This window comes from Sitophilus oryzae, unplaced genomic scaffold (assembly GCF_002938485.1).
Source record: "Sitophilus oryzae breed Bouriz unplaced genomic scaffold, Soryzae_2.0 scaffold_1515_pilon_pilon, whole genome shotgun sequence".
NCBI lineage: Eukaryota > Metazoa > Arthropoda > Insecta > Coleoptera > Curculionidae > Sitophilus > Sitophilus oryzae.
In genome coordinates, this window is record NW_022146187.1 from 1,342,071 (window position 1) to 1,599,918 (window position 257,848).

The following is a 257,848-nucleotide window of genomic DNA, read 5'->3' on the forward strand; positions in this document are numbered from 1 at the left end:
TGATTTTATTCTAGGTGAATGTATCGAGTCATATATTATGCAGAATATATGGTAAACTAACTAAAAGTGCTAACAAAATTTCTTAGGAAGTTATCGATATACCTAATTATTAGAAGCTGTAACAAATGTTCAAAGAGTCAGAGTATACTTTATTAGAAGTGTGTTAGATAGAATTATACACTTTAAAGAAAATATCTTTTATTATTGCAGGTAATGCATATTGTGTAATGCATATAATATGTGAAATCTATTATTACATACAAAGATTGAAAATTATTTAAACAGCTACCTGTATGTTGTCTCACAATCTCATTTAGTGAATGGGTTATTAAAAATTGAACATATTTACACACAGAATATTGTGGATATGGATATCTGGAAAGCATGTTATAACCATTTTTATTTTTAGGATTTATGAAATGATTACATAAATATACTAACAACAAATTGCAATGCATCTGTATATTAGAGACAAAGATGAAAGAGAGTAACAAGAATATATGTATTCAAAAGAAAAATATCAAGACCATTTGTAGTAATTAAAATTAAAGAATAAAATACATAAAATGTACCATATGATCGAAAAAAAAACGGCGTCCAGTTGGCTGGGAAATGACGATCAATGACATTTCCTATATAAATTTACATATAAAATGACAGCGACCTTCATTTCATAGCCATCGTTGACGCCGTTTTTTCTCGATCATACGGTAGTTTATGTGTGAACAAATTCTCATTTCATATAAAAATTGGAGCTCTATCTAGAGTATATTTGAATATAAATGTTTTTATGTATTGGAAGGGGGACTGTAGTTTTCAAATATAATAAAGAAAATAGACTAAAAAAACATGTGTGTAAGTTCTTTTTTAAACTATTCTGTAGTTACGTAAATGTGTTTCAAATAGGTTGCTTTTCACAATAAAGTCAATACACAGTAATTATGCTTTACTTTTTCAAAACACACTCTTGTTTTTTATTATCAGAGAGTTATTAATATTAGAAAATTTAGTTACATGAATATAATAGGAGTAAATATTATGTTTCAAGTTTCAAATAATTAGAATATATTATGAGTCATAATAGCTTAAATATGATTGCTAATAAAATACCTAGTTTATACACATTTAGATATATCTCTTTAAATATAAATTAGTATTGCCACCATGCGATTAATGGGAAATACAATATGGTCGTGAAAAAAAAACGGCGTCAGCGATGGCTATGATATAAAGATCGCTGTCAATTTATGTGTAAAATTTTATGGAGAATGTCACCGACCGTTATTTTCAAGCCATTCTGGACGCCGTTTTTTTCGACCATACGGTATTTCTAGGTATGGAATTATGTCTCTAATATGTAGTTAGGTAATTTTTTCCATTTGCCTATTGTTAATTATAACGTCGTCAAACTATAAAATTTGCTATATTTTTTACTTAAATTTTTTTAGTAATATCAGAACATGTTTTGAATAGTTTAATTAGTAATAAAGCTACTAACATGTTCAGTTATTTTTTTTCTATAAAGCTTTTTGATAAAAAATAAGTATACCTGCTAAGACGTTAAATTGCCTGAGAAATTACGATCGATGCCATTTACCATCCACTTTTACACAATAAAATGCCATCGATCGTAATTTCAAAAGCAGAAAACTTGCCGCCGTTTTTTCCAATGAAATGGGCGGTGGGGAGAAAATTACAGATTCCTGTATTATATTAACGACTAACGACATTATTAATCGCATGTACACAAAGCATGTACACTATTAGAAATCGATCTAATTTCTAATATTATCGAGCTTTTAAAATTCGAGAAAGTGATCGGAGATTGTGTTTAAAGTGTTGTGAAATGTTCGTTAGTGCATATTTTTGTGTCGGTAATCGGTATCGGTATAGGCAAATCACGATGGAGTATAGAAATCCGGAGAAGGTGGATATGCTAAGAGCATAGGTACTTTCTGGCAGGGGAAAGCGCTGTAGAAGCTCGGAGACTTTATTCCGAAGAGTATCCGAATAGATAAATCCCTAATGCTCGAACCTTTGTAAGTATGGTTCAGCATTTGAGGGATTCGGGAAAAGCAACGAAGAATTGCTGCAAAACGTTAAAAATTCCATGCTCAGAAGAAGGAGAGCATGTATTGGAAATGGAGGTCGTCATTTTGAACAATTATTATAATAGCATGCAGTCAAGAAGCGAAGGGTATACCGGGTGGTGCATCATCGTTGGAAATATAGGATATCCCATGCAAATTTTGAACTGTCGAGATATTGGATCCCCTTGTGCAAATTTGTAATGTATCTTTAAAAACCATTTACGATTTAGCTCTAAAATTAATAGGGGAGCCAATATTTCCACAGTTGAAAATTTGCATAGTGTTGTTAAGAATTGTAGTGAAGTGATGTTATTAAGTGTAGTGTTATGTGCAGTTTTAAGAGTGGTAAAATGGAAAAAAAGAAAGCTCTGCAGTTGTATCTCTCTGCTATAGGGATATCTTTTTTTATTGTTTGGTAAGTTTTTTTTCTTTTAGTTTATTTTGTGTAATGTGAAAAGTAGGGCTACTGGCGATCACCCACTTAAAAAAAGTAACGCACCTCTGCAGAACCTCTTGGATGGTGTGGGATTTTGCAAGTACTTTTTAAGTCTTTCTAGTCGATGTGGCAACAGCGGGCGCGAATAAGCCGAGATCCGCGAGATCTTCCCCGCGCCGGGGGTTCCGCGAGATTCCCCGGCGGCTCTCAAAATGTCGCAATTTTTTTTTTAAACTTTCAAAGTTAAATAACTCGGTTATTTTCAATCTATTTTAAAAATGGTAAAGAGAAAATATGTTTCTTTTGGCCAGATCTACCACCCCTTAAAATATCTGCACTCATTTCTGGGACACCCTGTATAATATACATACGTATAGTGAACCGATCATTTATGAAATTCGCTTAAATTAACTAATTATATATTTTTTCTTGCATCTTTGCTTTTATTAGGTTTATTCTCACAGCTGTAAGAAACATATTTCCAACAGATAATCATGCGCAATAGGGTAAAACGCGTTCGCACAGAAAATTCTGATTGTTAGCTGACAGTCAGACCTGTTCGCGGATCTTTTGCAAGTGCGCGGCGCATGCGTATTGCGACCCGACGTCATTAATTGGTAAACTTAACATACAAAACGTGTGCTGTTTTTGTTTAATGTTTTTTTCTTCAAAAAATAAAGAAAAGAAATGAGCCATTTTGAATCTTCTGAAGAATCTGAGGCGTCGGAATTTTCGGATATAGACACAAACCTAGAAGAGCTGATGGAGGAACGGATCAGACCCAAGAATCAACATTACAAAGCATTAAAACATTAAAAAGAACAAAACCAAAAACCTTAAAAGATATCTTTGGTTAATTCCCTGTTCGTTTTCTTCTTTATTCATTATTACGTAGGAGTTAAAATTAGTGGTATTATTAGATCAAAAAAGAAGAGTAGGGGATTCTCTGTTCGCACAGACAGTTTGAAATCGACAAGAAACTGCATTATTTGAGACCTGCGCATTAACACCGGTTTGGAAGAAGTCACAAACATGTTTAGTTTAGTTTAGTTTAGTTTATTAATTCCTTTTAATATAAATACATGGTACTTAGATTATAGGATCGTCGAAAAATATATACAGAAAACAACAATTTTTGACATAAAATCATACAAATACAAATATAAAACAAATATATACCGTTTTTATACACAAACAAAAACAATTATAAAGAAGAATATTATTATATATCAGCTGACAAGCCTGGAATTTCCGGCTCCCGGAAGAATTCGTCTAGGGTTGACTTGATATAAAAAAATTCTTTAAATTAAACTTATTTTTTTTTGTTTAGGTTTAGAGAGTTAAACTCTACGGACATCCTTCTCATTTTATTTAAACACGTAGTCGCAACATGTCGCCAACATGTTGGGAACACGCTGTGAGAACAAACCTATTTACTACTTGTCAAAGATTAGATGTCAAAGAATTTAGATACGTCGATTTAACTTACCTGCTTCAGTAGCGCATCGGATGTTTGTGTTAATAAATAATTAACACAAATAAAAATATAACAATTTTAATAACTACCAACATTTATTCACAACGTAAAATATAACAACAAATTATTGAGTCTACCCCACGTCTACCCAACTTACTACCCTACGTCTACACAACCTACCGTTTAACACTTTTTAAATAAAATTAGAACGGCACTGATAAACGGGAAATTAAGTCGGCCATATTTGAGTCCCTTCGTGGTGAATCAAGATTTTTGATATGCTCCTTCCTTAATCTTATTATTCAAAGTGCACGAGCGTGATCGTTCGGTAACGGTTCTGCGGCGGGTTGGAACAAACCTTATGACTTTTCAGTGACAGTCTTATTCAAAAGCGAATATCTCCAATAAAAATAAGGCTATTGAGATGAATCAAAAAACAAACTATCGAGAAAAGACGTACCTCGATGATAAAATTAAGTTCCGTGCTTTTTGAACCTATTCTACAGGGTGTTTCAGACTTTCACCAAAGTATCAACATTTTGTTTTCCCTCGTATAATTGACAGATGGAAACTTTCATTTTTAATTTAAAAAAAGATTCTAAAAAGTCAAACAATATTAACAAATTGTTTAAAAAATCATCAAAATTGGTTCACTAGAACAAAATATATTAAACTTTAAGATTCATCAAAATTGTAATGTAACTCGCATATTCTTCCTAACCAACTCGCATATTCTTACATTAAGGTTATTATCGAAATGTAGACAATCAACACATAGTATAATAAAAGGCTTTTTAATTAACACAAAAATATTTTTTGGGGCTCCTTTACTGGGGATTATCCGTTGAGAAGTCTGCTCAAGGAGGAATATATGACAGTAACAGTTGTCTGCCATTTTAATTCAAATCAGTCAATTTTTTATATTGTCTGTTAAAATCGTTCCTTCTGGCTGGACATACAGAGGTAATGGTTAGATTAGGTTAGGCTGCTGGGGTTTGGGATACTGTTTGATCCCTCACTCGGAGACCTTGGCCCCATTGCGATATCCCTGTATTATTGTACCAAACCTACTTCTCGTTCTTTTTTGCGTTAAATCACTTCTAACTCTTTGCTCTTAAGTTCCTGATGTCGCTGATGTTGGCTTCTGCTGCTTCCTCTAGCCCCTCTAAAAATTCGTGCCCTAAAGTTTTAAAGCGTCGGTTATTCAGTGCCGAATAGTGGTACATCAGGTGCTCTGTGGCTTCTTCCTCTCCGCATTCTCTGCAGTAGTCGTCGTTGGAAATCTCCCATCTCACGAAGTTTATGTGTTTATGCCCGCGGATCAGCTTCCAGTGACGATACCTACAATTATGCGTACTAGGTTCTTTTTGTGCTGTAGTAGTTGTTATGTCTTTTTGCTATCTACCACCTCAATCTAGCGCAATCCTCACGGTGTTACCACGTCTCTTGCTGCTTGGCCTTGATGGTAGTTCCTTACAGAGGTAATAGAAACTGCTGTTTCTATTAAGAAATCGCAGCGGAAACACTAGGCATCTTCTGACTCTCTTAAGTTTTAACCAGATAACTTTATCTTGTGGAAACACATTTTCTGTTTTAATATACAAGGTGGTTCAAAATGTATTCTGGAAACTTCGGCAACATATTCTGCAGTTAAAAATAAGTAAAGAAGTTTGTATAAATGTATGTTCTAAAATGCTTAGTTTCGAAGATACAGGGTGTAGAAGTTTCATTTTTATTTCGATTTTTTCCAAATAATTTGTGAAGTAAAGTCAATATTTGGATGAAATTCTTGTCTGGGATTTTGTTGACATGAGCAATTTGATTTAGATGTCAATATGACTTCTATTTGTTGAAGGCGCCACCTACATATTTTTAACTGGTTTGAAGAGTAATAACTTTTCGTTCGTACCGATATAAAAAATCACGCAAATGTTAATTTTTTCACTCATTAGTTTTATACAGGTACGGACAAAAAGTTATTACTTTTCAAAACAGTTAAACACACATATAGGTGGCGCCCCCTACAAATAGGAGTCATATTGACATCAAAATCCAATTTCTCGTATCAAAAAACTCCCAGACGCTAATTTTCATCCAAATATTGACGTTACTTCAGAAATTATTCGGAAAAAATCGAAATAAAATGTAACTTCTACACCCTGTATCTCCGAAACAAAGCATTTTAGGACATACATTTATACCAACTACTTTACTTATTTTTATCTGCAGAATATGCTGCTGAAGTTTCCGGAATACAGTTCGGGCCACCCTGTATATGGTGTTCTTAACACAGTCAAATTTTGTATCAGGTTTAACAAGTCCTAGTCAGAAACCAGTAGCGGCACCGAGGCAGTCGTTAATGGCCGACAACAAGAGCACCAACGTCGTCGCCCGAAATCCTTCCCAAAGAAATAGCAGCGGCGACCAGACGAACAAGGCTCCGATCAGTTCTGTAGAACTGGCCGACGTCCAACTGCGCAGACCGGAAGTGGACCGACCGGCAAAACCAGAAATACCAGCAAGGCCTGCTAGTTTAATACCGGCCAAAAGGTATGATAATGACAGGGTAATTCACTAATAATTAATATTTCTAAAATTCTTATTAAAAATAGCAGAAAGGGTTAAAAAGAGTGTTGGGATGATATGTGACTTTGAATTTTTAATTTTTTATAAGTAAAAATCCTTATTTAACAATATGTGATACAAAAGCCAAAGCAATAAGACTGTAAAAAGACTCTGGCTTTTGTGTTACAAGTTACAAGCCAGGTCTCTTTGGGTTCAATGGACGCCTTTTTTAAATTTAACAATATGTAGTTGAATAAACAACTAAAGCTTGATTTTTATGCATCCGTTGATGCGATGGTCCGACGGCACTCTGATTGGTCATAGCGTTGTGGCGTCACTTTTCATCCGTAAATTTTTTACTCCAGCCCGTCGGAGAAAGATCGTACGATAACGGTTATTTTGGCACATTTTTGACAAGTTAAATCTAACAATGTAATAAAAATGTAATAGTACAAGAGCTAGCAACGTCGGAAAAACCAGAATTTTAAGAAAGTTGGTTGTTTAATATTGCTATGCTCTCCTGACCAAAGTGTGGGCCGCCTGGCTGCCGGTATAATACTACGGTTCACTACTGCGCATCACATCTGTACAGTGTATCCCGTTTTCGTGTGTTTATGGGATTTCTAGTTTATGAGTAGAGATACAATGATGCGATTTTCACATTACTATGCTACTTTTTTATGAAACTAAATATGCTACACATAGGTTTTGCCTAGCCTCCTTAATTCTTGAAATGCAGGGCGCATTTTTATGTAGCAAGTCTATGTGTAGCATATTTAGTTTCTTTTTTTAGTTTTTTTTAGCATTTTTAGTTGAAAATATAAAATGACACCAATCACAAGCAAATCGTATATCCGATGAACGGAGGCATGAAAATGCAATAAATTTAAAAACTGCGTAAGTTTCTAACCAATCGAAGTCAATAATAGATAACAATAATAATTCAACCAATAAAATTAATATCGTGTCATCGGATAACGGATGCATGGAAATCAAGCTTAAGAATACTAATAATTTTTTGTCCTTTTATATAGCAATATATTATTATATTGCAATTATCAAAGTTAGATACATATAAAATTAGTGGGAAAATACATTCAAGGTCTCATGTTGTAATACTTAACCAGGCTTTATTTGTAATCGTCTTAAAGATATCTTTTATTCTGATAAATTATCTATTTGCTTAATTGTGTTGTACTGTTCTTCATATGTATATCTTATAACACATCTATATCTATTAATACATTATACAAATTTAAATATTAAATATATTGACTAAATTTCTAAACACTATAATCACTTCATATTTTTTTTATTTACCATATTTTTTTACTATAATATCAAAGAGCTTGAAAATATTTCAAAGAACTAATTCAGGTTGTACCTGGAAGGTCTGTACTAGATTCTAACGTAGTATAAATCGTCTAAAAGAGCCTTCATATAAACTATTCAGTGAGGGAATGTATGATTTCAATAAACTGTGTCAAAAAAATGACAAATTAAAAATTAATTTTTGAGTTAAAATTTCGTTCATCTACAGTTAAAATGTTAGTTTAAGTGGTTCGATGTTTATTAAGTATGAATGTCGATGGTTCAAATCCCGCTTCGGGTATGGTTGATTGTTGTACCTCTATCTGCATTGTCTTATAGCATAAACGCTTAAATATTATACAGGGTTAGTCTTCTTAAGTTATAATATAAGTGGAAATATGTTTAGGTATATTTCGACCCCAGAAACACGACTATGAATTTCTTTTCGCGAAAAAAAAAATTGAAAATTTCGAATTTTTTGAAAAAAAATTTGGAATTTTTTTAAATTTTTAATTAAAAAACATAATATCTTCATAATATGGCACCGTAGGTAGTAGATTAAATTTACAAGAAAGAAAACCCAGAAAAGATCCAATGGTTCTCAAAATTTAAAAGAAAAATCATTTTTTTTAATTTTTAAAGTAAAATATTTCAGTTATTTTGGACTTATTTGAAAAACGGTAAAGAGTTTCGCTTTTGTCGAGATTTACCAGCCCTGCAAATAATTGCACTTATTTAAGACTCACCCTGTATAAGATAAAATTTATTAATTGTATAAGTAAATGTCGAAAGATAAGTGGTCAATAACTAACGTAGCCTAACTAATAATAATTGAAATTCAAACTACTCTACCTATACCGGTCATTCTATACCCGTGGTCTCTACTCTAAGAGAAAGATAAAACAAAGTTGTCTTATGTGATTATAACCAGTTGATAGACAGAGATGTTAAGATATGCAAAATTTTCGATCCGGTAGGCATGATTTAAGGTTAGGAAGATAAAAATCAGAATTGAATTGGCAAACCAATAGAATGTAAAATATTTCATGAAGCGTTAGAACTGTAGCACAATTACTTTAATTATTGATAAACCGCTTAATTCTTGCTGCTGAAACGCTTTTTTAATCGTTATTAAATATTTTAATGGAAAACCGGCAATACCGCATAGAAAAACTGTATCTTATCACTCTTGAACACTTTTGATTTTTTATTAGGGCCATACAAACCACAGATTTAGGATGACTAGGTCTGTATAATAAATCTTTATACGCATTGAAAGGGTCATATTCTTTTAATGCTGCAGATGTATGAATTGAATTATAGGCTTGATGCATTCTCCGCCGGTGCTGCCACCATCGGAGAAAATCGTAATCAACCGGCATATACAAATATACGGGATTAAATAGCGAGTGTACAAAAAATTTATTATATGATTATTCTAAAAGTGTTAGGAAGTATAATTTGTGAAAATTCTAAAAATAAAAATAAAAAAGTAAATATTTAGGTATCTTCAGAAGATATCATACAGATATACAGATGGGGGTTGGTGTTACACAGCAAAATAAAACACTAAATCACCACAATACACCAAAACACTTTTACTTTTACACTGGACGCGCGTTTCGCTAACCATGTTAGCATAATCAGCAGATGAGCAAGACTAAAGCTTGATTTTCATGTATCCGTTATACGTTGATACGATGGTCCGACTGTGCTTTGATTGGTCATAGCGTTTTCGCGCCACTTTTCTTCCGTAAATATTTTACTTCAACCCGTCAACGGACCCGTTCATACGATAACGGCCGTTTTGACACTTTATTAGCAAATTTAATATAACCCTTTGAATAAATATAACCTTAATAAAAATATAAGTAAAATAGCCAAATCGTTATGGAAACGAAAATATAAAATAACACCAACGTATATCCGATGAACGGAGACATGAAAATGCAATAAATTTAAAAACTGCGTTATTTTCTAACCAATTAAAGTCTTTAAATTCTACCAATAAAATTAATATCGTATCAACGTATCGTCGGACAACGGATGCATGAAAATCAAGCTTAAGTCTGAACTTTAAGGTGTTTGAGGTGTATTGTGGTGATTTTTATTTATGATCTTCAGAAGGTCTAACTTGTATTATAATTTATTATTCAAACTAATAAAACTTTTTAGATGAGTTCAAATACCGTAGCCTAGGTTAGTTTTAGTAGCCTATATAGTTTTACCACTAGCATAGTAGCACCGATTTTGCTAGCAGAGACATAACTGGGGCTATTTCGGTTATAATGAATTTGAAGGTACATATATATAATTATAATTTTAGAAGATGTTCATATAAATTTAAGCACTAGTTGATTAAAAGAAGTATACTTACCATTAATATCGCAAATTGTAATTTATTCTGTCGTAGCATATGCTTATTTAATTTTTTGATTATGTAATGGGCACTTTGTTTACTCACTTGTTTCGTCGAGCTGCTTGAATCAATTTTTGCTTTTGATCCAATTGGTGTGAGAAGTTGTGAAGCTATAAAATGTTGTTTCGGGGGAGTTGAATATCCGGAAAGTTGAGTAATTGAATGTTATTGCACCCAGCAACCACGTAATTTCTCCCTCCTTTACGTGTTAACATTTTTTCGACAATTTTCTTAGCATTTGAAATTGTCACTTCACAAAGCGACGCCCAGTTCAGGTTGTTTTTCACTTTATTTTTACTACCCGAAACCTGAGTGCTTTAGAGTTTCAATAACTGCACTATTTTACAAACTAAAATACTTAAATATGAGAAACCCACAATTGTAATATTATTTCATTGCGATCAGCATCGGAACTGTGTGAAGTACAGATCGAAAACTTCTGATTTTTGCCATATTGAGCGCTGCGGTCGGAAATTTTAAAATCCGCTGAGATGCATCAAGCCACTTGTGTCTAGCTCTAGCAGGCAACTATTAAGCCCGACCAATCACGTTAGAGTTTTTGACAAACACAAATGAATTAACACCCTCCAAATAACCACGCTAACCAACCTGATTTGTCAAGCTTAATAGTTGACTGCTAGGGCTAGACACTTCTCACCAAGCCTATGGAGTGTAAAAGAATAAACACGACTAAAAAATGTCGTTTATTAGATTTCTCCAACATAAAATATTCCAAAACGAAATTATACGTCTTAACATCAATAATAAAGTACTTTTTAAAGAATAACAATATACATTATAGATCAATGGTAGTTGAGTTAGATCGTCATATTTTAACGCCAGGAATATTTCCAGAATTTTGTACAGATCTTTGAGGGACACCCTGATTTTTTTTCTGACGAGCATCATCTTTACAAAGTTATTTCGATACTATACACAACCGTTGTTACAATGTTCAAACCTGGTACTTGCTAAATATATTTTTTAGAATGATATTTTGAAGTAGTATTGAAATATTTAAGTCTTATCTAACATCATAAGTCTTAAAATTAATAGGTCTTCGGGAGACGTCGACCCCGCCGTGCACAAAACTCAATGTTCGGTCTACAGCGTTGCCAATAAGCAACAGCCGAGTATCGTCAACATACAGAACCGAAATGAGAAAATTCAACTCGGCCATGATGTCATGATGGCCGAAAAAGAAAAGTTTTTGGGTAATTTTAACAAATGGAAAGATATGGCAACGTCTAACATCGTAGCAATTCATTTATTTACGTTGTCTTCGAGAAATCTTCGAATTTTAATTAGTAATTAATCCCCAGCATTTTCTTCAGTAAATTTGGAGATATTACATTTTTCCAGTTCGTGTGTTTTATCTTAAAGCGCGACATGATACGTAAATCATTTTTATATGTAGCACAATTTGCTTTAACTAATTAATTTAGTTTTTATCGCTAAGTTTTAACATCGGACACTAATACTTTCCAGTTGGGTTTATTTTTATTAATTTTCAATGTTCTTAAATTTTCTGGTTGTTTTTAGTTTACTTAATTAAAATTTTTAGTTTTTTTTTTAATACCCAAAGGAAATACTAATTTATAAATATAAACTTATTCTAACAAACCGTCCAAATTGGCTAATGCAGCTGCCACTTTCTTAAAAAAACTAGCAAATTAGTCAATTTACAATATGAACCCAACTTTGGTGTTCCTATCTTCTATAGGTAGTTCTAATAAAAACTTTGTAGTGAGAAAATTCCATTTGAGTACCTAATAATAATAGCAGATATAAAAATGTTCTAGACAAACGCTAATAACGTGCATATACTTATTATTATACTACGATATCACTAGTACATCTTTTGCAATGCCATTTGTCGTTATCATATCTTTCTATTTATTGTCATAGAGAACTATGTAATGTATCACTTTTATAGATTGCATGCATTTGGATGTGGAATTGATATTCTGAATACATTTTATTTGATTAATATATTGTTACTTGAATCAAAGAGTACTTTAAAGTTTACAGTCAATTCGTTATTATGTCATTAACATCAGCGTATATTTTACAGCTTTCTTCAACGCAAAATTTAAAATATTTCTACTAACTTTCAAACATTATTTATTAATAATCGTAGCCCATAACTCGCTAATAAGCTTATTTAATATCCGCTGTTTATCTGGTGGTATTTATAACTATGACAATAACACTATAACCGTATTAAATTTAAAAATAATATAGGTATTTAATTACTTCAACTACGATAGAGTAATGGTTGTAAGGACTCCTTATTACATTTGAAGGGTCCAGGGGAAAACCTTGAGAAGCGCCAATTTCTTAATTTTAGGATTTTAACATATAGGTCTGACTGGTCCCTACAAAATATATAAACTCTGCCAGCTCGATAAGTTGTTAAATCCGATGATATATGTCTAGTAAAAATATAGAATACACGCAAAGAACTTGATAAACACCAGCCGTCCAGTGCTTTCCTGTAAAATTAGTAAAATGGCCCTTATCATGGTTTTCCTCTGGACCCTGGACCCTTCATTCATACATGAGTTACGTTTCCTCACTTTTCGTAAAACTAATAAAAGTTTTTTTATAAAATTTGTTCATTGTTGGAAGGTTTTTGAAATAAATTTGACATAATATTATTGTTTCGACTTGAAACCACTGAATTATCATTAAATTATATGCTACCTGCTTGTATTAGCATAGATATCAGTAAAAGTAGTAGAGGATACTTAATTAATGGCTTTTGTGACTGGAGCAGTGGAACTGAAACAAAATATACCTAGGCAGTGTGTTCTGTGATTGTGATGTGTGACGCCGCATTATGGTATAATATATTTATTTTTCTGCCCAACTATGCATTTTCAGTTTGAACGATGTTTTGAATGTTATTTAACTTTTCTGCAATACCACTAATTATACTGTAGAGTGTTATGCCTACATATAAGTTGAATTATTGAAATACTTTTTTATTTTCTGTGTTCCTTAATTATGACGTGTCGATCACTTTTTTTCTCTGCGAACACGGTTTGGTCTCTTTCTTTCATCTGTAGTCACTCTATTGACGATTTTGTATTCGTCCGACTAGGAAATTAAAAAGTTATTTTGACGGACAAACGTTACACATGCGTTTTTGACCGCTGATTCTATATTCTCCGTCCGCTAACTACAGGAGAAAGTAAAGGAGCAGCAGAACTTAAAGGCGAAGCATGTAGAATCAGTGGGAGGAAGCAGCGCACAATAGAACGCAGTGAAGATTTTTTTTTAAAGAAAGGAGGCAACAAAGTAATGAGATTTCTGAATGTCCGGACTGCGGAAGAAAGATAACATTCCATATCGGGCTTTTCAATCGCAGAAAAGCTCATGAAAGAAAACGCCTTGCGTAACAATCGCCTGATGATGTCAAATACTCTTCAGCGAGTAATGGCAGTTAGTAAGTAACTAAGCTTTTTGATATACTTTCATCAACAATACTGAAAAAATCAGTTACAAAAGTATTACAATAATTCCACTCATGTAAGTTAACCCACAGTTTTTAAAAATACAATTAATTAAGGGTTAAAATTTAGGGTGGCTTCCAAAATAATGAAACATTTTTTCTATTATTATTCGCAACTACGTCAGATTTTTGTTTATAGTATCCTATTAGATTAAGTTTATATTTATATTTAAGAAATTACCAGTTTTTGTCACGATGTCACATGAGAATAATTATTCACGTAGAACAGTTCAAAGCAAAATACCAGAAAACAACTAGCTGGTATAGAATAAGCTGCTATATAGGCTCTCTAATTAGCTGAACTCTTGTCATTAATAGACTAGGGTTTACATATTTTTACCTGTATATTAGATAAGATAAACATACAGTTTATATTAAACTTAATATTCTCTTATAGGTCACCAGCCTTTGCCCAGAAACTCGGTCGAGAACAAATTCAACGACGTCAACTCGAACAAAGAGCGCCGTTCCTCGACGGAATCGAGACCCTCGATCCCGCCGAAGAGCCTTATCCTGGTCAAATCGAATGAGAAACTTGACACGGCGGACTCCGACGAGAAACTAGACGCCTTCCGGCAACCGTTGCGCCAGGAGGACAACTACCGAGCGACGTCCAACGAGGAGAACCGTAACGAAAGAGAAACGCCTCGCGCGCACATGCGGGTTCGCTCAGAAGGCAACTTGCGGGACTTGGCGTCGGCACTGCATTCGCCCTCGTCGCCGAGGAGTCTAAGCAAGCCGACGGAGCCCCCTCCGCCGCCCCCCGTGGCCGCGAAGAGGCCCGAGCCCCAAAGTACTGACTTCTGAGGCGTTAACCCGCCCCGCCCCCTCAACTATACACACAACCCTTTGTGATCCTCTCGTGCAAAAAAGCTAAATCCATAGTGAGATATGATTGCAGGATGGTTTCGACTTGACTAGCGGGTGATGATAAAGTATATTTTTTGACAGCTAAATTGTTTATATGAATACTGAATGTCTTAAATGGTTTCGTTTTCAAGTTACAGGAAAAGTGTTTCAAAATCAATGAAGATATTTTGACTATAATTTGAAAACATATTCTTGTTGTTGTTGTCTTTACAGAACGTAGGCGACCTCTCACATGTATACTCTTGTAATGTCTGTGATCAATGTTTCACAAGTACGCGCCATGGACAGGCTATACATTCATCATTTAGACGTTCGCTAAGATGGTAGCCCATTATACAGGGTTGCTATTATGTATGGGAATGGTCGATTATTGGGTAAAATATACAAGGTACCGCGAAAGTTAAATACAAAGGTTATAGAGTTTTTAAATGTCTTATTAGCTAGTAGTAAATTTAAGTGTACAGGGTTGGTCATAAAGTGGTGGCACATCAAAATTGATTTTTTTAATCAAAATCTCCTGTATATTATGGCATATTTCAATTCTTCCTTCAATTTTATGCAATAATAATTGTAGTACACATAATGTTCCTAAATTTAACCATTTCCGAATTATGATGTTTTGATTTTGAAATATTAAACGAGAATTTTCGGATTATTTTCGTGATATTTTCAAAAATCAATAACTCGGAAACGGTTGGTTTGGGGTACATCGTGTGTATCTCGATTTTAGCTTAGAATTGAAGGAAGAATTAAAATATGCAGTGTACAGAGGGGGTTGCATTTAAAAAAAGTAAATTTTGATGTGCCACGACTTTATAACCGACCCTGTCTACTTAACTTTATTACTCGCTAATAGACATTTAAAAACCCTATAACTTTTATATTAAACTTTTTGCGGTGCCTCCTGTATTTTATCTAATAATCGACCATTCCTATACATATCAGCGAACCTTGTATTATGACGACCAGTAATTTTCCTAACCTTATAATATGACCTACAGTAGTCAACATTTGAGTACTGCAGGTTCATGCAAGGTTATTGTTATTGATTATTATTAAATAATGTATTTTTTACAACTATACCGGTTAGGGTGGGTCAAAAAAATCAACTATTTTTTTCCGCTGGTTGCTTGAAACTTAGATTAGTATTTGCTTCAATCATCATGAACAACATTTAATGAAAAATCAGATTTTATTTTAAACATTTTTAGTGGTTTTAAAAGATAAAAAATAAGCAACATGTACACCCTGTAACATAAAAACGCAGATGTTTAAGACAAATTCATATGAACTCATGAATTATAATTTATAAAGCTCATAATTATTAATTTATTGAAATTGATCGAGTTTTGCAGTTTGTCTAGTTGGAGTCGAACCACCCTGTATTTTAATTATAAGTATTAGAACGTAGTGCAACGTGTTTATTTCGACTGAATCTAACCGGAGAAATGATCGGACGGAACGACAATCAGTTTTGTTATGGGGAATCCCCGCGCACAAAATTAGTTAATTTGGTGGTTTACGTATATCAGATATTTCTGTATCAGAAACTGTCACATTCTTGGCGACTGACTCTAAAAAATGTCCCAAATAATGTTAAACTAGTTTAATTCTTTAGCCTACATTTATTTTCAATGGCAATTTTTAACCTTCTTGACAGAAACTTACATAATAATATACAGGGTGGTCCGAACTGTATTCCGGAAACTTTGGCAGCATATTCTGCAGATAAAAATAAGTAAAAAAGTTTGTATAAATTTATGTCCTAAAATGCTTAGTTTCAGAGATACAGGGTGTAGAAGTTTCATTTTTATTTCGATTGTTTCCAAATAATTTCGGAAGCAACGTCAATATTTGGATGAAAATTGGTATCTAGGCGTTTTTGACGTGATAAATTTGATTTTGGTGTCAATATGACTCCTACTGGTAGAGGGCGCCACCTACATGTATTTTAACTGCTTTGAAGCGTAATAACTTTTTGTCCGTACCTGTATAAAACTACTGAGGGAAAAAATTTACATCTCTGTGACTTTTTAGGTAAAAAATATCTCTTTGTAAAAATCGCGACGAGCAACCGTTTTCAAGGTATTTAGAATGGAAATAGTCAATACATGTCATTATTGACGAAAAATAAACAAGTTGAGTAGATAGTTATCTCTATGAAATAATAAATTTGGGAAAATTTTATTTTTTTAAATTAATCATAAATTTTTCTGCAAAAAAATGATGATAAAACAGTTTCTGTTGAACTTTTTGAACAAAAACTTTCAAATTTATGATCTCAGTCTAATAACTATTTAGTCAACATATATATGTTTAATTTATGTCAATGATAGACAGGTATTGATAATTTCGATTCCAACTATCTCGAAAACCAATACTCGTAGCGATTTTTACCATCAAAATCAAATTTGTCATGTCAAAACACTCCCAGACACTAATTTTCATCCAAATATTGACGTTACTGTAGAAATTATTTCGAAAAAATCGAAACTAAGCATTTTAGGACATACATTTATACAAACTTTTTTACTTATTTTTATCTGCAGTATATGCTGCCGAAGTTTCCGAAATACAGTTCGGACCACCCTGTATACAGGTTGTCCCAATACTCCGTGGATATAGAACTACTACGTATTTTTGGAATCATAATAAGTACATTGGACACAGTTTACCTCTATTCAAAAGTGCTTGGTTTTTCCGTTAGAGGGCATCAAACTTTAAAACAATAAACACATTTTTTTAAATATTTTAAAAACAGATATTTAACATTTGTCTGTCATAAAAAAAACAAGAAATAGTACGGGAAGGGAGAAAATTACCCCCCCCCCTCTTCCTACATAAATTGTAGTAGAAGTATTTTGGAACGCCGACGACTGATTTTTTTTCTTAAAATGGTCCTTCTAGTATTTACTTCATTTTTTGTCTTTTGTAAAAAACGCCAAATCACATGGTTTTTAAGAAAAAAACATTTTAAAGAATTTTTGGTTTCCAAAAATATGTAGTAGTTCTATGTCCGCGGAATATTGGGGCACCTTGTATAATAGAATTTTCAGCTACAAATTTTTAGCTAAAGAATTACTGGGAAGCTAATGTTTTCAACTTTTTTAATGAATTATTAAATTCTACTTCATTTTTAATAGGCTTATATAAACATTTTATTAGTATGATTACAAAAATAAAGGATCAATTTTTCATTTTCTCGACGACAGATAGATAGGTAATTTTTCTTTACCAAAGAATTACTAAGACCTTATTATAGTTCACATTTTTTGTTATAGAGACACTTGCTAGACACATCCTAATCGTCAAAGATCATTTTGTTTTATTGGCCTTTAAAAATGCAAGTGGACACTTTTTTATCAATAAAATTAACAAATGGCATTTTTTTTAAATTAGAACAAACACTTAACATACTGAAATATGTTGTATTTTTGGTATTTAGGTAATTCAAAGCTATCATTATTTTCAAAAATAGCGACGCCACAGTTGACCATAGATGAAATGATGTCATTTAATATGTAAAATAATAATAAACGTCTTTATTGTAGTATTTATTAATAATTTTAACATAAATTATTTCAAAAGACGGGGTTGAAATTTAACTTCCCGTCTCAACCAAAAAGAAAAAAGCTACAATAAAACAGAAGATAGTTTACAAAAAATTAGAGAAAACAATATATGTGAATGACGTCCATCGTCATTTACAAGATAACTTGACGCCGTTTTTTTTATCATACTGTATATTTCATACAAGGTGGTACTCTAGGTTGGTTAGAATAATTAATATATTATTCTTTTTGTGCCAGACTTTCATTAGGCAATGTTTACAATCTCATTCATTTAAACTGCGGTCTAGTATAACTAAAGTTATTCTAAGGTAATAGTTAAGGTAAAATTATATATTGTATAAATAATTATTTTTTAAATATCATATAATGCCAAAAAACTGTATTATTATCACTATTTTGGAGTCCGTTCGACTTTACGAACAGTAGAATTTTAAGAAAACAAAAATTTTCCTCAAAATACGGGTTTTTAAAGATAATTTTAGCCAAAAAAAATTGCGGATTATCCAAAACCTAACCAACCTAATAGCAGTCTTTTGCAAAATCACAGCGTGTTTTGATTGCTAGAGCTGTATTATGATAACTTCAATTATTATGAATAAATATTAATTTTTATTGGGTATATTTTATAAAATTAACAAAACTAATTGATAAAGAAAATCATATAAAACCATTAAGCTGGATTTATAAACTCGGAAGTTGGCGTTCAGTTGAGGTTCAGTTGCAGTTGGATGTTCGCGGCAGTTGAGGTTCAATATTTTTGCATTTATAAACTGTCAGTTTCGGTTGTAGGTTAGGTTTGGAATTGTGAAAATTTCGAACGTTTTTCTTTCGATTTAAAAATACTTCTGGTATTTGTCAAAGTTCAAACACAGTAATCCACGATTACGCAAAATATAAACATCACATTAACAGAAATAATGAAACAACAATAAGGGTCATTTTCCAATGCATCGGCGTACTGTGCTTCACGTGATCGACAGGCGCTTTTTCATTGGCTGTCGCCGAACGTCGCCAGCGGTCGCCAACTGCCCGCAACTGCCGACATAAACATTGACCATCTTTGAACTCCGCTGAACGTAAAACGAACTGCCAACTTTTCGACCAACTGACTTTATAAATGCGCGCGTTCATTTCATAGCGTTGAACGTTTTGAACGGCAACTGAACCTCAACTCCCGAGTTTATAAATCCAGCTTTATATTGACAACCTCGCAAATTGTATGCGAAGGCCGTCGATCAACTGTCAATCAAAAAGTCAATGGCTGCTAGCTCGGAATATTCTAAATACATATATTTTAATTTTACACTTACAAAGAGGTTTTATTAAATTTGTATGCTTCACTTAGATCAATCCACATCTATATAGGGTGCTAATAAAGTGCTAATATCCGATATTTTTACTAAATCTGTACAGAAAATTTTACGTTTTTACTGTCCGTAATATCGACTGGAACTCTATTTTGTGTTGCCACTCCTTGCCAACAACTTAAAAAAAAGAATAAAATAATGTTACTGATATACGTAAATTCCGTTTTGTTGTTAAAATGTAAATTGACGTTTAGTCGAATTCGTAGAGGTTATGTTTAGAAATTTTTTGCCGAGAATTAATTTCATAGCATCCTGTGTCCCTTTAGGTGCTTTTAAAAGAAATGTCTAGTCAGTTCACTATGCTAGGCTGTATAATTTAATTATTCAAGGATGCATATAGCACCAAAGCCTGGCTACATGAATTTTTCTTTGAAACGGTGATAAAACGGTCGAAGGGTGCTAGGAAATTGAACTTACTATTGTTAAACTCTTTAAAAGATGTTATTGTTAAAAAAACGATTGTTCTATATAAAAACCGATGCATTTTTTCTTTTTTGACGAGGCATTTACTTGAACTAGAGCTCTATTTTATCTTTCGACTATTGTTTCATGTTTATGTGTTATGTAACAAAATATTTAAACGTAAGTTAAACGCTGTATTCCTATCTCTTTATCGCTTTTGTACAAAAGTTTTTATTTTCATAGCCAGTAAAACCGCAATATTTTCGACTTTGTGCTGTAATCGATTAAAAATCGTATTTATAATGAATCCTGTAGTTTGATTTCAATTCCACTCAAACAAAAAAAAATGACAGTAAATATACTTGGTGCATTTCAATTCATTTTAAAAATTCCGACCGCAGCGCTCTAACGGAAGAAATTAGAAATATATATAAATTCGGGTCAGAACGTCCTACGACGTTGTCCGACGCCTAACTTCCACCCTGTGTGATTTTCCCATTGATCTTCGGTCAGATTTTTTTCGCTCATGGACCTTGTTATTCCTTCCATCCATGTCTTTCTGGGACGTCCTCTCTTTCGTTCACCAGGTGGTATCCAATGAATGACTTGTTTTGGAATTCTTTCATTGTGCATTCTCTGAACGTGGCCGTACCATATTAATTGTTTTTGTTCTACATCATTTTTACTATTGTTTCCTCTATTCCTATCTGTTGTCTAATGTCTTCATTTCTGATCTTATCCCTCCGTGAAATTCTCATTGCTCTTCTAATCGCGGCCATTTCTGTTGTCTCTAATTTCCTTTTATTCCTTTCAGTGAGTCGCCATGTTTCACATCCATAGAGTAATATGCTTTTAACTAGTGTCTCGTATATATTATATTTCCTGTTTTTTGTAATTTCAGTGCTCCATAGAATGCCATTTATGCATCTGATAACTCTTCGTGCCTGTATTACTCTGTTGTTTATTTCTCTATCGTCCGCTCCATCTCCTGTAAATATCGAACCCAGGTACCTGTAATCTTCACATGCCCTAATTTCCATATTATTGTCCAAAATAAGATTTTCTGTATTGGCTCCAATTGGAAACTTTTTGTTTTTTCTGTATTTACTGTGAGACCCCCATTTAGCATATTCTTCAATTATTTTCCGCACCATATATTCCATGTCATCTTTTTCATCATCGTTTGCAATTATGGCCTTGTTGTCTGCAAATTGCAAGGTGTATGTAAGCATATGTCATTTAGTTCTGTACCCATTCCGTTACATTTTCTTTTCCATATATATAAGGCCTTGGCAATATAAATTTTAAATAGTGTTGGGGATCTACAGCATCTCTGTCGGAGCCCTTTAGTGATAGCAATTTCCTCTGAGAGACCGTTGACCGTTTTTATTTGTGATTTTCCTCCATGGTAAAGATTTTGTACAGCTTTTATCAGAGCTGCGTTAATTCTTGATTCGTGCAATACTTCCCATAATTTTATTATTGGCACTGTATCATATGCTTTTTGTAGATCGATGAATGTTATATGAACTTCCTGGTTCATTGCAGATTTCTTCTCGATGATCTGTTTCAATGCAAAGATATTATCTGTACATGATCTTCCGCCTCGGAAACCATTCAGCTCTTCTTCGTAGCTGGAGTATTCCTCTTCAATTAAGTTCCTCAGTATCCTTCCATAGAGCCGACTCATAGTGCTGGTGACCGAAATTTCCCGGTAGTTATTGGGATCCTTCCTTGAGCCCTTTTTATATATAGAGGAGATATATGCTTTTAGAAATTAGAAATACCGGGTATTTCACGCAGTCTGTTACCGCTTATATAGATCGCATTGAAATAATATTAAAATCGTGGCTTTGTCATAATATTTAAGTATTTGATTTTTTACTACTGTAGTTATTGAAACTATAAAACACTCAGGTACGAGGTTTGTGTGATGTAACGCTGTTTCGGGTAATAAATTAGAAAAACGGAACCCGAACTAGGCGTCGCGTCGTGTTGTGTTGGTTTAACAATTACAAATGTTAATAAAATTGCCGAAAACGCGTAAAGGAGAGCGTAATTAAGGGCGTTGTTCGGTGCAATAACATTCAGTAACTCAACTTTCCCGGATATTCAACACTCCCGATATAACATTTTATAGCTTCACAGTTTCTCACGCCGATTTGATCAAAAACAAAAATCGAATCAAACAGTTTGCCAAAAGAAGTGAGTAAACAAAGTGTTCATTACATAATCAAAAAATTAAACGGACTATACTATGAAAGAATAAAATATAATTTGGCTAACTATAGTGGTTAAATGTTTTATGAACATCTAAAATTATAATTATGTGCCTTTAAAAACATTCGATATAACCGAAATAGCTTCGGTTATGTCTCCGCTAGCAAAATCGGTGCGTAAAACTATGCTAGCTACCGTAATTGAACTCATCTAAAAGGTTTTTTTGATAGAATAATAAATTACAATAAAACTTAGACCTTCTGAAGATATAAAAATAATTACGTTTTTTTTTAGAATTTTCACAAATTATACTTCCTAACACTTTTAGAATAATTATATAATAAATTTTTCGTTATACTCGCTATTTAAATCAGTATATTTGTATATGCCGGTTTTTTACAATATTCTCCGATGGTGGCAGCACCGGCGGAGAATGCACTAAGCCTATAGAAAATGTGATTGTCACCAGGGGGGTGACAGTGAAATAGGAAAATTGGAAACAGTCATTAGTGTCATTCCTGTCATTCTCCTCACGACAAGTATGGCCGCCTAGACAAGGACAGCATTGTTTTTGTCTAACTATTGTCTAACTTCACAGTTTAGAATTAACAGATTTCAGTTTCAGAGACAATTTCAGATTTGTTCTAGAACAAATTAGAAAATATTCGACGCCATTTTAATTCATTCCGTTTAGTTTCGTTTTGGAAGTTCAATTTAATATTTCGGCTGAAATTTATAAATATAAAGGTAATAAAGTATATAAAATATATATTACATGAAGAATCCTGGAGAAAATTACGTTTCTGCAGTAGTAGGTATGTCCTATATATATGAAAAATAGGTAGTAAATAAACACTGTTTTTACATTTTTTAGATGCAAGAAAATGGTGTTTTAATCTCTTTGATCGGCGATTTTTTTGAAAATAGAAACAATTTACAGCAAGGTAAGATCATTTTTAACTATAGCCAACATTACTCCAGTATGTTCGATTTATTGTCAATAATGCAATAAATCGGACTGATAATCTGATTATGTTATCCGACTAAAAGTTTCTTTTTGCTTCTTTTTAACAGTATATTTATATTTTATAAGATATTTTTACATTGTTAACTTTAGTATAAAAAAATTTGTTTTTTTGTTTTCAGGTTTTTGTATAAGGCTTCCGTTTTCATGTTCCTGCTCCCGTTTTCTGTCCCTGATGGCTGTGAATACGTGTATTTGTTTACAAATTACTGTAAGTCATGCTTATACCTTACTAATTTAGGTTAAAATTGCATATCATTAAGTAATTGCTGTAGAAATCATTCAATTCTTTATGTTTTACATTTATTTAGTCACGTTGCCTCATATTTCAAATAAATATGTTTGAATAAAATTTTGTTTTGTTTTATTTATGATAAGAAAGACTACAAAATACATTTAAACTAAAAGAGGGCCCGCCATTGAATAACCGGAAACGGAAATAAAAATGAAGCCATCATGTCAACCTGTCAATTGGAAAATTAGTTCTCCAGACGACAACGAAGGCTTTCGGTGGCGTATCGTGTTTCCACGATTCATAGATAAATGCAACAAGTTTAGATTGGAAAGCCCGTAAAAATTTTAGGTCGCGAAATTATTTTGGGTCGCGACCGTTATACGCGATCTGGCGCTGCTATAGCGGTCGCTAAGAACAACGGCAAACAAAAACAGAAATAATTTTCTCTTGTCAAAGTCAGAATCTTCAAAATCATAATAATCTTTCAAAATCTAAACCGCTTTCATTAAAGAAATTCCGAAAAGTGTTTATAGCGTCCATTTTCAAAGTAATTACTGCTATGTTGTGAGTTTAATTCAAGTTTTATTTATCGTGGCATAACATCGATTTCCAGTGTTTCATAGGTATTTCATATATGCGTCCTTATGGAAAATAAAGTTTCTTGAATGCAACACACTGTATTTTATTTATAAAATTAAACAAAAATAATAATAAATTTGAATAAACAATATTTGGCGATATAATTCCGGAAAAAGCCGAACCGCTCCGAAATTTTCAAAAGTTTTGGGTCGCGACCGTTGCAAGAATAGCGCCAAATAGTGTTTACATTGTCCTTATGGGCACTTTCCAATCTAAACTTGTTTCATTTATCTATGCCACGATTTAACACAGAGTTGACACTTCTTTCTAGTTAATTATTTGATGATTCGAAGCCATTTTGACGGTGTTTTTTTCTCGATCATGTCGATCATCAAAGTATAATAAAAATGCGTATTTTAATTCAAAGGGCATTAAAAGAAAGAATACTTTTTTCTACTGCGTTTTATTAGAAATGTCCATTTATTCAAAACATAACATTTATAATGTTGAAATAAGTAACTTAACCATCATTTTTTTATATATAAGCGTAAAACAATTTTATAAAAGTATATAGGTAGATATAAAAGTGTAAAGGGAAGCAAGTAAAAAAGTTACATTGGCGTCATTTTTATGGTGTGTCTATCGGGTCATTTGAACTACTTAGTATAGTCTATAAAATGAATAACTTTGAATTTTGACAGTTATTTTTTACCAATATGGCAAATATAAAATCTCTCTGTCAAAAAAGTTACTGATATTCTTTAAATTGAGTGCCTGAACGAATCAGATAGGTAACTCTTTTTACTTTCGTCAAATAGAAAAAGAAAATAATAAAACAAATGACAGTTCTTCCTCTTCTTGCAAAAATCAACACGAAATGTCATAATTGACAAAAGTAAAATGTCATCAGCTTTTGACATTTCTAAATATTAGACCAATGCCGCCTTTAATAGAACAGCCACGAAGCCAGATTTATGACGTCCTGCTAGTTAGATACTAGGGATTAATAAATATGTTGTAGAATACATGGAAAACATAATTATTCTTCGTATTTTTGGTTTGTATTTTAAAAATGATATAGTTTACATGAAATATACATAATATACAGTTAATAAATAAAATATAATATATACCTATTTATAGTAATAAATTCTTTGGCAAATAAACGATGAACCATACAAATGCAGCAAATGTTTTACAATATACAAATAATGAATAGGTGGTACATAAGATAATGGGTAAAATGTAAAATATATTTTAAATTTTGGGGTTTGAAAATCGATCTAATTTAACAAAAAACATTCAATATCTACTAATAGTGATGTATTATTTTTTGCATTCACAAAATTTATTTATATATTATAATGTTTACTGCAATTAATAAACTAATATAAACTTGTCAAAAGATGACCACATATTTTTTAAAATTATTATTCTTAACACAAAAACTATCTACATTGACTATGGAGTACGATTTCAACCATATTGTAAAACATTTGCTGCATTTGTATGGTTCATAGTTTATCTGCCAAAGTATTTATTACTATAAATAGGTATGTATATATACTGTATTTGTTAACTGTATATTATGTATATTTCATGTAAACTATATCATTTTTAAAATACGAGGAATAATTATGTTTTCCATGTATTCTATAACATATTTATTAATCCGTAGTATCTAACTAGCGTGACGTCATAAATCTCGCGTCAGCATGGCCGCAAGTTGCTAACCTAATAAAATTAACACTAGAAAAACCCGCGGGAACTGTCAAATTCAAAGTTATTCGTTTTACAGACTATAGTGTGTTTTTATTGACATTTGCCAGCAACAGGAAGTGTCTACTTACATATACAAACATATATATCCAATGAATTGTTATATGTATTAATATTGTTAATATTATTAATAAATAAATATTGTTTATATCGAATTTGATATTTAATGTGGCCATTTGTTAATCACAAAAAATTAATTCTAATTATGCCAATTATTATTTAGCTGCAATTCCATTTTTATACACATATTCTGGACACACCATTAAAAACGTTAGCATTAGCACAAAATAATCTGGTTCAAACTAGACTTAAAAAGATGTTAAGACTTTAAAATAAATATTTTAGAGTCCATTAAAACCAGAATTATTGAGAAATGCGTAAAAAGTCTTACAAACAAGCTCTACATTACTGTCAAAGTCAAGATAGATTTGCGTATCGGTTAAAAACTGTATTTTTTTGCATGGCTAATTTGATTATCAGTTGCCGGGCATTCAGACCTACAAAATATACAGGGAGTTTTAATGTTCCGTGGACATAGAACAACTACTCAAACTACTAAGTATTTTTTGGATCAAAATAAGGTAATTGCACATAATTTGCCTTTATACAAAAGTGCTTCGTATGTCCGTTAGAGGGAATCAATCAAAAATTAACTCGTACGTTAATTAATTTAAAAATTATTATTTTTAAACTTTTTATGAAGCTTATTGTCAAATATAATTTATGGGTACTCATATAAAATTCCATATTTTCGCCAACTAGATTATTAGAGCATAATCACAAACTAACCTAATTTAGTTTGTGGCATAATTATGCGCCTCCATAGGTTGATGTGACAAAAAACATTTTTTGGAAGTCAGCTTTAGAAAAATATTTTTTTTCCTCAAAAAGTATGCACGGTGGGTTTTTTTACAAGAAACAAAAAATGTGGTAAATACTAGAAGGATCATTTTACGAAAAGAAAATCGGCCGTCGGTGGAGTTGCATCCCTACATAAATATTTATACTAAAATTTATGTAGGGGTGGAGGTAGTTTTCACCCTTCCCGTACTTTTTCTTGATTTTTGTTAAAGTGAAATGTTGGAGCTCTTAGAAAAAACATTGACACCCAAAATCTGATTCAAATCGGAATAGCAGTTCATAAAATATCTGAAAAAATGTGTTTATTTTTAAAGTTTAATGTCTTCTAGCGGACAAAAGAAGCGCTTTTGTATAGAGGTAAATTATGCCCAATAAACTTATTTTGATTCCAGAAATACGTAGTAGTGCTATGTCCACGGAATATTGGGACACCCTGTATTCATCGTTGAATTCAAAAATGGCTGTACTTAAACTGCCGTTAAACGGTAGCTTACTAAAATGCCGTTAATAGGTGTGACGTCGTTGATGAGACGCACTTGACGGTTTTATAAAATATAGGAATTTTATAAGGACTAACCAACGCTATCCGCCCCACCAAATAACCAACTTAACCAACGCAACTAATCTTGACACTTGTAAAAAAATATAAAAGACAAATATAAATTAGTACAAACCAACCAACCCCACCAAATAACCAACTAACCAATGAATTAACACACTCCAAATAACCACGCTAACCAACCCGCCAAATAACTAAACCAATCCAATTAAAAAGAGTGAAACCAATGCAATAAGATCACGCTATAAGCAAAAAATAATATAAAAAAGTCTTGGTCCGGCGTGAGATTTGAACCACGGACCTTTCGCTCACGAAGCAATAGCCTCAGTCACGGAGCCATAGGTGCTCTTGCAAAATGCCTATCGCTAGGCATTACTTTCCGCCGACATCAACGACGTCATAATATCTATTAACGGCATTTTAGTAGGCTACCGTTTAACGGCTGTTTAAGTACATCGTTCAAAAATCTCAAGAAAGCTATTTAACTCAGATGTAGCAAATAATTGAAGACATGAGTGGATAAAGGTATGAAGTAAATCGACAAAACACGTCTAAAAATTATTGATGGTTAGGATATCTAGGTTTATCACCTAGGATATTTTTTATGGTATTTATATTTAGAGTCTATTGGAGGATAGATTTGTCAAAGGAATGTTGAAAGACTTGAATAAAACTGATTTTTAAAAACATGCGACATGACACGTTTATCAACTCATGTCTTCAATTAATAAGTCTATAAAGTAGTACAACTCCCACTACTAGCCAACTTCTTAAGTGGTGGTTTAAATAAATCATAATTTAAAAAATTAAAAATGCTTGAAAAAGTCACAGTAAGTTCATCGATATGCAATTCTATCTGTGTGAAGTAGGCAATAGCTGCAGTGCGTATATACAAGCGTCTATGCAGTATTTTTGCGGGTTAAGCTCAGTATTGAGCCAGTATAATAGAGTTCCAGGGTTTATACAGTATGATGTAAAAATATAGCTGGATCCCCAGTTTTCTTTGTTATTGCGCGAGTTTTAAAACAGGCTAGTACTGTATCATTTTCAACACTTCCTAGTTGAACTATTTAAGTATTGAAAGTTATATTTATAGCAACATGTTTTTAAAACCATTTATTACTAAATACTACACAAAATATAACTAATATATTTCAGATTTTAAATTCTTAGAATTTTGATAAATATAGATATTTTGATATTCCTTAAATACAGTACTGATCTGTTTTAAAACTATTTGGAATGGCTAAATATGTATGAAAGTGTAGCGAAGTTGATTGTTTAAGATAACGATATCTCCTTTATGGGATAGTCATTGCTGACCAACCAGCTGGTACCGCTTTTTGCATTTTGAAGGACTTCTAGTAACGCTCTGCCAAGTTTGTCATATCTGAAACATAGAGGGACGATTTGTAGCACTAACAAATAATTAATTAAAACTTTTTGAAAAAATATACCGCGTTGTTCACCACAAACGACAAGGAGTATTGTAGCTAAACGATTAGATTTTCACAAATTGTAAGTTTTGGGTTCGTTGAAGGATTATTAGAGCTACAATTTAAAAATATTTTTACAGGATACAGAGTGTCCCAAATAAATAAAAGATATCCCAAATAAATAAGATTTAAGTAGTATTTTTTTAAACGGAATATATTATTACAATATTATTACATTTTTAGTTTCTACAAATAAAAAAAAGGTAGGTTTGATTAAGGTTTATCACCTTACCGTCTTTTTGTGAAAGCAGTAAAAATTTTAAGACGCCATTTCTCCAAGGGTATTAAAGTTTTTAATACTAAATATTTACTGAAGATTATTTATTGATCAGTTATTGTGTTACAATAATAAAAATAACAGTCTCATACAGAGTGTATAAAATTTATTTTAAATAATTTCTAGCTTTAATATAATAATAACTTGTTTAATTTAAACGGAAACCTCTGTATATTTTAGGAGAATCAGATACACAATTTAATTGTCTATCAAACTGTATTATACTATTTTTTACCTATCCCTCCAAGTTTTCCTAGAAAATGCATTTTCTTATAATTTAGACCTCATTTATCAATACACCCTTGGAGTAATGACATTTTAGATTGTTTTTAAAGCAACACATTTACGAAATGTACCGGTACTAAAAACGATAATATTACTATCCCTTAATTAAATATACCACCATTATTTCCGCACAAATATTAATTAATTACATACTTAATTGTGTCAATTAATAAATTATTCTAAATAACAGTCAATTAATGTAGTTTGAACATAGCAACCATATTAATTGGTCCTCTTTAACAAATATTTAAACGGTTTTTTTTTTATTATTTAATTAAATAAACGAACGGTATCGACAATATTAGTATCTGTACTCTTTAACAATTTGAAAATGGTATAATACAATTTGATAGACAATTAAATTATGCATCTGATTGTTATAAAATATACAGGGTGTTCCATTTAAATTAAACAAGTTATTGACGTTTAAAGCTAGTAATTATTTAAAATAAATTTTTAGGCACTCTGTATAAGGTAGTGTAATTTTTATTATATCAACACAAAATTTAATTTAGTAAATAGAAATACTTTACAATTAAAATTATTACTGTATTCTGACAAAAAACTAAATATTCCAAAAACAGTAAGATTAAAATGCGGTAAACCTTAATCAAATTTACCTTTATTTTAATCGTAGAAACTGAAAATGTAATAATATACAGGGTGTTCCATTTAAAAAAATACAACTTTGATATTTTTTACTTATTTGGAACAGTGTGTATCTTGTAAAATTATTTTTAAATTGTAACTCTAATAGTCCTTCAACGAACCCAAAACTTACAATTTGCAAAAATCTAATCGTTTAGCTACAATATTCCGTGTCGTATGTGGTGAACAACCCTGTATATATAAAAGTATAAAAAGCTTATGTAAAGGCTTACGTTACGGGTGCGCTACTGGCTGTATCCCGTAGCCAAGCCTGCTCATACTCGCCGCTCAATATTCGTTTCCTGGGATCCCCCGACATCTCGGCCTCTGTCGGAGTAGGACAAAGCGAAACGACTTTAATCCCAGTCAATTTCACGTGATATGGATCACCATAGCAGCGTGTCAAAGCAGCCACTGCCTGTTTTGTAGCTGTATATACCTAATTTGACCAAATAAAATTTGTACTATAAAGTGGTTGTACCTTTTGTTATCGAATGAAAACAACATCACTGTAGGCTTAGAAATATAATTCCATTTTTGACTTTACTACGTATCGCCGAAGTTTATAACAATGACAGCTAATCGTGAGTTATTTCAAGTTCTTGTCAACCTCTAAAACTCCAATTTAAAAAATTAAAAAGAATAAAAAGAAATAAAATAAGTAATTTATCTTGTAGTTTTGGTGCATGTCATATAAGAACTTCAAACAGTGATAAAGTTTATTTTGATCTCCTTATTAACGTTAAAAGTAAGTTAGTTAGTTAAGAATTATAGCATATTAGAGAAATATTTTCAAACCAGAAGCAGTAGGTACCTTAGGTAGTAAAATATTTACATTTTTTATATTGAATTTTTAATTCTTAATTTAATTTTTAATGATTTGCGATGGCTAGTTCTTCCTGATATTGAATACTCCAACAAATTCTAACTCTTAATAATGTTTAAGTGCTTTCAGAAGTGGGTACAATTTTTAAACAAATTTAATATAGCACTCATAATTTGTTAATTTATGATACACGTTTTCTTATTAGTAAAATTTAAAATGTTAGTGTTTTGTACTTTTTATACTTGTATATTTACAGCATTTATAATATAAAAGCTATAAATGCTGATATATTGTTCATAATTTCTTAATTTACGATTGACGTTTACTTTAATTTAAAATACTAACTGATTTGGAATTCATTTCTATAATTTGTGTGTACAACTGTTCCAAATAGGAAGATAGAACATCTTTTATTTTATGTTCAATTGCTGCTTTTATAAAAACCTGGTTTGCCGTTCATAATTTCTTAATTTATGACATACATTTTCTTATCATCAAAATATGAAGCTAGTGGTAATTTATTTTTGTTATTTGGTATAGAACAATATAATAGCTTTTAATTCATGTTTCATCATGTCAGTTTCATTTCCATAACCAACAATTCAATAAACATCTGTTTTATTCTTAAAAAAGTTTTACTCTTTCAAACATGGGTTTTACCCTAGCTTATATTCTTATTAAGGTTAGGTTGTAGTTGTAGTAATTTGTCCAAAAAGTATCAAAACGTCCGTTATCGTACGAAAAGTTAAATTTATTTTAACTTTCTCTGTTCGTTGACGGGCTATAGTAAAAAATTTACGGATGAGAAAGTGGCGTTAAAACGCTATAACCAATCAGAGGGGTTAGATTTTCGGACCATTGCATCGTATCAACGGGTAAAGCCGAAGTCTCATGCACCTGAAATCCGATGACACGACGATCCGACGGTGCTCCTATTGGTCGAAATATTTTGACACCAATTTTTATCCGATATTTTTAACTAATCGTCCGACGTCGTATAAAGTTAAATTTTGTTAAACTTTTGTACGATATCGTGTATTTTTTAACCTTACGTTTCTTGAAAACATTGGTTTTTAAAAACAAGTTTAGTGGGCAATTTCGGGATATTTGACGAGGAAGTTATTTTTAAGTGTTTCTCCAATAATACATGTAATAATGTTGATACTGTTGATAGGAATGACAGGTCTAAATGTCAAAACTGTCAAATTTCGGAACGAACTTTCGGATGTATGTGACAGGCTGTTTTTATTTCACCTACTTTCACAGATTTCAGATGTCGTATCATCGGATTTCGGATGCATGAGGCTCCGGCTTAACGGATGCATGATAATCAAGCTTTATACGGTAATATATTTTGGATCTACAAAGAGCATTGAACAATGATCAAAATCCAAGTCCGTATTTAAATTAAAAATTGGTCTCGCGCACGAAGGGTTCCTACCATTCATTATCTATACAACATTAGATACTATATTATTATAAACTTTTTTTCCGATTTGGTTGAAATTTTGAATGCGCGTATAAGTAATTAAAAAAAATGAAGAAAATAGTAAAAAATAAAAAAAAAATAAATAATAATACATTACTAAAATTGTATTAATCAATAATAAATATGTAAAAAGTAAAAATAAATATGTAAAAATATGTAAAAATTAAAAAAAAACGATTAAAAAAAAGTCGTCTTGACTAGGATTCGAACCTGCCTTACTACGGCTCCAACGTCATAGCAGCATAAAGTCCCTAACGCTTTAACCACGCGGCCACCGAGGACTTGAAAGACTCTATGTAAAATTCTTACTTAAAAGATAATGTTTAGTGAAAGTACTGTATTTATAAACATTTATTTAATTCTGTTTTATTTGTTCTTATAGTGGCAACATAGATACATTATCTGTAAAAATTTCAACTGTCTAGCTATAACGGTTCATAAGATAGACCTTTGTGACAGACGGACGGACGGACGGACAGCGAAGTCTTAGTAATAGGGTTTCCGTTTTCACCCTTTGGATACGGAACCCTAAAAATGATAATGATGGTGTCTCGAATTCGGAACGTCGAGATGGAAAAATAAACTTGCCGTTTTGTACTGGAGAAAAAAGTGACAAAGGCAAAGTGGAAATTATTTTCATCTATTATTTCAATTAATCCTAAAATTTTAGGGAAAACAAAAACTGGAAAATAACGAGATTTATATATAAGTTCTTCTAAAATTTTAGGATTAATTGTAAAGATAGTTGACAATAATTTTAATTTTGCAAAGCGAACATTGTAACTTTTTTAACTTTTAACTTTTGACAACTGATTTTTCTAAAGGGATTATTATATATTATTATTATATGTTAAATATAATATATTTAAGATTGAAAACTTTCTTTACATATCAAAACACTTTTTGTTAACAAAAATCTCCAGCAATCTTAACTAATACGTGTAGTACTTCCGAAGTCAATTTAAAGTACTGAGACTCTTAATTCCTTTGTTTCGACGCCATGATGCCGACAAAGACGCCGATAAAGACAGTGCCGAAATTAACAGTCCCAATTAGGGTTTCAAATTTTCGAGATCGGGATTCCGTTTTGAAATACCGGGATTTGAACCTATAATCCCGGGATTGACTATCAGAATGAGAAATTTAATCTAAAGAAATACTTACATCAAAAAAGGAGCTACATATATCAAAAAGAAAATGAGAAAAGAGCTTCATTAAAATAGATAAAACAAAGTAACATTCATATGTTATTTAGTGATTAAAAAATCAATTCTTTTTGAAAAAATAAATATGTATAGCAAACACGGATATATAACTTTTAGATATTGACGTTCCGCTTAGTATAAATAAAATATAGGATCTTTGAAAGACTGAAGTGTATAAAATCGAATCATTTTAGATTGCGCAAGTTATATTGTGTGTGTGTGTGTGTATAAGTGCTGAATAGACAACAATAGACTAGCATTTTTCCAAGTACAGATTCTATTTTTTACAATCTGTCGCACGAGCTCTTCAAGCTAGTTAGTTTTTAAAACAGATGTCAATTTTTTAGATTTTATATAATTAAATAAAACTTAAATGTAATTCATTCAAAAATAAAAGTAGTTTTTAAAGAAAAGGTGACTTTGACATTCAATAAGTTAATTGGCGCAGTCGGTAGGATTCCCAAATCGTATCGCATCGTGTCGTTCGAGTTCGTATCAACGATTTATTGGGAATCAGTGGTGAATCGAACTTTTCGGACAGTCGCTGGAGTGGCCCATTCAAAATCGAACAGCCCATTCAATCGTGAACTGGTGACGTGCCCCAAAGAACAATTCATCAGGTGTGAAGCAAGCATCCCTCACCCTCGCAAGGCAGATTACAGTTGGCGAAGACAAAATTGCAGACCTGACAAATCTACCTTATAGAAGAATGCTCAAAGTCATTTTCACCCTAATGTAAGTGCAATTTGTTTTACGATTGAAATTTTAACATACACTTTTTTTTGAAACGCTATCTATAAAACCTTTAAGAGACTCTAAAATATTTATATCTTTATCTATAGTAGACTAAAAAAAATAAACATGCAAAGTACTAGCAGTAGTAATTCACAAAACGATTTTAAACCAGAGTATTTAAATTGCGTGCCCACCTTCGATGGGACACCAAATGATTTAAATAGATATCTTGCAACATGTCAAAGCCTTATTGATCATTTTTACATTCCAACTAACTTTCGAAATATTTATTTACTAAACTGTTTAATTGGAAAATTAACTGGTAATGCCAAAATTGTTATTAATATTCATAACGTTACTACCTGGGACGATTTAAAAGAAACACTTTATAGACATTTTGCAGATCAAAGAGACGAAACATGTTTGAACCGAGATCTGGTAATGCTTAGACAAATGCCAAACGAAACTCCAAATCAATTTTACGATAAAATCTTACATTTGCTTAATTTACTGTGCTCTTACGTCGACATTCATGAAACTATGTGTACATCAAAATCTCTTAAACGCAAACTATATAACGATTTAGCTCTTAAAACTTTTTTATCCGGACTGAGAGAACCTTTAGGCAACACAATCCGTTGCATGGCGCCTAAAGACCTTCCAACAGCGTTACAATTCGTTACGCAAGAACATAATACAAGATATTTCCAAAATTTCTCTAAACCAGTACCTAAAATTGAACCATCTCAACAAAATAAATTTAAACCTCAATATTTTAATCATAACAATCACAATTTGTCTCAATTTAGACCTTTTAATAATTTTAACAATCATGCTCCTAATAATTCACTTATGCCAAGACCCACTTTTCCATCTCAACCTATTAATATTCGCCCTAATTTTAATAATGTTCCAAATCGTTTTCCTACTAACTCACAAGTTTTTCGAAGACCTAATTCAAATATAAATGTTTTTAAACCTAACCCTAATAGTCAACAACCCCTACCAAAACCTACCCCAATGAGTATCTCCACAAAACAGACCAGTAATATTAAACCAGCTTTTCCTAATACGACATCTTATCATCCACCTCCAAAATTCGTTTTCGAAGAGCTATACAATGCGGAAACTGATCCAAATCAGTATACAGAAGAAACGTATCCAGAAAATTTAAATTTTGAATCTCAGTATTACAATAACTATGAAAATCAATACGAGGTGTGCGATGAAAATTATTCTGAATATCAACAGCAATCTGCACAATATACGCAACCTGACGAAAATTTTCAGAGCGCCCCGGTAATGAACACGGATACGTAACGCCACCAATAATATCAGTCAATACAAATAATGCTAGCGAATTATCTTACATTATTTTCCCTGAACATAATTTAAAATTTTTAATAGACTCTGGGTCTACAAAATCATTTTTAGATCCATATTTAGCTTCAAAATTTTATTCAAAATTTATTATTAATGATCCATTTATTGTAACAACAGTATTTCAACAGTCAGCCCATAAATTCAGTGTATCGATTCCTGCATCCAAAATTTTTAATTTGCCTAACAATAAAAATTTAAAATTTTATTTATTTAAGTTTCACAATGTTTTCGATGGACTTATAGGATTAGATAATTTAAAGTTATTACAAGCCAACCTTGATTTCGACACAGGATACCTAGTAACGCCATACTCAAAGATCAGATTACTTTTTCACAGAATTAAACATGAGTTAAATTCCATCACTGTAGCTCCACGAACAGAACAAGTTATTAGAATAAAAACAAGTGTAAAACACGGTGATATTTTCATTCCATATCAAAAACTGCAGAATTGTGAAATACCATCCTGTTTATCAGTTGCTAAGAACGGATACGCTGTAACTACAATTTTAAATAAAACCACTAGTCCAGTAGTTTTAGATTTTTCCGAGCCGATTCAAGTCGAAAATTTTAATAAAAAAGATTTAAATAATATTGAATTACATAATTTTGAAAATTTAGACAATTTTGAATTTGATCCTTCGGTAATTCGAACAGATCACTTAAATTTAGAGGAAAAATCTGAAATTATTAATTTGTGTGCTGAATTTTCTGACGTATTTTATTATCAGAACACCCCACTTACATTTACAAATAAAATTAAACATCATATCAAAACATCTGATGAAATACCAGTGTATACCAAGTCATATAGATACCCGTTTGTTCACAAACAAGAAGTGGAGAGTCAAATTAATAAAATGCTTAAGCAGAATATCATCCGCCATAGCAATTCGCCGTGGTCATCTCCAATTTGGGTGGTGCCCAAAAAGTTGGACGCTTCGGGAAATCAAAAATGGCGAGTCGTTATTGATTACCGTAAGCTTAACGAAAAGACCATTGATGACAAATATCCGCTTCCCAATATCACAGATTTGCTTGACAAATTGGGGAAATGTCAATACTTTACAACCTTAGATCTCGCGAGCGGATTTCATCAAATTGAGATGAGCGAAAATGATATTTCGAAAACAGCCTTCAATACAGAAAACGGACACTACGAGTTTCTGAGAATGCCGTTTGGGTTAAAGAATGCGCCTGCGACATTCCAGAGAATAATGGACAGCATATTACGTGGAATCCAAAATGAAAAATGTCTCGTATATCTCGATGACATTATTGTGTATTCAACATCATTGCAAGAACATATAGAACGTTTAAGATCTGTTTTTACTAGACTAAGAGAATCAAATTTTAAAATCCAACTTGACAAGAGTGAATTTTTGCGTCGTGAAGTTGCGTACTTAGGCCATATAGTGACACCTGATGGAGTCAAGCCTAACCCGGAAAAGATTAAAGCTATCAAGAACTACCCCATACCGAAAACAACCAAACAGATTAAGGGATTTTTAGGACTTCTAGGGTACTACAGAAAATTCATAAATAATTTTGCCAAAATTACGAAACCATTGACGAAATGTCTTAAAAAAGGAGCCAAAATTGAACATAACCCTGAATTTGTAGATTGCTTTGAATACTGTAAAAATCTTTTGACCAATGAACCTATTTTACAATACCCTGACTTCTCTCGCCCTTCAATCTTACCACCGATGCCAGTAATGTAGCCTTAGGCGCGGTATTGTCACAGGGTCCGATTGGACAAGACCTTCCAGTCGCATACGCATCGCGAACCTTGAATGATTCTGAAATGAATTACTCTACGATAGAAAAAGAATGTCTTTGTTTAGTATGGGCAACGAAATATTTTCGCCCTATTTATTTGGTCGAAAATTCAACATCATTACTGACCATAAGCCTCTGCAATGGCTGTTTTCTCTCAAAGACCCGAGCAGTAAACTCTTGCGTTGGCGTATAAAGATGGAAGAATTTGACTACAAGATCATTTACAAGAAGGCAAACTGAACACCAACGCAGATGCCTTATCCAGAATTGAGATACACACAAAAGATACCAACGACATATCTGTATTAAAAGATTATATACGTGAGCAAAATGACAGAACAGACGAAGATAACTTAGATGCCTCCATTATAGTCCAACCAGATAAGGAACCACAACAAAATCTATACGAGGAAAATGACGATGGAACCATTCATTCGAATGACGAGCAGGATCAATAGTAGGAGTCCCTACACTGGAAACAGCGGTAAATTTTGGTGCAAATCAAGTTATTTTTACAAAAGTCTTACACAGTCCAGCAAAAGTAAAAAACTAATATTATTCGAAAAGAAACGTAGATTTTTGGTGCAACTTTCTGAAAACAATTTTGATGTTGATGTTCTAAATTTTATTAAAGAAAATATAATTCCAGACAAAACTTATTTTCTTTATTTTGAATCACCAGAAATGTACGAGCCTTTCTGCGAAATTGTAAGAAAAACCTTTAAGTGGCCATCTATTAAATTTAAAAGATGTTTAACCAAACTAATAGATATAACCGATAAAAACGAAATTCCCACAATTATCAAAAACTACCACGAGAGCAAAACAAATCACAGAGGTATAGATGAAACCGAATCAAAAATTAAAGAAAAATATTATTGGCCAAATATTAAGGCTTCTATACAAACATATATTAACCAGTGTGAAATTTGCCAAAAAAGTAAGTACGAGCGTCATCCAATCAATATTAAAATGAATATTACTCCCACTGCAGTTAGACCTTTCGAAATAATCCATTTAGACACCTATACACTAGAACAGACTAAATTTCTAACTATAATAGATAGTTTTCTAAATATGCGCAAGCGTACATGTTAAAATCTATGGTCGGCACGGAAATTGTTGACAACTTAATAACATTTTTCTCTCATCACGGTATTCCGTCTAAGATAATTGTTGACAATGGTACCGAATTCAAGAACACAGTAGTAACAGAACTTTTACAACTTCATAAAATTAATATACACTTTTGCTCGCCGAACCATCCACAATCTAATGGTCTTATAGGCGATTACACTCAACCTTATCAGAACACATTCGATTATTAAACAACCAAAATTTTAATAAAACACCGATACATCAAAGAATGAAATACGCTATTTTGGCTTACAATAATTCAATTCATTCTGTTACTAAGTTAAAACCTGTTGACGTTATTAGTGGTCATATCTCTTCAAATGATCCATTTAACTTGGACATTGATCAGCTGTTATTAACTAATTACGTTTCGGAACATAAAGAAAAAGCCAAACTTCTTTATTCAAAAATTAACGAAGATCTAATAGCAAATAAAACAAAATTAATCGGTAAAATTAATGAATCGCGTGATGACCCTGATATATTAGAACCAAATCAAAGGTTTATATTAAAAGCACGTACGTCAAAAAATTAGCCAATAAGTTCTCTAACCCTACCAAAATTGTAAGTACCAACCCTGCAAGAAAAATAGTATCTACTGAAAGTCAAGAAAAGGTACACATGGGTAATGTTAAACGCCCACTTAAATACAGATATAGCTTTGATTAGTAAAATTCTTAACCTAGGCTAATGTGACCATTATAAAATAGTTGTATTATGTTTCAGAGTAATCACCTCTGCATACGAGGTTCAGCAGAAAATAAATGTGAGGAAAGTCAACGATAATGTCGGACTTCTACCAATCAAATTAGGGAATGCAAAAGTTAAACAGTATACTTTTACTTTCATACATTTTAATGACTTACACCCAATAATACAAGAAACAAATAAACTTTATATAAATACAATTTCTATTGTCGAGTTAGTAAACAAACATAGAGAGTATAAGAAAGATTCTGTACATTATGTAAAAAGCATTACAATTTTGCAAAGAGAGTCGAAAACAAAATATCAGAAATTATTCCACATTCAAACAGAACAAAAAAAGAGGGCTAGTGAATGTTGTAGGCTCAGTTTTTAAAGCAGTAACTGGAAATTTAGACGCTTCAGATGGCGACGTTATGAAAACTAATTCAAAATTTACAGAAAAACCAAAACAGTTTAGAGGAAAATATTCGAAAGCAAAATTATCTATCTATAGGTGTAATTGATAAATTTAATTTAACGATACAACAAATAACTCAAAATGAAAAGATTTTGCAAGGCAAAATAGATCAAATTCCTTTGATAATAAACTCAACAACTTATTCTCAGAATTCTCACTTTATAAAAGATACATTAAATCAATTAATCATTATGTATGAAACCATCGATTCTATTTTACAAGATATCGAAAATTCATTAACTTTTTCCAAATTAAAAATAATGCATCCAAGTATAATAAAAACAGATGATCTCTTTATTGAGTTAAAAACATACAGGCTCAAGTAGGTGAAAATCTTATGCCTTTGCCTGTTAAGATCGATAATATATTGTATTATGAAAATATTATTGAATTAGAATGTTTTATTTTAAATAATAAAATAACATATTTACTTCATTTTTCCTATAACATTTCAGATGAGTTTCACTTATTTTCATTTATTTTCTATACCTATATATTATAAGAGTCTCTTCAAGGCAATTTTACCTGTTAATAAATACTTGATAAAGGTCAATTGCACTATGCATTCGAAAATGAACTTTGCAAAGAAGCAATGGATAGTTATTACATCTGCGACACCCCTCTTAAAGAAGTCAGCTACAACAGTCCATGTTCAGTTCAATTATTGCAATCATAAACAAACAATAAAAACTGTAAGCAAGTCGAACTAAAAATAACACAGCCTATTGTCAATCAACTAGACAATACAAACCAATGGCTCGTTGTACTCCCTTATGAAGTTCAAGCACACTTGAAATGTTTCAAACAAGAAGAGAGCTAAATTTCAAGGTACATATATCTTTGAAATACCACCTGGTTGTGAGACCTTAGTGAACGATTTATTAATAATCAATGAAAGGAAAATAATTAATACTACCAATCATTTGATTTTATTCGACGACTATGTTACTGAAGATGATAAGATCCTACCGACTCTACATTTAACAAGCCAAATATCTGAAATAAGACTCGACAATCTCCACACATTGAAAAATCAACTAATTGAAAATCAACCACACCTGGTATTTGACGAAGTCAGGAAATATCCCAAGCCTGTGGACACTGCTTTTGTACCTGGTAATTTTCATCCTTTGCATCTACCTGATATATAAGAAGTTCCCCAGATGTCGACGTGACGTTCAACCACCACCTTCAAGAAATATCCAGCTACCCCCTCAATCGGTATAGCTGTCTCTGAGAAGGGAGGAGTTATATTGTGTGTGTGTGTGTATAAGTGCTGAATAGACAACAATAGACTAGCATTTTTCCAAGTACAGATTCTATTTTTTACAGTCTGTCGCACGAGCTCTTCAAGCTAGTTAGTTTTTAAAACAGATGTCAATTTTTTAGATTTTATATAATTAAATAAAACTTAAATGTAATTCATTCAAAAATAAAAGTAGTTTTTAAAGAAAAGGTGACTTTGACATTCAATAAGTTAATTCGCATTTAAATTTTTCGAGATTTTCACGATCCCGAGATTTAATATCGGGATTTCGGGATTAAACATACACCGGGATCTCGGTTTGGAAACCCTAGTCCCAATCTATTCCAACTGGTTTCTGATAAACTATACAACGATGTTATTTTCGGTCGATATCACAGGGTTTAAAGTAAGAGTAAAACTGTAAAAAAAACATTTAACTTTACCGGAAGTGACACTAACGGGGTGCGGGAACAACTGGAACCTGCGTTAACTACTATTCCACCTGGTCCACCTCTGTCTTTGCCCAGAAATCTAAACGCCAATAGAAGACCTCTTATGACTCCATTCTAAAACAGCAATAAATTTATTTGACTAAAAAACAATGTATAAACATTTGCAGGTATATTACTAGATTGACATCAACTTCTAACTCCCACAGTCTGTCATTCATGACCGATGCATTATTAATAACAATATCTACTCCTCCTAGTTGAGAGATTGTTGCCTGGAACGCCTCTGAAAAGAAGAAAAAAATATTGTTAGTAAGTTTAAAATTTTAAAGTGATAAAACTTGCCTTCAAACTGAAGGTAATCGGTAACATCACATGGAACGAATATCACTCTATCTTTTCCATTTTTGGATAACTGATGCAGTAATTCTTCACCGGCATCAGTATTAATATCACAAATAGCTACCTAAAAGAGACAAAATGTTGAGTAGTAACATCGTTAATATCTAAATATGAATCTTTTAATCTTTATTATGTATACATTTATTTTTGTACAGGACACACTACTAATTTGTATCAATAAAGCCTTATCATTTTACAGTATTTGCGATCATTGAAACTTTATTATTAATACCAATTTCTTTTTTAAAATTTAAATTATTCTTGTTATACAGGGTGGCGCCTCTCATACGCCGCGGAGGCTCCAAGGAGAACGACAGTTTGTATTGAAATTAAATTTTGTGAGCATTTATAGGTTAATTCAGAGAACTGTTTAAAAATATAGAGAGCTCTACAGGGTGTCCCCAAAAAAAGTTACATATCAAAGTTGTGTTTTTTTTGTAATGAAGCATCCTATATATTAATTGATTTTCGGATTCTGGGAGAAAAATAAAGGTGAGTTTTATAAGAGAAATATATGACTAAAATGTAAGGTTTTTGACATATTTAACATTTTCTAAAAATAAAGAACATTTTTTAAATTACAATAAAAGCTACCTAAATTGGAATTTACCCGGTATAGCCTAATATGTAGTTAAATTAACTACTGTACTTTAAACCAAATTAAAACTTGATTCAAAAAGTTATACAAGGTAAGACAAAATTAATTTTCAAAATTAGTCACCTTTAAAAGCATGTTACTCTTTTATTTCGAATAGAACACCCAGTATATTATTCCGATATTCAATGGAGAATTCATGTCTCTTCAGAATACTATTAAGTTTGCCTACCCCTCAAACAAAGATTTCCTAGATATTTTCATTTATATGATTTGATCTGAGTAGATCTTTATTATTTGATAAAATCTAGGGTGGCTGTGATATGTCTGACGTTACTTCAACATAACTGTCTAATTAGTCCAACTTTAATAACTAGTTATCATTTTGTATCAGTTAAAACAAATAAAATTCTCAAAAATTTGCCGAAAATTCAAACTTATCCTACATCAGAGAGAATTGATATGATTCTATTAGTTGGTGAATACAGTGTGCATTCACCAATTAATAGAATATTTAAATGCTCCTGATTTTATCTAGTCTGGATTTTTTATGGGGATATGTTAATGGCATCCGTGTTTACAACATGAGAGGAATTATTGTAGCTGCTTTTCGAGGTAGAACTCCACATAAATGCCTTTTAAAATGAAAAGACTCTTTTGAAAAGACAATCATTTTATGCAATTAACACAACAGGAAAGGAAGCCTTTTGAGCATTTGATTTCTTCTAGCTAACTTTTGTCACATAATTATAGGTTTATATCTAGTTTTAATTCTGTAATAATTAAAATATGTTTTAAACGTGTATCTTTTTATTACAGTTGAGTATTTTACTCTACAATCTTTAATTTTTGTTAAATTAACAAAAGGTATATCACACAGCCACCCCCTAGATTTTTTCAAATATTAAAGATCTACTGACGCAAAAACATAAAAATTAAAATATCAAAAAAAATCTTTGTCTGAGGGGTAGACAAACTTAATAGTATTCTGAAGATATATAAATTCTTCATTGAACACCGGAAAAATATACGGGGTATTCCATTTAAAATAAAGGAGTAACTTGCTTTTAAAAGTGACTAATGTTCCATATTAATTTTGTCTCACCCTGTACAACTTTTCGGGCCAAATTTCAATTTGTTTTAACATACAATGGTTACTGTAATTAAATATCAGGTTATAAAAGGTTAACTAAAATTTAGGTAGCTGTTATCGAAATTTAAAATTTACTCTTCTTTTTCACAAAATGTGAAATATGTCAAAATCCTTAGATTTTAGGTATATGCTTCTTTGATAAAACTCACCTTTATTTTTTTCCTAGAATCCGAAAATTAATTAATATATAGGGTGTTCCATTAGAAAAAACAAAACTTTTATGTGTAACTTTTTTTTGGGGGACACCCTGTATAATGCTATATATTTTTATAAAATGCTTTCAGTTAACCTACATATGCTGCCAAAATTTAATTTCTATATAAACTACCGTTCTCCTTGGAGCTTCCGCGGCGTATGAGAGGCGCCACCCTGTAAATAAGTGCAAATATTTTTAAGGTTAGTATATTTCGACCACAGAAACACGATTATGAGTTTTTTTCGCGAAAATTTTTTTTGAAATTTTGGAATTTTTTGGAATATTTTTTAATTTTTATTTAAAAAACGCAATTTCTTGATAATATGGCAACATAGGTAGTAAATTAAATTTACAACAAAAAAGAAACAAAAAAGATCCAGTGGTTTTAAAAATTTAAGCAAAAAACATTTTTTTGCAAATTTTTAAAGTAAAACAACTATGTTTCTTTAATCGAGATCTACCAGCTCTGAAAATATTTGCACTTATTTAAGACTCACCCTGTATAGAGGATAATGTAAGAATGTAATGCCATGCCATAATTACTAAGATGTAAATTAAATTGTTTACACGCGCCTACTGGTAGCGCTTGTTACAAATCGACGTGTTTAATATTATTAATGTATAACATCCACACACTAAATTTTCGATTATGATTTTGTTTCATCATTAACCCCCCCTCCCTCAAATAATTTTGTAGGTACCTAAACTATAAATCAAAAAATTTATATGAAAAACTCTATAATTTTAAAAATGCAATCAGTTATTGTCTCCCTCGTTCGTGAATATTTAAAATACTATTTTGCAATTTTTTAAATGCAAAAGCCTCTCCATTAGATGCAGAAATAAAAAATAAACATTTTTTGTATTTAAATGTTTCTAATTTTTTAACGGTTTGGCAGATATTTGCTATATTATTATATTATATATGTATAGCTCTTTCAACGGTAAATTTTTGAAACTAAAAGAACTTCGGACCTCCATTGTCTTTATTTAATTCGATTAACACAACGTTTCGGTCAGAACTACCACTGACCGTTATCAAGTAAATTTTTATCAAAGCCACATAAAGATTTTCGTTTGGTATTTTATCGTTGAAAGAGCTGTATGTACAAGTAGTATATAGTATAATGCCTCGATAAAATATTTTTTAATTCTGCATCTAATAGAAAAAATACTAACAGCATGTTGCATTTAAAATAACTGTAAAAAATAATTTTAAATATTCCTATGTTGGCGGTTTTCTCGCCTTAATGGGACACCCTGTATGTGCTACGCTTTTGTATACTTATTTAATACAAACATGACCTTTAAAAAAACAATATTTGGTTATTATTTACCTTACACCCATGTTTAAACAATTCTTTACAATATTCACGACCGTGCCCTGACGCTCCTCCCGTAACTAGTGCCACTTTTCCTTTTAAATCCATGAGAATTCTTCCAGGTTTCCACAATTTCCAACAAATTCCTAACTAACTAAGAAAATTGCACTACTCTCTCTATTAATTCAGTCAGGTAACCGCTATTTGCAAAGTTGTATTTTGTTTAAAATTTCTCTTTTTTAAACAGCGGGTGCGTATGGATAAAAATTGTAGGGTTGTGGGTGAAGTGAATCAAACCGCACCCTATAGCGAACCGATTTTAGGGTGGAATTGGGTGGAAAGGCGGAGACGTCTGGCGAATATACGGGGGATCGTTGAAAACATTGTTTTCACATATTTAATCACTTTAAGTGTTAAAATATAAAAAACGAAATATGAAAACAAGATTATACAGGGTGATTTGTAAAATGTGCCATCTCTTGTGGGGAGATTCCTCATGTAAAAATAATATTTATTTTTTACATAGGTCCGATTTTGCTTTGTTTCGTAGCTACAGGGTGTTAAAGTCTTAATATTTTTTTGATTTATTATAAGTACTTTTAGCATTTCGAATGAAATTTTGATGGTAAAAGTTACTATAAATGCGACATATTTTAAAGCTAAAGAGTGTCGACATAATCACCAGGGTCGTTTTATAAAAAAAGCATGTACGCAACTGACTCTTTTTTTCTCTTGTTAGCGAAGTAATGTAACCAATTTAATGCCGATTAAAAGTTGTCTCTTGATATTTCGTCGATTTCGGTCTCCTTGGTGAGAATGCAATTTTATTAATTTGCCTTGATCCAAGTCTAATAACAACCCTTAAAAAATTAATATTATTAACCTGCGATAGCTTTAAATAAGTACTCATTGATTTCTCATCAGAAAATATGAAAAAAAAGTTCCTATAAATATAGGTATGGAAATGCATAGTTTTTGAGTTACAGGAACTTTTCAAAATTAGTTTTTTTGTACTTAAATACCATTATTTTCTTATTTGAAATTGCTGTATGTTGGACTAATAGTAACAATAACTAATAGTAATAATATTTAATAATAAATTAGGTAAAATATATAATTTATTAATTTTATTTTAATTTTAATTTTATTAATTTGTGATCTCATCAAGGAGGCCGAATTTGACAAAATATCAAGAGATAACTTTTAATTGGAATTAAACGGCCTACATAATTTTGAAATCAAAAGAAAAAAATCAGTGGCGCATATGTTTTTTTTTGAAAAATATTCTAGTGATAACCCATATGCACGTCCCTGATGAATTTATTGACACTTTTTTAGCATTAAAATATGTAACACTTACCCTCAAAGTAGTAACGACTTTAAGACCCTGTTGCTACAAAACAAAGCTGAATCGGACCTATGTTGATATGAAAAATAAGTCTTATTTTTACGTGAGTACTTTCACCCTGTATATTAAATGAAACGAAAAAATATTATAGAGGGTGGCACACCTCATTTACCTCGGTTGATTTTACGAAAACGGAAAGATGTAGAAACAAAATATTTTATGGGTATATATGGGAAGGCAATGTGCATAATTTAAAATTATTTTGAAATATACAGGTTATGACAGATCGACACCAAAATTATATTTTTTCTTATGGAACACCCGGTATTTTATTTCATTTTTGGATCCTTGGACACAAAATAAGGCATTTATTATCAAGGTCAAACATGTTTAGAAGCTTTGGTTTTTGAGATATTTAAAGATATTTAAATATATGCATGCTATAATAAAAAAGATTGTCAACACCCTGTACTTTACTTTTCAGAATTAATTCTTGTGGTGACTTTTAAGCCAGAGTAATAAACTTTACTGAAAAATTTGTTTGTTATTTCAAATGCAATATGTATTTTTTAAAATAAGTCGAAGCAGATTTAAATGCTCTTTCAAACTATATTAGGGTTTCCTATATCTATCTTGCTCAGATTTTTCAATAAGTTTTTCAATCAATTTTTCAATAAATTTTTCAATAAAATGGCAACCAAGAGGTCATGGCAAGTTTCTAGTGATAGTAGTTATTTTCAAAATCGATATTAGTTTACGAACTTCATTTAAATTCATAATAGTTTATTTTATTTAATTTACTCCTACACTAGTTTTATAATCATAATATAATATAATATAATATAATCATATATAATAGTTATAATATTTATTAAATATGTATTTATATTATTTTATCAAGAAAAAATATCATAAATTTTCAAACGAACGCTTATCAGGAAGATTCCTGTTTGGATATCTTTGCGCATAAGCCTTTGAGGCCAAGAAGCAATTTTCCTCACAAAATAAAATTACTAGTAACATATACATTCGTTCCGCCCACAGATAGTACCTACTGCTTTATTTTTCTTAATAAAATAATGAATACTTACTACTTATTAACAGAGTTATTAAACTATTGTGGGTAACTTTAAGTAAACTGCTACCGTATGATCGAAAAAAATGGCGTCCAGTTGGCTTGGAAATGACGATCGATAACATTTGCCATATAATTTTACATATAAAATAACAGCGATCTTCATTTCATAGCCATCGCTGACGTCGTTTTTATTCGATCATACTGTATAATCTAAATAATAAAATCCATAAACTAAAGTCGATTTTGAATAATTAGCGACTTTAAGAGATAATAAAGAAAATGTCGCCATAAAGAAACTACAAAAAATAATATAAGAACTGTAGAATTAAATTAAGAATTAGATTGATCAATCTTTTATTAGGTAATCATCTTCGCCTCCTATGAAATTAATATGATAAATTTCATACTGTACTTCTAATAATTTTAATATATCTTCAGTGTATTTTTTTTAATGCTCGGTCATGCGTTAATAAAATGACACATTGTTTTTAAACACGTTGTTATATTATGTTAGAAAATATCAAAAAATCAAGACAATGATTATATTTTGCAACTTTTAAGATAGCCCCTATATACAAAATTGCCCCTGAGAGTATGCAACGCATTAAACAAAAATGAATTCTGGTTTTTCACAAGACTGAAAGGTGTCGCCACTATACCAATATTAGAATCATAGACCCTGTTGCCACATATCACTTTTTGTTTGGAATACGTCATTTATATCTAATTGTTTGATACTTTTAATATATATTTGTAATAAAAACACATTTTGTAGCTGTATAATAGAGATAATTTTACTGTAATTTAATAATTATTTTATTTTTTTAGTTTTAAAAAATCTAAAATCTATAAATATAAAATCGTGGCAACATTGCAGGCGGTGTTTCTAGTTGATGACAAGTCCTGTAATCTATGACAGTTTTTGGTTTTCGTTTCGTGTGGAGTGTTAAAATATATTAGTTTTTCTCACTGAATAATAAGATAATTATCCAAGTACGGAACAAGAACTATTCGAATAATCAGTTTCGCGTATCACCGAACAATTTAAAGTGTGTTATACAGTGTTTTAAAGCCAGGCGAAGGAATTTAAATCCATTTTCACTGAAGGTAAATAAATCCTGACTAGAAAATCTGCAACTGGAGCTAAATCGTAAGTATATTTTGTTGAATGTTTCGTAATAGATTCATGCAATATTAGGATCGTTTCTAAATGCTTTCTGCTATAGATTTCCGTATTATTTTAAGATTTATAACATCTGTACAAGTCTAGGGTGTGTTATGATGTCACACATCCTAGACCCCAGATGACGGTCCGGTTTGACCAACATTTTCTTATTAAAAATTATTTAATGAGAAACGTTTTATTAATCCGAAATAAACCTAAATTTATGCATATAATATTATGTCGTTATTATATTTTCTTGTCTTCAGTATAAGTACTCGCATTTATGTATTCAACTAAGTCAATTTGTAAAACAATTTCTATTTAACAGCTGAAATTGTAAATAAATATTTCATTTTTTTTCTGTTAACGTAACGTAGTAATGATAATATATAATCATCAATAATATTCTAAAACTACATTATACCTATTTGTTTAGGAAACATTTAAAGTAGAAAGGTAGTTTAAACAAGGATATTTAGGAAATATTTATATAATAATTTTTTCTCTGAAAGCATAATAAGTTGAAAAAAATATCGTACAAAAATTTGTGGCTATTCGGAATATGAAGACAATTTCTGAAAAATATCTACCTACCTATATTCTGTTAAGGTGTCATCCCGGGTGTCATCCTATTACTCAGTTTGGCCTTTTAACCTTTACTCAATCATTTTAATCGGTAATTAAATATAGATCTCGCACGGCTCACTCATAGGAGGTTGCTCCTGTCTGCTAAATGATATTTATTGAATTATGTTTTGATTGCCAAGTTGTCCTAAATACCGCGGCTGTCTGGAAAACACCGGGCAAGAGTCTACAAATTGGTATAATTTTGAGAGATTCTAATTATTTCCTTTAGGAATATTTATTTATGTAATTATCGAATATGGTTGTGATCGGTTTAAGTTTAAACGATTTGGCCATGACCTTCAGACCTTCTATATTTACTGTTTGGATAATGGTTGACAAGTTTTTTTATAGACAACCAAATCGTCCTCATATTTTTAATAATTATTAGTTTATAGTTTGTGCCAAATTCCAAAAGTACCAAACTAAAGACTATGTATACAGTTTATATAATATTTTATAGATTATACCGGCAAAAAAACGGCGTCAGCGATGGCTATGAAATGAAGCTGTCAATTTATATGGGAAATATCATTGACTGCCATTTCCAAGCCAACTGAGCACCGTTTTTTTTCGGTCATACGGTAGGTATTTATATTGTTTAGTATATGACATTACAGTTGGGGGTTGTATATGACATTACCTTTGGTGTTACAACAGCAAAATAAAACACTAAATCATCACAATACACCAAAACACTTACTTGTACACTGGACGCGCGGTTCTTCACTTACCATGTTAGCATCATCAGCAGATGATTAAAACACAATCAAAAAAAAGTTTTAACGCGCGTCCAGTGTAAAAGAAAAGTGTTTTGGTGTTTTGTGGTGATTTAGAGTTTTATTTTGCTAGTATGTGATATTTTAATTTATGTGACACATACGGGGTTGTCTTAATATATTGCATAGTAGTAGAAACAACAGTAGATAATTTAGGAACATTATTGTTTTTCGAAGTATTCTCCACAAAGGAAAATGCATTTTTGCATGAGTTGGATCCGAGGTTGGAATGTTGGAACCAATAACTCTGAAAGCAGTTATTCCACTCGCTTGTTTGTACCTTCAAAATTGCGTTCATGAAGGACTGCATCTTCTGAGGAGTGGAGCCTTTGACCACGCAGTTCATTCTTAATTTTTGGAAATGTAAAAAAGTCATTAGGACTTAGGTCGGGACTATACGGAGGACGGTCTAACAAGGGTCTAACAATTCGATGTTTTCTTGCTTTAAAAACTCAATTCTTTTTCGAGGTGTGTGAAAACTTGGTATTGTCTTCTGGCAAACAAATAGATATGTATCAATCAGCAGTAACAGTTCTTTGATTTTGCAGACGAATTGCTACATGACGCACTCGTGAGACAAATGTCGCCACCATCTTTTTTTGGAAACACTTCGAGAATGGATAACTTTCGTCGGTTTTGATTCATTTCGGAACACTCAAACAGCCGAATGACGTTTATTTTCGGGTTCATAAGAGTAAATCCAAGATTCATTACCACTGACAATGCTGTATATATTTTTTGAGTTTCCTGCGTTAAACCTGCGTAGAGTTTTTTGATACTAATTGACACTTGCTAATTGCTCTCTGTTCTTCCGTCAACAGATGAAGTATCCAACAAAAAAACTATTTTTACAGATAATTCTTCATGCAAAATTTTTTGAATTGACGCCTTTGAAATGCCCAGTAATGCTTCAGTTTCACAATATGTAACATGTCGATCCTCTTGGATCAGCTTACGTACAGCATCCACGTTTTCCTGGGTAACTGCCGTTGTTGATGAACCTGTTCTTGGACCGTCGCTAAGACTAATCCGTCCACGTTTAAATTCTCCATACCAACTGGAAATTGGCAACTGATGTGGTGCCTCATTGCCGTAAACAGAAACCAACTTGGGAAGAGAACTGTCTACGACAATTGTAAACGATTATTGCGCGAAAGTTTTCTCGGCTTAATTCCATCTCAAAATCAACTTCAAAAGTTCAGTTTAGGTACAGCCGAGGGTACAGCCTGTGGCACAGCCTTAACCAAAGCTAGTCTAAAACTTTGGCGTTAAGCTAACTAAAGATGACAGTTAATATATAATAATTCAGAAGCAATAAATTAATTGGAAGTATGGAAAAAAAAATAAAATAAATAACATGAACTTAAATCATATTATTTTCAAGAGATAAAATATTTTTTTACAATAGTTCGTCATCCGAAAAAAAAACAATTAATTTTGGAATTTCATACAATTCATTGTCTTATTTAAGTGCCTGTAAAAAAACTACCACGAAATCAAAATAGTTATGAAGCGATTTTAAAAAATGTGTTAAATTTTTGTTTAAATTTGTTTATACTTTATTTTCGCCTTTAAAGTTTTCCGCTTTTATTACATTTACTTAACGGAAATTGTTTAAGGAAAAAGTAAACATTTTACAAACTGTTTATCTTATTTTTGTTTGTGATGAACAAATTGGAATGTTTCTAACTAAAAGCTAGAGTGTGGGACTTGATTTATGTCTTGTATAGATCTCTATGACGTTGAAAACCTTTTTTCCTTGGAGAACTAAAAATTGAGAGTTCTGGATAGATTTGCAATAGTTCTGTCGTTCTTGGATAATTTAGTAAAATCATTTTTGTAAAATTTAGATTTTCTATTCTTTTTCGAACTCCTTCAGTACTTTTGATTATATTAGATTTTTGGGGTAATTTTTTACTTATTCATATTATACGTTTTTTATAATTTTAGTGTTGTAGTTTCATCATAAGAAAAAAATATAACTTTGGTATGGATCTAAATTCCGAAAAACCCTGTACATTTCCTCCGGTGTATTTGCCTATTATTGTTTCTACATCTTTCCGTTTTCGTATAATCAACCGAGGCGAATGAGGTGTGCCACCCTGTATAAGACTTTTATGGTCGTTTGCATTGATCTGCGGTATATGTATGTACTATAATGCCGTATGATAAAAAAATGGCATTAGCGATGGCTATGAAATGAAGATCGTTGTCATTTTATGTGTAAAATTATATGGGGAATGTCATCGATGCTCATTTCCAAGCCAACTGGACGCCGTTTTTTTTTTTCGATCATACGGTATAAGGTTCTTTACTCGGTTATTTATAAGTATCTACTGTGTTGTCAGTTTCAAAAGTCTTGTTTGCTTTATGACACATATTTACTTGAGCAACAAAAATGTTAAAATAATTTCTTAATTAAATTTTAATATAATTTGATTAATAATGATTTACATCATTTTTTGTGAAGTATATTTTTAGTCGACCATACCAATAGGGTATGGTAGGCTATTAAGATCGGCAAAAAAATTTTTTTTTTTAATTTCATTCAAAATGAGTTATTTGGGTCATAAATGACCTAAATACAAAATATTTTCATGGTGTCTGTCTGTCTGTCCGTCTGTCTGTAACACGATAACTCAAAAACCGCTAAACTGATTTTTACCAAATTTGGCACAAAAATACTGTGGCACCCGAGAATCTGGCCATTAGTTTTTGGTGGGGGTGGGGGGTTGGTAAGGGGGTATGGGAGGGGGTTAAAAATTTTAATAAATCTTAACTCCAAAATTACCGTAGCTAGCGAAACGCGGTTTTCAATTTAAGATTAGGAATAATATTTGCAACAAAATTTGTAATAACATCAAAATCAGTCAAAGTCGCAGTTTTTGAGATGAAAAAAAATTCCTTTACTTTGAAACTAAAAGAACTGCCTACCAACGTGCTATACGTGCCTCCCGGCGTCGATTTTTGGTTATAGGGTAATGTCTCGGGTAGTGTATAGTTTTTTTAGTTAGTAGTTGATCTTGGGTTAATGTTGGGCAGAATAAATACAGCTATAGCCTCGGCTATAACATTACAGGCACAGAGGTGCATATAATTTGACACTGTTTTATAATCATGACATAAACATACAAATTCTTAAATTAAATAAAACATTATTTAACATACTGAATATTTGTTTAATATTTTATGGTTTAATAAAATTTGGTGTTATTTTTAAATACAGAAATTAGTGCATAGAAACGTGCCGAATATTTATGTTATGTTTTATTATTTCAAGAATTTAGTGAATTTAGTGATTTTTAGTGAAAACCAAACTAAACCAAAACAAATATGGAAAGGATACTGGGTTTATTTAACATGATAGAAAGATAAATGCTAGAAATGCTTAAAGATGCTAGAAATATTAACACGGTTTATTAATAAGGTCTAATCATATTGCCACAGAACAAAATATGCTGGGAATAACCAAGAGAAAAAGTAATATTCTTTTACGTGTGGATACGACAAAAGACCCAGGTAATAGATGTCATCCACAGAATCAAATCCCTCAAGCGGCAATGGGCAGGACACCTGGCAAGGAGGACGGACAACAGATGGACCACAAAAGTTACAGCATGGTACCCACGAGGAATGAAGAGACCTAGAAGAAAACCAAACCTGAGATGGGACCATGATGTTAGGAAATTAACAGGGATAAATTGTGCCCGTATGCCAACAATAGACAGCAATGGGCCCAACTACAAAGAGAATATATCTAAGTATTTGAGGGAGACTACACCATAATTGGAAATGGTTGAATAAGCTGAAAATGATGATGATGACAAGAGGTAACCGCATCCTCTATCAAAATAATAATTCCCATCTTCAAAAGTATTCAAGAATCAAAGTCTAGAATAACATGCGTTACTAATTCATCATTGTCAGCTGTCAGATCATTTCTATTTGTACTTTTTTGTTACTTAGACGTCAGAAAATCAATAAAATACAATTAAAAGTACGTACGTACTCTATTATGCGGTAATGTGTGTCAACTACCGATACAGCTGTCGTAAAACATGATCCCATGATGACAATTGATTTATGTTAATCGTTGTCCCGGTCAATCGTTTCTCGTTTCGATTTATTTTTCGAATAAAACGGACGGACTTACGTGATATAGATGACGCCAGAAGTAATAAAATAATCTTTTAGTATTGTCTCACCTTGACGCATATGGGTGACGCGTCAAACAAAACGATTCAAAAAATACGATATTTTTTTTATTTTTCACATGGGATTAAATCTGGTTTGTGTTGAGCTGTAATCGTTTGCTTGTGATTATTCTTCTTTATTGCATTTTGCTGTTGTGTCAATAGCGCACGACTCTTTACAGTTATGTTTGTAACTGAAATGACACAAATAGAAATAATTGTATAGTTATTGCATGGTAATTGAAATAATGTATGTTGTGAGTTGTGAAATAGTTAAGATAAACTTAACTATTTCTGTTTTTTTTGTGTATTACGTGGATTAATTGACGCGATTGGGAATAAGGACGACAATGGGATTTAAAAAAAAACGAATGATCTCTATAATGAAATACAAAAAGTAAGATTTTTAAAAAAAAACACTTTATTTGCTAAATGTGCTAAATATCAGATACAATATATATATCATACACATAGTCACAAATTACCTATACATAGTATCATATACAGGGTGGTACGAACTGTATTCCGGAAACTTCGGCAGCATATACTTCAGATAAAAATAAGTAAAAAAGATCGTATAAATGTATGTATACTAAAATGCTTAGTTTCGGAGATACAGGGTGTAGAAGTTTCATTTTTATTTTGATTTTTTCCAAATAATTTCTGAAGTAACGTCAATATTTGGATGGAAATTGGTGTCTTGGAGTTTTTTGACATGAGAAATTTGGATTTTGATGTCGATATGACTCCTATTTGAACGGGGCGCCACCTACCTATAATTTAGCGGCTTTGAAGAGTAATAACTTTTCGTCCATACCTGTATAAAACTACTGTGTGAGAAAATATACATTTCCGTAATTTTTTACGTAAAAATGTTTCTTGGTAAAAATCGCTACGAGCAACCGTTCTCAAGATATTTAGAATGGGGTAAAAAACGTCGTAAATGTATATTTTTTACTCAGTAGTTTTATACAGGTACGGTCAAAAAATTATTACACTTCAAACCAGTTAAAAAATATGTAAGTGGTGCCCTCTACAAGTAGGAGTCATATCGACATCAAAATTAAATTTCTCATGTCAAAAAACTCGTTGTTGCTCTCAGCAAGATCACGCAAAACTCATGCGTCGTGCAACAAATATGTTTTTTTGTACTAATGACAAAAATAATAATGTTCATTTGTTGCTTAGCAATATGTTGTAAAATATGCAAATCATAATTCTCAGAATACCGACCATGTTGCAATGTAATTAATAATAATTAAATAGTTGCTCGTAAAACGTATGTTATTTAAAAATGAATTGAGGTGAATTAGATGAAATTAATGTTATCTATATAAGAAAAACAGTATCTACATAGTTTTTCACAGAATCTTTTTTCACGATTCATATGCGTATTGAAAATAGCATTGCTAAAATACTATTTTCTATAGACGTATTTTTAATTAATTAACAGGTCATTACCAGCTATGATAGAGGTGTGAAACTAAAAAACAGTTTAATGTTGCATTTTCTATTTCAATTAATTTATTAAGACGGATATTTTCTCGCATCCTTATAAGGAGGGAAAGGAGACAGTAGCTAAGTGGAAATCAAAGAAAGGTAGAAAAATGAAGAATGCCGGGTTGAATATATATTTTTTAATTATTTTATTGGATGATGTAATTAATTTTATAAAATATCTAAAACATATAATATCGACTCGTATCCTGCAATATCTTCTAACTGACATTTTTAAGTCGAGATTAATCCATAAACATATCAATAATAATAAATAGCCATAAAAATGCCAAAATGTAATATGGAAAATTAGAAAAACAAGCACTTATTTTCTTCCCCTGAGAAATTAGCCTAATGATGAGGCACTTAGGAGAAATTGGAGGCGCCAAGTTGATATGTATTATGTACAGGGTGGATCAAATTCGACGCTTTTAAATGGAAACACCCTTTTCTATAGGAGATAGATAAAAACTAATATCGGTGTCTGGAGCTCAATTTTTGTCAAAACCATGATGGTGAAAACCGCATATCGATATCTGTTACCGTTTTGGAGTTACGGGGTGTTTTTCAAAAATATGCATTTTTAACAAATCGCTGTAACTTTTTTGCTATGGAAAATTTTGTATTTTTATGAAAACATTTCCAAAGCACCTTTTTACGTAGAATTTAATGGTTTAAGTATAATTTTTTTAAAATTAATAATTTAAGAATTATCAACAGAAAATTTGATTTTTTATATGGGACACACTGTATATTTTTAATTTATTGAAAAGAATTTAAAATTACCTTTCCAAAAATATAACACACTTGATATTTTGTTCGATTTCTCTTCGAGATATAGAGTATATAAAAATTCGCCCGCTTTAAATAAGTAGGCTTTGAACGGCACCGGCTGCGGCTGTAAAGAAAAAAAATTCTAGCTGTGAGCATCAATTAAAACGAAAATAATATTTGCTAAGAGAGATGCAGAATTTGATAACAATTTAAAATATATTTAACCAATATCAACACATTTAAACTATATGTAATAACAATAAAAATAAATAAATAAATAGCAAACCAAGACATGAGATTTTGCTACAGGCATTCGACATATTGACTGTCTTCTGTTATGGACAGACGGGGTGGTTTTTGAACATTTCTCGCAGAATTCATTAACTCAATGGGGGTGAAAGATACCCTCTCATAACTGCTAAGTATTTCTAATTCTTGTCTAGATTATACGGAAGAATAAGGAACATTTATTCTTCCGCAAATATATCCATAGGATTAGATCCTTGGGCACTAAGTCAAGCGGCCTCGACGGCCAACGGCTGGGATCTTGTTAGCTATTCAATTATCCTTGAAATTGGCTGCAAAAATTTGCTGATAATTTCAGCGTTCAGAGGCGGTGTGTCGTCTTGCTGGAAAAATATGTTTTCCAGTTCCATTAAGGGCATATCATCAATAAGAGCTCCAAAGCCTACTAGTTAAAAGTGGCAAACTTTTAAAAATTCTGTATTTCGAAGGGGATTATAACAAAATATTAAGTGTGCTATATTTTTGGAAAGGTAATTTTAAATTCTTTTCAGTTAATTAAAAATATAGGGGGTGTCCCAAATAAAAAATCAATTTTCCTGTTGATAACTCTTAAATTAATAATTTTAAAAAAATTATACTTAAACCATTAAATTCTACGTAAAAAGGTGCTTTGGAAATGTTTTCATAGAAATACAAAATTCTCCATAGCAAAAAAGTTACAGCGATTTGTTAAAAATGCACATTTTTGAAAAACACCCCGTAACTCTGAAACGGTAACAGATATTGATGTGCGGTTTTCACCATCATGTTTTTGAAGAAAATTGAGCTCAGACACCGATATTAGTTTTCGTCTATCTCCTATAGAAAAGGGTGTTTCCATTTAAAAGCGTCGAATTTGACCCACCCTGTACTTATCTACCGAATTAAAACTATTTTTGTGTAATAATCTCTAAAAGTATTATTTAATTATTAGTTATCTAATCTTTACAATAGTTGCAATAGAATACAGGGTTAAGTCCGCCCTATTTTTCCACACATGACTTGACCAACTTTTTCCACTAATTATACTTCAAAATTTGCGACAAATGTCATTTTGGCCTTTGATTCTCTTCTGTCAAGAGAAATTGTGGTTAGAAATCAAAAGTGTTTTTTTAAACATTGTGAATGATCGTAAACTAAAAAGTATAAAGTGTAATTGAAACCACTAATTTATTCAACTAATTACGAGGTTTTGAATGAAGCGATATTAATTTTATTGGTTGAATTTAAAGACTTCAATTGGTTAGAAGCGGTTAACCAATCGAAGCCTTTAAATTCAACTAATAAAATTAATCGTATCATCGTATTGTCGGACAACGGATGCATGAAAATCAAGCTTTACTCTTATGAACCCGAAAATAAACGTCAATCGGTTGTTTGAGTGTTTCGAAATGAACCAAAAACGACGAAAGTTATCCGTTACCGAAGTGTTTCCAAAAAGATGGTGGCGACATTTGTCTCACAAGCCGGCCATGTAGCAACAATTCCTCTGCAAGATCAAAGAACTGTTACTGCTGATTGACATATCTATTTGTTTACCGGAAGTAATTATTGAATTTCTAAAAAACAACCCTTAACGACAAAATGATCCTCTACCAAGACAATGCAAGTTCCCACACAGCTCGAAGCTCGAAAGCTATTAAGTTTTTAAAGCAAGAAAACATCAAATTGTTGGGCCATCATCTATCTACAGTCCTTTATACACGCCTAACGACTTTTTTACTTTTCCCAAAATTAAGAATAAACTGCGTGATAAAAGGTTCCAGTCCCCAGAAGATGCAGTCAGCGCCTTCAAAAACGCAATTTTGAGGGTACCAACAAGCTAGTGGAATAACTGTTTTCAGAAATGGTTCCAGCGAATGCAAAAAGGCGAAAAAAGAAGCATTTAAAAGTTATCTACCTTTTTGTTCTACCTCTAGGTATATACAAAACAGGAAAGACAACCCTCGTATTGATAATTTAGCTGGAAAATGTTTGTCCTTCCCACGTGAATAATTTAAAGGCGCTCTCTGGTCGATTTAATTCGATTTATCTCTTATTTTAGAATCGAAAGCGTGCATGTGTGTGCTTACGCACTGTTGAGCAGGCGACAATCGGACGCGTCGCGAGTTCACAAAAAGGCACACAGGAAACGATATATCTCTCCGATGTGTGACGAGAGTGGCCGGTGTGACGTAAGGTTTCGGCGTCGTCGACGGAATATTTAGTCTCGCTTTGTGGGTTTCGGTAATTTCGAATTCGTTTTTCGAAACCACTACGGAACCATAGAATCTATGTACAGGGTGTATTTATTCCGCATAACTTTAAGATTTTAGATAACAGGACGGCCAAAATCTTTGAACACAAAAATTAAGGAAGGACTATAATGTTATGACGAGGAGCCATGAGCCACGAGTAACTTCATAAGAATATGAAAAGATCGTCACATTACAAGAAACACGATCATGTTAGTAAAATCGCTCATATTCTCAATCTTCCTGTTTGGAGCGGAATCCTGGACGATCAGACATACGAAGAATCGATGCATTTGAAATGTGGTGCTGGCGACGTAAGTTACGGATGTACTATGAAATTAGAAAGAATTATACTAAGGGAGTTGAAGGTCAAAGACAATCTGTCGACGACTCCTAAAATACTTTGGACATACTACAAGATGCGAGGGAGAGAACCTAGAAAAACGAATAATACAGGGAAAAGTAGAAGGAAAACCACCGAGAGGCAGGTCACCTGTTAGATGGATAGAGCAAGTCAAGCCACCACAAACTCTACTAACTGAAGCAATGGACCGACAAACATGGAAAACTAAAGTAAATAGATGTACCTGATTCCATGAGATCGCGATTTCTCAGAAGTGAGAATACGACTAGGAAGATAATGATAATGATGCTAACCAAAGATATTTAAACTCGGGAGATACAACGATCCATTCATAAAACGGTGTAAACCTTCATCACATATTGGTTTGCGAAAATCAACGAGTGCGAGAGAGAATGGACAAAGAAGGGAATAGGGTATCGGCGCAACGGCAACAATGTAGTTGTTTACAAAGATTAGACGGTTGAGGTCAATTTCCAGTGGCGTGCCGATCGACCGACAGTATTTTAAGGAAATTAAAATAATTTTATAATAAATTTAAAAAAATAATAATAATAACACTTACATATTTGTCGCATTGTAAAAAGTTGAGGTAGGATATTAATAGGGAAAAAATAAGTTGAGGGAGGATAGCGAAATAAATAAAAACCGGCATAATTTTTTATTATAAGATGGCTTTTCACATAAGAATAATGATTAAAAAAATCAATAAGCGTTTTTTACTTTATTTTATTAAATAAAATATCAAATTTTGGGTGTAATAGTAAAGGCAGTTTCAATATCTTGTTCCAAACCTTGTTCATCTCCGGTGAATGAGACTCCCTCTTTTAGCAATAACAAAATAAAATAGTTATTTTAACCTATAGTAACACAATATTTTACCAAAAACTAATATTTGTAGACTTCACATATTTTTGATTAAAAAAATTATTTTTATATGTATATTTATTATATACCTATATGAATTTTAGAACTACTAAAATGTGTGTCTAAAGGGATCGCACCGCGATTAAAAAATCGATACAATGATACAAAGTACCAGAGTGGTGCGACCCCAAAAACAAAATAGAAATAAATTAAATTAAAAAAATAAACAGAATTAAAAAAATAAAATTAGATAAAAAAGGGAAAATATAATTTTATTAGGGATGAGCGGAGATAAGCAGAGAGGCATAACGAAACAGTGTAACCGGAACAGCAACCAATGACAGAAGAACAAGAACCTCACAAATCAGTCCAAGAAATTATAATTTTTTAAATGATTTATTGTTATGAATTTAGTAAATGATTTTTAATTTGTTTTTTATAATCTGTAAAGGATTGAAATTTAAAGTTATTAGAAATATTATTCCACAAATGTGGCGCTATGAAACTGAAAGATTTTTGGAAGTTAGCTGTTCGGTGTTGAGGAATTAAATAATGCACTTGCCTAGTCGAATGATCATGGTCAACGTAGTGAAACAATGAGAACAAATAGGGAGTCTGCTCTGTAGTTAAAATTCGATAAATGAATGTCATTAAATGAAATTATTACAAATCTAAACAAAATTATTTGATAATATAATACAGTCATCAGAAAAGTCTAGCGATAATTTTAGAAAATCATAAATAAAATAAAATGGCGATTGTTTAGTAAACGGTTCTTCCCTTAGCCTTAAAAAATATTTAGTTTTTTTTCTCTGGTTTGCAAAGGAAAATTCATATTGTTTATAAATAATAAAAAGTGCATGTGCAAAGAATTTCAATACAATAAAATGTAAAAATACAACAAAATGTAGTAGTCATAAAATTCATGTAAAAGATGTCCATTTACATTATAGCAACCAAAATTTAAAACAAAAGCCGTATTAAATTGTAACGGCAACAAAAAACTAAGGCCGCAAAATTCCATTTTTGGTACACCCCAATAAAATTTTCACAAAAGGTAGGTAATGATTTGTCAAACCCAAGTGGGTACCTAGATTATACTTATTCAACAGCCTTTCTTAAAGGGGAAACCGAAATTGTTATTAAGTTATTAGTAATTAGTACGTACCACATGTACCTTTTTTCTACAAATAATTTAATTAATAAATATATAATTTAAAAAACATAATAAATTAATAAATATACAATTTAAAAAATAAACCTAAAAATAAATATAATTTAGAAATCTGCAATTTTTTATGTCTAGGTCCGCCTCTGATTTATTTACCGGTGAAAAGTTAAATTTGGATTTAAATGATACACTCTCTTGTACACAATACATGAATGCACCATATTTTCAAATCAATGTCCACAGAAGTCCACAAAATAACGCAAAAATACTATAATACTGCAAATAAAGAATACGGAGCTTGATCGGCGGCAGAGCAACATCACAACAAGAGAATCTAGGAATTTTCATTCATCCTCGAAATCCGCTGTACTACGCCGGCATTTCTAAAACTGACGTTGCCAAACTGCTTTTTATTATTAAAAGAAACACGAACATGATATTTTTATTCCATTATAAAATTTAAAATAGTTAAGCAGTTAAGCATTAAATGAAAAAATTGACGTTAGCAAATTAATGTACTTGATATATTATAGAAATATAACGAAATTATTTATTACTTAATAATTGGTTGTGGTATTTAATCGAATACTAATACCAATATACAGGTAAATCTGGCAAATGTTTTCGGTGTAAGAGAGATACGAAAATAAGGATAGAATAATGGTCGATGAAGGAAAAAGGTAAAAAATTGTATCTCTGGAGTTTAAATATCTTTGATGCTAACATAAAATCTCCAGGTATTGACAAAATAACAGCAGAATATATAACCAGTATGGGTCCCACTGGTGTAAGATTACTACACGAACTTTGTCAAACTATTTGGCACACAGGACATTGGCCCAGTGACTGGTATACTTCCGCAATCATCCCGCTACACAAAAAAGGCTCCACAAAAGATTGCAATAATTACATACAGATTGCACTACTCTCACATGGCAGCAAAATTATGCTATACTTACTCAAAGGCTATCGAACTACGTAACTTGGCAACTTGCACCTGAACAAGCCGGCTTTGTGAAGGAGAGAGGAACTCGTGAGCAAATACTAAACCTTCGCCAGCTAATAGAAAAATCTCGAGAATACTACACGCCCATGTATTTACGCTTTGTGGATTACGAAAAGGCCTTCGATAACGTATGTTGGGGACAGTTATGGAGCATAATGTCTAAAATGGGAGTACCATAACATCTTTTAGAGATAATAAAAGGTCTATACGATAGCAACCAAGCAGTCGTGAAGTTGGATGGAAGTATTTCCGATATTTGTCAAATAAGGAAAGGAGTACATCAGGGTTGCGTGTTGTCCCCGATGCTGTTTAACATTTACAGCGAATACATTATGAGGATTATGCTAGAGGAATGGACAGGGGGTGTATCATTGAATGGATACAATATATCAAATCTACGTTTTGCTGATGACACGGTATTGGTAACCGCAAACCAGCTGGAACTGAGGACAATTCTAGCAAGATTGGAAAATACCAGTAGAGAGTTCGGCCTTCGCATTAATTACAGAAAGACTAAGGTGATGATAGTAGATCACGAAAACAATAACTGCCCAGACATCACAAACATAGATCGCTGCGAAGTTGTGCAACAATTTATTTATTTAGGTGCACTTATATCTAATACCTGTAGTTGCGAAATGGAAATACGCCGCAGAATTCAACTGGGCCGTAACGCTATGACGCAGCTCACGGAAGTTTGGCCGAACAGTCACATAACACAATCGACAAAAATCGATCTTGTAAATAATCTTGTCTTTCCGGTGATGCTTTATGCTTCTGAGACATGGACATTGTTGGCAGCCGACAGACGACGCATTGACGCCTTCGAGATGTGGTGCTGGAGGAGGATATTGCGAATACGATGGACAGCACATCGCACCAATGTGTCGGTCCTTAATGCAATCCAATTACCACAAAGACTTTCCAGCACTGTCTATAAACGCATCCTTTCCTTCTTCGGTCACGTCAACAGGAGCGGGAGATGGAGAGACTTGTAGTGCAGGGTCGCCAACCAGGTGGGTGGACATGGTTGAAAAACTTATGAATACCAACCTGGAGGGTGCCGTTCGAAAAACAGAAAACAGAGAAAATTGGAGACGGGCGGTGCGTGCGGCCGTCAGGTCCTTAGAGCTAGAACAAGAGCCACTACACGTCGTACGCGACGTACGGATTTAGACGATAAATTATGCACTACAAACGATATCCACATTCTGAACATTCTGAGCTTAGTTTATGTTCTTTATTGAAGTGAACCTTCTTTAGGTGCGATGGGAGTAAAAATTCAAGGCCGCGACACACGAGCTAGCGTTACACGAAGTATCACGCCAAAGTCGCCCAGCGTCACAAAAATGGTAACGATCTTGGGGCGTCGTAACTCAGGCCCTATATGAGCTAGGGGACTGAAAGTCGGAATGTACATCTTTTCATGATATTTTGACGACGTTTCGTGCACTATGAAACTCCATCATCAATGGCGAAAAAATCGTCCGAATTAATGCGTCTTTGGAGCGTCGTAACTCGGGCCCTATGTGAGCTCGAGGGCTGAAACTCGGAATGTAGATGGTTGTAGCATCTATTGTGTCCCCCTTTCTGATATTATTATAACATATCATACGGTCCGGGTCATATAATCTGTAACATTTATTTTGTCCCCCTTTGTTGAGTTATAACTCATCATACGGTCCCAGGGCCCTGATATCAGTCGTACCAAAGTTTATGGCACGAATGGTTGTCGTCTCGGCGTACTCAGTGATGAGGTGTTCTGATGTTTACCCATTTTCCTCACAGACTTTGCATTCGCCGTTTTTTCCTAACTGTAAACTACTGAGGTGTTCATTCAGTGTTCTGTTAAAAACCCCGTCACAATCCGAAGATTGTTCTTACTTAGATCAAGGAAAATCCTTGATTTTTCTCTGTCATAAGTCCTGAAAAACTTCTTCGAGTGTCTTAGACCGTTGCAGGATTCCCATTCTAGGTTACGGAGGAGTTATCCAAGTTTCGCTTTAAGTTGGTTTCCACTTGGGAAGCAGAACGGTTCTGGTCCATTTAGTGGAGAGTTTCCTTATTTTCTAGCTAGATCATTTGCTTTCTCATTACCTTCTCTCATCTCTTCTTACCTTCTCTTGGTGAGATGGCACTCAGAGTAGCAGGCACTAAAAATGATGCAAATAGAGAAAAAATCCGGTTCAATACATTTCAATACCAAATTTGAATAACTCGGTTATTTTGAACTTATTTAAAAAATGGTAAAGAACATTTGCACATATTTAAGACTCAGCCTGTATATACTTATAGCATGATGACAACTAATGAAATTTAACCTAATTTTATTTCACCTGATAAATATTTTTGAGTTGCTTACGTTTTTAGCAATTGTATGGATATGTAAGTATTCTAATTGTGTTAAAGACATGTGGTTTTATTAGTATAAGTACTTGAGTTTTTTGGAATCTTATCAGTCTACTTAATGACTCATTTTTTAATTTTTTTGTTTTCTGTTTTTTTTGTTCCTGAACACTTAAACTCTGAACCTAGATTTATAAGTTGTATACATCTCTAAGTTGTTTAAAAAACAGATCTCACGTTATTGTTCGCTGTATTTTTCTAGTACCTAATATTTACTTATATTGGCGAAATGTAGAGGAAAAATTATGTTATAAATTAATTAAAACTAATTAGAACATCGATAAAGAGTGGACTTCTCAAAACATTTTGATTTCCATTGACATTTGTTATGATGTGTTATAAGAAATTTTAAGGTTGTGGGATGTAAATAAATTATACATATATTATAACGATAACCTCGAATATAATGTACGAAATCCGAAAAATTTTGCGAAAATTATGTTTGTTTTTATAATGTCACGACACACATAATAACCAAGGACGGCAGATGACACTCAGAGTAGTAAGTACCATTGAAGGCGGATTGTTGATGGCATTTCAACGATACAGTACTGAGATTAAGTGTTAAACGTATAGTGTAAATAAAAAGTAAACCAGGATAGTGGGGAGCACACAATGTGGCTTTTTAGATTTTTTTTAATCAAATTTGGTCTGTTTTAACAGAAAAAAAAACAATTTCCTGACTAGATACAGCAAAACCGATTTTCGGTTTCATATCACACTATATTTTTTTGACAAAAAGAGCAAGTATAGAAAAAACTGGGTTGTGGTTAAAAAAGTGCCTTGAATATCTTTACAGAATTTCATTATTCTGTGAAATAAGTTGTAGATAATTTACGAAATAACCATTAAATCAGATTAAAAAAGACCTTTATCTCAGTTTCCAATGAAAATATCCACAGGCGGTTTTACACGATCTAGTCAAGAAAAAGTTTTTTTGTTAAAATCTTTGAATAAGAGGACTAAGGAAGGAGCATATCAAAAATCTTAGGTACACCGCAATAGGCCTCAAATATGGCCGACTTAAATTCCGATTTATCAGTGTCGTTCTAATTTTATTTAAAAAATGTAAAACTATGATGTAGGGTAGACGTGGGGTAGACTCAATAATTTGTTGTTTTATTTTACGTTGTGAATAAATGTTGGTAGTTATTAAAATTGTTATAAAAATATATAATTCTAATAAAAATAGATAAGTTATAATAAGTATTTATTAACACAAACATCCGATACGCTACTGAAGCAGGTAAGTCAAATTAACGTATCTAAATTCTTTGACATCTAATCTTTGCAAGTAGTAAATAAAAGCAAAAATGCAAGAGAAAATATATAATTAGTTAATTTAAGTGAATTTCATAAATGATCGGTTTACTACACGTATGTATATCATATAGTCACTTACTAGCGAAAAGTTGTTCCATTATTTCACTCGATTTTTGCCGAGATCTACCGCACGCTACACAACCAACTATTTTAGAGTCTTTTTCGATAAATCGCGATAGTGTCACTGTTAATTTAAGTTCTGCCACAATTTCCATCTAGATTTACTACCTTTCTACAACTATCAGTAGTAGAATAAATAATAAATAACATAAAATAAGCTCCGTAAAGACTGACAAATCCACAAAATTTAAAATCAAATTCAAATGTGTCAAATGAATCGTCAAACAGAACTGTCAAGGATCCCCACCCTAGAGTGCTTTTTCCGCCCACCATGCATGAATACATGGATAGCATTATGCTCCTTCCTTAGTCTTCTTATTCAAAGGTTAAAATAGACCAATTTCGACCACCCTGTGACAATTCTAGTGTAATCTTTCCACTACCATCAAGTTTAAACAATTAAGTTAAAGCTGTAGCCCTCGCTGAGGCTTTAAAGTGTCTCTGTTGTAACTTGTTTAATGCGCTCATGTGTCAGCGGTACGGTACCCAGGTTTCGCTTCCATATAACATGATGTGACACTCTTGACTTGTTATGGAGGTTTTATGTAGTCTAACACTGTAAAAAAATTGTTGTGTATTCCGAACTTATTCAGAATTGTCGAGAGTGCATCTCTATTTACAGAGTCGAAGGCTTTTGTTAGGTCGATGAATACAACATAAAGTTTACACTGCTGCTCTTTTACTTTTCCCTGTAGTTGGCGAACGGAGAAAATGGAGTCGACGGTGCCGCGGTTGGTGCGAAAACCCGTTTCCAATTCCAGGAGGAGTTTTTTCTATATGTGGGTGCAATAATTTTTACCGGTACTTTTCGCAGCCCAGTAATAAACTTTTTATTTTCACCAAAATATAAATTCGTGTTGATACGAACTGATACAAATTAGTTTTTTTCTTGGAATACTTACATCTTTATTCTTTCTAATTATTCAAATTTACAAAGTTACTTAAAATGTTGCATAAATAATATTAAGAAAAGGCCCAGAAAATGTAGTTTTCGTTACTCTGAACAGTGGCATTCTCATTTCGCGGATTCAGCGGCCTTGTGTGGAATTTCATCGAAGCACACATTAGTAATAAATATTCGTGCGTATGCATAAATGTAGCGTTGCATTTGTGGGAGAAATCTGTTCGAAAACGAGATCTCGCTGGGAAATGTGGAAATTCGGACCAAGTTTAAACAAAAACAAACAACAAGGTAATGTACGTACTACGCAAATTGTTATCGATAAACCGGTTGACGTTTGGCTGTACCGTTAAAGATTGATTGAATTAAACGAAATCGATGTATGTGTACCGGGTGGCCAATTAAGAATGGACGCCGGCTGTATCTCAGAAACTACTTATCGTATAACTTTGGGAAAAAAAATTCTAATAAGCAAATCGACCAAGAGAAATCGCTGGAAATTATTTTCAAGTTCGAAAAATGTCCGCTAGGGGGCGTTTCTCTGATAGTCATTCAGAAAACAGGGTATTTCTCAAAAATATGCAGGTGAACAGATATTTTAAATATTACTATTGTAATCATCGAGAAATTTGTATTTTTTATTATATAGAAGGTTTTGCTCTATCTCATAAAATAAAGTGGTGGGGAAAGGTTAAACTTGCTTTTATTAAAATAAGGATAACTCTGGTTTAGGTCAACCGATTTAAACAAACTAGGGCTCGTTTAAAAGAGCTTTTCTTCCTTAATGATCTCCAGTGTAAATTTTGTTTCATTAATTTTTTTCGTGGTAGCTAAGGGGCGCTGTTTGGCATCATAACAGATATTGCGCTTTTGCATAAAAAAATTAAACAGGAGGCTATATTTCTCTTTACACAGTTAAATAGAGCACAAAATTTCCAAAATATCAGCGCAAACTGCAATTTTCTATCTTGTCTCTAACCGGAGATATTAAAAGAACAAATTATGTTAGGCTGCCGCTTAGGATTATATAGTTTCAAAATTTTAGTAGTAGGCTAGGAAACAAAAAGAGGTAAATTGGTTACGTTAAAATATCAAAACATATATTATAATTTCATTTTAATACCATTTAATTGTTATTTATCCATGTTCGTTCGGGTTTAGTTTGGATTCGACCCCATAAATTAAAACCCAGGCATATTGAATCCGATGACCTAGCTAGCCATGGAAATATGCCGCTCCAGCGTCTCTATCTACTAAAGTAAGTGGTATCCAAGAAGCCCCACACATTCATAGCAAAATATGTGATACAACTGCACCAAACTGCATTATCTACACCAACTTCATTCATGCTGATGAAATTGCAACAAATGCATTTTCATCATGGTGGATCCCCTAACAAAATTGGTTAGGTTATTATCTGTTAGAAATTATGGATAGTTCATTTCATTCAGATAATCATTCGCCATCCTAGAATTCCTGCCTAAACATGTACCGACCAAACCAAACCAAACCAAGGGTCTTGGTGCTGAACTACTTGCATCCAGGGTAGATTTGGACCAGTAGTGCATATTGTTAACATTTGCACCTTCGGGGCTATATAAAAAGTGACCCAAACGACATAAACTTTATAATACAATAATATATAACACAAACAACCGGTAAAACACGTAAAATCAAGGACGAACTTGGATTAATAGCTAAATGACGTTACATGAAATAAACCCATAGTTTTTTGCCATACGAAATTTGGCCGTTTTCTGTTAAAAGCAATATGGCGGCACAAAATTCCTAGAAATTTTAATAAAATTGATTGTCCGACTTTAGGACATTTTACTCTGAGAAGTACCTATAGTCTGTCCAACGAGAAGATCCTTGACAGTGATAGATATGTCTGTCATTTTAATTTCAAAGTAGTTTATTTTATTTTACAAAGAAATAAGTTGGTACAACTGGAACGCATAGCAGGAAATATTTAAAATTTGATTGACAAGATGACAAGTGATTACTTCAAAATATTGTGAAAAAAACTGTATAAAACTGAAAAAATGTAATCGAGTTATTTTATTTAATAAAAACGGTATGTGTTAATACAAAACAAACAAGAGCAAAACACTACATACCAAAAAAATATAAAAAAGAAATATTATTTACTTTCAAGCTTTATGAAACTACCCGCATTTATGATTATATTTATCAATATAACTTATGTACAAATACAAATTTCTAATATTCCACAGAAATAAATAAAACAACATAGGTAAATAAAACAAACTATTTTATTAATAATAACTCCTACCAAATTTTATATCTTAAAGGTTGATTAATTAACTTTAATCTTAATTTTTTTAAACCAGTACCTTTTGACATTATTTTTCTGCAGTACTAAAATCCATTATTTGCCTATCGTGTGATGTCGATATTTTACAGCTACTCCAGTTTTTAGTATGTGTTTAGTTTGATCCTTCTACCTTATACGAGATGCACTTATCTACGACGAAATGGTATACAAACTTTATCGATGGCAACTTCATTGGTGTATAAGACTTTCTGCCTGGGCAGCGAGTATTAACCATAAACTGTGCTCTGGGTCTACAGTTAATTTTCACTCGATTTTTCCTCCACTTGACTTCAAAAGACACAAAACACACGTAATAATACGAATAAAAATGCATCATCTTCCAAAACGCAGGGTATTTAACAAAAGTTGACACAAAATTATAACCTATAATTTGACAAGACTTTGACAAGCGTCAAAAATGACAAAAATCTAAAGGCTATTTCATACGCATCGGCGTCCGTTTGTCGTTCCGTCAAACCAATAAAATTGAAATACGATCTGTCATTTTTTAAATAAACCAATAAAACTGGTTAAAAACAACAAGACACGACGTATGACGGATTTATATTTAAACCCATCCATAGATAACTTAAAAATAATTAGAAACTTTTTTTACTAAAATAAATAGATTGGTATGGGACTTTATCTGCTTTTCTTCTGTCATCGTCTGTCGAAATCTTACCTGAGAAAAAAAAACAGAGTATACGTATAATTAACCAAGAAATTCGTAAAAATTATGTGGATGGACGATAATGTTACATAAACACGTTTAAAAATTTATGACGTCATCTTTTTTAAGAAAACGCCCGAAATTCGGATGCATGAAAACTGAACTTAAACGTTTTGATATTTTGACGTAACTAATTTACCTCTTTTTGTTTCCTAGCCTACTACTATAATTTTTAGACCATATAATCCTAAGCGGCAGTCAACATGATTTGTTCTCTTAATATCTTCGGTTAGACAAGATAGAAAATTGCGGTTTGCGCTGATATTTTGGAAATTTTGTTCTCTATTTAACTGTGTAAAGAGAAATATAACCTCCTATTTAATTTTTTTATGCAAAAGCGCAATATCTGTTATGATGTCAAACAGCGCCCTCTAGCTACCACAAAAAAAATGATGGAAACAAAATCTACACTGGAGATTATTAAGGAAGAAAAGCTCTTTTAAACGAGCCCTAGTTTATTTAAATCGGTTAACCTAAACCAGAGTTATCCTTATTTTCATAAAAACAAGTTTAACCTTCCCCCACCACTTTATTTTATGAGATAGAGCAAAACACTCCATATCAAAAAAATTACAAATTTCTCGATGATTACAATAGTAATATTTAAGATACCCGTTTACCTGCATATTTTTGAGAAAAACCCTGTTTTCTGATTGGCTATCAGCGAAACGCCCCCTAGCGGACATTTTTCGAACTTGAAAATAATTTCCAGCGATTTCTCTTGGTCGATTTACTTATTAGAGTTTTTTTCCCAAAGTTATACGATAAGTAGTTTCTGAGATAAAGCCGGCGTCCATTCTTAATTGGCCACCCGGTACAAATGAGGTTTGATTTCAGTATGCTAAATGTAATGGAAATGAATCTTCGTCGTTCGTTCAATAATATAGGGGATGTCATAGACTGAGATTATATTAGGTATATTATATTTTTGAGCTGGCTATCGGCCTGTTTTACTGTCACTGTTTTCAGATCTATTCTGGTCCTCTTCTGATCCTTAGGTTACATTCTCCAGTCCTATCCTTTTCAAAGTCTAGCATCTTGCAGACTGAACTCTCCATATAGCTCTTTGTCAATGGTCTATCGTTGCCTATTACAAAGAACCACACATTTGCCAGGCTATCGCACCAACATAAGATGTGTTTTCTTCAAATAGACCAAATCTGCATTGTTTATTAAGCTTACAACAATGTAGTCAGTACCCTGTCAGTAGACCCACGACAGTTTTTACTGTCTTTCTATTTTTGCTTATCAGGTTTGTCGTGAATTTTGATGAGTGTTCTATGAACAAGCGAACTATGAACTTTTTCGCTTTTCTCTGTCCTGGTGAATTCACCCCCCCCTCTGTCTGTCATCCTGTCATTTATATTTATCTCTGTCGCATGCATTAATACAGACCACGCAGATAAAGTGACCTAGTATATGATTTTATTCTTGATTCTTTTACTTTTTCATAAAAATGCAATTATTAGTAAAAAAAGTTTAGATTTTTTAGTAACAATATGCCATTTACATTTTTTCCAGTATTTTAGTTGTATGAAAATGTATGTGCTGGTGTGTTTTTTTCAGAATAATATAAATCTTATTAAATATTTACAGTTCAAATAGATTGAACTGTAAACGTTATTAATACTTTATGTACGTTAACATAATGTTACTCTTTCCTATTATTAACACTTGTTTGCGAATTTTATTTTCACTTTTAATTTAATTTTATTATTTATACTTAACGTGTAGTACATGCCAATTGGTCAAATTAGTTGTACATACATATATTAACGAATTAGGCAAATAAATAACATTTCTAGGAATTCACTAAGACATCATGCAGTTTTTTATATTTATCTTAAATATTTTTACTATAAAAAATAAAATATTCCAATCAGATTCATAGCATGCATATGCATCCCTTTAAAATGCAGAGCAGTATGTTAGGGCCTAGTTCAGAAAATGTTAATTCCCAAATTACATGCATCTTTGTAAAGAAGGGAGAAATGAAAATCAAATTTAGATTTATTTTGTTTCTTCAAATACGATAAAATATTTTTTAAATAAGTACTAGCTGACTATAAGTACCGGCTTCATACCGCCTCACAGTGAAGTGAGTTTTTTTGTCGGATCTTGTGGTACGGATGACAGATTAACTGAATGATCTGGAATGATTGAGACCAATCAATTTGTCATTATCGTCGGTTGATCATTGTTGTCGAATCAAAGTCCCTGTCTCAACGTTTCTCATCGTTGAGACCGGGACTTTGATTCTTTTTTCTTTTTTTTTAATTTAAACCGGGTCTCTTGATAGAATAATGGACGCCTTTAACTTTGATAATATTATAACTGAACTATATTTATAATTTTTGAAAGTTACTGTATTGATCAGGTACCATTTTTTGGCTGCTATATAGAATTAATTAGGGCTCTTAATGCATCCTATAAACACAATGTATAATATAATAGAGTTAGATAAAATCTAATCAGAGCTATAGTCTGTCCAACGAGAAGATCCTTGACAGTGATAGATGTGTCTGTCATTTTAATTTCAAAGTAGTTTATTTTATTTTACAAAGAAATAAGTTGGTACAACTGGAACGCATAGCAGGAAATTAATATATGTATTTAAAATTTGACTGACAAGTAACTTCAAAATATTGTGAAAAAAACTGTATAAAACTGAAAAAATGTAATCGAGTTATTTTATTTAATAAAAAAACGGTATGTGTTAATACAAAACAAACAAAAACAAGACACCACATACCAAAAAATATAAAAAAGAACTATTTCTTACTTTCAAGCTTTATGAAACTTCCCGCATTTGATTATATTTATCAATATAACTTATGTACAAATCATAGGTACAAATACAAATTTGTAATATTCCGCAGGAATAAATAAAACAAACTATTTTATTAATAATAACACTTACCAAATTTTATATAGGTACCTCACAGGTTGATTAATTAACTATAATCTTAATTTTTTTAAACCAGTACCTTTTGACATTATTTTTCTGCAGTACTTAAATCCATTATTTACCTATCGTGTGATGTCGATATTTTACAGCTACTCCAGTTTTTAGTATGTGTTTAGAGTATGGTCCTTCTACCATATTCGAGATGCACTTATCTACGACGAGATGGTACACAAACTTTATTGATAGTAACTTTATTGGTGTATCTGTATAAGACTTTCTGCCTGGGCAGCGAGTATTAACCAATGTATTAACCATAAACTGTGCTCTGGGTTCTACAGTTAATTTTCACTCGATTTTGACTTCAAAAGACACAAAACACTCGTAATAACACGAATCAAAATGCACGATCTTTCAAAACGCAGGGTATTTGACAAAAGTTGTCACAATATTATAACCTATAATTTGGCAAGACTTTGACAAACGTCAAAAATCTAAAGGCGAGTTCATACGCATCGGCGTCCGTTTAGTTCATCGTTCCGTCAAACCAATAAAATTGAAATACGATCTGTCATTTTTGAAATAAACCAATAAAACTGGTTAAAAACAACAAGTGACGACGCATGACGAATTTATATTTAAACCCATCCATAGTTAACTTAAAAATTATTAGAAACTTTTTTTAGTAAAATAAACAGATTGGTATGGGACGTCATCTGCTTTTCTTCTGTCATCGTCTGTCGAAATCTTACCCGAGAAAAAAAAACAGAGTATAGAGCAATTTAGTTTGAAAGCAAGTATGTAAAATTTATACGCCTAAACAGGTAATACGTTTAAAATGTTCAATAAACCGTTGAAGTTCTGATAGGCTGACATTACATAAGAGAGCATTACATAAAGTCAAACTTCAAATTCAATGATATCATAATAACATAGCAGAGCTATGTATTCATGCATTGAACACTGAATCGACATCATGAACTCTGACAGTTCTGTTTGACATTTCAATTGAAATATTTTTTGTGCTTTTCTGAATTGAGATTTGGCATCATTGCGCAGGACAGCGGTCGACGTCTAAGAAATTAAATCACGCGTTACTTCTTTATTCTATCTCTTTCTAAGACATTGGCTGTTCTAACGTCTAAATACTTTCAATAAGTCGAACCAAACCAAACCAAAATAAATGAGGCTACCAGCGCAAAACGGCCTATAATCCACAAACTAGTAAATTTGAGCTGAATTATATTTATTTTATTAAATTCATTTTGTATCTAAATAAAAATAAAAGTTTTAAGCTACAAAATTTGCTTTATTAATAGTTAAATATTAATATTGGTCTACTAACTTTGCAAATAAATTCATAAAGAAAAACGGCTTAATCCACATTTTTTTTAGTAATCAACATTTATTATACATGTACTCATGTCTTTTATTACATTAGTTCATTAGGTCTTTAGGCAAATATTTGCAGCAAAATATAAAAATATTGTTCGAAAATTAAACTAGTAGCGTTATTGTCACTAAACTTTATTCCAAGTTATCTCAAAACATATAAATACGGCTTATAAATACAGTTAAAAGATAAATTAGAGAAATAAATGCGGTTAAAACATAAATTAGAGAAGGAAGAAGTTAGCTTGACCAACATACAGTTGTTTCAAAAAAGATATAAAACAGCCTTGACATCAGCAAGTTCTTAAACAAATTAAGTGCTGCACAAAATACAAATATTTGGGTATGGAAATCACAAATGATGGACTGTTAGATACAGCAATTAAAGAACGAAACCAACTTGGAAGGAATGCTATCACGGTATTAAATAGTATACTGTGCGACAGAAGCATAAACAACAGGAACAAAACACTAATATATAATACCATCATCAAGAGTATAACCACGTACAGCTGTGACGTACAACAACAAAACGAATGCTGGAAGCGACAGAGATGGATTTTTGGAGGAGAGCAGCAGGCAAATCAAGACTCGTAGGGATCGGCAAGACAAGAAATCTTGTCTTGATAAGCAATTTCTTGTCTTGTCTTGAAATATTTTCAAGAATTAAAAAAACATCTTGTCTTGACCATTTCTTGAGAGTTGATTTCTTGTCTTGATTCAAGAAATCTTGAAATTTCTTGATATCTTGACAAAAGGGGAACCCCCGTTTAAAATTCGCTTATTAAAGGGAAACCCCCTGTTTAAAAGTCGCGGTGAGATTGGTTAATGTGATGTTTATGCTTTATGCGTAAAATCGAGGATCAGGCATCTAATTTTCAAAAAATTCAAAAACTTTGGGCTCATTATACTACTGTAGCCAAAATCATCAGATTTACATAATTTTGTTAATTATTATTATTATTATCTAACATTAAAATGAGTGATTGTGATGGTTCGTTGAGCAGCAAATCTGTGCCATTCGTAATTGAATCTGGTTCAGAATACCTAACACCTCAGACACCTGGACGTAGAAGTTTAATTTGTGAGTGACTTTGACAGTAGTGACGGTGATAATATTACTACAGATAAAAACAGTCAAAACAACAATGATAGAAGCTACTCTACTTCAGTGGCGCACATTAAAATGTATTCTTTTTTTTATTTTAAAAGTTTTACGTTAATTCAAAAAGTCTGTATGCCACTGAAGTAGACCCTCTTTGCAAAGTTTTTTTTTATTCTAATATCGTAGGCCATAACATATCCAAAAAATTATATAAAAAACATTTGAAATTTAAAAAATTATTAGACATTAAAAAAGGTTCCAATTTAATTTGGCCCACAGTATGCCAACTTTGGACATCTGACTTTGGACGTACTTACTTTGGACATTGGACATCCGACATATTTTTTGCTTAATAATTTTTTTATTCATCAATTAATGGACATTCATATAATATACAAATACCTAAGTAAATTGGTATTTCTTTTTTATTTTATATCTTCAAGAAATTTCAAGATTTTCTTGATTTCTTGTCAAGAAATCTTGATCTTGAGAAGTAATTTCTTGTCTTGTCTTGAAAACCAAAAATCATTTCTTGTCTTGATCTTGTCTTGAAATCAAGACAATATCAAGACAAGATCAAGAAGTTGTCAAGAAAATGACGACCTCTAAAGACTCGTACGAATATCTAATGAACGCATAAGAGAGATTATGGAAGTTAAACATACAATAGTGGACGAGATAAAGAACAGACAACTCATATTGTACGGTCTTTGGCATGTCCAAAGAATAGCTGAAATAAGGATCCCAAACTGGAAACTTGCAGGAAGAAGAAAACCGGGTAGACCGAGAAGAAGTTGGCAGAAAAGGATTGACACTTGTATGGAGGAAAGAGCTCTCGGAGACGGTGCATGGAGAGACAGACAGGGCATGGAGAGATGGCATCGGAAGACATAGAACGTTTTAAACCGATTAATACATCTTAAACAAGTTGATTTTTTTAATTTAAATCCATGATTAAAATTTAAAAAAATCTGTTGATTTAAATCTTTGCACCCTGTTTCCATGTATTCTACAACACATTTATTAATCCGTAATATCTACCTAGCGTGACGTCATAAATATTGTTCTGAGACTGTTCTATAGAAGGCAATGTTCGGATAATCCAGCGATCGGAAAATAGAGAGTCGGATAATCGAGAGTTTACTGTAGTCGTATAATAATTTGTGGTAACATCTAATGGTTCCTAACGTATTTGTGTAAACACGCTGTATGTTATTGATAAACATATTTTCACGTTAATGACGTGTGAGGTTTAATACAGTTAGTTATGAATGAAGAATTGAAAAAACAACTGTAGTAGCCTTTACGTGTCTGTTAATTTTATGGGCACCAATCCAAAAATAGATAAACGCATTAAGTGTGCTCACAATTTCATATATCATACATATAGATTCCAGCTTATTTCCCGGACATAGCTTACGCTAAGGTTAAATATAACGATTCAGAATAAATTAAATCTAATGCTTTCACTGTGAAATAATTGCAGATGTAAGGTTTCTTTGTGAACTTGGAAGGTTTCGAGGAAATAGTTAACTAGTTTCTCTATTTAGTTTGTATGCAATTAATTACATAAACATTCCATTTTGATTACACATGTACAGTGTGTTACGTGGCGTCGATATACTTAGAATAACATGTTGATATCGATGCTGTTCCATACGATTCAAGATTGCAGATTGTAGACTTTTATATAGGCAATTTGATACTTCTAATTTTTGGAATCTATGGGAACCACACTGTTCGACACGAAACATGGACACCTTAAAATATGCATGTATTTTAAAGTTCAATATATTTTGTTCTAGTGCCATAGTAGGCCGATTTTGATTATTTAAAAAAAATTGTACAACTAAATTATTTGAGTTATCGTTATTATCAAACTATCTCTTTTCAAATTAAAAAAGTCCCCATCTGTCTAAAATACGGGGCAAAACAAAATTATGTTTTCGCCAAAATTTGAAACACCCCGTGAAATAGTTTAACAAAGTAAGGGATTTAAAAACCACTTTATCATTAAGGTGCTTTAACGCAATCTTTTTCGATAATTTTTGTTTGATTCACCTCAATAACCCCCCATACACCAGAAGATCCGCCCTGCGGACTTGGCCTGTCACGTAGCAAAACTTCATCGTTTTTTCGTTTTTTAGACCAATCTAATCTCACAGATCAAGTCTGCGGATTTGGCCTGCCACAGACTTGGTCCGCCCCACAAACGCAAAGTTTTTATCCGCAGGCCAAAACTTCTGGTGTATGGGGGGTTAAGAGCTTTTTTTTGTTGGAGATATTCGCTTTTGAAGAAGACTGAACAAGTGATAGTAATTTAGTATTAAAAGCGTGCCTTTGTTTTGGTTTTCAACAACACACTTATGAAGTAGTGTTTATTGTTTGTTTGCAGTTACTCTGGCAGAGATGATTTTAAGCCCAGAAGTTGTATTGGCTATTAATGCTTTAATTGAAGATGGTAGAGATCAACGTCTGGACTGCCAAGAAACAATAAGAATACCACGATTTTTCCATAACAGTGACATTAGAACAACAATAAGCTATATTTCATCAGGTGTGTTGATGAAGACCAATTTCACTTGATAGTATTTTCCTCAAAAACGAATGGACCAAAAAAGAAACTATCAAGATAAAATGCACCTTGACGCTATCGTCAAGCAGTTTCTAAATGTCTTACTTTGCTATATATACTATTCCACAGGGTATCTCAATATTTTGCTGCTAATCTGAAATTATTAGGTGGGATGCTTTTTAGATTGATAGAAATACCTATTATTAGAAAGAGCTGGATATGTTATGATAACTGATAATATACCTATGTGAGTAGAATGTAGAATCTTTAGGAGAGGAGTTAATCATTGCGACCTTACAGATCATCTATTGCGTGTTCCCTTTTCTTGAGTTACAACGAGTTATAAATCCACAGAGGCCAGCTCTCCATCCTCTACATCAGCCTTACCAAAGTTCATAGCACGATCTGTCGTCGTCTCGGCGCACCCAGTGAAAATCTGCATTCGTCGTTGTTTGTCAACTTTCTCGAGTGTCTTAGACCGTTGGAAGACTCCTATTTCTGGTTATGGATGGAGTCTTCCAAGTTCTTCAGTTCCGCTTTTAGTTGGTTTCCGCTTAGAAAACAGAACGGTTCTGGTTCAGTTAGTGGAGTGTTCGCTCCTTTTCTAACTAGATCATTTGTTTTTTCATTGCCTTCTATCCCTTGGTGATTTTTTTTTGAGAATTTTCTTCTCTAGGTTTTCTTTGATCAACTTCGAATTGATGGTTACTGAGTTGATCGAGTTTAGTGCTGCTTGATTATTGGATAATTGATAAGATAAATTGTACGCATCTTTTGATAGCGTAGATTTTTGCCTGAAGGATGCTGGAGTAGGTGCCCATTGATTCGGAGTATTTAGTTTTTGGCCCAAATACTTCTAACCCTGTCCCTGCTTTGGTTTTTAGAAGCATCAGTGTACCACGTTATGGTATGGTCTCTTACATGCCGAGCAAACTTTTCTCTCTTCCAATCCTTTTTATTACTCGGTGTTTCGGTGTTTCTCAAAGTTGTAAATTCTTGGTGCATGCCATTTACTGGGAGAAGTGGAATTTTCTTTTTGAGGGTGTTCCAAGTCACTGACCTGAAAATTCTCCCAGTAAGTCTCCTCGTCAATGACCATTTAACCTTTGACGCATTGGCATAATTACCGACGACAATGTGCAGTGGTGTTAGGTCTAGGATGACCTCCATTACTGTTGGGCAAGTTTACTGTCGAGTGTTATTCCCAGATATTTGACTTCCTGTGATGGCAGTGTTTCCTTTACACCTAGCTGGATTCTTTTTAAGTTTTTCAGACTTCGCTTTCTGGTGAATGGTACTACTTTGTTTGAGTTGATGCTCAGCCCGACAGTCCTACACCATCTTTCAGCGATGCGCAGTGCTCGTTGGATAATATCACACAGGGTCTTTCATGTCTCCCCCGTGCAATCATGACTATGTCATCTGCATACCCTATGCAGTGTATTCCCGCTAGTGTTAATTCGTCTAGCAGTTCATCCACTAACAAGTTCCACAGTAGGGAAGAGGTCACTCCACCTTGTGGAGTTCCTTGCGTTGTTTTAAAAACTACAGTTTGGGTACCTATCCCAGCCTCTGCTTTCCGTGTTGAGAGCATTTCCCAAAACCAGCGAATTATCGTACTGTTCACCCCTCTTGTTTCCAGAGATCGCTTGATCGCATATTAAAATTCATTAGTTTGACTACCTTGTGAGGACCTTGACCACCTATGTGAGTAACTAAACGATCTTTCAAAAATGGTCGTTTTGTGCATATAGGCGATATTATGGAATTTATGCCGGAGATCTGGATTTTGTACTTCATCTAAACTTTATTTTTTGGTACAAGTACGTAGTAGAGACCTAATGTTTCCTAAAGACGTAATGTAGGGCCTAAATGTGCAAGCCCGATCCTCAATTCCGATTTCAAGCCGCTCAATAACATATCCAAATATTGGCTCTCCTGTTGATTTTACAGCCAAATCGTAATTGGATTGTTGAAAGGTCTGCGTCTGTTGAAGTAATTTTAAGTAATTTAAGATAAACTGCATCTATTTTTAAAATAAAACTGAACAGGTAACAATGCAAAACCAGGTTTGTTTTAACTGACAGCCAAAACTTAAGTAAAATGTTTCGTGTAGACGGAGCTTTAGCTGGACCTGGCTCCGGTCGGTATTCGGGCCGCGTAATCCCCGTCGCGTCGTCTATTTTTGCCGCTCGTTCCCGAAACGACGGCGAGTCGGTCGGGATTCCTGGCCGCCCGCCGCCAACCGCGTCCCACGGGAATCCATTGAACGGCGCTCTCTGTTCATTAAGCAACTCCGATGTTTATATTTCTCGTTTTATTGGCGTAAAACGAGGTATTTTAAGTGGATCGGCGCGAGTAGTACGACGACGTCTGGATCGGAATTTTCCGTTTCGTCCAAAGCGGAAATTATGTATCTATGGAAAGTTGCACGCGCTTTTACTACAATACACCGAAACATTTTGTGACTCAATGCAAGCGCCATTCGATTGTTTTCTTATAGAAAAAAATAATAAAATTTTGGTTCAAAATATAGTTCGTCAAAAATGTGGATTTTTTATTAACAAATAATTTAATATTGCTCCCGGTTTGCCTATAATTGAGTAATAGACTAAGGAATAGACGGGGATGAGGTATATCATCAAAATTAACGAAACTAATGAATGTTAATATGGAATTTATCCGATTTATCCAGTGAATCAGAGAACATCTATTTTTTGGCGTTGTTCTTTACATTTTTTCTAATAAAAAATAAGTTAATACAGGGTGGCGCCTCTTATACGCCGCGGAGGCTCCAAGGAGACAGTTTGTATTGAAATGAAATTTTGTGAGCATATGTAGGTTAAGTCAGAGCACGTTTTAAAAATATAGAGAGTTCTACATGGTGTCCCCGAAAAAAGTTACATATCAAAGTTATATTTTTTGTAACGGAACACCCTATATATTAATTGATTTTCGGATTCTGGGAGAAAAATAAAGGTGAGTTTTGTAAGAGAAGTATGTGACTAAAATGTAAGGTTTTTGACATATTTAACATTTTCTAAAAATAAAGAACAATTTTTTAAATTACAATAAAAGCTACCTAAATTGGAATTTACCCAGTATAGCCTAATATGTAGTTAAATTAACTATTGTACTTTAAATCAAATTAAAACTTGATCCAAAAAGTTATACAGGGTGAGACAAAATTAATATTGAACATTGGTCACCTTTAAAAGCATGTTACTCTTTTATTTTAAATGGAACATCCAGTATATTATTCCGATATTCAATGGAGAATTCATCTCTCTTCAAAATACTATTAAGGTTGCCTACCCCCCATACAAAGATTTTCCTAGATATTTTCATTTACATGATTTCATCTGAGTAGATCTTTATTATTTGATTAATTAAATCTACATGGCTGTGATATGTCTGACGTTACTTCAAGACAGCTGTCTAATTAGTCCAACTTTAATAACTAGTTATCATTTTGTGTCAGTTAAAACAAAAAAAATTCTCAGATTTGCTGAAAATGCAAACTTATCCTACATGAGAGAGAATTGATATGATTCTATTAATTGATGAATGCAGTGTGCATTCGCCAATTAATAGAATACTTAAAAGCTTCTGATTTTATCTAGTCTGGATTTTTTTATGAGGATATGTTAAAGACAGTGTTTACAAAACTCGACCAACTATTGTCGACAACATGAGAGAAATTATTGTAGCTGCTTTTGAGGCAGAACTCCTCATATGCCTTTTAAAATGAAAAGATCCTTTTGAAAAAACAATCATTTTATGCAGTTAACAGGAAAGGAAGCATTTTGAGCATTTGATTTCATCTAGTTAATTTTTGTCACATAATTATAGGTTTATATCTAGTGTTAATTCTGTATTAATTAAAATATGTTTTAATCGTGTATCTTTTTTTATTACCGTTGAGTATTTTACTCTACATTCTTTAATTTTTGTTAAACTAACAAAAGGTATATCACAGCCACCCCCCTATATTTTTGCAAATAATAAAGATCTATTGATGCAAAATAATAAAAATAAAAATATCTAGGAAAAATCTTTAACTGAGGGGTAGGCAACTTTAATAATATTTTGAAGATATATAAATTCCCCATTGAACACCGGAATAATATATTGGGTATTCAATTTAAAATAAAGGAGTAACTTGCTTTTAAAAGTGACTAATGTTCCATATAAATTTTGTTTCACCCTGTATAACTTTTCGGCTCAAATTTCAATTTGGTTTAACATACAATGGTTACTGTAATTAAATATCAGGCTATTGTTGGTCAACTAAAATTTAGGTATCTGTTATAGAAATTTAAAATTTACTCTTCGTTTTCACAAAATGTGAAATATGTCAAAATTCTTAAATTTTAGGTATATGCTTCTTTAATAAAACTTACCTTTATTTTTATCCTAGAATCCGAAAAGCAATTAATATATAGGGTGTTCCATTAGAAAAAACACAACTTTGATGTGTAACTTTTTTTGGGGACACCCTGTATAATTATATATATTTTTATAAAATGCTTTCAGTTAACCTAGATATGCTGCCAAAATTTCATTTCGATATAAACTACCGTTCTCCTTGGAGCTTCCGCGGCGTATGAGAGGCGCCACCCTGTATAATTGAGAGGTCAAGTTGCAAAACCCGCCTTATCCCAAAAACGTTGTTTCGAGATAAATTGAAACATCTGTTTTAGCAAATGTATAATACGATATTTTACAAAAAACGTGTCCATTGAGTGGAATCTTTGAAATATTGATAATTCCTGAAAATTAGGTAGAGGATCTGAAATCGATAAAACGTCAATAGTAATATTATATCTACTTGTGTAAAAAGTCTATGAAAAAATGGTGAATTTGTCACAATAATGACAATAAAAAAAACATAAGTGGATAAGACGGATTTTGCTGCAGTAACGAAATTTGTAGTGAATTTTATATAGGAATAAGTGACTTTTGCTGTAGTGTGGGACTATGTTTATGTAGATTTCAGGTTCCACTATTAATATGTAATTAGGCAATTTTAAAAAAAAATGGATAAGTCGGATTTTGCAACTTGACGATTGACAATTATTGAATAACTAAAATACAGGTACGTTACTGAAACCGCTAAATTAAATTGATAAAATTGGCATGTTCTAATTATCTTTGAAAAGTAGTAATAAATGCGAAAATGTCAGGAGTAAAAACTTAAGTATAATCAATTGCAACAATTACATGATATGATAATGTACTATTCTAATTAAAAAAACTTTATTTTTAAGGGCACTGTTTAGATTTACTTAGTAATCGAGATGGTAGATTATTCTTTTATAATTATGATGCTGTGCAATAATTGCCAATTATCAAAAATCATTATAATTATTACAGAAATAAAGATGACTAATATTATATTATTATTATACATACTAACAATTTATAACAATTGTAGAATAGGTGCTTAAAGAGACACTAAATAAAATAAATTGACTTGGTTTTACATGAGCTTTCACAACTTTTTATAGTGGAAGAATTGTGTTGCGAGGCTTGGCATTTTTTACATTCTATGTTTGGGGATCTGGTTTTCACGATGACCTAAAGATCAAAAGCAAAATAAAACACTAAATCACCACAATACACCAAAACACTTTTACTTTTACACTGGACGCGCGTTTCGCTAACCATGTTAGCATCATCAGCAGATGATTATAAACTCAAAATTGTCCAGTGTAAAAGTAAAAGTGTTTTGGTGTATTGTGGTGATTTAGTGTTTTATTTTGCTGTGTAACACCAAAGGTGCTAACCAAAGGTGCTAACACCAAAAAGGTGTAACACCAAATTTTGCTGTGTAACACCAAACCAACCCTCAACTGTGACCTAAAGATCTTTTTAAATAAGCTTTTCAAACACAGACAATTAAAATCTTGCCAGAAGAAACTAGAAATCCTGTATATTTTGAATAATAATGTTAAAACATTTAATAAACCCTATTTTTGATATTGTATTTTATATTTGAGTTATCTTTGAAATTGATCTTTAAAATTAATGACAGTCAAAAAACGAAAACAAAATACTTAAGTCGTTCTATAAAAATATATGTTTTATTATTATTTATTCTCTCGTTTTGTTTCAAAAACAAACGATTTCTAAATATGAATATTTAGCCCAAGGTGGTTTTAGATAAATCAAAATAAATATTCGCATGAGCGATTTTTTCTAAATATTATCTCGTTTTGTTGCAGGAATTTCGAAATGGAGGCAATCCGTTACTACGTAATATAAAGGGGGAAGTCGTCAGATTTAGGACAACAATAAACGGTAAGTAAATAGGCGGTGCTTATTGAAACTATGTATCTATTATTGCAGGAAAGATAACAGGATAAAAGGTGTCAAAACATCATACCGGTTGAGATTAACATATCATGTTCAATTAACGAGATAAGAACAAAGTATCAGATTATATTCAAGTCCAGTATGTATAATTTGTTTATCTGCTATTACTAAAGAGTAAAAAATGGATTATTTTTACTTTCTAATTCTCTCTATTGAAAATTTCAATAAGTAATTTTGTGATGGTAGTTTCACTTTTTTAAGCAATAAATAATTTTTTATAACGTATTTATTTTTTGGGCTGTTTAAATAAACTCGTATAAAGTTCACTCGGTTGTCCCATCATTTTTTTGTAAATACTAAGAGATAAGTAGAATTATGAAAAGAATTATCATTGGGTTCATCAACACGCAACTTTTCTCTAATTTGTTACTATCTATGCTTTGTTGTATTTTTTTGTTTGTATTGTTGTATTGTTGTTTGCCCTTTTATCGTTTCTATGGCCCACCAGTGGTGAGAGTCGAATTTGAAACACTCCAATGGATATATAGCATGAGTGGGAGGGGGGGTTAATCACCGCGAACTTACTATTTTGTCTCCCTTTCTTGAGTTATCACTCATCATACAGTCCCAGGGGCAGTATTTGAGACGGTGTTACAGAGGGTAGTTCTCCATCTCTAATATCAGTTGTACCAAAGTTTATGGCACAAATGGTTGTCGTCTCGGCGCACTCATTGATCAGGAGTTGTGAAAATGACTACAACTTTTGATTTTTAAAAGGCACCCTCGGCATTTTTTACTTTATTCGATAGAAAATAACACTCTGAATAGAATGACATCTCATATGTCTAAATAATGATCTATGCTTTTTACCAAATAATCATATCCTATAGTATTTTTCAACTATAGGATATGACGGTTTGGTAAAAAGCATAGACCACTTTTTATTTTTTGTATGGCTGTGCAATCAATCAACTATAAATGTAACAATCAACCTAAATGCGAAGAAACAGTATAAGATAATTTTCAAAACTCTAGATTGACTTTTTTCTAACTAATTTGACTGCAATATATACAAATGTAGTAAAAATCAAAAATGCAGCATAAAATTTATATGTATGTATTAATGTCGCTATACATTGTTGTTGAATTGGTTTGTTATTAGCGCTGTTGTAGAATACTTTACTTTAGGCATTTGGCACAATACCAACAATTTTAGTACCGTAAACTAACAGAAACAAACGCTGAATAAATAACGGTGAAAAATGCATTTTATGCATACCTACTTTATACTTATAGGGTGATAATTTGAAAACTAGTAATCGAGAATATCTCTTACAATAAAAGATATTTTCTATGGTTAGTTTTTAAATTGTCACCCCGTATACTATTGGCGCCGAAGAAACTTACCAATCAAAGTTATTAATAACTAATTTAATCGAGTGAAAGTGGACTACATTAAATTGCCATTTAACTAGTTGTTCTAACGAGGATAAACTAAACAAGGTAATTGGCGCATAAATTATATCGTTTCCTTTCGTTTGTTTACATATATTTGAATATTGAAAACGATAGAAAAAAATGATAACGGAAAACAATATGTATGAAAGGCATGGAAAGTTGAAGTCTATCTGCTGTTTCAATGACGTAGGTACATGGGTTGAAAGTTTATAAACTGGTTTGATCGAATTTGCTTTTATTAATGAATGTAAACGAACATTCAAAGAAAATAGGATCGAAAAAATATACATTTCCTTAACTTTTTACGTAAAAAATGTCTCTTGGTAAAAATCGCTACGAGCAACCGTTCTCAAAATATTTAGATTGGAAATACATGTCATTATTGAACACGTTGAGTAGACAGTTATTTGACTGAAATAATAAATTTGAGAATTTTTTTTAAATTAATCGTAAATTTTTCTGTAAAAAAATGGTGATAACACAATTTCTGTTGAACTTTGGCACATAAAAATTTCAAATTTTTGATTTCAGTCGAATAACTATTTAGTCAACATGTACAATCAACAATATCAATGATGACAGGTATTGATAATTTCGATTATCTCTATATATCTATATCTATATCTCGAGAACCATTACTCGTAAAAACGTCGTTAATATATATTTTTTACTCAGTAGTTTTATACAGGTACGGATGAAAAGCCCTTCAACCAGTTAAAAAACTATGTAGGTGGCACCATCTACAAATAGGAGTCATATTGATATCAAAATAAAATTTATCATGTCAAAAAACTCCCTAACACCAATTTTCATTCAAATATTGACGTTACATCATAAATTATTTGAAAACAATTGAAATAAAAATGAAACTTCTACACCCTGTATCTCCGAAACTAAGCATTTATAGGAACTTTTTTACATATTTTTATCTGCAGAATATGCTGCTGAAGTTTCCGGACTACAGTTCGGATCACCCTGTATATTCCTATACAGTGTCAATCCTGATTTATGTCCTATACTAACATACCAAATCTCGTTTTTTTTTATCTCAAAAAATAAAAAAGTTATAGGAGTGAGCCCCATTTGAACAATACCCGGTATATTATATATTCATAGTTCGGATATTGGAACCGATTTAGATGTATTATGTTCGAACTCATTTTTTTACACATAAAATCACATATATTTTTATAACACTACTATTATAAATATCAAGGTCACACGCCAACTGGAAAAATCTGACAATATTTTCCCCATCCACGACCTTCGATATTTTGTTAAAGGCCTGAAATATTGCGGTGTATTTTGCAATTGGCGCCCTTTCTAGGCGATTTTTACGGAAGATAAGGCTTGGGTGGAAAGCGATGCCTATTCCCGCTTAGTGGACGAGCGACACGCACTGTGTCGACTATCAATTGCGGATTGTTGCTATTTTTAGACCTATAGACCTCTTTCCCCTATCTCTTCTCCTCACGTGCCCGGCGGAAGTTACACGTGTGACGATAGTTAATAGTGGAACGCGAGTTCCTCCCGTCGGAAGTAATTAGATACAAGAAACAGTTGAACGGACACAATCGTAATTTTCTAAAACATACTCTACTTATAGTGCGAAAACTACACCGACCGACATCAGGAAAAAAGGACACCATAAAATTTTAATTTTTAAGTTCAGTATTTTTTCTAGTCTCGGCCGTTTTTAAACAATTTGTAGCTAAATGATTTGACTTTTTAGCCTCTTCCAATAAAAAATTGTCCTCATACATTTAGTACTACTGCTACTGCTATTACGCGCTGACGAGTATTTGACACGCATCAGAAGATGGCAAGGTGTTTTCTTTCATGAGCTTTATTGTTACTGAAAAAGCCCGATACGTGATGTTATCTCTCTACTGCACTCCGGACATTCAAAAATCGCATTGCTTTGTTGCCTCTTTACTTTTTGGTTGTCGCTGTTTACTTTTCCGCCTCTTTACTTTTTGGTTGTTTGTTGTCGCTTTGGTGGTCGCTTTTTGGTGTCGCTTTTTGGTTGTCGCTGTTAACTGAGTTTACAATTTTTCTCCATTGCGTTCTATTGTTTGCTGCTTCTTCCCACTCATTCTGCATGTTAATCCCCTTTAAGTTGTTGTGGAAAATATCCTTGTATGTTGTCTACCTTTGACCTCATACATTTGTCTATTATACAAGGGACAACAAAAGGTTGTTATTTTGGCGAAGGTTTGAAATGCCTTATTGAATGTTTAATTTTACAAAGTAAGGAACTTGAATACCACTTTATCGTCAAGTTGTATTTTCTCTCGATAGTTTGGTTTTTGGCTCATCTCAATGGCTTTTGGTCGTCACCAACACACTTGTGAATAATGTATTGCTTTTTTAATGTCACTGTCATGGAAAAATCACATTATTATTTTTTGTTTGTTAGGAGTGATGGTTTTATGCCCAGAAGTTTATATCTATTACGCTCAATAGTCGAATTCGGGCAATACCCGAGAAAAATACAGTCAAAAAAATGAAATCTAGTTTTGAGCAAGGAATATTTCCCAAACCCGAAAAATTAATTTAATTCGATTTTTTTTTTGCTTATAGTGTGATTTGATTGCATTGGTTTCACTCTTTTTAGTTGGATTGGTTTAGTTATTTGGCGAGTTGGTTAGCGTGGTTATTTGGAGGGTGTTAATTCATTGGTTAGTTGGTTTTTCGGGTTTGGGAAATATTCCTTGCTCAAAACTAGATTTGCGTATTTTTTTCGGGCATTGCCCGAATTCGACTATTGAGCGTATAGGCCAGTCGGTACGTCGCACAGTGGAACGAGCTTATGGGAGCGGTTGGACATGAGGTTTTCTTCTCAACACTTTTAATCCAAAAGATGAAAAAATGATTTTTATATACTGTAATAATGTATAAACAGAACAATTTTAAATTTTAATGAAAGAAAGTGGTAGGCTCATTACAAACCATCTACAGGGTGACCTAAAAATATAGTATGTTTTGGAAAAATCTTACAATTTTTAAATGCTTATAAACTTTGCCAAACTGTTGTGGAATGTTTTAGTTTTGATCCTTTTAAAAAGAAATAACTTTAGATTTTACCACTGAAATCTAAGACTACTGATACCGTGTTGTAAAAATAGGTATGGTAATTAAGGGCTTACATATATTTTCCTATTTAATATAATTTTGCTAATATCTTCAATTTGAAAGAAGATATCAAGATGCGGTTTTCACTGACTTTTTAAGCTTTCATTACTCTTTACTATCAGCTAAAATTACATATACCATCGCATTTTTTTTTTTTGAAAAAACGCGCAATGTTTGTTAATTTGTAAGACAGCGCCCCCTAGCATCTACGTTCAAAAGCTTACTATTATTGTTTATATAGTATAATATAGAGTAAGAAACGGTCTTTTAAATGAGCCCCCGTTAGTTGAATTCCGTCCATCCAGTCCGGAATTATTAATATTTAAATAAAAACAGATCTAACCTTCCCCCACCACTTTATTTTGGCAGATAGGGGAAAATGGTTCTAACAAAAAATATTCAAAATTTACTGAAGATTATGAAGCTATTATTTATAGTACCCCTTATCTAGGCAAAGTTGTGTAAAAACTCCATTTTCTTATTTTTTTATAGCAGTTGCGCCCTATATCGGCCATTCTACAAATTTGAAAATAAATTCCAGCATTTTCTCATGGTCTCTTTAGTTATGAATATTTTTTTCTGCAAGCCTCACGGCTAATACTTTCCGAGATATAGCCGAGAGCTATTCTTAGTGCGACACCCTGTACAATAACTTTATTATAAGCAAAGAATATAACAGTAAATCAACGCACTAGAATATTTTTATTACAAACAAAAAACCTCAACACTGCACTTTAACCCTCTTTCTTTTTCCAATAGTTTATAAGTTTTCCATATATTTGTAGCACCCTGTATCTGTTTTTGATTTTAGCGTCATTTTGTATTTATCCAATTAATAATTAAATATTAATAAATTTATAAAAAAATAAAGATAATTTGACTCTAAAAATTTTAAATTAATTTATTGGAATTGAAAAGGTTTTTGATTTTAGTGTTGCATGTATTAGTAATATATTAAATGGAAATTTTTAGAGGGGGGCAAGCTGGGGCAAGATGTTAAATTAGTTTCGTTATTAGAAAGGCTTAATCTACCTTGTGATATATATATATATATAAAGTCTTGGCCAACTTTGGCCATTTTTTGATTTTTCTACATACACATTTTTTTGCTACTAAATATAGTATTTAGCAGCAAAAAATGTTTATGTGCCTCTTATATACAATTGTTCTCCCAAACTTTTGTGACTATATATATCTTTTATTTTAAAGTGAAAATAATCGTTTGCACTAATATGTATGGTTAAAAAAAATTATTAATGTCTTTGCCAGTTTTTATAAAACTAGGTTGTTTCACAAGAAATGAATACCATAATTAAGTCAGTGTAATATCTTCATTTGAAACTTTTCAAACAGACATATAATTAAAAATATTTTTTTGAGTTGAATAAAATATAACGGTCTGGACTTTAAGTAATTCAAATCTTCTACCAAAATTATTTAATTTAAAATTTTATTTTTAAGTCAATGTCCAACATTTTATATTGGGTCTTTCCACCGTGCGTCGCCGTCGTTTTAAATAGGCCTAGGTGGAAATAATTAGGGGCAAGCTGATTTATTTTCTATTTTCTTTGTTTTGATGTGCTGAATGATATATTGAATTTGCACGGTCTGTGGATCCCGGATTTGGCCGCCATTTTGAAAAAGTCGATATAAAAACTACATTTTTATGGATTTTTTAAAGTATCTCGGTCTGGGTGCATTGTAGAAAAAAAAATGCAGGTAACCAAAAATTAAGCAAATTAAATTCTCTACAAAAAAGGTTCTATTAATTATTCTCGTAAACTTATCAGTTCTAAAGAGCAATTAACATCTAAAGCTTATTTTTAAATACATCTTAATGTGCGCTGTTTCATTATTCTAATCACCCTCTGCATCAATATTGGACACGGCTGTGAAAGAAAACATTTTGTTTTTACATGCATTTAGTGGGTGCGACACCACTTCAGCGATTTACAGGCAGGATAAAATGAAGTTCCTTAAGGTTCTAAGAAATTAGACAAGTTTGAAAACTGCCATTTACTGTTTTAGATACCCCAATGCAACCCCAGAAAGCATTGCCAAAGTTGGAATTCAATTTCTTCTTGCACTTTATGGGTCAAAGAGCGATGATACATCACTATACATCTATAGACATCGATTTTTTGCGCAATCTATAACAAAGAGTTTATTTAATCTTGCATCCCTTTCTCCAATCGAAGATGCGGCTCGCATGCACTCATTTCGTACATACCTACAAGTCCAAAAATGGTACGGTAACGAAAAAATATCCACTGACTTGGGTTGGAAGCAATCGTCCAATGGATTTATATACCGATTCCTATGCTGCAAGACGCCGCTCCCCGAGAGTTATTGAAGATGATTTCTTGTAAATGCATAAAAGGTTGCAACCGAGGTTGCAACGCAGCCTGCAGCTGCAGAAAAGCAGGATTACACTGTTCGGTAGTGTGCGGTTCGCGCCAGGAAAGAACGTGTTCAAATTCTGAAATAACCCTAGAAGATCCAGGAGACGACGAAGAAATCGATTCTCGATTAGAAGAATTACTGACCAACGAAAATATCGAAGACATAGATATTGAACAAGAACCAGATGAACAATTTGATGAAGAATATATTGATGAGTCCAAACCTTCTACGTCAAAAAAAGCAGACGGTGAAAATACATAATACTTATAAAGCATATCATGTCATATGGATATAAAAATAGAACATTTGCAAGGGCAAGACAGTGGATTAGGCCTATAGGGGAAATCACTTAAAAAAAGTACACCGAGTGCTCTGCCGCCAGGTGGTGTGGAAACGAGCACAAGAAAAACACAAATTTGTACTGGCAAATTATTCAAATTTACATAGAATCAGTGTCTCATATTAAATGAACCACTAGAAAATATATGCTTTGTAAATAAAGCGCCTATCCCGTTAACCTGTTCATGCACGAAATCGGTGAATAGGACCTTTGTAGAGAATTTAAATAGCTTTCTTTTTGGTCTCTTGCAAATTTTCTGTACAGGGTGGGTCAAATTCGACGCTTTTAAACGGAAACACCCTTTTCTATAGGAGATAGACGAAAACTAATATCGGTGTCTGGAGCTCAATTTTCTTGAAAAACATGATGGTGAAAACCGCACATCAATATCTTTTACCATTTCGGAGTTACGGGGTGTTTTTCAAAAATGTGCATTTTTAACAAATCTCTGTAACTTTTTTGCTATGGAAAATTTTGTATTTCTATGAAAACATTTCCATAGCACCTTTTTACATAGAATTTAATGGTTTAAGTATAATTTTTTTAAAATTAATAATTTAAGAGTTATCAACAGAAAAATTAATTTTTTATTTGGGACACCATCTATATTTTTAATTAACTGTAAAGAATTTAAAATTACCTTTCCAAAAATATAGCACACTTGATATTTTGTTACAATCCCCTTCGAAATACAGAATTTTTAAAAGTTCTCCACTTTTAACTAGTAGGCTTTGGACCCCTTATTGATGATATCCCCTTAATGGAACTCGAAAACATATTTTTCCAGCAAGACGACGCACCGCGTCTGAACGCTGAAGTTATCAGCAAATTTTTGCAGACAATTTCAAGAATAATTGAATAGCTAACCAAGGTCCCCAACCGTTGGCCGTCGAGGCCGCCTGACTTAGTGCCCATGGATCTAATCCTATGGATATATTTGCGGAAGAATAAAGGTTCCTTATTCCGTATAATCTAGACAAGAATTAGAAATACTTAGCAGTTATGAGAGGGTATCTTTCACCCTACTGAGTTAATGAATTCCGCGAGAAATGTTCAAAAACTGCCCCGTCTGTCCATAACAGAAGACGGTCGATATGTCGAACACCTGTAGCAAAATCTCATGTCTGGGTTTGCTATTTATTTTTATTGTTATTAGATACAGTTAAATGTGTTGATGTTGGTTAAATATATCTTAAATTGTTATAAAATTCTGCATCTCTCATAACAAATATTATCATTTTAATTGATGCTCACAGCTTGAATTTTTTGCATTATAGCCGGTGCCGTTCAAAGCCTACTTATTTAAAGCGGGCAAATTTTTATATACTCTATATATCGAAGAGGAATCGAGCAAAATATCAAGTGTGTTATATTTTTGGAAAGGTAATTTTAAATTCTTTTCAGTGAATTAAAAATATACAGGGTGTCCCATATAAAAAATAAAATTTTCTGTTGATAATTTTTAAATTATTAATTTTAAAAAAATTATACTTAAACCATTAAATTCTACGTAAAAAGGTGCTTTGGAAATGTTTTCATAAAAATACAAAATTTTTCATAGCAAAAAAGTTACAGCGATTGGTTAAAAATGCATATTTTTGAAAAACACCCCGTAACTCCGAAACGGTAACAGATATCGATATGCGGTTTTCACCATCATGTTTTTGACAAAAATTGAGCTCCAGACACCGATATTAGTTTTTGTCTATCTCCCATAGAAAAGGGTGTTTCCATTTAAAAGCGTCGAATTTGACCCACCCTGTACAGTGCACCCAGACCGAGTTATTTAAAAAAAAAACATAAAAATGTCATAATTTGACAGGATTTTCCAATATGGCGGCCAAATCCGGGATCGATAGACCGTGCAAATTTAGAGCATTCAACAAAGCAAAACAAAGAGAATAAGTGTTATTGCATCTTGCCCCTAATTATTTCTACCTAAAACCACTTGTCGACTGGTCTATATAGTAACATATCTACCATGTTTAGTTAAAAAGTATCCAGTCAAAAAAAAAATAAATGGCATCGATTAAGAGACACCATCCACCACTTTCTGCAACATACTTTTGTTTCCATTTGTGTCAACAAAAAAGAGTGCACAAGACAACTCCAAATAATGGAAGCTGCATTGTATATAGCATCGTTCTCTATTATGAATTTTACAAGAGTTGTCATTAACAGAGGTTTGAACGAAACGTTGGTTCCAATGTTAGATCCATTGTCTAGAGGCATTGTTGACCAACGTTCCAGCCACAAATATTTGGAGCGAATATTGCCACCAACAATGGAACCAACGTTGGAGAACATTTGACGTATAGTCCGGAGCCAATTTTAAGACGACTCTGGACATTGGGATATTTGTCACAAATATTCGGATATTTGGTATATACCGGGTGTTTCTGAAAAGGTTCTCATCCCTATAACTTTTTTATTTTTTTAGATAAAAAAACGAAAGTTGGTATGTTAGTATATGACATAATAGGATTGGTTTGGTTTGGTTTGGTTTATATATTTTTTACTTCATTTTATAGAAAATGACATTTTAAATAGAATTATATATTATGATATGTCAACTTTTGACATTTTCAATTAAAATGTTGCATTTTAAAATTCAATTTAAAATGTCATGGCCATAAATGTAATGACAATCTGACTCGAAATACCAAGTGTGTGGTACGAAATTATTAGTAAAAAATGCTTTTTACAAACATGCTAATAAGATTTTTTTTTTGAGGGGAGGGTAAAAAACCTTTTATAGGCGATTGATGTTCGTTCCCATCACCATCTCGAGAGAGACGATCATAGAGACGAACTCCAAACAGTGTGATAGTCGAATTGTTACCCACTAAAAAAGTCCACCTCCGAGGAGTCAGCTCTTCCTCTCCCCTTACCCGGAACCGCCGCATGGCATTACTTCGGGTTCATACGTGATCTTGGGGTTTATATCTTATCTATGTAATTTTTTTTATCTATATTCTATCCTATTTATTTTTAGGATACTTCCGCATTTCTTGCCTTTTCATCCTTTACTTTCTCTATTATTATTTCTTTCATAAATGCCCCTACCTTTCCCCATATTTCGCTAGTTTTAGACAGTAAGGCAGACCTTCCGTTTTCCCATCTTGGACAGCAGAACAACGTATGCTCGGCATCGTCGATTTCGTCGCAGTACATGCAGTTGCCATTTGGTATTTTCTTTATTCTGTGCAAAAAGTCCATGAAGACTCCATGCCCGGAAAGAAACTGCGTAATGTAATAGTCCACGTCTCCGTGTTTCCTACTTGTCCAGTCCTCCACGTTGTGTATTAACTTTCTATTGTCAGATGTATCCCATTCCTCTTGCCATTTTTGATAGGTACCTTGTCGTTGCTGTTTTTTCACCTCATCGTTAATCTCTGCTTTGACATATAACTCTCGCTTTTTCTCAGCTGCTAAATGCACCGGGATCAGCCCAGCTATAACCAACACGGCATCTGTTGACATCGTACGATACGCTGAACAGATCCTTAGGGCCATTTTTCTCTGTGTGGAAAGCAATATATTTTTCGTCCGTTGGAATTTTAGTGCCTCGACCCATACAGGAGCGCCGTATAGAATTATATTTTGCGTTGATACCGCAAGAACTTTTTTTAGGTTCGGAAGTAGTCCACAAGTTGACAGTTCTGTTTGCTTTTCCGCAAGCATCTTTTACATGTTGACTGTAAGTTAGCCCTCTATCTAGTGTTATTCCGAGGTATTTGACTGTATTAGTTGGTTTAACGTACTTCTCCACCGACTTTAAATTGTATACCACCTATCTTTGTTTTCCGGTTTAGAAGAATAGCTGTTGTTTTCTCCGGCGCAACTTCCAACTGGTTTTGATTCATCCACCAGTATATATAATGTAAAGCCCCTTCAGTTTTGCGTATCATTCCGTCGGAGGTTTCAGCTGTGGTTAATACAGCCAGATCATCTGCGTAGCAGATTATTTGCTATATGCTAATAAGCTAACCCCGCTCCATTTGAAAAACTGAGTTATGATTAAATTTACGATTTGGACATCTTTCAATCGACCAGAACAAGTAACGAAAACAATAGACGATCATATCTATTTTTCTGAGGCTTCTTGGTTAAAAAGTGTTAGTGTTTTTAACACAGCCATGGCACTCTAGAATGAGATTTAAAATACGAGTTTTCATTTTTTCAATACGAGTGTCGTTTTCTATCGAATAAAGTAAAAAAATACCGAGGGTTCCATTTAAAAATCAAAAGTTTTTTCTCGTGAAACAGCGTGTAATTGCATATGTTTTAAACATATAAAAATATTTTAAACATATGCAATTACACGTCTCATTATATTGTGTACAATTTATATTATAAAAATTATACAGATCATATTGTTAATAGTTATGACTAATGAAACCCATGAGCAAGCAATCGGGATGTCAATGTTAGTCGGGAACTAAAGTGTACTAAAGGCCTGGTTCAAAGGAACTATTCCTTTGAAACTAGAACTAAGGAACTAGTTCCTCCTAAGAAACTAGAATTCCCACCTCTACATATACGTTTTTCAAGTAGGGAGTCCAGAATTACAAGTCCGGAAATTTTTTTTTTGGAAATATAATTATAAGGGAAAATTGTACTTTATTATATTAAATGTAAGATATATAAAACCAAAGAAATAAATATAGACCGAACATCTCATTCATAAATACTCGTTGGTAGTGTATCAAACATTCCAATGTGTCAAACAAGGACAGAAGAGACAGAGAAGTCTAAAATTTCCGACCCCGGCAACTAGGCGCATTTGGATTGTTCTAATGGCCAGTGGCGTATCGTTTTTTGGAACGAATTTAATTAGTAAAGTAAAAGTAAAGTAATTAGTAAAATGTTTACTCCATATTAATATACTACATTAACACTTTTTCGTCAGATGAGTTTCGTTATAAGGTCTAATATAATAATATAATTAATATCCCACATATACTTATGAAACGTTAGTAGGTAGTTTTCGAAAATCGCTCCAACGTCGATTTTCAATTTAAACTTTCAGTTAATTCTATATAAACTTTCAGTTACTTTTGAATATTTACAGGGTGACTCAGGCTTCCGAAACAGTTCTATATTAGGTTTGTGGTTGGTGACTTTTCTTTCAGTTTTTTTTTTCAGAATATGGAGACCATTGCCTCCATATTCTGAAAAAAAAGCACATTTTAGACATTTTTGTAAACATAGGTGGCCGGAACATATTTTCAAACTAAAGTTGTAGATTTGCCATTAAATTTCCATTCCAGAAATACCTAGGGTTGCCACCTGTCCTTTTTTGGAAAGGGCAGTCCTTTTTTAGAATAACTTCTCTTTTTGACTTTTTTTGGCTTAAAAAGTCATTTTTATTTACGTATTTTCCCTGAGAAAATGACCTACAGCAAACAGAAATATTATTTTCGTCCAAATTTAATTAGAGATGTTATAAAACTTATAAATAAATTTTTCTTGTTTAGAATAGGCAACATTTAATCTCAAATGATAATTTAGGTTTTAGTTTTACCTTTTTGATCTTAAAAGAACTTTTTAAAATTAGTAATTAGTAACGATTTAGTTAGTTCGCAATCGATAGCTTCCTGTAAAGTACTATGTAATAGTTGTTTAATCTTGTATTATTAATAACTTCCTATACCTAAAATCAATATTTAATGAGAAAATTGTGTTTTTTTGAAAATATAAGACAAAATTTGACTTTCGGTCTTCTTCTTGTACTATGATGGCTCTGAGACGAGGCAATTACCTTTTAGTCTCTCAATAGAAGGCATTTATCATTAAAAGTATCAAATCTGTGTGCTACAGTATGGGATTTCTGTCGCATAATAATGAATATTACGTTTATTTACAAATCCATTACTTTTAAAGGTAGCTTCATCAGACAATCAAATTTTAGTTAAATGTCCCAATCTTCATGAACTGTATTAAGCATATGTATGGGGTTTAAATCACCCCGAGAATCATCCTGTATGTTGACAAAAATATTTTGAAAATGTGCGTTACAATGGCCCCCATCTTATGTAAAAAATTGAAATAAAAATTGCAAACCTAAAACGTAATAGGTAAAAAGCTTTTTTGGAGGCCTGGGTCACTCTGTCACTCATTATTTACAGTTCGTCCCATTTAAAAAAAAAAACTAAGCACACCGTACAAATAACTCTAGGAAGAGGTATTTGTACGGTGGTAAAAAATTGTTTAAACGAAGCCGAAGGGGCAGATATAATAATGCAATAAAATGTAAAAAAGGGTGGGTAAACACCTTTGTTTATTTGTTGAGCAAAAATCCTTTAGAATATCGTATATAATGACCAAAATATGACGCAATTTTAAGAAAAAAAATGTCACTTTCTGGCTTATAATAAAGTTTCAAATGCAACGTTTATATTCAAATTTGTTATGATCTACAACAGTTAAGTAGTAATTGAGACGAATTATAATTCAATTACCGGCTACTACGTTCTTGTTTTAATAGCTCAAAATTCAACAAATATAATTAGAAATTATTTTAATTGTGAGAGGCTCCCTTGTGGGACGCCTATGTACGGCGATTACGGGGCGGCGGAAACAATACCTACCTGTGAAAAGACAAATTCGGGTAATTTGAGCTTATTTTTCCAGACATTTGACATTGTCGTACCATATTGAAAAATCGCAGATTCAAAAGTACGTTAAACAAAAGCAAAAACTACTGAAAAACACTGAAAAATTCACTTCGGACTTGATTCCGACTTCAAACACACCGTAAGCTAAACGTAGTACGCTATAACGGACCAAGGACCGTCGCGAGGGGTGGTGGGACGGACCAAGGGGACGGACAGCTCATTTCATTCTGGAAGACTAGCAGCGACGTTGCCAATAGTTCTAGACGTTTCAGCACATTAAACAGTAAACATGTCCTTTAATAGTAACGCATATATCCTCTTGTTAATAACATATTATTACGTATGCTTCTTTAAAAATAAACTATTAATTTAATTAAGAAATTGAGATTTATTGATATCCGGTGAAGGTTTTAAAGTCACCTTTTCTGCAAATCAAACTAAGTAGATAGGCGCAAATTTGAGATATGGCAATGTCGCCTTCTCTATTTCAGTTGGTTTTTACAGTACGTAGTCAACCTCCGATTGTTTGATCGGGTTAAAATGCTAAATGTGATATCTGCTCTTGCTAAATCTATGTATAAAACTTTAATAATATCACTACTTTATTATTAAAATAGAGTCATTTTAGTCTGTTCTATTATTAACATGAAATATATTTTATCTCAATTAATTTCCGTTCCAGAGCTAGTCATTCATACTGACGTCGACTATCCTATTTGCACTAAAGGGCAATAAATGTTATCAAATAATGCTCATTTTAGCGTCGCTTTTAAGTAAACATGTCCATTAACCTTAATTATATTGACAAAAGTTCCACATTCTTTTGAATAACGCAACCGGAGTGTGGTAATATGGAATATTTTACGATTGGAGTTTGGGGGTGGCTCTACCCACATATAAGCATTTAACTGGGTATTTAATAAAATTATATGATGCTCTCCAATTCGTCAAATATGTGCCAAAACAATTAGGGAAACTATAAAATGGTAATAAAACAAACATTAAAAGTTTGATTAATTTTAATGTAGCCAACAGATTGGATTTTAATAGATAAAGATGGATATTAACATTTTTGTATGATTATTGATGTATGATAAAGGGGCGGCAATAGTGCGTCGGGCATCTTGTTGTCGGGAATTTTGTTTAAGTGCAAACTTAAAGTATGTACTAGGATGTATTTCAGGAAAATATTTTAACTTCTATAGGGTGGCTCAAAAAAATAGGAGTGGATCGGGATGATTTTTTTAAATGGGACACCCCATGGTACAAAGAATACAAGGTATGATATTGCGCAGGTTGGTCGCTACGTCACAGGTGATAACAGGCGCTATTGGTCAGCACGCTTCGCGCGCCAGTTCAAATCGTCAAGATATTGTTATAAATCTGTTTTTTTGTTTATATACCGTCATTGAATTATCGCTAAGCAAGTTACTGTGGAACAGTGCGTAAGGAGTCGGGCTAGGAAGCGAGAGACCGGAGTTCGAATCTCGGCCGGGACATCACTTTTTATTTATTTTTTTAAATACTGTTGTATTCTATAGTTTATTTTTGTAGTATAAAAAAAGGAACTATTTATTCTGTTATTTTTTCATCTCCGGTATTAATATAAATTGACTGTTGGTACAATACCTCATTTAATATAAAATAATATTCTACTTTTTGAAATGTATCAGGCCCTAATTGTACCTAAAAGTAATATATTTTTAATGATATACCATATTGTAAACTATTTAATATTTCAGTCACTTAAAAAGTTAATTTGCATTGAATAATTGCCTACCATTAAAGGAAATTTGAGCTATATAATCTTTGATGGGCATATTCTGGGTATGCAAATACTTCCTCTAAATTTTGGGTGTCGTTCAACGGATTTATTCTCAAAACCAGAAACATCTACATATAAAAAGAAAAGCACAGGTCACTAATTATAATAAACTTCACCCTTGGAATTACTTCCACTAATTATAATAAACTTCACCCTTGGAATTACTTCTATCACAATTACAATACATTCATCTGCATTGGCATTTTCTATTTTCGATGGGAAACAATAAAATTCCCAACATTTTTAAATGATGTAACAATTCCTCTTGTGGTTACTTTTCCATATATATCCTCATCTCTGTCCTCATGTGAAATCAGAGGCAATGAACATGAAAATTATTTACCATAAACATCGCAAACTAAAAACCTAATAAACAATTTTATAGGTACCGAATATAGAAATAAATTTAGTATTCTTACCTATTATGGTCCAAAGTCCAAATCCATGTTAATAGGTAATTATTATTTTTAAATATATTTTTTTGGAACTGCTGGTTTTAGTAATTATTAAATTAAACGAACTAAAAAGTCTTAAAAATAAACAATTCTTAACCATAACCCCAAAATATGCAGATCTCCTGTCAACTTTCTTTATTTTTTATTTATTCCTCATTTTCCTAGTGACGTCACAGGTGGTATGCGCGAACTGAACGAAATTGGAGCCGCTATCGATCATACCTTGTATTCTTTGTACCATGGGGACACCCTGTATATTATTCCATTTTTGGCTTCCTTTCGGATTACTTTACATAATCATAAGATATGTGTAAATATATTTCGAATTTTGATAGTTTTAGAGATATTAATAAATAAATAAAAAATATATATATTTTTTAGCCTTTCTTGAAAAAAATATTAAAAATACAAGAAATGTCCTGAAATCAATACTATATTAGGTATTTACTTTAGATAGTCTGTACCGGGTGTCCCACTAAGAATAGCTCTCGGCAGATTAGCCGTAGGAGCTGCGGAAAAAAATATTTATAACTAAAGAGGCTATGAGAAATTGCTGGAAATTATTTTCAAGTTTGTAGAACGACCGCTAGGGGGACGCAACTGCAACAAAAAATAAGAAAATGGAGTTTTTACACAATTTTGCCTAGATAAGGTGTACTAAAGTAATAGCTTCATAATCTTCAGTAAATTTTGAATATTTTTTGTTAGAGCCATTTTCCTCTATGTACCAAAATAAAGTGGTGGGGGAAGGTTAGATCTGTTTTTATTTAAATAATTATAACTCTTGACTGGATGATCGGAATCAAACAAGCGAGTTGTTTAAAAGAGCGTTTCTTACTCTATATTATACCATATAAACAATAATAATAAGCTTTTGAACATAGACGCTAGGGGGCGTTGTCTTACAATTTAACAAACATTGCGCGTTTTTTTTAATTAAATGCAATAGTATATGTAATTTTAGCTCATCGGAAAGAGTAGTAAAGGCTTAAAAAGTCAGCGGTAACCGCATCTTGATATCTTCTTTCAAACCGAAGATATTAGCAAAATTATAATAAATACCAAAAAATAAGCTCTTAGTTACCTTATTTTTACAGTACGGTATCAATAGCTCTCCTGATTATGCCCATTCTAACAAAAAAATAAGATAAAAACAGTTAGTTTATTTTAAAATCGACGAAATACCAGAATACCATAATACCAGGTGTATCGTATGATCGAATAAAAACGGCGTCAGCGATGGCTATAAAATGAAGATCGCTGTCATTTTATATGTAAAATTATATTGAAAATGTCATCGATCGTCATTTCCAAGCCAACTGGACGCCATTTTTTTCGATTATACGGTAGCAGTTTACTTAAAGTTACCCACAATAGTTTAATAACTCTGTTAATAAGTAGTAAGTATTCATTATTTTATTAAGAAAAATAAAGCAGTAGGTACTATCTGTGGGCGGAACGAATGTATATGTTACTAGTAATTTTATTTTGTGAGGAAAATTGCTTCTTGGCCTCAAAGGCTATATAGGTATATACAAGGCTTATGCGCAAAGATATCCAAACAGGAATCTTCCTGATAAGCGTTCGTTTGAAAATTTATGATATTTTTCCTTGATAAAATAATATAAATACATATTTAATAAATATTATTTATTAAACTAGTGTTAGGAGTAAATTAAATAAAATAAACTATTATAAATTTAAATAAAGTTCATAAACTAATTTCGATTTTGAAAATAGCTACTATCACTAGAAACTTGCCATGACGCCACCAGTTCTCTTGGTTGCCATTTTATTGCTAAGACTATCAAAAAGTTGATCTAATAACAATTTGACGTTTATACTATTACGTCAAAAGCAACTTTTTTCCAAAGCCTACCATGACTTCCCTGAATCATCGTTTCTTGTCCACTGTTATTAATATCTTAATTATTAGATATTAATACCTCTGGTATTATGGTATTCTGGTATTTCGTCGATTTTAAAATAAACTAATTGTTTCTATCGTATTTTTTGTTAGAATGGGCATAATCAAGAGTGCTACTCATACCGTATTGTAAAAATAAGGTAATTAAGGGCTTATTTTTTGGTATTTATTATAATTTTGCTAATATGTTCGGTTTGAAAGAAGATATCAAGATGCGGTTTTCGCTGACTTTTTAAACTTTTACTACTCTTTAATATCAGCTAAAATGACTTATACTATTGTATTTAATTTTTTTGAAAAAACGCGCAATGTTTGTTAAATTGTAAGACAACGCCCCCTAGCGTCTATGTTGAAAAGCTTATTATTATTGTGTATATAGAGTAAGAAACGCTCTTTTAAACGAGCCGTCGGTTGTTGGATTCCGATAATCCAGTCCAGAGTTATTAATATTTAAATAAAAACATATCTAACCTTCCCCCACCACTTTATTTTGGTATATAGGGGAAAATGGCTCGAACAAAAAATATTCAAAATTTACTGAAGATTAAGAAGCTATTACTTATAGTACACCTTATCTAGGCAAAATTGTGTAAAAACTCCATTTTCTTATTTTTTGTTGCAGTTGCGCCCCCTAGCGGTCGTTCTACAAACTTGAAAATAATTTCCAGCAATTTCTCATAGCCCTCTTTAGTTATAAATATTTTTTTCCGCAGCCCCTACGGCTAATACTTTCCGAGATACAGCCGAGAGCTCTCTTCTTCTTAGTGGGACACCCTGTACTTAACTTTGCTATAAATATTGTAATCTTAAACTATACAGGGTGTAAATCATACAGGATATTCAAAATTCTACACCAAACTTTCTAAAATATAAAATAATTTTTCTTCGTTTTTTTTAATGGAACACCCTGTATATTATTTTTTCAATAGATGGAGAATTAAAAAATGAAAATTTTTTCTATTTAGAATATTTCAATGGCAAGTTTCACAGTAAATTTTTATCAAAGCCACCCAGAGATTTTACTCTGGTATTTTACTGTTGAAAGAGCCATATGAAATAATACTGCATGTATTTGCGAAACCATTAAAAATTTAGAAATTCTTTAAATACAAAAAATGTTCATTTTTTAATTCTCCATCTAATAAAACTAAAATACAGGGTGTTTTATTTAAAAAAAACAAAGAAAAATTATTTTATATTTTAGAAAATTTGGCGTAGAATTTTGAACCTTCTGTAGGATTTAATATTACGATATTTATAGCAAAGTAAGTATAGACCATCTAAAGTAAATACCTAATCTAGTTTTGATTTCAGAACAGGTTTTTGTATTTGTAGTAATTTTTTTAATGAAGGTTGAAAAATATATATTTTTTATTTATTTATTAATATTTCTGACTCTATTGAAATATATTTACTCATATCTTAGGATTGTGTAAAGTGATCTGAAAGGAAGCCAAAAATGCAATAATATATAGAGTGTTCCATTTAAAAAAATCATCCCATACCACTCACACTTTTTCGAGCCCACCCATAGAAGTTAAAATATTTTCCTGAAATGCATCCTCGTACATACTTTATGTTTTCACTTAACAAAATTCCCAAGTGTTTTATTCTAGAAGCTATAGATATGCCCGACGTACTATTGGCGGACCCTGTATAAACATCTCATTAGATATTCTATGGCTAATTAACTGAACAAAAACATGATATAGCATTCTATTTAAAAAATGACAGCTTTAGAGCAAAATACGTTTGTATACTACTGTATATTATAATAATAATAATAATAATAATAAATGGCTTTATTAAAGGAAAAGTAACAAAATACATACTCCTTCTTCAGGCAAAGTCTAGCCCATGGCTACTCTACTTAACCTGTTCAAAGAGAAAAAAAAAATAAATATACAATTACAGTTAGCACCACCTGCACTACAACAATTAGTAAATCAGACAGAAAATAACCAGAAAAACAAAGAAATATTTATAAAAAAATAAAATAATTTAACAAAAAAAAATCATATATTATGACAATAAAAAAACAAAACTGATAAAAAAAGTGATCTGGATTAGGGAGACGTCAAATCTGTTGGCTCATGTAAACCTCTTTAAGCTTTTTCCGAAAAGTGCTTAGAGACATTTTCTTAACATTATTTTCGATATTATTAAACAATAAAATTGCATTATATAGATAGGAGCGGCGAAAGATAGAGGAGCTGTAAACAGGAAACTCCAGTTTATTTGGATATCGCAAGGTTCTGTTTACATCACTGCGAAATATAAATCTGTCAAATAAATATGAGGGTGTCTTTGTGGAAATAATTTTTGTGTAAAATTACATGTCTGATACTTATACATGTTATCTATTTTGAGCCATTGTAGTATATTTATTTTTTCAGAAATATGGTCGTACTTCCGCAAGCAAATACAAACCTACAACATGAATTTTGTAGTTTTTGCAGTCGATTTTGGAATTTTTATCTAAGCAGTTATAAAATGAAACGAGGCAATACGCAATTATAGGAAATATAAGAGACTCACATAATTTTTTCGGATTTTAAAATTTAGGAGATATTTATTCATATATAACGATTTTAAGACACAATAAGATTTTTTTCAGAATATTTGCTATATGACTTTTAAACCGCATGTCCACGTCAAAGACGACGCCTAGATTTTTGATAGCTTAACACAATTTAGGGATGTACCATTCAAGTTGACCTTTAGCTGTGATGAAACAGATTCGTAACGACGCGCAGAACAAAAGCACATCAAAGAACATTTATTAATATTTAACTTTAAGTTATTTTCAGCAGAGTACTCAGATATCAGTTTAAGATCATGAGTAATCTTAGTTATAGCAGTTTCTGTTTCATTTGGATTAAATGACATAAGTAATTGTGTATCATCAGCATATGATATCATGTTACAATAAGACGACTTTTGAAGTAAGTCTGCCGTGTAAATTAAAAATAAGATAGGACCAAGGACAGAGCCCTGAGGCACTCCAGAAGTAACACAATTTGAGGATGAAAAATTGTCATCAATTTGAACAACTTGTTTTCTATCCGAGAGATAGCACCGAAAAAACTTCAGTGATATGTCAGAAAATCCATAAAACGCCAGTTTGCTACACAATAACTCGTGGTCCAGCGTGTCAAACGCTTTAGAAAAATCCAGTAAAATTAGAGCCAAAGCTTCGCCATCATCCATACTATTCAAAATATTATCTATTACATACGATAGCACAGTGGCAGTGTTATGGCCTTGCCTGAAACCAGATTGATGAGCTGGTATTATTTTATTAAAAACTGCATACTGGTAGATTAGAGGTTTTAAAAAAATTTCAAGTATTTTTGATAAGACCGGTATTAAAGCTATAGGTCTGAAGTCTGAAAGTTCTGCCGGCTTATTTGATTTTGGGAGTGGTTTAACCAAAGAAAGTTTCCAAGCAGTTGGAAAATATCCCGTTTCAAGACATAAATTAACAATATGAGTTAGAGGTAAAGCAACGCAGGGCAAACAGTATTGTAACATAACAGTAGTAATACCATTATAGCCAGCTGCATTGGATTTTAATGATGTAACAATTTTAATTATCTCCCACTCCTCGGCCAATCTGAATTTAAAACAAATAGTGTCATTAAATTTCTTTAATTTTAAAGATTCAGCAGTTAGTTTGCAGCTGTTATATTGACTGTAGACTGAAGCGAAGTAATCATTAAGATTATTGACATTTTTAAATTTATCGGGAATAGATTCTGTTTGCTTAGATTTAATATTCAAAGTTTTTAGAGCTTTCCAAAGTATTTTGCTGTTTGTGTTAGAGTCGTGTAAATTTAAGAAAGCCCTTTTCTCCTGACGTACTATATTGGTAACTAGATTACGAAGTGATTTATAATAGGCCAAATCTGACGTAGATTTAGATTTTTTGTATTTTGTCAAGGCGTTATTTCTCTCCTTAATTAACAATTTTGTATTACATGACAACCACGGAGCACATGGCTTCGTCACTCGCCTAGACAAAAGAGGCGCATGCATATTAAATAGGTCAATAATTTTATTTGACAGAAAGTTTACTTTTTCGTCGATGTTTTTCATGTAGTAAATAGAATTCCAGTTAACAGCATGTAAATCATTCAAAAAGCTTGCCCTAGAGAAATACTTAAAGTCTCTAAACACAATTTCACGCGGTAAAGTTTTAGGCAAATTCAAATCCAAAGAACAATAAAGTAAACTGTGGTCTGAAATGTCATCTGCAGGAGTAACGCCAGAAGATGTTACCATATCTGAAAGTACCGAGCTTAAACAAATAACATCGATACAAGATTGCGAACAGACTGTAGTACGTGTAGGTTCTTTAATAAGAGAAATCATGTCAAAAGGCGATATGCAGTCCAGAAAACTGTTATCTGTTAGCTGATTTATATTTATATCTCCGGTAAAACATATATGGTCATATTGCGGTCATATATATTAAAAAATATAAAGTGCTTGTCCGTTCTACCATTGGGCTCATATTTTGCGAAAAATTTGAATCTCTGTATACGTCATACATATTATTTCTTTGTTTTATCGCGTTACACTTAATATATTACTACCGAAAATATTTATAAATAATAACTAATTATTGAAATATTTGACATTGATGAAATATTTATATAATATCGCACTAATAACATTTTATGTAGCATTTTATTTTAACTTAGTCCGATTAATTTAATCGATCTGTTTTTATAAAAGAGTCTGAGATAAATTATGAGTGTTACTTCATCTGTTATACACGTGATGCATGTAAGATTCATATTCAATGTATATGTTGCTGGCCATATTTAATCCACATTTTGCAAGAAAAAAAAACAGACCAAGAGAATGCTATTCCGCTGGTTGTTTTAATTATGTTTTGTCATTGAATTTCGAATATGGTACTCGAATATTAGTAAGTTTTGAATTAATAATGTATCGTGTTTTTATCTGATCGTTTGAGAGATATATTGTTAGATTTTACTGATAGTTGCTTTCTTTACAGTACAATGCAACGGAGTCTGCATCGGATAGGCGGTGCTTCCACCAATAATGGTTCTTCTGATCTTCATGGATCTCTTTTAAGGTAAGAAATATCACTATATAGTTTATTTTTCTGTTTAGTATAAACTTTAAAGATTTATATATGTATATTATGTTTACATTATATTTCTTTATCATATTGTAGTATTGCCAACTCTAATTACTTACATGCTGTTAGATTTAAACAACGTAAATAATGCTATATATCATTTAATTCATGTCATGGTTAATTATAAAATATAATTAATTATTAATGCTCTGAATACCTGAACAGAAACATTCATGAACAATCTATTGTTAAAGACTTTTTATTAATGCATTATGTATTTGTTTTTATAATAAGCGATTGATATGATTACGATTAATCTAGATTCCTATGCTGACAGGAGCAATGTTTTATTTACAACTTAAAAACTGAAAGTTAGGCCTAGTTTTTTTATTAATTAGTATATTATTTTTAGTACCTCGATGAAAAATAGAGAAAACAATTCTCTGTGATCATATGTGATATTTAAAAAAAAAGATGGAATTTGGAATAAAACCTCTTTATGGCTACCATTTTGAAAAGTAATGCCAATTTATGATATTTTCTTGGCACCCGGTATATACTCCTGAAGACCAATTTCCTATACCGGGTGCGTCTCGAAAGTGGCTCACCCCTGCAAGTTATAATTTCAAATAATAAATAATAAAATGTCAAAAGTTGACATATGATGTCATTCTATTCAGAGTGTTATTTTCTATCGAATAAAGTAAAAAAATACGGAGGGTGCCATTTAAAAATCAAAAGTTGTAGTCATTTCCGATGAAACAGGAAGTGACCGAAAACAACTGAATACATCAATCAATCCTAATTTATGTCATATACTAACATACCAAATCTCGTTTTTTTTAACTGAAAAAATAAAGAAGTTATAGGGGTGAGCCACTTTTGAGACGCACCCGGTATATTTAAATATATCCAGTGGCGGTTCGAAAATAAATGCACATGTTTACGTGAATTTCTAAATTTAGTGCATTTTCTTCAGAAAATACCTACTAATTTAAATTTTATCATTATTTAAATAATTCTATTTATTTCAAAAACGAATCGGCATATAGCCTATAAATTTATACGTCGCCGTTCGCGTTGACTCTCTAACTTCATCAGGGCGAGTCTGAAACATGCTATTAAAGGGGGAAATGGTCGTTTCCGGCTTACTTACCAGCTGCTTCTAATAATGAACTCTCCCTAAATGTATAGACATTATCACCATGTGCGTATTTAGTAAATACATCCTTTTTCAAAAAAAAATAAGATTATTTGGCTAAATATTTACGCATTTTCAAACTTATAAATATTATTAACTTTTTTTTATAAAATTATCTCACCCTGTACAGTGTGTCCCATTTTGGTTGAAATCATAGGGTATCTCTCCGTTATTAGTGAAGATAGAAAGGTGCGGTTTGCACAACCCTGTCCCACTTTTTCGTCAAACGGAAGATGCTGCAAACAAAATTTTCATAGCCCTCTTCATTTCTAAGCTACAGGGTCTTTTCAAAAATTTTGCAATTTGAGACACCCCCTGTATCTCTGTTATTGTTAAAGGTATCGAGAAGGTGAAAACTGCTTATTGTAGAACTTTTTACGTAGAATACAGTGGCGTAGTCTGTTTTTCTACCAAAAAAATATTTTTGAAAATATGAACTAAAGTTATGGTTTTTCAAATGGAACACACTTTATATTTATAAATCATATGATCTGTCTTGCTACGAGCTTCTCAAAAATATATATCACTCTATATTTATTTTCACTATTTACTGCAATATTTAAAATATATCATTTTCTTATTAGTAGGCCGTGATAAATAACAAAAAATCAAAATGGTATTTACTAAAATAGTCATACACATATTAAAATTTATTTGGGATTGATATATTTTACTTTTGAAATAACACTGAAACTGTGAATCTTAGAACTATCGGCTTCCCTTATTTTTAGTTATATTTTTCTTTTTTTTATAACGGGATGGGTTTGCAAATATCTAAATCTTGAATTATTAAAGCATTTTTCAGATGTTCGCCATTGTTGTAGTGCCCACGATATATTTCGTATTTCAAAAATCCCCAAAATCAGAAATCGAGAACGGCGAAATCTGGGAATCGAGGAGGCTATCAATATGCGTTTATTGGTTCCAATTCATTGATTTGAAAAATAATAATTTAACAGTATTCTAATATTTCCATAGTTATGAGGGGGAATGTTCCCCATCTTGCTGAAAGTATATTTCACGTAAATTAGCTAAAGGAATATCTAAAATTTCCGATACGATAGATTATTCTTACGTATACACGTATTCCAAGATTTACAAATAGCGGTAGAGAGTTAAGTTTCCCTAATATATAAAGAATTTATTAGCGGCTCCCAAAATAAAACAAGAGACAGATAGCAGTATACTTTTAATAATTCTTTAGTTTCTTTTATTATCAATCATGGCCTACTAATAAATATGATCTTTTAATAAAAACTTTTAAATATTGCAGTAAATAGTGAAAATAAATATAGAGTGATATATATTTTTGAGAAGCTTATGGCAAGACAGATCATGATTTATAAATATACAGGGTGTTCCATTTAAAAAAACATAACTTTAGTTCATATTTTCAAAAATATTTTTTTGGTAGAAAAACAGACTACGCCACTGTATTCTACGTAAAAAGTTCTACAATAAGCAGTTTTCACCTTCACGATAGCTTTAACAATAACAGAGATACAGGAGGTGTCCCAAATTGCAAAATTTTCAAAAAGACCCTGTAGCTCGGAAACGAAGAGGGCTATGAAAATTTTGTTTACGGCATCTTCCGTTTGACAAAAAAGTGAGACAGGTTTGTGCAAACCGCACCCTTCTATCTTCACTAATAACGGAGATACCGTATGATTTCAACCAAAATGGGACACCCTGTACATGTATAACGTGATACGAGTAACGTGTTTCAAGTCTACGCATAGCATTATTATGATAGGACCTTAGATTAACAATAAGATAAGACTCGTCCTTTAAATGATTTTTGCAAAAGAGATTATTGAAAAACCCGTTCCTCTATTTTGATCCAAAGCCATTCATAATAATTATTGAATATTTCAGATAACAATATTATTGATCGTAGATTGTAATACTATCTCTGAACTGCTACTATGGAGTAGGAGGACTTTATTTTCTTTGGCTGATTTGTTCAATTTCTCTAGGCATTCTTTGACCAACTTTTAATTGATGTTGCTTGACTATCGATGCTTTTTAATGCTGCTTTACTATTGGATAAGATGGTAATTTCTTTTTTCCGATAGTCTAAGATCTAAGAGAAGTTGTACGCATCTTTCGATAGCGTAGATTTTTACCTAAAGGGTGCTGTGTAGGTGGCCATTGGTTCGGAGTATGTAGTTTTTCCAAATACTCCTATCCCTGTAGTTGCTTTGGTTTTGGAACCATCAGTATACCACATTATGGTTTATGGTATGGTCTTTTACCTGCTGAGCAAACGTTTCTCTCTTCCAATCCTTTTTATTGCTCAAAACTACAGTGAGGTGTTTCTCAAAGTGGTACATTTTTGGTATGTCATCCACTCGGAGTTGTAAGAGTAGAATTGTAGGAATGGAATTTTCTTTTTGAGGGTGTTCCAAGTTCTGAGCTGACAATTCTCCCAGTACTGTTTAGCGACAATGATTAGTCGCATTGGGATATCTACTGATGACAATGTGCCGTGGTGTTAGATCTAGAATGACCTCCATTGCTGCGGTTGGGCATGTTCTCTTAATTGCTATTAGGTAGTAATTGTTAATTTCAAATTTGACTAATTCGATCTAGCGACCGTCTGTCAGAAAGTGTTTTATTATTTAGTCATTTTTTACATGGAAGAATTACAGAAAAGTGTGTGTCTTTGTATTCCAAACCCAGTCGCATTTTGCAAGAAAGATATTTTTTCATTCCCTGTTTTGGTGGCGAAATACATTTCCACTATTAATAATTATTTTTAAATATATTAAATCAGTCTTATTTTTTACAGGGCAAGCAACAGACCTTACGACGGAAAGATAGCTGGACTTTATGATCTGGAAGAGACTCTAGGGCGTGGACATTTCGCAGTAGTCAAATTAGCCCGACATGTGTTTACAGGTGAAAAAGTAGCCGTCAAGGTCATAGACAAGAGCAAGTTAGATGAAGTATCCAAAGCCCATCTGTTTCAAGAGGTAGGTACATTCTCCAAGAAAGAATTGTACAGTTTCTTGGTATATAATACAAACATGTAATATTTCTTTGAATGTGGTAGACAATAATTCAGTATTGAAACAAAAAGAATTGCATTAATACAAAGTTTCGGGCAGAAGGATCACTGATCGTTATCATGTGTGAACTAATCTAATTCCTGAAACTACAGAGCCTTTATACTACAGCCAGGTATTCACCCGGCCGTGAGGAAGTGAGGTTGGAGTCAACCGTGAGGTTGTCCACTTAGAATGTCTATATTGGTGCGTTTTATCAGTGGTTACCATATCGTAGATTTTTTGCTACTAGGATTGCTAAAGATATTATTATTGCTCGGGTTGTCCACAGGCAACGTCATTGGGAAAAGCGTAAATTTAAAGAAGCCGTTTTTGTAGCAAACAATAATAACATCTTTAGCTACACTATCAGGTCTTAACACAGCTAGTGTTAGCCACCTTAAATTTAAAACAAATATATTTTTTTGTATTGTTTCCTATAATTAATACACAGGGTGGTCCGAACTGTATTCCGGAAATTTTGGCAGCAGGAAATATTCTGCAGATAAAAATAAGTAAAACAGTTTTTATAAATGTATGTCCTAAAATGCTTAGTTTCGGAGATACAGGGTGTAGTTTCATTTTTATTTCGATTTTTTCCAAATAATTTCTGAATTATCGTTAATATTTGGATAAAAATTGGTGTCTGGGAGTTTTTTGACATGAAAAATTTGATTTTGTTGTCAATATTACTCCTACTTGTAGAGGGCGCCATCGCCATCTACATATTTTTTAATTGGTTTGAAGAGTAATAACTTTTCGTCCGTACCTGTATAAACCTACTGTGTAAAGAAATATACATTTAAGACGTTTTTTTACGTAAAAAAGGTCTCTTTGTAAAAAATTCGTTACAAGTAATGGCTCTCGAGATATTTGGAAACGAAATTATCAATACCTGTCATCATTGACAGGTATTGATAATTTCGCATTAAGCATGTTGACTAAATAGTTATTAGACTGAAATCATAAATTTGAAATGTTTTTGTACCAAAACTTCAACAGACACTGTTTTATCATCATTTTTTCGAAATAAAAATATGATTAATTAAAAAAACAAAAAGTTAGGTTAGTTTGTAGAAAAATTAATTCCAAAAATTCCCAAATTTATCATTTCAGTCAAATAACTATCTACTCAACATGTTTATTTTTTGTCAATAATGACATGTATTGATTATTTCCATTTTCCATTCTAAATATCTTGAAAACGGTTGCTCGTAACGATTTTTACCAAGAGACATTTTTTACGTAGAAAATCACGGAAATGTATATTTTTTCACTCGGTGGTTTTATACAGATACGGACGAAAAGTTATTACTCTTCAAAACAGTTACAACAGATGTAGGTTGCGCCCCTTACAAATAAGAGTCTTATTGACATCAAAATCATATTTCTTATGTCAAAAAACGCACGGACGCCAATTTTCATCCAAATATTGACGTTACTTCAGAAATTAATTGGAAAAAATCAAAATAAAAATGAAATTTCTACACCCTCTATCTCCGAAACTAAGCATTATGGAACATACATTTATACAAACTTTTTTACTTATTTTTATCTGCAGAATATGCTGCCGAAGTTTCCGGAATACAGTTCGGACCACCCTGTAGAAAAGAAAAATCGTGGGGACTTGTATCGCTGAAAAGAAACAATTTTATTTTGTGCGACATTGCGTGTCATTCCCTTCAAAAAAATTGCATACACTCTTGCTTGCGAATCACAGCACAACGGAATTTACAGATAGTCATCCATTCAAACGTTCACCTCAATAATCAATCGAGTATATTATATCTTGTATATTAATCTAAATCCCCTGATCTAACCATTCCTTTTTTCTCTTCAGGTCCGATGTATGAAACTAGTCCAACACCCCAACGTCGTCAGACTGTACGAAGTGATAGACACGGCCACCAAGCTCTATCTCATCCTGGAATTAGGCGACGGCGGCGACCTCTACGAGTACATCATCAGACACGACCAGGGCCTGCCCGAGGAGAAGGCCAAAGACTATTTCAGACAAATCGTGCGGGCGATATCCTACTGCCACCAGCTGCACGTCGTCCACCGAGATCTCAAGCCGGAGAACGTGGTGTTCTTCAAGAAGCTGGGCGTGGTCAAACTGACCGATTTCGGGTTCAGCAATAAGTTCTATCCCGGTCAGAAGTTGGAGACGTCGTGCGGTAGTTTGGCGTATTCGGCGCCGGAAATACTGCTGGGGGATTCCTATGACGCTCCTGCCGTTGGTAAGTCATGAAATTCGCTCACTTTATTTCTTACAAGATCTTATAATTTCGTGATATATTAGACCAGATTCTTCAATGTGGCTATCGGCTGGATCCACTGCGACCCGTTCAGATCTATTGTGGTTCTTCCTTTGAATACACATATTAAGGAAGGAGCATAATGCTATCCATGTATTCGTGCATGGTGGGCGGAAAAAGGACTCTAGGGTGGGGGTCCTTGACAGTTTTGTTTGACGATTCATTTGACACATTTGAATTTGATTTAAAATTTTGTGGATTTTTCAGTCTTTACGTAGCTTATTTTTTGTTATTTATTATTTAATTCTACTACTGATAGTTGTATAAAGGTAGTAAATCTAGATGGAAATTGTGGCAGAACTTAAATTAACAGTGACACTATTGCGATTTATCGAAAAAGACTGTAAAATAGTTGGTTGTATAGCGTGCGGTAGATCTCGGTCAAAAATCGAGTGAAATAATGGAACAACTTTTCGCTAGTAAGCGAATATAATATACATACTTGTAGTAAACCGATCATTTATGAAATTCACTTAAATTAACTAGTTTTATATTTTTTCTTGCATTTTTGTTTTTATTTACTACTTGTAAAGAATTTAGATACGTCAATTTGATTTACCTGCATCAGTAGCATATCGGATGTTTGTGTTAATAAATAATTATCATAACTTATCTATTTTTATTAGAATTTTATATTTTTATAACAATTTTAATAATCACTAACATTTATTCGCAACGTAAAATATAACAACAAATTATTGAGTTTACCCCACGCACTGATAAACCGGAATTTAAGTCGGCCAATTTTGGTCCCCATCGCACTCGATCTAAGTTTTTTTGTTATGTTCCTTCCTTAATCTTTTTATTCAAAGGGTTCTTCTGATCCTTAGGTTACGTTCTCCAGTTCCATCATTTTTAAAAAATCTAGCAACCTGTAGACTGAACCCTCCGTATAGTTCTTTGTCAATTGCTTGCCAAACCATTGCCTATTACAGAGAATCGCACATTTCCCAGGCTGTCGCACCGACATAAAGTGGATTCTGTAGTTTCTTCAGATTGACATGCACATGGTTTCGTCAATCCCATTAGCTTTAGACGCCTATTCAGCTTACAATGCCCTGTGAGTAGACCCACTGCAGCTTTGACTGTTTTTTATCTTTGCTTATCAGATCTGCCGTGAATTCTGGCGAATGTTCTATTTGAACTTTTTCGCCTGTTTGTCCTGGTCAATTTCTCCACTATTCTAGAGATTTGTCAACCGCCCATAGTTTTGTGGCAGTCACGAGACTGCCTTTGCAACGCCGCAGAAGGGTTCTAGGCCTATAAATGACATTGATGAGCCTAGTTTGGCCATTTCATCTGCCTTTTCGTTACCCTTGTGACTCTCGTCAACCTAGGCTAACGTAACATTGCTACGCTCACCCAATGTATTTAGAGCACACACACATTTAGTGATGTAAATAGTTGCAACATATTTTAATAGTTTTAATACCGTAATGTCACTAGAGATTAGAGCAAGGTCCAGTAAAAATGTCGGTTAATATTCGGTGGATATTTGTAATTTAGATATTCTTAATACAAGCTAAGAAGTGTATTGTTGATAACGTTGTCTTATTTCAACAGTATATTTCACCGGTTTTCAAAGATGTTAAAAAAACAAACAAACACTCTCCACAGAAAAATAGAGGGCAGCAATAATCGGCTGAAAAACTTAAAAAAAATTATACAGAAAAAAATCAGAATTAATGATTACAAAACCACCAATAAAACATATTATACTATCCATACAGACCACAATTTGGCATTGATACAGCCAAGGATATATAAAAAATTAGGTTTGAGTCGATTTTAACTAAAGACACTATTCTAATAAAAATGTCGGGCGAATTGGCAAGAATTATATTGATAGATATCTTCTAATGTTTCTACGCGAAACATAGAATATAATTATATGACTTAAGTCATTAGGTGAACTTATCAAACCATTTATTATTCTGAAGGAAAAACTTAAATCTGGGATTTCCGCGATACTGCAAGAAATTCAAATCAAGATCATACATTGAGTCCAGCAGTAAACCTTTTTGTGCTATCCTGAAACTTATTTAATCAATCTTCTCTGAATAGATTTTAACTGGTTAATATATTCTTCATAATGAAGGCACCAATTCTAAAAGAGTCTAACATATGAAACGCATGCACATGCACATATTAGGGGATCTAGGAAGAATAGAAATCTGAATAAATGTATGAAAACTATAAATAGAAATATCATCGAATTACAATTGACAGAAATAAAAATTCGCCAAAATGTTGTTTTTTTGGCAAAAGATTGTTCTAATACTGAACATTTAAACACGGTCCATTAATAATTAAAAACGGAATCAAACCAACCAACATTTCCATTAAATTGTTTCTTCACCCTTGTCTTTTTGATATAAATAACTGCGGACTAACAGTTTCCGTTTTCTCTTCTGACTACAAATTCGACTGCCGTGTTTATACTGGGATGATGATAAGCACAATAACAATTATGTATTTAATAATATTTTACTTGGAAGGAACTTGGCAGGGATGACAATTACAATGGCCCGACAATGACAATGATCTGATAAATATTGCCTTTTTCGGGCAACTCTCTTTTATTTTCTTAGTCATTTGTTTTTGGGCACTTCTGGATACGCATATTAGGCATACTCTATACACTCTATGTCACTAAAGCCGCCATACGTTGTATGACTAACTCTAGCATCCAAATTGCCTTGACCATTTTTTTCGATTTTTTCACTGCATCAATAGTATTATAATAATAATTATATCCCATTTTTTGATAGGCAAATTTGTGTTCGGAATGAGTGAAGTTTTACAATACATCTAAAATTATGAGGTTAATACTACAAACAAGTTATTTTATTCCAGATGTTTGGTCGCTAGGTGTAATCCTCTATATGTTGGTTTGTGGTCAACCTCCATTCCAGGAAGCTAACGATTCGGAAACACTGACCATGATTATGGATTGTAAATACAGCGTACCTACTCATGTATCTAGTCAATGTAGAGAGTAAGTCTGAATACAAATTGTTTAAAAAATGGTTTGTAAAGTCTGTCCAATGAGACAGAGAAGATTTCAACAGACGACATCCAAAAATTATAATTTATTTTTAATTAAATTGACAAGTATCAATTATCAATATCAAGTATTCTCTCGTTGGACAGACTTTACTTATATCTTGATATCAGATATGTAGGTGGTTGAATTTGGCATTAGAAATTCCAACAGAATTTCAATTTCTAAATTGAAAATTATAGCTAACGAAATGTTCACTATTGCTTAAAGAAAGGCAAATTAAAATTAATTAAATAATTATTTAAAACATACTACATATACCTGGTGCGTCTCAAAAGTGGCTCACCCCTATAACTTTTTTTTATTTTTCAGATAAAACAACAAGATTTGGTATGTTAGAATATAACATAAGTTGGATTGATTGACATATCAATTGTTTTCTGTCACTTCCGGTTTCACCGGAAATGACTACAACTTTTGATTTTTAAATGGCACCCTCGGTATTTTTTTACTTTATTCGATAGAAAATGAAACTCTGAATAGAATGACATATTATATGTCAACTTTTGACATTTTCGCATATGGTTTATTTGAAATTGTAACATGCGGTTCACATAACGACAATTTGACTCGAAATACCAAGTGTGTGGTATCAAATAATTATTCGTAAAAAATGCTTTTTCAAAATATGCTAATGAGCCACCCTCGTTCCATTTGAAAAAAATGAGATATGATTAACAATACGATTTGGGAATCCTTTAATCGACCAGGACAAGACACTAAAAACATTAGACGATCAAATCTATTTTTCCAAGGCTCCTTGATTAAAAATTAGTGTTTTTAACACAGTCGTGGCACTCTAGATTGAAATTTAAAATACATTTTGTTTTTGAGTGAATATGTCAAAAGTTGACATATGATATGTCATTCGATTTGGAGTGTCATTTTCAATCGAATAAAGTAAAAAAATACCGAGGGTGCCATTTAAAAATCAAAAGTTAGAAGAAAAGAAATAGAAAGGTGAAAAATAGGAAGTGACCGAAAATAATTGAATATGTCAATCAATCCCAATTTATGTCATATACTAACGTACCAAATATCGTTTTTTTTTATATGAAAATAATAAAAAAGTTATAGGGATGAGCCACTGTTTAGACGCACCCGGTATATTTTTAAACTGTTTGTCTATTTCCAAAATTTCCTAAACTTATTGTAAAAGTAAAGTTGTTTGAGTAAACGCTTTATTTTTGCTGGCCAGAGTTAATCCGGACGGAGCCTACTTTATTTACGCGGACTCCGAACCGCGGCCTTCGACCATACAATACCCACTTTGCGAGTGTCTAAATCAACTATTACTCACGAGGTATAAGATATAGCCTAAGAGCTGACGACATAATTAGAGAACATATTTTAGGCAAGCTAGAATAACTAAAAATGTATAGTTTATTAGGTGAACCCAGAATCCTAAGTCTGGCTGGGGGGTTGGGGGTATTTCGCTACTGCGCAACCCATAACATTTGCCAAAAAATAAATCCAAAAAACATTCTTTAGGCAACTTCAAATTTGTTTATTCTTAAATTTTAGCATCTATTTAACCTAGAAATAAGTGTGCCAGACTTTTTTTTCGGGTTTAAAGTGTAACCAGACCATTCCAAATATGTTTAATTATTATACCTGGAAAACATACTTTAGGCATTCTAAAATTTTTAGCGCGATAAGAAAGTCTTATGAGTATCTATAAGCGCGAGAAAGATAGTTTATTGAGACCCGGTCGGCAGCCGATGCGGCTGACGTAACAGCATTTTTGGAGTCGTAAAACTTTAAAAACTAACTAATATTGAATAAATAAAAGCAACATTTTTTAATAAAAATGTATGATTGAAATCCTTTCAATAAGAAGACTTTTCAATTCTAAGTTTTGTATCTGAAAGAATAAAAAAGACGAATAATTATTTAAAAATTAGCATAATAAAATATAATTTTTTCAAACGTCACAAAAAGTATAATTATTATTATACTTTTTGTGACATATATTATTATTAATTTTTGCGACCTGATTGACAATATAAAAAAGTCATTTTAACGCCTAAGCATAAAAAGTAAAGCACTTTACTTACTTTTTGAATCTATTTAGAAAGATTAACAATGGTACTTTAATAAAATTCCAGAATACTTTTTTAGCACTGTACATGGTACCCTTTTGTCGGTACTACGTTTTCTGGTAAAACCACTTCTTTAAATTTTAAACCATGTTGTTGGCGCACTTTTAAAAATTCTTTGCATTTGTGTAGTCTGCCTTCATCAAAAACAATAACTTTGTCACTAGTAACTTTTTTACAAACTACACAACTTAAATGTTTTTTTATCCATTGTGATTTAGTAGTTAGTAGCGAAATTAGTAGTTACTAAAATATTTATTTGCAGTCTAAACTGTTTACACTATGCACGTCAATATTTAATTTATAAATACATATTTTTACATGGTAACTTAATTCCAACAAAATAATCTCTGAATTAAAAGTCTGCAAATAATTGAAATGAAACCGAAAAAAAATTGTTTTTATGAAAATTTGAAATACTCCAAAATACTGTTACGTCAGCCGCATCGGCTGCCGACCGGGTCTCAATAAACTATCTTTCTCGGCTTATAGATACTCATAAGACTTTTTTGTCGCGCTCATTTAAAATCTTTATTCGCGTCTGGCAAGTATTAAATCCCATTGAATTCGTCTGGCAATTAACACATATTTTTTAATATCATCTAATAAACACGCTGTAAAAATTCTAGAATGCCTAAAGTATGTTTTACAGGTATAATAATTAAACATATTTGGAATGGTCTGGTTACACTTTAAACCCGAAAAAAAAGTCTGGCACACTTATTTCTAGGTTAAATAGATGCTAAAATTTAAGAATAATCAAATTTCAAGTTGCCTTAAGAATGTTTTTTGGATTTATTTTTTTGCAAATGTTATGGGTTGCGCAGTAGCGAAATACCCCCAACCCCCCAGCCAGACTTAGGATTCTGGGTTCACAAGTTATTAAACTTTATTTTTTTTTGTTATTCTAACTTGCCTAAAATATGTTCTCTAAATATGTCGCCACCTCTCCGGCTAATACGTCCTCTAACGGCTCTAGCCTGCGTGAATGAGTGGTGCGCCTTAATAGATTTATCAAATGTATCAAATACCCACATTGCTTAACTTGGTTGGGAACCGGTGTTTTGACGTACCTAGCTGTAATTATCTAGAAATTTCTAGTGTAAATGAATGATACTTACTAATCAGACTTTTTATTATTTATTTTAGTCTCATATCGAGGATGCTGGTCAGGAACCCGGAGAAGCGGGCTACGTTAAAAGAAATCTCTATGCATCCCTGGTTGATTACCGGGAACGAAGAAAATAATCCCGATACCTTAACTTTGCCGCTGGTATCTCGAGAGCAGCTGTGTGAAGACGATCATAATTTTATCGTACAGAAAATCGTGAATGGAAACATTGCCACTAAGGAAGAAATTCAAGAGTAAGATTATTTTTCTATTTGTTTTTGTGTGTTATGTCGGATAATGCAAATATATATTTATTATCACTTGTCTCTTATTTGAATGAGAAAGTGATAATGTTGCATTGAGAACTGAATTTTCTTCAATGCATTTTCTATTTATTCGTTAAAATTTAAAATGTTTTCATAATATCATGAACTTATTTTTTACGACATAGATTAAAATGAGATTTCAATATAACATCTTCTTCTTCGTCGTCTCTTCATGTCTGAAGAATCGTGACATTATGGCTATATGCAGTTGGTGATTTTGATCTTCCATCGTTGCTGACCTGTAATATTTGCTATTTGGTCAAGCCATCTCGATGGTGATCGTCCTCTGGGTCTTCGACCTTCTACTTTGTGTTGTACTATGATTGTTTCAAGGTTGTCTTCAATAACATACTGTATTATATAACATACTGAGTTGAAATAATTCACAAATAATGTAGCATTATAAAATAAAAGCAAAAAATTCTCAGGGTATAGGAATTAGTTTTTCAATATTTGACTGTTTCTACAGATTCGTTTTTTAGTAATTACACCCCAAAGATCAGTGTTATTAAATGCAATTTTATTGTTGTGTTTATGTTTCAGCATACTTTCTAAACATATGATTAACATAAATAATATAAATAACAAAAGAAGTATTCTTTACTAATTTGATATTCAGTAAAATCATGAAAGGAACTGTAATTATGAAAATTATGTATATTTAAAATATTATTTTTCAAAACTAAAGTCATTTAGAACTTAAGTTTTATGCAAAACTCCTACGCAAATCAACAGTCTCAAGTATATAGGGTGTGTTTCAAAACAAATGCGAAAAACTTTAGGGGGTGATTTCTGAAAAATAAACGTTTATTTTTTACGTGTCACTGCGAAATTTTTTAATTTTTATAAATTGTTAACAATAAAAATAAGGATAGTCTCTATTTCAATACCTTCCTCTCATTTTAATTAGATGAAAGAATAGGTAGATTTTGTGTTTATAATAGTAAACTTCCATGTTATTTCGTTGTTCTATCATTTTTAAGCCAACGTTTTTTTGATAACAGACATCCAAATTAATTTCCGAAAAACTGTTTATAATATTCCAAATATATGTCTCATTCCTACTATTTTATAGGTGTTTAGATAGGAATGAATACAACCACATAACGGCAACCTACTACCTACTCGCTGAACGGAAACTCAGATCGAAACGTGTAGATTTGACGAATAAAACTAAACGACCCGAAAATTTGGGCGTGTCGAAAAATCTAGGTCCTCCTAAACGGGAGAATGGTTCTGCCAATCTGGCTCCTAGTTTGCTGAACGTACCTAGAACGCCTGGAGATTTACCTCAAGTAAGTTATATATTAAAAATCTCAGATTTAGCTTCAAAATATCCTCTTAAGATATGTATATGTCTGATCAATGAGTCAAGTAATATTTTGACAGACGACATCTAAGTAATGTCAGTTGACAGACAAATATATAAAAAATATTTGGTAGCTGGATATGACGGACTTTCATAAAATGGGGAGCTATTTCTCTAAAAACAATAAACGTTAACTTCCTGTTTTAGAATAAAATAAGTTTACTCATTGTGGTCAAATAGGTAGAAAACAACTGCAATCCGTTTCTGAATGATTTCTTTAGTAATTTCCTACCACAATATTATCTTATACAGTTAATTGTCACTTTTTTTCTGGAATTGATTAAAAATTAATCATCTTTATCAGTTTTTAATATTGTACAGGGTGAGTCTTAAATAAGCGCAAATATTTTCATGTCTGGTAGATGTTCTCTTTACCGTTTTTCAAATAAATCCAAAATAACCGAGTTATTAAAGATTGTTTGCTTATACAGAGTATCCCAGAAATAAGTGCAAGTATTTTACGGGGTGGTAGATCTCGATAAAACAAACATATTTTCTCTTTGTCGTTTTTCAAATAACTCAACTGAGTTATTTTACTTTGAAAATTTAAAAAAAAATGATTTTTTGCTAAAATGTTGAGAACCACTGAATCTTTTCTGGATTTCCTTTTTTTTAAATTTAATCTACTACCTATGTTGCCATATTATCAAGAAATTATTTTTTTTTTCTACTACCAGTTAAAATACTTGCACTTATTTCTGGGACACCCTGTATTTTGAGAACCACTGGATTTTTGTTCTTCAAAAAAATTTACCTACTGTCTAATATTGCCACATTATCAAGATATTAAGCTTTTTTACTAAAAACAGAAAATAATAAAGTCCAGAAATTTTTTAACCGAGTTAATAACGATTGTTTGCTTATATTTTGAGAACCACTGGATTTTGGTTCTTCTAAAAAATTTACCTACCTACTGCCTATATTGCCATATTATCAAGATATTAAGCTTGTTTACTAAAAAAAAAAATAAAAAATAAAGTCCAGAATTGTTTTCGGAAAATACAAAATTTTCTACTTTTTTTCGCGAAAAAAAACTCATAGACGTGTTTCTGAGGTCAAATGTACCACTTCTAAAAACATTTGCACTTATTTAAGACTCTTACCTGTATAATCTGTTAAAACAGGCACTCAAAATAAATAACATAATTTCTATAACACCAATACTGGTATCGCTTTTCACACTACAAAGTACATATTATAATAGTTGATGAAATTAGTAATATATTGTAATCCAATGTTCTTTTTTAACAGAGATCTCGAAAATGCAGCATAGTACAAGAAGACGAAGAGGAGGAAGATTCTTGTGCGACGAGAGAAGAACTGGGTCCGCCGTTGAACAGAAGGGGATCTCGATCGGAAGGCCGTTTGAATCTCGCTTTACAGGAGCGATTGGCCGAAAATGATCGGCGTAAACCTGCAGAAAAGGTAAGAAAAAGGAATATTTATTATAAAATCTTGTCAAAATGATTGCGAGAATTCATGTTAAATAAATTACATAAGTAGGGGTAGTCTTCAAGTTCACAGATTTTATAAATAACGTAGAGATATATTTAAACTAAGCAACTAGTTGCGGGTTCTAACTAAAATTATTAATTATACCCTTCATAAAGTTAACAAGATTCTTATACAGGGTTGTTCACCACATATGACACGGAGTATTGTAGCTAAACGATTAGACTTTTGCAAATTGTAAGTTTTTTTGGGTTTGTTGAAGAACTATTAGAGCTACGATTTAAAAATATTTTTACAAGATACAGAGTGTCCCAAATAAATAAAAAATATCAAAGTTGTATTTTTTTTGAAATGGAAAACCCTGTATATTAATACATTTTTAGTTTCTACTATTAAAATAAAGGTAAATAATATAGTATATAAGATTTACGGCATTTTAATCTTACCGTTTTTGAAATATTAAATTTTTGTCAAAATACAGTAATAATTTTAATGCTTCATTTCTCTAGTAGTATTTAAGTTTTTAAAACCAAATATTGTACTGAAGTATTTCTATTTACTAAATTTTGTGGTGCAATAATAAAAATTATACTACCTTATACAGAGTCTCTAAAATTTTATTTCAAATAATTACTAGCTTTAAACGGCAATAACTTGTTTAATTTAAATGGAACACCCCGTATATTTTATGAAATTCAAATGCACAATTTAATTGTCTATCAAATTGTATTAAACCATTTTTGACCTATCTTTTCAAGTTTTCGCAGAAAGTGCATTTTCTTATAATTGAGACCTCATTTATCAATATACCCATGGAATATTGCCATTTTAGATTGCTTTTAAAGATGTAACAAATTTTTAAAGATACAGATACTAATATTGTCGATATCATTCGTTTATTTTTATTTTTTTACAGTTTTTTTTTTATTTTTTTAATGAAATAAACCTCATTAAAAAAATTAAAAAAAACTGTTTAAATATTTTCTAAAAAGATTGGTCCTTTTTTAATATGATTCCAGTATTCAAACTACATTAATTGACTATTTGCGTTGATTAATAATATAATAATTGCTCCAAATACTAAAAAACTGAATTTTGTATGTATATATTATACCTATAGTCTAATACACATACAAAAACAATCTTAAAAATTTGATTTAATTTTTTGACGAATGCTTATTTTTATTATTATATTAATTTCTGATTCAAATCCACATTTATTTAGAATCATTTATTAACTAACACAATTAAGTAAGTAATTAATTAATATATGGGCGGAAATAATGGTGGTATATTTAATTAATGGTATATAATACTTAAATAATACTCTTTTATAAAGATTTAAATAGTTTTCTTTTTTTATACAAATGGGCTAGTAATATTATCGTTTTTAGCACCTGTACATTTTGTACATTTGTTGCTTTAAAAACAATCTAAAATGTCAAATTCCATGGGAATATTGATAAATGAGGTCTAAATTATAAGAAAATGCATTTTCTACGAAAACTTGAAGGGATAGGTAAAAAATAGTATAATACAATTTGATAGACAATTAAATTGTGCATCCGATTCTCCTAAAATATACAGGGTGTTCCATTTAAATTAAACAAGTTATGGCCGTTTAAAGCTAGAAATTATTTAAAATAAATTTTTAGACACTCTGTATGAGGTAATATCATTTTTATTATTGCAACACAATAGGTAATTGATGAATAAACTTCAGTAAATATTTAGTATTAAAAACTTTGATACCCTTGGAGAAATGAAGCTTTAAAATTTTCACTGCAATTTCACAAATTTAAAAATATTTCAAAAACGGTAATGTTTAAGTGTGATAAACCTTGATCAAATTTACCTTTATTTTAATCGTAGAAACTAAAAATGTAATAATATATAGGGTATTCCATTTAAAAAAATGCTTCGAATGTAAAAAAAACTTTGATATTTTTTATTTATTTGGGACACTCTGTATCTTGTAAAGATATTTTTAAATTGTAGTTCTAATAGTCTTTCAACGAATCCAAAATTTAAAATTTGTAAAAATCTAATCGTTTAGCTACAATACTCCGTATCGTATGTGGTGAACAACCTTGTATAGAATATTACTTAATTTTGAAAACCATTCCAAGGAGCAATGAATCAACAGACACCCATTTTAAACTGAGGCAGACATGCCTGCGTTTTAGCCATCGTAGAATTACATTCATATCACATTATTAAAGCAACTTTAAGAAAAACTGCATTGCCTTATAAGTTAGTGATTAGTACAAAAATGGTGTTTTTAAGAGAAAGATGGGACTATATCTAAAAATATAATAAAAAAAATAAAGCTTTTGAAAAGACTTATAGTGGTGGCTTTAGCTGTTATTACACTTTTTTAATGTGCGATTATTATATTATGTAGATTTCCACAATTAATACATATTCTTATATTGCTGTGCAATTTATTCCATCAAATAATACTTTGCTTACAGTATGCTCTAAAATTAAAAATGTTCATTTTTTATCCAAAGATATTTTCGTTAAACTTATTACAAAATTACACATTTTAATATGGCAACAACACAATTTCGATAGCCGAATTAGAGAAAATGAACGTTTTATGCATTGGCCGCAGACCGAGTAGAGGCTTCACCTACGTACAGCACTTGAGACATAAGGGGAAATAAAATCAGTCTTGTCACGAATTAGGTTGCGTATCTTCCCAATTCTTTCAATCAACGGTGTTATGTTTAGAAAGTAATAGATAGATTCCTTAACTCCAGATAAAAAATTCGACGAAGTTGTGTAGTTCAAGTAAGTTTCAAGTCTATGACGAATCGTTTTTGGCATAAATAGAATTAATGTAAGAATGATAGAATTTAAGTTTCTTTTTCAAGAAGAGGCATTCATTTGGAGGTTGGCCTGGATTTATTGGGAAACCAACGGAGACTAATTGTCAACAGTGGCTTACTAATAAACAAATTTGCCTAACGGACAAAAAATGCTTAACGTTTCGGAAAGTATATCTCTTTCCGTCGTCGGAAGCAAAAAAATACAAAGAACAAAGAAAAAAACTATTTAAAATATCTCCATGCAACTATTCGAAAACACTTTAGTTTTTTTAACAGATACGTCTATACCATTGGCGTTTTGTTAAAATGACATTATATCAAGTTAAACTTCAAAATTAACAAATAACTATCTGAAAACAATTTCTTAATAAGGTAAAACCAAAAAGCTTCAAACTTTCTGTATGATTATTTTTAATTTGTTTTTAATTTTGACGTATGTTATGTTTATTTATGTTATGTTCTTTAAACTCTAAGAAGCGATTGCCATACATTACTAACATCTGCAGATGCATAAGCAATAGATTTATTTTTATTAGATTGTATAAAAAAGCCTCTTTTATTTTTCTTTTAGAGGCTATCGCTTCATTCATTATAATTGTAGATTTTCTTAGTGGCGAAATACCCATAGGACTTTTTGGAGTTTTTTTTAAATAAATACATTTTTTTAAATAATACGAATCTTATTCTTTTACAGATTTCTGAACCGCGGCAGAACACCGATATTCGGCAACCGCCGAAAGCCCCAAGTCGCAAAGAACAGAGCGCCAAATGGCAGAACAGCAAATCGGCCAGCGTGTGCGAACCGAGCGAACCCGAAACGGATCTCGTGCCAACCACCATCATAACCGACTCATCCACCATCACCATACCCATCATTACCACCAGCGCCCCCGTTGACTGCTCCTCCATGCCCAAATACAAGACGATGCCCTCGCCCACCAGGACAGCATCCGGTAAGAGATCCCTTTGTAAACGGCTTAGAATGGCCATCTATAGAGTGCTCTTATTCCTTTGCTATTCTGTCGCTTGATTGGTGCGTAGACCGCTTGTAGGTGGAGCTAGTTGAAGTCGGTAATCAGCTTTAATGTAACAGTTCCTAACAGATAACAATATCTTATGGTGAGTTCATGCTTCCGATCTTAACCCTAACACTAACATTAGTTCTAATCTGAAGAATATGAATCAACGTTAACGAACGCAAACTTTCATGTTTTCAACGCATAGATCTATATTAGGAATGAGCTTAATGTTTTAAGCTTATTCCTAACGAATCCTAAGAAATATGGGATATTTTATATTCTTAAGCTTCATTCAGAACCTCGAAATTAGTAGTTTCAATTAGCGTGGAAGTTTGTTTCTCTAATTAATTAATTAGATGTAAGCATGTAAGCATTCTATGTAAGCATTCAGAATATCAAAATTAGTGGTATAGTCTGTCCAACGACAAGATCCTTGACAGTGATAGATGTGTCTGTCATTTTATTTTCAAATTAGTTTATTTTATTTTACCACGAATTAAGTTGGTACAATTGGAAAGCATAGCAGAAAATTAAAATTTGAGTGACAAGTGATTACTTCAAAATATTGTGAAAAAACTGTATAAAATTGAGAAAATCTAATCGAGTTATTTTATTAAAAACAATTACAGTATGTATTAATACAAAACAAGCAAGGGTTTATTTAAAAACAAAACACCACATACCAAAAAAAATATAAAAAAGATTTCCGGCTTTCAAGCTCAAGCAACTTTCTATATTTATTGTTACATTTATCAATATAATTATTCAATATGATTATTATTTACCTATCGTGTGCTGATATTTTACAGACACTTCAGTTTTTGGCATCATATCTCACAAGATAGTATACAAACTTTATTTGTGGCTTATACATCTCTCTGGCCATAATCTCTGGCAAACTGTCTGACGGTCTCTGGGCACCGAATATTAACTGTAAACTATGGTCTGGGTCATCACAATTTTCCCGCGAGTTTTCCTCCACTTAATTTTAAGAAACACTAAACACACGTCATAAAACAGTCCAAAATGCATAATATTTATCATTTTTATTTGACATAATTTGTCATAAAATTATAACCTATAAATTGGCAAGAGTTTGACAACTCTCAAAAATCTTATGACGAGTTCACACGCATCGGCGTTCGTTTGTCGTTCATCTTTCCGTCAAACCAATAATATTGAAATATGATCTGTCATTTTTTGAAATAAACCAATAAAACTGATTGTAAAAACAACAAGAGATGACGCATGACGGATTTATATATAAACCCATAGTTAACTTAAAAAATATTAGAAACTTTTTTTAGTTAAATAATTTTTTTTTTAAATAAATAAATTGTCATCGTCTGTCGAAATCTTACCTGAGAAAAAAAACAGAGCATAGTAATTTTCAATTAGTAGAAAAAAATAATAAACTTCTAACTTTTGCCACTAATTATACTTCAAAATTTGCGAGTAATGTCATTTTGGCTTTTGATTATCATCCGTCAAGAGAAATTATGGTTAAAAATAACAAGTTTATTGTTTTATAAGCTAAATATTAGGCTTTCCCTATCGATACAACTGATTACCGCAATCTGTTACTAGGATATTCTTCTAATTTTAATGGTACTTTTTTAAACATTGGGTGAATGATCGTAAACTTTTAAGTATAAATTATAATTGTAACCACTAATTCATATCACTAATTGCGAGGTTCATTCTGCAAATATTCATTTGGGAATAAATTAGTGGTTTCAATTACACTTTATACTTTTAAGTTTACGATCATTCACAATGTCCAAAAAACACAATTAAAATTAATAGATTATCCTAGCAACAGCTTACAGTAATCAGTTGTATTCATTGAAAAAGCCTAATATTTAGGTTACAAAACAATAAACTTTTGATTTCTAACCACATTTTCTCTTGACGGCTGATAGTCAAAGGTCAAAATGACATTCTCAGCAAATTTTGAAATATAATTAGTGGGAAAGTTTGGTAACTTTGTCCACTAATTAAAAATTCCTACCACTAATTTTGACGTTCTGAATGCTTACATTCAAAATAGAGGAACAAACTTCTACGCTAATTGAAACCACTAATTTATTCCACTAATTGCGAGGCCCTGAATGAAGGCTAATGCTAATTCAAAACTGATTTGCGCAAGCTCAAAACTAGGGGTTTTTAGAATTTTCGAAATATTACTTAACATATTGAATTTGACGGTTTATCTATTTTTTAGACTAAAAATGATTAATGTTTATTTACAAACAAGTAAATGCTCTTGAGAACATTAGTCTCTGTTGTTCTCTAAATTTTAAAAATATTTGTAAAATTAGGTTAACTCAAAACATATGTTTCATATGTGCGCAAGCACATTCTAGAATATTCATAAAGAGAAGTATGAGAAATATGAACATTTCCTTAAGGCCTAGGATTATTTTCTTAGGGTTAATGTTATGACTAAGTGTTAGGACTAATACTCTGGAAGTATGAACCAACTATCAATATATCCTTAATTGCCCTACAGTTTCATGGTAATTTTACTGAAATTGTATCACTTTTCTTCTACGAATCTTGGCCTTGATCGATTTGACGGTTTTAGTATTATATGTGTTTTTATAATAAAATAAATAAGTACCTATATTTCAAATAAAAATTTAGAACCAATTTTAAAATTAGGTATATTTAATATTCAATCTTTTTTTGTTTGCTTTTAAATATACTGCAAATGGAAAAATCTTTTATTTTAAAAGTATCTAAAAATGTAAAGTCAATACACCATGCCTAAGAATACTAGATCATATATACTTACGCGGATAGGTAAATATCTAGCAAAACTATTTCTAATGATCGTACTATTATCTTATTTCTTTATTTCACGCGCAGCACTGCTCTCTCTCTATCCTTCGTCAAGAACGCAGTTTGGAGTCGATATAGTTACTTTATAAATATATGCTTAAATGCAATACAGAAGGTACGAAAATGGCATGTCATGATAATACTGATAATTGAGACATTCTCTCTAATGCGAATCTTGTGGCGTTGATATATCCACATAAGTATATATGATCTAGGCCAATAACAAAAACAGACTAACATATGTACGTTCAAAGATAGATAACAAATATCATATTTCTTATATTTGTTAGGATAACTCCCATGGTGACAAAATAAACAAAAATCAATAGAATTAAAGGGAATGTTTTTTTTAATTCATGGGTTTTGCGATATCGATTCCCACTTTTTTTTCTGTAGAAAAAAAACACCATATGTTACAAAAATTTTGGCGATACTATATCATACGACATATAACGCTCTTTAGTTACTAGGACGGAAGTTTACTAAACTTTTATCAATTTACACAAATCTTCGCCACGTAGGCGTAGCAACGATTTGATTCTGGCATTTTCCTTAGTATTATTTTTCGTTTATAATAAGAATAAATTAAAAAATCTATTTAACCAAAGAATTTCGTAATTGTCTTATTTTAGAAAAGTACAGAAAAAATAACGCATTGGTATAGTAGTTTATGTAGCATGTCGCACTCACAGAAACGAAACTCCGTTATACATTTATTTTTGTACTGTATAGTAAATCGAAAACGACTACACAGTTGGCTTAGAAATTTTTTAGTTTGAAGTTTACTATGTTTAAGAGTGCAGTTTTTACTAAAGTTCGTCCAGCGAGAGATGGTATGGTGTCGACAGGCGACTACCAAAAATTGACAGAAAAAACAATTTCCCTCTATATTAACATGACAGACAACACTGTCAATGTAATATATTCTCTCAACAAAAATGGTTGTTTGTAAATTATTTACATTTGTTATATTGAAGTCGAGCATATGATCAAGATCTCCAAATAGCTGTCACTGCCTTAGCTTCTGTGATACACATAGTAAAGTTCGAACTGAAAGGTTATTTCTGTGCCTACTGTGACGAATCTTTAATTGGCTCAAATTACATTTAATTTGAAAAATATATATTTTAAATTATTTTCACAAAACATAGTCAAGTAATAAAGTAATTTATCTGTAAAAATATTTAATTAGCAATTCAGTATTTCAGTAAATATTAAATTAATTCCATTTGTTTCTCGTATTTTTAACCGCTAAGGAAGAATACGTTAATAAATATATTTGAACTAGTACTAGAAAAAATTTTACATTGTTTGTCTGAGCTAATAAAAGTTATATATTAGAAAAAAATACTGGTGATCAATTTTCGTGAAGTTTATAAGTAAATTTAAGATACAACAGACTTATACTTAATAATATAAAATTTAACTAATACATACTTGTAGTTTTCATGAAACAAAGGCTATCTTTAACTTTTATACACTTTTTACAACCGGGGAGCACTTTATAGATGAATATTTAATATACAACTACATTCTTTTGGTAAAACTTTTTTATGTTTTGTCTATATCTAATTTTATTATTTAATCGATTTGTCCAAGCAGGAAAGATATTCTTGCTTAAGTGTATATCTCTTTTTGATAGTAATTACAATTTGCTTTTTTTATTTCTATAGTAATTGTCTGTAGCTTAACTATTTAGATCTTACTAATTCTTTAAATATACACTTCAAACTAACGGCTTCAAATTTCTCCAGTTTTAATTTACTGTAGAATATAGAACCGCATGTAAAGACTGACTTTAGAATATGTACTTCTTTTTGATCGAGTTACGTAATGTAGTGTTAATATTTTTATTCTCGCAATTTAATAAACGAGTACAAGCATGATTGTCTAGTTTATTTAACACCCTTTTTCCTATCATATTTTTATTCTGTTTTTATTTATCTTAGTAACACATAATTTTTGGTGGTTTGGTTTGAAATAATATACCTAAGTGTGTTTTTATAGCAGCCACAAACCAATCAGCGTAATATGTCACAATATCAGTTAAAACAGCAGCTTAAAATTATGTGATTTACTCTGAATAGAGAGTTTGTGGCTGTTATCAGAACAAGCTCATATCTGTTAATGTTTTAAGTTAGCTAACATAGCATTAGTCTTACAAAAAATATATCCATTACTTTTTCTTTCAAATGCACAATTTAATCTCTAACAGATTCTTTAGCAGATACCTAATGGCTGGTGTGTTTCTCTTGCTGATGGTATATTTATGTCCTATTACTCAGCTAGTGTAGTTACATAGTGTTATCTCTAAGTAAACGAATTTACGAAGTGCATCTTTTAGAATAACAATTGAGGGGTTTCTGGCAAAAACCCCATTAGTCAGATATTTCGAAATTTAGAAAAACTAAAAAAAACGTATATCCTGCTCCTATTTAAATTTAAATTGTCGTTTTTTGTGTGAGTTCTGGTTATAATCTGAAATTACAGAAAACTAGTTTTCTTTATTTTTTTCTTATTTTTAAGTTAGGAAGGGCGTGAATTTGTTTGACTAGTGGGGTTTTTATTGGAATTTTGGCAAAAACCGTGGAAACAACCAAGTCCTCTTAGCAACTGTTCGAACGATTACGAACGACAAACAACCAAACCACAAGTAGTTAGGAGGACTAGTGGGGTTTTTGCGGAATTACGGTATTTTTGATCGTATGCACGGGCTGACTTATAGCACTTTTCCCGAATTCGTTTGGTAGGAACGTTATGACTAACAAATTACTGTCGGATAGCGCCATTAACTCATTTTACCCATTTTTTGACTAATGGGGTTTTTGCCAGAAACCCCTCAATTGGTAACAATTAAATGAATTCTTTATGCATAGTCACCAAACTATGCATTCATAGTTGTGAAAAAGTTTGTTACAGTCTAATGACAATATGCAGGGTGGTCCAAACTGTATTCCGGAAACTTGGCCAGCATATTATGCAGATAAAAATAAATAAAAAAGTTCGTGTAAAGGTATGTCCTAAAATGCTTAGTTTTGGAGATACAGGGTGTAGAAGTTTCATTTTTATTTCAATTTTTTCCAAATAATTTATGAAGTAACTTTTGAAGTAAATATATGTAGTATGTAAGTAACTATGAAGTAAATATTTGGAGGAAATGTTGTGTCTGGGAGATTTTTGACATGAGAAATTTGATTTTGATATCAATATGACTTCTACTTGTAGAGGGCGCCGTCTACATATTTTTTTAACTGGTTTGAAGAGTAATAACTTTTCGTCCGTACCTGAGTAAAAAAATATACGTTTACGACGTTTTTTTTCACCTAAAAAATGTCTCTTAGCAAAAATCGCTGCAAGTAATGGTTCTCGAGATATTTGGAATCGAAATTATCAATACCTGTCATCATTGACATAAATTAAACATGTCAAATATTGACGTACTTCAGAAATTATTTGGGAAAAATCGTAATAAAAATGAAACTTCCGAAACTAAGCATTTTAGGACGTACGAACCTTTTTACTTATTTTTTATATCTGCAGAATATGCTGCTGAAGTTTCCGGAATACAGTTCGGACCACCCTATATAGGATATCATATTTAGTGCAACAATATTTTAGAATAGAACAGGCATTCTGATACTGGTTTTTCTTTTTATATTTCCTCTAGCCTCAAATTTCCTACTTGTATCATTATTCGGAATTTTTAAACGACTTATTGTTATTAATACAGTGGGTTATTATTAATACAAAAAATAACGGTCTTTCTTCTATGGAGTTTCAACTAAGTTGTATGTAATATTCTAAACAAATGTACCGTGTGGTCGAATGAAAATTACGTACTTTATATGCAGAACTATCACGTTAGAATTCTACGGTGTCTATTTGTATGTCATGTAAGCGATTGTTGTATATCCAAACTACGATATAAAAATACATATAGCTGCCCAGATAATTGTTTTTTAATATAATGTTATATAATGCTTAATTTTTAATATGGTAGCACAAGATTGCACAATATTATACATATTATAAATAAAAAAAACTCAAAATTTAAATGAGGATGCGTTTTATTTTGCTTTGAGTTTTTTCTTAACTTAGTCAGTCACGACTAACCTGCTATTTTTCATATTATAAATATATAAAAAAAAATTATATAGTTCTACCAGTTCTACAGTTATACCGTGTGGTGCATTGAAACACGGGACATAGGAAATACCATGTAAATTTTGAAAAGGTCAAATATCTCCTCAGATGGTTTTATACAAAAATTGTATTAGACTTTTTTGAAGAGACGTTAATGTTGTACTTTCGTCTAGAGTTTCGTTTTATTTGGAATAGGCATCTAAAAGTTATTTGCAAAAATCTACCTTCAAATTACTAAAAATTAAAATTAAAATACCAGCAAAAATATGATTTTGTCATTGTCAAATTCGATGTCACATTTTTTTTTGGTTTACAAGAATTTATGGGGTTTGGAAAGGATGGTTATTTTTTTCTGAATTTCTAGTTTCAAACGTCTGCCTAGTTTATTCTTTAAACTGTTATTTTTCGGTACTTATTCGGCTGACTTATTCGGTATAGGTTTTCCGGAGACTGAGTTGCGATTTAAGTACAAATTTAACACTAGAGAATACTATTTCCATCAAAATTCCGTTTACCCATCGTAACTTTTTCAGAAGTTGCGAAAATCTTAATATTATTTTATACAAAATTACTCTATCTGGTACCTTCAAATTTTTGTAAATAAAATGTGATATCGAATTTGACAATAACACAATCACATTTTTGCTGGTATTTTAATTGTAGCTTTCTCTGGGCCGTATTATACAATAAGATCTAAGATTATACATTTTACTAATTTGAAGGTAGATTTTTGCAAATAATTTTTAAATGATTATTTTAAATTAAACGAAATTCTAGACAGAAGTACAACTTTAACGCCTCTTCAAAAAAGTCTAATACAACTTTGCATAAAATTATCTAGGGAGATAATATTTGACCTTTTCAAAATTAACATGGGATTTCCTATGTCCCGTGTTCCGATGCACCACACTATATATCTATTTCGTTTACGTTTTCACGTGGGCTTATTAACTAACACAAATTCATATAACTACTACATATATCTACGCACACAATAGATCTGTAAGGTCGCAGTGATTAACCCCCCTCATAAAAATTCTACATTCTACATATAACTACACTCTCAACTTTCTTTCCGCTTCCTAACCTTATTAGCTGTTTAGTGTTCAACACAGTTTGATATGGACTTAGTAGTAAGTGATTTAAGTAAATTTTCCCCGAATCACGACATAACTAAATAAAAATATTTGTTTTCTCTTTTCAGAAACGAATTCTTTGCAGCTGAACGAGATTTTCGAAGAGGGCGTCGATATGACGTCTGAGGGCGGCAGGCCGAGTTCGGGAGGCAATCGTTTCGTCAAACGCGCCCCCTACGAGCAGAGGAGGAGTAAATTTCACAAGACGCGTACTGCGTCGTGTAGCTCGTCGGATGCTAGCGACGATGATAGCGAGAAACGGAAGAAGAGGGCTCATAAACTGAACCCGGCTCCATCCAAGCCGTTTCAAGGCAGGAGGGATAGTTACGACGATAGCAGTGATTCGCAGGTGATTTTTTATAAAAAAATAATTCAAAACTATATACAGGGTGGTCCGAACTGTATTCCGGAAGCTTCAGCAGCATATTCTGCAGATAAAAATAAGTAAAAAAGTTCGTATAAATGTATGTCCTAAAATGCTTAGCTTCGTAGATACAGGGTGTAGAAGTTTCCTTTTTATTGCGATTTTTTCCAAATAATTCTGAAGTAACGTCAATATTTGAGTGAAAATTATTGTCTGGGAGTTTTTTGACGTGAGAAATTTTATGTTGATTCCTACTTGTAGAGGGCGCCACCTACATATTTTTTAAACGGGTATTTTCATTTGGAAATAATTGACTAAAAGATTTTTCTTTTCTTATTTATCATAAATATTCATTCCTTAAGTTCTATCACGGGTCTCCAGCTACAGCCGACGTCCTCTACGATTGGACTACAGTATAGGCTTGGTGCATTCTCCGCCGGTGCTGCCACCATCGGAGAATACTGTAAACAGCGGACTAAAGAAATACACGGGCTTAAATAGCAAATACACGAAACATTTGTTATATAATTGTTCTACAAGTGTTAGGAAGTATAATCTGTAAAGAATTGACTAGATTCTCGTATGCTCATTTGATGAGTGTATATTTTAGTATTTCGCTAGTACAGAGATCTGCAGTTTATTGTCGAATCCGATCTTTCACTACATATTTATTAGTCAGTTTAATAATATAAAGTGACTTACACTGATTCAGCTATTTGACTTTTTGAATATTTTGTAGGAACCTGGTTCTGGAGCTGCCACAGGAACCGGCAATTGTCCTCCTATCGGCGGCTCGACATCTGTCACTACTGATCCAGGCAGCGGCAGCACAAATGGAGGGGATGGCCAGAGCGATAAGGGTAGAGGCACCGGAAATGATGGCGGTAGGAAAAACACGGGAAATGGAGGAGCGATGTTGGGCAGGCGACACAAAGCCAGTAGAAGGCGGAGCGGAGAAACCAGATTAAGGGAGAGTCAGTCTTTGAATAGGTAAGTTAGAAATATGTAAGAAAGTAATGGAAGAGTAAGAAACGTGTTATTAAAGAAACTTTTTTTACTAATTCGCCAATATGGTCTTTTTATCGGTGAATTTAGTATATCCAAGGAAAGAATACATGACAGTGGCATTTGTGTCTGTCATTTTAATTCCCAAATAAATTGTATTTTCTGTTAGTTTTTGGATTAGTATTAGATTAAGTGGGAGGGGGGTTAATCTCTGCGACCTTAGAGATCTATTGTGTCCCCCTTTCTTGAGTTATAACTCATCATACAGTCCCAGGACTTCCTACGGAGACCCGTGTCCCTCACAGTCGAGGAGCTACGATCCAGGCCGGGTAGACGAAACGGTAGCTTGTGTCGCCTGTTGGGTTTAGAGGTAGGAGGTAGGCTCCCGACCCTTGGAGGAGGTGGTAGCTTGTATGCCACTTGCGGAGGATGGTCTCACGCAAGTGTCAGCCACCTCTCCTGTAGTTCTCTTTGGGTTTGGCCCCTTTGAACTTTCATTGTTACTGTTCCCAGTGTCGCTAGGGGGTTTCCCCACAGCTTCACCGGTGATGTTTTTATTACTATTATTATCAGATCTCATAGTGTTCCTATGAGTCGCTAGGGACAGTCGGTCCACTTCTACAGAGCCCCGCCCGGTATCGTTATATGTCTTGGTGCAATTCCCTGGCCACGACACTACAGTCAGGGACAAGACGATGAGTGAGATGCTTCTTAGACCAAGCCAAGTGCTAGAGGGGATTCCCCCCAGCACCTGACCAGGAGCTTCCCCACCAACGACAAGCTTCCCCACCAACGACAAGCTTCCCCACCAACGACAAGCTTCCCCACCAACGACAGCTTCCCCACCAACGACATTTTTGGATGTCTCTATGGAAATCTTTCCTGAGTTATGTTCGAGAGACTTTAAAATACATTTACTCGCCCCCTGTTGCTTATGCTATTGAAACCTGATGAGTTTTGGTCCTAAATAATATACCCTGGTTATTCTAAATCCATTGTCTGGATTTTAAAGTATAAGATGATAACGGAGATATCTTAATGGAAATATCAAACATTATAGAGAGACAACAATAACGTTCCACAGTATCTTCTTTTCTAACAGTCTCATCTTTCTTTTGTGCATCTCTTACCGCTGCAGCGGTTAGAATGTATGTCCACAGACCTTAGAACCACAGAACGGTATAATCTTCTACAGGATGTTACAAAAAACATGTGCCATCTTTCGTGAGGAGATTACTCAAGTAAAAATAAGATTTATTTTTCATATGAACAAAGGTCCTATTCAGCTTTGTTTCGTAGCTACAAGGGGTTGTCTTCATTTTTTTTTCGATTTATTATAATTTTTTTCGAAGTGCTTTTAGTGATTCGAATGAAATTTTGAGAGTAAAAGTTATTTTAAGTGCTACATATTTTAATGCTAAAAAGTGTTGATAGATTCATCAGGGACGTGCATATTAGGGTTATCACTGAAATATTTTTCGAAAAAAAAAGACATGTATGCCACTGACTTTTTTCTTTTCATAGCAAAATTGTATAGGCCGTTTAATGCCAATTAAAAGTTGTATCTAGATATTTTGTCTATTTCGATCTCCTTGATGAGATAAACGCAATATTATTAATCACAATTAATAAAATTAAATTAAAAATAAAATTAACAAATTATTTATTTTATCTAATTTATTATTAAATATTATTACTATTAGTTATAATTACTATTAGTCCAACTTACAGCAAATTCAAATAAAAAATAATGCAATTTAAGATAATTAGAAAAGACCTAATTTTAAAAAGTTTTAACATCCCTGTAATTTTAAAACTATGCATGTCCACACCTATGTTTATAGGATTTTTTTTTCATATTTTTTGATGAGGAATAAATGAATACTTATTTAAAACTTTTGCAAATTAATGGTATTAAAATATTTTAAAGGTTGCTATTAGATTTGGATCAAAGCAAATTAATAAAATTGCGTTTATCTCATCAAGGAGGTCGAAATTGACAAAATATCAAGAGACAACTTTCAACCGACAGTAAACGGCTTACACTATATCTCTAACAAGAGAGAAAAGTCAGCGGCGTTCATGTTTTTTTAAAAAAATATTCCAATGAAAACCCTTATACACGACACTGGTGAATACGGCGACACTTTTTTATCATTAAAATATATCGCATTTATAGTAACTTTTACTAAAAGTACCCGGAAGAAAATTATAATAAATCGAAAAAAAAAGACTTTAACACCCTGTAGCCACGAAACAAAGTTGTATGCTATGTTGATATGAAAAATAAATCTTATTTTCACGTCAGGAATCTCCCCACGAGAGATGGCACACGTTTTTTGAAACACCCTGTATATAACCATTCATTTTTTCTATTTGTGTCCACTTTAACGCGTCAAATTTTTAAATCGTATCATTCACTTCCATATATTGGGAATAGACAATTTTTTTTCATTTTTGATGATCCGTTAAATTGTTTATTTCACCGAATTCACATGGTTGCTTGTCTTCATAATTTCTGTTTATTATTTTAATAATTTTCTTTTAAAGCTTTTTCTTTTCTTACTATGCCGTACAAAGACTACTGCGTGCAGATCTTATTTGTTCGTTGCATTAAATAGAAGAAATAGCTGCATTTTATTTGGATGAAATACCTGAAATTTAACTATGTACCACTGTATTTTATTTTCTTTTTCTAGGAAAAGACTGAATAGCAGTTTTTAGTGCTCATTAATTATTTAAACATGATTAATTTAATCACTATAAAATTTCCATTTTCAAAGAACCAGTCCCTAAATTTTATGACAACGTACGTAAAAATATTTTTGTATGTAATTTTTTGTCTATTAATGAATATTCTTAAAGGAGTTAATTGTCTTAGTGGGTGTTACTATAATCTTCTGGGAATATTGCCACTAAAAGAGAACTTAGAAGTTTTTATATAAAATGTCACTAAGTTCTGAATCCCTGAATTATAAAAAGTCTATAGTCAGAATATAAAAGTCATCTAAGTCAGAATATAAAAGATAAATGTCACTAAGTTCTGAATCCCTGTTTTTATAACGTTTTTTAAAGCAGGCGTCCATTTTTCTCAAAGAGACCTGATTTGTAAATTAAAACAAAAGAAAAAAGATGAAAAAAAAAGAACTGAGTACTGCAGTATATAAATAGAGGTTGAAAACACGGCTTGATTCGTCGACCGGAACTTTTCAGGCGGATTGTGTACGTTTTGGGGAGTAGTTTTAAGGGGGGGAAATTGTAATATCGTGCTTGGCTAGCTTTGCCCGAAAAAATGGCCTCAACACGCGACACGCGCGCACCGATTTGCCTGTATTGTGTATTGGTACGTGTTTCAACAGCTTGCCGCGAACCATCTCCAGTCGGTTTTTCGACGCTCGGCGCGCGCGCTGCGCGTTCGCGGCGCAGCGCACCAATGTATACGTACCATTAGACGATCAAATCTATTTTTCCAAGGCTTCTTGATTAAGAATTAGTGTTTCTAACATAGCCATGGCACTCTATATTGAAATTTAAAATACGATTTTTTATCAAGCAAGAGTGTCAAAAGTTGACATGATATTTTATTTTATTCAGAATGTCATTTTATACCGAATAAAGTAAAAAAATACCGAGGGTGCCATTTAAAAATCAAAAGTTGTTGTCATTTCCGATGAAATAGGAAGTGACCAAAAATAATTGAATACGTCAATCAATCCTAATTTATGTCCTATACTAACATACCAAATCGGGGCCATTTTTCGGTTAAAGCTGGCCGAGCACAGTGTTACAATTTTCCCCCCTAAAACTACTCTCCAAAAGGTACATAATCCGCCTGAATAGTCCTGGTCGACGAATTAAGCCGAGGCTTTGGTCTTTTCGTGCCCTTATTTACTGGACTAGGGACCGAGACATTGAGCCTTTTTTCTTTTTTAATTTTCTCTAACTTTTCAGTGGCTCTCATTTTTGGAAAATAATTGTCCTAACCATAATAAACTTATGTTTTAAACACACATTTTTGAATATTGTGGAAAGTAAACCAGAAAATACTTAAATGTTCTTAATTTTAAAAAGTGGATTAATTTTAGTGTGTTTAAGTTTAATAAACCCTCTAACTTACAAAATCGCCCATATCAGTTGACTCCTTGACATGTAAATACGACCAAAGACTGTATATCGACAGTCTCTCTTGCCAAGCTTGTATAAGGTATTCTTGTATCTGAACAACAAAATATTCTCAGAAGAATACAGTAACGAACCCATCACAATGATGACAGACAAAGGTGTGATAATCAATTATTTCAGAATTACCGAAGTGCAGGAAGACAACACGCACGCCCTCGTTATTTCAACGACCGTTGTGGGTACTCACGGACCTCTCACGCCAAAAGTCAAAGGCATCGGTGCTAGGATATTACAAGGATTATCAATGTCACACAAAAAGCAGTCATCAGAAGACAAGGACGTACGTTTTTTATAAACTGGCTAAATTATCGCCGGCGGTATAGACAATTGACGAAAGAAAGACCGCCTTTAAGAGTCTATTACGCTGTACTGTTCGGGTCGCTCTCAGGGGTCGGGTAAAGCGGGTGTGTGGCCGAAGGAAATATATATTTTATTTCAGAAATCTGCCCAAGGCTTAGCCCGATCCTGTTATGCTAAGCCACACCTAAAATTCCAAACATACTTGCTTGAATTAAGGCTTGATTAAGGTTTACAGAGCTTCAGCATTTGTCATAAAATAGCGAGCATTTTGTTACAAAACCATATAAATTATATATCACTGTAATGACAAAACTTCAATCTACTGTCGCATTGTAACTGAATTTTATGTTATGTCTTTATTTTCAAGAAAATTTAGTTTATGAATATTTTGTTGATGTTAGACCATCAATATTTTAAAAATAAAGAAGTTGTCTAAAAATGTGCTACAATACGGATATAGTATAATCCTTTATCTTTAATTTCCTTTTTCATTTATGTAAAAATACCTAGCCAGTTTTACATAAAACGTTAAATGCCGAACGCTTATTTTGTCACTTTTTCGGACTAGTGAAATTGACTCTTAACCGGTTTTACGCATTATTTTTAACATAAAACTAGAGAGAGATGTCCGATTCTGCGCTCGCCACAATGTGGAGGATGCAATGGAGAATGACGTAAATCAGCTAGAACATGTAAAATCGGTTAAACAAGAATAAACAGATTTAAACAAAAAACAACCGCCAAAATGCTTAAAATAACAAGTTTGTTTTTTCTTGTTTAAACTGGTTTATTTTTGTTTTAAATTGGCTGTTTCTTGTTTAAACTTGTTAATTTTTTACTTGTTTATTCGTCTATTTTACATGTTCTTAGCTGATTATCCTCCACCGCATCCTCCACATTGTGGCGGGCGCAAAATCGACCATTTCCCTCTACTCATAAATACCGCCATTATTATACTTACCGGCCGGTATATTTAAAAAACATAAACACCGCCCTTATTTTACCACATTTTACGTGATATTGTTTTTCCCAACGTAAATTCCGCGATTAGATATTGTCAAAATGAAACTACATTTTATTCCATACAAAAATAAACATTTTTAATGTGTTAATAAGCAAGCAAAACACGGTCGTAAGCGTGTTTTGATTGCGTTGGTTTCACTTTTTTGTTTGTTTTTTTCGTTTTCCTCTGTTTGATTAATGCGCATCTGATTGCTTTGAATATTTTGATTTTAAAATTGAATGTTTTACAATTTTTTAAAATTATCAAATATCAACGACAGCTAAGCTAGGTTATGTTCCTATTTCGGCGGTATTTGATGTTTAAAATATAGTATGCCCCCGTTTAACGGCTTCTTACAATTTTCCACCGACATTTACAGATATACAGGGTGGTCCGAACTGTATTTCCTTCGGTAGCATATTCTTCAGATAAAAATAAGTTTTTTACTTATTTTTATCTGAAGAATATATTTGTATAATTGTATGTCCTAAAATGCTTAGTTTCGGAGATATAGGGTGTAGAAGTTTCATTTTTATTTCGATTATTTCCAAATAATTTCTGAAGTAACGCCAATATATGGATGAAAAGTGGTGTGAGTTTTTTGACATGAGAAATTTTATTTTGATGTCAATATGACTCCTACTTGTAGAGGGCGCCACCTACATATTTTTTAAACTTGTTTTGAAGTTTCAGGAATACAGGTTCGGACCGCCCTATATAAATATGAACAACGAACAATACCGCCGGCAGTTGTTTAGCCAGTGCGTTTTTTCAACTTAAATTTTGACCTTTTAAAATAAAATATTCACCTTACAGAGCGACAAGGTTGAGACGAAAAACACTAGTAGTCATCACGTGTCTAGAAAAGATACGGTAAAAAACCAGGACGCCACTGACAGCGGCAACGAAAGCAAGATCGTACCTGATAAAAAGAAGTTGAGGATACTAGGCAAATATTTCCAGGTAAACTGTGTCAGATTTGTAAAAATAAATAATAATATTTGTAAAACAATATTTTTCAGGTTCACAAGAAACTGTGCATTCCCCTTCCGGTTATTTTCAATAAGAACGCCCGTTTGTATAAGGCGCAGTCTTGTGGATCGCTGGTTCGGGATAAAATTAACAAGACCGAACCTGTTCTAAGGTAAGGAACTGGTTATATGGTTAGAATTATTATTTGTTTTAACATTAAGTAATAATAATAAGTAATTAAGTAATAAATTAAAGGAATATTTTTTACGCGTAAAAAAATAATTTTTATGCGTAAAAAGTGTTTTTTACAAATAGTTCTTTACGCGTAACCATTGAGTTATAATAAAGGAGGAGATGCTATTCCCATATACGACTAGCCAAGAAAAACGGTTTCACTGGGCGGAGGTTAAAGTAGCATCAATATGGCGGCGATATCAGTGTTGGACTCAGCAAATTTGCATTTTTTTAAAATATTCCTTTAAAATTTAAATAAATTAATGTTTTTTATTTTTTAGTTATTAGTTTTTTTTATTTTTGAAATAATTATTTATTTATAATAGTGAAAAAAAAATATTTCTTATACCCAAAATTTGTTAAATAAAATACCTACCTAAATAAAATATAATATTTTATTTAATATTATTATTTTTTCTAGTATGTATTTTAAAGATAAAATGTATCATATTATAGTTTTAAAAAAATAAAATAAAAAATAACTTACCTTAATTGACTTTTGTTGAAGTTGATGATATATACCTATGGGAAAAATGAAACTAAAAATAAAATTACGAAAAATGCAACTTTATTTATTACAAATAGATTATTATAAAATATTATGATACACATTAGAAAAAATATGAAAGTTATTGCCCTTTAAATAAAATAAGTTTATTGCTTTGATGTCTTTCACTTACAAGATTGTTTAATATATTTTTACTGAGGTATATCATTCAAATATTTAAATATCTTTCTATTATACTTTTTATTAATAATGTTCTGTGATTATCTAGAAATGATTGATCAAAACTGTGTGATACTAATTTAAAACTTTAAACATATAAATAATAATAACATATAAATAAAAAAAATAATAAAAATTTAAACCAATTTATTATTTTAACAAAAATAACCCTGTTCTAAAAACATTCAACGTCTACTTACCAGTTTTAGGAGCAAGATTTTAACAAATCACACCAGAGATTTTTTGGTCAAATTTGGTATAGGTAAGCCCTTTAAAGTTATGCTGAATCGAGTGGTTTGGTTTGGATTATATACACAGATTAAAAAAAGCCCTAATGCACTTTAACTACTTACCCACGAAAACTGGAAAGTATGCCTAGAATATTTTTAGAACAAGGCTATTTTTGCTAAGTAGATAAAGTTTTTCATGTAAAAACAACCCGAGACATATTGCACAATTAATAAACTTTTTTTCAGAGTGAACCTAAAATAAATGGGTCACACTGTATAATAGCACTATAGTATATTAACACACACAATAGTATATTAACACACACAACACTGCATAAACATTGCCTTTTTAATTCATATGATTATGATTTATTTGTTTTATTAACCATTTTCTATGTAATGTGTATTTTATAATTTATTGTCAAATTGAAACGTAATTTTAATTACAAATCCGGTACCGCAAATCCTCCTAGAAAGACATATATATTAATAAAAATTGGGATTTAATTTATAAAATGGTATATTAAAGATAATAAAATACTCAGAGTTCGGCCCTGCATCTTGTTTACCATTACCTGTGAAATGTAATTCCTGACGATTTCTTTCTATCGATGGCGTTTCTGCTACTACAACTTCGAACAGCACATGACACCATGATTGTTTATAGTCACACAACACACATAAGTCCAAATAAAACACAAAATAACTCAAAATAAACGCAAAAATCAAGAACAGGATTACGCTAGACGGCAATAGCACGAATTGACAAGAGAGTCGCATCAATATGGCCGACCTGGTACCGCTTTGGTCACGTGATAGCATCTCCTCTTTTATTATAACTCAATGCGCGTAACAAATAGTTTTTATTACGGGTAACAAAAATAGTTTTCTAGGTGCAAAAAATAGTTTTTATGCGTAATTTTTTTTGCGTGAATTTTTTTTTACCGGTAGCGAGTAGTGTTTTTGGTTTGGTAGTAAAGAGTAAAAAATAGTTTTTTACGTGTAACAAATAGTTTTTAACGCGTAAAAAATATGTTTTCTGCGTAAAAAAGGTTTTTTAACAGAACCAAATAGTTTTTGACGCGTAAAAAATAGTTCTTTACGTGTAACAAATAGTTTTTTACACGTAATAAATATTTTTTTGCGTAAAAAAGATTTTTTTACTAGAAACAATAAGTTTTTAAAGCGTAAAAACAGTTTTTTACAGGAAAAAAATATTTTTTTCTGCGTAAAAAAGTTTTATTTAAAAGATACAAATAGTTTTTTGACTCGTAAAAAATAGTTTTTTACGTGTAACAAATAGTTTTTTACACGTAATAATCTTTTTTTTGCTTAAAAAAGTTTTTTTACTAGAAACAATAAGTTTTTGACACGTAAAAAATAGTTTTTTAATGTAACAAATAGTTTTTTACACGTAATAAATATTTTTATTTGAATAATAATCTTCGGATTTTTAAACTTTTGAGGAGGTATTTTGATTTGCTTTAAATTGCCCAATTTTGCTTCCATTTCAAAGCAACTTCCTATCTCTTCTAGTTTCTGAGATCCCAATGATGAGACTCTAATTTGCGACACCCTATACAATATACGTTAGTGTTGAAAACATCCTTTATAGTTTTATGCTTTTTAAATAAAATCAGAGCGGCACTGATAAACCAGAAGTTAAGTCAGCCATTTAATAAATTTGTTATGGTCCGAACTTAATCTTTTTATTCAGTAATTTTAATAGATCCTTAATATCATGTGGTTAGATTTGCATTTTTTTAAGAGCTCGCTTGTGTTGTCTACTGAGAGCAGACAATCCTAATAAAATTTCCTACTGGACTATTAACCCTTAATAATTTACTAAAAAACTAAAAACTCACACTATCTGAATAATTTCTCAACACAATCTTAATATAAATATATTTTCTTAAGGACGATTTATTTGGTCAGTAAGTAATTATTAAAGTGGGCGTACAAACATTTGTACAGGGTGTTTCAAAGAACCTCTGCCATTATGCCATCTCTCGTGAGGAGATTCCTCATGTAAAAATAATATTTATTTTTCATATCAACATAGGTTCGATTCAGCTTTATTTCGTGGCTACAGGGTGTTAAAGTCATTTTTTTTTGGATTCATTATAATTTTCTTCCATAGACTTTTAGCGAAATTTTGAGGGCAAAAGTTACTATCAATGCGACATATTTTAATGCTAAAAAAGTGTCAATATATTCACCAGGGACGTGCATATGGGTTATCAATGGAATATTTTTTAAAAAAGCATGTACGCCATTGACTTTTTTTTGTCTTTTTAGCGAAATAGTGTAAGCCGTTTAATTCCGATTAAAAGTTGCCTCTTAATATTTTGTCCATTTCGGCCTCCTTGATGAGATAAACGGAATTTTATTAATTTGCCTTGATCCAGTCTAATAGCAACATTTAAAAAAAATTAATATCATTAACTTGCAAAAGTTTTTGATAAGTACTCCGTTGATTATATTTTTTATAAGTACTCCTAATTGATTCCTCATCAAAAAATATGAAAAAAGTTCCTATAAACATAGGAAATGCATAGATTTAAAATTACAGGATGTTAAAACTTTTTAAATTAGGTCTTTTGTAATTATCTCAAATTTCATCATTTTTATTTAAATTTGCTGTAGGTTGGACTAATAGTAATAACTAATAGTAGTAATATTTAATAATAAATTAGATAAAATAAACCAATTTTATTTTTATTTTATTAATTGTGATTAATAAAATTGCGTTTATCTCATCAAGGATATCGAAATCGACAAAATAAAACCAGAAATTTAAATATTCCAGGGATAACCCATATGCACGTCCGTGATGACACTAAATTTATGTAGTACTACATTAAAATATGTTGTACTTATAGTAACTTTTACCGTCAAAATTTCATTCAAATTACTAAAAGCACCTGAAAAAAAAACAAGAAATCGAAAAAAAATTAAGGCATTAACCCCTTGTAACTACGAAACAAAGCAGAATCGGGCCTATGTTGATATGAAAAATAAATTTTATTTTTACGTGAGGAATCTCCTCACGAGAGATGGCACATGTTTTTTGAAACATCCTATAATTGAGGCAATGTAACGTTCTCTATCTCTTATAAAAGTTATGACGAAATGTAATTAACAAAATTATATTATTTCCTTTAGATGTAGACAGAGAGCTGTAAGCGTCTTTCGAAATAGCATGGGCATGGAAGACATCAATCAAAACAAGAACGACAAGCGAAGAAAATCGGCCACGGTAGTTCAATTGAACAACGTTTGTAACGAACTCACGGGCATGTGCGCTATACATCTGGGTCAAACATCAAAATGCAGTTTCTGTTGATTTTTGTACGCTAGAACTTTTATTTTCTCGAATACGAGATTTAATATCTCGTTTCATTCCTTAGCTAGTCAACTCCGATTTGATCGGTTGAGAGGAGATACGAAATCTTTCACACATTAATCCCTACAAGATTTTTTATAACTTTTGATCATTAGAAATATAATTAGGCAGACATTTTGAATGGTCAAATAGCATAGTGACACATCTTACTCGTCATCATCTACGTGGATTATGTCTGTAGAAGTGTCTGGGATTGGATAAGCGTTAATAATTGACATTTTCACTTCAAAGTGACCAACCACAAGATATCTGTAGTCTGTTCAACCAAAGAATTGGCTGACAGTGACAATTGTTGTCTATCATGTGGATAATCATTGAGTAATGTAAGGCAAAGTTAGTATATAGTCTGCTTAATTACGTTTTTTTTTGGTTATGACATTCATGTTATTATTGTTATTGAGCAAAATATCATACTAAAGGGTTAGCACTCTCTTTAAATTCGAATAAATAATGTGTAGAAGAGAGAGAAAAATATTATAAAGACTGTGTGAAGGATTAATCTCTGTGTAAACACAGGTATAATTAGGTTACAGTCTCACATCCACATATGACACTTTTATGACATCATACATTGTAGTCGTCTTATTTCAACATCAATCTCTCTACCCTCTTATGATAACTAAGAAATTACTTTAAAATCATTTGAATATTCTTCAATCTGTACGTTACTGTACCGTACATACTGTGGTGTAAGTATGACTGGTGCTGAGGTGTGTAAGTAATTTTTTGCGTCGTGTAGTTTTTCCAAAAAATATCTTATCAACTTTTAGAAATCTCATTTGTCTACAGGGTTGCATTAGAATAATTTTTGCGTCGTTAAAATCTGTTGGTATTATATCTAAGTGTTGGGAACGTCGGTAAAATGAAAATTTGACAATATTCGAGTTATGAGATGTAGTTTTAATAAAGAAAACTTTATACGTATAAGAAACCATGTGATGAGGGATGTCTTTATATTTTGGGTTTTTACATAGTTTAAAAATTTATTACACTGGTAACATATATGTGTATTATTTTTCGAACGTTATATACGCAACGATTCATAATACTTGTTTCATTTTAGAACCTATGCAATCAATGTATATCTTTGTACATATATTTTTAAGCCAAAGGTGATCTGTAGAATACAAATTAAGTAATCGTTTCATGCTCAAATTGTTTAGCTATTTAATGTGTCTGTATCTATCTTGTCCCAACTAATTTTTTCCAGGTAAAATATTTGCCAGATTTGTCACTGTTCTTGTGGCGCTAGTATCTGATAAAACTTGTATCCAATTCATAGTAGACTTGTTACTTAAAATATCTTCAGAGATTCTTGTTATCAACCGACTTATAATTTCAGATATTTTTTATATTGGTAATATGTGTTTTATCTTACTAGAATAATTAACTTCTGGATACTGGAAAGTCGGTTTATAATTAAACACCCAATTAAAATTAGCTAAAGATAAATTTAAACAAAAAGATCTGTTAGATATATCAGTAAATAAGTAAATGTAACAAATATTGAGTGTTAATAGTAAATTGTTGATGTTTAAAAATCTTTTTCTTTTAATTATTTGTTACTAGGATAGAAATGCACAAATCTAAACTAATTATATTTTCCTTGATAAAAGTAATGAGTAACACCTGTAACACAGATGAAAATATCAATGTTGCTGTTTAGATATAAGTGGTTACTACAACAAAATGTTTCTATATTTTACTAATATGACATTTTAAATGTAATCTGATAAAAGTAATACTTATAAAGAGAGATGTGGCTCTTTTTGCAGAATTGTAACATAAAAGACTGAGTTTATTTCTTAATATATTGGATGTACTGCTTGTCCGTTATAACTTATTTAAATTATTTCTATACATTAATGTAGCGGACACGCCCTGTATATCCAGGTAATTCTTAACTTTTTGATGGTATTCTATTTCAAAATTATACAGCCTGTCCCCAGATTGGGTTACGCGAACATTTAAGAATTTTCATTTTGAAAACATACTAGTGTGTGACAAAAAGTTTACAATTTTTTTATAGAAAGTTTAAGTTGATTTTAAAAAGCATAGCCAATAAAAAATATATTGTCATGGCAGCAAATCACAGAAATCCTCTTTACCTCTGGGTATATAAGGTAACAAAATATTGAAAAAATTCTGAATTTTATTAAGATTTGGGTTTATCTTGTGGCATAAAAAATTACACTGTCTAAAATGTCTTTCACTTTTTGAACGCTTGACATATGACAAAATTATTTTTTGTTATTGAGCATGCTGAAAAAAAATTCCTTTTTCTCAATATCTCAATAATAACATATTTTCCCATTTGTTGCTAACATAGTGTCACACCCTGTATATAAGGCTTATCCAAATTTAGATATTCTTCATTTCCTTTAACTATATACACTTTAACTAATAATGATGAAATTTACAGAGGTTTTATATTTTTTACACCAACATTTTGATCAGGTGGCAAAAAAAATGTCAAATTGGCTCTTTGACTGAAACAAACATCTCTACATAGATCTATTTTGTTTTATTTATTCATGCGTAGCGATATATACGTGATGTAAGCGATATATAATCATGGGACATACTGTATATATTACATATTTTTATTAATAAATGTTTTTAAAGCAAAACAAAGCGCGTGTGCAATAGTTTAATTTTCTTAATGTACCATTTATTAAAATGAATGTATACTGTAATTTTGGTAATGTATATTTTGTTGCTTTCCTCTGGTGAAAGCAGATAGTTATGATTTTGTTTTATATTGTTCATAGTAGCGCGAGCTTTTTAGTATTTCATATTGTATATTATATGTTTTAACTTATTTCCTCTCTTTCGAAAAATATTTTTACAACTTATATTTTGATAGGGAAGCTCTTAACTAGATCAAACTGTCTATCTACCTGTATATCTGGAATATTTTAGGAACCAAATAACGTTTGTTTATGGGATATAGCTATATTATATATATTAAAATATATTGTATGTACTATTTGTTAAATGTCATTGTGGGTGACATATTCTGAAAGTATGTGCTGTGCACAAATAGATTACCTTTTCCATCAAACCCAATTTCTTATTTAATTTAGGTGTGCCTGCGTATTTTGGACTACCATCTATTTTGTAATCATTTGATTTTCAGCATCCAGACTGACTTTTAGGCTAATTAATTGTGTAGATACACGATATTTTATAAACGATAGGAAAAATGTCAACACTCGGTTTGATTTGAATTTATTTTCGACACTATTTCAGTGTGCCTTTATTTTTTATGTAGATGCATAGTGTAGATGCTATTGATTGATGTCAAGCGGGTCTTGTCGTTAGTGATAGTTATCTCGATGTATGCATCAATGTGTGCACAACCCTTAATATCTAATAAACATATTTACCATTGAATTGTCTTTCTTATTTCTTCCTGATAAAAAAAAATTCCAATGGCAAACAGTTTTTTTTTATAAAGGTAGACAGAAGAGCAAATTAGGAGCACATAATCATGACTGGGGGGTTCACTGTTTTGTCTCAAAAATAGTTATAGGTTATATGACGATAATCTATAGAGTAGGCGCATTTTAAATTTATATTTGGGGTGTCATGAGCGTCATCAGTGACGCGACTGCATAGCGACCGCCCTTTGCTTACGATTCAACACGCGACGGTTCGGTGATCCATTTATGATATACCCTGCTGGCAAGCGAACCTTTAGGTCGGCGTTTACATGTATAGGAATGGGTCGTTATGGCAATCTAGTAAGTCGGAGTGAGCAAACTTAATCTGACGCTAGATTCCATGCGCTTGGGAAAATACTCGCCATCTGTCTTTATTCAGTACATCTTATTTTACTAAGCGTGTGGACCGTACTCTTCGTACACATTAAAACCGGCACCCAAAACCCGAAATGCCGACCCTTAGTATTTATTCTAATGCTATAAAATAATATTTCGAATTATTTCGCGCGGCATTGCCTGAGGGTGCGTTTATGTTGCAGCGGCGATAAACGATAAGAGCAGCGATAGTAGCGAAGCAAAGAATATTATTATATGAATTTATATGTAGGTGTATATATTGGAGCAACGCGTCGAGACACGCTTGGCAGTTGAGCAACAATAAGAGCAGAGCTAATTCACTGCTTTTATCGTTTATCGCAGCTCTAACATAAACGTACCCTGATGCCGAGGAGGCGTTCAACGGCAAAATATTGATGACGCTCCTTCTGAACGTGGGCGCACGTTAAGAAGGAGCAAGTTCTACCAATTTTATATACGTTTGGCAACATTCGGCTTGGGACCCCGATTTCCGTGTGTAAGACGAGTACAGTGAATCTTTTCGCTACAATAAAATGTATTGAACAAAGAGAGAAGAGCAAGAATTCTCCTAAACGCGTTAAATAAACTATCGTATTACCGTAGATTGAAAAAATTTGTAAGATACACAACCTAAGCCCGTAGTTACATTGGACGCGCGTCCGTGCGTTTTTTTATACGCGCGAGCTCTGACGGAATTTACTCGCATGACTTATTTTATTTTAGTGTTTGCATTAGATGCGCGTTCATGGCATCCTGTGTGTCGAGTTTGTCAAAACGGACGTCACTAATTTGATGCTGTCCTGAGGATTTAATGTTAAAATAACTACTTATGAATAGAAGAAAATGTTAAGTAAATGATTTATTTACAATAAAATAGGAAAAATAAATATGTAAAATATTTGGTGAATTAAAACAGCAACCGGTCAAATTTTTTGAATATTTTAGAATGTTTCCAGCAACATTAATATATCTAAAATAAAAATAAACCTGGTATTCAAAAATATTCAAATTTTTCCGGAATGTATTGAGCCCAGAGATATAAAAATTTGAACGCTCGGACGTGCACGTATTAAAAAAACAAACCAGTTTGTTTTCATCCGACCAACGGAAATCGACGTACGTGCACGGACGCGCAAACTCCGATGCAATGTAACCGCCTGCGTAGATACTATTTGTTTGTTTTTTGCTGCGTGCACGTCCGAGCACGTACGACCAAAAAAACGCACGGACACGCATACAATGTAACCACGGACTAATGGGCAAATTCGTGACAAGGCTGATTTGCTTTCCCCTTAAGTCTCAAGCGCTGTCAAGTTCTGCAGCCAACGCATGAAACAAACATTTTAGAGAAAATTATCGGCTAGCGAAGGCATATAGAAGACGGTATGAAACTGAAAGCGACAGTGTTGCCAAAAATAAAAATTCTTTTATAGGTTCTGAATATTTCGTATGATAGAAAAAAGACGTTTAATTGGCTTTGAAATGACGACTATTGACATTTACCATAATATTTTACATATGAAATAACAGCGATCTTCATTTCCAAGCCAACTCTGATACCGTTCTTTGTGTAATCATTTAATATTATATTAAATTGTTTAATGATGGAAAATCCGTATTATTAATGTACTGTACCCAAAATCCGTAAATCTACAGATTAATCCGTAGTTCAGGCTTCTGGCAACACTGTCTCCGGCAATGACTAAAGAATTCAAGGACAAATAACACCCGAGAGCAAATTGTGACGCTGTCACCAAACAGTGCCGTGGCACATATTTTTCTTAACCTAGCTGTTTGAAGCAATATTTATAATTTTTGATAATTGTTTTGACTACGCCTATGGTGTATCATCCTAATTAATTACGAAAAAAACGTATTAAAATGTTAACAAAAGGTACAAAACTAGTATCGACGTATAGCACATATCAAGTACATATAGATATTAATTGAAATTGAAGAATAATTATCGAATTCAATAAGAAAACGCTAAAAGGTTGGAGTGGACTGTTTATTTACCTAAGAAACGTAACTCCTGGCTCTTTCTTATCGCTGCTGCTTTTACACTTGAAAGCTGAACAACTAATCACCATTGTAATAAAGTTTATACAAAGTTTACTACACACAAACTATTAAAAATCGCTAAAATTGTCGCTGGTAACCAAATGATGACTCATTGTTTGCCACCAAAACAAAAAAAAAGGTCACAAATTCTGCTGCAGCCCCTTAGGGGCGTTACATATCCTTATATTCTTTAGTCATTGGTCTCCGGCAACCATCCACTCTGTCGACTGAAAGCAGAACTGCGGGACAGTATTCTTTATTCGCTGCGTTGTAAACGACGATCAGCGCGCAGCGGCGCAGACCTAAACTAAATCTCGAACAGGTTGACTAGAGGCGGGCTATGTCGGGCAGGTTTTGTGCCACGAAATCGCCCATAAGGTTGCGCAATTTCATATTTCTTCTATCAACGGTATTATGTAATATCAATATCGCATTTTTCTCTCTCCGACTTACAAGATCTTTATAGCGATTCATTCTTAGATGTGTAAATACCGACCCAGATCCTCTTATCAAGTCTATACAAGGTGAGTTTTAAATAAGTCGATTAGACATTTTATGGAATGACGAATTTCATTCTCACAACTCCGAATTAAAATTAAAATGTAACGGTCAAGATCAAAATGGACCTATTTGCTGAAATAAAAATACTAGCTTATAAAACACTTTTTAATACAGTGACTTAAAATATGCATACCTATAATGCTTGCATTATTAGATATCATTTCTTTTCTAGAATAACTCTAAAAAATAATATAAAGTAATCAAAATAAAAGATCAGTTCCATTTTACTATAAAGTTGGATTGACATGTGAACAACAGCTTCGGGGTTATTTGAAAAAAACGGACAATTAATAAAACGGCAACTGCAATATTACAATTATACATACAAGTGCAAAAAACAGTATTCTTACTAAAACTACGCAATAGGTCATTGAAAATAAACATACATTTATATCAACTTATATTAAATTTAGGTTTATAATGGACTTAAGATTTGATATACATAAAGGTCAAATACTGTCAAGAACAAAAAGCAACACTGACTTGGGTTTACATTCAATTTGGGAAAAAAAGTCATGTACAATATAATTTTAGTCAACCGTGTAGTTTTACACTAAAATTACAATTTTATTATAGTAAAATTAAGTTAATCATCGCAAGAGCACCACAATTCAAAAAGGGAAATGAAAGTTTGTAATGTTCTTTTTTATTGTGGGATATCAGTTTTATAATTACAAACTAAATAATTTCAATTTTCTAAAATTCATAGTTTAGAAAATTATTTAACCACACTGCATTAATACATTTTTAAAATATTCTTTTTTGCGTGCTGTTTTTTATAGTAACGATTTCTTTATTTATTGTCCAACAATTTTAAAAACAAATATATTTAAAAATTCCCATGTGTTGCGTACCTTCTAGTAAGGCATATCTATATAAAAAAATATTCAGGAGTTTGATGAGTCTTCTAAAAGTTTAAGAATTTTCCAAAAAGAATAGGAATAACAAAAACAGTCCTGTTTCTAAGAATACTCCATTTCTTCAACTTCGGCTTCTTCGGGCACTGCGGTATACATTCTCCTTAATTTTTCATAGTGTTTTTGATCCTGCAAAAAGATTACATTTTCATTAATTACTGGATCCACATATCAATTAGATTACACATGAACTACAGTTTAAACGATAAATTTATTCATAATACAGAAAACTTAAGAATGTTGTTTCTTTACTACAGTGTGTCCAGCAATCGGATATACCCTGCTGGTCATCGAAACTATGTGGTCTGGATTTTAATGCCTGTGACAGAGAATAATATAAATGACCAGTTGACAGCGGCATACAGTATTGCCGGTTTTTTACGTTTGTAAGAAAATGTGTGTAGAAAAATACAAGCTATTTTAAAAACTTTCATGTATACTAGTAGAAGTTATACATTCTTAGTATGTCATCCACTGGGAGTTGGAGGAGTGGAATTTAGTGTATCAAATTATATCAAATAGAAATGATAAATATTTTGCATTTTGGACTATGTCGTTGCTTGTGTTTCGTGTTTTTAAAAATTAAGTGGAGGAAAACTCGAGGGAAAATTAAGTGTTGACCCAGACCATAGTTTACAGTTAATATTCGGTGCACAGAGACCGCCAGAGACACAGTTTGCCAGAGACTAAGGCCAGAAAGTTGTATTAGCCACAAATAAAGATGTATACCATCTCGTGTATGGTACCAAAAACTGGAGTATCTGTAAAATAACATCACACGATAGGTAAATAATACATTTTAGTACTGCAGAAAAAAATTAAGATTAAAGTTAATTAACCAAGATTAGATTTTTTCAGTTTTATACAGTTTTTTTTTTCACAATATTTTGAAGTAATCACTTGTCACTCAAAATTTAAATATATTAATTATGCGTTCCAATGGTACCAACTTATTTCTTTGTAAAATAAAATAAACTACTTTGAAATTAAAATGACAGACACATCTATCACTGTCAAGTATTTTGTCGTTGGACAGACTATATTATAGATTCGGGACAACACCGGTATCAGGTCTAAAGAGAGACCAAATTAAAGAGGTGGAGATAATAGAGACAGATCCTCCAGCCTCCATCTCAGACGGAGACATGCTCCTTGACTGTGAAAGACATGAAGGGCCAAACCCCAACCGTGGAAAGGTGTATACCCTCGTAGGAGGTAGATGTCCACTCCTCGGAGAAAGAACATCTGCTGTCCAGAGGATGACTGGAAATACCCTGTCCCCCCTACAACAGAAAAAACCCTATGTATGATGAGTCTATTATACAGCCTATAGACTGTATGTTGAGTTATAACTCAAAAAAGGGGTTTAAGGTCGCGGTGATTAACCCCCCTCTCACTCAATCTACATGGTGTAACATTACTCTACTTCTAATTCATCTTTGTATCTCTACTTGTTTATGAGATCCCTGTAGTGTGCATTCTGATATGGGAGCCGTCGAAGAAAGGAAGCAACTCATGACAACAGCAAAATCTGAACCCAAAAGTTATCATATACGGTAAAATTCACATTCACAGGATGAATAAATATATATGTATTCACACTGAATACATATATTAATACAGCAGAAAGCAGGATTCTAATTCAAAATCTAGGATTTAGTGGGGTTGCGGTCGGAAGGGTTTCACAAAGAATTAATACACTTTGTTAATTGTCAAGCTTTCGGAATTTATTTATTCCTTCCTCAGGACATTAACGTGGTACAGAAAATACCTTCATAAAAACTACATTAAACATGGTTTGTGTTGATAACTCCACCGTGAAAGCATCGCTGACCAGTCAACCACAAGGACTCTTATAAGGCGGTTAAGCCGCCAAATATAAGTTAGAACATTAGAATAATTAAGAGATGTTAGAAATTTTTAAATTAAAGAATTTTTTGCGTCTCAATCCGAAGCGTGGAGGCGCAAAACAATGATATAATTAATACATATATTATACTAAATGAGTCACTGAGAAACATGCGCTCTTGCTGGAACAATAAACATATTTATTTTTTTAACGGGAATATTACCAAAAGGGTTCCTAAACACAAATCTACAGGGTCCGACAATAGTGCGTCGGGCATCTGTAGCTACTAGAATAAAAAAACTTGGGAATCTTGTTTAAGTGCAAATCTATAGTTAGTGCGGCGTTACACGGTCCGTTTTTGCAGATCCCGCACTGAGGGTCCCGTTTTGCGGTATGGCAATATCGCATGAGATGGCATGGCAGATGTAACACCATCCGTTTTTGCGGAATGTGCGGCGACATGCTGCCGCAATGCAGGATTGCGGGATGCGGGAACCTTGGTGACGACACAGTCAGTTGAATGTAAACTGTAGCACGGTACGTTTCTGCGGTATGCTGCTTTGATCGCGAAAAACAAAATATGTTTGATACGGACCAATTTACCGAGCTAATTCGTGGGCTACCTGCCCTTTGGGACAAATCAAACCCTGAATATTCCAACAAAGATGCACGACAAAGGGCATGGGTGAATCCTCATTGTCGTGTTTTGTTTCGTGATGCTGGGTCTCAATATTTCAAGCAATACATCAAAAATTTATTGAGACATTCGATAGTAGCCAAAGAATTTATCATTGTACTTTCGAATTTTAGAATAAAATTTTCAAATCTTTGTCTTCTTTCGCGTTCGGAATTAAAAGGATGAACCCAAGTTTTACGGCATTTCGGCTCTCGTAATAAATTTTTAGCTTCAAGTAATAAAACAATGTTTAATTTTGAAAGGGACATAGTTCCTTCGCCTCTGCCACACAATATCAAAATGTGCGTAGTAGCTGTACGAAAGTCCCGCAATCCATTTTTGCAGGATCGTATAAATGGAGGCCACGATCCGTTTCTGCGGCATCCTGCAAAACGGGATGCCGCAAAAACGGACCGTGTAACGCCGCACTTAAAACTGTATTTCAGGTAAATATTTTATCATCTACTTGATGGCTCAAAAAAGTATGAGCGGATTAGGATGATTTTTTTAAACGGCCTGCATATTATTGCATTTTTGGCTTCCTTTCAGATCACTTATACATAATTTTAAGATATGGGTAAATATATTTCGATAGTCTCAGAGATATTAATAAATACATAAAAAAATGTAATTTTAGCCTTTCTTAAAAACTAACAATAACTTAAAATTACAAATACAAGAACCTTTCCTGAAATCAAAACTATATTAGATATTTACTTTATATGGTCTATATTTACTTTGCTATACATATTGTAATCCTAAATAATACAGGGTGTTCGCAATTCTACGTCAAACTTTCGAAAAATAAAATATTTTTTTCTATTTATTAGATATTTACTTATGGTCTATACCAGGTCTATACTTACTTTGCTATACATATTGTAATCCTAAATAATACAGGGTGTTTACAATTCTACGTCATACTTTCGAAAATCTAAAATAATTTTTTCTTCGTTTTTTTTTAAATTGGAACACCCTGTATATACTTTTTTTATTAGACGGGGAGTTAAAAATGAACGTTTTTTGTATTTAGAATATATCAATTTTTTTAACGGTTTCGAAGATACTCGCTCTTTCGCAGATTCGCTCTTTCAGCGGTAAAATACGAGAGAAAAATCACTGGGTGGCCCTGATAAAAAATTACTGTGGAAAATGCCATATGAATACTAAATCGCCAATTTCCAAGTTATTTATTCTAGAAGCTACAAATACCCGACGCATTATGACCCTGTATTTTGACATTATAGTTACCAAATAGAGCCAAAACATCGCTTGTCTAAACTGTAGTTATGTTGTGTGGTAGATAAATAATTCTCCCAAAATTTAACTTAACCTACCTTTTCAGGCACTGAAGGCCTTATTTTTTCGGCTGCTCTGATGAAGTGCCTGCTGGACACTTTTAAGTTCGCTTCCCCGCCTAGCATGAACTCCTTCAGTGCTAGCACAGACGCTTCTCTTACCAGAGCGGCTAAATCTGCTCCAGTATAACCCTTGGTCTGTTCCGACGTGCCTATACTCACGATATCAACGTCTTCATCTAACTTCGGTTGCGTACCATTCTGAAAACAAGTGGTTAAAGTGATACAAATAGTATAGTGTATACTTGTGTCTAAACAAGTGAAAGTATAAAGTAAAGCTAATTTTAAAATACAATATTATGAGTCATCAAAGTTTTTTACTTTGACTGCCTTCAATTTATAAGATATTTAATTCAATAAGTTTCACCAAATATATTTAAAGAATATATGGATAATATCCCATTTAGACAATGAGTGGAACGTGAAGCCAAACATATGAAATGGGAATATCAATCTTGCATAAGTCTATCCTTTTAGTTCAACGCGATTTTTTATGCGCACGCCCCAAATAAAACGATCTGATTCGTCTACTTCATCGCTGAACGCTCTGTGACCTGACCGCCGCACTGTTTTAAACTCTAATATATAATTTTTTTTTCGTAATGGCATTACTTCAACCTGTTATTTTAGATATTCTTGAAATATAGATATATCTATCCGTTTATTGTTTTTGTTTAAATATTCCAGAGATTAAATTTAAAATCTATAAGTAAAGGCGCGAACAGTAAGACGCTAACTTCATTTACATAGTAGATAGAAACTCTGAAACCTACTTGTATTAGTTAGTATGAAAATAAATGAACTAATCGTAAAGCACTTTTCACGAGTAGTTCAAAGCCATTGTTGAACCAAAAGGACCGACTTATGCAGATTTTGTATAGCTCCATCTCAAAAATTTGGCTTTAATTTCTGTGCCTGACTAGCCATATAGTCTTTGAATATATGGTAATCGTAAATAATTTCCGATGCACGTGATCAACTTTGAGTGACAAGCGATGGCGACAGCGCTGCCAGATTGTGATGAATTTATGAGATGAATCTTAATTTAAAAGTAACAAACAATATATTTATTATATCATTTTTTAAAAGATTTTACATTTTATTTTTAGTTTTATAACTAATATTTTAGTAATTAATTGATTTATTTGTTTTATAACTTATTTTACTTATTAGATATTGGCAAACACTAGTCCATTATGAAGATTATTCTAAGCGGTTATTTATTTATGTATTGATGTACATCTTACAACGCCATAAGTGGTAATATCAAGTAAGAGGGTGCTATTAATGCGAAACTCATAATCACAGAATTTAATAAAAACTAACGTAGAAATAACTTTGAAAGTGGTGTAATGTTGCTTATCAATCAAACTTACTTCTCTGACTGCAATCAAGGGGGTAGTAAAGGACCTCTATTGTCACGTTCTCATTTAAAATAGTTTATCAGGCTATCTACCAGCTCTTTGCTTCGACTGTTTAAACGCTTCGGCATATTTTCAACACACAATTTCAAGAAATGCAATACAAAAAAATCGAAAATTTAGTTCTTCTGTTTGTGCTTAAAAGTACAATTTTTAAAAAGACTATGAAAATAGGCAAAAAAACGAGAATTACTCATAAAGATCCAACAACAAGATATTATACAAATTAATGACAGATATTAGGATAATTGTCAAATAATAAAGGGACAGTCTTGCTGAAAACGGCGCAATGTGACCAATATAGCGATAATAAAATTCGGTTTAAACAAATTTTTGCAGCTTTAATCTAAATAAAATATCTGTTACAATCATTTGCTCTATTAAGTCAAATAAAAAGCTACTCGGTATCATAAATTATACAACAAATTTAAACATTTTTGCCAAAATTTAATTTAGTCAGGTTTATAGACTTTAGTGTCAATGTCGATAGGATTGATGACGTGCATCGGAAAATGTTTTACGATTACAATATATGAGTTTCACCTACATAAACTAATATTATTGGTTTAAAAAGAGTTTTGTTACCTTTGTGATTGCTCGCAGTATGTCCACTCTGTCTTCGCGCGAAGGAGCCCAACATAAAGGATTTTATCCAACCGCCCTGGACGAAGTACAGCAGGATCGACAATGTCCGGCCTATTGCTCGCGGCCAATAAAAAAATACGCCTTTGCGCCCTTCTATACCGTCCATTTCGGTTAACATTTGATTGACCACGCGCATCGTAGCGCCACCCTAAAGTTTCCAATAAAAGATCGTTATGTTTAATATAAATTTGTAGGTTTAATTTACAGGGTGGTCCGAACTGTATTCCGGAAATTTCGGCAGCATATTCTGCAGATAGAAATAAGTAAAAAAGTTATCAAAAAAATGATGTCCTAAAATGGCTTATTTTCGGAGATATAGGGTGTAGAAGTTTCATTTCAGTAGGAGTCATATTGACATCAAAATCAAATTTCTCATATCAAAAAACTCCCAGACACCAATTTTCATTTAAATATTGACGTTACTTCAGAAATTATTCGAATCGAAAAAATCGAAATAAAATTGAAACTTCTACAACCTGTATCTCCGAAACTAAGCATTTTAGGACATAATTATAGGAACTTTTTTACTTATTTTTATCTGCAGAATATGCTGCTGAAGTTTCCGGAAAACAGTTCGGACCAACCTGTATATTAATTTAGAAACTAATTCCACACGAGTTCAAACAAAATTGCTAAATACATTAATTTATTAGAAACAAAAAAAAACGTTACCTCTCTGGAGTCTGACCTTTTGGGGCAGAGAGCATCCAATTCGTCGAAGAAAATGACGCATGGTGCGGAGTTCCTTGCTCGTTCAAAGCACACCCTCACTGCTTTTTCGCTTTCACCTACATACTAGATTGGAAAAAAAATAGATAAAATTTGATAATCTAAATCTAACATTAAACAATAAAAAATAATATACAGGGTGGTCCGAACTGTATTCCGGAAACTTCGGCAGCATATTCTGCAGATAAAAATAAGTAAAAAAGTTCGTATAAATGTATGCCCTAAAATGCTTAGTTTCGGAAATACAGGGTGTAGAAGTTTCATTTTTATTTCGATTTTTTCCAAATAATTTCTGAAGTAACGTCAATACTTGGATGAAAATTGGTGATTTTTGACATGAGAAATTTGATTTTGATGTCAATATGACTCCCATTTGTAGGTGGCGCCAGCTACATGTATTTTAACTGTTTTGAAGAGTAATAACTTTTCGTCGGTACCTGTATAAAACTACTGAGTAAAAAAATATACATTTACGACTTTTTTTTACATAAAAAAGGTCTCTTGGTAAAAATCGCTACGAGTAATGGTTCTCGAGATATTTGGAATCAAAATTATCAATACCTGTCATCATTGACATAAACTAAACATGTTGACTAAATAGTTATTAGACTGAAATCATAAATTGTGTCAAAATTGAATGAAAAGTGAAATCTTTTTGTGTCAAAAGTTCAAAAGAAACTGTTTAATCATCATTTTCTCGCAGAAAAACTTATGATTAATTTAAAAAAATAAAAATTTATTATTTTAGTGAAATAACTACTATCTACTCAACGTGTTTATTTTTTTGTCAATAATGACATGTATTGACTATTTCCATTCTAAATATCTTGAGAACGGTTACTCATAGCGATTTTTACCAAGAGACATTTTTTACATAAAAAGTCTTGGAAATGTATATTTTTTTAGTCAGTGGTTTTATACAGGTACGGTCGAGAAAAGTTATTACTCTTTAAAAAAAACAGTTAAAACACATGTAGGTGGCGCCCCCTACAAATAGGAGTAATTTTGAAAAAAAAATCAAATTTCTAGTGTTACAAAACTCCCAAATACGAATTTTCATCCAAATATTGACGTTACTTCAGAAATTATTTGGAAAAAATCGAAATAAAAATGAAACTTCTACACCCTGTATCTCCGAAACTAAGCATTTTAGGTCATACATTTATACGAACTTTTTTACTTATTTTGATCTGTAGAATATGCTGCCGAAGTTTCCGGACTACAGTTCGGACCACCCTGTATACGTCATCATTATGTTAGTTTAAACAGGATAAAATAAGTTGGCATGAGTAAAAAAGAGCTGTACTTAAGTCACATTAATTAAAAGAAAATATAATTTTAATTATATGAACAATTTATATTTAAACCGTTCTTTTCAGAACCGTCACTCAACTAATTATCTATCAGCATAGAAACATTATATCTTACCATATTAAGCAGTTCAGGTCCCTTGACGGAAATAAAATTGATACCGGCCTCGTTGGCTATCGCTTTAGCTAACAGAGTTTTACCACATCCTGGAGGACCGCAGAGAAGAACACCTGTTGGCACGTGTAAACCTAGTTCTTCAAATCGGTCAGAATATCTGACTGGAGCCTATTTAAAAAAAACAAAAATGACACTCATGCATTTCTAGCAAAGATTTAAAAATAAATTAAAAGGATAACGTCAGGATCCTTAATTCAAAATGGCAAAAATCACTTAGTGAATAGGAAAATAAAACACTAGTTCACCATAATACACCAAAACACTTTATTTTTGCTCTGGGCGCACGTTTCGCTAACCATGTTAGCATCATCAGCAGAAGCACGGAGATACCTACGACTGCTCCACGAAGGACTTGCTCCAGAGGAAGCAAAAGAGAAAACACTTCTCCGAAAAGGGAAGAGGAAAGAAACCAAGAAACAACCTGACTCATCTCCATCAAAGGGCAAGAGAGGGAGCGAGAACCACTCACCTCTTCTCCGGCAGGGAGAGAAAAAAGCCAGGATGGAAAGCCGTCCAACACCGGGAGGCAAGCAGGGACGTATCACCAGCTTTGCCGCTATTGCTGAACAAGTGAAAATGGCGGTGCTGCCAAAGGATTTCCCAGAGGTTGCTCTGACCACGGACCAGCAAACGTCTCTAGAAGAGGCTATACTGGATGAAGTAGTGGCGATCGGATCGCAACACAACGACCTACAAAATGTGGGTCAGCTGCGTTTTGCGAGGATACACTTTCGGGTGGGCATGATCCTCAGATTGTGTATCTCAAGAATCGGCGAATTGGTTGGTGGAAATCGCACCTAAGCTTAAAAATTGGCAAGGGCCGGAACTGGTTGCAGTGAAGGGAGAAAACATCCCTAAAGGGGCGGCCATAACGGTCTTTCTGCAGAGGAGCAAGGGGAAAGACACCACCTACCTGCTGAGCCTTATCCAAGGTCAGAACTTCGAGTCATCGATCAATAACTCGAGGGAGGAGGGTCATAGTCAGGTCCTCACAATAGGAATTGACCTTAAATCCAAGGAGGCAATAGAGAAAGAGGGATATATCCTCTATTATATACGGGATAACACCGGTATCAAGTCTAAGGAGAGACCAAGTTAAATAGGTGGAGAAAATGGAGACAGATCCTCCAGCCTCCACCTCACGGGTTCCTTAGCCGAAAGGCAAGCTCCTCGACTGTGAAGGGCGGCACGGAGGGCCAAACTCCAAGCGTGGAAGGATGTGTACCCTCGGAGGAAGAACTGTTGTCAGAGGAGGATGGGAAATACCCTGTCCCATCTACAACAGGGGTATGGTGGGTTATAGACTGTGTGATGACTCAAGGAAGGGCGGCACAATAGATCTTTAAGGTCGCAGTGATTAACCCCCCCTCGTACTCATTCTACATTCTACATCATCAGCAGATGATTAAAACTTATTTTGACACTCGAGTTTTAATCATCTGCTGATGAGTGTCAAAATTCGAGTCGCACGTCCAGTGCAAAAATAAAGTATTTTGGTGTATTGTGGTGCATTAGTGTTTTATCTTGCTGTTGTAACACCAAAAGTTCCAACCTTCAACTATAATCACTTAGTAAATATATGATGATACATATAAAAATAAAGGACAACTGTAACTAATGTCTTATACTCTTCAGTCAAAACAGACTATACTTACTAAAATTGCCATTTGCAATTCCTCTCTGACGTCTTTGAGAGATCCTATATCATCCCATGTAGTATCCGGTACTGTAGCGAAACCTTCCCTCTTTGCTGATGGTTGCACTGTCTTCAAAGCCTAAAAATGAAACATTTATAATAAAATAAAGTTTCAAAAAAGAAAATAAATATAATTAATAAATCTCTAAATAAGAGAGCTTTTAATTATCAAATGTTTAAGTTTATCAGAAAAATTAATTTTGAAAGTATTATTATAATTTAATTATGTTCTAATACCTTTCCAAAATCTTCCATGGTTATACAAAGATTTCTGAGCTGATCATCGCTGATAGGTATTCTGTCATGTAACCAGAGTTTAAGCTCTTCCAAATCAGTAATGGCTTGACCTCATCAACTGGCATTGGTTCTTGTGGAGGTAGAGATTCTGTAGGGATGAAATATAACGAGTATTTATTCATTTATCCGTGAAATATGTTTTTTGAGATAATACATTCATTTCATTTTATTGACTTAAGCATTAGTGCATCAGAAAATAAATTTTAATTTAAAAACAGTTCAGTAAATCAAAGTATTGAATAGTATAACCGAGAATATAACCCAGGTGACATCATTTATATGTATAGTGTGTCCAACGAGTGAGGAAATATTTCGACAGAAGACATCCAAAAAATGACAGAAAACATAATTTGCCGGTGAATTAAAATGAAAAATGACAGATACAATAGTCACTGCCAGGGATCCATTCGGACAGACATATTATTTTAATTTCTAACTGGTGGCTATTAAAATTAAGGTATGTTTTGGTAATATGCCCCGTCACGCTAGTAAATAATTTAAATCCACTTCATAACATAAAATCATAAGTTTGCAAGGCTACTTAATGACACAAAATTGAATGTCAACGTTCCAAATATGTCTCTTTTCATTAAACTAAGAATTCAATTATTAATTATATTACATTATCTATTACACAACTAAAAAAGAAAAATTTACCTTCTTCAACTATAATTTCCGGTTCTACTTCTGAAGGTGGAAGTGCGCCGTTGAGGTTCGTTTCTATCGAAGCGCCCACTGAAGCAGCAGCTGGTGGTTCAGATTTTGATTGAGACTAAAAAAAGGTTAGGTTAACCAGTCAGGTTAAACAGTCTATATATAAATATATAAAATAATATAATTTACCTCTTCGTTATCGTCTAAAACTACTACGGCGTCGGTAGAGGTATCGGCTTCTTTGTCTTTAGTGTTTTCAGCTGCTTTAGGACTATCCACTACTATTTCTTGTTGGTCGGCTTCCTTTGCAGCTTCCTTTAACATATAATTTGTATTTACAAAATTAGAAAAGGACTTATTAAATAGCTAAAGAGGACAGTCAATAGTTAAGTGACCTATTTAGTAGAGTGTAATTTTTAACTTTAGAGGTAACTTTCGAAAGTACCATATACAGTATGTCCCCGGATTGTCTTTACAAGAGGATAAACTACTTTTTGTGCCTCGCCACAAAAAGTATAACTTTTACTCCTAATAAAACAATATACTATTAATCAAAAAAGCGTATTTTAATACTATTTATACATTTTTATATTTTACTTTAAATATTTCATAAAGACTAGAAACAGAAATAGTGTAAAAATTGAGTGACAAAAATGTTAGTTTACGCCTACTGTAATGTAACATCATTTTTATTTAATCACACAGTACATTGTACAATAGATTTGTTATTATGTTCATATACAGGGTGAGTTTCCTACGATGTTCTCTATGGGTATCTCGGAAACTACTGGAGATAGAGAGTCGGTTAAATGGGGAAAGAATTGCAGTTTTGTGGGATCATAAATATGCGCCTTTCAAATTTTTGAAAAATTTCATGGCTTACTAGATATTTCGAAAAAAAAAACAAATTTTGGCTGTTTTAAAAATTGTCCCTAATTCCATTATAATCTATTTTAGACAAAAAGTTTTCAGATAATTATTATAATATCAGATAATTATTATAATTAATTTCAGTTAAAAAGATCCCTAATGAGTTTGGGTTCTCCGATTTTTCCGAAGTGCTCCGAAGTCTGTCATTTTTGACATATGACACAAACATATGGTTTTTTTTAAATGGAAACCATAGTTGGCGATGACTTCATAAAAACGCCATTTTTTAAGCTTTTCGGCGATATAAGCTATATGTTTTTTTCGAAAAATTACTGAGTTATAGCCAATTTTATCTTTCTTGGCTAATTCCACTTAGCTGGCATGGTAATCTTATTCTGTTATGATAAACTTATAAAAGACAGAATATATTATTAAATGGTTCTTTCCAATTTACATTACACAAACTGAAACTTAAAAAAAATAATATCACTATCACTACAGACACTTTAAGTTATTTTGGAAAATGTTGAAAAATCCACCATTGTTTTGAGTACATAAATGCATGTTTTTAAAACTGAATCACTATATAGCTATTCTCACAGAATGACCGGTCGACTTGATTAAACTTCTCCCGTGTCGCCTCTTCGAGTGCCTCTCTTAATTCATAAGTTCTTTTGTAAACCTTGTACATAAATAAACGCATACAAAAATCTAAAATTGATAAGTCAGGTGATCGAGGAGGCCCATGCAACTGGTCCACATCTTCCTATCCCTGTTCCTATCAAAAAAATAGAACCTACCTCTTCTCGTTTTTTCTTTTCTGCCTCCTCTGCCTTCTTCTGTTTGGCTAATTCCTTTGCCTTTTGTTGTTCTTCCGTTGCCTTCTGCAAAGCTACCACTTGCTCTATTCTACGACGCTCCTTAATATCATTAAATACTCTATAAACAAAAAAAGTTATTCTATCAGTAGTTACAGGGATATTCTAATAAGCCGCTAAAAGGAATAACAATGCAAGTTGTTTTATATCTTAATTTAGAAGAAGATTGTCGTAGTCATTCATATATTTTTTCCTGGACAGTCTGTATATTGTCTATGTCTATATCTATATTCAAAATGACTAAATTATACTGCGTAAATATACCACTTGTCTAATAAGAGTTTTTGAATGTTTGCTTGACATGTTACTGTATAAATGCTTATATTAAAACAACTTCATGTTCAGTGAAATTCTAAATTTATTTTTTTTTGGCTTAAAAGCGTCTTTAATTATGTCTTTACATCAATATATATATATAATAAATATTTACTTTACAACAAAAAAATCTGAAATGGTTACAAATTACAATCATATCTATACAGTATCGCGTTAGTAGCCATGGCACTAACAATTATACACACAACGTATACCACGTAGCGTCGGCGCACTCAGCGACCAGAACACCTCATCAGAGCCGTCTCAGATACTGGCTTTTGTCAAAGCCCTGTATGAAGAGTTATAACTCGTTATACCTCAAGAAAGAGGAACATACAATAAACCTGTAAGATCGCGGTGATTAACCCCTCTCCTAAACATTACTGGCTTCAACAATTCTAGTAACATAACAACTACAACAATTCTCGTAAAATAAAACACTAAATCACCACAATACACCAAAACACTTTTAGTCACCTTAAAATCACCAGCATCAGCAGATGATTAAGACTCAAAAATTGAGCGACAGTCTTAATCATCTGCTGATCATACTAACATGGTTAGCGAAACGCGCGTCCAGTGTAAAAGTAAAAGTGTTTTGGTGTATTGTGGTGATTTAGTGTTTTATTTTGCTGTGTAACACCAAAGGTTCCAACACCCAACTGTAATAAATTCTAGTAGCCGTGGCAACACTGCGACGTGCATTCGTTAAATATTTTGATAAAGAGCACGACATCTTTTATTGAGTTTCCTATATTATATTTGTAGTGTATTTATGCACTATTAGCCTAATGTATGGTAATCCAAACAATTCCCTAATTTGGACACAAGGATTTAGAGCTCGAACACAGTGACGACCAGGTCGCACCGGCCAGGCCGCTGCTACCTCTAAAACCATTAAATCAAATGATACAGCGCACACTAACTTCCTGGCCGTCGACGTCGGCTGGTCGTTGCGACCAGTAGACTGCACTAAAATATTATTTTCTGCAGCATGTTGCAGGTTTTCTTCCAAATTAATAATTTTTCAGATAAAATCCCTCAAATTCAACGCGCAATATTTTATTTTCTATAAGAAATAGTGTTTTAGTGTAGTTTTTACACACGTGCAGAAAATCCAAAGAAATAGTATACAGACTGGACCAAAGGTAAACTTAAATCTAGTCCCTTTTTTATCAAGCGTCGATTCTAGTAAAAATTCAAAACATTTTTATATGACATACTCTATTTATGGTTGGTATGATACCTGTTTACCTTCGAGTTTCGATGTTAAAAAATAAAAAAATCATATTTTAAAGTTTTTCTACATCCACTTGTTTTTTATTAAATGTTCGGCTTATTTGTTCTGCTTGTTCGTGCACGCCCGGTTCGTTCAGGCTAAAATACTCAAGTCTGGACGCACCTTTAGGAAGAATACTGTTTTTGACCTTTAATGATATAATGCTGAAAATCTCACGAGTTACATGTCTCACTCTCCACATATTAAATTACATAGACGTAGGATGTAGAATATTCTGTTATGAAACGACTGATGGACTAGCAGGCATCGCGGATTTGAAAAACACGGAAATAACGACGTTATCGTGTAGTCGGGGTTGGAGATTTTACTTACTCCATTTACCACACCAGTATTTATTAATGAAAAATCCAAGAATATTTTAAATGCATTATTTAATATTAGAACATTTAATAAGCTCATGAATAGCAACTTCGTTTTTTAGTTAACTCGGATATTTTAACATTTCTGAAACTTAATTCTTTCTGAAACAATATTTTCTAATTGGTAAAACGTAAAAATCGTTAGATCTGACAACTCTGTTGAAACTGGTCGTTCATCTGGCCGCAGCTATGTACGCAATACATCCGCACAGCCGACTGACGGCCAGGTCGTTGCGACCTGGTCGTCAGTGAGTTCGAGCTCTTAATTGTCCAAATTAAAGAAGTTGTACTGTATATAAATAAGTTGCACAAACCTATTAACTGCTACCATTGATGCCTCTCTCGTTAAAGAGAGTAAATCCGCGCCCACATAGCCTGGTGTAAATTTGGCGATTTTCTGATAATCAAAGTCGTCGGACAGTGTCAAATTTGTGGTGAGTACCTAATAAAGATATATAAACATTATAATAATTCGCTATTTTTCAATGGTACCCTCGCTATTTTTTTTAGTTTATGTTGACAGAGAATTATATTCTGAACAAAATGACATTTCATGGCATATGTCAACTTTTGGCAGTTTCAGATAAAAAAATAGTATTTTAAGTTCCAACTTAAAGTGTCAATCAATCCTGATTTATGTCCTATATTAACATACCAAATATCGTTTTTTATCTGAACAAAGAATAAAGTTATAGGGATTGAACACTTTTGAAATACTCCCGGTATAATACTTATGCTGTCTTTTATTCCCAAAAAATACCAATTTGTAATATGAAACTTTAAACTTGAAAAAGTGGGGCATATTATGGCATATTAAAGAAAATATTTCTAACCTTTAGAATCTGTTCTCTAGCCTTCTCATTGGGAATTCCTAAACATATTTCCCTGTCAAATCGTCCGGCTCTGCGCAAAGCTGGATCAATGGAATCGGGTCTATTAGTGGCGCCTATTACCAACACCCTATCTCCATTTTCATTTACACTCAGATCTATATAATAAAATAACAAAGTTTTTTTAGAGAAAATTTTTACTAAAACCTTACAAATTATACCATCTAAACAGCTCAGTAACTGAGCTACAATCCTTCTTTCCATTTCTTTCTGCGCATTTTGTCTGTTAGGCGTGATGGCATCAATTTCATCGATAAACAAAATACAAGGAGCTGAACTGCAGGCTCTTTCAAACAGTTCCCGAATTCTTTCTTCGCTCTCACCGGAGACACCTGCAACTAGTTCAGGAGCGGCCACTTTAATCAACTGTACCCCTAATTCCTGAAAATAAGTACCAGAAAAAAACTAGAGTATGATCGAAAAAAAGAAACGCTTGGAAATGGACATCGAGATAAATTTTCGCCGAATAAATTTGAACTCTGAGCGCCGTGTTTTTTCAATCGTATAGTGTATACAGATAGAGGGTGATTCTTTAACTCGAAATGAACTCAGTAAGTCAAAGAAATTCTTCGGTAATATGTTCGGACACGTCTTTGAAGAAAAAGATTAAGGAAGGAGCATATCAAAAAACATAGATCGAGCGCGATGGAGACAAAAAATGGCCGACTTAAATTCCGGTTTATCACTGCCGTTCTAATTTTATTCAAAACGTGTAATATGATGTAGAATAGACTAGAATAATTTGTTGTTTTATTTTACGTTGTCAAATAATGTTGGTAGTTACTAAAATTGTTATAAAAATATATAATTCTAATAAAAATAAATAAGTTATAATAATTATTATTTATTTAACAGATACATCCGATACGCTACTAAAGCAGGTAAGTCAAATTGATGTATATCTAAATTTTTTGACATCTAATCTATGACAAGTAATAAATAAAAGCAAGAATGCAAGAAAAAATATATAATTAATTAATAATAGAAAAACTATATAAATTAATAAATATAGTTAATCTTAAGTGAATTTTATAAATGGTCGGTTTACTGCACGTATTTATATTATATAGACACTTGCTAGTGAAAAGTTATTCTATTATTTACCTCGATTTTTGACCGAGATCTACCACACACAAAAAAATCCTTCTAAATTTACTACCCTCTAAACAACTACCAGTTGTATAATTAACCTCATATACCTCATAACCTATACTACGGGACACGTTAATCAGTATTTTAAATTGCGCTTTATACAACATGTTTCAAATTGGAGATATGACATAAATGGTTTTTCCATTGAGTCCCACTAAGAATAGCTCTCGGCTATATCTCGGAAAGTATTAGCCGAAGGGCCTGCGGAAAAAATATTCATAACTAAAGATGCCATGAGAAATTGCTGGAAATTATTTTCAAGTTTGTAGAATAGCCGCTAGAGGACGCAACTGCTATAAAAAATAAGAAAATGGAGTTTTTACACCATTTTGCCTAGATAAGGGGTACTATAAATAATAGCTCATAATCTTCAGTAAATTCTGAATATTTTTTCTCAGAACCATTTTCCCCTATCTGCCAAAATAAAGTGGTGGGGGAAGGTTAGATCTGTTTTTATTTAAATATTAATAACTACGGACTGGATGGATGGAATTTAAGAAGCGGGGTCACGTTTAAAAGAGTGTTTCTTATTGTATCTTATACCATATAAACAATAATGATATGCTTTTGAACGTAGACGTTAGGGGGCGCTGTCTTACAATTTAACAAACATTGCGTGTTATTTCAAAAAAATTAAATGCGATGGTATATGTAATTTTAGCTGATAGTAAAGAGTAATAAAAGCTTAAAAAATCAGTGAAAACTGCATTTTGATATCTTTTTTCAAACCAAAGTTATTTGCAAAATTATAATAGAAAGGAAAAAATAAGCCCATAATTACCTTATTTCTCTAACACGATATCACTAGCCCTCTTGACTATGATCATTCTAATAAAAAATAAGATAAAAAGATTATTTTATTCAAAAATTCGATAATATACCAGAATACCATAATAATGTAAACGCCACGAATGTTTGGGAGTGATTCATCGCTTTGATGAAGATAGAATCGACACGCGCTATCATTTTTACATTAAAAACGTAAATTTTACCGTAGACGTATGTTTTTAAAGGCCCAGAAAAGCTAATCATCTCCATGCGCTCCTCCTACTTGTTATTCTAAAATGTTAGCGTGATTAACAAAGACGATACTATATCGCGTTTCTTTGATTGATTCGTTTTGTGCGTCAGTCCATTGGTGTGCTTGCAGTGCGACCAATGGGGCATTCCATTTTATATTTATAACCAAATATTTGTTTTGACAAGACTTTGACAGTTAAAACAACAACAGATTATATATTGATTGTTATATGACTTGAAACACCACGGCACTGGAATTAAGTTTTATGTGACCTTGAACAGATTAGTTCACATGGTAGCGACCGATGCTTTGAATAAGAAGACTAAGGAAGGAGCATATCAAAAATCTTAGGTACACCGCGATGGGCCTCAAATATGGCCGACTTAAATTCCGGTTTATCAATGTCGTTCTAATTTTATTTAAAAAATGTAAAACTATGATGTAGGGTGGACATTAAGGGTAGACTCAATAATTTGTTGTTTTTATTTTACGTTGTGAATAAATGTTGGTAGTTATTAAAATTGTTATAAAAATATATAATTCTAATAAAAATAGATAAGTTATAATAAGTATTTATTAACACAAACATCCGATACGCTACTGAAGCAGGTAAGTCAAATTAACGTATCTAAATTCTTTGACATCTAATCTTTGACAAGTAATAAATAAAAAGCTAAAATGCAAAAGAAAAATATATAATTTAGTTAATTTAAGTGAATTTCATAAATGATCGGTTTACTACACGTATGTATATTATATAGTCACTTACTAGCGAAAAGGTGTTCCATTATTTCACTCAATTTTTTGCCGAAGATCTACCGCACGCTACACAACCAACTGTTTTAGAGTCTTTTCGATAAATCGCGATAGTGTCACTGTTAATTTAAGTTCTGCCACAATTTCCATCTAGATTTACTACCTTTATACAACTATCAGTAGTAGAATAAATAATAAATAACATAAAATATGCTCCGTAAAGACTGACAAATCCACAAAATTTCAAATCAAATTCAAATGTGTCAAATGAATCGTCAAACAGAACTGTCAAGGATCCCCACCCTAGAGAGCTTTTATGGTGGCTTTTCCGCCCACCATGCATGAATACATGGATAGCATTATGCTCCTTCCTTAGTCTTCTTTTTCAAAGGACCGATGAATCACCCCCAAACATTCGTGGCGTTTACTATACTAGGTGTATTAATATCTAATAACTAAGATATCAATGAGAGTGAACAAGAAACGACGCCTCAGTGAATTCATGGTAGGGTTTAGAAAAAAGTTGCTTTTAAATGGATAACTAACATTTTGATAGTCCCAGCAGAGTTTTTTATCTTTTGATTGCTTTTCTAAAAATGCCTTTCTTCAAAAAAAAACGCCGCTAAGACTATCAAAATGTTAATCTAATAACAATTTGACGTTTATACCATTACGTCAAAAGCAACTTTTTTCCAAAGCCTACCATAACTTCACTGAGGCGCTGTTATTAACATCTTAATTATTAGATATTAATACGTCTGGTATTATTGTATTCTGGTATATCGTCGATTTTAAATAATTTAATCGTTTCTATCTTATTTTTATTAGAATGGGCATAATCAAGAGGGCTACTGATACCGTTTTATAGAAATATGGTAATTAAGGGCTTATATTTTCGTATTTAATATAATTTTGCTAATATCTTCGGTTTGAAAGAATATATCAAGATGCGGTTTTCACTGGCTTTTTAAGCTTTCATTACTCTTTACTATCAGCTAAAATTAAATATACCATCGCATTTAATTTTTTTGAAAAAACGCACAATGTTTGTTAAATTGTAAGACAGCGCGCCCTATCGTCTACGTTGAACAGCTTATTATTATAATTTTTATGGCATAATATAGAGTAAGGAACGCTCTTTTAAACGAGCCCTAGTTTGTTGAATTCTGAACATCCAGTTCGCAGTTATTAACATTTAAATAAAAACAGATCTAACCTTCCCCCACCACTTTATTTTGGCTGATAGGGGAAAATGGTTTTAACAAAAAATATTCAAAATTTACTGAAGATTATGAAGCAATTATTTATAGTACCCGTTATCTAGGCAAAATTGTGTAAAAACTTCTTTTTCTTTTTTTTTTTCATAGGAGTTGCGCCCTCTAGCGGCCGTTTTACAAACTTGAAAATCATTTCCAGCAATTTCTCATAGCCTCTTTTGTTATAAATATTTTTTTCCGCATGCCTTACGGCTAATACTTTCCGAGATACAGCCGAGAGCTATTCTTAGTGGGACACCCTGTAGTTACGAGAATTAATCCTAACCTTTACCCTATGAAATTAATGTACCCTATGCAATTAACGTTTAGAACTTAAGAAAAGCCGTTCATAATTCTACTTGTTTTAAGAATATTCTAGTAATATGTTTTGAGTTAACCAATTAGAATATATATCAAATGTCAAATACATAAACACAAAAATTGAACAATATCAAAGAGTAGATAAGACAAGAGACGACAGTTCGCGCGCGGTACCTTTCATGTTTGAGTGGTGGGGAGAAGTGACTTCGTCTCGCTTGTCGCCTTTAAATTTTCGTAATTTTTCGCGAGGAAATTTGAAATAGACTATTATTAAAACTTGCTTGTATACCTTATAAATAGTTAGGTACTGTAGGGTAAAGAAATAAATAGAAACGAAAAAAAGTGAGTTTTCTAAATATTATATAAAATAAATTATAATTAGAAACATATTTGTCGGGGAATAAAGATAATAAAAGCAATATTTTGTATATCGTTGGTAAACAAGATAAAGTGACCAAGTCGATTTGTAAGAAATGTTTTATTTACGTGTATTTTTTTTTTACATATGGACTTGAACAAAGTGTAAAATCACAATGTGGGTTTATGTACAAAAAAATAGAGTTGCTCAATTTTTTTAAATATATATTACAAGCTTCTAACCATGTCTTCGATCTATGGATTACATTTAGTTTAATAACATAATTATATAGTATATTTCTATAAAAATACTTTTCAGGATCCTTTGGAAAAGAGTGAAATATTATGTTTGTCGAGAAGAATAAGACCTATTTTTTGTAGTCTTTATAAGCACACACATTGCCACCATCTCGTTTTTCCTGCTACTCGTGTCCTGTTCAGTATTCATATTTAACAATATTTACAAATTAGTACGCAACAAAAACGATACTAAAATTAAACCTTAAAAACTCTCAAAACGATAATATATCGAAAAACTCTGAAAACACACTTTAAAAGGCAAAAATTCAAGAAAACGACTAATCAGATTTGTTTATGTTTAAGCCTGATTGAGCTCAGCTGATTAGCGTCCTAAAATCATAGGTTAGATTAGATAAAATACGCCGTTGTCAGATTTTGAAATTTTATCTGTTTATCTTTGAAATCGATCAACTTATAAAAGTCATTCTGTTTCTTTGATATTATCAGTACATTGCGAAAAAAGAACCTAAATCAACCTAAACTAAAAATTTACATTTCCGTATTAACATACGTTACTTATATCCCTTCTTATATTATTAATTTATTTTCAGAAAATCTTGTTTTTTTTTCAAAGAAATATACTTGGCAACAGAGACAAAATGGGACTTGATGGGACCTTTAGAATTTTAATATATCTGCGTCTCTCTCGCGAAATTCGACTTCTTTGTTCACTGTCGTCTCTTGTCTTATCTACTCTTTGACAATATAGTCTAAATGACTGGTTAAATTTTATTTTTATTTTGCATAGATCATATAGTTTTATTTTTAGCATTTTCTATCTTGTGCATATTTGCATGAAAATTCTAGTATAAAATATTATTAACATACCTGCAATTGCATTGGCCAACAGAGTTTTACCACAACCTGGAGGACCATGGAGTGAAAATCCCTCTTGGTGGTGAAATACAATTTTTCTATACAACTCTGGATGTCTATTAAAACAAACCATGTTTTTAGTGTGAACAAGATTAAATGTAATTAACTACCTGATATGTAACAACAATTTGCAAACATCTTCTAGTACCTTGTCCATGCCGCCAATATTTTTAAAAAGTGAAAGCAGGTTCTACCATATTTTTCTCCTCGAATTTTTTTTTTTTTTTTTGACATAGTAGATATGTCTTTAATGGGTGATATAGTCGCTTCGAGTTTACGTTTCTTTGGACGCTCCTGGGGCTCTGTTTCAGTCCGACGCTTATCATATAACTACAAATAATATAATACACGTATACCGGGTGTTTCCAAAAACATGTCCTCTCTCGGGAGGCTTTCTCACGTAAAAATAAACCATTCAAATGAAATTTTTAGAGTAAATATGTTTTTAGAGTAAACATGTTACTATAAGTGCGACATATTTTAAGAAGTGTCGACATATTCACCAGGAACGTGCATATGGGTTATCACTGGAATATTCTTCCAAAAAAAAAAAAACATGTGCGCTACTGACTTTTTAGGGTTTCGTATCCAAAGGGTAAAAACGGGAACCCTATTACTAAGACTTCGCTGTCCGTCCGTCAGTCCGCCTGTCATAAAGGTCTATCTTATGAACCGTTATAGCTAGACAGTTGAAATTTTTACAGATAATGTATCTATGTTGCCGCTATAAGAACAAATACTAAAAGCAGAATTAAATAAATGTTTATAAATAAAAAAGTACTTTCACTAAACATTATTTTCTAAGTATGAATTTTACATAGAATCTTTCAAGTCCTTGGTGGCCGCGTGGTTTAAAGCGTTAGGACTTTTACGCTGCTATGACGTTGGAGCCGTAGTAAGGCAGGTTCGAATCCTAGTCAAGGCTACTTTTTTTGAATCGCTTTTTTTATTTTTACGTATTTTTTACATATTTATTTTTTACTTTTTTACATATTTATTACTGATTAATACAACTTTTAGTAATGTGTTTTTTTAATTTATTTTTTAAATTACTTGTACGCGCATTCAAAATTTCAGCTAAATCGGAAAAAGTTTATATGATATAGTGTCTAATGTTGTATAGATAATGAATGGTATGGAACCCTTCGTGCGCGAGTCCGACTCGCACCCGACCAATTTTTTTTAAATTATTTATACGCGCATTCAAAATTTCAGCTAAATCGGAAAAAAAGTTTATAATAATATAGTGTCTAATGTTGTATAGATAATGAATGATTGCGGAACCCTTCGTGCGCGAGTCCGACTCGCACTTGACAAATTTTTTCTGAATGTCAGTGTTATAAACTAAAAAAAAGTTAATAATAAAGTAGATAAAATAATTTATTAGTTGTATTTTATTGTGATTATTATAATTGCATTTATCTCATCAAAGAGATCAAAATCGACAAAATATCGAGAGACAACTTTCAATCGGCATCAAAGCGTCTACACACAATGTTTGCAAAGAGAAAAAAAGCAAGTGACGCACATTTTGCTTAAAATATTCCAGTGGTAAGCCATATGGACATCCCTGGTGAACATGTCAACACTTTTTTAGCATTAAGTATGTCACACTTATAGTAACTGTTACCCGTAAAATTTTTTTTTATTCAAATCGCTAAAAGCATTTGAAAAAATTATAATAAAAAAACAACCCCCCCATAGTTGAGAAACAAAGCAGAGTTGCACCTACATATGTTAACATAAAAATAAATCACATATTTTTTACGTGAGGGATCTCCGCACGAGGTAACACGTACACTGTAGAAAAAAAATATAACACTGCATTAAATTACTAACAGTCTGATTGGAAAAGAAATCCTGGAACTATAACTGTCCTATTAGGTTTGTGCAGAAGTAGAGGCCCCATTTGTTTTGCTGCCGTAATTGTTGTAAGCTGCTTCTTCTTCCAGAATCTTCGCTACTAATATCGATTAGTTCATTTTCATCAAGTTTTGGTTTAACAGCAGCAGGACGTTGGTACATCCTCTGCCAGTTGATTATTCATAGAGTCATTAGCCTAAACAAAACTTATTATAAACCCCCAATTACCCTTAACGCATATAAAACCATAAACCATAGGCAACAACTAGTGTTTGTAATATGCTCAAGATTATTTTTGAAGTATGTTACCTGAGGATGAGCGACAATAATCAAGATTAAAGGTAGTGTTGAAAATCTATCCAGTTACTTTTAGAAAGAAATACTGAATTTTCTCATTTTTTTCCCATTCTCCTCAAAAAAATGAAAATTTGGAAAACATTTAGAACAAATAGATAAAAATAAATGAGAACAATACAATTCAAACACATTACCCTTCTTTGAGGGCATATTTAAATTGCAGAGCAATTATCAACACTACATACTTCAATTTGCAAATTAAAATGATAAAACTGTAGCTAAATCTATACATGGTCCGGCAATAGTGCTTGATTATCTGTAGCTTCTAGAACAACAAAAATTGAGAATTTTGTTTAAGTGCAAACCTAAAGTATGCATTAGGATATAGGTATTTCAGGAAAATATTTTAACTTCAAAAAAGTATAAGTGTATCTCTGAAATTATCAAAAGATATTTACTCATATCTTAGAATTATGTAAAGTGATCTAAAAGGAAGCCAAAAATGCAATAATATACAGGGTGTTCCATTTAAAAAAAATCATCCCAATCCACTCACTTTTTTAAGCCGCCCTATAGATGTTCAAATATTTTCTTGAAATACATCCTAGTATATACAAGTATAACCTCAAAAATCACCTTAAACAATTTTAAAAATGTTTAAAGGGAATGTTATTCTTTGTAGCTTGTTTGTGCTCATACATGCTCTTATAAGAAAACATTCCCTCATCACAAATGTGAACTTTCTTTCTCTGTATTACAACACTAGTAACAACTAGCGATGGGAACTATCGAATGAATTAGACTATCGAATGGTTAATGAATGAATGATTTCAACTATCGAATGGTTTTATTCGAATAAAATCATTCATTCATTTGTAAACTAAAGCATATGTGACAACCTCGCCGTGCGACTAAATGGTTATCGTTGAGCCACGACTATCGAATGCTTTTGATAAATGAAATTTAGTATTCGTTTGGATTTTGTATGCGTCAGTGCATTATTGGTTCTTCCAAATTCAAAAACTTCGCCGTATAAATACTGTCCTATTTTTGCGTTTATTAAAATAGTTAAAATACTAAAATAGTAGTTATTTTTTAATTTTATTTATTGACGATTGTGTGCATGTGCAGGTGGTCAAAATTTTTCCGATAATTTGTGTGGTTTTCCGTAGTCCGATCTTTCAATTATTTCATTTTATATGGTATATGGTCTATTTTTTAATGGGAAATTTTAGGAAAGTAGCAATTTTAAGAGAGATGAGATGAACTTACAATTAATTTTAAAAAAAATACATATTTGTATTTTAGATGTTTTTAATAATACCTATGAATTAGTTGGAACTTAATAATTATATTTAAGTAATGTGGTTAAATAAATGGTTATCGAACTCAAACTATGGGGTGAGAAAATTAAAATGAAAATTTTACACGTGCCAATTTAAAAAAAAGTTAACGATGTTTGTATTTTGTTTATGCTTTAAATTCTCTTACATGTAGTTTTTTGCGAAGAAATATTTCATTTATTTTTAAAGTAAATGCCAGTAAAAGTAAATATAATTTTAAATAGTAATATAAAGCACCTAATATAAATAATTTTGATTTCTAATTTTTTATTTATATTTTCCTTCCATTACACCGCTTGCTTAGAAAATTAATAAATGTTTATATTTCTTGATTTTAAAATTTGTTGTTAATATAACAAATTAGTTCTGTAATTATTATTATTTAATAAACCAACGTTGCCAAAAAAATTAGAGACTATTATTTTTAAATAGGATCTAATATAAATAATTTTGACATCTAATTTGTTGTTTATATTTTGCTACTACTTAAAAAAATATTTATATTAAATGATTTTAAATTTTGTTGTTAATAGGTATAACAAATTATTACTGTTATTATTATTTATTAAACCAGTCTTTGCTTAAAAACATTAAAAATAATTTTCCTACATCCAAAATAACAAGTATTATTGCAGTGTAACAACAGAATATTAATAAAAAAAAATGCAGAATATATAGACATACTATCCCTAACTAACTAAAGCCAAACAATAATATTCTTTGCTAATATCAACTAATACAAAAATATGGCAACAGCGCCCTTCATAATGTATTTTCTGTGTAAATACTAGCACCTCAATAAAAAAAATAATGTGTCCTTATCTATATATGACTCCGCAAAAATCAAAAGATGCCGGCTTCTTTCATAGCATTGCCACCGACCGCTTTCTCAAAAAAAACCAACGTCGCCGGGCGACAACTAAAATTCAGTTAATATTTTATTATAATCGATTCTGACGAATAAATGAATTTCATAAATGAATGAATTTTATAAATGAATGAATTTTATAAATGAATGAATTTTATAAATGAATGAATTTTATAAATGAATGAATTTTATAAATGAATGAATTTTATAAATGAATGAATTTTATAAATGAATGGTTTTGCTGCGAATTGCTAGAATACAATATTTCAAGGCAGATGACGGATCTATTGAATAATTTTTATTCGAATAGTTTTCAACGAATGTTTTCTTACTAACTATCGAATTATTCGAATGAATTGCAACTATCGAATGTTTCGATAGTATCCATTCGATAGTTCCCACTACTAGTAACAACACATTTTGTATGTATATAAAAATATAAAAACTTAATTGAGCCCTTACGAATTTATCATTATCACTACTATCACTATCCTCACTGACAATGTCGTCTGAACTCTCCTCTCTATCTTCTAAACCATAACTTTGCAAAACTACAGAGTATGCTTTTTTAACTGAAGCCCTAAAGGCACTCCTCTTCCGTTTGCCGTATTCTCGGTATTTCTTTTGTAATTCATCTGCCATTTGATTGATATCAACATAAGTTTTGTCAATATTATTCTCCAAATACTAAAAACAGCAGTTTGTTAGAAAATTCAAGCAGGTTTCGTTGAAATATTTGAAAACTATTGTAATTATTTCTTCTTCAAAAATTATATAATATTGCGAAATATTATATATAGATAATATACTAGTTTACAGAGTTATAAAATTTATTATTTACCTTCTGCACTCTTGGGATAATAGATGGATCAGACATGTATGGCATTTTCACAACAGAGTTAACAGCTTTTTCTTGGGACTGTCCGGTATTATGATCACTAATTGGTATTATTTCTACTCCAGGATTAACAGTATTATTAATTTTTCCCATTAGAAATAAGCCTTCGGTGTTTAATGGACCAAATGTTTGTTATTTTGCATTAATTAAAATAGTAAATTCTATGGAGTCTAAAAGGAGGAGGCGAATCGAACGCAAAAATTATGGGCCCAGTTTTTGAGATCTAAATGAAGTTCGAAAATCGCCGTTAGGGGCGCTTGTGATGATTGGGATACTAGAAATACACAGCTTCTTATGGCAAGAATAACTATTTTGTTATAAATTATAGAGCCAAGTTAATATTTGGGCATATTTTTACCAGAGTTAGCTTTTAGAAACGTGGTTTTTCTAATTGAGCAATGTGCGTGGCTAAAATTGTGAATACAAAACCTTAAATTTGAGTTTGAAAAGTTAGTTAGGTTATATTAGATGCCGGTTTAATATATCCTTTTCCTAAGTTGATATTATAAAAATGTTTTATTATGTGGTTCTTTTTAGTGCATACACGACCGAAGAAACATATAAGCTGCTAAAATAAATCTTCCCTAGAACTGTTGTACAAAAAAGATAGAAGTTCCAGCAACAAATTTATCACCAGTTCAACCTTTGATTTGATGTAAACAGTAATTGTTTCTTGATGAGAAATGCGAATGAAATAGTTTATGGTGTGATTGTGTTAGTGTTTTATTAATAGTTTTGTTGATGCAGTTTAAAGGTTCATAGTTTTTCATTAAAACATTTGAAATTGACATGTTTACATGCAGTTTAGTGTGATACCATTTTAATAAACATTAAAATCTTTCGAACTAGTAGTGGTTTTATGGCGATTGACAGATTGAATAACGAAAATTAAGAGTATTTTATCAGGAATAACTTAATCATAAATGGAAACTGAAGACGAACGTTACCATTGCACCCTTTGATCGGTGTTATCTATTCCATAACTTTTTATAGCTGAAACTAGAGAGTAGGTATATTGAGCTGAAACGTTTCCTGTGTTCAATAGCGTTTTTTCTAGCGTTGAATTGTAAGTTTTAATGTCATTAGCAAAGTTTTGCAAATTGTCACTGTTTCGTAGACAATTAAATTCAAGATATATTATATTCAATGTCACCTAATAATTGTAAAGGTTTTTCTATTGATATTCACTTTATTAATATAAGGTAGGTTTGTAAATAAAATATTAATGAATAAATAATGTACTCAGTTTATTTCAAAAGCACAAAAATACAGAGTTGTGAATATGTATATACGCTGACTTATTTCATCATATAAATATTTATTTAGCAATATTAATACATTACAACTTTTGTTTCTATTAACTAATTCCACTAAATTTAATAAATAAAATATACAATATATAAATTTAATATACAATTTAGCACTTAGATATTAAATATCTATATGTACTATGCCAAAAAATAAAACAGGAACATCATATTATATCAAGAACACAAAAAATTACAATTTAAAAAAAATGCATTCTAAAAAAATACCTAGCTACAATATACCTACATATTAATTTAAAGAGCTTATTCATATTCATAAAAACTATTCTAAATGGTTTATATACACAATCAAAAGTATCAACCACAATACAATAATTTTCAAATTATTTCTTATTATTCCTCAATGAAAAAGCGTCTTGCGACGGCTAGTCAAAAATCTAAATAATTTTTATAATAAATTTACAATCTGACATATGCAAACTATTTTTCAAATTTGTGAACATAGTAACTCTACTGTCTGTAACATCAACTGGCACATTAGTAATATCACGAAGAATTTCATTCTCATTCTCAAAGTTAGGTTCTGAAGTTTGATTTTCAACATGATTAATAGGCAGACCTTTTACTTTTTTTGAATTAGAAACTTTTTCAGTTGCTTCACTCCTTACACATGGTGGTTTCCTCTTTCTTTTATTACTAGAGAAATATGAAGGCAGGTTAGGAAAAATTCTTGGAATTGAACCCTCCTTTAATAATGGTCTACCCCGCTCAATTCTACTGATAGTTCCGTCAGTTAATTTGATCTCATAATGAGTCAAAATATCTTCATCTAGAAAATGTAGTTCACAAACAGCATCTTTGCTGCTAAGTGTCTTGTCTGATCTGGGTATCGCCTTTTGCCACTGCTGTAGCAAGCTAGGATCCTAATAAAAGATATATAATTGTTAAATAAAATAAAAAAAAAACATTTTTCACTATTAAAGCTGTTATTTTGAGAATACGATCTTGAAGTATAAATATTTAATATTCACTTTCAATAGCACTGTTCAAACTGTGGTTAATATAGGTACATGTCAACAGGTAATTTTAGCACCTAGTAAGTATTAAATTATTTTAATTTTATAACAAGGCCTCCTAGGTTATGTTATACACATGTTGATTTTAGGCTATATTTCCTATTAATTTGGTTTATAATTTAATCTGTACACTGACAGTATATAATTTTAATGTTTTTCTTAACATCTATCCATAATTTTTATAAATAAATAGTCATACTACTTACATTAGGAGCTTTGAAAAGGCTTGGGTTTCTTTCACCCCGTTCTTTATTTGCCTTGTTTTTATTGGGATTCCCACTTGTACAGCCAGGTACAAAGCAATTTCTACCACGACTCATTGTTGTACTGCTAAAAATTCAGTAAATTAACTATAAATTTTATTAAAAACACAATTAAATCGTATACTAACAATGAAAATGTAGTATCCCAGTCGATCGCAGTGCCTCTGCTGTCAAACCGAGGAAGCTGCTTAAAAGTGGGGACAGAAATTTCAAATTTGCCCATTGCCGATAAATCTCCTTTTTTAAGCCCTCCATAGTAAATTCACAACGAGATTGGACGCATTTAATGTTGTGACCACAGAAAAAAACACAGGATGTTCGAAATGTCGTCTGTCATCTACAGTAGGAATGAGCCACACATTTCTGTTTTTGCTATGATTTTATATAAGTTTCATATAATAGTATTTCATAGATAAAAATAGTACTGCCATACTCACTATATTGCCAGAAAATATGATCTAAAATTGGGAAGACATCGTTAGCATAGAGAGGGCACTGGAGGGCACTCTAGTTAAGGCCTGGTTTTTCTGAACAGATCGGCCCGAAATATTTCGGTGATATAGCACGAAAAGTTCGTTAGCGTTTCCGGCCAAACCCAGTATATGTGTAGGACGCAGTAGTGGTTTGTCTAGATCGGAACGAAATTTCGGAACGAAATTTCGGGAACGTATGCGGACAGCAGTTCGTCTGTATCAAACTAGTTTGATTTGAACGATCTCAAATCGGCGTAGTTCGCCGAACTTGTTGGGAAGGTTAGGTTGTGAAAAAAAATTGTGAATTTCGGCGGATTTATTTTTTATAAAATTACTATTTACAGTATGTGTGTAAAGTGAATCAATAAATTAATTAAAAAATTCAGTGTTTATTTCTCGAAAACATATTTAGACCCGTCGATTTTCTTTTCTTGTCACGCATTTGAATAATAAAATTATTCACGGTGTTTCTAAAAAGTTGGGCTGTTTATTTATTCTTTATGTAATTTATTTCATTCTTTATGTAATTTAGTACAGTATGGAATAGTTGTGGAGTTAAACGGAAAAAATCTTTGAACTTTGTATCATTATCCGAAAGATGCTTTAACACTAACAGTTTGTAAGCACCTTCTTTGTCCCTATTCTCAAACATTTTCGGAACTCTATTATGTTCAGAACATACTTCTAATAACGCATAGTACTCATCACATCATCATCATCTGTTCTTCTTCTAAAATCCTTAGCGATAAAAAATCCATTTAGAAGCGTACAAAAAAAGAACCCTAGGTACGTACAACGCAAAATTTTAATGATTGAATAGACCGAACTGAAATACCTAATCATAACGAATTTAATCTCCGACAAACCACACGCAGACGAAACTTCGGAACGAACTGAGTTCGGTAAATTAGAGCGTTCTGTACGGAAATATTCACCGAAATATTTCGGGCCGATCTGGTCAGAAAAACCAGGCCTTTAGCTAGTTTTAATTATGGTCACAGATTATGGTTTTAATCAGAGACGATAGACCTTCGATAGACTTTCTCCATATCTCTGGTTTGAAACTGGCACATATGCGCTTTTGACAGTTTTGACATTCGTAGGGTGACGTGTCAATGGCAATGGCCTAGGTTTGTTTTGTTTGTTTGTTTACTTTTCATAAGAATTATAAAATTCTGTAAATGCTAACTGAAAACTGTTCTAAAATGAGTAATTTTATGTAATGTTACCTAATGTCTTTCAGCCCATTCGAAAAAAGTCTAATTTCCTGATGACAAACATCAGAACATTCATATTTTTAGATTTAGAAACAACTGGATTGCCCCAATTCGAAAATAATAAAACTAAAATTACAGAATTAAGTTTAGTAGCAGTTCAGGAAGGTCATATAAGCTTGGGGGTTATACCCAGGGTACAAAATAAACTTAACTTGTGCTTCAATCCATGGAAGTTAATATCGCCTGAAAGTGAACAAATTACAGGTGAATTGAGATATTGTACTTTGATTTCTTAAATGAATTATATTATTACTTTTTAGGATTATCTAACTGTATGCTCGAAAGTATGAGTCCATTTACCTCAAAGACAGTCGATTGTATTAATTTATTTATTGAGCACAACCCGAGGCCTATCTGTTTTGTTGCTCATAATGGAAATCGTTTTGATTATCCAATATTACAAGCTTCAATTAAAAATACTAATGCTGCTCTAATAGACGGTAATAGTTACTGGTAAATGTTTTATAAAAAATTCCACTAATGTTAATATATTTACAGATATTTACTGTATCGATTCACTAGAAATGTTTAGAAATTTAGAACTTAATGACACAACAACAAAATCAAAAATAGAAAGCGAAACTATTCCAACTAATAGCACAGAGAGCTTTATGTTTCAAGATAATTTTGATGATATACTTTGTAGAGCAGTAGATGAATATGAGCAATCTGTTGAGAAGGCGCTAAAAGTTCAAAAAATTAATGAGACTACACCAAAAAGACCTATTGAAAATCCAAGCCAGATCTCAATAAGTCCCAGTTCTCAACAGAATGAAATAACAAGTAAAAAAGTAAAAGTTACTTCAATAAGGAGACAAATAAATTATGGGTAATCTTGTTTTACGTATTTTTATTAATCAAATAAAGATAATGTATAGATTACATGATTTAAATAAATATATTGTTACGGATTCCGTGGGTCCACTATTTAAACTCACGATAAAATACTTAACGAATTTATTTTCTCACTTTATACACAATTACTAACTTATAACACACAACAAACTAACTATTTATAAGATTCCTTCACCAAATTGTCCGATTTTCAATTTCCACGCGGTATATTCAAATTTCAAAAACTGTCTCAGTTGACGATGGCTCTGGCTTATATACTCTATTGACTGCTTCTCGAAATTTCCCCAATTCTCGGAAAGCGTACTTCTTCATACCAGACAATTCTATTGTCTGATTCCCTTACTTCTCGACTTGACTAAAAGATGGCGCCTGAAAAAGTCTTTTAATTTCTGGCGGATACGTTGCGGTTGTGCAGGCAACCAGTAATACATTTTTAATTTCTGGCGGATAGGCCATTTTTCTTGACATTGCCCCCTTCTCAAATTTGATCGTCCCGATCAAGGTTTCCTGTCTGGTATCTCTTCAATCGATCCAGATGAACCACTTTCATCTTACTTCTAGGGCTGCGTTGAATCCGGTACACAACATCATTTATCCTCTTGATGACTGTATAAGGACCTTCCCATGCTGGAGTTAACTTTGGGGACCTTCCTTTCTTGCGCTGTGGATTATACAACCATACTCTATCGTCCTGTTGAAATCCCGGAGAATTAGCTCTGAGGTCGTAACGAGCTTTCATCCGGTCACTGGCTAGCGTAATCTTACTTCTCACGGCCTTATGAATTCCCAATAATCTTTCCTTCCTAACGACTCTTTCGAACGACCGTCCAACGTTATCTTGTTCCATTTTTCCTCCAGATCGAGTACTTGGTCCTTGTCTAGCTGCGCAAATCTTACAACGTTGACACCATTTCTTAACATCTTCACAATAATCCACCCAGTAAAAATGGTCTCTCAGCTTGCTCAGGGTCTTGTTTACCCAAAGATGGGCTCCAGTTTTACCACCATGAATTTCTTCCAATACCTGGATAACTTTCTTCCTTGGTACCAGTAACTGAGTTGTTACTGTCCTGCCATCCGCACTTTCCCACGTGCGCTTTAACAATCCATTCTCAATCACCAGTGAATTCCACTGAGCCCAGAGAGCTTTGAAAACGAGCCCTCTGTCCGCAATATCCTGCCACGGTGGTCTCTCGCCGTTACCTTCCTTGAGCCGTAGTATTGCTCCGATGTCTGGATCTTCCATTTGATCTTTCCTCAATTGTATCGTCGTCCATGGTTCGTCAGTTCTAAGCTTAAAATTCCTTATTCTGATAGTGCTTTCGCGATGTTTCATTTTCTTGTCCAAGGTAGCTCGTCGTCGATCTAGGTCGTTGTCGATAATTTGTACCCGTCCTACACGGCACTCAGAGGTTTTCTCCATTTTCCCGAACACAGTCTTCTTGGTATCACCAGGTATCATCACAATTTTCGATGATCTTTCTTCCATATTTCCTGGTCTCTTCTCTTTAGATACAGAAAATTCCTCATTTCCGATTTTCAGGATGTTTCTATGGTGATCAAACGAAAAACCATGTTGACTGATCACATCCATACCCATGATAAAATCATCTTCAATGTCTGCCACTAAAACGCTATGCCGAAACTTCAAATTCCCTAACTCCAATTCCATGAAAGCCTCTCCCCGTACAACGGCCATTTCCCCCGTAACTGTACGTAAATACACTCTTCTTCTAAGAGGCATCATCTTCAATCCTTGCACTGAGTTAGTCCGCACCAACGATACCATAGCGCCTGTGTCCACAGTCATTCGAATTCTTCTACCATTGACCTTCCCGTTGATCACCAAACTGTCAGCGGTTTTTCCTAGACTCCTAACGGAAAACATCCTAGGGGTTCTGTTTTCTTCAGCCAATACTCGCTCATTAGTGTTGATTTCCTGGTGCCTATGTCCTCTCGATGGTAAACGGAATCGCATTTGGACGCGGCAATCCCGTTTGATGTGGCCATTCCTGCCACATCTATAGCAACTTATGTCCTGGGATCTTCCGATGTGCCGATGTTCTCTTAATGATGAACGGAATGGCATTTGGATGCGACAATCCCGTTGGATATGGCCATTCCTGCCACATCTATAGCACCTAATATCCTGGGATCTTCTCTGGTTCTCTGTCTGGGTGTTGTTGACTCTCTTGTTCACTAGTAATTCACATAGTTTATTAAACATCTCCTCCAAACGTATGTGAGAACTCTTTGGCTATTCCTCAACCGTTACCGAGCCTATCTTCGGTTTAGGAATGGCGCTAAATGCAGCTTCTATTTCCAGCGCCCTGACGAGTACTTCGCTGCTGGTAGAAAATCGCGATATTTGCAGCGCCCTCTGTAATTCATTGTCCCTCAGTCCGCTGATAAAGCACTGAGCAGCGAGTTCCTCCCTAAATCCTTCCGGTGCTTCTGGATATGCCAGGTGTACCAGCCGACGTAAGTCTGCTTCAAATTCCTGCAGACTCTCTCCGGACCTCTGCAGGCGTGTCTTGATCTGTGCCTGGTAAAGTTGGCGTCGATGTTGGTCGCCATATCTTCTGTCCAGTGCAGCGACCAAAGTTTGGTATTCCTGCTGTTGGGCTGCAGGAATAGTTTGCAACAGTTCCAGGGCAGGGCCACGTAGCGCGATGACAAGTGCCGCTGCTTTCTCTTGGTCAGTCCATCCGTTGGCAGCGGCGGCTGCTTCAAACTGGCGGTGGTACATCGTCCAGGTGGTTTGTCCATCGTAGGTCGGGCCCTTGAGGTTCGCAGTTCCATGAACGCCAGGTGTCTTTACTTGTACCTTGGTCTTCTGTAGGTCCATCTCTAATTTTTCCATTTTCTGCTGAAGGCGTTCCTCAAGATCTTCTACGGCTTCTTGAAGGTGGATGTCTTGCCTTTTTCAGTTCTTCAAAGTTCTTCTTAAATCGGTTTTGATCTTCTAATTTTTCTTTCTGGCGACGCACTTCTAAATCTTCAACAATTTTCTCCAACCGTTCTTGTCTAATTTCTTGATTTTCAAGAATTTTCTGAAGCCGGTCCTGTTCTTCTTGTTTGTCGTGCTCTCGTTGAACTTTGAAATCTTCCAGAATTTTCTCAAGCCGGTCCTGTTCTTCTTGTTTGTCTTGTTGTCGTTGAGTTTTCAAATCTTCTAAAATTTTGTCTTGCCGGTCCTGTTCTTCTTGTTTTTCTTTCTTTTGACGCGCTTCTAAACTTTCTAACATTTTTTCTTGATTTTCCATAAGTATTTTCTGTAGACGGTCTTGTTCCTCTTCTTTCTCTCTTCTCATATTCTCCATAAAATCGCCCAATAATTTGCTTACTTCCTCCATTTTCTTCGCTTGCTCCCTTGTACCAACCATAGAAATACTTAAATTCGGTCTAAAAATCTTCCAATCCACTTAATTTCTTCTTAAAATCCTCTTGAATCGCACTTCCGACACCAATTGTTACGGATTCCGTGGGTCCACTATTTAAACTCACGATAAAATACTTAACGAATTTATTTTCTCACTTTATACACAATTACTAACTTATAACACACAACAAACTAACTATTTATAAGATTCCTTCACCAAATTGTCCGATTTTCAATTTCCACGCGGTATATTCAAATTTCAAAAACTGTCTCAGTTGACGATGGCTCTGGCTTATATATTCTATTGACTGCTTCTCGAAATTTCCCCCATTCTCGGAAAGCGTACTTTCTTCATACAGACAATTCTATTGTCTGATTCCCTTACTTCTCGACTTGACTAAAAGATGGCGCCTGAAAAAGTCTTTTAATTTCTGGCGGATACGTTGCGGTTGTGCAGGCAACCAGTAATACATTTTTAATTTCTGGCGGATAGGCCATTTTTCTTGACAATATAATGATAATAATGCCAAATGCAAAAATAGGAAAAGAAATATATTATAATTAAAATTAGCAAATTATTTTGCTAATTCTCTACATTCTCTTGCCCTGTTAGACCTGTTATTAATTGATAACATTATACAGGGTCTGGCAATGGTGCGTCGGGCATCTGTAGCTCGTAGAATAAATAAAACTTGGGAACTTTGTTTAAGTACAACCTAAAGTGTGTACGAGGATGCATTTCAGGAAAATAGTTTAACTTGTATAGGGTGGCTCAAGAAAGTGTGAGTAGACCCGGATGATTTTTTTTTAATTTTTAAATTTTTTAAATCAAATCAAACCAAACACCTGTATATTATTGCATTTTTGGCTTCCTTTCAGATCACTTTACATAATCCTAACATATGAGTAATAAATAATAAATAAATAAATAAAAAATATATATTTATCAGCCTTTGAAAAAAAAAGTATTAAAAATACAAGAACTGCCATGAAATCAAAAATATATTAGATATGTACTTTAATATGGTAATCGTAAATCATACAGGATGTTCAAAATTCTACGCCAAACTTTCTCAAATATAAAATATTTTTTCTTTCTTTTTTTCGAACACCCTGTATATTATCTTTTTAGTAGATGGAGAATTAAACAATGAACATTTTTTGTGTTTATAGTATTTCAAAATTCATATGGCATTTTCCACAGTAAATTTTTATCAAAGCCAACCAGTGATTTTTCTCTCTTAATTGTACTGTTGAAAGAGCCATATCAAATATCTCTTCGTGTATCTGCGAAACCATTAAAATTTTTGAAATACTTGTTGTAATGTTGGTTTTTATCTCTCCATATAATAAAAAATGAAATACAGCGTTTTCCATTTAAAAAAACACAGAAAATTTATTTTATATTATAAAGTTTGGCCGCAGGTTTGGCGTAGAATTTTGAAGACCCTGTATGATTTAGGATTACAATATTTATAGCAAAGTATAGACCATCTAAAGTAAATACCTAATATAGTTTTGATTTCAGGACAGTTCTTGTATTTGTAATAATTTTTTTAAAGAAGGTTAAAAAATATAATTTTTTATTTATTTATTAAAATCTCTGAAATTATCGAAATATATCAAATCTTAGGATTATGTAAAGTGATCTGAAAGGAAACCAAAAATGCAATAATATACAGGGGTTTAAATTTTAAGAAAGTCTGAAAAATATATATTTTTTTATTTATTTATTAATAATCTCTGAAACTATCGAAATATATCTACTCATATCTTAGGATTATGTACAGTGATCTGAAAGGAAGCCAAATATGCAATAATATACAAGGTGTTCCATTTAAAAAAATCATCTGGATCCTTTGTTGAGCTTGATCCTACTTTCTTGAGCCACCCTATAGAAGTTAAAATATTTTCCTGAAATACATCCTAGTATCTACATACTTTAGGTTTGCACTTAAACAAAATTCCCAAGTTTTTTATTCTAGGAGCACTATTGCCGGATCCTGTATAACAAAAATTTTATTGAATAGAATCAGTTTTAAATTGGTGGACGTGTATGAAAGACTAACCAAATGCAAGGCTGAAGGAGCGCATATGGCTGATAATGACGTAATGATGTTGTTAATGTGTGCCGCTACACTAGGGGACAGATTTGTAAGCTGGGCCAATCAGAATGCTCGAAAATTTAACGAAATATCGCCGATGACACCAGGGAAGAAAATAGTCTAGTCAAAATATATTTTAAACGTTTTTACACTTTTTATTATTGTAACATTATACATGATTTTAATTAGACACAGGTTTTATATAAATATATTTTTTGTTCCCTGATATATTTTATAGATTGCTCGATTTCCTACTGATTATTAAAATTTGTTTAATTTTTATGTGGTTATTAAGGGTAATAAAAAGTATTAACATAATACCTTATATTTTTAAAACTTCCTAATTAATATTATTTTGACAAATAAAATACTTAAATAACATACCATAAAAAATGAAGGATTTAATGAAATAAATATTAGAACGTAGAACACACACACAGTTAAATCACATGAGAGCCAAACCTGGTAAGATAAATAAAAAAGAATGTGTATGTGTAATACTTCAGGCAACATTCTTTAAAAACATAATTAGATATATGATATAAAGTTTGTTTTCCACACTTCAATAATCTTATCCTTATAGTCATTTCTAGTCAAAGCAAAGAAATCTCCATCACAGCTAAACTTACAGTAAGCTATCGAACCTTCCGAATTAAGTGTATACAAAGGTCTACCTTCCATGATATCAATTACTTTTACTTTTCCATCAAGTCCACCCGATAGTAAATAATTAGCCTTTGGATGCCAATCCACACAGGTGGCATTATCGTGAGCATGATAATGTTGTTGAATTTTTTTATTTCTAATGTCATAAATTCGAACCGAACCTGAATTCATAGCTACAGCTATAGTATTATTATTGGAATGCAAAGCAATACTGTTAGGACTATTTTTAACCCCATGAAATGAATGAACCAACTCTCTGCTAACAGTGTCCCATATTCTCACAGTTTTGTCGTCGGAGCATGACACTATCATATTTCCAAGAGGTGAAAATTTTGCTGAACGAACCTATAACCAGAAGATTTAGAAATATTATAAATTTAACTATATTAAATACTATATACCCAATTATTGTGTCCCAAATAACTAGCAATAAACTGTCCTGTCTCAGTATCCCAAAGTTTTATAGATTTATCATTTGAACCGGTTATCAACTTTAAACCGTCAAATAAAAAGTTTACAGTGTTTACCGATGATGTATGAGCTATAAACTCTCTTGATTTGCCTAAAATAGTTGGAACCCATAGGCGTACTGTGTGGTCTTTGGAACTGGAAGCTAGTAAGCTACAATTAGGAGAAAAGTCTACACAGGTCACTACATCCTTGTGGCCAGAAAACTGGTACGTAGGGCCATTTCTTGTAGAATCATTCCATTTAGTCCAAATCATAACATTATGATCTTGAGATGAAGTTGCGAATTGTTGATTATTTGGATTAAAACTAATACCAGTTATTGGTTTTTTATGCCCCTGATATATTACATGAACTTTAGGATTATCATTCGTTATACTTATTTGAGACATATTTTATTTTTTTTTTTTGATACAATTAACTTAATGAATCCAATTATACAGAATATTATAATCTACAAAATTCAAAACAATGCGAATACATACAAATAAGACGGTTATTTTGAATTTGATAATTGAGGTTAAGTTATATTTTGTGATGGCTCCTTCCATATATCAGTTCTATGGATATCACTGTTTGTCTTCTATGGCTTTCTGTGGAGAGAAGCAATCGGATTATCATATATAATTATAATAGCCATAGACAGGGTAGAACGCAACTAAAATTTAGTAAAACCAGAGATATAGCAATCGAGAGAATGCGTTTGGGCAAGTGTCTTTGGGCAAGTGTGAATGAACAAACTTCTATAGTCATTAAAAAATTGTTATACCATGGTGGTCATCATATTCGCGCTTGACTACAGGGGAGATCAGAGAATAAGTCCATTAAAGGAAGAGACAGCGTAAAAACTATTTGTTGCATGCAAAAAACCATTTTTTACGTGTAAAAAACTATTTTTTGAGTGTAACAAAACTATTTTTACGTGTAGAAAGCTATTTTTACGTGTAAAAAACTATTTTTACACATAAAAACCATTTCTTACGTGTAAAAAACTATTTTTACACATAAAAACCATTTCTTACGTGTAAAAAACTATTTATTACGCGTAAAAAACTATGTTACACGCAAAAAAAATATTTTTTATGCGTAAAAAAATATTTTTTTAATATATGTATTACCTTTTCAACTAACCTATCACTACACTTTTTTTCAAACATTTCCTTCAAATCCTTCAATTTAATAGCTGCTAGTAAGAAGTTTCACTTCAAATATGCGCACATAATGCACACACAATTTTTTTTCAATATTCCAACATTTTTAAACTTTTAAATGTGCATATTAAAAATCAAAACACTAGTGTTGCCACAAGTAGATTTTTACTATAGCCTTAAAAGTTATACAGAGTGACTTTTATAATAAAACGCAATTAATTTAACTTATATATTTCCCGCAATTGCCTTAAACATATCGCCAGACAGGATACTATCCAAAGCTTTTTGTACAGTTGGATCTTTCAAAATGGGCGCCGAGGAATCTTTAGCGACCGGTTCCGGAGCCGTTATGGAAGTGGGGATGACTGGTTCCGGATTTTTATTCAAAATGTTTAGTATTCTGCTCTGAAGTTCCGTCTGTTTTGAAACGGATTCGTTCGAATCCTGCGTGACACCTTCGGCAACTTCGTGCTCGTATTGTAGATCTTTTCTTTCTTGGAGATACTTTAAAATGCGGTCGTATTGAGATGATGTCAACATTCTGTTCTCGGCTAATAGATTAATGAGCATCTAAAAATATAACAATAATTAGCTAGTTATGAAAAATTATGAACTTAACTTTGAATTATGATTGTGATATAGCGGATGATCGAAAAAAAGCGCCAATGTGGCCTGGCACGAAAATTTCTGTCGAGCCGACTTTTATATGTGATTTATTATAGAATTAGAATTTAGAATTAGAATAAGTGGGAGGGGGTTAATCTCTGCGACCTTAGAGATCTATTGTGTCCCCCTTTCTTGAGTTATAACTCATCATACAGTCCCAGGACTTCCTACGGAGACCCGTGTCCCTCACAGTCGAGGAGCTACGACCCAGGCCGGGTAGACGAAACCGTAGCTTGTGTCGCCTGTTGGGTTTAGAGGTAGCAGGTAGGCTCCCGACCCTTGATTTATTATAAATTGCCATAAAAAGTGCCAAAAAAATATATTTCATTTAATAAAAACTAGTTTTCAAACTTAAATCTATAAAAAAGAAAAAACTAATTCATAATACAGGGTGCTACAAATTCGAGGTACGAGCATTGGTATCTCGGTAACCGAAATAGAAACGAACATGGTTAAATTGGGGCAAATTTGCGCTTTGGGATGTTCACCAAGATGCCAGCAAAAAAGTTTTAAAGTTCAAGGATTGCTGAGTTTTTTGAAAAAAAAAACCGGATTTTTTTGAAAATGAATTTTATTTTTCCTTGTCGTTACTTTTAAGAAAATCAAAAAACTAATTGCACGTTCTCATAGCCCCTTATTAGGGCTATCTGATAGTATTTTTAGGTTTCTAAATTAGCTGATAATTTGTGAGATACAGAAGCTAACGTAATTTTTTTAAATACGGACCTGCATTTTTTATTTCTGATTTTGAAAGAACTCTCCTAAGTACAATAATGTGCCACACTTGATACTTTTTGTTTTGTTTTGGGTACCTTAACAACAACAAAACTATTTAATTATTATTTAAAATAATTTCAAATCCGACTCTGTCATCAGCGCCAATTAACATTGAATAAGGAAAATCGAGCCAATTAAAGGATTCAAATTAATTATATCCAGCTAAGCAATTTAAAGATATTATTTTTAACATTTTTATTGTGAATTTGAAATCTCAGTGAGCGATCTAATAATAATATGCGTAATATTCATCGTAGTTATTATAAATTTCTACAAACTAGTTTCTAATGATTTACATGTTCGAAAGGGTTACCACCCTCCCTATTGCACAAATTTATTTTTCGTTCAATTTTATTTATGGCTCTTTGACCTTTCTTCTTATACTTCTGAAAGCATTTGTACTCTTTACTGTAAATGTTGAGATGTATTGATTTCACTTTTACAAATGACGTGAAGTCACGTGAAGTAATGTGTTCATTTGTATATTATTTTTTAGTATTTTACTGCATTTATTTGATTTTCCATATTCAATGTTTTACCCCACGTTATTGTTAAGTTTGAAAGCTTATCAATATTGTAACGATGAATAGATTAAATTTAAAAAAAAACAGAGCCGGACTTGAAATTAGTCTAAAAAAATTGTGTTCAAATGTCCGAAACAAAAAAAAATATTAAGTGTGGCATATCATTGTACTCAGGAGACCGAGTTTTTTCAAAATCTGAAATAAAAAATGCAGGTCCGTATTTAGAAAAATTAAGTTGGCCTCTGTATCTCATAAATTATCATCTAATTTGAAAATCTAAAAATACAGATAACCCTTATAAAGGAGCTATGAGAATGTGGAATTAGTTTTTTGATTTTCTTAAAAGTAACGACAGGAAAAAATAAAATTCATTTCCAAAAAATCCGTTTTTTTTCCAAAAAACTGGGCAATCCTTGAAATTTTTAAAACTTTTTTGATGGCATTTTGGTGAACATCCCAAAGCGCAACTTTGCCCCAATTTAACCATGTTCGTATCTATTACGGTTACCGAGATACCAATGCTCGTACCTCGAATTTGTAGCACCCTGTATAGACAGTCCAATACCACCGTAATTCCGTTATTAGCACAGCCGTAGATTGTATGGGAGGGGGGAAGTTCACCGCGACTTTATACCGATTTGGTCATCGAAACTGTGCGGTCTGGATTTCAACGTGTAAAACAGTGATGTAGACAGCTTAATGGAAAATCAAATGTATTAAAAAGAGATAAAAATTGGGTCGACACATTTCTTCTATGCGGTATTGCCGGATTTTGCATCAAAATTTCAAACCGCACAAATAGGCGTTTACGAAAAATGTTGCATCTAGGGTTGGAACTTTATTTTTCACTATTAGTTACTTATTTTAAAACAGCTGTAATATATTATATTTAGTTTAGATATATTATCATCATTTCAGTAGTATACATGAAAGTTTTTAAAATAGCTTATATTTTTCTAAACCCATTTTCCTACAAACGTAAAAAAACCGGCAACACTGTTTTTGATTTTGTCTCTCTGTCTGTCAACCGGTCATATATATTATTCTCTGTCACACGCATTAATATCCACCCCACATAAATTGGATGACCAGCAGGGTAGATGTAGATCATACATATAGACCTTATAGAACATACATATCACATAGTCTCAGGGCTGTAACAAAAGCCAGTATCCTAAACATTTTTTTTTTAAAGTTTTACAGAAGATAGTTCTTCATCTCCGATATCAGTCGTACCAAAGCTTATGGCACGAATGGTTATCGTCTCGGCGCACTCAGTGATGATGTGTTCTGGTGTTCCCCATTTTCCCTACAGAATCTGCATTCGCCAATAGCGCCTTAGCTTTAATCTCCTATAAAAAAAAACCCTGGATAATCCGAAGATTGTTCTTACTTAAATCAAGAAAAATCTTTGATCGTAAGTCCTAAGTCTAATTTCTTCGAGCGTCTTAGACTGCTGGAGGATTCCCATTCCAGGTTACGGATGGAGTCTTCCAGATTCTTGAGTTCAGCTATAAGTTGGTTTCCACTTTGGAAGCAGCTCTCGTTAGCGGAGCATGCGCTACTTTTCTAGCTAGATCGTTTGTTTTTTTACTGTCTTCTTGATTTTATCTTCCATAGGCATGGCAACGATCAATATATTTCAATGAAACTCGTCATAAACTCCTTATTGGAATAAGTACGCATATCAGACGTTTTCTAAGAGTTGATAACAAATAGCACAAATCCCACAAAAGTCACAAAACTGTACCTTGAACTCGCTGATACCGTCTACACATATGATATCACCGCATAAACTGGTTTGCGCAAACTAAAATCTTTAGCAGCGCGACGTTTACGCAGGCCGCGCTTGTTGGTTTGTGCGTGTTACCGTTTTACCGTCTACACACAGCGAGTTCCTGATACAAACAGGTTTGTGCAGGTAAGCTTGTGGTAAAGCTTGTACGTGTAGCCGGCCCTTAAAATGCTATACCAGTTTTCCTAATTTAATTTGCCACTCTCTTTTTATTATCTTTCTCTATGTTCCCCATACACTACTAAAAAACTCCCCCTCTTCTCTCCGGGTTTATTTATACTTATTTTTCGGGTTATCGTCGTATCGTGTTATTTTTTTTGGTGAGCTAGTTTTTGGTGGGCTAGCATTCAGAAGAGTAGGAGGACTTTATTTTCTCTGTCTAATATGTTCAGCTTCTCTAGACATTTTTTTGACCAAATTCGAATTGAGGGTTACTGAGTTAATCGCTTTTAAGGCTGCTTGACTATCGGATAAGATGGATATTTCTTGTTTCCGATAGTTCCTATCTACAATAAGTTGTACGCATCTTTCGATAACGTATATTTCTGCCTGAAGGATTCTGGGGTAAGTGCCTATTGATTCGGAGTATTTAGTTTTTTGCCCAAATACTTCTATCCCTGTTCCTGCTTTAGTTTTGGAAGCACCAGTATACCACGTTATGGTATGGTCTTTAACTATTGAGCAAACGTTTCTCTCTACCTTTTTTTTTGCTTAATACTACAGTGAGGTGTTTCACACACAATTGTACATTCTTGGTATATCATCCACTAGGAGTTGGAGGAGCGAAAGAGTTGAAGGATTTTTCCTTTTCACCAGCAAAATGAAAAAATCCTAACCTAATCTAACGTTCCAAGCTCACGAGCAATACCCCCAGTAGTGTTTCCGTCGATGACAATCCTAATCATTGTCGTATTGGCATATCTACCAATGACAATGCGCAGTGGTGTTAGGTCTAGATGACCTCCATTACCGCTGTTGAGTACGTTCTTATAGCTCCTGTGATGCAGATGGATGCCAGTCTCTGCATGTGGTACAGGTTTTTCTTAGCCGTACGTTTCTTTAATTTTGTGCACCAAGCAATTGCTCCCCAAGCCCAGCCCTACTATTTATTTCCCGCCAGTCTTCTGCATATCATGAGAGCCTGATAAAAAGTGGCGCGAAAACGCTATGACCAATCAGAGAGCCGTTGGACCATCGCACAGTGCATCGAACAATGCCCAAAAATAAAGAAAGCAAGTTTCAATTTTATCCAAAAAAAAGTGCGCAATCGATGATTTATAATACAACTGAAATGATAAAAAACATAAAAAACCGGTTTTTGTTGCGGCTCATTTTTTCTCATCCGCGAAACTATTGTTTTAAATCCGTGTCTCTTATCAAGCGTATTAATAATTTTTCTTTGTGCGTGAAAGTGCGCTTAAAAAGTGGAAAGGTTTGCAATTAACCCCCTGGAAATTATGGAGGACATAGATCAAGGTGTGTACTTTAAAACAATTTATTTGCTTTGGGTGCTGGCTTACTTGTATTTTTTTCCTATGCTTAACACAATGCCATCCTAAATCAATACACATTTTTTGGTTATCTATTTTCAAATTGGATTTAAAAAAATTATGAAATATCATTTTGTAGTTTAAGCGTTTTTTTGTCGCCTAATTACTTAGAATTCATATCATGTAGAGTTTGTCTGCTCCTACTTGCTCTTTACTTTTTTATAAACGGTTTTATCTATTTTTTTTTGTTAAGTCTAGTAATTCAATTTTCACCAACTTGTTGTCGACCGACTGATACAAAATTTGGTACACACCTTTAGTTTTGATGACAATTCAATTAGTTAGGTACCTATATGTATTCAGTATCTTCAAAATTGCCACCACCACAAAATGGCGTACTACATATTATTCAAATCCAGTAAAATTGTATGGCCGTATATAGAGAATGAAAATAAAAAAATCCGGACAAGCTGATTTTTTCAGGGTTTGTCAGCGACTGTCTTCTGAGTGTAAAATTAGAAAAATCGGAAACTCACGTTTTAGTGCGAGGCGAAATAAACGAGTAAAAAGGGGGTTCAATTATGATAAATCACCCTGTACGTGGATTTTTTTGTCTTGTTTATTTTTTTCTTAGGAAAGGGTCTTATTTTATAACTTTAAAAATAAAATAATCTTTAGATTATTTTTTTCAAAAATGATCACCAGATTTTCCTAAATTACTAGTTTAAAAACTTACCAATAGGGCATTTTGAGTTAGTTTAGAATATTATATATTGTCTGAAAATATATCCTTTATGATTTTATATTAGATATTACATTTTATTTTATTTATTTTCAAAATTATGGAAATAAAAAATATCCAGAATTTTCTGACCTTAATTTTGACCTCAAATTCTTGATCTACAACCTCAAAAACCTTTGGGTACTAAATTTCAACAAAATCGGATGCATAGTAATAGCGCTATGATTTTTGTCCCGTCATCCTATATAATGCACTGTGCATCGTATCAACGGATAACGGATGCATAAAAATCAAGCTCAATGGTAATGGTACAAAAAGTGACGACAACTTAAGGAAAAACTACAGCAAAAACATCGTTTCCATATTTATAATATATCAAATTTAATGGTATATCAACTTACCTGAATAGGTTGTGGGTGTCTGTCTGCTAGGTCAGGTTTATTGGGATCCACTGGCTTCAGCTCCTCTCCTCTCATGTAAGCCTCAAAATTTCTTGATATAAGAATCAAAGCATCATCAAGAGGCATATTTCTATGTTCTATAAAAACACATATATAAGTGACAACACTAATATAAATGAAGTGATATATAGATATAATCAAGAAAAGTTGGCTTGCATATCAGCGGAAAGGTCAAAACATTACCAAATTAAATTTCTAACCGTTACATCAAGTAAACGAATTGGAAAAAAGACTTTATGTTAGTAAATGTTGCTGGTTGTTATGAGGCTTTTCCTCTGTAAATCTCAATTTACATATTTCAGTTTTCATTTCATATTCAGAAAACTTGCAAAATTAAAATTTGTTTGTGTAATATAGATATAAAAAAATATTTCTATACAGTATGTCCTCAGATTGTTTTTATAAGAGGAAAAACTTTTTTATTATTGACATTTTGAAAAAAATACATTCTATGTAAAAAAATTTTCCTTGTTCTAAAATTTACTCTCGTTTATACTTTTCCAAATATCCATACCGTTTTAGAGAAAATTAAAAAAAAAACGAAAATATGGTTGAAGTCCTAAAAATCAAAAGGCGTTTTCTATGGTAATATAATTTCCATTTTATTCTTTCATAGCTGATTATTATTATTATTCTGATTAACGTTATATTTTTTGCTGTTGTTAAAGTATATCTTCTTATATCTATAATCCATATATTATACAAGGTGAGCCGTAAGTGCAAATATTTTCAGGGCTGGTAGATCTCGATAAAAGAAACATTTTCTCTTTACCGTTTTTCAAATAGGTCCAAAATAACCGAGTTATTTTACATGCAAAATATTTTTTTTGCTTAAATTTTGAGAACCACCGGTACTCGAGTATCAAACGATTGCAATAACCGAGTGATCACTCGAGCGAAATATCGTTCGTATTTAAAAATACGGTTTTATGTCCGTCGCATGTTGTAAGTACTCGTTAATGCCAAGCGCCAAGCAGTAAGTTGCGTGTGCAGGGCACATATTCTTTCGGTGATGAATGGCAAGTAGCAAGCGACGAGCGATTCGCTTGATCGCTTGATTTAGTTTATTTCAAAGCAATGTAGGTCGTAAAATTTTGTCACTGAGATACGCAACGGATAACGTCGTATAAATTTGCTATCTACAACGTATATAGAAAATTCCCTCGGCTTTTTATCAAGTATGTCACATTAAATTTATTTCATTCTAGGATCGCTTGAGTTCGTGGCTCGTTCATAATCGAGCGATGTCGGTTATTTCAATAATCGAGTACTCGAGCGAATTTTCGCTCGAGTTATCCCATCACTAATTTTTAGGACTTAGGAACAAACATTAACTACATTTGCGACAATGTTTTTTAATATTCTCTAAAACGGTATGGAAATTTGGAAAAGCATAAACGGGATTAACCATTTTAGAACAAGCAAAATTTGCATGAAGATGCATTTTTCCCAATATGTGAATAATAAAAGTCTTTCTTTGTATAAACAACCCGGGGACATCCTATACGATTTGTGTCTAAAATTTAAATAAAAAATCGGTAATAAAATTAGCACTGTGAATTTTACTTGGCACTTGTCAAAAGTCAAAGTAAAAAAAGTGGCTGTGGCAACATTGCGACGTGCAATTATCAAACATTTTGATGAAGTACACGCCAACTTTTACTGATTTTCCTGTACCTTGAGGAATAGTGTGCAAAATATTCAAAGTCAAACTGCGATGTTCTTCATTTTGAGGCATGACCAGTATGGCATAAAGACAACCCCTACTGGAAATATTAGCCAACACTCGCCCTATGGGCACGTCTTCGTTTGGAAATAGTAAGTCCACAACGAGGCCTAGCTGCTTTAATCTTGATTCGATAAATTCCGCATATTCCCTGAAATTAAATATGTTTTACATGTGCGTAAAAATAAGTAATTATTAATATACGTCAGTGTTCGCGAGACGACAATAATTTCACAGTCGTTTTTCTCAGATGGCGGTAACGCTACTTCCGGAGGTGGGGGTCCTGCATTGTATTTATCCATAAAATAATAATTGCTGAAATGAAAAAAAATATTTATACAGGGTTGTTCACCACATACGACACGGAGTATTGTGGCTAAACGATTAGATTTTTACAAATTGTAAGTTTTGGGTTCGTTGAAGGACTACTAGAGCTACAAACTTGATTCTTATATCAAGATACGAAGTGTCCCAAATAAGTAAAAAATATTTTAGTTGTATTTTTTCAAATGGAACACCCTATATATTATTCTATTTTTAGATTCTACGATTAAAATAAAGGTAAATTTCATTAAGATTTATCGCACTTAAACCTTACCGTTTTTGAAATATTTACAATTTTGTGAAATTGCAGTGAAAAATTTAAAGCTTCATTTCTCCAAGGGTATTAAAGGTTTTAATACTAAATATTTACTGAAGATTATTTATTGCTCAGATATTATGTTACAATAATAAAAATTATATTACCTTATACAGAGTGTTAAAAAAATTATATTAAATAATTACTAGCTTTCAACGGCAATAACTTGTTTAATTTAAATGGAATACCCTGTATATTTTACGCGAATCAGATGCACAATTTAATTGTCTATCAAATTGTATCATACCAGTTTTTACCTATTTCTTCAAGTTTTCGTAGAAAATGCATTTTCTTATTATTTAGACCTCATTTATCACAATACCCATGGAATAATGATATTTTAGATTTTTTAAAGCAACATATGTACAAAATATACAGGTGGTAAAAATAATAATATTGTAAGCCCATTTGTTAATGATATCTTTGTAAAAGAAAATAAAATCTTTGTAAAAGAGTATACCAATTATTACTAATTATTAATATACTCCGCTTATTATTTCCGCATAACAATTAGTTAATTATATACTTAATTGTTTTAATTAATAAATTATTCTAAACTAGTTGAAGCCGCATCCGCCACGACATCAGGAAAAAAATACTTTTTATTTTTTTTTTAATTAAACGAAAAACAAAAAATCCGGCGACGACAGTTTTTAGAAGAGCCAATTAGCTATCTTTTAGTATAAAAAGCAACTTCTAGAGCTTTTCTTTAAGTCGTTACTTCAGTAGAGACGACACAGATAAACATTAGCATTTTATATATCGTCCCATTGCTGCCAAAAGTCACTAACTTACTTTTTATTACTTCCGAGAAAAATGCGTCAAAAGATGAATTGCATTGCATAAAAATGTTATAGTTAGTAACTATTCGGTATTAAAATACAACATAAATAGCCAGAAATCGTAGTTAATGACTTTTTCAATCGATTCTCCGCTTCAAAATACAGTGATTGAATTTTCAGGCTCGGAAAAATGTTAGTTAGTGACTTTTGGCAGCAATAGGACGATATGTAGGTAAGTGTGGATTTGACTCAGAAATCAATACAATAATAAGTTATGAAAATGAACGTCTCTGTTGTTATAAATGCATTTGTCAAAAAATGAAATAAAATTTATAAGGTGTTACTTTTTACCACACTGTCTAATACACATACAAAATTCAGTTTTTTAGTACTTGGAGTAATTGTTAATCACCGTAAACAGTCAATTAATGTAGTTTAAATACTTGGATCATATTGCTATTTATGTGCTATTTAACAAATATTTAAACAGTTTTTCTTATTTTTTTTAATGAAATAAGCGAATTATATCGACAAGATTAGTATCTGGTACTCTTTGAAAATTTGTTACGTTTTTAAAAATAATCTAAAATGTCAATATTCCATGGGTATAGTGATAAATGAGATCTAAATTATAAGAAAATGCTACTTCTACGAAAACTTGAAGAGATAGGTAAGAAATGGTATAATACAATTTGATAGACAATTAAATTGTGCATCTGATTCTCATAAAATATACAGGGTGTTCCATTTAAATTAAACAAGTTATTGCCGTTTAAAGCCAGTAATTATTTAATATAAATTTTTAGACACCCTGTATAAGGTAGTATTATGTTTATTATTGCAACACAATATCTGATCAATAAATAAACTTCAATAATTATTTAGTATTGAAAACTTCGATACCCTTGGAGTCGCCCTATTTTAATCGTAGAATCTAAAAATATAATAATTATACAGGGTGTTCCATTTAAAAAATACAACTATAATATTTTTAACTTATTTGGGACACTCTGTATCTTGTAAAAATATTTTCAAATTGTAGCTCTAATAGTCCTTCAACAAATCCAAAACTGACAATTTGTAAAAATCTAATCGTTTAGCTACAATACTCCGTGTCGTATGTGGTAAACAACCCTGTATATTGGATGCGTCAGAAAAGTCTCATCTCTATAACTTTTTTTTCAGATAAAAAACGAGATTTGTTATGTTAGTATGACATAAATTAGGACTGACTGACGTATTCAATTGTTTTTGGTCATTTCCTGTTTCAACGGGAACGACTACAACTTTTGATTTTTAAATGACACCCTCGGTATTTTTTTACTTTATTCAATAGAAAATGACACTCTGAATAGAATGACATATCATATGTCAACATTTGACATTTTCGCATATGGTTTATTTGAAATTGTAACATGCGGCTGATAACGACAATTTGACTCGAAATAGCAAGTGTGTGGTACCAAATTATTCGTAAAAAAGGTGCCATCCTTGTTCCATTTGAAAAAAAAGAGGTATGATTAAAAATACAATTTGGGCATCTTTTAACCGGGCAGAACAAGACACGGAAAACATTAGACGACCAAATCTATTTTTCCAAGGGCCCTTGATTAAAAATTACAGTTTTTAAGACAGCCATGGCACTCTAGATTGAAATTGCTGAAATTTAAAATACAATTTTTTTAAGCGAAAATGTAAAAAGTTGACGTATATGTCCTTAATCTTATAAACTTCATATATGTCATTCTATTCAGAGTGTCATCAAAGTTATTCTTATATATTACACTAGCTGAAGCCTGGCGCATCCGCCACAACATCAGGAAAAAAAACTTTTTATTTTTTGTTTAATTAAATGAAAAACAAAAAATCCGGTGACGACAGTTTTTAGAAGAGCCAATTAGCTATCTTTTAGTAAAAAAAAAGCAACTTTCTAGAGCAAGTCGTTACTTCAGTAGAGACGACACAGATAAACATTAGCATTTTATATATGTAGATATCAGAGTTCTAATATCAAAAGGCAGCAAAACTCCACCATTCCTCCACTCTGTTTAAACTATAAACTTCATTGTAAACTTTTGGTTTAGTATCAATTTCAAGTGCAAATTTAATTATAGGAATGGTGGAGTTCACTGCTTTTAATATTAGACCCCTGATATATCTTAATAATATATTATAAATATTATCTTTGTATATGTATTTTTAAACTAGATCAAACTATGACGTTTATGGATGTAAAGCACCAGATGGCGGGGCGTATTTCAGTCTTTTACTACAGAAAAATATTTTTTGTCACTCTGAATTTTGAAGCGAAGAACAAAAACAGAGAAAATAAAAATCGATAATTTTCGTACTGTGCCAATTGGTTACTAATAGACCAGATATACTTTTTGTCTATTAGATATACTATAAAACCTGGTAATTAAACAATTCGACCATTGTAAATATCCGACAAATTCCGCAAAGCTGACGAGGCCGTTATTTTTTACTGATATTTTTTAAAAATTTTTCTTACTTCTTTGTAGTTGGAGTGTAAAACTAGATTAATTTATTAAGTTTAATTATATGTTTAGTGTATGTAGAATACCAGAAATAGTTTAGTAGTGTTTTTATAATTTATTTTGTATTTTTGAGTAGTAGGTGAAGGGTTAATTTGGTTATCTTTTCTTTTTGTTTGATTAATTAGTAAGATTGATAATTTGTTCAGTGTAGAATACAAGTAATAAGAAGTAGTTGTGTAGTGTTTTATAAGAGATTATATTCGTTTATTTTGTACTTGAGTAGTAGGTGAAGGATGGGTGAAGGTTTTTAGGTACTTTTTTCTTTTTCTTTTTCTTCTAATTGTAGTAATTCTATTAAAAGTATTGTGATAGATACACTATATCTTCGTTCAACTTCGTTTAAAAGTGCGTTATTATATAATTTTGGTTTTCTGGTAGTAGAATATACGCAAAAAAAATCTGATCAAATTTATTTTAAATTAAATTAATCTAGTCTTATAATTATTATCTTATTAATTAAATTAAACTAGTCAAATAACAATAATTCTAATCAAAGTTTTTTGAAAAGTATAAAACAACCTATTACTAATAAATATGAATTATTTTAAAAAATAACTTTCAAAATTGAGTATTATTGATAAAGTTTAGCCCATATTTTTTTTTTCAGAAAAATATACCAGTTAGTTTCAAAATACTACATATTGATAGAAGACCATATGAAACAGAATAAAAAATAAGTCTTGCATTATCTAATTAAATTATTTTCCTGATACATTTTTTTAAAGAAAACGAACTTGACTTATTTCAGTTAGACATGTATGCCTCCCACTTTTAGGAAGTTTTAAGGTTTAACGGGCTTTGTGTGAGGTAAAATAATGATATTTTCAGTTTCTATAATTCTTCACTTATCATACAAAGTCAAAGCAAACTTGGTTTTCAATCAGTTAATATTATATTGCTAATGATCAATATCCTAATCAAAATTCATATTGGAATTTGAAACCATAGTAATTTTAAGAATACCAACTTAAGTGTGTTATGAGCAGGTATAACAAACTTATTTAATATTACCTAACATGTTGTTAGGTAATATTACATGTTAAAATTAGGTAATATTGAATTATTAAAACTTACTCTCTCTCTGGAAACAAGTCCCTGGCTGGTTCAAATCTATCACGGGATTTAGGTCCTGCACCAATGCCACCACCACCTCTTCCACCTCTAACCCCTCTATCACGTCCCATATCAAATTTATGGCCTGTACGAGCATTTGGTCCAGTATCCATATTATCCTTGTATAAAGTAATAAATTAAATATATTATATTGTATACTTTTCCCATTTTCAACTATTACCTGCATGTCTGCTTTATGATCTGGAGGTTCAAAATTAATTCTGTCAGATTCACCAGAAGGTGGGATGAGGCTTGGTATACCTTTGCCTTGAGGTGTATCAGGTTTAAATGGCGATGGTCCTAATATAAATGCACAAAAACATTACATTATTGGTTAATTTATAACAAACAGTAATATATTTTTGTGCATTCATCACGTTAAAAAAAAACTTATATTGAATATTTCTACTTGTAAGAAACTATATAACTATTAAGTTTAATTGAAGTTACCATGAATATCTACCTTGATTGAGAGGAGGTGGTCCAATATCTTTATTTGCTTTAGGAGGAAATGCCTGGCGAACAATAATCTTCCTACCCATCATCATGGTACCGTTTTCAGCTTTAATAGCGGCCTGCGCCTCATTTTCAGTATTGTATTGGACAAATGCAAATCCCTGGTTTATAACCAGTCCTAAAATATTCCCGTGTTTGGAGAATTTGCTATCCAAGTCATCAGCAATTACAACTTTGGGGAGACCTCCAATGTATATTCTCGAAGGTGCCGTTGCAGGATTTTTCATAAATTGCTTGTCTGTTCGATACATTTTTATTTAATAAATTAATACAGCCCACTGTTTTTAAAATGCTGGCTAAACTTGAAATATTGTTTATATTGTTGCCGCCATGATTTAACCTACAGTTTTTTCACTTAAATGAGTTAGGAACAATTTAATAAATTATAAACTGATAGTAAACATACAGTATTAAACTATTTCTTGTCGAATAGAAAGTATCAAGTGGAAAAAATATAATAAAATTGATTTAAAAATGCAGACTGACGCCGAATTCTAAAATCGACACCTCCGCGAAAATGACAGTCAACAAATCTAACACAAAACACATACACAAGGAGAAGTGCGAGCGCCTTGCTAAATATTGGAAAGTGAAATTGACGTTTAAATTTGACACTGTTGACAAGTCTACTGCTACTAGCGCCCCCAATATCGCTTGTAGGAACTACGGACTAGATTGTCACGCATGGCGGAATGACCTTGAATAGATTTCCAGTAATTCTATTGGCTGAAACATTCAAAAATAAAAAAATTTAATTCTTCATTTATTTTTAATTATGACATAGATAAAAACACAAAAAATACACCAATTTTTTAAAAATATGTTTAATATCAATATCAAATATACAACAGAAATTAATTTCACCACAATAAATTAATAAAATTAAAAAATAATGTTACAAGTAGATCAAGACACAAAATTAATTATAACAAAACTGAAAAAAATGGCGTCATAGATGGCTTAGAAATGACGATATATATATCATAATTTTGAAAGTAAAATTATATAGGAAATGTCATCGATCATCATTTTGAAGCCAACTGGACGATTATTTCAAACATACAAGCTGAGTTCGTTCATAGTGCTCTGAGAAATCTAGATAAACAAAGAATAATAAATTAAAAGTATTCTAGGGAAAAAGAGAGGAAAAACCTGTATCGCCTCTCTGATATCTGTCAGGGTTTTGTTGAAAGTGTCATCTTTTGCTTTCCCGAAGTTTTCAGGTCGATTAAAAGATGACATTTACAACAATACTTTGCCGTAACTTTCACAAATATCAGAGAGAGAGTACAGGTATTGCCTCTCTTTCCTCTGGGATGCTTTATATCTGTTCTTCTTTGTTTACCTATATTTCTAAGAGTATAATGCCAAACACGACTACAGTATATAATAATTTCAATATCCTAAGTGGAAAGAAAAAGATCACCTTTCTGTTTTGTACTATGGTCCCTTTCTTCCGATGGCTCATCTCGTTGATATTTAGGAAGGTATCCATAAAATATATATTTTATTATCGGTCCTGGGATGAAAAAATATAAAATTCAATTTCATTTGATGATCCTTTTCTGTCACCTAAATCAGGAGAATGACAATGAGCATGTTAAGATGAAAAAAAACTTATTTATCAACACTTACCTCTTACCTACACGTTAGTCCAAGGAGTTTTATCAAAAACCTATATTTGCCTAAATAATTTATGTATTCAATTTACAAAGCAAACTGCAACGTGTAAACAAAAGAAATAAAATGGCGACAAGTCAACGTCAACGACCCGAGAAGGAGAAAAGTGGTGTTCGAATAACAAATTATGGGTCACCAAAAATTGTTTTTGTCTCCTTTCAACGCACACTTTAGAAAGAAAAAGAGATGAACAGTTATACTGAAAGAATGTCAAGGTTTTATCTGTCACTCTTGTCAATAATTTATCGGTAAGGAAGATTCCTAGAAAATCGCTTGTAGTCAAGTTTTCAACCATTTCCAGTTCTCCCATAAGAAGTGTCATCCACCTGAAATCTAACATCTGACAGATGACATGGACAGTTGATGATCGATGTTATAAGAATGTTATTTCTCAAAAAATATCGATATTCGACGATATTTGAGTATATGATTTCTGCTATGGAGTGTTGCTGGTGCCCTGCCCTGCCCTGAGCTGGTTCCAGAACAGACCTATAAATTTTGTAGTAGCTAGGACATGGCTAGGACACCGATACACGCATTTGTTATTTGTTTCTATTCTTTGGTTGTTTATGTTTTTTTTTTGTTTTTGTCATGTCATTTTCCATTTTGTCATTTTCTAACCTGTGTTTCTAACCAATGCCTTCTATTAAAAGATCAGCCTACGGGCGAGATTTATGACGTCACGCTAGTTAGATATAACGGATTAATAAATATGTTGTAGAATACATGGAAAACATAATTATTCCTCAGATTTTTGGTTTGTATTTTAAAAATGATATAGTTTAAATGAAATATACATAATATACAGTTAATAACTACAACATATATACCTATTTATAGTAATAAATACTTTGGCAAATAAACTATGAACCATACAAATGCAGCAATGTTTTACAATGTACAAATAATGTAGGTACATAAGATAATGGGTAAAATGTAAATATATTTTAAATTTTGGGGTTTGAAAATCGATCTAATTTAACAAAAACATTTAATATCTACTAATAGTGATGTATTATTATTTGCATTCACAAAATTTATATGTATATTTTGCAAGTATCAATGTTCGAAAAATTATATTTACAAATAATACAATATTATCTAAAAAGGCGTCAGCGATGGCTATGAAATGAAGATCGCTGGCATTTTATATGTTAATTATTCTAAAATTTTGATTTTCTTGGGATTTTTTAGGTTTGGAAAAACGTTGATTAAGTTTTTCATTTTGTTTTCATTATTTTTATTTGGTTTAAAAAAACGTTTCGGCTAACTATAGTTTCACAGTGTTGTGTCATATGAGGAAAATAGTGTCGAATATAATCCAAAAATTACATATACAATATAATTCACACCTCATAATGTTTACTGCAATTAATAAACTAATATAAACTTATCAAAAGATGACCACATATTTTTTAAAATTATTATTCTTAACACTAAAATTATCTACATTGACTATGGAGTACGCAGTAAACATTATGTGCGTGGTGTGAATATTTTATATGCAATTTTTGGATTATATTCGACACTATTTTTTTCATATGACACAACACTGATGGAGGCTATAATGTTAGCCGAACCGTTTTTTTTTAAACCAAATAAAAATAATGAAAAACCAAATGAAAAATCAATCAGCGTTTTTCCCGAACCTAAATTCCAAGAAAATCAAAAAATTTAGAATATTTAGAATCAAGGTTCAAGAATATCAAATTTTCCAAGATTGTAAAATTCTAGTTAATTATTTTATGTGTACAGTTATTTAGGGAATGGCATCGATGTTCATTTCCAAGCCAACTAGACGCCGATTTTTTCGATGATACGGTATAATTCTTACGTAAAATGTAAATAACATTAGACCAATTAAAACAAAGAAATGAATTTCTTAGTATTTTTAGTAACACCTTTATTCTTAAAACTTAATTTTGTATTATGCAAATATACCAATTTTATTGTAATTTTATTCATATTGTATTCAGCCATCACTTAAATATTTGATATTAATTTGGTATTATAAATAATCAATACTATTCATTAAAAATTACTGAACAAATATATGTTATGCTTAACATACATTATATATTATCAAACAAAACACATTCTTCTTTTTAAACTGTATCAGTCTTGTCTTTACAAAATCTTTTTAAAATTTGAACTCAAAATAATAATCTTTTTCATGATCTCTAATACACATATTCTTTATTTTTCCCTAGATCATAATACCTACTTACGTGTTTGAATCTATTGAAGCTGAACCAGCAACACTTGGAGTGGAGATTCCACAATATGAATAAAATAAACATAATTGTCCAGTTTTCATTAATACCATCATGGGAGAATATTATTTTTAAATTTATTAAAGATATTTTCAATAAAATTCTCTTGATTTATAACTCGTACCCACTTTTCTTGCTCTTCCGGACACTTTAGGCTGCCTAGTATAATAACTATCCTTAGTAACTATCCTTTCCACCAGGAACACAACAAAGATGAGGCATAGCACCAATAACACACTCCACTTAAGCTTTATTGATGAATTGTTAGAGTCTTAAAAAACACACACAAAAATCACGATAAGTAAAAAATGTATGGGCACTTTTAGGTTAAATCACTTGCACAACGTGTAATTTTTAAAATTTCTATTTTTTTATGCGAAACCGAGAGTGACCATATATCTGGTAGTAGTTTTGTCACTTCAACACCAAAATAATTAGTTTTTTGCACTACAATAATAAATAATACCAAAAATCAAAGAGTTAAAACCAAAAATCAACAGACAAAATATGAAACGGAATCTAACCCAATATCTAAGTATGTACAGCTGATGAAGTAAACAAAAGTCCGCCCGTAGGCTGATCTTTTAATAGAAGGCATTGTTCTAACTAAATTTAGGTCATATTTAGGTTATCCATGGTTATCCATCTACAATCCACATTTGAATAACAAGAAAATGATTATAAAATCTAAATTTAGAAAAGGATATCAAATTGTTAGTTGTTTTGTAAGGCAAGTTTCAGGTGTTCACAGTTTTGAATCTGATTTTGAAAAATCACATTGTCCAACAAATGATTTTCAAAGATCTGTATTAACTTTGGGCTCAGCTGCAATATCGCTTTTAAATCCTCACAGGGGTGATATGATAGCTTGTCTTGGCGAAACTACTGGTGAACAAGCACTAAAGTATATGAAACGTTGTATGGAAGCATCAGTTGAGGGGTCAGATATACTTCGCGAACAACCTAGGATAAACACAAAATCAGTTGATTTTGATTATTTAAAAAGTCTTCCTAATGATACTTTGGGATATATGTATTTCAAATTTATACAAACAAATAAAGTTACTCCAGATAGTAGAATGGCTGTGCAATTTGTTGACGATATAGAATTGGCTTATGTCATACAGAGGTATAGAGAAGTACATGATTTGATCCATACTGTACTCCAAATGCCCACCAACATGTTAGGTGAAGTAACAGTTAAATGGGTAGAGGCCATTCAGTTTAAACTTCCTATGTGCATTGGCGGTGCAATATTTGGACCTTTAAGATTAAAAACAAAACATAGACATCTCTATTTAAATTATTACTTGCCGTGGGCAATTAGAACTGGAACTGATGCAAAATTTTTGTTAAATATCTATTTTGAAAAGAGGTGGGAACAAAAGGTGCAAGACTTCTATCGGGAAATAAATTTAGTACCTTTACAATTAGATACAATCAAATGAAATCTTTGCAGTAATTGTATTGTATATAACTTTTATTAAATATTTTTAAGAACAAAAATGCATTACTAAATGAATGTCCTGAATAGGAAACTGTGTTTAAAGCCCAATTATAAAAAAGTGAAAATTTCATGCAATTTCTATAAGTTATAATAAAACATTCTTTGATTTATGAAAAAATAATTTTATTATACTAATGATTGTATATGGCAGTATAATTGCATTGAGTATTAAATAGACACTAAATTAGCATTAGCAACATTGTGACTTAAATAGTGTTATAATAACTAAAAAAATCGTTTTATTTTAATTATTTCGATTATGATTAGGATGGTATCTTTTCCTGATGAAGAGAAATACATTTTTTAACGTCAAGTGATTTTTGTTGGTTTAATAATTAAATCTGTAAAAAGAAAATATTACGGGAACCCAGGAATATCAATAAAATACCTAAAGTTTATTGGGAGAAGGAAAAAGGAAATCAGAAATCATCTCTATAATTTTTATTTACTTTTTAATTTTTTTTTGAACTAGACAACCAGTAATACACATTTTAAATATACAAAAAATGTTTTTAGGCACCCACCAATACGTTCTTTTCTGTCATATTATTGACTTTTTGTTTTTGTGCATTTTTGTCTGATTTTTGTGTTTGTGCTTGTGTCGAATAATGTAAGTATTTTATTAATTATTATGCTTTTATTTAGTTTATATTTTTTAAAATTTACACTTCTATGTTATATTAGTAGATCGCATGGAATTCTGAAACATAAAGTAGAGGGACTTTGGCTATGAATTCATAGGCAGCTGAAATAATAATTTGGTTTTGGTGATGCCTACACTTTCCTTTAATTATGCTACCGGATACAAATTTATTGTTTAAAACAGGAAATAGTGTGAGTATTTTTATAAAACTGAATTTACTCTGCATAAAAACTATTTTTTTAATTACCGAAGGTTGTTGAAAGGTTAGCATTGTTTATTTAAGATGTAAGATATTTTTAAATTTTTGCTAAATTTATGTAGGATAAGTAAATCTATATTTTTATAACTATATAGTTTATTATATAAATAGTAGTGTTTAGGACTATGGTACTAACTCATTAACATAACTTAAGTGTAGCAGGGTATTTTTTTTATCTATAAACTTTTATTTATCGTCATTTTTAAGGCAGCTCTAACACCAATTTTTTTTTTGTTTTGATCACATTATATTTTATCTATCAAATACAGATTTATTTATACTAAAATCACTGGTTTAGATTTTAACTTATAACAATGGAGAGATAATTGAAATTGAAACATGCTAAAAAGAGACAAAAATATACCTACATTTCTATTATAAGTATTGCCAGCTTTCCCGTTAAGGTATTAAAAATAAATCAAAAAGGCTATGCCGAGGGCTATGCATATTAATGCATTGAGTCCTAATAAGATTGAGTTTTAGACCAATAATATATCTACAATTAATTAATCATTTTGTTGTAGTACAAATACATCACATAATGTTGTACATTCTATTGGTTTATCCGCTTAAATTCAATTTATCTATATTTCTATCTCTTAATTTTTAATATTAGAGCTTATCACATGTAGGAACCAGCAAACCTGTATTTCTTTGTAGCTCTCTCTATCAATTGGTTATAAAGTGACTTACCTATCTTTATCTTTGTCTTACTATTAAAATACAGATCGTCGAAGATTTAGGACAACCAGACCAGTAGGCTAATTGTAGTAATAATTAAATGCCAATTTTCAAAATTAAACTTCTACAAAATATTATATTACAAAAAAAGACAAACAATATTACAAAAGGCAAAAAAAAATTTTGAGGTCTGCTCTTCAACAACAATATTACAAAAGGCAAAAAGAAATGTTGAGGTCTGCTCTTCCTTGATGGAAACTTCTTTCTTATATTTATGGGATTTTATATAAAAAAATAAGGGGAACAGTATAAAGCAGTCTATATGAAAATCCAACAATTTATTTTTCGCTGCTAAAATCCCCCCAAGCCTATAGGATATCATATACTTGCAAATCAGCTGCAAACCAAACCAAATCAGGTTAAACAAGTTCTTAGTGTTTAATTCTTAAATTTGCAATATTATTATTTCTTAAATGATTTGAGATACTAGTATGGTTGTTCTTAGGACTCGAACACACTGACGACCAGGTCGCACCGGCCAGGCCGCTGCTACCTCTAAGACCATTAAATCAAATGATACAGCGCACACTAACGTCCTGGCCGTCCGTTGGTTGTTGCGACCAGTAGACTGCACTCAAATACGTTTAAATAAAATATTTTTTTTTTTAGAATTTAGAATGAGTGGGAGGGGGGTTAATCACTTCGACCTTACAGATCCATTGTGTCCCCCTTTCTTGAATCATAACTCATCATACAGTCCCAGGGCTTTGACAAAAGCCAGTATCTGGGACGGTTTTATAGAGGGTAGTTCTCCATGTCCAATATCAGTCGTACCAAAATTCATGGCACGAATGGTTGTCGTCTCGGCGCACTCAGTGATGAGGTGTACTGGTGTTTCCCCATCTTCCCCACAGAATCTGCATTCGCCGTTTCTTCTTAGTTTCAATCTACTGAGGTGTTCATTGAGGAGACAGTGTCCTGTTAAAAACCCCGTGACAATCCGAAGATTGTTCTTACTCAGACCCAGGAAGATCTGTGATTTTTCTTGATCATAAGCCCTCAGAAACTTCTTCGAGTGTCTTAGACCATTGCAAGATTTCCATTCCAGGTTGCGGATGGAATCTTCCAAGTTCTTGAGTTCCGCCTTGAGTTGGTTACCACTTGGAAAGCAGAACGGTTCTGGTCCAGTTAGTGGAGTGTTCGCTCCTTTCCTAGCTAGATTATTTGCTTTTTCATTGCCTACTATCCCTTGGTGAGCAGGCACCCAGTGTAGGAGGACTTTGTTTTCTTTGCCTAATTTATTCAGCTTCTCTATGCATTCTTTGACCAATTTCGAATTGATTTATACTGAGTTGATCGCCTTTAACGCTGCTTGACTATCAGACAAGATGGCTATTTCTTGTTTCCGATAGTTCCTATCTAAGATAAGTTGTACGCATCTCTCGATAGCGTAGATTTCTGCCTGTTGGATACTAGGGTAAGTGCCCATTGGTTCGGAGTAATTAGCTCTCGGCCCAAACACTCCGATCCCTGTTCCCGTATTGGTTTTGGAAGCATCAGAATACCAAGTTATGGTATGGTCTTTTAACTGCTGGGCAAGCGTTTCGCTCTTCCAATCCTTCTTATTGCTCAATACTACATTGACATGTTTGTCAAAGTTGTACGTTCTTGGCATATCGTCCACTGGAGTTTCAGGAGTGGTATTTCCTTTTTGAGGGTGTTCCAAGCCCCTGATCTGACAATTCTCCCAGTTCTAATTCCGTTAGTGACCATTCTAATCATTGTCGCATGGGCATCTCTACCAATGACAATGTGCAGTGGTGTTAGATCTAGAATGACCTCCATTGCTGCTGTTGGACAGGTTTTCATGGCTCCTGTGATACAAACGCATGCTAGTCTCTGGACTTTGCACAAGTTTAGCCTTGCCGTCCGTTGCTCTAGTTTTGTGAACCAGGCAACTGCTCCATAAGTAATCATGGGTCTTACTATCATGGTATACATCCAGCGCAAAGTGTTAGGGGAGCAGCCCCATCTATTTCCGGCCAGTCTTCTGCATATCATGAGAGCCTTTATGGCTTTGCTGGTAGTGTTCTTAATATGCCTGTTCCACAGGAGTTTACTGTCCAGGGTTATTCCCAGATATTTAACTTCCTGTGTTGGCAGTATTACCTTTCCATCTAGTTGAATTCTTTTCAAGTTTTTCAGACTTCGCTTTCTGGTGAATGGCACTATCGCGGTTTTGTCTGAGTTGATACTCAGCACGACAGTCCTACACCATCTCTCAGTGATACGGAGTCGTCTTTGGATAATATTACACAGGGTGCCTTTTCCCCCGAGCGATGATGACTATGTCATCTGCATACCCAATGCAGTGTATTCCCGCTAGAGTTAATTCGTCTAGTAGTTCATCCACTACCAAGCTCCACAGCAAAGGGGAGGTTACTCCACCTTGTGGAGTTCCTTGCGTTGTTTTAACAGCTACAGTTTTGGTGCCCATCTGAGCCTCTGCTGTTCGTGTTACAGCATTTCCCAAAACCAGCGAATAATAGTTCTGTTCACCCCTCTTGTTTCTAGAGATCGCCTGACCACCTTATGTGGTATATTGTCAAACGCCCCCGCAATATCCAAGAAGGCACAAATTGCTGTTTCTTTGCTATCCAGACTTGTCTGTATTAGCTCCGTTAATTGGTACAGAGCAGTTTCTGTGGATCTGCCCGTTCTATATGCATGCTGACTATCATGCAGTGGTTTAACCTTTAGATGATTTTCTCCAATATGGTTGTCAACTACTTTCTCCAGCGTTTTTAGTATGAACGATGTGAGACAAATAGGCCTAAATGACTTGGGATTTGTCCAGTCAGTTTTGCCTATTTTGGGTATGAAGATTACTTTTGCTCTTCTCCATGTGGTTGGTATATATCCCATCGCTAGACTGCTTCTTGTAATGCTTAGTAGATGGTGAGTAGCTATTTGCTGACCCTCCTTTAGAAGGGCAGGAAAGATCCCATCCACTCCTGCTGCTTTATAGGGCTGAAAGGTGTCGATCGCCCATTTCAGTTTTTGTTCTGTTATTACTAGCTTGGCCACTTCCCAATCTTCCCTGCAAGGATTGTGGGGTTCAGTGGGAGCTACATGAGTATCAATAGGTATGCTACCTGGAAAGTGTGTATAAAGTAGGAGATTTGCTCTCTCTTCCTCTCCCTCCGTGTAGTTTCCGTCAGATTTCTTAAGTGCCATGTTGGGGATAGATCCACTCTTGGCCATAGCTTTGTGTAATCTAGCTGCATCAGGAGTAGAAGTGATGTTTTCGCAAAAGGATCTAAAGTCAGACTGCTTTGCCCTTCTTATCTCCTTCTTATACTCAGTTAATTTCTCGCTGTAGAGCTGCCATTCGCCACTGGATTTAGCTCTATTAAAAAGTCGTCGGACCTCCGATCTAAGTTTGGCCAACTTTTTGTTCCACCAGGGCTTGTTGTTACTTTTCTGTATGCCTTTACTTGCGGGGCAACTAGATTCATATGCATCCAATATTGCACCGCTGACTTCCCTTGCGTACCATTCTAGATGCAGATGGTTTCTGGCCCTACTTGCATCTATACGGTTTAGGTTGTCCACGAGATTGGTGTTATATATGTCCCAGTCTGTTTTTCTTGGATTCCTTCGGGTTTCTGTTTGGAGTGTGATTCCTCCTAATTTGAACTCGATGATTCTGTGATCTGATAGGGAGGGTTCCTTTGAGACCCTCCAGTGTTTCACTTAACTGATTACACTAGCACTCCCGATTGTTAAGTCTAATACTTCTGCCCGCGTTTTTGTCACGAACGTGGGGCTGTTCCCTACATTGAGAACTTCAAGATTGTATGCTAAGAGGAATTCAAGTAAATACTCACCTCTAGTGTTAGTGCTTCCCCATACCTCATTGTGTGTATTGGAGTCGCATCCCAATAGCAGAGGTAGTCGCCGTTGGCTGCAGAATCGCACGAGCTCCCGTACCTCCGGAGGCGGTGTCTCCCCGTCACCCGGAAAGTAAGCAGAGGCAATCACGATGTTTTTAGTGCAATCCTCGATATTAAGCTGAACCATGATAGGAACAAGATCTCGGGTTGTAAATTCTGAAACACATGTGTAGTTAATGTCCTTTCTTAAGTAAGACTACAGGCTCTAAATTCCTGCCTGTTATCATATATTACCTTTGAATTTTTTCCAGACAAACCTCTAATTTGTCCCTGATACACCCAGGGTTCCTGGGCTAGTACCATTGCGTAATGATTTTTCTCAAAGAGTCTTGCTATTGTAGCGGAAGACCCTTTTGCAGGTGCAGGTTTATTTGGGATATCCCATGCATGGGGGGGGAAGGAAGAAAGGATTAGTTCGGGGTGGGAAGAGGGGCTGGAGTAGGACTTTGGACCTGGTTTAGGTTACTGGGGTGTGTGAGGATTCTCCCGTTGTAGAGGGGATAGGGTATTCCTCATCTTCCTCTGACAACGGAAGTTCCTCCTCCCGAGAAGTGGCCATCAACCTTCTCCGAGGATATACACCCTTCCACGGTTGGGGTTTGGCCCTCCGTGCCCTTCACAGTCGAGGAGCTAGTCTTCGGCTGAGGTACCTGTGAGGTAGAGGCTGGAGGATCTGTCTCCATTTCTCTACCTGTTTAGCTTGGTCTCTTCTTAGACCTGATACCGGTGTTGTCCCGAATCTATAGTAAAGAGTGTATCCCTCTTTCTCTATTGCCTCCTTGGATTTGAGGTCAATTCCTATTGTGAGGACTTGGCCGTGGCCCTCCTCCCTCGAGTTGATGATTCGCCGACACGATGTCCTTACATCGGAGTTCTGACCCTGGATAAGGTTCAGCAGGTAGGTGGTGTCTTTCCCTTTGCTCCTCGGCAAAAAGACCGTGATGGTCGCCTCCTTAGGGATGTTTTCTCCCTTCAGAGCAACCAGTCCTGGCCCCTGCCAATTCTTAAGTTTAGGTGCCGTTTCTATCAACCAATCCGCCGATTCTGTAGATACACAGTCTATGAGGAGCATGCCCACCCGAAAGTGAATCCCCGCAAATCGCATTTGACCCACATTTTGTCCGTCGTTGTGTTGCTCTCCAATCGCCACTACTTCGTCCAGTATCGCCTCTTCTAGAGCCGTTTGCTGGTCGGTGGTCAGTACAACCTCTGGGTAATCCTGGTAGCACTGCCATTTTCACTTTTCCAGCAATAGAGGCAAAGCTGGTGATATGTCCCTGCTTGCCTCTCGGTGTTGGACGTCTTTCCATCCTGGCTTTTTTCTCTTCTTGCCGGAGCAGAGGTGAAAGGTTTTCGCTCTCTCTTTTGCCCTTTGGTGGAGATGCGCCGGCCTGTTTCTTGGTTCCTTTACCTTCCCCTCTATGGAGGAGTACTTTCTCTTTTGCTTCCTCTGGAGCAAGTCCTGCGTCGAGCAGTCGGAGGTATCTCCGTGCTTCTGCTCCGCTAAGACCCACTCTCAGCGGATCGTCCAACCCGCCAGGTAGGTTGACCCAGGCCAGGTAGACGAAACGGTAGTCTGTGTCGCCTGTTGGGTTTAGAGGTAAGCTCCCGACCCTTGCTAAAGGAGGTGGTAGCTTGAGTGCCACTAGCGCAGGACGGTCCCGCGCAAGTGTCAGCTACCTCTCCTGTAGTTTTCTTTGGGGGGTTTGACCCCTTGGAACTTTCATTGTTCCTGTTCCCAGTGTCGCCAGGGGGTTTCCCCACAGCTTCTCCGGTGGTGTTTTTATTAGTGTTATTACTGGATCTCATAGTGTTCCCACGAGTCGCTAGGGATAGTCAGTCCACTTCTACAGAGCCCCGCATGTAGAAGTAAGGGGTAAATACAATGATGCCCCAAGGTTGAGACCAGTAATGGCTAGTCCTCTATCTAGCCACGCATCCCTTTGACCTGGCCCCGCCATCGTAGGATTTAGGTTTTTGGTGAGGTTGTTTCCTCTTGGTCCAGGCGGTTAAGCCAAGACCCCCCCACACCCTCTACCCGCGAGACTTGACGACAGACAGTAGAAGGTGCCTGGTTTAAATGTCTTGGTGCAATTCCCTGGCCACTACAGCCAGAGACAAGACAATGAGTGAGATGCTTCTTGGACCGAGCCAAAGTGCTAGAGGAGATTCTGCCAGCACCTGACAAGGAGCTTCCCCACCAACGACAAGGTCTTGCATCTCCTAGGGGAAGTAAATAAAAAAAAATATACGACGGCCTCTCCATAAGAGCAATGAGAGGATTTACGTCCCAGTATTGAAGGAGGACAGAAAATCGAGTCGAATGGTTTCAAGACATAGGTTCATCCTTGTTTAGTCAAACCTCCTACAACACAAGGATAGACATATGTAGGAAATGCATTGAAATTCTCTAGCCATCCTTCAATATCGGGACAGGAATTTAAGCGGTACCCTCCGTATACTTTATTTTAAACGTATTTGACTGCACTAAAATGTTATAATATTATTTTCTGCTGCTTGTTGCCGGTTTTCTTCCAAACTAATAATTTTTCAGATGAAATCCCTCAAATTCAACGCACAATATTTTATTTTCTATAAGATATAGTGTTTTAGTGCAGTTTTTGCACACGTGCAGAAAATCCAAAGATAGTATACAGACTGGATCAAAGGGAAACTTAAATCTAGTCCCTTTTTTTATCAAGGGTCGATTCTATTAAAAATTCAAAACATTTTTATATGACATACTCTATTTATGGTTGGTATGATACCTGTTATTATACCTTTGAGTTTCGATGTTAAAAAATAAAAAAAATCATATTTAAAGTTTTTCTACAACCACTTCTTTTTTTTTATTAAATTAGTTTCTTTAGTTGTATTGTAGTCATGTACCTACAAAGAGGACAACTGTATTTTAAATATTATATTTAATTTAACGTTTTTCAAACAGGGTCCATTAGACATATTTCTACTAGGTACATTATTTTAAAAAAAAATTAAGAGTAAAACTTAGACATTCATAAAAATAGAAGTATTTACTGTGGTAGATTCTCAGTAACAATAAAAAAGAGGAATTTATATTGTAAACATTGAAATAACTAGAAGCTAAACTTTCTACCTGCTTATATTTAGAGCCAGTGTCTGATGACCTTTTTTTACGATGTCCGTAATATGTTTACTTGTAAAGTCGATAAGAGCCATCAGTAGAAGTCCATATCAGTAGAAAAAAGAAACAGAATATCTCCCTTTTTGTCGGTCGCGCGTACACAATGCTTTTTGTTCGGCCTATTTGTTCTGCTTGTTCGTGCGCGCTTGGTTCGTTCGGGCTAAAATGCTGAAGTCTGGACGCATCTTTATGAACAATACTGTCTTTGTCCTTTATTGATATAATGCTGAAAATCTCACGAGTTACATGTCCCACTCTACACATATTAAATTATATAGACGTAGGATGTAGAATATTCTGTTATGAAACGACTGATGGAATAGCAGGCATCGCGGATTTGAAAAACATGGAACTAACGACGTTATCGTGTAGTCGGGGTTGGAGATTTTACTTACTCCATTTACCACACCAGTATTTATTAACGAAAAATCCCAGAATATTTTAAATGCATTATTTAATATTAGAACATTTAATAAGCTCATGAATAGCAACTCCGCTTTTTAGTTAACTCGGATATTTTAAAATTTCTGAAACTTAATTCTTTCTGAAACAATATTTTCTAATTGGTAAAACGTAAAAAAACCTTAAATCTGACAACTCTGTTGAAACTGGTCGTTTATCTGACCGCAGCTATAAACGCAATACATCCGGCCAGCCGACGGCCAGGTCGTTGCGACCTGGTCGTCAGTGAGTTCGAGCCCTATTCTTCATTTTTTTTCACTAGACAATTTGATTTGATTTTATATGATGACTAAAGTGACAAATTGATGGAGATGAAATGCAAGTTTAAATATTTTATTTTTTAGTTATATTAAGGCAGGCATGGATTTAGCTGAAACAATGAAGAACGTACTAGCTAAGGGTCTTCAACAGGCCTCTGTTAGTGACTTACCAGCAGCAGCAGGTACTCATCTTGATATTTGACATGTACATTTTTATGTTTATAATTTGTCCATTTTACTATAATAGGCATGGGCTTTCCTGGGGCTGGGTACGTGACTGAAAAGATTTACATGTTGTTACAACTTTATTTACAAAATAAGGGATGGAATCCTACTGTAGAGTTGTTACAATGTTTTACAGAGTTAAAGGAATCATCGATGTTGCCCAGTGCTACCTATTTACAGTAAGTAGTTTTCACATTAAAGTTGGTTTTATTGTTTTATGATTTCTTAACGATCAAAATAAAAATAAATAAAAAATGTACTTTTTCCATTTTTTGAACACAAGTTCCATACTAACTATGTGCTGATGCGTCGATTTGATTCCGTTCTTTCATGTCCCAAAAGAACCGGGAATTCCCGGTACTTTTGGTACCGGGATTCCCCGGTTATGAACTCTACTCCATGCACGCATAGTGAATATGATGCGGTTTGTCTATGCGACTCGTTAGTTCGTTTAGAAATTCGTCCATTGTGTTACTGATATTTCTTTTAATAGTTGCCCAAAAAACCGATATTCCGCCGAATTGTCGTACAAACCATCGCATCGACCCATTCATTAGCATTCGACGCATTGACGAATCGCATCAGGAACATATAGTTTATGTATATTAATAAATAAATAAATATAAGTTTAATTTGCTAGAAATAATATACAATAGAATCTACATATAAGCACATCAAAAAACTACAAAATAAACTGGGTGCGTAATCACTGAAATCTGCTTGATGCAGATTTGTACGTGGTATTAGGTATTGTATTAGGTATATTATTAGGTAATTTTATAAGTAAGTTCAAAGAATTGGTATAGATGTAAAAAATAATTTGGTATTACCATGATGTTTTTGTCATCAATACAATTACATAGAAACTAACAGTGTTACACAATACTTATGTCTCCAAAAAATCCTATATGGGTATTTCACCACTGCAAGAAAATCTACAAAATAAAATAGTTATTTTATGTAAACACTTCTGCGTTAATCCCAAACGGAAACTACTTGTCAGAAGTTAGGTTTAAAGATATACAAATTTGCCTAAGGAACAAAAAAATGCTTAACGTTTTGGAAAGTTTATCTCTTTCCGTCGTCGGAAGCAAAAAATACAAAGAATAAAGAAAAGAACTATTTAAAATATTTAAATTCAACTATTCGAGAACACTTTAGTTTTTTTAAAAACAGATACGTCTACAAAAACCGTTGACGTTCTGTTAAAAATTTTCTATAAATAATTAATAAATTAAATATTTTTTACCATATTATTTTGCTACGTAGTAATCTACATCTACCATGTTTTATAGAATGATGGCATCACGAGTAACCTTAGATTCACAAGGTCGATTGATTCTACGCGAAAACGGTAAAATTATCTTGCCGTTCGAGCATTTTGCGAACGCTGTGATGCTTAAGCATATGAATGGACCCCATGGCCTACATTTGGGAGTTGAAGCCACCGTTAGAGCAGTCATGGAATCGTACACCATTGGTACGGCGTTGACAATATCTAATCATTAGTATTAATAGTTATCATTTAGGTCGGGAAAATTTTGGAATGGAGAAGGAGTTTATAATCGAAGTGGTTCAAAACTGTCCAAACCCCGCTTGCAGGTACTACAAAAACCAAATGGAATTAACGCAAAAGACTTTGCAGCATCTAGCGCCTGGTTATTTGGGTGATAGGGGACCAACAGCTTCTGATGTCAGAGGCCGTAAGTAATGATACTCTAAAACATATTTGTGTAAATGTGTCGGTTGTAACTCGGAAACCGCCAATATAGAGCTTAAGTTACCTATAAAATATTGAGAAGTAAACTCGCTATAAATTATGTTCAAGATTCAAATTTGGCCGTTAGGGGGCACAACAGCGATCTTCTTCTTCTTTCAGTGCCTATCCTCTATGGATATTGGCAATCATGTTGGTCCACATAATCCTATTAACAGCCGCCCTGAATAAATCGTCGGCTTTATGACGAAAAGGCGTATCTCGATTTTTGCTACTTTTCAGGAGAGCAATTTAAAGAAAATCACTTACTTTATTTGGCCAATAAATGTAAAGTCTTTAATTTTTTAATAGTGTTTTTTAATTATTAACACTTAAACGGAGACATTGAGGAAACGTTCTGAAGATAAATTGTGCGTAAATTCTAATAAATAATTTCTTTTTAGTTGTTTAATAGAGATAGGCCTTTTTGTTATAATAATAATAAATTTATTTCCGAACGAATAGTATACATACGCCCATGTAAAATAAATTTAAAAATGATGGTAAAGTGTTCTTAATAAGGAAAAAAAAAGAATATTCACATTATGGAATACATACAAGAAAATACAATACATACATACATAAAAAATCTGAAAATCACCAAAAAATCAGAAACAAATATTTTTAAATACTTTTATTCGCGTTGGATTAGATCAACTGAAAACAAAGACAATTTTCATTCCAGAAGCAAAGACAATAATAAATTAAAATACACTTATCTAGCTTATTTTAATAATATTGTTTTTTATACAAAAATACATTTTTTTAACTAATATATTTTAGTAATTATTCAATTAATTGAGGGCATTAATACAAGGCATTTAAACTCACGGTCCATTTAATAAAAACCAAACCAAACAAAAACAAAACATGTTTCTTCATTCGTGCCTTTTTGATACAAATAACTGTGGACTAACAGTTTCTGTTTTCCCTGTTCAATAATAACAAATTCGACTTCCATTCTACGTGTTTATGCAGGATGATGGTAGGCACAATAAATAAAATTTTCCAAAAATTGACAGGGATGACAATGCTAATGGCCTCTAACAATAATGAGATAAAAATTATTGTATTTTTCGGGCAAGTTTTTGGTTCGCTAAAATGTTCTTAGGGAAATTATAATTTCGGGAATTTTTCCATTAGGGCAATTTTCGTTTCGTTGTTTTGCTTTCGATCAATTTTTCTTCGGCCATTTATTCTCGGACAATCTTTTACATACCCGATACAGCCATGATACAAAGAATACAAGGTATGGTATTGCGCAGGTAGGTCACTACGTCACAGGTGATAAACGGCACTATTGGTCGGCAAGCTCCGCGCGTCAATTTCAAATTGTCAAACAGATGACACATAATAAATGTGAAAATAATTTTTCAAATGTCAAGCTCGATGATTTGACATAACTTTTGGGGTTATATCCTAATTCTTCCATATTTTAGGTCTTTTTTATTAGTGGCAATTGAACAATACGGATATTTTTTTGTATAGCGTATGACGTCACAGGTGATGTCACTGAATTGGGGCCGCTATCGATCATACCTTGTTTTCTTTGTACCATGCGATACAGCTATATGTAGAGTCTAGCTCATTCTAACAATGGTTTTTGGCACAAAAACAGACTCAAAATCACACTGTAAAAGAGAGCTGCTGCCATGATAACAGTTTTATTTTGTCCCAAGCAACCATCAGAAAATAATTAGGTAGAATGGGGTAGGTAGAATTTTCTCTCGCATGCATTTTCACAACTTAAAACAAAAGGACCTATCTCAAATTCCATCTTTCTTGTAGTATAACAATTGGTATAAGAATTGATATAACAAAGAGCCCTATCTCAACATACGTCTCTTCGTCATAACGAAGAATTGTAGTATTTGAGATGGGGCAAATTTTAAACGAATATAAAATGAAAAAGGTATAATATTGAGATGCGCAAATTTGCTATGTTAAAATATGACCCATTGGGCATGTCATGATGTTGATATCTCAAAATCGCCAAAAATCGAGATACGCCTTTTCGTTATAAAGCCGACGAAATGTACAGTCGTCATTCCTGTCCACTGTCTAATATTTTTCAGCCATGATGTTCGTCGGCGTCCCTGACCTCTTCTACTATCTATTTTGCCCTGCAGTATTAGTTGGATAAGTTGGTATTTATCATTACGCATCACATGCCCATATGCCATTTTTCTCAAATTCACCCTATGTACAATTTCTAGTGCCTTTTGCATTGTCTGGATCACGGTGTTGTTTGTGACATGGTAAGTAAATGAAATCCTGAGCATGCGGCGATAGCACCACATTTCAAAGGCTTCCAAGCGTTTAGATGTAGCATCTGTCAAGGTCCAAGCTTCCACTCCATATAACAGCGTGGAGAATACGTAGCACCTTAGAACCTGTGTTCTTATAGCAATATTCAGGTGCATATTGCATAGGATCTTTCTAAGACGGTTAAAAACGGTTCTGGTTTTTTCTATGCGGCATCTGATCTCTCGTGAGTAATCCCATTCCTTGTTCAGACTACGTGATTGTATCTGCTGTTTCCAAGCTTTCGTTATTCGCCCTAAACTGCTGGTACTGCGCCTCATCATTTTTACTAACTATTATGCTACGTATTCATTGGTGCGCTGCGCCGCGAACGCGCAGCGTTGTCCGCGCGTTGCTTTTATTGTTTTAACGAACATCCCGCGATCCATAGAAATCCCGGGAACATTTGTCTAGTCGTTAATCATATCTCTATCGTCTGAGAGGAACTACGCAATTTTAGTGATGAGTAGTTTGGCTCTTTGAACACTCTATTAAGAAACAATATTCAAAGAAAAACACAAAAAAGGGAATTTATTCAAAGAAAACACACAGTCTCAGATAGGTATCTTCACCGGCCGTCTCAACTGAACAACGAACATAGAATAAAGCGGAGCGTCGAAAAACCGACTGGAGATGGTTCGCGGCAAGCGGTTTGCGTGCGGAGCGCGCGCAACCTGAAAACACATACCAATACAGGCGAATCGACGCACGCGCGTGGCGCGTTCGCACAGTGCTTTGAAGGATAGGGTTTGCGGACAAAAATGAAATAAAGCATAAAAACGGGTTTTTAAAAACATGTTTAATTAAGAAAAAATCTTGATTGTAAATAATAAATCAAATGAACTCAATTGTGAACGAAAACTAAATAAACTGTAAGAAAAATTATTTTCTGTCTCAAAAACCAATCACAAATCACAAAATTCTTTGCTCTACAAAAATATAAACAAGAATAATACATTCGGAAACTATAATAAACTTTAACAAAACTTTTCTGTCTCACACACTAACAAAAAAAATCAGAAAACATTATTGTAAAAAATGTTTATTAATCTAATTATAGAACACATTCGTAAACTATAACAAAGTTTAACAAAGGCCTCATCAGAATATTGACCGACGTTCAGCAGTGATTGGATTTTCAATGAAATTTTATTTTTTCGGTCACCTTTACCACTTGCCATCCACTCTTCTAATAGGTCAATATTTTTTATGGTGTGGTCAGCATCTAAAATAAATGGATCCATGACATCACACCTCCCTAGTATGCTAGCAGAGCGCAATATAATTTGAATCTGTCAAAAACTCCTAATTTTTTTTGTTATAACATGCTTAAATGGTTGGAAAAAATGCGTGTTATAATCTAAAAACCGCATATTGATACGATTTTTTGTTCAGAAGTTACATACTTTTTGAAATTTTAACTGTAAAAAAATCCTTAAAGTTGATGAATTTTAACTAAACTTCATTCGGCTTCTTAGAAGCCCCAACAGTATTCTCCCTGAAAATTTCATCACAATACCTCCAGCGGTTTCGGAGCTCTCGTGACACAGATATACAGACAGAAAAGAAATCATACTAGCATAAGTTGCCAGTAGTTGCAAAAAACCTTTACAATTTCAATAGCCCAAGGTCCACATTATTTAAAAAAACTGAAAGTACAAGATGTTTGGCATAGAACTCAATAAAAGTTTAATCAAAGTTAATTACAACAAAAGACCAGATTATTTTCAGTCATTTTTTACTGCCGTATAACTTCGTACCCAAAAATAAAATTGTATATTTCATAATGTACAAAAATAATACATACCTTGGTTAGCTTCCATGACAGGTTTAGTTTTTTTTAATTGAAAAGACATTTGTTGGTATGATTTCGTTCTAATCACAGTAAACGATTGATAAGACAATTTTATTTCTTCTACATTTTTATCATTTTTCATAATGTTTTGTAACGATATCGAGTATCCTAACAATAAAAGTAATCCTGTTTGTGGAATTTCGATTATTTATCTCTAATATGGAAGCAAAAAAAAAATTATTTTGCACGCAGAATTTTGATTATTGTCCATAGGCGAAGCACTGTGGTTCGTGGCGCAGCGCGCCAATGTATACGTACCATTAGAATTTTGGTCTTCTTGCAGTTAAGCCTCATACCATACATATCACATGCCTCTACTACTCGGCCTATTAATTTTTGCAATCCCTTAGCACTATCTGCTATGAGAACTGTATCGTCCGCGTACCTTAAATTATTGATGGTTTCTCTATTGGTATTTATGCCTTCTTCTGTTTCACTGAGCGCTTGTCTAAACAGTATTTTGAAGTACGTGTTAAACAGAATTGATGACCGTATGCATCCCTGAGGCACTCCCCGACTCACTGTAAATTCTTGGGAGGTTTCGTTGTCTACACGCACGGTCGCTCTCTGGTGCAGATACAAATTAGTTATAAGGCGAAAGTTTTTGTCGTCGATACCATATTCCATTAATATTTCAAATAATTTGTGGTCTTGCACCCTATTAAACGCCTTCTCGAAGTCGATAAAACAAGCGTAGACATCGCAGTTTACGTCTCTGTCCCTCTGTATCAGGACCTGTATAGAAAATAGGGCTTCTCACATTCCCATTCTATTTCTGAATCCGAACTGAACTTTGCTCATGTTTTCTTCAAGCTTTCTATATATGCGAGAGTGGATGATGTTAAGTAGGATTTTCAATGCATGGCTTATCACGCTTATAATTCGGTAGTCAGAGCACCTAGTAGCATTTGCTCTCTTAGGAAGGGGAATAAACGTGGAAACCAGCCAGTCTCTAGGCAATTCTCCCGTTTCGTATATTCTATTGAGTAGCTTTGTCAGAAGTTTAAGTTGGTTGTCTTCCAACAGCTTCAGTATTTCTGCTTGAACATTGTATGGTCCAGTTGCTTTGTTATTTTTTAGCCGTGTTATGGAGTGCCGTACCTCATCTAGTGTTATTTCTGGACCTGAATCAGCATGGACAATGGTTTCCGCCTGTTGCTCCACGTCGAACAGCTCTCTCATGTATTCTCTCCACCTTTTCAGTATTCCTTCATTGTCAGTTATAAGACCACCTTGTTTGTCCAATACCAAGCTACTGCTGCGTGAGCTAGTCCTTCCTGCAATGGTCTTGATTTTCTTGTGCAGGTTGAAGGTGTGATACACAACAGCGATACATCTTCTAAAATAGCAATTTCTTGTTGAGAAAAGAATCCAGAAATTTGTAATGGGATGTATCTGGGGAGTAAAGCTTGATTTTCATGCATCCGTTATCCGTTTGTAAACATAAAGATTCCTATAGAAGGACCATTATGCAAGAGAATTTATTAGAGACATTTTTACCGTTTTCTACAGAATCAGCTTTTATTTATGCTGAAAATATGCATTAATTAGACTATTTCTTATACTATACTATATTTTTTTGCAGGTTTAGGATCTGCTGTGGATTTGACAAGCCAACAAGCATTGGATTCAAAATCCCAATCATCTCTAATGGAACGGTCTAAATCTGTAGCCCCAACTCAGCAAGAAATAACAGCTGCACTATTGCAGCAACAGAGCAGAGTAATAGCCCAACAGAATTTGGACAAAATCAATGCAAACTTGGAAAAACAAAGACAACAGCAAGTGAGTAATATCAGTTATACAATTTTTATAAATATTTAAAAAAAATGGATATTAGCAAACACTTTTTTGAAATCAAATGTTGAAGTATTTTAAAAGCTAATAAGGTATTAATGTAAGTGTAATTATAACCTTTTTTTAGTTACAGCTACAACAACAAATGGACTTAGCAGCTAAAAGGGAGCGTGAGAGAGAACGAGAACAAAGTCAGCAACAACAGCAGCAACAGCAGCAACAACAGCAACAACAGCAGCAGCAGCAGCAGCAGCAGCAACAACAACAGCAGCAACAACAACAACAAAAACATTTTGACATGTCTTTGATGGATCATAAGTTGGCCGATTTTCTGAAGGCAAATCTAGAAAATTTGGAAGGTACATTAATTTAATTTTTGATATTTGCATTCCCTATAATATTTTTCGTAGAATTATACAGGGTGTCCCAGAAATGAGTGCAAATATTTTAAGGGGTGGTAGATCTGGTCAAAATGAACATATTTTCTCTTTACCATTTTTAAAATAAATTGAAAATAACCGAGTTATTTAACTTTGAAATTTTAAAAAAATAATCGCAACATTTTGAGAACCGCCGGCAGATATCGCCAACTACATCCAATTACCCGGATCAAACCCGGATTTCAGTTAATTCGACGCACTGTGTTGTCATATGGACAAGAAAGTATATGTTTAAAAGTAAGTCATAAAATCACAACACCTGAGGAGTTTGCAGAGATGCATTACATTTTTAAGATTGTGATATTATTACATAAAATAAATTAAAAATTAAATGTTTAAAAGTTGAAAAAGTTAAATTAAAAAACTTACCCAACATTAAAAAAGATACTTATGACAGATTTATGTAACTGCGACAGTTCTCTTTTTCGATACACACTTAACTAAAATACACTTCATTGTGCTGCTTTACTTGTACATGCTATTATAAAAACTGCTAAAATAACAGTTCCCATTTTTAACTTAACACATTATTTTCATATAGGCTTCATCACAATTTGAACAACTGATTTACAAAACACCTTAAAAAGCACACATTACACATTACTTTGAATACCTTTCTGAATGAATAAATGTTGAGAATTATTGTCTCTTACCGCCACTTTACGAACTACCTTCAATCTAAGAAAATACATGATTCACTCAACAATTTTAAATACGTATTTTGTTTTTTCGCTATTTTTTCGATGTACTTCGACAATTCCGTCGACAGCCCAACCGTCGGCCAAGACAGCCACGCATCACTGGTTGGTAACTGGCGTAACTGCTCACTGCTCCTTTGTCGCGCCGGCCCGTCGAGCTTGCGCCATGCGAGGTTGCCGTAGTTTCAACAATTTCAAATTCAAGACACTCGAAGCAATCAAATTCTTATTAAATTTTAAAAATAAAACAAAAAAACATGAAAGGAAACAAACAAAACACAAATGAATTGATTATTGATAAGGTCACAAAAAAGAAATTTCTAAAATGTTTATCGTAATTCAGAATTCAATATATCGAAAACAGCCCGACGAATAATCAATTCATTTTTGTTTTGTTTGTTTCCTTTCATGTTTCTCTGTTTTATTTTCAAAATTTAATACGAATTTGATTGCTTCGAATGTCTTGAATTTGAAATTGTTGTAACTACGGCAACGTTGCTTAACATCGTCGTCTGACGCAAGCCCGCCACGACGGCGCGGCTCAAAGGACCTCTTCACACGTGGCACTCTTGGCCAACGCGCGACGGTTGGGCTGTCGAAATACATCGAAAAAATAGCGAAAAAACAAAATACGTATTTAAATTGTTGAGTGAAACATGTATTTTCTTAGATTGAAAGTAGTTCGAAGTGGCGATAAGAGACGGTATTCAAAGTAATGTGCGCTTTTCAAGGTGTTTTGTAAATCAGTGGTTCAAATAAAACAGAGAAACATGGAAGAAAACAAACAAAACAGAAATTAATTGATTATTCGTTGGGATGTTTTCGAAATATTGAATTCTAAATTACGATAAACATTTTAGGAATTTCTTTTTTTGTGACCTGGTTGTCAATAATATGATGAATCATTTTCGTAAACCTCATAAACGTAATGTTTTAGTTAATTTTCGGTGGTATGTGTTAAGTTTTCATTGAAAGGGTAAGTACTAAAAATAATTAATGTGTTTTTTTTCTATAATATAATTATTAATAGGCACTGATAAAAGATTAAATTTAACATTCCTAATTTTTGAGTAGAAATTTGTCTATGAATTTATAAATGTAGAACTATGTAGAATGTGGATAACATAGGAGGTTACAACACTGCAAGGTTTAGATACACCGTAGAGAAATCGCAGGTGAATAAACAAATGGCACTAAAAAGTTTTTTCAAATTTCCCGGAAAATGTCAAGAAAAATTTTAAATTTTCAACATTTTTTTTCTCGCAAAAAAAACCTCATAGGCGTGTTTCTGGGGTTGAACTATACTACCAGTTAAAATATTTGCACTTATTTCTGGGACACCCTGTATATAATTCGGATTTTTATATAACTGAAAAACGACATCATAATTGCCAGAATATTTTTTTTAGAATTGGTTTTATGTATATACTGCGTTAACTAAAAAAATTGCGACATAATAGCGACCCAATAGCAAAAAAATACATGTTTGTGACAACTGTCATCTCAAAAAATTACGGAAATCCCTTTAAAGCTGTAAAAAATAGAGATAAATGACAATATAGGGAAAAGTATGAAAGATAAAAACTGTTCAGAATTGAATTTTATATTTGTTAATACTTTTTTGATAATTTTTCTAAAATATTTTTTGGAAAATTTTTGTACAGTGTATCCCATTTTCGTGTGTTTTATAAACCCTATAAATCGTTTATGATTAGAGATGCAGTTTTCACATCACTATGCTACTTTTTTATGAAACGAAATTTCTGAAATACACTGCGAATTTGAAGATTTTGCAAAAAGGTGAAAACTGAGTTCCGTAGAGCTGTCATTTTTGAAATATGACTCAAACGTATGCTTTTTAAACGTGACCCCCTGTAAAAAATGTTAAAATACACTATACACTTATTTTCATAAATAAGGTAAAAAATAACGCATTTTTAACATAAATCAGTAAATTGCACCGAAAATGAACTTTTGCAGCTTTTAGCTAACACCCTATTAATTAGAGTTATTGATATTGTTGATGCACTTGTGCAATAATTATACACACAGAAACTAGCGTGGAATAGTCAATAACCAATATTTGATGTAGAATAAATTATTTGATTATTTTGATTACTTAATTTGAACCGGCCCACGGTGGGGTATTAGCATGAAAAAGGTGATCGAAATTCGAAAAAGGAAATGGGTTTAAGATTTCCCAAAAAAAGCTAAATGATAAGTTAAATAATGTCTGTCATGAATGGCGTTACCATGGGTGTGTTTAGTTGCATTCATTTGTTTTAACGAAACGTCAAAGTTGTTACTTCTCACAGATAAGAGGTAAATGGCTAAATTCATAGATAAATGAAACAAGTTTAGATTGGAAAGTGCCCATAAGGACAATGTAAGCCCTATTTGGCGCTATTCTTGCAACGGTCGCGACCTAAAACTTTTGAAAATTTCGGAGCGGTTCGGCTTTTTCCGGAATTATATCGCCAACTATTGTTTATTCAAATTTATTATTATTTTCGTTTAATTTTATAAATAAAATACAGTGTGTTGCATACAAGAAACTTTATTTTATACGCATGTATGAAATACCTATGAAACATTGGAAACCGACATTATGCCACGATCCACAATCGTTTTTGCAGTTCACAGTTCACAGCACAGTACAGCTTTTTAAGTTTTTAATGCCACTTTTTTACAATTATCACTGGTTGGAGTAAATAAAACTTGAATTAAACTCACAAGATAGCAATAATTACTTTGAAAATGGACGCTACACAGAAACTAGCGTGGAATAGTCAATAACCAATATTTGATGTAGAATAAATTATTTGATTATTTTGATTACTTAATTTGAACCGGCCCACGGTGGGGTGTTAGCATGAAAAAGGTGATCGAAATTCGAAAAAGGAAATGGGTTTAAGATTTCCCAAAAAAAGATAAATGATAAGTTAAATCATGTCTGTCATGAATGGCGTTACCATGGGTGTGTTTAGTTGCATTCATTTGTTTCAACGAAACGTCAAAGTTGTTACTTCTCACAGATAAGAGGTAAATGGCTAAATTTTATGTTTAAAATTATAAATTGTTGTTGTTCTTGTGCTCTTTTTACTTTTATATTATTGTTTTGATTGAAAATGGCTCAGCAAGCTGCAGGTATGTATTCTACAAAAACGTATTATTTATTTTGATATTCTCTATACTAACGATTTTTTTTGTAACTAAAAGTTAGGCGTTCAGAAAATTTGATTAAATTTGTGACATTTTTATTATACTTAGAGATTTAGTTACGCATTTCGAAGAATTCAGCATATTGTCTATATACGTTTTACTTAGTAAACATTTGGCTTTCATACAGTAGAATAAAATACTGCGACTTTTTGCGACTTTGCTGATAAAATGAGAAAAACATTCTTGGTTTCCTCTAATTTGTCAATCAGTGATATACTAATGCGAGGTGTAAACCGCGATGACATTGTTGTGTACAAAGCGATCGCTTTAGTGCTATTAGCAGTATAGCACAATTTGGCATTAGTAGCGACTTTAGTGGTATGGGCATTGCTCGCTGATCAGTCGTAGCATTAGTAGTATTAGTTGCGATATTACTACTGGTATTAGTGGCATTGACCGTGGAAACACTGGAACAGTGATTTTTCTTTCTTTTTTTAGAATCGACGAATTATCCTTTATTTTGTTTATATTATTTCCTCTTTAATTGAAAATAGCAATAATTTATATAAGGTCTACATAAAAAAATTTCGATCAACTATATGTGTCAAATACCCCACTGTGCGGCCCGGCCGCCTACGCTAAAAAGTTAAATAATGCATTTTTAGCTTATTTATGAAAATAAGGATAGAGTATAATATAATTTTGAAAAGTTCATAACAGGGCAAATATAACAGAAAATGTAGAAAAATGCAAAATTTTAAAATTCGCCTTGTATTTCACGACTTTTCACAACTAAGAGGACTAAGACAAATCTGTGTGTAGCATTTTTTTAGTTTTATAAAAAAGTAGCACAGTGAATTACTATGAAAAAATGTGTAACTATAAATTTTAGGGTCAATTATTATTTTTTCCTCAAGGATTAGGAGCGGCTAATAAGGACCTCCTGGCACTGCACAACGGTGCTTGGGCCACTCCAAACAGCCTGACGTCATCGAACGAAGACAAACGAATCTCGGAAGGGGGACAGGAGAAGATCGTGAGGGCTTTCAGCGAGGTGATGAAGAATATGCAGAGAATGAAGACTTACGTGCGTCCGGCGATGTGTAAGCCTTACGGAAAGCAGTCGGAGGCGCTTCAAAAAAGTAAGATTCCTTGATATTTTTTTTGCCAAAAAACTACTTAGATTAAAATTAACTATAGACTTTTATAAAATACTACTGGTGTTGACATCAGATCTACTTATGACCACTCACACTGTTCTAAATATACAACTCACATTGTTGTAAATATACAATTATTGACCTTGAAATTTTACTTAACTATTAAACTCAACATGGTCTTTAAGAATATGTAATAAAGAAAATATGCTGAACGAGCTTATATTGGGTTGAGCCGAGGTTATGTATTATACAGGGTGAGTCTTAAATAAGTGCAAATATTTTCAGGGGTGGTATATTTCGACTCCAGGAAGTCTATGAGGTTTTTTTCGCAAAAAATGAAAATCGTGCATTTTCTGTTAAATTTCCCTGTATATTTTTCGAAACTCTTTGTTCACCGGAAATTTTCCCAAGGTCTAATTTCTTAACCTCCATATATATAGATATTACCATCACTAAAAACGATGCAACATTACCACTTCCTAAATGACCTACATTTCTAATTATTGCCTCTAAATATTCTGACAAATGCAATTAACAAGTAAAAATTGCTGAAAAGGGGTGAAAAATTCAGAAAAGGTGTTAACAAAATACCCTATATTAAGTTTAGAGAAACTAGTTTGGTTTGGTTTGGTTTGGTTTGCATATTTCGGTTTTACCGGAAATGACTAGACTTTTGATTTTTAAGTGGCACCTTCGGTATTTTTTTACTTTATTTGATAGAAAATGACACTCTGAATAGAATGGCATATCATATGTCAATTTTTGATATTTCGCATATGGTTTATTTGAAATTGTAACCTGCGGTTCATAACGACAATTTGACTTGAAATACCAACTGTGTGGTATCAAATTGTGCGTAAAAAATGCTTTTTCCAAATATGCTAATGAGCCACCCTCGTTCCATTTGAAAAAATTGAGATATGCTTAAAAATACGATTTGGGCATCTTTTAACCAGCCAGAACAAGACACTAAAAATATTAGACGATCAAATCTATTTTTCCAAGGATCCTTGATTAAAAATTTGTGTTTTTAACAAATGGCCATGGCAATCTAGATTGAGATTTAAAATACAATTTGTTTTTGAGCGAATACGTCAAAAGTTGACATATGATATGTCATTCGATTCAAAGTGTCATTATCTATAAAGTAAAAAAATACCGGGGGTGCCATTTAAAAATCAAAAGTTGTAGTCATTTCCGGTGAAACTGAAAGTGACCGAAAACAATCCTAATTTATGTCATATAACTAACATACCAAATCTCGTTTTTTTATCTGAAAAATAAAAAAGTTATAGGGGTGAGCCACTTTTGAGACGTACCCGGTATATAATTTCAAGTATGTAATTATTTTTGATTATTTCTTAATGATGACATTCCGAGGTGAGTCCTCGAGAGCCCCATATGTTGCTTTCGGACTGTGATTCAGAAGCTTTGATCTTATCTGATTTTTTGTATAAAACAATCTAATTTTAACTGTCCATGCTCTTTCACAATATTATTTGTCTTATGTCTTGTTTTGGCAGCTCTAATGGACACTATTCAGCTGATTCAGTCGCTGAGAAGTTTCCTCCCTCCTCCGCATATACAGGTCAGCTCATGGAAAAACGAAGATAAGCACAGATACGATGAAAACTAGTAAAACAGGGATGAACTGGCAACACTGAAAACTTGCCAGCATATGCTTTATTTAAAAAATCAGGTTGGTTGGTGCATTACATTTTTTTTTCTGTGCAATATTCTTTTTTTTACAGAAAATGACCTGTCCGTTTGCGTTTTAGAAAGCTTCTATGTCAATAGCTTAAGTAAAAAAAAAGTTTAAAAGAAAAGAAGTGTATACATTGACAGTGACAGTTGTCTGCAATTAAAACTTGATTTTCATGCATTCGTTATCTGTTGATACGATGGTCCGACGGCTTGGTCATAGCGTTTTCGCGCCACTTTTCATCCATAAATTTTTTACTCCAGCCCATCAGCATAGAAAGTTAAAATAAATTTAACTTTTTGTAGGATAACGGACGTTTGACACTTTTTTGAGAAATTTAATCTAACCTTAATAAAGATATAATAGTACGCGAGCTAGCAACGTCGGGAAAATGTTTAAGAAAGCTGGTTCTTTAATATATCTTTTGATATGATCTCCTGACCACAGTGCGGGCCGTCTAATCTATGTGTAGCATATTTAGTTTCATAAAAAAGTAGCAAGAGTAATCTCCACACTCATAAACGAGAAATCCCATAAAACATACGAAAATGGGATACCCTGTACAGATGCGATGCGCAGTAGCGAACGCAACGTTTATCGGAAGTCAGACGGCCCGCACTTTATTCAGGAGAGTGGCAAAAGATATATTAAAGAACCAGCTTTTTTAAAATTCTCTCTCGAACGTCGCTAGCTTTTAGACTATAAGTAAAACAGCGAAATCGTCATGGAAATGAAAATATAAAATGACACCAATCACAAGCAAATCAGCAACTACTACAGTTTTACTATAGTCTGTCCAACGACAAAATCCTTGACAGTGATAGATGTGTCTGTCATTTTAATTTCAAAGTAGTTCATTTTATTTTACAAAGAAATAAGTTGGTACAACTGGAACGCATAGAAGGAAATTAATATATTTAAAATTTGACTGATACGTGATTACCAATGATTACTTCAAAATATTGTGAAAAAAAGCTGTATAAAACTGAATACATTTTTTCATCGAGTTATTTTATTTAAAAAAACGGTATGTGTTAATACAAAACAAAAAAGAACAAAACACCACATATCAAAAAAATATAAAAAAGAACTATTTCTTACTCTCATGCTTCAAGAAACTTCCCGCATTTATTATATTTATCAATATAACTTACGTACAAATACAAATTTGTAATATTCCACAGGAATAAATAAAACAACATAAATAAAACAAACTTATTACTACAAATTCATTTACCCACTAGTAGATATAAAAAGCATTTTTGGTAAACTCTGACTCAAATAGTTTCTGAAAAATAAAATTAATTTTTTTAAAAAGGTCCGATTAAATTTATATCTCCGAAACTAAAGTTCCAAGAAAAGTCGTAATTTATCTACAAATTCATTTACCCACTAGTAGATATAAAAAGCATTTTTGGTAAACTCTGACTCAAATTGTTTCTGAAAAATAAAATTATTTTTTTTAAAAAGGTCCGATTAAATTTATATCTCCAAAACTAAAGTTCCAAAAAAATTCGTAATATATCTAGAAATTCATTTACCCACTAGTAGTTATAAAAAGCATTTTTGGTAAACTCTGTCTCTAATAGTTTCTGAAAAATAAAATTAATTTTCATAAAAAGGTCAAATTAAATTTATATCTCCGAAACTAAAGTTCCAAGAAAAGTCGTAATATATCCACAAATTCATTTACCCACTAGTAGATATATTATTTTATTAATAATACCACTTACCAAATTTTATACTTTAAATGTTGATTAATTAACTTTAATCTTAATTTTTTTAAACTAGTACCTTTTGACATTATTTTTCTGCAGTACCAAAATCCATTATTTACCTATCGTGTGATGTCGTTATTTTACAGCTACTCCAGTTTTTAGTATATGTTTAGTAATTAGTACGATCCTTGTACCATATACGAGATGCACTTATCTATGACGAGAATATACAAACTTTATTGATGGTAACTTTATTGGTGTATAAGACTTTTTACCTGGGCACCGAGTATTAACTATAAACTGTGCTCTGGGTCTACAGTTAATTTTCCCTCGATTTTTCCTCCACTTGATTTCAAAAGACACAAAACACACGTAATAACACGAATCAAAATGTATCATCTTCCAAAACGCAGATATTTGACATAAGTTGAAAGTTGACACAAAATTATAACCTATAATTTGGCAAGAGTTTGACAATCCTCAAAAATCTAAAGGCGAGTTCATACGCATCGGCGTCCGTTTATTGTTCACCGTTCCGTCAAACCAATATAATTGAAATATGATCTGTCATTTTTGAAATAAACCAATAAAACTGGTTAAAAACAACTAGAGACGACGTTAACTTAAAAAATATTAGAAAATAAATAGATTGGTATGGGACGTCATCTGCTTTTCTTCTGTCATCGTCTGTCGAAATCTTACCTGAGAAAAAAAACAGAGTATATTCACAATAGAAATTAATTTAAGCTAATAGCTCTAGTTAGCCCTAAGTTTTGTCTTAAAAAGACAAAACTTAGGTTTAACTAGAACTTGTAGCTTAATAGTTGAAATCTGATTATAAAAATGGAAAGAACAGCGATTCAAATAAAGGCGGTAATGATGTCGGTAATATGGGTTTCTTTAATGTGCAAAAAACTGTTCCTTATCCTACTAGATGCCGCTAAAATACGGCTCCTCAAATAACATGGGAGTGGGTAATCTAAAGTAATCTATGAAGCAAATCGTACATCTGATGATCGGAGTCAATTTGAATTTATTGCATTTTCATTGAAAATAAATAAATAAATTCAAAAAATAAAATAAAAAAAAGTCAAAAAATAAAACCTCCTAATTTTCTAACTAATGGAAGTCTTTAAATTCAACCAATAAAATTAATGCGTATCATCGTATCGTCGGATAACGGATGCATGAAAATCAAGCTTTAATTTACAGGTAAAGTGTATTTTCTGTGATTTTTTGAATGTTGTCGTTGGACATACTTTAGTTTGATTAAGGCCAGTATTACACTATCAAACTACTTTGTCATAGATCTTTTATAAAAGATATTTGATGAAAAATTTAACATTGTTAATATAAAATATTTTATAAAATCGCACATATTAAACTGTTAAATTCTTTGTTAAAATAAAATATTTGACAAAGATATTTGATAGTGTAATAATAATAATAGCTCCCGTATATAGCGTTTAACGCCTTGGGAGTAGCAAGGTACAGCTTGCTATACTAGAGCCGTTCGGTATACAAGGAAGATAATGTGGCTAGCACTACACGATTCAACCGCCTATTATTACCTCAGGATTCTGAATCCCAAGTACTCATTTAAGGCTGAGTCGACCTAGGTACCCAAACTATTTTTATTTTAATAAAAATAGTCGGCTGATGAAATGCCGGGTGTGGGAATCGAACCCACACCTTGAGATTGGTAGACGAGAGCCTGTACCTCTACGCCACCGGGCACCCTGATAGTGTAATACAGGCCTTAAATAAATGTCTATTGCTAATTTTTCAACAAACGGATAGGTCATTTATTTATAAAAATTTAACAGTTTTACAAGACGTTGATATTTTTTTAGTTCCTTCTCGTTATAATCTACATTTTATATTTATTTATTTTATTTATGAAACAAAAATCAGAAGTATTTTCGTTGTGATATTTTTTGTACTTAGGGCGTTGACGAGAATTAGAAGAAAATTCAGAAAAGTGCTAGTAACGAAATTGGATTGGTATTGGTAGTTAATTCTCGTTAAAAAAAAGAAAATGGGTTTTTGATGGTAGCTAGTATATTTTAAGTAAATTATTAGCAGGTTTAGCGTAAATTTATCTCTTTTAACACTTGTTTCTAAGGGTCAGACCTAATGATAAAAATCTAGTCAAAAAATTTGTTTGGATAACGAAAAAAATTGATTCCTGTGATATTTTTTGAAAGTTTTTATAAATTTTGCATTGGACTTTGGGAGGTCGGTTGATTGGTTCTGGCCTACTGCATTAATGAGACTGTTTTTTTTAATTTTTACTTCATTTTATTCTGTTTTGTCTCTCTTTTTATCATGGCTTATTGAGAAATAGGCGTACACAGTAATAGTAAGTTCTTATAAAGGGATTTTGGATATATGTAAGTAAAATTAGTACTTGGTGTATGGTATAGAAAAATATATCCAAAATTCAACACTTTCTTGCCATTTAGTATACAGGGTGTGGATTTGTATAAGTTGTAGTAATGTGTTTTGCTTTTTCTGGTAGGGCTTACATGTTATGTGTGTTTAGCTCTGTATAAATACTCTTCAGGCATATCAGTAGAAATAGGTATTCTTGTTTAATAATACTTATGGAATATACAAAGATAGTATAATATTTTATGGAATATACAAAGAAATTATCATTTTGGTAGTGTTTTTTTATGGATCAAAATAGAAACATACAATACATTTAAATGGAAATATCTTGAAAACCGTTCACCGGTTTCGAACTAAACAAAGAGCACCAAACTAAACAAAAGTTCTTTCTTGTAAAAACAATCCCTAACCATACTGTATGTATTATTTTGGTCTGTGAGATATTACTAATATTGACTAATTTTTACTGAGACACCCTGTATATGAAGCAGAGGCCTTTTTAGAGAAGGCCGTCCGAGCTTTGCTTAATTTTTGTATTATGTACTAAATGTGAAGTGACAATTTATTTTCTGTATTTTATTTTAAAGAAGTATTTATTGGAATTTCTCAAAACGTGCAATTTTAAATAATAAAATGATACTTTGTCTTTGTGTTTTTTATTTTCCTCTGTATACGTCCTCATTGTACAGTCCTATGTCCCATTTTTTACTGATTGTTTAACTTCTTAAATAGCGATAATAACAGACATTGCAAGGGTTGATAAAATACTACATATTGTTATTTTATGCCCTTATCTGTGGTGCGACGTGACACAGGAAAAAAAAACGATTGCTCCAGAATATTTTTATTCGGAGAAGACGTGGAATGTGAAACAGACATTTAAATATTTTAGAGCTAAACATAGATAGGAAATCTTTCTAGTTAGATTTTATTCACACGTTTGATGAGCTATTCCAACAAATTAGTGAGAATTGTAGAATTAATTTTATCACCATAATACCAGAGTAAGTGGATCGACGAGTAGCGACAGAAACCGTCGCGTCGGCTCTTTTGATGTGGTGGGACCAATCTATAAACATGGTATACACTGCTCATAATTTGAAGTGGAATTAATTATAAAGTTTTATACATATTTTTTTTGTTTGTTTAATCCTTATTTCTAAATTTGAATGTATACAATATCTTACAGCTAATAAATAATTTAAAAAAATTATTCGTTGCCTGAGGCATACTTGAAATCGAGTATATAGAGATATTTGATAAATGGCAACAGTGGCAACTTCGCTTCTTCATATGACAGATAGACTACTTATTTCGCGCAGCCGCAAAGAAAATTGAAAACCGGACTGTCGCTACTCGTCGGTTTACTTACTCTGATAATACGTTCATTAGCTGTTGCAAAGAATATCTTAATACCCTAGAAGTCTCGTCTGGCATCAAAATCTGACCTGTCGATGGGGCCTCGCTTTGGCGAGCGAGGCCCCAACTTCGTGGAGCCTCGCTATTTTGCTCGAAATTGAACGAATAGACGCGCGGCGTTGCCTTGTTTTGTGTGTACTTTCTTGAATAGTTTTAAATTATTCTAGTAAAATATACCTCATATTTTACTCATTAAAACATTATTTTATTACTTCAAGCTCAACCTGTTACTCAACTCAAGTTAATAACTTTAATATTGAACACAGATAAAAGCATGACTAATAATTTGATCAGTGTTACTATCAGGGTTCGGAAAACTACATGTTACTCTTAAAAACTACATAAAGTACATTACATGTAGTTAATCGATGTAGAGGGTGTAGTTTATTTAACTTTCAAATATGAAAGGTTTGAGGTGAGGTAAAAGATTAGTAAAAGCTTTAGAAAATACATATAAATATATTTGAGAAAACAGAAGAAATATAGCTTTAAATATAATATTCACATCTTATTATTTAGACATTATACCTTTTAAATTGTATAATTGCACACACTTATAATCAGTTTATAGTTTAAACACCTCTTTTTATAGATTTACAACTTTTTTCACCCTTCTATTATCGATTATAATTACCACGTCCGCACACCTTCCGATAAATCGATGACTGTCAACTGCGGACTGCGGCAATACCACTCCGCTACGCGCTACGACAGGCGCCGCCACACGAGGCCGCGCCGCGCCGCGCTGTCGCCTCGGAGCAGGGGGCGTGAAATATCGATAAAATACATAATATATACTATAAAAAATATCTATTTTTTTATTGTTTTTTTCTCATATTATACACTATTGTGAACTTAAAATATTCCTCTATTAAATTTGATTGATAAAAAGTGAGAGATAAACATTTATTGACTGGTATGATTTTTTCCGTATTCTATTAAAACTATTTTTATATATTAGAATATTTTTAAAAACTCGGAAAAGACATTTTAAAACTTCGAAATATATCTGGCGAGTAAAAAAAGATCCACAATTTGAACTTTTATCGCGTAATTATCAACGCTGCTTGGGCCTCCAGTTGGTGACGTCACTAGATTTTTACGTCAGAGCTGTCCGGCCTTGTTATTACGGTGGTTACGGTTCGACACTACTTTCTACTGTTATTTACAGACGGGGCAGTTTTTGAACATTTCTCGCGGTATTCATTAACTCAGTGGGGGTGAAAGATACCCTCTCATAACTGCTAAGTATTTCTAATTCTTGTCTAGATTATACGGAAGAATAAGGAACCTTTATTCTTCGGCAAATATATCCATAGGATTAGATCCATGGGCACTAAGTCAGACGGCCTCGACGGCCAACGGCTGGGATTTTGGTTAGCTATTCAATTATTCTTGAAATTGGCTACAAAAATTTGCTGATAACTTCAGCGTTCAGAGGCGGTGCGTCTTCTTGCTGGAAAAATATGTTTTCGAGTTCCATTAAGGGCATATCATCAATAAGGGGTCCAAAGCCTATTAGTTAAAAGTGGCGAACTTTTAAAAATTCTGTATTTCGAAGGGAATTATAACAAAATATCAAGTATGCTATATTTTTGGAAAGTTAATTTTAAATTCTTTTCAGTTAATTAAAAATATAGAGGGTGTCCCAAATAAAAAATCAATTTTTCTGTTGATAACTCTTAAATTATTAATTTAAAAAAAAATATACTTGAACCATTAAATTCTACGTAAAAAGGCGCTTTGGAAATGTTCATAGAAATACAAAATTTTCCATAGTAAAAAAGTTACAGCGATTTGTTAAAAATGCACATTTTTGAAAAACACCCCGTAACTCCGAAACGGTAACAGATATTGATGTGCGGTTTTCACCATTATGTTTTTGATGAAAATTGAGCTCCAGACACCGATATTAGTTTTCGTCTATCTCCTATAAAAAAGGGTGTTTCCATTTAAAAGCGTCGAATTTGACCCACCCTGTACAAATATACAACTGCTACGTATTTTTGGAATCAAAATAAGTTATTGAACACAATTTACTTCTATACAAATGTGCTTCGATTGTCAGTTCAGAGGGCATAAAATTTTTAAAAAAATATTAACACATTTTTTAAGATATTTTAAAAACTGATATTCCGATTTGAATGAGATTTGGAAGCGCTTTAACATTCGATTTTCACAAAATAACTAGAAATGTTACGAGAAAGGCGAAAACTACCCTCATTCCTACATAAATTCTAGCAGAAATGTTTTGCACCTCAACGATAACTGACTTCTTTTTTGATAAAAAGTTCTTCTAGTATTTGCTATATTTATTGTACTCTGTAAATAAATGCCAGCTCGCATAGTTTTTGAGAAAAAAAAATCCGTAGCTGACTACTAAATATAGTATATCTGGTCAAATCAAGCATTAAAATCAAGTAGGCGATAATATACTCATTGAAACAAATGCGGGATGTTATGTCATTGTTACAAATTATTTTTGACAATAAGCTTCATAAATTTTAAATTATCGTTTGGTTTATTTTGTGTATAGAGGTAAATTGTGCCCAACTAATTTACCGTTCCAAAAATACGTAGTAGTTCTATGTCCACGGAATACTGGGACACCTTGTATTAACTATGAAGGCTATATTATATCCGGTTGCTTTTTGGTTGAACTGCGGCGAATCAGTAACAAAAATTTTGAGGTTAGAGCTGGGTTAGATTAGAAATGGGCGGTTATTGGTAAAAAACCGGTTATAGGTTAACCGGAATTATCTTTAAAAAATAATAACTTGACAAAATTAACCGACACAAATTAACCGGTTATTCAAATAACCTAACCTAGCAAAACTAAATATTTAGTTTTCCTATAGGTTTACTTACCTCTACACTCCATAGGTCTACTTCAAATTTAGATAATAAACTTAGTTAAATCGTGCATGATTAAACAAAAAAGATTGTAGCGATGTGGGTATGTATATGTACAAAATGAATTTTAAATAAAATGCTAACCCTCACTTTTTTGAGTAGACATGGATATGATATTAAAACTAGTAATTACTTAACGTTCAAATAAACCACACAACTCACAAGTTCTACAATCTACAACCAAGTTATTTTTAATCAAATACCAAAGAAAAATAAGGAGACTGAATGAACAGATAATGAAAGATTACCTTCATTCATTACTTGAACTTCAATTTTGTATTCTTTAGTCTAAGCTTCAAGAGACTTCAAACTACAAATAAAATATATTTACGGTGAAACGTGGGTGAAACTGGGCGAAACCATGGAAAAACTTTTGAAGAACCGCTTGAAAATCCGTTAAAGTCGGTTAAAATTTAAATATAGAATTTAGAGAATCTATTTGAAGTTAGGGTTCCATTACACTTGGCTAGGGCTTGGTGGCTAGTAGTAGTCTATGCCATTCTTTATGCCACGTAGGTACTTTGTTTTACGGCCTGATTCAGTTAGGGCCATTCGGCCGTTGTTTTGATTATTACTCACTGGTTCGCCTGATGCCTGATTTAATTTTTGACATTTGATGTTTGATGTCATATATTTTCGTTTTGGGAGCGGGGAGCGGGATCTCCTGTTATCGTCGTAATATCTGGAAGATCCGTGCCGTTCGCTTCTTCGAAATTTACGATTCAAACAGCTAATATTTTAATTGTTACTTGTTTTAAACAAGTACGATTTTTAAAAATAAACCGGCTATAGGTTATTGAACGTAATGCAAGGTTATTAGGTTATTAACTATGAAGGCTAAATAACCGGTTGCTTTTTGGTTGAAAATGCCGGCGAATCAAAAACAAAAACTTTTGAGGTTCTCTGGGTTAGATATACCGATCTGGTCATCGAAACTGCGTGTTCTGGATTTTAACGTGTATGACAGTGATGTAGACAGCTTAATGGAAAATTAAACGTATTAAAAGAGATAAAAGTTGGGTTGATACATTTCATCTATGCGGTATTGCCGGATTTTGCATCAAAATTTCAAACCACACAAACCGTAGGCGTTTACGAAAAATGTTGCATCTAGGGTTGGAACTTGATTTTTCACAATTAGTTACTCATTTTACTACAGCTGTAATCTTCATTTCAGTAGTATACATGAATGTTTTTTTAAAATAGGCTTATTTTTCCTACACACGTAAAACCCAGCAATACTGTATGCCATGTGTTGCCGCTTTTATTTTGTCTCTCTGTCAGTCAACCGGTCATTTATATTTATCTCTGTCGCATGCATTAAAATACAGACCCTGTGGTGGTTCCTGGTCACTTCATTTGCGTAATCTGTTGTGATGTTGAGACTGCGATAGGAAGATTATCTTCGTGTTCGTCTATTAGAGAGTATTCCAATAAAGAAATCATAGACGATTGAAGCATAAATAATGACAACTCATTAGCGTATATGTGTGAAACAGCAGCTAATCAGGAATTATGCAATTGTTTTGCAGTTCTGTGTAAACACATCTCGGGATTATTGTCGCAGACTATTATGTCAAATAGTCGAGCAACTATAGCTCATGCTTTTTTAGTTCGTTCACCAGATAAAGTTGTTAAAAGACAAACAAAACATTCAGTTAATTAGATGGTTTTATGGTTGTTTTTGTATTGATAAGAGATATAATTTTAACAATTTACAATGAACTAATAAAGTATTGTTTACAAATAATCCTTTATTATGTATAGAGGGTGAGCCTTAAATAAGTGTTCATATTTTTAAAGGTGGTATATTTCGATCCCGGTAAAAATAAATTTTGTTTTTATTTTATTTTTCAGAAAATAATCTTCGTAGTATGACTACATAGGTAATAGATTATATCAAGGAAATTCAAAGAGAAAAATAGTTTTTTTTAAGTTTTCAAAGTAAAGTAATTGAGCTATTTTAGAAAATTAGTTTAGTTATTTGAAAAACTCTAAAGAGTTTTTTTAATGCAGCAAATATGATGAAAGTATACATGACTATTTTTTTATAGCTCTTTAAACTAAGATTTAATCAAGAATGTTTTAATTTATTTCAGGAAGATTTGGTTAATCTTAAGAATATTCCCAATTCTTTGGCTGTTTTCTGTATGGCCACTTACGGTGAAGGCGATCCAACTGATAATGCAAATGGAATTTTATGAATGGTTACAAAATGGAGATGCAGACTTAACTGGCTTAAATTATGCGGTAAGTTAATATAATTTTTGTATACAAATATTAACCTGATGTATTGTAAAAAAAATGCCTCACTCCTATAACTGTTTTATTTTTTCAGATAAAAAAATTGAGATTATTTGTACAAAAATACTTTTTTCTAGATATGCTAATGACACGTATAGCATTACATTCTATTTATTCAGAATGTCTTATTTCCATCATAAATAAGTTATAGGGGTGATCCACTTTTGAGAAACACCAGGTACATTAATGAATCGGAATGTGTATGAACTATAGTATTTCTGGTGAAAGAATGTCTTAATACTCATTCAAAGTTGATTGTATGTTATGGAATATACCGGTAAGGTTAATTTAACGAATTTATGACCTGCGCGGCGGTATATTTTATAATTATAATATACTGCTTTTCTCTCACATAAATGATATATTATGTAAACTGATGTGTAAATTATAAGATAATCGCAGGGGCTTTCTCTCTTAACATTACTTAAAGCAACAAAATGTGGCAGCTGTGCTGAAATATCTCGGTACAAGTATTAATTAATAAAATTAATACTTGAAATTTTAAACATAGTATACCGGGTGCGTCTCAAAAGTGGCTCACCCCTATAACTTTTTTTTCTTTATCAGATAAAAATAGCACCCTCGGTGTTTTGTTGCTTTATTCGATAGAAAATGACACTCTGAATAGAATGACATATTATGTGTCAACTTTTCACATTTTCGAATACGGTTTATTTGAAATTGCAACACGCGATTCAAAACGACAATTTTACTCGAAGTACTAAGTGTGTTCTACCAAATTATTCGTAAAAATGCTTTTTCCAAATATGCTAATGAGCCACTTCTCGTTCCATTTGAAAAATTGAGATATGATTAAAAATACGATATGGGCATCTTTTTAACCCTGCCAGGACAAGACACGAATAACATTAGACGATCAAATATATTTTTCCAAGGCTCCTTTGATTAAAAATTAGTGTTTTTAACACAGTCATGGCACTCTAGATTGAAATTTAAAATACAATTTTGTTTTTAAGCAAAATGTCATATGGCATTCTATTCAGAATGTCATTTTCTATCGAATAAAGTAAAAAAATACCGAGGGTGCCATTTAAAAATCAAAAGTTGTAGTCATTTCCGGTAGAACAGGAAGTGGCCGAAAAGAATTGAATACGTCAATCAATTCTAATTTATGTCATATACTAACATACCAAATCAAGCTTTTTTATCTGATAAAATACAAAAGTTATGGGGATGAGCCACTTTTGAGACGCACCTGGTATATATACTTACGGCAATTTGAAAGGTTACTGGAGAGCAGCTATTATAAAATTTTCGAAGATTAAATTTATTGTTTGTCAAGGTCAAGTTTTCGGGCTTTAAGCAGATTTCAGATAATATACAGGATGAAACCTCTCACACCTCTCATACTTTTGGTGAATGTTCATTTTGGTATATATGTATTTACACATTATTGAGTTCTACAGGATGTCCACAAAATTAAATAAAGTTGTGTTTTTTTTAATTGAATACCCCATATCTTAATTATAATTTTGGATTTTAGATAAAAATAAATGAGGATTTATTAAAGAAGTTTATATCGAAAAATGTAAGGTTTTTTGACATATTTAGTTGTCACTGCTTTAGTATACAAATGAATAAATGATTTTATTGGAATAAAACCACACACACATTTGATAGAATCATTCATTCATTAACCATTCGATAGCCTATTTCATTCGATAGTTCCCATCGCTAATATTTATTATTTTTGAAAAATTAACAACAAACCAATGTTAAATTTGAATAAGCTACCTAAATTACAGTTTACCCTTACAGGTTAAAGTAACCATTGTATGATAAATCAAATTTAAATTTGACAATAAAAGTTATACACAGTGAGACAAAATTGATATTGCAACACTGGTCAACTATAGGGGCTAATGGGGCAAGTTACTCTATATTTTAAATACCCTAGTATATTATTTCGGTTTTCAACGCAGTGATCATGTCCGTTCAAAATATTAAGGATTCTCTATACATATTTCTCATTTTTTGTTAAACTAATATCACTATCATAATACAGCCACTTCCAAATATTAGTAAAAATATCTTATGATATTAAATAACAAAAGTGAAAATAACTAGAAAAAGTATTTGTCTGAGAGGTAAGCAATCTAGATAGTATTTTGAACAGACATGATTTCTGCATAGAATGTCTAATAAAATTAATAAATAATATATTGGCTGCCTCGTTTTTAATGCTTGTTTCAATAACGATGACGATTGTTCAATATCAATATTTTCTCACTCTGTATAACTTTTCATGTCATATTCAAATTTAATTTATCGTATAATTGTTATTTTAACCTATAGCATGTTATACCGGATGATCGCTTTGAAATGACGATCTATGACATTCTCCATATAATTTTACAAATAAATGACAGCGATCTTCATTTCATAGCCATCGCTGACGCCGTTTTTTCGATCATATTGTATATTTTTATTCACATTTCAAATTTGTCTATCATTTTCGGAAATGTAAAAAATGTAGAAAAAACTATATTATTGATATGAACTTCTTTATCAATAATGTGAACAAAATGAACCAAACATTAATTTTCTTCCTAGAATCTAAAAACTACTTAATATCTAGGTGTTCCATTAAAAATGTTGTATATAACTTTTTTTGAAATACCCTGTCCTGTACACTGCATAGCTTAAATTTAGCTTAGTGTTTCTATTATTATTTTATTATAAGTGTTCATTATTTTAATATATGGAATTTAAAACAATGTGATCTGATAAGTTATCTAAACATAGAAGTAATCAACGAAGTAACATATGATCATTTATTATATATATTTTGAGGATTTATTTTCTCCCATGCAGTGATGACAATTTACTTTTTGTTATTATCTCGTCTCAAATTTAATTTGATGTCTCATTGTGAGTGAATAGACTAGTATGATTCATTATTTTTTATATATTCAAATCTCATCCTATTTTATTATCATGTTCTTAAATTCTTTTGTCCGTTTTCATTCGCAATTTAAATTAGACGAAATTTAAATGATCAAAATAAATTGCATCATGCGCAGTTCGTGTGATTGGCGAACGAAACTAGAGGGGTTCATGATTGTTGCAAACAATGTTATTCTACACTTAAAACAACAAGCTAGCATGAGACGACGTATTTGCTATCCTTGAATAACAACTATTTTACATATGCTTTATATCTGTAGTAGACGTTTGATTTAAATTATATTTGTTTTGAATAGGTACCTAAATAGTATATAAATAAATAACGGTACCTACCTGATCTCTTCATCCTTAAGTATTTAGATGTTTTATGTTAGATAATATTTAAGTTAATAATAATGCAATAAGTCTTATTTACAGTCTTATAATTTATAATAGGAAATGGAAAATTACTACTCTCAACGGTACGTTTTCTTTAACTGATGATTAAGTGTCATACTGCTATACTACTATAATACGTTTTTCAGATAAACCTCCTGTATACTGGGTGTCTTTCAAAAGTGGCTTAAACTTGATTTTCATGCATCCGTTGTCCGACGATACGTTGATACGATATTAATTTTATCGGTAGAATTTAAAGACTTTGATTGGTTAGAAAAATAACGCAGGTGTTAAATTTATTGCATTTTCATGCTTCCGTTTATCGGATATACGTTGGTGTTATTTTATATTTTCGTTTCCATAACGATTTTGCTATTTTACTTATATTTTTATTAAGGTTAGATTAAATTTGTCAATAAAGTGTCAAAACGTCCGTTATCGTTATGGTTATCGTATGAACGGGTCCGTTGACGGGCTGAAGTAAATATTTACGGATGAAAATTGGCGCGAAAACTCTATGACCGATCAGAGCGCTGTCGGACCATCGCTATTAACCACGTATCAACAATAACGGATGCATTCTTTTGTCAAGCTTTAATCTTGTAACTTTTAATTTTTTCAGAATCTAAACCGCTCATTAAAGAAATTCCGAAAAGTGTTTATAGCGTCCATTTTCAAAGTAATTATTGCTATCTTGTGAGTTTAATTCAAGCTTTATTTACTCTCAACCGGTGATAATTGTGAAAAGTGGCATTAAAAAACTTAAAAGCTGTGCTGAGAACTGTGAACTGCAAAACCATCGTGGATCGTGGCATAACGTCGGTTTCTAATATTTCCTATAGGTATTTCATACATGCGTCCATATAAAAATAAAGTTTCTGTGTATGCAACAACACACTGTATTTTTATTTATAAAATTAAACGAGAATAATAGTAAATTTGAATAAACAATATTTGACGATATAATTCCGGAAAAAGCCGAACCGCTCCGAAATTTTCAAAAGTTTTGTGTCGCGACCGTTGCAAGAATAGCGCCAAATAGTGTTTACATTGTCCTTATGGGCACTTTCCAATCTAAACTTGTTTCATTTATCTATGCGTTATCGTATGAACGGGTCCGTTGACGGGCTGAAGTAAAATATTTTGGTAAAATATTTACGGATGAAAAGTGGCGCGAAAACTCTATGACCAATCAGAGCACCGTCGGACCATCGTATCAACCATGTATCAACGTATAACAGATGCATGAAAATCAAACTTTACCCGTGTAACTTTGAATTTTTTCAGATTAAAAAAAAACAAGATTTGGTATGTGTGAATGTGTGTATATGACAGATCAGGATTGATTGACGTATTCAGTTAGTTTTGGTCACTTCCTGTTTCACCGGAAATTACTATAACTTTAGATTTTTAAACGGTACCATTTACGGTATCGTTTAAAAATTTGATAGAAAATAGCATTCTGAATAGAATGACATATATGTCAACTTTTGATATTTTCGCTTAAATAAATTGTATTTTAAATTTCAATTCAGAGTGCCACGTGTGTGATAAAACTAATTTTTAATCAAGTAGCATTGGGAAAATAGATTTTATCGTCTAATGTTTTTCGTGACATTTTCTGGCCATTTAAAAAATGGCCCAATCGTATTTTTAATCATAACTCAATTTCAAATAGAACGATAGTGGCTCTTTAGCCACTTTTTTAGCATATTTGGAAAAAGCATTTTTTACGGATAGTCGTACCACATACTATTTCAATTCACACATATACCTGGGTTGAACACATATACCTGGGCATACGAGGCTTTGGGCCTTAAGCTAAACATCGACAAAACTAAAATCATGTGCACTCCCCCGGAAGTTATATATTTACTGCGTACTGTTCTAAAATTGTCCATGTATATTCTTTTTGTAATTTTAAAGACTTAAATTTTTTTGAATTGTATTATTTGTATTGTGTATTTTTTGTTGTTTGTATTTTTTTGTGATTTTGTTGTTTGTGAGTGCTTTATCGATGAAGCTGTTTTGGCTTTTTGTACAATAAAGCGTTGTTTGTTTGTTGAAGATCACAACAATGCTATAAAAATCGGAGAAGAACTATTGGAATATGTGGCGGAATTCAATTACCTTGGCAGTTTGATTTCGGAAAAGGCCAATATTGACTCTGAAATTCAGCACAGGATTAGTAGCGCCTCAAGGGCATTCTGGAAATTAAAAGACAGGGTTTTCTACAATCATGACTTGAGTACAAAAACAAAACTTGCATTATACCGAGCAATTATAATCCCCACCACCATGTTATATGGGAGCGAAACCTGGGTGCCTTACCGCCGACACATGAACGCATTAAACAAGTTGCAACAGAGGACACCTTAGGCAACTCTTAAGAGTCCGTTGGTTCCATCATGTCTCAAATGTATCGGTCCTTGAAAAAGCTAAGTATTGAAGTCATGGTCACAAAATCCCGCTTAAGATGGTCTGGTCACGTATGCAGAATGCAAGAAAACCGTATATCAAAATCTCTGCTTTACGGTGAGCTTGTAGACGGTGAGAGGAGACCGGGTGGACAACCAGAAAGATACAAGGACATTTTCCATGAAAATTTAAAGGAATTAACATGCAGAATGGGTGGGAAAAAGCAGCTCACAATGGAGACCCAATGGAGAAGGTTGTAAACTCAGTTAACAGCGGCAACCAAAAAATAAAGAACTAATAAAGCAATGGATTTTTAGATGGCTCGAAGATTGCGGAATATAGATAACATCACGTATCGGGCTTTTCAGTCACAGAAAAGCTCATGAAGAAACGCCGTGACCATCTTCTTTGTATTCGAATGCCTGGTCAGCCAGGTAACAGCTGTATGTGTATGTATGTATGTATTTCAATTCAAATTTTCGTTATGAACACAGCTGTTACACTCTGGATTGAAATTTAAAATACCTACCAAAGATACCTACCTACTATTTTATTGAAGCGAAAATGTCAAAAGTTGACCTGTCAGATGTCACTCTATTCAGAATGTCGTCATAGATAAATGCAACAAGTTTAGATTGGAAAGCCCGTAAAAATTTTAGGTCGCGAAATTATCTTGGGTCGCAACCGTTATACGCGATCTGGCGCTGCCATAGCGGTCGCTAAGAATAACGGCAAACAAAAACAGAAATAATTTTCTCTTGTCAAAGTCAGAATCTTCAAAAATCATAATAATCTTTTCAAAATCTAAACCACTCTCATTAAAGAAATTCAGAAAAAGTGTTTCAAGCGTCCATTTTCAAAGTAATTGTATTACTATCTTGTGAGTTTAATTCAAGTTTTATTTACTCAAACCAGTGATAATTGTGAAAAGTGACATTAAAACTTAAAAAGCTGTGCTGTGAACTGTGAACTGCAAGAACCATCGTGGATCGTGGCATATCGTCGGTTTCCAATGTTTATAGGTATTTCTTACATGCGTCCTTATATAAAATAAAGTTTCTTGTATGCAACACACTGTATTTTATTTATAAAATTAAAAGGGAAAATAATAATAGAATTTGAAAACAATATTTGGCGATATAATTCCGGAAAGAGCCCAACCGCTCCGAAATTTTCACAAAAGTTTGGGTCGCGACCGTTGCAAAAGAATAGCGCCAAATAGCGTTTACATTGTCCTTATGGGCACTTTCAATCTAAACTTGTTTCATTTATCTATGAATGTCGTTTTCTATTTAATAAAGTAAAAAATATCGGGGTACCATTTAAAATCAAAAGTTACAGGCTATTTCAGGGTGAAACATGGAAGTAATAAAAAAATGAAGTGATGCGTCAATCGGAATCTTGATTTTATGTTATATACTAACAGACCAAAACTTCGTTTTGTTTGAGAGAAAAATCACTGTAACTGTCAAATCAACTTATAGAAAAACCTTGGTATAAATGCTCCAGATAAATCTGAGGATATATTTTTACTTATTATTTGTTTATTTATTTATTTATTTAATTAATTACGGCAGTGTGAACTTATTAGATTATAGAATTTACATAATATGTTTTGTTTATTTATAGGTCTTTGGTTTAGGAAATAAAACGTATGAACATTACAACGAAGTTGCCATTTATATAGATAAAAGATTGGAAGAATTAGGAGCTACAAGAGTGTATGAATTAGGATTAGGAGACGATGATGCGAAGTAAGAACTAGAATTTAATTAATAATTTTAAAATTGGCACTGTCGACAATTTTGTTTTAATAAACTAATTATACATTATTATTTGGTGATGAGACTTTTTTAATGTTACCTTCGAATCATAATAATTTCTTTTTTGTCATTACAGTATTATTTTCTTATGATTCCTACATAATTAAATGTCTATATAATAGTTATTAAATTCTAATTAAACGACTGAGATGGATGCATACAGTTTTATTACTGACAACTATAAATTAACTTAAAAATTCCGTGTTTAAGTAACATACATGTTGGTATTTATTTGCTTAAAAAAAAATGAGTGAGTAGAAAAACTTACATCAATGGAATTTTGATCTTATAGGTAAACATAGAATTATTTTAACTTAATAAAAAAAAAAATTTTATTAAAATTTTAAACTATATCCATTTATTTTTAGAGAAAATTTTTTTTTTTTTTTTTTTTTTTTTTTTTTTTTTTTTTTTTTTTTTTTTTTTTTTTTTTTAAAATAAAGTTTGATTTTTCCCTTATACCGGGGTGCTCAAAAGTGGCTCACCCATA

The 257,848-nt window shown here is 32.5% G+C and overlaps 9 protein-coding genes, 1 long non-coding RNA gene and 1 pseudogene across 18 annotated transcripts in view; 6 read left to right on the forward strand and 5 right to left on the reverse strand.

Moving 5' to 3' along the window:
- The window catches only part of LOC115878492 (rho GTPase-activating protein 17-like), a 49,911-nt gene extending 35,078 nt beyond the window's left edge, over positions 1–14,833 (forward strand). The window contains exons 11-13 of one of the 2 annotated variants that reach the window (XM_030895022.1): positions 6,313–6,553; positions 11,355–11,512; positions 14,213–14,833. In XM_030895022.1, the coding sequence (XP_030750882.1) occupies positions 6,313–6,553; positions 11,355–11,512; positions 14,213–14,622 (809 nt within the window). In that variant the 3' untranslated portion in view covers positions 14,623–14,833. The remainder of the gene's footprint in view (positions 1–6,312; positions 6,554–11,354; positions 11,513–14,212) is intronic. The other variant, XM_030895023.1, reaches the window with a different exon arrangement.
- A 12,640-nt stretch (positions 14,834–27,473) lies between these two features.
- LOC115878494 (15-hydroxyprostaglandin dehydrogenase [NAD(+)]-like) lies at positions 27,474–45,367 on the reverse strand. The gene is made up of 6 exons (XM_030895027.1): positions 45,090–45,367; positions 41,752–41,872; positions 41,586–41,692; positions 41,401–41,523; positions 30,223–30,428; positions 27,474–28,673 (listed from the first exon to the last, which is right to left on the reverse strand). Exons 1-6 carry the CDS (start codon positions 45,180–45,182, stop codon positions 28,565–28,567), a joined length of 759 nt encoding a protein of 252 aa, XP_030750887.1. The 5' UTR covers positions 45,183–45,367; the 3' UTR covers positions 27,474–28,564.
- A 3,029-nt stretch (positions 45,368–48,396) lies between these two features.
- Positions 48,397–151,627, forward strand: LOC115878493 (SNF-related serine/threonine-protein kinase). 3 transcript variants are annotated; one of them, XM_030895026.1, is made up of 16 exons: positions 48,397–48,650; positions 84,479–84,554; positions 107,759–107,839; positions 111,838–112,021; positions 113,934–114,333; positions 117,268–117,409; positions 120,724–120,939; positions 122,087–122,306; positions 123,632–123,805; positions 127,361–127,619; positions 135,877–136,157; positions 136,912–137,162; positions 141,480–141,639; positions 143,479–143,625; positions 143,685–143,806; positions 147,991–151,627. In XM_030895026.1, exons 3-16 carry the CDS (start codon positions 107,763–107,765, stop codon positions 148,169–148,171), a joined length of 2,814 nt encoding a protein of 937 aa, XP_030750886.1. In that variant the 5' UTR covers positions 48,397–48,650; positions 84,479–84,554; positions 107,759–107,762; the 3' UTR covers positions 148,172–151,627. The 3 variants fall into 3 exon arrangements, with proteins under 3 accessions (XP_030750886.1, XP_030750884.1, XP_030750885.1); XM_030895024.1 differs by lacking the exons at positions 48,397–48,650; positions 84,479–84,554 and adding an exon at positions 107,549–107,668 and having other exon boundaries at positions 107,744–107,839; XM_030895025.1 differs by lacking the exons at positions 48,397–48,650; positions 84,479–84,554 and adding an exon at positions 107,557–107,668.
- LOC115878506 lies at positions 94,897–95,421 on the reverse strand. Its single transcript, XM_030895042.1, has one exon. It carries the CDS (start codon positions 95,419–95,421, stop codon positions 94,897–94,899), a length of 525 nt encoding a protein of 174 aa, XP_030750902.1.
- Positions 151,628–154,750: 3,123 nt separating the features above from the next.
- On the reverse strand, positions 154,751–185,189 carry LOC115878507 (annotated as a pseudogene). Its single transcript, XR_004049536.1, has 20 exons — positions 185,042–185,189; positions 184,857–184,980; positions 182,250–184,497; positions 181,871–182,095; positions 178,930–179,096; positions 177,148–177,227; positions 176,989–177,093; positions 171,160–171,380; positions 170,942–171,096; positions 170,423–170,550; positions 168,057–168,195; positions 166,576–166,701; positions 166,390–166,504; positions 165,673–165,820; positions 165,395–165,514; positions 163,680–163,847; positions 162,195–162,317; positions 161,463–161,670; positions 159,436–159,657; positions 154,751–155,702 (listed from the first exon to the last, which is right to left on the reverse strand). The product of XR_004049536.1 is annotated as a nuclear valosin-containing protein-like (transcript).
- Positions 185,190–186,462: 1,273 nt separating this feature from the next.
- LOC115878495 lies at positions 186,463–193,287 on the forward strand. 2 transcript variants are annotated; one of them, XM_030895029.1, is made up of 4 exons: positions 186,463–186,867; positions 186,924–187,103; positions 187,162–187,492; positions 192,931–193,287. In XM_030895029.1, exons 1-4 carry the CDS (start codon positions 186,609–186,611, stop codon positions 193,127–193,129), a joined length of 969 nt encoding a protein of 322 aa, XP_030750889.1. In that variant the 5' UTR covers positions 186,463–186,608; the 3' UTR covers positions 193,130–193,287. The 2 variants fall into 2 exon arrangements, with proteins under 2 accessions (XP_030750889.1, XP_030750888.1); XM_030895028.1 differs by having other exon boundaries at positions 192,886–193,272.
- A 25-nt stretch (positions 193,288–193,312) lies between these two features.
- LOC115878497 (POC1 centriolar protein homolog A) lies at positions 193,313–194,713 on the reverse strand. Its single transcript, XM_030895030.1, has 2 exons — positions 194,073–194,713; positions 193,313–194,016 (listed from the first exon to the last, which is right to left on the reverse strand). The coding sequence occupies exons 1-2, from the start codon at positions 194,529–194,531 to the stop codon at positions 193,534–193,536; spliced, it is 942 nt and encodes a 313-aa protein (XP_030750890.1). The 5' UTR covers positions 194,532–194,713; the 3' UTR covers positions 193,313–193,533.
- A 725-nt stretch (positions 194,714–195,438) lies between these two features.
- On the reverse strand, positions 195,439–209,635 carry LOC115878498. Its single transcript, XM_030895031.1, has 8 exons — positions 209,487–209,635; positions 209,028–209,420; positions 208,746–208,864; positions 208,526–208,683; positions 203,676–203,786; positions 203,423–203,622; positions 201,686–201,822; positions 195,439–195,860 (listed from the first exon to the last, which is right to left on the reverse strand). The coding sequence occupies exons 2-8, from the start codon at positions 209,329–209,331 to the stop codon at positions 195,516–195,518; spliced, it is 1,374 nt and encodes a 457-aa protein (XP_030750891.1). The 5' UTR covers positions 209,332–209,420; positions 209,487–209,635; the 3' UTR covers positions 195,439–195,515.
- Positions 209,636–213,637: 4,002 nt separating this feature from the next.
- On the forward strand, positions 213,638–214,530 carry LOC115878500 (ubiquinone biosynthesis protein COQ4 homolog, mitochondrial). The gene has a single exon (XM_030895037.1). The coding sequence runs from the start codon at positions 213,708–213,710 to the stop codon at positions 214,479–214,481; it is 774 nt and encodes a 257-aa protein (XP_030750897.1). The 5' UTR covers positions 213,638–213,707; the 3' UTR covers positions 214,482–214,530.
- Positions 214,531–215,056: 526 nt separating this feature from the next.
- On the forward strand, positions 215,057–239,234 carry LOC115878499 (kinesin-related protein 6). Of its 4 annotated transcripts, none has more exons than XM_030895032.1 (10): positions 215,057–215,150; positions 215,225–215,374; positions 224,049–224,146; positions 224,212–224,368; positions 225,485–225,669; positions 225,719–225,892; positions 231,690–231,889; positions 232,029–232,260; positions 237,119–237,343; positions 238,885–239,234. In XM_030895032.1, exons 3-10 carry the CDS (start codon positions 224,065–224,067, stop codon positions 238,995–238,997), a joined length of 1,368 nt encoding a protein of 455 aa, XP_030750892.1. In that variant the 5' UTR covers positions 215,057–215,150; positions 215,225–215,374; positions 224,049–224,064; the 3' UTR covers positions 238,998–239,234. The 4 variants fall into 4 exon arrangements, with proteins under 4 accessions (XP_030750892.1, XP_030750896.1, XP_030750893.1 ...); XM_030895036.1 differs by having other exon boundaries at positions 232,035–232,260; XM_030895033.1 differs by having other exon boundaries at positions 215,129–215,150; positions 215,228–215,374.
- Positions 239,235–249,693: 10,459 nt separating this feature from the next.
- LOC115878480 lies at positions 249,694–257,223 on the forward strand. The gene is made up of 2 exons (XR_004049534.1): positions 249,694–249,757; positions 257,165–257,223. It is a non-coding gene; the product is annotated as an uncharacterized LOC115878480 (long non-coding RNA).
- Positions 257,224–257,848: the final 625 nt, after the last annotated feature.

Excerpts from the sequence above, each read along its gene's own strand:
- LOC115878494 (XM_030895027.1), bottom strand. The coding sequence starts at position 45,182 with ATGGATTTAAAAGGAAAAGTGGCACTAGTTACGGGAGGAGCGTCAGGG. Across the intron at positions 30,429-41,400 it reads CCCCGTTAGTGTCACTTCCG|GTATATACAGCTACAAAACA; the intron begins GTAAAGTTAAAT and ends TGGTCAAATTAG. Across the intron at positions 28,674-30,222 it reads GCCAGTAGCGCACCCGTAAC|ATATGACAAACTTGGCAGAG; the intron begins GTAAGCCTTTAC and ends TCTATGTTTCAG.
- LOC115878506 (XM_030895042.1), bottom strand. The coding sequence starts at position 95,421 with ATGGCCCTAAGGATCTGTTCAGCGTATCGTACGATGTCAACAGATGCC.
- LOC115878493 (XM_030895024.1), top strand. Across the intron at positions 112,022-113,933 it reads AAGCCCATCTGTTTCAAGAG|GTCCGATGTATGAAACTAGT; the intron begins GTAGGTACATTC and ends TTTTCTCTTCAG. Across the intron at positions 143,626-143,684 it reads TACTAGGCAAATATTTCCAG|GTTCACAAGAAACTGTGCAT; the intron begins GTAAACTGTGTC and ends AATATTTTTCAG.
- LOC115878495 (XM_030895028.1), top strand. The coding sequence starts at position 186,609 with ATGTTACCTAATGTCTTTCAGCCCATTCGAAAAAAGTCTAATTTCCTG. Across the intron at positions 187,104-187,161 it reads TAATGCTGCTCTAATAGACG|ATATTTACTGTATCGATTCA; the intron begins GTAATAGTTACT and ends ATATATTTACAG. Across the intron at positions 187,493-192,885 it reads AGGAGACAAATAAATTATGG|GAGCACTATTGCCGGATCCT; the intron begins GTAATCTTGTTT and ends TTTTTATTCTAG.
- LOC115878497 (XM_030895030.1), bottom strand. The coding sequence starts at position 194,531 with ATGTCTCAAATAAGTATAACGAATGATAATCCTAAAGTTCATGTAATA. Across the intron at positions 194,017-194,072 it reads ATTTGGGACACAATAATTGG|GTTCGTTCAGCAAAATTTTC; the intron begins GTATATAGTATT and ends TTCTGGTTATAG.
- LOC115878498 (XM_030895031.1), bottom strand. The coding sequence starts at position 209,331 with ATGTATCGAACAGACAAGCAATTTATGAAAAATCCTGCAACGGCACCT. Across the intron at positions 208,684-208,745 it reads ATCATAAAGCAGACATGCAG|GATAATATGGATACTGGACC; the intron begins GTAATAGTTGAA and ends ACTTTATACAAG. Across the intron at positions 195,861-201,685 it reads GACACCCACAACCTATTCAG|ATGCTCATTAATCTATTAGC; the intron begins GTAAGTTGATAT and ends TTATATTTTTAG.
- LOC115878500 (XM_030895037.1), top strand. The coding sequence starts at position 213,708 with ATGATTATAAAATCTAAATTTAGAAAAGGATATCAAATTGTTAGTTGT.
- LOC115878499 (XM_030895032.1), top strand. The coding sequence starts at position 224,065 with ATGGATTTAGCTGAAACAATGAAGAACGTACTAGCTAAGGGTCTTCAA. Across the intron at positions 224,147-224,211 it reads TGACTTACCAGCAGCAGCAG|GCATGGGCTTTCCTGGGGCT; the intron begins GTACTCATCTTG and ends TTACTATAATAG. Across the intron at positions 237,344-238,884 it reads GTCGGAGGCGCTTCAAAAAA|CTCTAATGGACACTATTCAG; the intron begins GTAAGATTCCTT and ends TTGTTTTGGCAG.